Source organism: Sturnira hondurensis, unplaced genomic scaffold (assembly GCF_014824575.4).
Source record: "Sturnira hondurensis isolate 20B ecotype Veracruz unplaced genomic scaffold, ASM1482457v3 Scaffold0006413, whole genome shotgun sequence".
NCBI classification, from domain to species: domain Eukaryota; kingdom Metazoa; phylum Chordata; class Mammalia; order Chiroptera; family Phyllostomidae; genus Sturnira; species Sturnira hondurensis.
Window position 1 is genome coordinate 57,122,703 of NW_028079044.1, and position 286,188 is coordinate 57,408,890.

Consider the following 286,188-nt stretch of genomic DNA (forward strand, 5'->3'; position numbering starts at 1 on the left):
ATCCTAAAGGGCCGGGGCCGAGAGGGCGGGGATAAATGAAACCACTAAACGGCCTCTCCACTCCCTTCTTGGCCTCAGCACGTACTCGCTGGTCTTCTAACCAAGGGTTTGCTTAGGAACAAAAGGAGGAGCCAGTGAAGAAACAGAGGATTCCCCCAGCACCGCCGACACGCGAGGACGCCGAACACCTTCGCCTTTCCACGGCCGCTCCGAACGCCCAAGAGCTGAAAACCGGTCCAGACGCAAACCTCAGACGGCCAGGAGGGAGTGCGGCCGGGGCATTCACTCACTAGATGGAGCACGGAAAACCAGGGGGGTTGCTCTTTTCTGGTAACATTTTTATAATTAACCTACAAACCTAAATTCTGTGGAACAGAACCCTGTGCCAAATCCCAAAGTAGTCATAAAATTCCCACCTCTTAGGGGTCACGTTTCAGGCCTACCTCAATATTAACTTCCTTCTGCCTCTGCAATGCTAACAAGGAGGGAAATAAATAGTCTTCAACCCGTGGCCTTCGATTTAATCCCAGCTCTCCAGGGCGGCCTTATTGCTTTTCTAGGCCAGCCTACTCATCACACAGATAAGATAACAGAGGCCCCTGGAGGTGTCAATGGGCCCAAGGTCACACAAGGTCAGAGGTGCAGCTGGGACCGAAACCCGGCCAGCTGCTGCCTCACCTGCGTTACCTCCACGGGAGATGAGCGTGTGCCCAGCATGGCTGGGGACGCCTCCTCGATGCTGACATCTGGTCTACCTCTCGACCCTGGCTCTGATCCTGGGCATTCGTGGGCACCCAGGACAGGGGCCAGGCCTTGCCCCTGGCAGTCTGGGCTGCCAGGCCCTGTCTGGGAGCTGGGGCCCTGCCCCCCCACCGGCCAGGTGCCCTGCAGGAGCGCTCTGCTCCACCAGTCACAACACAAAGGAAGGAAGGAGCTCTACCCTGGGACGGCCCCCCTGCTGATTCCCGCCCCTTCTCACACCCTGCTCGGTCTGCCGGCCTGGACTTTCTCAGCCAACAGGGCCACATCCCACCGGCCTCCTCGGTCCAGTGGCTCATGCCAATGCTCCTGGGATGCTCAGGTCCCACACTGACCACATGCTGCCAACTCCCCCAGGAAACAACTCACAGCCACTAGGAATGGCCAGTGGGGCCGGGGCGGCCCCAGGACGTGAGGGCTGCCCGGATGGTGAGCACAGGGCAGATAAGTGGGGGGATGAGTTTGGGGTCGGGGGGATGAAGGACAGACAGGTGGGTCACGGAGGAGCTGGCGCTAGAGGAGAAGACAATCTGTACTTCCCCAAAACACACTCTGAACTCCAAGAAGGAACGTCCAGCCAGCCCACCCTGCAAACACAGCCCCTCACCTCCAGCCCCCAGTCCCAGACTCACCCCCGAAATGGGGTCACTCTCTTCTCTGTATCAGGGTTGTGGAAACACGGGGGCTTAATACGGGGGAGGGGCAAAAGCAGGTTTGCCACTGTCTGCACGGAAAATAACACAAACAATGAATGAATTACAATGTTGTACGAGAAGAAACCGTGTCCGCGCCTTCACAGCTGTGACCCCCCTTCCGCCCCACCCTGCATTTACGCCCAGAGGCCCTGAGAGCTACAGAGGTGGGCCCACCCCTTCCAACTGCTCTTTCGCAATGGAATCATCTGTTCCTAAGAAAACTCCGGAAGAGCTTCCGCAGACGAAACAGAAAAGTGAAGCCGGTCCAACCGAAGAGAAAAAGAGGACCTGCCGGGTGCAGCCCTCGCCCCAGCCCAGCCCTTGGCTCTGGGCCAGGAGCTCCCCCACCCCAGGCCCCACAGAGCACCGTGGGGCTACCCGAGCAGATGAGGGTGTGAGCGTGTGTGTGTTTGAGAGAGAGAGAGGGGTGCGCGAGATCTTGATTGATATATAATTCAACTCTGCAGCTAAACACACAGGCCACATCCCTGCCATTTCACCAAACGGCCATAAAGCTAGAAGGTCAATAGGAAGCCCCTAAACACCAGGTTCTTCTGGGCAGGGAGTGGCATGATAAAGTGTTATCGGAACTGACCTGGGGAGGTGGGCAAACAGAGAAACGGCCCGTTTCTCCCCAACAGCCGCCCCATAAAACTTCACCAAGGCTGAGAGGCGGGCTCCGCACCCCAGGGTCAAGGACAGGTTGCCCTGACCAGAGGAGGCAGAGCCCCTGGGAGCTGGGGCCCCCAGGGGTGGCAGTCCTCAGGGAGACCCTCCGTGAGCCTCAGGCCAGTGCCTCCTCACTAAGAGGAGCCCTCCGCTCGGTCACTAAGCCCCCAGCAGGGCGCTGACCCCAGACACCAGGGCCCCGGGGCCACCCAAGGTGCAGCCAGTCAGGGGCCCAGAGCACCGCCTCATGGCCACGCTGACCTCGCAGCCCCACAAAACAAAGGGAGAGTCTAAGCAACGTCCAAATGCCACCTCCTAGAAAGTGGTCTGAGAGGTGGGGCTGGGGCCTACTCGAGCTCCCCACCCGCTTGGTGGCTCCCCAGGACAGGGGGGTCCCTCAGCAGCCCCTCCACCCACAGAAGGGGGCTCGAGCAGCAGGTGCGGCCATGCAGACAACCCTGCACACGGCCTGGAACCCAGGCCACCACGGGAAAGGGCAGCCAGGACACCAGGCAACTGCGCAAGGAGCGGGGACTGCAGACAACAGGCCCTGCTCCCCACCCATGTCATGCCCACATGCACACCCATCCACACTCACACACACACACTCACACGCTTCCCCTCCCTCTTTAGGTTGTACGCTGGAGGTAACTACAGCTGAACAGCCACGTAAAACCACTTTTTTCTTCTTTTCAGAAAACCTCGAGTTTAAGAGCCTGTCTGCTACCACTGGATTTGCTCCTGCCCCCGTTGGTCTGGGGGGCTCTCACTGGCCCCCAAACCTCATGCCCTGCACTCACTGCTGCCCCAGGAGCCGCTCACCACCAGACAAGGACCAAGGTAGGCAAGGGGGAGACGGGGAAGTGACATGCAAGCATCTACAAACACTAGGCCCTGGGTAGAAGCCTGGCCCCCTTCCAAGAGTCCTCAGGAGTGAGGACCATTTCCATTCACAGAAGGGGAAGTGAAACTCAGAGAGGGTCGTACACCAGCCCACAGTCACACAGCCAGTATCGAGAGAGGTCAGAGGGCCAGCGGAGGGTGGGGCCTGAACACTGTGGCCCTGGTGTCCTGCTGACTTTCCTCCAGGGACGCTGAGGCCATGCAGCAGGCGAGGCCAGAGGTCCAAGAGTCTCAGGACCATCCCTCAGCCCTGGGTCACCGTGGCCCTGAGTCACTCAGAACAGGCCTCCGAGGGTGGGACCTGCCCCCAGTCCTCCTGTTTCCCTGCTATGACAACGAGCTCAGGGAGATGTTGTGCCCTGGTGCTCAAGGAGCCGGATTCTCACACACCACCCCTGACCCCACCTCACTCACCCCACGTGGAACGTGGGGATCCTGGGGCCGGTCAGCAGCAACGTGAGCCACAGGGAAGTGGAAGGCTTGGGGGACAGGCTGGGGAGCAGGGCCGGGGCCCCAGCTCGTGCTCGGCCACGAGGAATGGTGGGGGCCCCCGAGAGAAGAGCTGGAGTCTCCCCGCGATCACAGTCACCACACTCGACTCAGAGAGACCGCCCACGGTGTGGTCAGAGCAGGGCCCAAGGCAGAGGACTGGGAACCGGGTGCTCTTCTCCGTCTACAAAACGCAGGCCCCTCCAGTGCCCCACCCCACAAGTCCTGTCGACACACGGCTACCTCCGAGCCGGGACCACGCCCCAGCCAGCCCCCTGGCCAACCTCCACGTCCCAGGGAGGACAGGCACCGGCCCACTCTCTACGCCACTCACCCCCGGAACTTGGCCTGGGCCAGCTCAGCATCCTGCGTCCCCCATGTCACTGATGGTCATGGTCATCTACCCCATGGGAGTTGCAGGGACAAGAGTGAACCAGGCACGTGATACTTACTTTGTTCCAAGCAGCAGAATGAGGCCGGGCTGACCCAGGCTCCCACCAGCCTCAGGAGGCTGTGTCAGGCCCTAGGAGGGGTGGCGGGGGCAGCTGGCAGTTGTCCTGTGGACAGTGAGCAGGCCACTCAGGAGACAGGAGTTAACTGGTTATTGACCAGGGCAGCTGACAGGAAGGGCGAAGCAGTCCTACCCTTCTTTTCAAAGTCCTGGGCTCATGCTTTTCATTTGATTTGAGACAAAGACAGGATCCCCAACGTGATTCTGAGATAAAGCAAGATCAACGTCCTTGACAGTCTCAGGAAGCTCTGTGCCTTTAAGACGTGCCAGTGAAGGGACACGCACCTTAAGGAGTGAGCAAGTGTCGTCTGTCACCTCCCAGACTTTTTTAGGTGTGCAAACATCCAGAAATCAGCACGGTGCTAACTTCAACTTGACAAGTCGGTATGGCAAATTTTAAAGTGAAAAATGTGGCAGCTTCGAGCTCTTCTTTCCTCTCTCTGGGTCCCCAGCACGAGAGCCAAGCCTGAGCTAGGGGGCCTCTGGTTCATGTTCACGGGGCCGAGCCTGCGGGGACACCTCTGTGTCGGAGGGCAAGCCATTCACAGCCCCAGGCCTCCCTGCAGGTCGGAAGACACGGCCCTGGGCGGGCTTCCTCTCACAGACTCGACCCTCCTGGGCCTCAGAGTCTCTGAACTGGGGGCCACCAAACACTGCCCGCGTCTCTGTCAGCACATTCTACCTTGACCTCAACTGTATTTCAAAGGGCGCCGGGCCGCCCTGACCGTGCAATGATGGTCTTGCAGGTGGCACAGGCTCCCATTTCCAATTCAGGGAGCTAGTCGGATGGGTCCTCTCACAGTAACAAAATTGGTGACGATGCATGGGCCTTGCAGGGGAGACGGCCAGGGGTTCACAAACCACACACCCCCGCCAGTGAAAAGTCCCAGAACTTTATTTTCCAAAAGTATCTACTTTTAAAAGTCCCCGCTCTGACTGTGCCTGAATGTGGACCCCTTCGTGCAAAGCAACTTACTGTCCTTCTAGAACCTGCATAGGCTGCGGGGCCCTGAGACCCCGAAAACCAGCTCAAGGGCAGGGCAGGCGCAGAGAAGACACCTTAACCCTCTTATCTTGGCATCAAGAAGTTACAGGTTCTCGCCCAGGGCAGCCTTTGCCCCCCGGAGGCCACCGCTCCACAGAAGTTATCTCCCCAGGGCCGCCAGCTCCCCGCTCCCTCGGCACCTCCCTAGTAAACATTAACACTCGGGCCGCTCTCAGTCACACACGGCCCACCCTCTGTGGGTGTGGGGTCTCTTCAAAACCCTGCCCTCCCCCTGAGACAGGCTGACTGTGTGTGGATAAGACAGTAACCCGGGCGTCTCTGAGGCTCCGAAAGCCAAGGTCACCCCCTGCTCACACCATAGGCCTGCAGGGCTAGGCCGGCCGGGCTCCCCGAGGCTGCACATTGTGGGGCCGAGCTTGGAGCATGTGGCTTCGAGTCCACTGGGACGGGGACAGAGTGGACCACACACAGCAGCACCAGGGGCAGCCCACCTAGGGGCTGGGGGACTCCCCAAGTCTGGGCTTCCATGCCCCTTCCAGGCCCTTCCCGCAGGTCTGAGGGTACCCTCCACTCAGACCTGGTCCTGCCCTGCTTCCCCCTACCTGCCCCCCCATCTCTTCCCTTGTCCCCAAGGCACTCCTCCCATTTGTCCAGATGAGAGCAGACCGCTTCCAGGGCCCAGAGAAGAGCCGCCTCTGCGCCCGCTCCCCAGAGCCTGAAGGAGTTGCTCCGAGTCCAGAGACCCCGGTGAGCGAGACGGAGAGGCGTGGACAGCACCTGGCCACATGGGTCCACAGGCGGGAGGCTCCTGGGACCTGCCAGCTCACAGACGCCTCACTCCCCGTGGCCGCATTCCACCCCTGGACATGTGAACCAGAGATCTGTTCGCAGAGACGTGTCCCAAGAAAAGACGTCGCCCACTGTGCTCTTTCTCTGTCACCGCTCTACAAACTTGTCACGACATTGGTGACTGAAACAACACGTATTGCCTTACAGCCCTGGAGGCCGGGAGCCCCACCTGGGCCTCACGGGGGCACACACCAAGGCTTCGACCTTTCTGGAACTTCCAAGGGACAGACTGTTGCTCCCTTGTCTTTCCCAGCTTCTAGCCCCTTGGCTGGCGATCCCTCCCCCCTTCAAAGCCAGCAGGCTGCTTTTCTGACACCAGGGCACCNCTGTTCGCAGAGACGTGTCCCAAGAAAAGACGTCGCCCACTGTGCTCTTTCTCTGTCACCGCTCTACAAACTTGTCACGACATTGGTGGCTGAAACAACACGTATTGCCTTACAGCCCTGGAGGCCGGGAGCCCCACCTGGGCCTCACGGGGGCACACACCAAGGCTGCGACCTTTCTGGAACTTCCAAGGGACAGACTGTTGCTCCCTTGTCTTTCCCAGCTTCTAGCCCCTTGGCTGGCGATCCCTCCCCCCTTCAAAGCCAGCAGGCTGCTTTTCTGACACCAGGGCACCGGGGCTCTGACTGGCCCACCTCCCTCCTCCACACTCCAGGGCCGGCTCACACTGGGGCCCCTCAGGACAATCTGGATTAATTCTTCCCCCATCACCCCCTTCGAGAGCCTTATATCCATCCTCTCTCCAGGGCCCTGTGCTGGCCTGGAGTTGGGGTTGGGGAATCTTTGGGGGGCTGTCATGTTGCCCCCCAAAGTCAAAGGAAGGATCGCCCCCAGGACATTCTGTGGAGGAGGAAGAGGCACCTACATCTCCAGGGAGGAGCCAGATGGCCCCCGGGGGCCTCAGCCACAAGTCTGTCAACTTTGTCGTCAGGGACAGACACTGCTCTGCACCACCTGGGCTCTGGTACCAGGTCCTGTGCTTGGCAGGCAGAGAAACGGGTGTGACTTCTGTGGGACACCTCCCCCAGGAGGTGGCATGTCTGCCTCTCTCCAGTCCTGGATGGGAAGTTGCTGGAAGGGCTGAGCTGGGAGAGGGGCCCTCACATCCTGCTGACACCTGTGAGCCTTCTCCCCCAGCTCTGGAAGCTCAGGGGGGAAGTCATGCCACCGCAGGGACGCAGGCCAGGAGGTCGGGAGCCAACACGCCTGCACCCTCCCTCCTGGCTTGGCCACCCTGTCCCACTGCCGAGCCTTCTGCCAACCACTTACCCTCACCGAGCCCCAGCTTCCCCTCTGGAGAGGAAGGGCGAAGCACGCCCCCACAGGGGAGTCCACCCTTCCCTCGGCCCCCACGGAGGGCCAGCTCCCTCCCCCGCACCCCTCTTCACCTCCTACTGAATGCAAGTCAAGCTAAATTGATTTTCCTAATCAGCCTCGCTCATTTCCTGTCCTGGCAGCTCCCACCACCGAAACGCCTTGTTATTCAGGCCTTGTGGTCCCAGCTTCCTGCAGTCTTCCCGTGTGGGCCTCGGACCTCGGGGCAGGGCAGGCGGGTGGGGAACAGGGTCAGCCCCGAGGACCCTGGCCAGCCCGGCCCATTGTGGCGGCGCCGACGGCTTAATCATTAACTCTTTCTCCGAGGCAGCAGCCTCCCCAAGCATTTGTGAGACACCAACCCCGCACCTCGTTCCACGCAGCCTGGCCGCCCACGTCGGGAGAGCAGCAGCAGCCCAGACTCCACGTGGCGCAGCGGCACGGCGTTTTGCACCCCTGCAGTCATTCAGCATCAGGAGCCACGGGTGCTTCTGTGTCAACAAGCCCGGCTGCAGCCCGCCTTCCCTGGGCCCGGCTGCCCCTGCCCTCGGCAGCCCAGCTCGGGGGCCTCGTCTCCCCGCCTCCCCCCATGGGAGCGGTCGGCTCTTCCCGGCACCCTCACCCCTATCTGGGCACCAGTCAGCCCACACCGTCCTCCCTCCCTCCTGCCCTCTTAAATGCCCCTGGGTGCGGACGGAATTCTGGGTTTTCTTTTCTTTTTAACCTTTATTTTTTATTTTTCCTTTTGTTTTATGATTTCACTCATTGTTAGAGTCGGGAGGAAGGGACAGAGAGGGAAGACTGGTCTCCGCTCGGTGAGAGGGCCTCCTCTTTCCTTCAGGCCCCTCGGCCATCCTCCGGCCCCTCCAGGGGAACTGGCCCAGGAGCTGGGTCCCAGGCCGCGCAGCACCCCCTCGGAGCCTGAGTCAGGACAGCGGGATGAGCAAGGGGAACGCCTGGGGGGCTCACTCCCTGGGGCTGCTCTGACTGGTCACCACAACAGATTTGTTTCCCCCCAGGCTAGTGTCCGGAAGTCCAGTCAAGGTGTCGGCAGCATGTCCCTCCAAACTCTGCGTCCACCGTCTCATCCTTCTCCCAGAGTCTTCTGTCCAAATGGCACACCCGCCCAAATGGCCCCAGGCTTAAAGGACACCGGTCATTGGTTAAACCCACCCCATGACCTCACCTTAATCTTAATCTAACTATAGCTGTCAACACCGTTTGACCAAATATGGTCACATTCGCAGGTACCTGCGACCGGACAGGGGCCTGGCCCCGAGCGGGCTGCCCAGGGCCAGCCGTGATGTGTGGGTTCCTGCCTTTGGGCAGGTGATGCCAGGGGTGCGTTCACCACAGCTGGGGACAGTGACACAGGAAGGGCTTAGCATGCAAGCAGCAACAGGGCTGCCTCAGCTCCCTGGGGAGTCAGAGAAAGGGGGGCCTCGGGGACAGGTCTGGGGGGGCAGCCCAGGACCAGCTGCCCACTGCTCCCCTGGTTGCCAGTCTTGTGGGGACCGTTAGAGTTTGGGAGACGCACGCCTGTGGGGAAAGAGAAGTGGGCGGGAACCCCCTGGGCATGCTCCCCAGAGGGAGAGCAGGCCCTGGGCCTTTTGTCTTGAGGGTTTCTCTCTCTCTCTCTCTCTCTCTCACAGCGGGGATCTCAGGGGACGGTTTCAGCGGAATATGCATCAGCTTGTCAGGGGTGCTCTCTCAGGGTCAGGGTCTCTGCTGATCACTGGGCATCAGGGCCGGGGGCCTTAGTCATCACAGCTGGCCCTGGGGGTCCCCACCTGGTTCTGCTGCTTTTTCTGGGCCTGAGGTTGAGGCCTGGATGTCATCTCCAGGGCGGTGACCTTTCCCGGCTGCAAGCTGCTCGGCCGGTGTGTTCAGCTGCCTGTCCCAGTTCCCCTGCGGGCTCGCCGCTCTGACCTAGGGTTAGCACTGAACATTCCTCCCTTTGTGCAGACACAGCTGGGCCCAGGACACTAGCCACACATCGGCCAGAGCCCGCGGTTCCTTATCTTTAGGGTAACAACCCACCTGCTGCTCCCCGCCGCCCCACCCCACCCCACCCCCGCCAGGGAGGTGGCTGGATTCCAGCCACTGGCACCGATTCCTCAACCTGCCCTTGCAAGGATGCCTTCGGGACAACTTTGCCCTGCCTCTCCTGAAAACAGACCAGAGCGAGGGGGACAACGTCACAGACAAAACCTGGAATCTCAGCTACTTTGTATGTTTTTAAAACTAAGGAGTCGCTGGCAAACATAGCACTTTATAAGGAGTAATGATCATCTTGAAACGTTATCTGTCCTTAAACAGGTAAGAAGCACGAGTTTAGACAAAGCACCTCACCTTTCCTCCCACCGAGCCCACCATGCATTCCCCCGCCCCCACCCCCGCACAGAGCGGGTTCCTGAGAGCTCGGTCGGGGGGGATCCTCTGGCCCACGTCCCAACTCGCGGCCCCTTCGCTGCACGACCATGGATGAGTCCCCTCAGCGATCTGAGCCTCAGTGTCTCCTCCAAGAAACACTAACACCCTCGGATGGGGCTGTTGTGAGGACGGACAGTCGGACGGACGGAAGGCGCAGTGGACCCCGAGTGCTCGGTGACCCGTGTGTTAGCTGCTCTGGAGCCGAACACGTCTCTGGGGGAGGGGACACCCCAGCTCACAGCCAGGCAGCCGGGCCAGGGGTGCCGTGGGGCCCTCAGACCCTGAAGGACTTGCCGAGTTCAACCAGAGGCTGCTGGCTGAGCAGGGCCAGATACCTCCGAGGCCCCCGCAGAGACCCTTGGGGAGCCTTGAGGGGTGCACGGGGCTGACGCTGATGGGAGACTCAGGAGTTGGAAATTTTTAGTTTAAGAAATAGCTAATAAGCTTAGTAATCAATACCTGTAGAAACTTCTGTTCCAGGAACTGAAGGTAGGGCCCACCCTGACTCCAGGAGACTGTGAGCGGTCCCGCCTTTGTGCCCCAGGGAGACCTCGAGCAGTTCAAGATGAAACCTGAGCCCTGTGCTCCGGGGTGAGAGGACCACCAGACACCGCCCGGGGCGCAGCTGAAGACCACTGCCCGGGGCCAGAATGCTGGACTTGGTTTTTTAATCCAATTAACTCCTCCCTGATTTTCAAAACCCCTCATCACACCTGGTTTGTCCCCTGCTATAAAAACCTTGGCCTGGAAAGAAAAGACAAGATGGTCTGTTAGGGTGCAAACCCACCATCTTCTCAGATCGCCGGCCACCTGAGTAAAGCGCCCGTAGATTCAACCCCCGTCTCTGCTCATCGGGTTTGGGAGGGACGGGCAGCCTGAACTATGGTGTCTTTTCCAGTTTCAACAACCGGTTAAATAAACAGAATGGTTCCCACCCCCCACTGCCTCTCCCACCTTATCTCCGAGGGTATAGACAGTGTCCCCGCCAGGCCCCCACATTCGGGGGCTCAGCAGCAACCCCAGCCTGGTCAGAGCCCTGACAGCAAACCTACTTCCAACGAGTGACTGAGACCGACCTTGTTCTGGAAATGCCGCAGGGGCTCTGGGGCTCTGGGGGCTACGGGCTGGTTGAGAACGCTGTGCCCAGGAACCTGGACCCACCACCCATCCCGCCTTCCACACTCACTGTGACCCCCACACTCACACCTGGGCCTCTGGCGTCTCTCAGCACCCGAGTCTGATCAACCTACCCCACCCCAGCTTCTCCCAGCACCTCACTGCCCCCTCGTCTGACATTTCAGGCCTGAGACAGCCCTGTCAACGTCCTTCCCGAGGCTGCATCTCCCTCGCTCGCATTCCTGAAATGTCTTCTCCATATCTGTGGTCCCTGCGGCCAGCCTCCGGGACTGCTGTTCACCTGGCGGGAATTGGCGGCGTTTAGGAGAATCGATAAGCACGAGCGCACAAGGAACTTCACTGGCCAACACCAAGAGCACCGGTCCCATGACCCGGAAACCCCCCGCAGGGCCATCTACCGAGTGTCCGTCGGGGTCATTCGTTCCACGTCAGCCACGTCATAATCCTTTACGCTGGTTCCTAGTTCACCCCCATAGTCGTGTGGGGTGTCCCCGGGCAGGGCTGGGTGGGTGGTTTTCTGGGAGGAGACTTTGTCTGTTCTTGTCCTTCTCACTCTGTCGATGGGAACTGGCAGGACGAAACAAACAGCAGCTCCCTAACCCTCTGAAGCAATGGCAGAGAAGGGCCTCCCCTGAGGGCCCCTGGCGGAGGCCCGACAGGTGTCCAGCCCCAGTCCCCGAGAGGGGAGGAAGGACACGCCTGGAGGTGGCCTGAGGCTGGAGCACAGAAAGGCTTCCGCGTGGGTGTCCACACGCACCCTCCGTGGCTGGACCCCTGGATTCCCAGCTGCAGTGGACACTCCCAGAGGCCAGGGCAGGCTCTGAAAGCTGGCATGTGCCACCGCGCAGTCCAGGACGCGTGCTCAATCACTGCACCCCAACTTCATCCAGGGCTCTCGGCTGAGCACCGAAGAAGCAACGGGTTGGAGCCTCCAGACCCACCAGAAAAGGTGCCAATAGCCCTGCTTTGCCCCAAGTGCCCTCTCCCAGCGCCCATCCCTGCAGCCTCTCTGTCCCCCCAAACCGCGACAGCCCCCCCGCTACGCTGACCTTTCCAGACTCCACACTGGCAGTCCCCCCTGCCCCCGCCTCTGTGAGCACCTTCGCTGTGGGGACAGCCCACACACCCTGCGTGACCCCCAGGAGACATCCCCAGAAAGGACCCCCTAGAAACATCCCCCGAAAACAGACACCTCCACAGCCTGGGGAGGGGGCCAAGGCNCTCTCTGTCCCCCCAAACCGCGACAGCGCCCCGGCTACGCTGACCTTTCCAGACTCCACACTGGCAGTCCCCCCTGCCCCCGCCTCTGTGAGCACCTTCGCTGTGGGGACAGCCCACACACCCTGCGTGACCCCCAGGAGACATCCCCAGAAAGGACCCCCTAGAAACATCCCCCGAAAACAGACACCTCCACAGCCTGGGGAGGGGGCCAAGGCTGCCTTTTCAAAACCTGCAGGAACCAGAGGCGGGTAACCTAACACCCCTTCCCCATAGGCGACCCGCACCATCTTCTGCCCAAACACAATGGTCCTCATTAGCTCTCACTCGGGCTTTGAACTGGGCACAAAGCCTTCCCCTCCCCGGTTGCCCGCCGGAGCTGGCTCCCACCAGCCTTTCCTTTGTTGTCTGTTTTGAAGGTGTTTATAATGGAGCCTTTTTCTGCTCCTTACTCACCCCCCCCCAAGAGGTGAAATCTCCATCTAGGAGGATGCGCTGCTGCTTCACACACCAGCAGCTTTTTTAACGCCTGCAAGGAACCCAAGTTGCTTCTGAGCAGGACCGTTTTTTTGGCACTCAGGGGAGGGGGGCGGAGGTAGGTAACTGGGGAGGAGTGCTAACAGCCAGCGCTAACCGGGCCGCTGCGCCCGAGAGTCGGGCGGGAACCAGGCCAGAAAGGGGGCCGGCTGGCGCCTGTTTCTCCCTCTGGCCCTGACCCACCTACAAGCTGAGTTCCAAGAACTCCCTGGGAAGTTAAAGGACTCAAATGCAAAGAGCTTTTGTCCCTCAGAAGCAACACTGGAGCTGTCCCCTGGGTTCCAGCTTGTCCCCAACATTTGATTCCATCCCTGGAGTGCTGGCCTCCTACATGACAATGGACATGTTGAGTCCCAGAATGGGGCTGTTGCAGGGGAGGGGGCGGTCAGACAGGGAGTCCCCTGTCCCCTGAAGATAAGGTACTCATGGTTGGGGAGGGGTTTGCACAGGGCTGGGGTCAGTTACCACTCACCCCTGCCTCCCGGGGGATGAGATCCTGAACCTCGACCAGAAGCGTGCTCTACAGCCCTCTGTGGGGGGTGGGGGGTGGGGGGTGCAGACAGGCCCGCCCCTCCCCCTCCATCTCTGCATCCTCTCTCCTTCAGTGCCAGTCTCTGTTCCTGACATCAGCACAGACTGGCCACTCTCTGATGTGCTGGCATTTGGCATTCCCGGTTCCTTCTGTCATCTCAGCTCTCTCACCAAGCTCCCACCACAGCGAACAGACTCTGTGAAGCGACCACAACACTCCCACGCTACCTGCAGGGGGCCCGTGGCCCCGGGGACCCCATGCTCTCTCTAGGCTGCAGCTGCCCAGACAGACCCCGGCTGGAGAGTTGGAGGGTGGTCTAGGACGCAGTTGAATTCTTTACAGCAGGTTCCTCTACGTTCACTTTTTGTTGAAAGGTATATACGAGGTGTGCTGGAGATGTCTGTCACAAGTGAATGTTTATCACCCTACAGACAGGCGACTTTTCAATCACTCGTTATTCCCCAAAGCAAGAGGTCTCCACAAGGGTGATGGGGCATCAGTTGAAGAGTAGGAGCAAAGCCTCGTTTCAAATCTTTCCGGAGGTTTGACCAGGCACCCAACGGCAGCCACATCCCCGCCCCACAAGGGCTCAGGGTGTCCCGGGGAGGGCACGCACAGCCCTCAGAACAGGGCACATCCGTCAGCGTCCAACACTGACGGGCTGCTCCCAGCTTCTTCCCACTGCTTCTCCTCCTCCAGCCTGGGGACTGGAAGACAGGGAAAGAGGCAAAACCTTGGGTGTCATGGGGGTGGGGAGACTGGACATAGACACCAACCTGCTGCTTATAACAAACTGTCCGTCCTTGACTGAGCTCTGGGTCACATCACCGCAGCAGCACGCATTCACCCTGTGCCCAACACCAGGCCGGCCACTGGGCAGTTAGACACGGTTGCCATCGCCCCCAGGCAGGTGCTGTGTCTGGTTCAGGGCGATTCAAGGGACGCCCTGGGAGGTCACCACAGGAGCAGGCTACTATGGGCACCAAGTGGGTAGAGCCAGCGATGCTGCTAAATCTCCTATAAGGCGGAAGCTGGCCTCTCTGAGGTCCGGACACCATTAGGAGAACACAGGGGTGGGGGAAGGGAGAGGCACCTCACGGGGCTGCGCAGCCTCCGATCCCGCTTTCTGAGGAGTAAGAGGCGGAAAGCTACGCTCATTAACAACGGGGGGGGGGGGGGGGGGGGNTGACGGGGGGGCAGGTGGGGGAGGCGGGCAATTCATTCCCTTTCCTCCTCAAAACCTCAAATCTCCTTGTACGCTCACAGTTTTAAATTAGGGATATTGGTGGTGTGATCATGTATGTTTAAAACCAAACAGAAATTTCCTGTTCCCCAGCACAAAATAAAATTCAAGTTTATAAAAGGGCCTGTAAAATCTCATAATCAAGCCCATTAGCCAAGCAAAATGCTCCACTTGGATTTTGTGGTGCTTAGCTTTCTTTTCTTAGCCCACCTCATTAGCATGCTGTTAATGGATGTGCTCTAGCCGGCTTCTTGAAATTGCTGCAAAAGAGAACCCACGACTTTCAAGTAGAGAGACAGGAGAAGGACCCCCGCCCTCTGTACACAGAGGCTCGGGGAGCCAGGTGGGTGGGGGCAGAGAAGGTGGGGGCTCGTGGAAACCCGGCGAGGCCCTGTACCGTGTCTCGCTGCAAAGTGCCTGGCTCCCTGTGGCCTCATTGCCAGTGGCCCCGCTGATTTCCAGCTCTTTTCTGCTTCAGGAGACCAGATTTTCTTGATTAATAACAAAAGGTTTGTTGGGATCAGGGCTGTTTCCCACCATCTCTATGCAACCGGCCAACACTCACTGCGTGCATTAGCATTTCAAGGCACTTCCTGTCACGGAGGGCAAGAAAGCCCCTCTCCGTGGACGAAACCCATTTTGTCCTCTCTTGTGACATCTGTTCTAACTTTTAAAGCCAGAGAGGAAACTAGATAATGCCACGCTGCTTTGATTTACAGCTCTCGCCCCCAGAGGCTTCCCTGCTGCCAGCTGGGTGCGAGAATCTGCCTGTCCCTTCTCCACCCAGGAGAGAACCCAGAGACAAAGCTGAATGTGTTGCTCAAACTTTTGGGTTTTTTTTTATGATTTCTTAATTCCATTTGCCATTTCTTCTACACCTCAAAGAACTATCCGAAACATCGGTTTGGGGGGAAATTGTATATGCTATGGCTGCTTGCATTCTTCCATCTCTAACCCCCAAAGCTGGTTCTCGGGTGTGAGGAATGGAACAGACTTGGTGAGAGCTGAAACAGGTGTGCACGCAGACACCCCTGGCAGGTGGGGCGGGGCGGGGGGTGGAGCCCGGGGGCAGGACGAGGGCCTCCCCCGCCCAACTGTGGTGCAAGCTCCAGGGGCCCCTGCGGGAGGTCTCGCCCCGAACAAAGCTGGAGGCAGAGTCCGGCCTGTCTCCCATTCACCACTCATTCAGAGTCCACCCGCCCCCCACACACTGGCTATCACTGTGCTGGGTCAGGGCCTCCTCCCGGACCTGCCAGGAAATGAAGTCCTGGGCTGCCCCTGGACAGGTGCCAGAGGTGTGCCCCTCCCAACACATCCACTCTTGCCCTCCCCACCCCACCCCAGGCCCTAGGCCCAGGCCCCAATGGTATCTCAGAACCTTACAACCTGGGCACAGTCACCTGCCCTGGGGGGCGGGGCACACATTTATCACCTGCCACGCCCCTCCCCCCTCAAGGGCTCATTGCACCGTGGTGGGGGCCCCAGCCTCCTGGCTCCCTCCCTTTCCCCACAGCCTTGGGGCTGGCTCTCTGGGACCCCCCAGATGCAGAGGCCTGGGGGCTGGGCACCGGTCATGTTTGGTCCTGCGCAGACGTTAGAGCTAAGTGGGGTCCAGTGAACTTGCTGTTCCAGAGCCTCGTAATCAGTTGGGCAGGAAGAATACAGAGGGGGGCTTAGCTGGACTCTAGGGGCCATTGCTCAGACTCTAGCAAATGACATTTGTTCAACTAATAAGTGTATTTGAACTTTGTTTCAACTGGCCCAGGCCAATCACACGGGAGGGGTAGCAAGAAGGTTGTGGGGACTCGTAGGACTACGTCATCGGCAACTTACATGTGTTCTGCCCCATGCAAGGATTTCCTTCAATTTGATCTGACATTTAAGAGCCCTTTTTGGAAGGAAAGACGAATGTTTCCCTATTCTATTTGCAATAACCTCACCTGACTCTGCACACAGCCAAGAATAAATGTCACATTCATTGCAAACAGTCATGGGCCATCCTGCAGACAGGTGGGAAGCAGCGGCTTCAGGGACCCTCCTGTGACACAGCGCAGGCCCCTTTGGGCTCTGAGCGCTTGGGCTTGTTGCAGTTTGTGTCCCATGTCCAAGTTCAGTCGGTGGTTTGGATACAGTGTTCCAGACCGGGTGGGAGACGAACTCGGACCACCTGCCGAAGGCACAGAGGAGCAGCCGGCTCACACAGGCATTCAGGGAGCCACATGCTTGGACTGTAGGGCAACTGCGATGGGGCCAGGTGGCCCCAGTTTTTTGCAAGCTCCCCCTTCTCTTTCAACATCTTTCCAAAGCTTCCAGGTCACAAGTGCATCATTCTGGCAGCGCAGGACCTGGAAATGCATCCCTGGCAGGTTGTTGTTCCTTCAGTCATCCCTGAAAAGGCAGCTTTCCGCCTGCTTACACCAGGGGGCTGGGGGCTCGGGCGACCCAAAGCCCACCACGGAGACCTGGGTGATGAGACCGTCTCTGGGACCACTGACCAGACCTTGAGGATGAGTCCCAGAGGGCGTGCCTCAGAGAGGTCCCCTAAGTGGGTCCCCTCCTCCTCTGGTCCCCGGAGTCACACCCTGGGCTCAGGCCCTCCTCATGGCCCACCGGGGAAACTGCTGAAACCTCCTACCTGGAGGTCCTGAGCCCACCCCGTCAGCCTCCCCTCCGCTGCCCAGCCAGGCTCGCTGCACCTGGAAGGCTGATGGGTCCGGCCAGCACCGGAAGTCCCGGGTGCAGGGTACAGCCAGGGCTGGGAACAAGGGTTCTGAAGCCAGACCTGATGGCTGTGGCTCCCACTTGGTGGCTCTTCAGAGCTGCCCCGCTGCCCTTCTTACGTAGGACACATGACTCTCTGAGCTCACCTCTCATCCCTCCCCCAGTTAGAATTCGGGGCCTGTCCTGGATCCTGAACTTTCAAGGGACCCACTCCTGCCATCACCTGGCTGGGCTCTTCCCCACCGGGCTACAGGTATGCTAGGCGCTGCAGTTCCCCCCCAATTCTTATGGGAGCCCTAACCCTCGGGAACTCAGAGTGGGACCTTGTCTGGGGAGTCTCTACAGAGGCAAAAAGTTAAAGTGAGGTCCTTAGGACAAGTCCTGATCCAACAGAGTGGCATTCTCATAAAAAGGGGGAATTTGGACACAGGCAAATGAGGGGAGGATGACACCATGTGAACAGGAAGTGCCGCCTGCAAGCCGAGGAGGAAGGTGGGAGTGGATTCTCTCTCGGGCCCCTAGAAGGAACCAGACCCACCGCACCTCCACTGGGGCTCCATACGGGGACGTGCTCCTGTTCTGCTGCTCAGGGGGTGGCACCAGCACAGGGCCGCCCACACCTACGGGGGCCCAGGCCCCTCCCTCTGAGCCAGTCCCCAGGGACTGGGGACTGCCCAAAGGACCTGAAATCCCTGCCCAAAGGACCTGACCCAATTCCAGGGCCTGAGCAGGCCCCGTCCCTGGGTGTCTCACCCAGGGGAGCCATGCCACTGATAAAAACACCCCAAGTTCCAAAGGGCCAGCTTTCTGCAGAGCGTCGGGAAGGAGCTTGGGTGCAAGGGCTCGGTGTCCACAGGCAACTCATAGACCCTTTCACGATGCCAGGTGGACACGGAGGTGGGAAGAAGGGAGAAGACCGGGACAGGACCTTGGCAGCCCCCTAGCCCAGGGCCCCATGAGTATCAGAAGTGGGCCCGTCCCTCCCGCACTGTGCTCCGGCACATCAGTCAGCCTCCCTCTCACGACAAGAGGGCTGGGTGGTAAGGGAAAAGGTGGGGAAGTCCACCACTGCCCACCTGGGGTTCTTCCCAGGATGACAAGAAACTCTGGATCTAGGACCATACCCCTATTCCTTAATTTTCCCAGCACTCTTGTCACTCAGGTTACTACCAATTCAGGACTTGCTTCCTCTCCCACCTCGGCCCGCACTCAGGCAGACAGCCCTTCCGTGGCCCCAGGTGTGCAAGGAGGCCTCTGAGCACCACCCAGCCGGCAGCAGGGGGGGTCCAGCTGTCCCTCTGTGTGTGACACAGACAGGCATGAGCCCTGGCGGGGCTGCCCCAGAGTCTGAAACACAACCTCTTCCTTGGGGTTGTGTCCCCACCACAACTCAGGTCAGCCACAGGCTCTGCAGGCGGCAGCTTCTGGGAGCTGAGAGCTGTCTTCTCCCCAGGCCCCACCTTATCCCAGATTCTGCCAGACAGGGCTGGTCCAAGGCAGGACTCTCCGGGCAGGCCACCTGGGGCGGGCCACCTGGGGCAGGCCGAGTCCTCCTCTGGTCACGTGAAGCACTAGGTTTCAGCCAACTGTGACTCACCTGGGCTAGACCCCTCCACCCATAGCCACTGGCCTGCCTTTATCCCAGAGTCCCCCCCCCCCCCCCCCCCCCCCCCCCCCCCCCCCCCCCCCCCCCCGCAACCCCCTAGAAACAGAAATGCACCAGCTGCCCTTTCTGAGCCTCAGGCAGCCAGACTCCAGGGCGTGGCTCCTCTGGGCTGTCATTCCAGGGCAGACACCTCTCTTCCCAAGCCTTCACGGTGGGCCTCCTCCTGCCTCACCCAGCTCCCGCACCCTCCTCCCTTCACCCATGTCCCCAGGAGTCTCAGGGGGTGTCCCTGCAACAGAAGCCTCGCACTTCTACACAAGCGCTTCCACTAGTGGGTGACTCGCTGGCCCCCCAGGAGAATGGGCCCCCTGGGCTGCAGACAGCTCCCAGAGAAACTCGGGGTGGGCAGCCAGACGGTGTGCAAGCCTGCAAAGGGAGCCACATGGAGGAAACAGCGCCCAGCCAACAGGCCAGGCCTCGGTCCAGGCACCAGCCCCTCCGTCCCCGTGGGCCCTGCCCCAGTCCCAGATCTGGAGAGTTGTGCCCTGTAGGTGGTGGCTGTTATGGGGCTGCCCTAGGCCATTACGTTGAGCCTGACACATATCTTGGACTCTGACTTACTACTGGTGTTTCTGGTTTTTGCTTTTTCCTTTTTACGACCTTCCTAAATCATGGCTCGTCCAGAAGTCCAGCTTTTAATAGCCAAAAAGTCTGTGCACCATGGTCTCGTCACAAACCCTATTTATCTTCCTTAACATCCCAGAGCAGTAAAACTAAAAATATGATCAAGTTATTTTGGCTGGAGTTACCAATAGCCCTTCCACAACAGTTAACTTCCTCCTTTCTTGGACCTGAGTTTAAAGGGAAAATACGCGGACAGATCACTCGAAAGATGTACATCTTGGGAAAATGTCACATACTCATCACTTTCCTTCTTCCGGTGCCCCAAGAGGCCTCCTCACTCCCTCATGATCCCCCTCCCCCGCAGGCTCCCCAGCTTGCCCAACGGCCCCTCCCTTCTATTCATCACACCTGCTGGCCTCACTTATCCATCAAATCTCTACCTGCTCAGCAAGCACTTGTTGAATGAGCTCCACATGGGGGCTGCCCTTCCAAATACCTCCCCAGCCAGCCGCTTGAGTTCCTGCTACGACGACATTCTCCAGCTTCCACATGCTTGTACTCCGGGGTACAACCACCTACCCGGCCCCAGCTCCACCCCACAGCTGCCAAGCAGGGGCTGCCACTCACTGGACCACGCGGAGGCGATGGAGGGTCCCACGGGCACCGGAACAGAGCACAGGACTCCCACACTGCCAGTTACTTTTTCAAACTCACGGTGTATTAATACTCAGAAGATTCATCTTAGTATCCAAGAATTCCATTTTAACCATTCAGTGGGCGCCCAATCAGCCACATACTGAGAAAGCCATGCGAGCCACAAATAAATAAATAAATGAAGCATGGTGCGCGACCTTGAAGAGTTCCCCATCTGGAGAGAAAGTCAGATGCAGGCATGAGGAAAATTTACCCGCAGGGGGATGGGGGCTCGCGCTCAGGTGAGCGCAGGTGAGCAAGGCGCTGTTCGAGCGTGGGGGAGGGGGACGCTCCCGGGGTGGGAGGGGCCACAAAGGCTTAACAGCGAAGGGCAGATTTGAGCGGGTCAGTGAAGAATGAGGGCTCTTGTCGGATACAGAAGGGAGAAGGGGGGCGGGCAGAGGGCCTGGGGAAGCCCGAAAGTCTTATTTCTTTACCTCCGTGAATGAACCAGCGCTAAGGCGACACCGACGACGCTGGGGCGCAGTGGGCCAGCGTCGAGGCTAAGACCGCAGGGAGGGTCTGAGTGCAGCCCCCAGGGAGTCGTCAAACAGCGCAGTGGTCAAGACAAGCCGGGCTCTAATGCAGTACCCGAGTTAATGCAGAAGCCCGTGGTGGACAGCACACTGCGTTTTCCGCACTAACACAGGATCGGTATTACTGATTCCGCCTTTTGTTTCTGGCTCATTTCCACTCGTCAACGGCAACTCGGTGTGTGCCCACTGCTGTGGGTGTTTGTGCACGCTTCGTTGTTTTTTTATCCAGTAACTCCCTTCCCCTCCGGGGCAAAGGAAAGAAAGAGGACGACGGGAGAGCGCAGGCGGCACCCCTGCTGCTCCGTCCTCCGCCCGGTCCCGGTCCCGGCCCGGGGTCCCGAGGTGCCGCCCCCTTCCGGAGGGTCCGACGCGCCCCGCTCAGCAGCTCGCCGCGGCGGCCGGGCGTCCCCCGCCACCCTGCACACCGTCCAACGCCCTCCTCCTCCGCCACTCGAGACGCCGTCCCACGGCCGCGCAGCCCGGCCGTGCGCGGGCGGCCGGGCGGAAGTGGGCGCATCCTGCCGGAAGCGGCCGCCCAGAGGGCCGGAAGGCGCAATAAAGGGGGCGGGGCCTCGCGGGGGTGTGGGTGGAGCGCGCCCGCTCGAAAGGCGCTGGTTGGGGGCGAATCTGGGAATGAATTAGATCGCCGGGTGCAAAGGAAAAGGGTGGAAGCAACGCCGGCTTTGTGGGCGCCCTGCGCTTTCCCTTAAAGGCATAGAGATGAGACTAGCAGCCACGAGGCGTGTGCACCAAGGAGCCCCTAGGGTCCCTTGCAGCCGGCGCCCAGGCCCCCCTCTTTGGACATGTGGACATGGAACCCCCCATCCCCCAGCACTCCGCGCCCTCCGTCCGGTTTTGCAGACTCCCAGCGTGTGCTCCTCGCGAGTTGCGGTCAAGCCCCTCCCTCTTCTGCCATGACCTGACTCCTCCTTCACTTGTCAAGATAATTACCAGTTTTACCTGGAGTTTCTGACTCTTGAATCCCAGCCAGGAAGTGAACTTCTTTTCAAAGTTCTCTTTTAGGTTCCGATTTTCAACTCATTGTAAATAAGACTTACCATAAGAAGCTAAGCATTTCGTATATGTGCTGCCGAAGCGAGCACAAGAAGCTAAGCATTTAAAAGGTGTAGTTCGGTACAAGGGAATCAATTTGGTCCTGCAGGCCTGACCATACAACACTGGGGACACGAGTTACAGGAAACTGCTCTGTCCCGCGATCCACCCTGAGCAAGGTGGGGGTCTCCTGTCTGCTTTCACCCGGGACCCCAGCAGCAGCCACCGTTGCAGGGCACGGGTGTGCTATTCAACACTTTGCTCCTAGTGCCACCAGTTAACTGTGTGAGCTGTGAGCCAGATGCCTGGCTCACCACTCAGCCCACAAATGCCTACTGAAGCAGAACAGAAAGGCGCGCGCACCGAGAAAAGGGTTTCTCCCTCCCATGACCCTGAAAGAGACCCAACTGTAGCCTGTAGAGCTGGATGGGCAGGTTTAGACAAAAATCACAGAACAGGGAGGACAAAAGGTCACACACCGCTTCTGTGGCATGGTGGAAGCCTGCTCACCTGGAGTCAGGACAGCTGCGTTAGAGTCACACAGCACACCTGCTGCATTTTTGCGGTCCCTCCAAGCCTCAGCGTCTGCATCTGAACAAGGGCTGGAACTGACAGTGTCCTGCTTTGCCCTCCCTCCTACTCCCTGCAGTCTTCATTCGCTGACCAGTCTCTCCTCCTCCACCACCTGCAAGGAACCTCCATGCAGACTGCAGAGAGCTCCCTGAAGACTGATGCTTACCTCATCGTTACCCACCTGTTCAAAATCACCACTAACCAGCAAGGTCAAGTGGTTACCTGCCAGGGGCTCCACATGCCTGGCCTGAGCTCCCGCCCCTTGCAGCCGGTTCTTCAATGCCCCCACCGGTGCCCTCCTCCCACTTTTCTCTTCTTGAATTCCCTACCGCTCACTCACACGGCCAAAGGGAAAACGGCAGTGCTGCCTCTGGAGGAAGGAGCACGTGAGGTAACCATGGGAGGCATTTGCGGCAGCCTCTGGCATGCTGAGTGTTACCTGTTACCTGACTTCATGGTTTCAATCAGAAAACCCTCACCACACCCACCATCTTGTAAGGCCCGCCTACGAAAAATCTTGCCTCCTGTGCCCCACGCTCCCCACGGCTGGGGTAAGCCCCTTGCTCCAGGCCCCAAGTTCACCTCTCCCCTGGAACTTCCCATTTTGCATGACAACATATACCTTCGTTCATCCCTCTCACCGACAAACTTGTGTCTTTCATCTTTGCTTCCTGTGTGCCCACTCAGTAGTTGCCATAGCCCTGATGCTCATGTTGAATGAATGAATGAGAGAATGAATACATCTGCCCACGGTGGGCATGCAGATGTGAGTTTACTGGTGAGTCTCTTCTTAAAGATGCCGGGCACTGACATAACGGAGCCGCCTGCTGCCCTCGGCTCGGAGGCTCTGATTATCACTCGAGTCACCCTGGCCGACTGCATCCTCTCTGCCACGGTTTTTGCACACCCTGCCTTCAGCCCAAAGCAGAGTGGAAGGCGGACTGTGTGGCACCAGCGTTCGACTCTGCCCACGCCAGAACACCGACTTCTCAACACCCCAGTCCCGATGGTTCCCGGCAGTGTGCTCAGTTCCTCCACAGACCCTGTCTTAGGTTATGTGTCCCCCTCAGGAAGGGGACGCTCAGCTCTGAATCTCCTGGTCTCAGTTCAGCTCAGCGTCTCGGCTTGGTGACCTGGTTTGTTTCCTCACACACGGGCGTGGGCTGAAACGTCCCCTAATGCTCTGCTGCCCGCCACACTCGTTTCTTTGGATTGAAGTTGGGTGGGGTTTTGCAGAAAAGGAGATGAGCAAACCCACTAACACCTTTGTAATCCTCGAGATCCCTGAAAGACATTCATCATCACTCCTGACCTTTCCCTCCGGTGAAAGCACCACAATTCCATGATCTTGCCTTGAAAGATCGTTACCTCGAGCAAGAGGAGAGAGATGTTCATGGCACCGTGAAGGCGAGGAAGGCACCACCTCTGTCCTGCCCGGACAAACAGCCCGTAGGAATGGCGGGCAGGACTGTTTTGTAGGTGCAAAGGAGCTAAACGTTGAGATCTCACTTCTGTGCCAATTTCGGCGGCATGTCCGTGCCGGGGCCAGCTCCCAGCCCCCCGATCAATCGTGGACTAGTGAACTAGCTCCAAAAAGGCTGGTTTTCACTGGGTGTAAAATCAGAAATTTCAGGGCGTCGTAGGATACTCCCCAGGAAGAAACTTTCAAAGTGCTGCCGTTAACGCCAATGAGTAAGGGAAATGCGTTCCCCCCCTGCCCTTTGGAAACGGCAGGGGTAACATTCCACATTAAGATTTCTGGACAGGTAGTACCCCTGGGCAAGGCAACAGGAAGGGATTCTGCAGCAGCTCGGCCATCCGCGGTCCCCATGCACCTGCTTCCCTGCCTGGCCACGGAGACCGAGCGTGGGGAGAGCAGCCTGACAGGCTCACTCCCCTCCCCCACCCTTCCATTTCTACTCAGCAGTCAAATGCCCAGTGACACGGGTGCTTTTCTCTCCCTGCCTTTTGGGTCAGGCCCTCCTGTTGTCCAGCAGCACCACACAGTCAGCAGCCGAAGTCTGGACCTTGGCTCCCTTTGGCCCAGTGTAGAATCTTCTAGAGGTAGAAGACTTGTGTCAGTTAACCCGTCAAAATCTGGTGTTGGCCTTCATTCCAGAGAAGGAAACCTATGCATCCAGGTCTTTTCGTTTCTTCTTACGCCAAGCACACCTGTGCCCTGGTCAGGTGTCTTTTATTCATCATCTATCAAATGTTGGGGGGGTGTGTAGCAAGGTGGAGCATTGGGCGAGCCCTCTGGAGGAGAGCAGAGCGAGACACGCTCTGCGCGTGGTACTGCTGTGGGCACTGGGAGCGACTTTCCCTTCGCTCAGGAACTGGGCCAAAACCAAAGGTGCAGCTTCCGAGGGGCCACCGCCAGGTCAAAATCAGACAACGAAGTGAAACTCAGACCACATGAGATCACCGCTTTTAAAAAGCAATCAATCACCAGGTTTCTCCCGACCCCACAGAATTGAATCTCATTTGCTTCCAGTCCCGGTGGTCAAAACCCATCGCGAGAGGTCACCCGAGTCCGTACTCGGTGTGGGCCAGCCTTCCGCGTCCTTCTGCCTGGGGTCCCTTGCTCAGCCGAACATTTTCTGAATACCTGGGCCACCTGTCACCCTGTCCCTGCCGATTCAGGGCGCACTGGAGACTCAGGGAATAATAGACAGACTTCGATGCAGAGCGCCTTTCCAAGCAGCGGCTTTTTCAGGGCAGCCTCATTCGTTCCTCCCGTGCTCGGTGCAGGCCCCGTGTAGGGATCAGGGCACAAAGCCCAGAGGCCCTGCTCTCTGGCGCTTATTACACGAGAGCGTCCGAGGTGCACCAGCGAGCACGGAAACGGGCCGGCAGGAACGAGGACGACGAACCTGAAGGCCCCTCGCCCGTGGGCCTCGGCGGCCAGCCCGGAGCCCCAGAGGGAACCTACCGTCCCACCCACTCGAAGCAGATTATGTGTTTGCAAAACCTCTCCACTGGCTCATTTCTGGTTTTGAGTCCTTCAAACCGTCTGCACAAAGGCAAGACACAAAAACCGACCAAACAAAAAATAGAACCTCTTCCAGTCCCCTGGATCCACTTTTTGACCTAAAAAGCAAAACCTTTCCAAAGCAGGACAAGCGGCCCCAGCCACAGAAGACGCCCAGCTCTGAAAGGCCAAGAATCTTCGCACATTCTCCGTCCTGTCCACAGGAAACCGGCTTGGGTCCGGGCAGCTGCCCTAGGCTGCGGCTTCAAAGCGGCTGCTCTGTAAGCTTAACTCGGGGCCCTGGGCTCTCCCTGGGATGGAGTCAGCCAGCTCGTACCCTTTCTGGGGGGGTGCGCCAGGCCACGGGGCTCCCAGCCTGCAGAGCCCTGTCCTGGAGACACCCAGGGGCAGCACTGCACTGGGCTCTCCACGGCCTCCCTTTCCTGCCACTGAAAAGAGAAGCTAAAGGTTCACTAAGTTTAAAGATTCGGAATCAACTGTCCCTCTGCCCCCAAGTGAATAAGCTGATACAGCGGTGGGAGCCATGATAGCGAACTCCCGGAGCGTGTCTTCTTGGCCACGGTTTTATTTTCAGAGGTGAGGGGTCACCCACTGGGCCCCTCACCCTCCTGCTCCCCCCACTTTGGCCCCAGGGAGAAAGTGGCTTTTTCCCCTTGTCTCCACACCCTTGAACTGGTCTCTCCAGTTTGCCTGTGAGCAAATCTGGGCCCCTTTTTTTTGTCTGTTCCGGTTTGATTCTCAGTGATTTTGCTGACCAGTGCGAATGTTTGCCACGTACTGGTTGTGTGGCAAACCCTCCTGGCTCCCTGAAAAGTCGGGCTGCCGAGTCCTGTGAGTCCCAGGCAGAAGCCACCGGAGGGCCCGGGGGTCATCCAGGCCAGCTGGGGCAGACACGTAGGGTGACGGCTGGCCCCCCTCAGAAGGAGGGAGAGAGGGAGGGACGGGGGTGGACACCTCCCCGCGCTGCTCCATGCTGGCTCCTGCAGAGGGGAGGCCGGAGCCAGGAGTCGGACTAAAGACACGAGCATCCAGAAGAACAAAAGCGGAGCTTCGTCACCATCGAAACGCAAAGATCACTTCAATGGGGTGGTTTTCCAGATTTGGCCTTGATCTCTCCTGATCTCTTCATTGTATGGCTCATGTTCGAAAGTGGATGAACTCCTTTATTTTGACAGTAAGTCATTATGTTTTTGAATGGCCCACGTGGGGCCTAAGTGGCTCGTTCCTGTGGCTTCTCCAACATCCAACAGTCAGAACCCCCACCCACTGTCCAAGGAAGGACCGCTCCCCTCACCGTTTGGGGGGGCTTGTCAAAAATGCAGGTTCTGTGGTCATGTGTCCTCTGCGGGAAGGCTGGGGGCCAGGCAGTGTTTCTCAAAGCAGGGTCCTGGTATCGCCCCAGAATCCTGTGGAAAATGTCAATTCCTTGGTCCTATTCCTCACCACACCCCCAGATTCTTAGGGGACAGGCAAGGGTCAAGGTCTACACAGCCACCTTCCCCAGGAGCTTCCAGATCATTCTAGGCAGGCGTTCCGAGGCAGTGCTTCCAAGAACAAAAGAGCCAAGCCCCACCACTGCCTCCATGACAGTTGCCCTGAGAGGCGTGGCAGTGCTGTCTGCGCTTCAGCATCCCGCTCCTCATGAGAATTACTCTTCTCCATGGTGTCCCATCCTCGGCTGAAGGGAGCAGAGAGACCAGATACACCATCCCCGGCTTGGCCCCTACTCCTGACACTTAGCAGCTCTGTGTCCTCCAACTTGTTACTCACCCTCTCTGAGTCTCAGCTTCTCACTCCCCCACCACGGAGCCCCTGACGCTGGGGCTGCTTCCCTCGGTCCTTGTCGGGATTCGGTCACCCCCGCCTGCAGGCCTAGTGCCCGCCTGCCCCTCTCCTCCTGTGCTGCCTCACCTTCCAAGTGGTGTGACCATGCCTCCTTCCAGAGTCAGGCCAGACTCACCGTCTCAAGGCAGCGCCCAGGGCCGCCCTGCTCAAGACTGTCAGGGCCCTCGCCCCCCACACTGCCCCTCCCCCTCCAGCTTTCCTGCCATCGGCTTCCTCACCTAGTAACCTGTGTGAGCTCCACATCCATTTGTTTCTCTTCCCCCCAGAATGCAGCGTCCTGGTGGGCAGGGGATTTATCGTTCCTGCCCACACGAGACTGCTCGGGGCATGAGAGGCGTTCGGTAAATACTCCCCAGCTGGATGGACGCGCAGACAGCCAGCCACGAGCTCCAAGAACACTGGCTGCAGTTTCTGGCCTGGGAAACCTGGCCCAGCGGAGGGCAGTCCTGGGTGCTTTCGAGCCGGTGACTTTTCTCGTTGAAACCAGCTTTGCTGGTTTACTGTGGACATGTGTTCATCAGACCTGTTTGCCGGTCCCTTAGCTCACGTACACATCAGTAAACAACTATGAGGACAGCTTCCTGCGTGTTCCCTCTTGCTTGCTTCGGAGTAATTATATGAATATATCATATACTGTGTATGCCCAGGGACCAACCCCCTTTACGGGGCTTCCCCATGACAGCGCCCCCCGCCCCGCCCAAGGAAGACACCCGAACACCCAATTTTTGCGTTTCCCCGCCGAACTGCAACCTGCTCTGCTCTCTGCATCATTCAAGGCCCCTCAGGTAAGACAAAGACGCCAAAGCCACCTCCCTGTGACTCGGCGCCCTCCCCACGTGCACATGCCCAGCTGGCCTGGTGGGGAGGGCACTGCCACAGCGGGAGCACAGAGGAGCAGGACCCCACTGTGGGAGGCGGACGATTTCTCTCGCTCCCCTGGCTGGAAAGGCCCCCAAAGCTGCTAGTGGGATGAGTCCACCCTTCCCGGGAAGAATTCTAACCCACCCTCCAGCCAAAGGTGAGGACAGCCCTCATCAGCCAGGGGTCCCACGGCCATCAGACCCGGCGAGGCCTCCCTATGGCCACCAGGGCTGGCCAGGGTCAGCTGGGTGATCCCTTGTAATGCCCAGGACTCGATGACCCTAGGCAAATGTGGAAGTGCCGGGCAGACTCGAAGAGAGGAATCATTTTTCTTACACGAACGTCCCTGCTCTGTGCTTTTGCTTCAGTTTATGGGGACTTCCGGCCCGGACAAGACAGAGGACATGTGCTTCTCCCTCTCTGTCCCACCACGCAGAGCTGAAGGTCAGCTGTGAGAGAGGGCAGGAGACTCTAGGAGGCAGAGAGAAAGGCAGACAGGCTAGTGGCTACGGGGTCCTAGAAACATCATGGGGGTGTTTTCTCTGGTTTTCGTTGTGCTTCGTATATCCCGGCCCCGGAGACACAGGCACCCCAAACACTAACGGACAAGCAAGGGGGCAGGAACGAGGCAGCCTGGCGAGGCAGGAAGCTGCAGACAGTGGCCATCCCACCTGAGCACCAGGGACGAAACGCAGCCCTAACCCCGCCCCAAGCCCACCCCCAATACAGAGGCCACCTGGAGGGCCACACTCAGCTGCATCCCCTCCCTCTGCCGGGGCTGGTGGCAGGCGAAGGGGTGAGCTGAGGCCTTCCTCCCTGATCGCCACCAGTGGGCCGACAGCACCCAGGAGACCACGAGGGACCCTTGACTTCCACCCTCACCTACAGGAATCATCGCACTTTCCTCCTTGCCCCCGGGGTGGCTCAGAGAGGGTGGAGAGAGGCTGGGGCACTCGCCCCCTTCCTGAGGTAAGAGGCCACCACCCCCAGCGTGCTCTTGGAGGCCACGTGGGGAGCAGCCAGGAGACCCCTCGCCCCCCTCAGCCATAGTGGCGTCAGCAGAAGCCTGCTCTAACAGAAGATGGGGTGAGATCCAGGGCCTCATCACACAGCACTCCAGACGCCCAGGTCTCAATCAAAACCCCTTGTCCCGCCACACCAAGAACCAGGAAAAGCTCCACTCGATGAGAAAAGACCAGCAGCGGCGGCCAACGCCGAGCAGACGTGCAGCTGGAATGAACTGATAAGGGCTTTACGGCCGCTATCGAAAGAGCCTGTGAGCAATTATGAACAGGACCAGAAAGAAAAGGAAAATCCCCACAGAGAAAGGAGACAGGAAGAAAAAGCAAAGGGAGGTTTTCGAACTGGAAAAAGACAGCCAAACATACACAAACAAACAAGCTCACTCGATGGACTGAAAGGGCAAATGGAGAGCACAGAGAGAATATCGTGAACTTGAGGACACAGCAATAGCAACTGCCTGACCTGAACAACAGAAAGTAAACTTCACAAAACGTAATGAGCGCAGCCTGTGAGCCGGTAACAGAAGGTCTAACACTCTCTGTCCTCGGCATCCTAGGAGGGGAAAGAGAGTGGAGCTGAAAAAATATGTGAAGAAACAATGGCTGAAAACTTTCCCAATCTGGCAAAACACTTCAACTACAAGAGCTGAGAAACTGAGAGAACCCCGGACTGGAAAAAAACACACAAATGAATCCATGCCGTGATACATCAAGGACACATTTCTGAAAACAGAGAGTACGGGAAGGGCAGAAAGCAGCACTGTGTTCGAAGAGGAAAATGCCATTTGGGTGACAGCGGACTTCTCCTCGGAAGCCATGGCGGCCAGGGGAGATGGCGCGACACAGCGGGTGCTGAAAGGAAAGATGACGATGGAGAGGTCTCCAGCCAGCAAAAATGGCCGTTAGGAATCGAGAGAAAAACAAGACTTTCTCAGACGCAGGAAAACTAGAAGAGAACGTGTCACCAGCCCGCCTACCCCAAAAGAATGCCCTTGAAACAGCAAGGACGGGGTAAAAAGGAAAAATGGGGGTAAATAGAGTCAAGCGTCTTTCTCCTCTTGAGGTTTTTAAAAAGAAATGCCTGGGTCCTCGAGGGTCGGAGATGGTGCATCCTCACCTGGGGGCAACCACAGCAACTGTGGCGCTGAGGAGGGCACCCCAGCTCCCCGGGAGGCTGGCTCAGAAGGCTCTTCCCCGAATCCGAATTTCTAGAGGTGGGGCCCCCAGGCTCCGAGTGGAAAGGTGACTCTTACCCCCACGAAGGTTTGAGAGGTCCACAGAGGGACCTTCGGTTAACAGAGGGTCAAACCCGGTCACTCAGTGTGAACTTTAGGGAAGGCGAGAACAGTGTTTTACACATTCCTGGCTCTCAGCGACCCAGCCTGCGGGTCTAGGACAAATTTCAAAATAAAAAAGTAATCAATACCCTCGCTGGGGTGAAGGTCACATGGCTACACATGATCACAGGGTGTTGTCCCAGGGAGTGTGGGCCCCAAAGGGGCCTGCCATTCCTCTGTGCCTCAGTTTCTCCCCCGGTAAGATGAAGACAGCTCCTGCCTTTCCTAAGCCGTGGGGGGGGGGGGGGGGGGCGGGCGGGGTCAAAGGGAAGAGCAGACCAGACCAGCTGTGAGCAGGCTGGTAAACACTTCCTTTTAACCGGCGTGAATGTTTAACCTTCCCCTGAAGAGGGCCACTGTGTTGCTCCTTTGTCTTTGCAATGGAATGTGTCTGTGCCCTTGACACGGACTCCAGGGAGAGTGGGCATGGTTGAAATAAAACGTCTGACTGAATTCACAGGCCTGTTCTCCGCGGCGCTGCCGGTGGTCGGTGGTCGGCGGGGCACTGAAATGGATGGAGGGCTCCTGGCCTCAGAGGGTTAGTGGCACTGGGAAGAGGGCAGGAGCGCCCATCCCCTGCCCCACAGAGCTGACCTCCCTGGGGGCGCAGCCCTGGGTCTTCTCCCCTCCCTGCAGACAGGGTGGTGGTGGCATGTGACAGTCTTGCAGAACCCTTACGGATCTCTCTCTAACTGGGATAGGAGGAGATCTGTAAATAGTCCTGGGGCGGGGGGAGGGGAGGGTGGCGGCCAGTGTCAGAGCCCAAGCCTCAAAGACATGAGTGGGGGGCAAGAGAAGGGTGTTAAACTATTTTAAAAACACAAGTGTCTCCACCAGCCCACCTTAGAGGGCAGTGATTAGAATTCCCGCGCCGGCAGCACTCAAAGCGGGGTGCAGGAGCGCACCCCGACCCCGGCCCTGACCTGAGTCCCAGATCAGGCCGAAGGGCAGGGTGGTGGGGCACGCCGGCGCGGCGGGGAGGGGGCTGCAGCGCGGGCGGGTTCCTCCTCACTGATGTCATGGACTTGGCGCGAGGCATCCGCGTGGCGCGCAAACGTGGTTTCGGCCAAAAAGCACAATGTGTTTCTTGTTAGGGGCTCACGAGCCAGGGCCTCGGGTTTTGCTCGTGGTGCTGCGTTACATTAGGATGCATCTTGATTCGGACAAGCCGGCCCTTGTGGCTGGCTGGAGAGGGCGGCCACAGATTCCCACAGGACGGCGGTTAGCCCCAGGCACCTGGGTGCGTGGCGGCGGGGGGAGGGCAGCGGCCGGGACCCCCGGTGACCCGGGCTCCCCACGGGGGATGGACCCGAGCCGCGCCCCCGGGGGGGGGGGGGGGCAGACGCGGCGACGCCAGCCCCGAGCCCCGCCAGCTCCAGGCGGCCCTGGGTTGTTTTCCAAGACGTTATCTCTTGCTCAAGTTAATTTTTTTTTTCATTTGGTGACCGGAACAAAAGTCCCAGGAAAATCCTTCGTGAAAGCCAAACACAGCCACAAACCGGGGCACTTCACAGCATTTGTAACTAAATATTTGCTGTGCTGGTAGTTAACCCGGCCCCTCGGCCAAACTTCCCAAACTTTGCTTTCTTTGAACGCAGGGAGTTGAAAGGTGATCTCCCCAGGAGGGGAGCAGACGCCTGAAAGGAGCTGGCTCCGGCTCGCGTTTTCCCGCGGGTTCTTGAGGTTCAGGGTGGGCAGGACCCTGAGAATCCTCGAAGGAACCGGGCCGGGACCGGGCGGGAGGACTGCTAAGCCCTGGCGGAGGCGCTTTGTTAATGCCATTAGCTATACGCGACAAGGAGAGTTTAGGCAGGCCTTCAAAAATACCCAGAGGGAGAAAAATAAACATCCCCTTGTTTGCTTTTTGTGGCTTCGCTCATTTTCCTCCCCTCTCGTTGCCCCCATATTTAAGGCTGTTTTAAGCCCAAATTCGGTTATCTGGTTTGAAGGCAAGGGCTCCCTCTTGCCAAGATATTAAATAAACAATGCAAGCGAAAACTTGAATCCTCTTGTAATCCACATGCCGTTTCCTCGAAAACCACCCCGCACGGTGCTAAGCCAGATAGCAGGGCCGGGAACAGGCGTGCCCTCGTCCCTGACCCAGAGCCAGCAGCCGCGGTCAGACCCGCCGCTCCGGGACCCGCGGCGCACAGTCGCGGCCGACACTCCGCCTGCACAGGAGGCCCCTGGAGAGACGAGAACGCGAAGCGCCGTCAGCAATGCTGGCATCTGGTCCTTCCCCGGAACTTTCCCTAGAGATAAAGCCTGGACGGAGGCGGCGTCAGCGTCTGCGGGACGTTTCTGGCCTCTCGACGCCCTCAGAGGAAACCAAGCCGCAGAAAGGGGCCGAGGCGCCCGCTCGCTCTGCAGTGGGAACGAGGGCGCGGATGCTGCCCCGCCGCGGGCGGGCTGGGAGCGCCCGGGACGTCCTCCTGCCTCCCCCAGGCCCATGCAGGGATGCAGTTCTTTTGGGAGTCTGGGGCTTCTTCGTGTAACTGCGGCAGGTTCCGAGGGGGGAACACGGGGGTCGGGGAGGGATCTTTGGAAGGTACTTTTGGGAGCCCAGAGTCTCAGTGCTCGCCGCTAGGACCCACATTGATCACTAAACCTCGCCTTCCGCTATGGCGGCCACCCTCTGCCCGCCGAGCCCCATCCCGAAGACCTCGGTTGCAAAAACAAATAGAATAAAGCAAAACCTTTTGCTTTGGCAACCTCTACGCCACACTACGCCTCCTTCGGCAAAAGGAAGATTTCTTTCTTCTCCCTCTCCTGGCTTATTTTTTTCTTCTCCCCCTGCCCCCCCCCCCTTTTCTTTTCCTCTGCGTTCTTCCTCTCCCCAAGTCGCTGGAAACTTAAGACGCGCGGCGGCTGCAGGTGCGCGCGGGCGGGCGGCCGCGCCGGGGCGAGCCCGGGACCGCCGGGCCTCGCAGGCATTGATCAGCTGGGCGCGCGCGCTGAGTGACGGCGCGGTTGCCATGGCAGCCGCCTGAGCGGCGCCGCGAGGACAAGGCTGCAGGGCGGCGTGAATGGGCGGCGTCACGCGCCTGGCGCCAGAGAGTCTGCTCCGGGGCTCGGGCTCCGGCCCCGCCGCGGCCTGGCCCGCGCGTCGCCGCCGCCGCCGCCCATTCATCACCTGTCAGGGATCACTCGGGGGGTCGCGGGCGGAATGGACACAGCTGTGAGAACAAAACCGGGGGGAGGGAGGGCGAGCGCTCCCCATCAGGCCAGATGTGCGGAGAGGACCTGGGGGCGCGCCCTCCCCCCGCCGCCCCCCCCCGGTTGCATCACGCGCGCCGGGCCCAGGCTGCTTCTGATTAGCGCGTGGGGCTGGCCGCGCTGCGAGCCGCCGGCCGGGCCGGGATGGAAACGGAGCGCCCGCGCGGGCCCCGCAGCCGGTTAGGGGGACTTCCGGGGCCGCTGTGTCGCTTTAAATGGGGGGGACGGCGTTTCCACCCCCCGCCGGAAGCCTTTCACACCTTCCCACCACCCACGGATCTCGCAAATCCAGGGCCCTGTCTGCAGCTGGGACCGTTTGAACTCTAGAGGCCTCGCGCGCAGATCGGCAGAGACGGCCACTGACGGGCCCTTCACTGCCTGGTGACCCCCTCCCCCTGCAACGCCCCAGCACCCTTTTCCCCTCGAAACCCCAATTTTCAAGGTAATTCCGTGTTGGGCTCGCCGGGACAGACCTACCAGTGACTGGGCCTTTTTTAAAAAATCATTAACTTATACAGCCTCATAATCTCCTTAAAATGATCTTTAAATGCCCGCAGGACTGGATGGCGCGCCCGCGGGGTCGACCTCGACGCTGTCGGGCTGCCTGGACTCTGACGTGGCAGCTAAAGAAAGAAACGCCAGAAAACTTGCACCCCGTTTAGCCATTTCACTACCTCGGGGCACAAAAACGGTCTTGGGAGAAGGCGCTGCCCTCATCCACATCCCCGGGGGGGGGGGCAAGTCACAGCGCGCCGCTCTCCTTACCCCCCCAGCAAGGCCCGGCCGCCGGGGTGGAGGGTGAGGCTGGCGCGGGGGTGGCGCGGTGAGGGTGCCAGCGCGCGGCTTCCTCGGGTAGAGCTCGGGTCTCGTCGGCATCTCAGAGCTGCGAGGTCCAAGAATCCCGAATCATAATCCGAGAATCCCGAAGATGTGTGTTTACATTGGCTATTGTTGTAAAATAGTCGAAGTATAACATCACGAACCCAAAGTGTCAAAACAAAATCTGTTCCTGTGGCACGTCTGTGACAGAGACACATGCACACGGCGCCCATCAAAGGCTGGGACTGTGGGGGACTCGGGCATGAAGTCATTTCCAGACTCGGTGTTCACCGAGCGCCCTGCCAGGAAGCAGATGCGGCGGCATTTGCAAGGGCCTGGCCCTCCGCAGATTTCCCTGCTGGTCAGGAAGCCACCCACCTCCCTCCTCCAAGGCGAAGTGGCTGGGTTTTCGTCGAGTGACAGCCACCTCCGCGCCACCCACTGTGACTCCCTAAGGAGAGGCCCCGGGGCAGGCACCGGGCTGGCCCACCGGCTGAGGGATTCATCATTAACGGACGAGGAAAAGACTTTCTCCATTATTAAGCTCTGCTTTCTCTGCTGTCCTGCCCCCTTCCTCTTAAATGCCAAGGAGGTGGAGATCCTGACAAAAACACGAACGAGGTGCCCTCAGGTCTCCAGTTGATTGTACCCTGGGGCAAGCACGTTTTTCAAGACGCACAACCCACTGCGGGGCTTCCGAAGCTGGAATCATAATTCACACAGCTAAGTGTGAGTTAACTGCAAAGTGTTTGAATAAAGACCTGTAAACTTTTGTAAAAATTTAGACCTCAGGAATGAGTTTTTAAAGATTTATAGGCGGGGCGGGGGGAGGAAAACACCCCTAAGTTGCTTTCATTACTAGCGTTGAAGATTCCAAACATCATCGATGACGGAATTGTTAAGCGTGTGAAGATGTCAGTCCATGGCTAGGGCCGCCTACTTGTCACAAAGCTTTAAAAATACAGTAGGTGCTGGAATGTGACACCGGCAATCACTCTTTGTGCATAATTAATTACATTACTTTGCCTCCTACACTGCAGGGCACAGACCCGCAGCCTCAAGGGCAGTGTATGTAAATACAGCTTCAATATGCAAATTATCCTAATGATTTCCGATTAGTGGGATCATTATAATAGTTCTGCCCAGTTCTAGAAAAGGCCCCCCAGAGCGTCCTGCATCTCAGAGCTCCTGAGCGTTCAGCTCCGTTCCCAGTAAGCACGCACGAATTCTACCGAGTGGACAATGACATCTCCCGCATTGCTCTGGGCGGCAGATCCCGCACTAAACCTGTCCATGGATGCGCGCGTGGATTATTTTTCCACAAAGCTTTTCCTTAAAAGACCGAAGCCACTCTATAAATGTCACTTGCCAATGGCAAAGTTATTTGCGTTTTCCCTTTGTGCAGAATGGCTTTCTATCTAGGTAACATTCCCTGGGTCGCAGCGCAGACCTTGCCGGGGGCGCTGCGCATGCAGGGCTGCGAAGAGCTCCGAGGTACTGGGGCACATCCTAGGGCGAGGGTCCTGCCTCGCCCTTGGAATTAGAATTAAGACGCACACTCAGATTGCTGGGAGTTCTCCTCCCCCACCTTCCCTGACCCACCCGGTTCTCTCCCCGACTTCCCCGCCCTCCCCCTCCCCTCCCGGGCCTCCTTCACTCCTCCCCGGTGTCCCTGCCCCCTCCCACCCCGAGGGTACTGTACTCTATTTACCGCCCCAGCTGGGCTCGCGCTCGCCCCGCCCACCCCGAGAGGATTGGCTGCAAACGCGGAAGAACCGAGCTCTCGCCCGGCGCCCGCGCCCGCCAATGGGGTAGCCCATCCGGCCTGATGGACACATCTTCTTTCACCAATGGGGACGCAGGAAAGCCGGGCCGTGTGGCCCCGGCTAAGGCAGATAAAAGCCGCCCCGCCGCGCTCCCAGCTTCATTCTGAGTCGAGCTCGGTTCCGAGCGTTGGGAGCTTTGCAGGCGGCCGCCTGATCTCCAGGGCAGCCCGCTCCCTCCGGGTCTCTCCTTGCTTCCCCGCGGTCAGCATGAAAGCCTTCAGTCCTGTGAGGTCTGTTAGGAAAAACAGCCTTTCGGACCACAGCCTGGGCATCTCCCGGAGCAAAACCCCGGTGGACGACCCGATGAGCCTGCTGTACAACATGAACGATTGCTACTCCAAGCTCAAGGAGCTGGTGCCCAGCATCCCCCAGAACAAGAAGGTGAGCAAGATGGAAATCCTGCAGCACGTCATCGATTACATCTTGGACCTGCAGATCGCCCTGGACTCGCACCCCACTATTGTCAGCCTGCACCACCCGCGCCCCGGGCAGAGTCAGGCGTCCAGGACGCCGCTGACCACCCTAAACACGGACATCAGCATCCTGTCCTTGCAGGTAAGACCTGCCCCCGGCGCCCCCGCTCGCTGCCGCGCACCCCGGCTATCGTCGCCGGGGCCGCCGCGGGCACACCCCATTGTCCAAACGGCTGTAGTCGGTGACTGAACAGATGAGCTAATTAACTTTATTTTCTTACCAATGTGCTGTAGATTGAGCCGTGCGTGAAATTGCTGTTAAGTTCTGACATGGTCATGTCTCTCTCTGATCTGAATTATAGCACAAACATGTTTCACGGAGCTTACTCTATGTGGACTACTTTGAAAAAGAGAGAGGGGGGCGCCTTTCTCCTTAAGATTGTCTAACATCGTGCCGTTTATCCCCTGTCTCTCGCAGGCTTCTGAATTCCCTTCTGAGTTCATGTCAAATGACAGCAAAGCACTCTGTGGCTGAGTAAATGGTGAGTGTTTGCTTGTAGCTCCCGCTGGTGAAACTGCCCCTTGGAGTGTTTCTTCGCGTGTGCGGGTACTTGTGTATCAGTAAAAAATTTGATCTAGTAAATGAATGAGAGTGCATTGTCTGCATGTAGGAGCTTCTAGCCCTGGTTACTCGAGATCACAGGACATTTTTCTTAAAACAAACAAAAAAAGAGAACGAAACATGCCAGTAAGTTCCTAGGAAGGTGGTGGAAGAAAGTGTGTGTTGGCTTCTGTCTGGAATGAAATGCCCTGGCTGCTGTCTACTGTTGTTCTGGTGCTACGAGGTACTACCCTCCATATAATTAATCTTATCGCCGCAGATTCCACAGGGACCCTCCTTCCCCAAACTGTAGCCCTGCGGGATTCGGCTAGGCCGGCACTGCTGCCCCAGCCTCAGCCAGCCCTGTGATGTGGGATCCGGCTTCCCTATCTGTTAACTAAAGGGCTGTTTTCAATCAAATAATTGTTACAAGAAGCAGACTGGCGCCTGCGAGCACTGCTGTTGCAGATCCAAAGAGGAGATTGCGTTGGGAAGTTTTTCCCTTGAGTCCCTGCTGTTTCAATGTTTAATCTGCGCCGTCGAGGCCGAGTGTGTGCTGCATCTGGACGCCAGGGTTTGCCCAATCTCTGAGTGTTTGGTTAAATGTTCAAACTGTGGCTTCCTCCTGGCGCCAGCCTGCCCGCCGCTGCCCTGAGGTTGCGTTCTCCTAAACTTGCCTTTCTCTCGCAATCTTTTGCAGGTGTTCATGACTTTTCCCCCTTTGCACAACAAATCCACAGGAACTTATTTTTCAACCATTTCACAAGGAGGACAACAAGTTGAATGGACCTTTTTAAAAAATGGAAGCAGAACTAAGAAGGATCAGATCCTCTTCCCCAGGGAGTTTCTGACCTGGCTGGACTGTGATGATTATTTATGAAAAAGACTTTTAATGCCCTTTCTGCAGTTGGAAGGTTTTCTTTATATACTATTCCCACCATGGGGAGGGAGAACGTGAAAATCACAAGGGAATTGCCCAACTTAAGCAGACTTTGCCTTTTTCAAAGGTGGAGCGTGAATACCAGAAGGATCCAGTATTCAGTTACTTAAATGAAGTCTTTCGGTCAGAAATTACCTTTTTGACGCAAGCCTACTGAATGCTGTGTATATATTTATATATAAATATATATATATTGAGTGAAACCTTGTGAACTCTTTAATTAGAGTTTTCTTGTATAGTGGCAGAAATATCTATTTCTGCATACAAAGTGTAATGATGTACTTATTCATGCTAAACTTTTTATAAAAGTTTAGTTGTAAACTTAACCTTTTATACAGAATAAATCAAGTGTGTTTATTGAATGGTGATTGCTTGCTTTATTTCAGAGGACCAGTGCTTTGATTTTTATTATGCTGTGTTATAACTGAACCTGAATCAATACAAGTTCAAATTTATGTAGACTGTATAAGATTATAATAAAACATGTCTGGAGTCGATATCTGAATTCTGGATGATTTTTCAGATCTCCCCCGCCACCCCTGGCCATTTAACCCCTTGTCCTCCCCCCCCCCTCCGGCCACTCGGGGCCTTGTACGTAGTAGTTCCGGTGCAGGGACGCTTATCTGATAGAAGCTCAGGGCTGGAAGGTAAGACACACCCTAGTCTCTTTAGTTCCTCAGGGAAAATTAGTTCTGGGCCTTGTGGCTGAGTTTCAAACCAAGGAGTCGCTGGCTCAAAGTAAACCCTGAGTCAGGAAGGGCCACCTGCCCGAGGCGGTGTTCACTGGAGTAAAGGGAACTGCTTGTTTAGCGTAAGAGAAAAGGGTCCCTAGATTTCACAGTGTGACAGAAGATTTAGGAGAAGGGCCGAGAGCCCCCTGGGTGTCACTTGGCTCTCAGCAGCGCTGCAGGCCCGAGCCATCAGCCTCTGCAGCTTCCCGGTACTGGGAGCACCCGGGACCCGCCCAGCGCCCGGAGGCAGAGGCCCAGGGGCTGGGCCTGGCCCGCTTTCCCGCGCAGGGGGCCGCGCTCGCCCTTCACCCCTGACTGCCCTCCCTGACTCGCAGGGAAGGAGAAGAGGGAGACACCCAGGTGCCGTGGCTGCGGCACCCTGCTTTAAACTGGGTGGTTGGTCTAGATACGTCTTTAAAGTCCCAAAGTACTCGTGTATTTATATTCTCAAACTGGGAGATACTCTGCTAGGGTGTGTGGGAGGCGCACTGACCTGGAGGATAGAAGGGGCAGGGCGCTCGTCTCACCTGGGGTCCCCCTCTCGGCCCAGCTGCGCAGGTGTTCGGGGGCCGGGGGCGTCGGGTCCGCCCCCGCGGCGGCCGCGCTTCCGGCCGGACACGGAGTCCACCCGCGAGCGGGGGGAGGGGCGCGGGGGGCGGCCCGGACGGCTGGGGACCCCGGGACCCCTGCCGCGGACGCGCGCAGCCCCCGGGGCCGTGGGTGCGGTTGGTACCGGTGCCCCCGGGGGCGGGGCGGGCTCCGTGGCGGCGCCTGGCCCGGGCGGGGCGGGGGTCCCGACGCAGGCCGCCCTCCGGACCTGACAGCGGAGGTCTGGTCGCCGGAAGTCAGCGGCCCTGGGCCGCCGCGCACGGTCCCCGCGGGGCGAGGGCGGGGAGCGCGAGGGTCAGCCGCCGCCCCCAGCCCCGACCTTCCGTCCGTTCTCCGGGGACCGCCGGCGGGGCACAGACACCGGCCCTGGTGGCCTCGGTGACCCGCGCGCGGTCAGCTCGGACGGGCGAGGGAGCCCCCGGACCGAGGGCTTCCTGCAGCGGCTCCTGGGTTCTCCCGGGGAAGCTGTGCAGCCGGGGCGGGGCCGCTTCGAGCACTCGCGCGGTCTCCGGGGACTGTGGGCAGCGTTTGCGCGCGGACCCCGAGGAGCAGCCGCGTCGAGGAAGAGCGGCACCTTTCGGGGGAAACGTGCGCGGCGCGGCCGGCCCGCCCGGGGGGTCCGGCCGGTGGAGGCCGAGCGCCACCTGCTGGCGGGCCCGAGGAAGGCAGCCGGGGAGGGGGCGGGGCGGGGGCCTGGGACGCCTGGGGATAAGCACAGCCTTTTGAAATGAAGGGTGACGTCACGAGAGATTACCTCCCTAGCAGGAGCAAGTCGTTTCCGCGAGTGAGTCTGGTTCCATCTCCATCTCCTACTTATCCTTGGAAACTCGTATCCACCACCAACTCTAAAACTGGGTTGCCGCCCCAGATTTTAGTAAATGCGTGGAACACGACATTGCATGGTGGACAACAATGCATTGTGAAGGCAAATGAAACCCAGACGGTTTCCCTCCCTTTTCCTTAACTTTTTGTGTAACTTTATTTTATTGTGTCTTCCTGAGCTGCTTCACAGCGTTAACCGGGACTTCCCAGGCAACGCTGAAGGAGCCCTGGGGTGTCCTTGTCTTTTTAGCCCGCATCTTAACCAGAACAGGTCCAGCTCTCTCCGCTATGCCTCACGGGCGTGGCACTCTCTAGGATTTGGTTGGAATAGACAGTCTGTCAATTTTGGGAGCCCGCTTCAATGGTTAGGGTGGGGTTTGGTTCTGTTTTTTGAGAACTGTAAACATAACTTGGGGGTGAGTTTGGTAAAACATTTTCATTGTGTTGATATCAGCAGATTGCACTGATGTTTCCGTGGCTGCCTATGATAAAAGCTACTTGAACAAGCCAACACTGTTGAGTTCTGTTAGCCAATCTTTTACTAGAAATGGAGCTGTCGTTTCTTTTCTGTCCTCATCTGGTTTTGCAATCAAGGTCTCACTAACCGCAAACAACACATGGGAGTCAGTTCACATCTCGTTTGAGTTCCCAACACCATGGACAGATGCTCAGAGGCTGGCAGGCCTGTGATCTCCCATTTCTGCAGCAACTGGGCACAGAGGCAGGAAGCAAGTGACCAGGGGCACACAGTGTCTCGGGACAGGCTTCCTCGGCCCCCTGGAGGAGGGGCTTCCGGTGAGGCACAGGGTTGTGGAATGTGTGAGGGTGTAGGGAACGCCAACTCAAGACCACAGGGGTGGCAGAACAGCACAGAGAACTCAGTGACATGAGTGTGCACCCAGGGAGCATGGACCCGAGCTCGTCAGGGGCCCCGGCCCAACCAGAACCGGGGGCCAGGGTTTTGCAAGTGCCGGAAGCAGGACGTGGGCACTGAGACCAGCATGCAGGACTGTGGAAGCGGGCCATCTCGCGATCTCAGCTTTGTCTGCCTGAGCGCAGGAGGGAAAGAAAGTCTGGAGCCCTGGAGCCGCCTCCCCAGGAGGGGACCGGTCTGAGAAACTCTAATGCTGACACCACATTAACATAAGAATGGGCTCCTGGCTGGCGGTGCCTGGGCACCCGTGGTAGCAGACACAGCTCGTCTGGAGAGAGAAGCCCTCAGGGCAGCCCACAGCAGGTTCTCAGAGTTAGTGGCTTGCTGAAAGTCCGTTTACAACTTAAAATTTTTCCACACCTCTGGAAAGCAGATTGCCATGAGAGACTCAGTAGAGAGGAAGGGAAAGATTAGAAACCAAAGAACTATGAAGACTATGAATAATGATGACTAAAATGATTAAAGAAATCAAAGAACTAATTGAAAACATAAGAAAATCACAAGCAATTGTTACTAAAAGTGAAAACGGAATGAAATGGTTAAAACCCAGATTAAAAACTACTGGAGCATTTTATACACTAACAAGGAACAAGCTGAAAAGATATTAAGAAAACAATCCATTTACCACAGCATCACAGAGAGTAAAATACGTAGGAACTGACCAAGGAGAGGAAAGACCTGCAGTGAAAATGACCAAACGTTGCTGGAAAACATTAAAGGAGACAGAAATAAACGGCAGACACTCCACGTGGGTGAATCGGAGAATGCAACATTGTTAACATGTTGATACCACCCGAAGCAACCTGTCAAAATTCCTGTGATTTCTTCTTTCTTTCACAAATAGAAACATCCATCTAAAAATATACGTGGAATCTCGAGAGAACCCAAATAGCTAAAACAATCTTGAAAAAAAAAACCAAAGGGACTACACGCTTCTTGATTTAAAAATTTACTATAAAGCTGCATTAATCAAAGCACTGGTGCTGGCGCGGGACAGACTGACCGATGGGACAGACTACAGAACCCAGAAATAGACCCTCCCACGTGTGGTCCCGTGATTTCGGCCAGGGTGACCGGACCGGTCAACAGAGGGAGGCCAGTCTCCCCAACACGCAGTGCTGGGGAGCTGCAGGCTCACGGGCCAAAGAACGAGGCTGGGCCCTTCCCTGACACTGCACACACATGCAGTGACTCAAAATGCACGGGCCGAACTGCGAAACCCTCAGAGGAAAGCGCGTGGTACAAGTGTTCCTGGACTTGTGGATGATTTCTTAGATACGACACCAAATGTGATACGAAAATTGGGCTTTGCAACCGTTTACAACCCTGGGCCCCGTCCAGGGACTCTACCAACAGGGCGAAGAGGCACCTACGGGAAGGGAGGAAGCGGGCGCCGGGCCCGTGTCTGATGAGGGACGGACATGCACACCGGGCACACGGCAGGGCGGGGCGGGTCTGAGGGGCTGGCGAGTCCCGCTGGTCGCTGCCGTGGGGGCAGCGGCCCTGCTCACACACAGGTCTAGTGTCCGTTAGCGCGGCCCTGTCTGTAGGTGCCTTTATTACCGTCCGACGCCCTCAGCTCGCACTGACTGACGTGCTGCTGTGCTCCCTGTTCTGCGGAGGATTCACCTGCATCGGTCACCTCTCTGGGGGGACTGTGAACACCCCGCAGGCAAGAACCACGCCGGTCCTTCAGTGTCTTATACTCTCTAGTATGGGGCACCCAGCGTGTTGTAAAGGGTTCCTTCATCCTGGGGGTCTCCCCTGGAGAAACACCTTTCGCAGTACTTCTTGTTAGAAAAACCATTTATTCTAGAATATTGCCATCTTTTATCCTCAGCCTTCACAATGTATTGACTCGACCATTAGCACTTTAGCAAATAAATTCAAAGTGTATTTTAGGGAGAGAGAGAGAGAGGAAATGGTTACTTGACCCCAAAAGTCAGTCACTAAAATCACCGCACTCGGGGCCCCAGGCGCGCTCTGGGTGGAGCGCACAACATCATTCTTGAACTGAGTCCAGGGAAAAAACTTCAAATACCTGGGTTTGAAATAACGAAACACTTTCCTACCTTCTTGTCTGTGGGGGGGGCAAGGGCACAGCGGCAGCAGCACTTCTTGCCGGACAGCCTTGCCCCCACGTCAACGGCATTAAAGCCGCCCCCCCCTTTTAAAGATTTTGTCTATTTTATTTTTAGAGAGAGGGGAAGGGAAGGAGAAAGAGGATGAGAAACATCAATGTGCGGTTGCCTCTTGTGCACCCCCTACTGGGGACCTGGCCCGCAACCCAGGTGTGTGCCCTGACTGAGAATCGAATTGGCGACCCTTTGCTTCACAGGCCCGTGCTCAATCCACTGAGCTACACCAGCCAGGCTAAAGCCACCCTTGCTTCAATCAACTTAAAGCGACGTCAGAAAAATACCAAAAACCAGCCCAATACACTGAACCTCGTTTGGGTCTCTAAACGCTAAAAGGACAGTGGCTTTCAACGTTGGAGAGACTGGACTCAGCATTCGATGGTGTTAGTAAGTTTGTCGGGTATGAAACCGCTATCACGTTGTGTAAGAAAATGTCTGCTTTGAAGATGCCTACTGAGTGCTCACAGGTGATGGGCTGTGATATCTGGTATCTGTTGTGGAATACTCCAGAAAAGGGCAACTGGGTGGGGACAGCCGAGTCGGGCAGAGCAGAACGCTGCCAGCGGCCCCGTGCCAGGGCCTGACGCCCTCCCAGTTGAGCGAGCGTGGTGGCCCTTCCTCTGGCTGCTGGACGTCTGGGGTCAGGGCTTCATGTGGGTCAGGGCCTCAAGGACACCACAGTTAACTTGGCTTTTCAACCCGGGAACCAAGTAGTGTATTAAGTAACCTGGCATCATAGAACATCATAGTTCATTAGATGGTTTTACTTTCCCCAAATTTTACTCCCAGCCGATTAAGTGTCTGGCTATGAATGGAACCTTGAGCCAAGGCAAACAGCATTCCCACTTCCACAGTGTCGGGTAATTTGGGCCTCTGTGGAAGGTTAGGTAGATAGATGGATACAAGAAATGACCCTGCTAACAATGAACAGAGTAACAGAGTGTAACAGCCAAGGGTAAAGTTCAGGACCTCGCCCCACCCCCAGCCCCGCCCCGCTCGTCTGGGGAAGTATTTTCATCACCGGAAACGCACACGCAGTTGACATAATGGTGCTCACTCTGCCAACACCCTTGCCGTCCAAGTGACTGGGTGACGCAGACAAAAGGACCCTTTCCACACGCTTGTGCACCGCAAGGGGTGGGGGACGTCTGGACGGAGAAGGACAGGGAACGCGAACCCCCGATCTCGGGCTGAAGACTGTCCGCACGGCAGGTGTTCACACGCTTTGGCGCGAGGCCTTCATATTCTTAGTTGCAGGCAAGAGCCCGAGTTCTGTGAGACTCCCAAGCCAAATCGGCAGTGAAATAGAAAGGGAAAAAACTCACTGGAAGCCATATGCAAGGGAGAACTGGTGACAGCGTCTGAAAAGAAAGCCATTTCTATTTTTTACATCTTTTCAGCGTAGTAAGGGTGTAAATTTTAACTGACATTTTCCAAGTAAGTGAAGACCACTCGGGTGGGGGTGGGATGGAGGCGATCACAAACCAAAAGTGCGTTGAAGGCTCCGATGTTGAGGGAAAATATCTACTTGATTTCAAATATTTTCAACCAAGACTTGTGGTTCCCTGCCCCGCACAAACCCGACGCAGATCACAGTGCGGGTGGGGGTGGGGGTGGTGGCCACAGCTGCCCAGGGCTGGCCGCACCCTCGGGGCTGCTTCTTGGCTCTCGGTCCCCAGAAGCAAGGCAGGGGTCCTTCTGGCTCCGCCGTGTGTCGGTCCCAGGTCCCCTGCCCGGGACGAGGAGCCGTTCTCCAAAATCGGCCAGGGTGGATCAGCACAGAGCAGCGATTTCCCACCTCCTCTGCCTCGATGGGACGGTGGGAAAGCATTTTCTGTCTCACTTATTCCTGCAGTGGCAGGTTTTATGTTCCTTCCAAACGTGGCCGAAAACAGTATTTCTGGTCCTACCTTCGCTTCTGGAACCTCGCAGCAAGGGCTGGGGCCAGTCTCCCACCTGGGCTGGGCCACGTGAGCGACACAGCCACAGCCGGACGCCACGGATTCCAGGGCTGGCCCTAAAAGGCGGCCCTGTCCCTGCACCTCCGACACTCACCCTCGGCACAGAGCCGCCTGTAAGCTGCCTGAGTGTGGTCTGAAAGGTAAGACATCACGTGGCTTAAGAATTATGTCTTCCAACCTTTTGTTGGTGGTAGCTCCTCATGGGGTTTTGAGGAACCAAGTGTTGGCTGCATCCGTCATCTCTAAGTTGCCGTCGAATTTGTTGTTGTAACTTTGAACGGCTGCAGAATGCCTTTCGATACAACATTGTCACGTTACTCTGTTCAGGGCACCCACTGGAACGTCGCACAGTTTGAGAGTCAGTCACATTGGAGATTGTGAATAAAGCTGCTAGAAGCTTCCACGCGCAGGCCTCACCTAGATGCCAGTTTCTCAGCTCCTGCGGGTGAACACCAGGGGGCGCAAGCTCACCACCCCGGCTGCTGCCTCTGCAAAATACTGAATTCAGACCATTCCTCCCCCCTGAGACCGGCTCCTTCCGTTGCACCACTTTCTGCTCCCTCGTTCCATGGCAAGTCACGCCCGCGCAGGAGAGGGACGTGGGGGTCCGGAGGCCCGGCCCGCAGGGCGCAGGTCTAAGCCCAGAGCAGCACACCAGCATTCACGCTGAGAAGTGCCCGGGGACCATGTGGATTGCATGTCCTTGTGTGTGTGTGAGTTGTGGCTTGTGAGTGTTTGAGTGTATGTGAGTGTGGGTGTGTGACTGTGTGATAGTGTGAGTGCATGTGTGTGCAAGTGTGTGTATGACTGAGTGTGACTGTGTGTGAATATGGGCATCCGCACGTCAGTGGCAGCCCAGACACCAGTCACGTGTGCAGTGAGGGAGCCGGCGCCCTGGCATGGAGGGTCCCTGTCTTCACCCAACACACCTGCTTGACATGCAGGGCCCACTGCCCGTGCTCACCATTGGGGACACAGGCTGCACAGGCTGCTGCTTGTCCCCGGGCTCTGCAGCTCTGTCCCTCCCCAGGGCCACCGGGGTGGACAGAGGTGGTCAGCACGAAGCCTGGAGCTGCCAGCGTAGCAGGCGGGGAGAACAGCCCAGCATCCTGACTGTCTCCAAGGCGCAGAGCAGGTCTGTGATTATGACATGAGGTCATCTCCACTGAAACAACATCAAATAATGTCTAATGCCCGTCTTTCAGAGACTCGTCATAGGTTCAAACGGAAAAGCTTTCAGCTTCTCGGTGGTGGGCTTTGACATTCTCAGTTGGTGTCTGCTCCCCCCACACCCCTGCCCCTCCCCGGCCCTTGGCAAGAGACAGGGCAGCTGAGCCACAGCCTCCAGGGGGAGCTGAGGCCTGGCCTGTGGGGCCACCTGCCGTCACCCTGCAGTGGTGGGGGAGGTGGCCCAGAGAGGAGCCGGGGGTTTGTGCACCCAGGACCCTGGGCTTCGACCCCGGGCAGCCTCCCAGAGCCGGGCTCGCCCGAGACCGTCCCTGTCCCTCTGACCCTCAGGCCCCTCTCTGTGCAGTGGGGCTGCTCTGAGAGTGGAGGTCAGCGAGGGGGTGAGAGAAGGACCGTGGTTTCTGAGGGGCACTCCTGGATGAGGGGTCGCCGCTGCCACCGAACCATGACGTCTCCCCCGGTTTGCAGACAGAGTGACATCCATGGCCATGGAAGGCAAATGACCCCATTCTCTCCACTCACCCTGGGGGGAGGGTCACTAGTCCCTGTGGGTGTCCTGTCCTGCGTGCCGCAGGCAGCTCAGCATGGGCCCCTTCCAGGCTCCTCTGAGGACTCTGGGGGGAGGGTTTCCCGCATCCTGCTCACCCCTGTTACCTGGCCAGATTGCCACATCAGGCCTCCTCTTCCGTGGCCTCTGGCCAGCTGGCCACAGTGTCTGGCCCCACTCTCTCAGTCCTGCCCCTCTCCAGGGGTGACAGAGCCACCCTGTGTCCCCCAGACTGCCACGTTCAACTGGCCTCACCGAGGTGGAGGCAGGACCTGGGCCCCGGGTCCCACCTGCTCCTGTGTGGCCAGGGCTGCTGCCCTTCCTCCACATGAGGGTCACCCCTCGCCCCCACTGTCTGGCCCCCGAGACTGGGCAGCAGGACCCCCACACCTCACCCAGGAGGACCTGCCTTTGTGGCGTTGTGCCTTTCAGGGTCCCCACACACGCTGGGGGGTCCTGGCCCCCCACCTGCATGAGGCAAAGGCTGAGGGCAGGTCTCCACAGAGGACAAATCCCCTCGGGTTGCAAGAGCAGTCCGTCCCCAGACCGACGGGCTGACAGAGGACAAGGTCGCCGCCTCTGCGTCAGGTCCCCACACAGAGGAGGGTGCTCTCAGCTTTAGGTTTCTCTCCCATGCACGCTCGAAATTGTGGCAGAGTTCACCTGATGCAAGTGCCCACCTTAACCTTTGCTCATATGCAGTTTGGGGGGGCGAGTTTCTCTTCTGGGGGCGAGTGTTCCATCCCGGGTGACCTGTCTCCCGACCTGCAACAGTGCAGCCTTCTCTGAGGGCGGAGGCCGAGAGGATGAGTCCCCCGCTGTTCAGGGAAGGCTGTCTGTGCCCCCCAGGAGCACCGGGGCCCTGGGTGTCGCCCCCCACCTGCTCTCTGGATGACAAATTTGCTGGGTCTGCTCACCAGCAGTCATCGCCTCACCTGTGCAGGTGAGAATGGAGGATGGAGGACAGAGACGGGCACGTGCCCCTGCCCCTCCCGTGCCTGGTGGCAAAGTGACTGGCAAACAGGAGGGACAAGGACTCAGATGTCCCCCAGCAAGTGTCCCACCCCCTGCTGATAGCCAAGCAGGGGTGAAGGTCGGGGGTCTGCCCCTGGAGACCACTCGGCATCACCATGGCTGGTGAACTCGCCCAGTGGTGGGTTTGCTGGGCTGAGCTTCCTCGACCCCTTTGCAGGAAAGGCCTTTGCGGACTGTCCTGTGGGACGGCGCCCGAGGCTCGGGGGAAGCAGCTTCCACGTGGGATGTGTTCGGAAGAGATCCCAGGGTGTTTTCCCTCCGGGGGTTTCAAAACAGACGCTCAGAGTTCTGGTAAGTCGCATGACGAAGAAACCTACTAGCCCAGGTTTTCAGACTCACGGACCACAGACCCAGTGTCCGTGTGACGCCCGCTGACACCCGCGCACAACCAGGGAAAGGCCAAGGGAGAGTCAAACCGCAGCGGATTCTGGCCAGAAGCCGTCAGCCTCGCAGCCCCCACGGTGCCTGAGCGGGCGGGGCAGCCAGGGCCCTGCAGCGCTCCCCTTTGGGTCCTCCACACCCCCCGCCTGCAGGCAGCCCACCCCACTGCTCTCGGGAACACGTCAGGGTAAAAGTAGTGTGGGGTGAAGGCGTGACAACATAAAAAAAAACAACAAAAACTTAAGCCCTGGCATGTTTAGCTCAGTGGACTGAGCACTGGCCTGCAAACCAAAGGGTCACAGGTTCAATTCCCAGTCAGGGCACAGACCTGGGTTGCAGGCCACGTCCCCAGTCGGGGGCATGTGAGAGACAACCACACATTGATGTTTCTCTCCCTCTCTTTCTCCTTCCCTTCCCCTCTCTCTAAAAATAAATAAATAAATGAAAACTTAAAAAAAAAAAAAACTTCAGACACAAAACAAGTGGCGAGAACCCAGGAAAAGATGGAGGAGGAACACAGGAACTCAAAAGAAAATGACTTCAAAATAAAAAGTTTAATTTGCATGAAGCATAACAACGTGCGCTCTACAGACCCTCAGAAACGCAGCTTTGAAAAGGGCAGGTGTCAGAAACCGTCAGTCTGAAAACAGTCTAACTTCTCATTCACCGTTGCCCGAGAAGATGCTGTGTAAGACAGGAGCGGCACATTCGTGAGTTTATCGACATGCCTTTTGCTCCACCTTTGGGCTTTTACCTAAAATCTTAGAAACGGACATCTCATTAAAACACTTTCCAACTCAACACCGACTGAGAACGAAGAAGACCACAGCAGCGAGCGCGCCTTCCCAGGTCGGCCGGCGGCGGGCCGCGTGGCAGGCGGTGTCCTCTGTGCCCGTGTTAGGTGAGGGCGCCGACGGTAAATTCACCGAACTGCCAGGGCATGGGCTCTAGGGCCCTGCTGCCTTGAAAGAAAATGAGGTAAATAAGCAAAGTACGTGTTAAAATTAGAAAAATGACAGTGAGGAAGCAGGTGGTCTTAATTATTCCAAATAGCTTCTTAGTTTGAATAAAATGGAGCGTGCAGTTCTATACTACATTTTATTAAATAAACTTCATTTATTCAAGTTCTAATAAATCAGTTTGATATTTTGTTTTGTTAAAGACCAAGAAAGGGCTCCATATATAGCACTAGTGTTAAAACCTATAAAAAGCATACTTAGCCTCAGAAAATCGAAGACTTGCATATTTACAAGCCAACGACCGGCCCTGGCCGACCCAGCCAGGTGGCTCAGCTGCTCGGAGCATCACTCGTGCACCAAAAGGCTGTTGGTTCGGTTCCTGGTCAGGGCGCATACCTGGTTACGGGTGGATCCCTCGTCAGGGTGTGTACAGGAGGCAACCAGTCGATGTTGCTCTTCCCTTCCTCTCTCAAAATCATAAACATATCCTCAGGTGAGGATTTTTTTAAAAACTGACTGCTAGTTATATTCCAGACAGATTCAAAATACTTAGTGTGCTTCAAAACAGTTGCGCCCCCTTTACTTCAGTGTTAAAGAAATGCATGTTTTTGCCAATTTTGATCAGTCTCTGTTCCTCCAGTTGGGTCGAATCACTGACCTTTGTCTGGAAGTAACCTTTACGCTGATGGGTTCTTTGCTTTCTTCCTGCCTCACTGCACCTGGGAATTCAGGGTGGAGCAGGCCCCAGGGGGCAGGCCCCATTCAGGCAGCTCTGCCCTGAGGGACACCCGGCACTGCCCCCCCTCCCTGCTGGGAGCCTGTGGCTCTGACCCCGGTTTCCACGCGCAGCCCTAGCCCTGGTGGACCGTTCCCGGCTGGGCTTCACCAGTCGTTCACCCAACACACTCTGGCCATGGAGGTGACAGTGCTGGACTTCCAGCAACTATTCTAAATGTTTCTTGCTTAACTCTCATTTCCTAAAATGGGGAGAACAGAAATCCCCCCCCCCCATGAGAACGGTTTCCAACAGCTTAAAACTTGCCTTTGAAACTGACTTCTCACGTACCTCGGTTTAGACGGGGTCCTCTGACGATCTAGCTATCTCAAGGGCGGTGCTTTCTCCCTAGGCAGGAAAGGGTTCACAGTCACAAGAGAGTCCCACTCTCCCTAGTGCTCAGCCTCTGGGCAGCGAGGTGCTACTAAAAGCCGGCCCAGCGCGGGTGCACAGCTACACGGGCGTCTTTTCCGTTTTCAGCTCATCCGCACACGGACAGCCTGTGCCTCCGATGCTGAGGCAGGGCAGGGCACGCCCCAGCCTGGAGGTGAAAAATGCCATCGTTCCTATAGCCTCCCCGCCTCCTCTTCCCCTCTGCCACGGGGCAGCCTCAGTGCAGAAGCACAGGTGGGACTAAAGGCACCCCCTGTGCCCGCGGTCCCCCTGCGCCCAGGAAGTCAAGGAGCAGGGCCCAGCAGCTCTCTTCTCGGGGCAGTTACGTTGATTTACTCGGAACTTGCCAGGGATTCAGGGATTTTTCCACTCTGGGATACTTCTAGGCAGGCTGAGAATTCCTGATACTACCAAAAAGTATGCAGTCTAAAATTATTACAACTACTTAAATTTAGCATGGTAGCCAGAAAAATGAAGGATTCCATTTCGCCCGAAGAATCCTTTCTTAGGGTCAGTGAGAAAAGACCGTGAGGAACACGCAGCGCAGGAGCGGTGCCGAGTCCTCCGTGCGGAGTGGAACAGCGGCCAGGCTCTGGTCATCTGGCTACGCAACTGAAACTCCTCTGACCGCTTTGTAAAACTCGCAGCAGTAAAATGCACCACCAAACACATTCTCCATTCATCCCATTCCCGTTGAAATGTCAGCTTAGTTATGGCTGCTCATGTCTCCCAGAATGCGAGAGCTGGCTCTTACACACCCAGCATCGTGAGAGGGTCACCCAAAGGGTCAGCTGGGATAGTGACAACCCCGTCTCACTTCCAGTCTCCCCTGCGGAAGCGCTCGCTCACTGCAAGTGCCACTCCGTGGACAGCACGACTGGGCTCGGTGGGAAGTTTGTAAAAGGGCTTGTTGAGGGTGGCAAACGACGCAGAGGCTGAAGGACTAGGGGGACAGGGCAGCGGTTCTGTTCGGCCACTTCTTGCCCCGTGTGCTGCGCTTCTGCACACGGGAGAACCCGACCGAGCTGTCTGCTAGACACACGCAGACCCAAGGGGAGGATGGTCGGCGACAGTGCTGGTGTGGAAGAGGGAACCTCTCCAGAACGCCCATGAGGCGACCGCCCCCCTCCCCCAGGACGTGGACAACCCAGTCAGTTCTCGCAGAGCCCGGTGGCTGGGCGTCGGGGGAGCCCCGCCGGCTGGCTGCATGGCCGGCACCTGCACCCAAGGGGCCTAACAAACTTGAGACATTGGAAATAAGACACACGCCTGTTACTTCCTTATTTTTAATCAAATGTGAATACTTACCACTAGTGAATAAAAACTCATGAGTCAGAATAGCATGCAATTTTTTATTTCTCCTAAGTCTATTTGTACACTTCATGTCCTAGTGGTGACTTCACAAACGTACAAATGCACTCAAGTGACATGAAGCTGCACCTACCCACCTGGACGGACACAGAACAGCGTCCCTACAATCACTGACTACACAACACTGCAAGTTAGCGAACCCGTCAGTACTAAAATGTCACCATATATGAATGTCACCACCACCCTTTTTTCATTGGCTGAGACACCCGTCGAGGGCAGGCTAGAGAAACACTTCACGAGAGCGGCAGGCTGCGCTCCAACACCGAGGCACCCAACCCAAGGAGCAGCTGTCCGGTGCAACGTCTGGTCTAGGGAACGATTTATTCAGCATGTAAGTAAAAAGCCATGAAGCGGAAAACACCACAAACGTCACACTAAATGCAGATAATCAACATCTACAGCCTCACTGTCTAAAATCTGACTGACAACACGCTGCCCATGTAAACGGGCTCCATTAAATTGGCAAGGGCACCCCGGTGCGTGACAGCAGGGAGTATTCCTGCTCCCCAGAAAACCCAAATGGGATCGCCTTCGCCCTGTCACCCTTGCTTTGCTACAGGTCTTTAAAGAGATGCCTCCCCTTCCCAGGCCCTCCCCTGGAATCCACAGGCTGACCCGGGAGAGATGAGGCTGACCAGGGTGCCCCAGCGGGAGGCAGCACTCTCATCCCGCCTGACCTGCCACTGACCCTTCGCACGTCGTCACCCGCCCACTGTCTCACCCCACGGAAGTGCACTCGGCCTAGTGTTGCCCGAGTCCTCCCTGACCCTCCAGAGGAGGGCGTGGGTTTTTTCTCCTCTCCCTGCCGGGCCGCTGAGGAACAGGGGCACACAGTGCGGAGGGTCCCAGTGCGGACCAGGGCGGGTCCCCAGGCACCTGGCCGGTCTCTGGGCCTCTGGGCCTGGCCTGGGACTCGGGAGCAGCACCCAGGTCGGGGGCAATTCCAACTCACTTGCTCGTCAATTTTGAAAGCCCTCTTTATCCTATACTTTGTTCTTAAAATTTAAAAACCCTAGATGAGCAATTTGACTCTTTTTTAGGGGAACCCTGGTTCTCGATTTGCTTTTAGTCTCCAGGCCACTCCATAACCTGTCAGTTCCTCAGCAGCAAAACTGGCGTCTGCCCCACCCAACCCGGGGCCTCCCCGAACACCTGCTGAGCGAGTGGCCCACACACGGGGTCTCCAGCTGCTCTTATTCAGCCGATTAAACCCTCTGTATGTAATAAAATACTTGACCTATCTTCACACGCAGGTCTTGTCTCACAAACTTCGACAGGGTATGTCCAACGGGAAGTGTAACGACAGTGAGTTTTAAAGCTCCCGGTGACAGAGTGGAGGCGAACGGGCCCCGGCCTTCCCAACACTGTCCTCTGCGGTGCAGTGCACGTCCCTGTCACCACAGGCCTTCTCATCGGCTACTCATTTGTGAATGAAGCGCAGGACGAGGCGGGCATGGAAGGTCGGCTTTGTCACGGGCACACTAACACTGCCCTGCCCGGCCTGCTGGTCTCAGAGAATGCTTTCTCTTTCCTCCCCAAAGCCCGTGCTCTCAGAGGGGGCCACCGCGAGGAGCTCGGAGGAGTCCTTCGAGAGCCGGGTGTAACTGGAGCGTGAGCCTCGCTTGTGCGCCACGCTCTTCAGGTTTTCATTTTGAACGGCCGTCGAGCTGGAGCTGGAAGCGGGCCTCAGAATGACCTGGGGAGTCTCCCGGGTCCCATCCCTGTCATCGAAGTGCTGGTGAGCTCGGTTGGCCAGCGCGCTGTTGTTGTTCAGGGTCACGGTGCTGGGGGTGCGGTTCAGGTTGTAGGCTTTCTGGCACGCGGGCCAGTTCTCTTCGGGGCTGCTGGCGATCAAGCTGCACTCGGACGGGCTCTTCTTGTCTTCGGAGCAAATGGACATCCGAGCTATGATGGGGTCCGGCAGGCCGCTGAGGCTGTGGGGGACCCCCCGGGCCCCGCTTCGGCCCCCCTCTTCGAGCTCGATGAGGTTGGCCTTCTCCAGCTGGGGGTCATCGGCGGCTTCGGAGTGATTGGGGGAGCTCTCGCTGGACCGCACCCCGGAGTCGGAGGAGTCCTTCTTGTCCAGGAGGGCGTCTGCCAGGTACTCCTTCGCTTTGATGAAGGTTCTGATGGGCTCGGTGCTGTGCTCCGGGGACCTGGACACTCGCTCGGCCTTCCCTTCCGCTCTCTTGTCTTTGTCGTCTCTGAGCAGTGGGGTGTTATCGGACTCCTCCGTCCCAGACTCATCCTCATCACTTGGGAGTTTCTGGTAGCGCAGTCCCCCGCCCTTGAGCTTCAAGTCTGTCTGGAAGAGACTTGACCTCTCTGAGGACTTCTTGCCTGGAAGGAGCTTACTGCCTGACTGGTCGGATTTCTCATCTTCTTCTGTGATCGGGTCTAGGGGCGAGGCGTCGTTAGTGGAGACCCCTGACGAGTAATCTATGACATCTCCCCTCTTCATTAAAAACGCCTTCCTCCCGTCGTCTGGCTTCGGCTCACTGTCCCTCCCCTTTTCTGCCTCTAGTGTAGAGTGAATAGAGCCCCCTGACGAACTCTGACCCATGTAACAGGCGCTGTGCGGAGAAGACCTGCCACTGACTGTCGTGGAGCCCGGGCCCCCTTCTAACTGCGACATCTGAGCAATGTATTCTCTATACGCGTCTCTGTACTCAGCCTGCACCTTGTCTGTGAGCTTTGAGATTTCAACGCTGGAATCCTGGGAGTTGAGACTCGAAAGACTCGGGGTCCTTCGGGTTTGCGACTGTGAACAGAAGAAAGAAAGAGCCCAAGTGAGCAAGAAACCAAACCAAACACAGCAGCCTAGGAATTTTTAGTCCTTGACAGACCAGATTCTTTTAAAAGAATTCTGCATAACACAGTAGAACAAAAGCTGTGAACTACAGAAAACTGTACTGTAAATAGAAAGTGTTATGCAAATTTTAATAAAATTGGTTTAATATTTAAATATAATTAAAGGTTGTATTAAGAAATAATCCTGGCACTCGTTTTCATAATGTCAAACTTCTAACTTTTACTTAAGGAAAAAGCAACCTCCACTGGTCAATGTGAAACCCCCCCAGGACAGGCAGACATTGTCCAGTCCGGCCACATCTGAAAAACGGGGGCTCGTGTCTCCAAAGCACATTGAAAAGAACCTTTCTCAACTGTAAGACGTAACAGTTCTGTCAAATTTCAATTTGGAGTAAAAAAAAAAGGATTTGAAAGGAATAGAATACGGAGTGCCACAGAAACGGGAAACAAACACAGGAGCCAAGCAAACAACAGAATTGAAGCCACGAGGCCAACAGCCAGGTCCTAGCAAAGAGAGACATGAAATAGTTTTAAAAGATTGATTTCCAACATGAACTTTTCGCTTAGAATTGCTTTTGATCCTGGAAAAGCTAACAAATGAGGAGTAAAAAGCACAGATTCGGAAAAAGATGGGAACAGAAGAAAAGACTCGAGGGAGCTGAAGGGATGGGCGGAGGCTGAGACTCGGGAAGGAGGCGGAGCATCTGTCCGCAGGGAAGGGGGCCTGGCTGCTGCAGGCCCGGACGACTCAGCCCGGACACTGACCCTCTGCTCCCAAAGGCCGGGCGCCGCCCCCTCTGGGGGGCCCTGCAGGTCTAGACTGTTGCCATGCCGATGAAGACGCCACCCGCCTCCTCCCTCTCCAGGGTGGGTGCCCTCACCAGAGAGTTAGCACAGCCGTGGACTTGGGCTCTGAGGGGTCTTGGGCCAAGTCGGGCATTAAAAAGACTGGTAAAACCCATCATTTCCACTAAACTTTGTTTTGCTTTGGAAAATACGGACATTTTTCATAAAAGTTAATAAGTAATAGGCTTAATTTTAAATAAGTGAATGTTTAAAAAATTTCTCCATTTTAATTTCTAACATAGTAAATATTGAGAGAGAGTTTGCACAAACAAAAGCTCCTAAGGGTCTCCAATGATTTTTAAGAGTGTGAAAGGACTCTAAAGTTTTCTTTTTCAGACAGAAGTTTGAGAACTGCTGCATCCGTAGGAAGGCCGTGAGTTGCCAGGTGGCGGTAGGACACGCCCAGTGGGGACCCACAGAGGAAGATGAACGAATCCCAGTGGAACCGAGGGCCCTGCCACCCTTGAGACTCAGAGAAGAGGGCAGGTGTGGGCCCATCACAATGTGAAGTCATAGAATTTTTCATCTTTGTCAACACCCAGCAATAGAACGGTTTCCCAACTTATTCCAAGAAATAAGGCGGATAGTATTTGGGAAAAAACAAAAACAATGGGAACAAATATTTTTACTACCAAACTAAACAAACCGCCCTTAAAAATGGCAGACCCACCACGTCCACGTTTCCCAAACATGGCTCCCTCCCAGCGGTTTCTTTACAGCGACTCCTTAATCTTCCTCCCTCATGTGTCTTCGAGCTTGCTCTCCCGCCCTTGCTGTTTCCCTGGTTCCCATCCCCACAGTCCCCCTTGCCCCGCCCACTGTCTCCTGGCCCCGCCCACCCACTTCTGAGAACACCCAGGACCCAACTGGCACATCTGCACCTGGGTAAGGCAGAGAAAGCCAACACCCAAGAAGAACATCTATCTGTCCCTACAAGAAACCGAACTGACGCTCCCAGGCGAGCATGCGCGGGCTTTCCAGGGAAGGCATCTTGCAACCAGCAGTCAGAGAGCGTGCCGGGGCACGGGCAGGCCCGCCACCCCTCTCTGCAGCAGTCTTGGGTCCCCGCACAGCTCCTGGAGAGCAGGGAGCCTGGCCCACATTGAGCGCAGTTTCCAAATGACCTGACCAGAGCTCACACACAGCCCTGACCGACTGAGCACTGCCCCGTGACTCAGGGACAGGGAGGGACAGGGAAGGCAGCAGCGCACACACACCTGCCAACTGAGGTTGCTGTGACGCGGGGCGCCCTCGTCAAGGCCCAGCGTGTTCAGCTCCTCGAAGCTGAAGTTGAGCGTGTAGGGTGCCTGGCCGGCCAGCTCGCCGTGCGGCAGCTCGCTGTGCGGGGCCCGCCGGGCGGTGTCGCCCGGGGCCGCGGGGCCGTTGCTGTTCTCGCTGAGCAGCCTCGGGTCTTCGGGGGCCAGCTGGGTCTCTGCGCTTCTCATCTCTAGCACCTTCGAGAGGAGAGAAACCACACACAGCCACACTGACGGGTCACATTTGAGAAACTTTAGAGGTTATTTTAAAATAGAACATTATAAAGTTATTACAAGGCCGTGAGAAAGCATACTCCCTGTAAGCGAACTTCTACTTTGTCTGCTCACCCTTCATTTTAATACTAAAAGAAGTAATGGCAATAATCATATTTCCGCTATAGGCTACTTTGACCATTACGCTCTTATTTTAGCTTAAAATTTAACTTCAGAACAAAACAAAGGCCCCAGGGGTTGCCAGAGAAGGCCAGAACGGGGCAGAGGCTGAATCAGCAGAAGCAGGCTGCACACAGGGGCCAGGGCAACAGGGACCAGTGACCTCAGGCTAGAGCTGGGCTCGGTCCAGAAGTGATGTGGCCGGGGTAGCGGTGCGGGGAGAGGGGGCGGGGTGTCCCATGGACAGAAACTCGAGGGGAAACCACAGGGTCCGCGGTGTGAGGCTGGTTCAGCTGCTCTGGTGGATTCCTGGAGGCAGCGGGGGTGGGCGGTGGTCAAGGAGGAGCCTGACCCCCTACGAGGGTGGTCAGACATGGAACGGCGGTTCTTGCTCCACTGGCCTGTCAGGGCTCATCCCGTAACTGGGCAACGCAGGCCAGACACCGAGGCCGAGGCCTAGAGGCTCTGAGGAGCCAGATTGGAGGCAGGTCAAGGACAGAGTCTTTGTCAGTGAAGCAGGAAGAATGAGCAGGGGCCTCTTTCCCACATTTCCAAGTGAAATGCCCAAAGGCCAAGGTCACCACGTGCTGCTTGGACGCTGTTCCTAACAGAACCCACCAGGCCTGGGCAGAGGTGTGAGATGCAGTTTTCTCACGCTTTTTAAAAACACAGAAATGTTTCATTTTAGACCAATACTCACTGGCACTTGTTTCACACAACGTTGAAAATACAAAGTATCTTACTGTGCTTCTGAAGAGATGCCAGTCTCCAAAATTCATATTCATTTCTTTCTTCAGTTCGTCAATGTTACACTGAGCTAACACACGGCCATTTATGTTCGCCTGAATAAAACAAACAGAAGAAACGTGACACATTCTAATTACGAGTGACTTAAAAGTACGTTTATAAATGTAGCATTAACAGAATCACTGGAGACTAGAACACCTGACCCAAAGAGGTCATCGCCCCACTTTGCGACGGAATAGCCAGGCTGAATGGGGACAGCACGAGCCACTCCGTGACTCCCAAGGGTCTTAAGCACCGAGTGAAACAAGCCACCACCCCTCAGGGACCAACTCAAGAGCCGGCCTCCCAACTGTCTCCGAAACCACCTCCCCACCATGCACAGGACAGGACTGTTAGCTTCTCCCCTCGTCTGGTGAGCGTGTGCGCCAGCTGCTGGGCGGAGACCAAGTTGTCTGTCTGTGTGGGCCCTTGATGGGGGCCCGCAGGAAGCAGCTGCTGTCAGATCCGTCCATCAGCCTCAGCAGACGACGTCAGACATAAAGAATGCCCACCCACTCGTCTCCCAGCCTCCTGAATTCACAAACACAACCGCATCACGACCAGGTCTCTGTAACTCCAGCTCCCCCCAAATAAGAAACAATGAAATTTCCCTCACGGACAGCAGGCAGCTTACTGATTTTCAAAATGCGAACCTGCCTTGGCCCGCGGCTGCCTGTGTCCAGAACTGGAGCAAAGTGTGTACGGAGCAGGCCGGGCCCTGGCACCGGCGGCAGGACCACAGCCCACAGCAACGAGCAACCAGCTGCCCGTGAGCTGCGAAAAGCTATCGCCTGGGTTGAAGTGCCGAGTGGGGAACCCGGCCCTGATGGAAACAAAGTCACCACCCAGGACTCCCACTGGGTCTTTGCTCTGTCCTGACACTGGCCCTGCGGCCGAGAGCTGGACCTCCGGTCTGCACCGGAGAGGGGCAGAGCTCGAGGCTTTTGCCAACAGGTCAGCACTAAACCGGATCTGCAAGGACAGGGACATTATCTGAGAGCCCTCAGACTGAACAGAGGGGAGGTGAGTAGGGTGGCACCCGCGTCCGCTCCCAGCTCTTCCGAGACGGCATCCTTTAGCATGGGGAGCCGCCGGGGGCGCGTCACTCACGCTCTACCTCACTGTGCTTCCCTGACAGGCGGAGGGTAACGTGGTGGAAGGAACCACTCCACCAGCAGCCACTCAGTCCTCGCTGCAAAGGGACGCCTGCCTCTGAAGCCCCAGCATCACTCTCCCACCCACAACAGCCCTAGAGTCGCAAGGGTCCCATCTAGGAAGAAGGAAGCTTCCTTACACGTCTTAGCCTTGCAAACCCAAACCCGTGAGACTCTGCCACATGGGACGTGAGCAGCAGTCCTGTGAGACAGGAAAATGTAAACCTGGGGGAGATTCATGAAGCCAGCGTGGCTGACTGTGGTGATGTTTAAGTCAGAAACGAACTACAAGGAAAGGAAATGGACCGGGAGAGGCCTTCCAGTGCTCTGTGCCGCACAAGAGAAAGAGCAGCTACTGTCTGTCGGAAGGTGAAGCCTGAGGGCCGAGGGCAGCCCTCAGCAGGGCGCTTCCTCCTCTGCCAGGCCGCTGTCGAAGGCCGCCGGGTTCTCTTCTCCATCCGCAGGCGCAGGGTGGGTACCAGGACGGTTCAGGGGGCAGGTCCGGGAGCACGCACCTTTCTGATGGTGGCGCAGTACTGCGGCAGCAGGCTCGGCTCCAGTCCCTCTATCTGCTTCAGCTTCTCGCACACCGCGTCCACCGTCATGGAGCTCAGCAACGCCATTCCTGAGGCAGGGCCCAGCCCCTGCAACAGCCATGGGGACACACGTCAGACACATGCAGCCATACGGCCACGACACTCAAGAAGTGGTGCAGTGGCATGCTCTGATGACAGCGCAAACCTCGAGGGGGCGGGGCGGGGAGACGCCACCAGGGGCTGGGGCCAGCCGCTACCGCACCGGATGAGCAGCTCCCATCACAGCGGACGCGGCCTGCCGAGAGCACGCCTCCAGGAGGCGGGCCGTTCCACGAACCGAGCCGACCTCCGGAGAGAAGGGGGCAGCCTCGTAACAGAAGGCCTTACATGGAAGTACATTTCACCCACTAAAATTTGGTCTCATTCAAAAGAAAAGTCAAAATAACTAGGAACTCCAGCACTGACTCAGAAGAACCGCCCCCCCCCCGCCCCCCCGACCGTGGTGGCCCACCAGAGAAGTGTTTGCCTGCAGTCGGTTAGGCGAGCACGTCCTCCCATCACAGGGATGGCCCCTGCGGTATAGAGGGGTCGCCTTTGTCTTCCAAGTCACCGAGTGAGGGACTAGGTAAGGCAGTTTTAGACCAGAACTCTAACACATCTTAACTTATGTTCCTTGCTCTATTTTTGAAAGTTTATGAAAACAATAACCACAATAAAGAGAACCAACCAACCAACCAACCAGAATAGAAGATAAAGACAATTTTCTAAATGATCTATCCTGTTTATCATTCAATCTAACTTTAAAATGATTGAATGTATCCTCTCCTCAAGGCTATGTAAATCTGCATTTTCCATTGCCTCTTTCATCATCACCAGGACAAAAGCAGACTGGAACACAGCCCAAACTACCTGTCATCAACCGTTGTCAGCCAACCGTTAAAACTTATTTGTCATGTAAAAGCATAACACATATTCTACCATGAACTGATAAGCCTGCACACTTCTGTACACAGCATCTCAACTGCACATAAATGCAGTTCCAGCCAGGGCGTGAGCCAGGTGGGGCAGTGACTCTGTGAGAGGCAGGGGGTCTCAGCAAGCTGACAAGTATGAGACAGGCCCACAGAAGTTTGGAAACGAATGACCTGGAGCACATCGTACCAAACACATTTACTCAGTTTGTTTTATTAAATATAAATTTAAAATACGCTGTGTATTACATAATCCGGGGTTAAATTCCTTCAAAAATACTAACAGCAAAACACTAGTGTTTCAATAATTTAGTCTTCACATCTACACACGGCCCCATTTCCAGCCTGGACACATAGAGCCAACATTCGGTGTAATTATGCACTACGCACTCTGAAAATGTAAAATGCTCCCCATGCGTTTCTAAACCCATCGGGGCCACACCGGTTAATGACATCATGTAAGTTCCAGACGCCTGACTTCACACTACGACGTCTGCACACTCTGCTGTGCACTCGTCCTTGAGGCCCAGTCTCCGTCCACCACCACGGATGTGGCCCCTTTCCTCTTGGTCCCCTCCCCATGCCCGCTGGTGACCACCATTCTGCTGTCTGTATCGCTGAGTTTGTTTGTTGTTCTTTAAATGTAGCCCACATATGAGTGACACCACAGGGCTCTGTCCTTTTCCACCCGACTTACTTCACTAAGCACAACCCTCTCAAAACCCACCCGTGTTGTCCCGGGTGGGGACTCTTCACCACTCTGGCCAGGTGGAATTCCACCGCAGTTATGTGCCACCCCTTACCCAACCATCCACCAACGGGCACTCAGGGAGCGCCCACGTCCCAGCCATCGTGAATGAGGCTGCAATGAACACAAAGGCGCGTGTGTCTTCACAAGTCAGAGTTCTCAAAAATCTCAGGAGGACCCCCACAGGTACCAGAGGAGGAATTCCTGGGTCGATGGTAGCTCTGTTCTCAAATTTTCAAGGCGCCTCCACGCTGTGTCCCACAGTGGCCGCACCGGTTTACTCTCCCACCAGCGGTGCGCGAGGGGTCCTTCTCCTTAACCTCTCCAGCTCTCGCTGTGACCTGTCTTGTTGGCGGCAGCCCTTCTAACAGGGCGAGGTGGTGTCTCATCGTGGTCTTGACTTGCACCCCCTTGTCACTAGTGATACTGCGCATCTCCTCGTGTATCTGTTGGCCAGCTGTATGTCTTCCTTGTTGAAGTATCCACTTAGGTCCTCTGTCCATTTTTTAACTGGATTTTTTTTTTTGCTGTCGGATTGTGTGAGTTCTTCATACATGCTGGGTATTAGACCTTTATCAGAGGTATACTTTGCAAATCTCTCCTCCCATTTGGTTGGCTGCCTTCTTGTTATTTTTTTTTTTTTACTGTGCAGAAGCTCCTTATTATTTACTTGCAGAGTCCAGCTCTTCATTGACTGCGTTACAAAAGAGGGTCAATCAGAAAGACTGACATCCCCTCTCTGCTTCCCGTCCTCTTCCTCAGCTGGGGCATTACGTAAATGCCTCCGTGGCGGCGGCGGCGGCGGCGCAGGCCTCCTGATGGTGCAGTACCGGCTGCCAGGGCGGTCCCCGTCCCCTGCGCTGCAGACACCGCTCCCCGTGCTGGCCGTGGCCGGAGCCTTCACCAACAAGCCTGGCCAGAACGGGTCAACATTTACAGCAGCTGCTTAAATGAGGGCATGGACCTTGCCTCCCTCACTGCCATCTCACTGGTGTGCAGGATAAGGGCGGAGTTTAGTCAGAAGCGGTCCCATTCACTTACTCTTTTACCTCCCTTGCCTGCAGGGTCAAGTTCACAAGAAGCTCTCTCAGACCAAGGCCCGTAAGTTTGGTGCCTAGATTTTCATCCACGCAGTCAGTGGACGGAAATCCCAGGCCCCCGAGCTCAGCCTCTAGCCCGCCGTGTGCCGGCGTGGCGCACGGCGTCAGCAGTGGAGCCTCACCCGCCAGCGTGCGGCTGTCGGGTGCTCCCCACCACCCACTGGAGAGGCTTTCCTTTGCTGCACGTGTCGGCTTCTTTGCTAAAAACCAGTTGCCTATACATGTGTGGGCTTATGTCTGGGCTCCCAATTCTGCTGTTTTCCTGTTGTTTTGATCCCTGTAGCTTTGCAGAATGGCTTGAAGTCGAGGTTTGTTCTTTCCTCTCAGGGCTTCATGGGCTGTTCAGGGTCTTCTGTGGCTCCACACAGATCGGACGGTTTCTGGTTCTGCTGCTGTGGAAAAGACCATGGGGATTCAGACGAGCGATAAACAGCACCTGTACGTGGCCGTAAGTAACGTGGCCACCTGGACCACGCAGATGCTTCCAATCCGCGAACGCGGCAGCTTCCTCCTCCTGTGTGCCCCTCCAGTTTCTCCCAGCAGCACGCGGTGGTTGGTGCGCAGGTCCTCGGCCCCCTTAGCAAGCGCCTTCCCCGGTACTTGACCCTGGCTGCTGTCATTGCAAACGGGACTGTTTTCTTCCCTTCTTTTCCTAACCTTCACTGTTGGTAAACAGACCCGACAGACTGCTGTGTGTGGATTCTGACCCCTGCAACTTCCGGTACCTGTGCGCTGCTTCTGGAAGTCCGCTGGTGCGTCTGTACAGTTCCTCTCTACGGAATCACGTCACCTGCAAACAGTGGCGGTTTTACCTCCTCCTTCCCCATTCAGACGCCTTTCCTTTCTTTCCCTCGCCGGCCCCCTCTGGCTGGGACCCCAGCGCCATGCTGAGCAGTGGCGAGCGTGTGCCTCCTTGTGTTGCCCCCGATACCAGAGGAAAGGCTCTCAGGTTTCCCCGCTGAGTGTGGTGTCAGCCGAGAGCCTGTCAAAGGTGGCCTTCATTTTGTTCAGGCACTTTCCTTCTAACCCATCTGACCGACTGTTTTCACCGCGAATGGGTGGCACATCTTATCGAATGCTTTTTTCTGTCTATCATCGTGATCCTAGACTTTTAGCCGTATTTCATCACATGGGGCACGGCACTGACTGACCTGCCATCTCCTGCCCCGGAACGAGCCCCACTGGCCCACGAGCTACAGTAACGTTTTAACTGCCCTTGGCTGGCGGTCTCCCTCTGTGCTTAGGACTCTTCCATCCTGTTCTCTCCTGGCCTGTAAGGTTTCTGCGGAAAAATCTGATGATACTCTTTCCCCCCCTGGCTGCCTTGGCAATTGTTTCCTTGCTATTAACTTCTGACAGTTTTAATGCAATGCGCCATGAAGGAGGCCTCCCTGTGCTGAGGTATCAGGTGTTGTCGGCTTCTTGGATTTAGGGGTCCAGCTTCTTCTAATCGCAAGGACACGGCAGCTGAGCTCATCTAGAGCAACGGGCCACAAAGCATCTGACCAGCATCCTCCGAAAGCATTAGTGGAGGTCATGGGAGACAAGGGAAGACCGAAGAATTGCCCCTGATCAGGGAACTCTGAGGAGAGACAACAAAACACTACTGAGTTGGGGACTGGACGAGAAAAGGGGCATTCGTGGAGAAAACGGCGAACTTCGCACCAAGCGTTGTAGGGCAGTTACAGTACTGTATCCAGTGTACTACCTGCTGTTGAAAGGGTACCACGGTGAAGAAAGGTGTTGGCATTAAGGGAACACTGTTTCTGTGCCTCTTCTTTATGTCTAAAATTATTTTAGAGTAAAAAGGGTTTTTTTAATCACAAAGGAACTCCATTTCCAGTAGTGCTCGGGGGCAAGCACAACGGCCACAAAACAGAGGGGAGTGTAAAACGTTAGGCCTGTGCTGTGCATGGAGAGTCTGCCTGGGAAGTCAGTTAAAGAGACTTTCTTTCAAACAAAAACCCCCACATAATTTAGCTTTCACGGCCCCCTTTAAAACTTGAGCTTTACCAATTCCTTTAAAACACATTCTTCCCAACATTGAGGACCATGTCAGACAGGCGCCATCTCCGAATGGCCCCTAGGAGCTCTGTCGACTGAGGTGGCCGCACACGCTGGCCCTGCTACCCCCTCAGAGCTGCAGTCTGATTCGACTGGCGCTTGTGAGCTGGCTTTATGGAGTAAAGGGTAAATTACCGATAGACTGAAATGTAACAATATGCCTCTTTGAATAAAGGAGAAATGGTCATAACCTGCCAGGTCTTTTCTAAAATAACCATATATAATAAAATTATTTTGGTACCAAATGAAAGTAACCAAAACAATAAATTTTGGGAGGAAATCTCATAAGAGGAAAAGGAAAGAGCACAAAAGTGATAGGAAAAAGCATATGCAGTGAGTCAACAGGTAAACGCTTGGACATAGAACAGTGACGCTTTCAAGTTTATCATGCGTTCTTATTTGGAAATTACCTGTTACAAGTCAAGAACAAATAATTTCAGCATACACCAGAATTTATTTTCAAAAATTTTCTCACACACAAAATTGAATGCAGAAGATGTTAGTTTGTTTAAACTGTTAAATATCAATTCCAAAATGCAAACAAATCAAAATTTCTCCAGGCAAAAGTAAAGCTAACAAAACAGGCTAAAATTACCTCCATGTGACAATATAACTTCATATTGTAAGTAGATTAAAACTGTACTCTGAAGCACCATCTTTGGTAAATGTATGAAATACGCTTAGAACGAGCCAGGGATGCGTGCCATGCACAGGCTGCAGGCGGCCAACGGGTACGGCCGAGACGCGGCGACGCGCACGCGTTTTACAGACTCCCGCACAGCCAGCGCGAAGCTGCCGCGGCGTCCAGGGACCTCACCCAACGTGTCTGTACCTGTCTCTGCGTGTCAAACCCAGAGTCACTCGGCTTTAAAAAAGGAATAAAACAGAATGAAGGACACGAGCTTCAAGTAAAACATCAAACAAGAACGCACACAACAGACACGGGCAGCCTTCTGTCACGCCTCCCATCTCCCCGAAACTCGGAACCGACCACCTCCACCGCAGCACCAAGCGAGGGACCCCCACACACGGCGTTCCGTCTCATCAGCGCATGCGCGGACACCTGAATGCAGCACTCTCAGAATTCACGCTAAAGGAGTCAATCACTGCCATGCGTTTAACAGGAAAGCCCGCTACATCAAATTCGCTATGAAAAGTCAATAATCCTACCACATACAAACTTATAGCTAACAAACATTCTGATTTAAAATCGCAGTGATGTGCTGCAGACCAATTTAATGAGATCTAAATACTTGGAATTCATACAATCACTCCATAAAACGAAATACTCTCTAGCTACACTATAGTTAATGTTCAAAACACACTCTTTAAACCTGGCATTTGTTCCGTGAGGCAGGAGGCACACCCATGCCCTGAAAACAGGCCTTTACGAAGAAAGGCAGCGGGAGCCTCGGGGCCCAGCGGGCGGAGAGTTCCAGAAACTCCCACTCACAGCAGACGCAGTACCCGGAATGCCTTCCTTCCTCACCTCGCAGGCCCACCAGAAACACTCTCACAACAGCTCAAATGCCCTGGAGACGACCCACGGCACTGACTCGCCACTTCGCGGCGCCGCGTCGGCAGGCGGAAGCGGGTGCTCTGCCGGCTACGCGGGCCGCCCCCCCAACTCCGTGCTCCCATCTGCCCGGGAACCTGTCTCCTAGTTCCCCCGTCAGCCTGCGGCAGGGGGCTCTCTGGAGAGATCCTGTGCCTGCAGGTGGGGGCTAGAAAGAGTGCGGACAGAGGTACGAAGGAAGGTGCAGGTCACTACAAAGACCTGACACCCAGAAGAAGGCTGCTGTCGACCTGGTTGGAAACTGGGCCTTACTCTCCAGATACCTGAGAAATGGGACTAGGGCAAAGTCGACAGGTGAGGCATAATGTCACATTTTAAGGGCAATGTTTTAAGAAAACAGAAGTATTAAACGACAGTAAGTAACATGATTTTGTTGTTTTAATCACGCTCTCGGATTTCAACACTGTCATTATCACACTACCGTATTTCTGTGAAAACTCCTCAACCAATTTACCTGCGGTTTACTCACTGTTTAGGAACAAGGCTCCTTCGAGCTGAAGTCTGGCACACGGACTTCCACTTGGAAGTGAGCACAGTTCCCCACCATGTCCTTACGGAAGAGACGAGCTCTCTCCCAGACTGAGAGAGAATAAAAACGCACTTCTCGGCGTTCGGGGTGGGGGGGGCAAGGGCCTCCGGGAGGTGCTGCTGGGAGCTGGCGAGGAGGCCCACCCCAAGCCCCCACCTGAGCGACACCGGCCCCTGCCTTACCCGTGGCGTCTTTAACCTCCTTGTCCAAGTTCGCTCCTGGACAACGAGAGACAGCTTAGTAGCGACAAGTGGTCATGTGAAGGCAGGTGGCGAGTTCGAAACCAGTGGTGGAAGTGAGCACCGCCTGCGGCTGAGCCCTACCTCCCTCCACTGGTCACCTGGTCACTCCTCAGACTATTTAACCATCTAATGAAAACCAAGACCTTCATTTTTAGTGCCTTTATTAATCAAGTCAATAATTTCCATAAACCTCTAAAAGTGATGGCCCAATGGAAACTGGGATACGGCTTTAACCCCGCCTTTGCATTTCTGAAGCTCCTCCCAATTAAGCTCCGTGCTGCCCATTTTCGTGCCTTTTCGGTCGGGTGTAGAAGTGACCTCAACAGATAACACTGTCCGAGGCACCGAGTCGCCCCGTGACTGAGAAGGCTGGGGAAGGACGCGTGAGCACTGCTCCCTGGCAGCCTTCCGATGCAGCCCCACTCCAGGCAGGGCCTCACCAGCTCCGCTCACTGCTGCCCCCACCACGACAGCCTGCCGGACACGCAGGGCGCCGGCTGGCCTGGGAACTGCCACACGGGCAGAGGCAGCACATGCCATTCAGTGAGCAAGTTGACAGAAGGCTGCGGGAAGGTTCCACCATCCCTTCTGCTGGAAGAATGCTCCTGGTAAAACGCAGAAGCCACTGTAGGCAGCCTGCCCCAAGCAAATGTGGGCTGCCATACTTGTGAGGGCAACTCTGAAGTCGGGAACAAAGTAGCCCTGAGGAGGCCGGGCTGGAGACGGGCCCTGCATGATGGGCCTTCCTGTCTCAGTCCCCGAATGGGCCGAATGCCACGACCTCCCAGCTGCCCTGGACTGGAAGAAGCGCCCGTGAACTCTCCTGGAGAGCTCTCACAACAGGAAAGAGTTTGGGGCACACCGAGAGCCAAGAGTCCCAATGACTCCTGAGAAAACAAACCAACTGCCACCTTCTCAGCCAGAGAAGCACGAACAGATGAAAGGCTGAGTTCGCCTAAACCGACCAGAGTATTTGCACCGAGACAGAGGTTTTTAAACATGAACTAGTTTTAGTTTCTCAGCTTTAAAGCTCCACGCAAGAATCTGGCCCTGGGGGTGGTGGCACTAAACTTCGTCAGTGCTCACAGTGCGCTCCCGCTGAGCACCCCTTACACGAGGCCTAGGAGGCAAGCCTGCTTTTTCCCAGCACAGGAAGTTGCACATCAGAGGGGTCAGGGGTCTGCCCCAGCAACCAGCTGGCCAGCAGGGTCACGGAACTCAAAAGACCAGACTTAGGGCTCATCATGTCCAGTCTCAACAGGACAGCACGGCCCAGGGCACGGGTGGAGAGCGGAGGAGAGCGGCCCTTGGCTTCCCCCACACCTGGGGCACCCCACTGTGTGGCTCAGGCAGCCCCGCAGACTGGGCCTCCACCCCGGGGACCAGGGTCCTCAGAGCGTCCTGGAGAAGAAAGCCACGTCTAAGGCAGGGGCCAGGGCTCTTTTCACTGGTTTTATAAACTGGAGTTGTGGTTAAGATTTCATTTCTAAAAAAGGCTTCTCTGCTTTTAAAGTGGGAAAACACTGCTCCTCTCCAGCCCTAATGNAGGAGAGTGGCCCTCGGCTTCCCCCACACCTGGGGCACCCCACTGTGTGGCTCAGGCAGCCCCACAGACTGGGCCTCCACCCCGGGGACCAGGGTCCTCAGAGCGTCCTGGAGAAGAAAGCCACGTCTAAGGCAGGGGCCAGGGCTCTTTTCACTGGTTTTATAAACTGGAGTTGTGGTTAAGATTTCATTTCTAAAAAAGGCTTCTCTGCTTTTAAAGTGGGAAAACACTGCTCCTCTCCAGCCCTAATGTTCTAGGGAACACGCCAATGTACCTTTTCCTGGTTCTGTAGGATCTGGCGCATGTTCTCTCTACAGAGAAAACAGAGGCTTATATTTACATCCTCACCTTCGTCACCAGCAGTTGGCCATTCACGGTGGGTCTGGGCTGGCCCTCCCAAGACACAACCACCACAGTGGTCCTCAGTGTGAGAAATCCCAACCATTTCCACAAGGGCCCACTGATAAAGGTGTGTCGGCAATGCCTCGCGGTAGAAGAGTTGGGACCACCCATGCTAAAATGTCCACAGTTGGTTGACGTTTTATGGTCTGGCTTTTTTGCTGTGTTTTTATATTTTTTTTAACTCATTATTCTGTGTCTATGATGACAATTTGTCAAAAAATGTTTGTGCGGCTCCTGACTCACCCACAAGCAGCTCTTGTCAAGTGTCCCATTTATGGGACAGCGAATGAACAGAGAGGGGCTCAGTCCGCAGCCCTGTTACCCCCAAAACAGAGGCAACTCTGCGACAGGACTAGGAAACGCTAGGGGCGGGAAGGTGAAATAACGTATACAGTAACCACGTCTGTGTTGGTTCAGAGCCGCCAAGACCCCAGACAGTGTCCCACAGGCAGATGCTTCTCCACGTTTCCACCACTGCTTTGCCTTTGGCTTTGAACTAAGTGTCTACTTTTACTAGTCTTCTACAAAACAAATTTTACAGGCTGCTGCCATTGTTAATTTCTCAAAAGCAAAGAAAGCTCCGTAAGTATTATCCACTAAGCAGATCACAAAATTATCTTTTAATGCTAAAAGAAAGCAAATAGCATGGTTATTCTACTAAACAAAGGTGCTAATACATTTAGAACATCTTCACTCTTTGTTACTGGGCTTCTAACCACATCTCCAAAACCACATTCCTTCTCCTTCCCCCAGAACTTATTGCAAACTGGCCCAGTGCTCCCTGGCTGGGCCCTGAAGGGCCCACGCAGCCACCTGTGAATTCCGCGTGTTTTTCGCACTCCTAAGCACGGGAATAACCACCGTTGCAGCATGTCTGTGACACTGGACCATCGTCACACTCTTCAGTGTCTGATGTCCACCAGAAGTGTGCTGAGGGGTGTTTGCTCAGAGACCCCACTGCGCGTGTGCATCCACGTAGTGCAAACTGCCGGACTGAAGTCCTTCTCGCACACAGTGGCAATGACCCACGGACTACAGACCCCTCCAACGCCCACACAGAATTACTGTGTCTTACTGTGCCCATCACTTATGGATAACTGAATTCACTCGCCCACTTCGGCTAAAACACTAATGACTTACACGGAATCATCGACTCTTCGGTGAACATACCGAAGGGTTCTCTTTCTCTCCCTCACTAACATTAACTCAGAATTGAAGTTAAAAAAACTACTGTCCATCCGAATGCATGTTCGGATGTTTTACGTTAAAACATTATGGATAAACTCAGGATGCGTATTTCATCACGTTAATCCCAATGGCCACGCCACAGCTCCACACAGCCCTGGATTAGACGGGTCGTGTTCGCATGGGCGCAACATTCTGTGCGCAGATCAGCAGAAGTGAAAACACAAACCGCACCCTGAAACTCCACACCGAGTACATGGAGGCTTTAAGGCCCATCACATGAAACGTATTTCTTATTAAGTATAAATTCTTGAGTAATAAAAATACAAAGTGACTTCCTACACAGGTTGATTTGCTTGTTTGCTTTTTTTTAAATCTACTTTAGGGTGTTTGGGGGAAGTGGGGGTTAAAAGTTCCCTTCACACGCGGAACCAGCTCTGTGTCCACCCAGGGAATTTTACTTCGGTGATGCGCGTGGACCGCTATGAGGAGCAGCAGCGCACGGCACGGAGGCTTCAGAAACCACGGACGCCCCGATGCGGGACAAGCCACCGAGCAGCCACTTCTGGTCGGCACCACACAGTGCACAGGGCCCTTCTGGAGTCTGAAGGGCGATCTGGAGTGTTTTCAAAAATATTCTTCACGACAGGTACTAAGTGCAGGCTAAAGAAAAACAGGCCAAGGCGGAGACAAGGCTCGCCACCACGGAGCAAACACCGCCGACTGGCCGTGCCCCTGCTGGCTGTGGGAAGAACCCTTCCCGACCAGACAGTGAGAAACTGAGACCGGGGAAGCAGGAGGAGATGGAGCGCAGGCACTAGCCTCGCGGTTAACCCAGGAGCACGATGGTTAGCAGCCAGAAGCTCTGCCCAGCGGCCGCCACACCCCAGACGTAGTTAGTGACCTTGGCTGTGCAGACAGGCAGCGCGCCCCGCAGACTGCGCATTACCCTCGAGGAGGCCGTGGGCGAGGGCAGCCCCTCCGCAGCGTCCTCCTGGATAACCTCCTACCAACACAGAACAAGAGTGTGGGTGACAGACGAGGGGTGAGCCACCCTGGGGGAGGGACAAATACGATGGCAGAATAACAACATGAAACACAGTAACCTGGAAGGGACTGGATTTTTCCTTCGGTGACAACATTGAAAAATTTACATGGACCTAAAAATGCGGAACAAGCATTTTAAAAAGTAGGTCCTGTATCTTTTGCCTCCTAATTTATAAAAATATATTGCCCTGGCTGATGTAGCTCAGTGGACTGAGCACGGGCCTGCGAACCAAAGGATCACAGTTCAATTCCCAGTCAGGGCACCTGCCTGGGTTGCAGGCCAGTTCCCAGCAGGGGACGCACGAGAGGCAACCACACACTAATGTTTCTCTCCCTCTTGCCTTCCTTTCCCTTCTAAATATAAATAAATAAAATCTTTAAAAAATATATTAACAGGGCCTTCCTCTTTTTAGATTATTAAACTAATTACCAACAGGAACACCTAATATGTTAGGCACAAAGGTATTTCGTTTTAGATTGGATTCAATAGTACATTTGAAAAATTTTCTTATCCTATTTAATTTCTGACATTAGCTTAAAATACTATTTCAATATATCATCCAATTTCTACATGACAGAACTAACACATACACAGACACCACATATGTGTGTCCTTTAAAAAGACGTTGGAGGTGAGCGGACGTGGAGGCTCAGAGCCGGCAGCCGGGCGTGGAGTCGGCCTCATGAACTGGAAACGCTGGCTGCCCTCGGCTTTACCTTCGCCCGCTGAGGCTGCCAGCCGTTTCCTTCCAGATATTTAACAGACACAAAAGCAAAACACATTTTACATTAGTACTAGCTTGTGTTTCTTAAAATGAGTTGTAAAAGAGGAAAGAACCAAATGCCAACGTTTTAGCTGTTTCTTACTGGATTAACACTTCAGTTACCCTTTTGCATACTTACTAGGCCACTGCTCTGCTCTCTGGGCAGACCCGATTTTACAGATGGACGTGAGATGAGGTGGTGGGGGCCGCCAGGGCAGTACCGTGGCGTGTAAAGGTGTGGGGCAAAGAACGGCTATGGAGAAAACATGCAACAAAAGAACGGGATGAACAATCACAGAAATCAAAGTGTGATGAGAGCTAGCAAACGAGACTGACTAATAAAATACAGCTCTAGACTTTTAATGCAAGTGACAAAACAAAAGAAAAACGCCTTAGCATATCCTGTAAGCTATAAAACTCAAACTTGACATCTTATTTAAATTCTTATATTGTTGATATACTAAAAGCTTTTTTTTGCAACAACAAAAGTTTTACACCTTCTAAGCTGATGCCAGAGTCTCCTCTATGGGCTTGTTGTTCTGTGTCAAGGTCTAAGTGATTAACAAACACTAACCCACAATCTCTGTTTTTAAAAGCAGAATGGAATCTTAGTAGGAAACTGTTCTTTACAGAAACAGCCTTCCGATTCTCAAAAGCCCCGGTGACGTGAAAACTCCGCAGCACAGACGCTGCGAGTGCTTGCGGCCTGGAGCCCTGGGGCTGACTCGGGCTCCTTAATGAGCAGCCGTGTTGTAGATGAGGAACCGGTGGCTTGGGTGAGACTGCGACCACAGCGAGTGTTGTGACAAGCTTCTTGGTAACAGGCGCTATCAGATTACGTGGGTGACAAACACAGATTAATTCCCCAAGTTTCATCACACTGAGGTAACACCTCTATTACTCCTGCTATTTTAAGAAAATTCCTCTGCTTCTACTTTCACACTAAAAACCTCAGATAACTAGAGCAAAAAATAACTAGCCCTAAAAACCTGAGAAAACTTTAACTGTTTTAACGAGAGTAAATAACAGCAGCATGTGCTACTGTGCCTGTTTCTCATGTAACATTGGTGAACACGAGGTCTCCGCCTGGGCGGTTCCCAGACTCAGAAGTCTGACTGCCGACTAGAGAGGGGCGGAGGCCTTCTAAGCAAAGCGACAGCAGGTCTCAGGACTGGCAGACAAAGCCCGAATTTCACACCGCCTCCAGGCAGTCGCCGTTTCCAGGGACGGGGTGCACCCTAACACACTACTGCCTGCTTCGCCCTCCCTGTCAGAGCAAAGAGTGGAACGGCACCGAGGGCCTCTGGGAATGGTGTCGCCAGTCACTTACGTGGCCAACGCTTTTCCAACTGAAAACTCAATTTAAATTCTGGGATTCCTTCTTCACCAGTTTGTTCCAAACTTCCCATTCTTCCTGGCTCATGTGAATGTTATATAGGCACTCAGTTTATAGAATACTAGTCCCTATGTTTTCTAAAATCACATTAACAAGGGAGACAAAAAGAAAAAAGAAAAAAAAACTACAGCAGACCAGTCCCGGTCCCGGAACGTCTAACACTAGGGCTCACGCCCGCCCTCCTGTGAGGGGTGCGGGTGCCGGCGGTCAGCACAGCGAGGGCAGCCCGGGCCCGCTGCACTGACGGGGCCCAGCACCCGGGAGCGGACTGCGCTCCCAGCTCCCCAAACGGAAAGCCGCCACGCTCACTCTGAGTCAACAGTCCCACGGGGCTGAAGATGGCTTGAAGTGAGACTCTGGAAACAGGCTGCAGTGCGATTATTTGGCAATAACATCTGAGTCCTCCAAGCACATTTTCCATTATTACCTCACATTAAAAACTGTAATATGTATCACACATAGGTTTAATGAACTGCAGAAATGTATATTTATCATTATTTGAAATGCCAATATAAATTACTATACAAAATACAGCAAATCAAACTTTTGTTTATCAACAGATAGACACAAAGGTCCCTCTGAGGCATAGGTCAGTCTGCTGACCTTGCAGAGTTCACTTTCTTACCGAGATGACAAAGAAAAGGAGCGGCGTGCCGACATTCCGATTCCACGGCTATCTAGAGCCCCCTGAAGCCCTTTTGATCTTTAAAACATCATACACAAGGGGGGACCCAAAAAACCCTGGAATTTATTTATAAAAACTTGTGTATTTATTCTTACATGTTTTTAAACTTCAGTCACCTTCAAAGTCACCATTTGATGCAATATACCTAGTGAGACCTTTTCCCCACTGCTTAAAACAGTTTTTGAACTTGTCAATTTTAATACCTTTTAGTTCTTTTGCCATTTTTTGTTTCACCTGTTTCCACATCAGCAAAACGTTTCCCTTTGAGGACTTTTCTCATCCGGGAAAACAAAAAAAAGTCTCTCAAGGTGAGACTGAGTGACTAGGGAAGGGTGGGGGATGGCGGTCATGATGATTTCGGTCAAAAACCGCCGAATATTCAGCACTGTGTGGGCAGGTGCGCTAGTAAATCACCATCGTGAAAGGCGCAAGCGTGCTGAAAGAGTCCTAAAAAAACTCACTGAAGCCCAACGCAGCCTCTCACAACAACGCCAGCTCCTTCGCCGACACAGACGGGCTCCTAGAGCACTCACCTAGCAGGGTACTACAAGGGGTCCAACTCTCCAGAAGGTAATTCCGGTGTTTTTGGGTCCCCCCCAGACACTGAATTCACACTTAAATGTTCCCCTGTTTTAGAACTAAAGGATAGTTTCCAAACGACAACAAGCCCGTAGGCAGAGGCAGCACCGCGGATGCCCCGACCGCCCTTACCCTGTTGTAGAACGGGTGCTGGGGCCCCGTCAGGCCGCTGTAGTAGCTGCTGTGTGGCTGCGGCGACAGCACCCCACCCCCGAACGGCCCATTGAAGGACGTGGAGGAAGAGCAGACGGACGGGGCTTGACTGTAGCCCGACGGGGGTCTAGCGGGGGCTTCGTGCAAAGGCAGCGGAGGGTAGGCAAGCCCTCCAATATTCATCTGGTCTCTCGCAGCACGGACATCTGAAAGACAAGAGGACCCCCAAGCAGGCAGGAGAGAGGGGGACATCAGTATCTAGTCCCGTGACCACCACCTCCTTCAGTCGCCAGACAGAAGCAGGAGGTCCCTCTCGCCAGGACCCCCGCCACATTAACCAGGCAGATGGCACTCTGGCCAACCAGAGCCCAGCCAGCGAAGCGCAGCTCCGTGGCAGGTGAGCTACGCACACTGCAGGAAAGGCCACCGACATCCGGACTCTTCCGTTCAGTACCAGAACTGCAGTGTTCTCTGGCTCCTTAAGGTATTTGAGCTGCTCTAACGAGTCCTACGACCCATAACACGTCAGCACCTCCTGATGACACACACTCGGCTGGTGCTACCAAGCGCAGCGCGCGCTGGGACTGCGGGCTAGCAGGCCTACGACTCGTCACCTGCGGGCGGCGGCCGCCTTCGAGCAGAGGTCTGGACACAGAACACAGGGTCCAAGGCGGCAGCTCCCGGACCCCAGGGCCACTCCAGGTGGGACAGTGTTCAGCACAGGGTGCACACAGCACACACAGCGGAGCCTCCAGAACAACTTACACTAATCTCGAAGCTCCACATCACCACCCTCAAGGTCCAGTCCTCACGGGTAAGGCAAAATTTAAAAAGTGATAGAAAGATTTCCTTACCTCTCTGGGTAAAGATCCCCTATTAAGAACAGAAGATTTTTGACAGAAAAATTACAATAGACTGACAAAGTGGCGACCAAAGGTTAAAAGACTCTGATCCCAAAGTACGGATTCGGGTGTGTGGACTGGGAAACACAGTAAAGTGAGGCTAACAAATAACATTTTCTTGACGTCTTCAGGCCCCTAATCGTTCACCCTCCTGTGCAGGGCTTGGTTCGCTATGTCCTGGTTTTCCACAGAGCAGGAGAAACTTATGCAGCTCCATTAAAAACAGGAACATTTTGGAGAACTTTAGAGAAGGAAGTTAAACGTGCTGCTGATACCCACCTGCGATGATCTCCCGTAGCTTGGGGTCTAGGTTTACAGTGCACGGCAGAAAGGTTTTCACGTCTCGAGCCACAAGAACTGGGGTTCTTGAGGATAAAAACACTTCAAAATTTCTGACGTCTCCATCTATTTCTAGCAGGGGCTCCACATCTTTCGTTGTTGGAATATTCTTTGATATTCTTCAAACAAGAAACAAATGAAAAGGCCATTAATGTCACTATTAGGCAAATTCTACATATGACAAAGTTTGTTATTACAAAAATAAGTATTACATACTTTGCTGTCCTTAAAATGTTTTTCAAAGGACAAAAACCAAAGTAAGTGGTACAGTTACAAAATGACTAAAGTAACAAAGGCACGACTCAGGCTAGGGACACAGGAAGGAAAAGGACACACACGCCAGGCACTGCACAGGCCAGCGACCCCCGGCAGTGAAGGCTCGGTGCGCTGTCCTTTCCCATGTGAGGTGCATGCATCTCAGACGGCAGCAGTGGCCACCGTGGGCCACAAGAGCGCGTGAACAGCCCTGCGCTGTGTCTGCGACAGCATGCCAGGGTCCTGCCTTCGCAAAGATGAAATGATGAATAACTTTGAAACAAATCACACGAACCAGAAAAAAGTTATTAGCACAGGCTTTTCCTTCTTAAAAAAAGGTTTATTTTCTATTACAAAAGTAGTATGTGCTTACTACATATGCATATTTATAAGGCAGAGAAATGCAGAAAAATAGAGGGGAAAACCCCTCATTTTATCAGACGTAATAACAATGCCTACTAAAGCGTGCCACTCACAACTCAGTACTGTAACAGTAGTCAGCATGCAGAATGTTTACACAGGGAGTTTCCGTGTGTCGGCGGTCCTGGGCCAGGCAGAGGCCTCCCTGGGCAAAGCACCCCCTGGACGTGGGCCGCAGCACGCCTGGCGGTCAGGGGGCGGGGTGTGGGGTACAGGCAGGAGGAGGGATGAATTATAATGGGAAAAGTTCAAATGAAAGCCTGGAGAAACACATAACAAACATTTCTTTCTGTCGAACTATACAAAGCTGCCACTTTCACAATCCAAATGGTCAAACGTCGACAGCTCCACACAGTTGGACCTGCCCCACGCAGGGCCACGACCCACTCGCGGCAGCACGCACGGGTGCGGCACAGAGAGACAAGGGCGGGGGGAGCTGGGAGCGGACAGAGGGGACAGGGCTGACCGCGGCGCGTCTGTGCTGTGGGCGCCACAGGAAAGGGAGGAGCCGTTGGTGCCAGAGAACGTGCGTCACCGCCCTGGCACGCTGCCCCGAGAGAAAGGAAACAGCCCGGGGAGCGCAGGGCGCAGGCCTTTGTCGCCCACCAGCAGGGCCAGGAAGCGCAGACAAGGCCCCGGGGAGCCCAGGCTGCAGGGAGAAAGAGCCGGAAGGGACTCCAGAGGAGCAACAGGAGGCTCCTGCAGCACCGGGTGCGCTGCTCTGCTGGGGGGGGGGGGATGGTAAATACAAACATGTTTCAGAACTTGTGGAGCTGTACAATTTTAATCTGTCAGTACACGTCACTTGCATCTCATAAAGCTACCTAAAATTCATGGTACGTTTGGAGCTATCTTCAAAACACTCAACTCCCATTAGTCGAGAATATTACCTGCTAGACTTTACNGACAGGGCTGACTGCGGCGCGTCTGTGCCGTGGGCGCCACAGGAAAGGGAGGAGCCGTTGGTGCCAGAGAACATGCGTCACCGCCCTGGCACGCTGCCCCGAGAGAAAGGAAACGGCCCGGGGAGCGCAGGGCGCAGGCCTTCGTCGCCCACCAGCAGGGCCAGGAAGCGCAGACAAGGCCCCGGGGAGCCCGGGCTGCAGGGAGAAAGAGCCGGAAGGGACTCCAAAGGAGCAACAGGAGGCTCCTGCAGCACCGGGTGCGCTGCTCTGCTGGGGGGTGGGGATGGTAAATACAAACATGTTTCAGAACTTGTGGAGCTGTACAATTTTAATCTGTCAGTACACGTCACTTGCATCTCATAAAGCTACCTAAAATTCATGGTACGTTTGGAGCTATCTTCAAAACACTCAACTCCCATTAGTCGAGAATATTACCTGCTAGACTTTACTGAGGACTGTTTCGGAGGGGCAGTGAGCGTGCTCAAGCCCTTCAGTGAGAGAGATGGGACCTCACTCTAGCACGAGTCTCGGCTCTAGGATCTCGTTGGGACCTCACTCTGGCATTAGCTGCGGCTCTAGGATCTCGTTGGGACCTCACTCTGGCATTAGCCGCGGCTCTAGGATCTCGTTGGGACTACCACTGCTCTGCTAGGACCCCGTATTTGGCTACTAGCCAAATATCACAAGCTATAACAGAAAATCCAGAGAACAAAATTGGCAAACGAGAAAAGACTAGGGTACCAGTGAGGAACTAAGGACAGCAATGTTGCCTTAATAAATTTCCAGAGTCCCTTCCACCGACTCAGGCACACGAGCGTGAAGTGGAAAAGCCCTCTGAAACGGGATTACCCGGTACTGAAACGGCGGACTCTGATTACTACGTGTGCTGCAAACGAGATGGGAGGCCTGGGCAGCGGCTGCTCAGGATCACGTGCAGAAGCGGCCCCAGATCAGAGCACAGACGGTTACGGCATTTCTTCCGTCTCAGGAGTGCGACACAAACACTCGGAAGAGAAGCTAGAAAGATGTAGACAGACACACACAGCTGACAAGTCACGCAAAGTGGAGGACCTGCATTGCCACGCCAGCGCTGCGGGTGCACACGAGCACTGCTCCCGACGTGAGGACCGACGCCGCCGTCCGCCAACGGCCAGCCCACTGCTGCCTTCCAGGTGGAGTCCCCGTCCCGACCTTCATGCGCCCAGTGCATCACACTCTCCTCCCGAAAGAGGTACTGATGGAAATGACACGCTTTTGGAAGTGGGCCACCAAAATCCTATGTGCCTTTACTTTTTTCCAGGTATTTTTCCAAAGGTTAGTATTCAGAGAATTTAAGTAACTTCACTTTTCAGTGAAGAGTGAGTTTGCCTTCCCAGCCCTCTGAGTGGCATGAATTAAAGTTGCCACCAGTTACAGGCCCGCGGGAAGCACTGTGGGACCTCAGGCAGGAGTGGGCTCCAAGTCAGCCTAAAAGCAGCCCAGCATCGCTTGTTAATGCCAACATCAGTGTAAATTAAAAGCACTTTGATTATAAATGATAGCGTTTATAGAAAGTCTATATTACTTCCTTGGAAGAAATTACATAAGCCATTCACATTATTTCCATTCAAAACAAGGTCTTAAATTACATGGCAAAAATTCTATTTAAATTCAAAACATAAACAGGGTCTAAAAGCATATTTTACGGAGATGGCATTATTTATCACACTTTATCCAAAAGTGACTGCCTAAAATGTCATTATTTAATCATGATTTTTATCTTAAAAATCAAGATAAATATTCCTTAAAATTTTAAACAGGAAACACTGGTCACTGCCGAATTTCACCACCATGAAACAGACTTGACTTCTGGTGGACTTCCCAACCCTCCCCCTCGGCGGACGCCCGTGCATTAAGAAATACGGTCGGCGCACACAGCGCTTCCGAGGCTTGGGGAGACGGACGGAGCGGGCAGGAAGCAAAGGGTCAGACAGACACAAGGGTCAGACAGACACAGGGTCAGACACTGCTGCCAGGGTCAGACAGACACAGGGGTCAGACAGACACAGGGATCAGACAGACACAAGGGTCAGACAGACACAGGGATCAGACAGACACAAGGGTCAGACAGACACAAGAGTCAGACAGACACAAGAGTCAGACAGACACAAGAGTCAGACAGACACAGGGGTCAGACACTGCTGCCGAGGTCAGACACGAAGACAAATGGCAGCCTTGTGAGGCCCACTGCCACCTGTGGAAAGACACCACGAACTCTGGACAGGAGCTGACCTCGCCTTCCCCTCCTGTCCCGACCCAGTTAATGCCTACTCACCCTTTGCAGGTCAGCTCCACGCCCTCTTCCGGGCCGCCCCCCGCCACGGGAGTCCAGGTGGCTCCCCACTAATACGAGCCCTCATAGGACAGACGCTATCGTGCATGCCACACAGCACAAGTGGCATGTTACAGTCACTCGCGGCACTATTTCCTTCCTGCCTGTCCCCTAGACTGTAAACCCCACGAACTCCGTCAGAGTCGGGAGCAGCATGGTTTCGTTCTCCATGGACCTCCAGGGCCCAGTGCAGCCACTGCCTTGCGCCTTTTCCACAATAAATGCTTGCAGAGCAAACGGACTGCACAAGAAAACACATTGTTCCCAGTGAACTTACCCTTTTAAAGTAAGCCTGGCTTCTGATTCCCAGTGTGGGCTGGGTCCCCGGTGCAGGGTGCACAAGAGGCAACCACACATTGATGTTTCTCTCCCTCTTTCTCCCCACCTTCCCCTCTCTCTAAAAATAAATAAATCCTTAAAGGATAATAATAATGTTCACTTCCGTTACTTTCTGACATAGAAAACCTTGGGAAAGCACAGACTGGTCCATTCTGCGCTGACCTGTGGGACGCAGGCCCACCTTCACTCTGTCTGCCTGTGGCTGTCTAGTGGCCCCGGCACCGTCTGCGGAAAGACCAACCCTTCCCCCGTTGAATGGAGGCGGTGCCCCTGTCGAGGCTCAACCAGCCACAGTCACGTGGGCTTATTCTGGACCCTCAGGTCGGCACCACGCTGCTCGGACGGCCATAGCTCCGCAGTAAGCTGTGAAGCTGAGCGTTCCCCAACTTAGTCTTTTTTGAGATTGTTTCAGCTATTTGGGTCCCCCTGTAGCTTACATGAATTTGAGGGCAGGTCTCTGCATCTGCCCCAAAAGGCGGCCGGGACTCTGGGAGGGGTCGCACCGCATCGGTGGATCTCTTGGGGGAACACGGACACTTTGACACCTTAACGTTCGGTCTTCCACCCACGGACACGGGGAGTCTCTCCAGTCCCTCAGACCTTAACTGGCCAGTGTCTGCCCTCGGCAGTGCGCACACACTTGACCCGCAGAAGGCTGTGCTGAGTGCAGAGCGGCCCTTGCTGGGGCTGAGAGCAGGGCAGGGGAGAAGCGACAGGCTCCGCCTGGGTGGCCAGAGCCGCTCTCAAGGCGGCAGTGCACATGCGCCCAGTGTCCACCCCACAACTGCTTTCTGAGCTGACAGAAGCCAGGCTGCACTTTCTGGGCATCCTACCCAGGGACAACCCTTGCGCACAGCACAGAATGTGTGCGCAGCGAGAATACAACCACCCCAAACCTTCGGGTTTATCTGTTTCTGATTTCCAGTGTTAGACAGACATATCTACAAAGATCGTCTAATTAGGGCTCAGTAACACTGACTGTGAAAGTATGAGTCTAAGTTGCCGGAGAAACCCCTGGCAGACCTAACTTGCTACAAAACACTCGAGAGAACATAAGCACCACGGAGGGAGCTTAGTCAGTAGCACAGCGATAACCACGTCTGCTGCCAGGTGGGCACTGAACTCGTAAGTCACAGAGATGTCTAACCACTATGCTGCCCTGAGACGGGTACAAAATAACACTCAATGTCAGCTGTCACTGAAAAACAACAAACACACAGGGAGTGAGACAGAGTGTTACTGCACGTTAAGACACTGAAGGAGACCAACATACAGCAAGGCCGTGTCACCAGGTCACCTGGTTTTTGTTCTACTTTTTTGCAGACTCAGAAATAAAGTTTCTCCTCCACCTTCAGGTGCTAATGTGAATTCCTTTACTGTTGTTCTTTTAATCCAGGCAACACTTTTCTGTTCACAAAATCATGAAAGCAAGCACACCGCCCCACCCTTCATGCCCGCATGCAAAGTGCAGAAACTGTGAGAAGCCACGTGATAATTAGTGACCCGGCTGCCTGGACCAAGGCGAGGGGCAGACCCAACACTTGGATTAGTTATAAGAAATGGGTGCATCTCTAAGATTATATTGGCAATTCACCTATGAAGCAAAATCCCCAACGAATCTTTCAAGTGTCTGCATCATGTTAACTGCAAACATCTTACCACGCAAAGCAAGTGTGAAGACTGGGAACATTTGCACCTAGTAAGGATTTAGAGTTTTCTTGATATTACACCACCGCCCCTGCGTGGAGGAACGAAGAGGAGTCTGAACCAGGGTGGCCGGGCAAACCACGTGCCGCTCTCGCCCAGTCCTCCTCAGAGCGGCTCGGCCGTCTCCTCACTGGAGGCGTCAGGAAGTGCTCCAGCTTAAACCAGTCCACTCACATCCATCCTGCTTTAGGGGAAAGCCTGGCAGCAGTGGGAGACAGACAGCATGATGCCCACCCAGTGGCGAGCCAGCAAGGGCTCCAAGCAGAGCGATTCAGATGACAAGCAGTCTCTCTAAGCTGCAGGGACGGAGGGGACTCAGCAGAGAGGTCAGGAGGCGAAACGACTCACAGCTGCCTCGATATGAAAATGGTGTCTGCCATTAAAAAAGGCAGAGCCCACTGTCTCGCATTGAAAATGCGGTGCGGCATTAAAAATGTCCCAGTGAGTGTGAATGGAATCCAACTTCTGTAGCTGTTTGGGAAGCACTAATAACATACTGTGCTACCGAGTGACCACAAATGCTCGTGTTACTGCTGCCTTCGACAAATCTCTTTATCAGAGTCAAGTCTCACGTGGCTCGTACAAAGAAAGCAAGCGCTTCACAGTGAAGCGCTGAGCGGCGGCACAGAGAACGCCGGCCCTCGGGCACACCCTGCCCAGGCGTGTCCCCGCGGAGAGCACGGGCCCCTAAAGACGGAGTGAATGCCCATAAGTACAGAACTTCAGCTCCACAGTGTTTAGGGCTTAACACTTTTAAACGTAAATACAAATCTATAAGATCGAGTTTAAAAACTCCTCTTTTTTCATATTCACCCTTCCCCCAAAAGTTACTTTAAAAGAATTTTAGGAGGAAAAGGTACTATTCAATTTAATAAAAACTATGCTATAGGATTAGATAATTATTCATTTGCCTACAATCTTGATTCTCTGTGCTTATAAATGTCCTGTGAAGCCATTTTGTAAAAAAAAATGGAAGTGGAAATTGAACTTGAGAATTAAAATATTTGTTAAGCTCAGTGTTTTCTTTGTTCTGCTATGAAACGGGAAGGGAAACGCGGGGGAAACTGGCCCGCAGTGCAGCGCTGCTCCCGGGGAGACGCTGCCATCTTGTGGGCTTCTGGGGTATTGCTGCCGAGGCCACTGGCAGCCAAGCTGCACACCGGCGGCCCGTCTTCTGCGTGTGCCCACGAGCACGCACTTTGGTTGTGCGTTACTTTTGCTTATCTCATACTGTGAAAAATCTAAAAATATTTTGACTTGAAATTATGAGATCACAAACTCCTGTTGAAAACATAACTTCAGGAAAAAACCAATCTCTACTTGATCTTTAATGGCATATTCAAATTTTTGATAAACTTGAATCCTTCAATAATCAAATTTATTTTTTAAATGTAAATATGAATAATACTCTTACTGTAGTATAAAATAAACTAAACCTCAAGGGTAATTACTTTTTACATATTAAAAAAATATATATATTAAACTGACTTTGCTATTTGTTTTCAAATAGCCTTAGTGAATATACTTGAGTTTTTCATGCTGAAGTTAGAAACACAAAATTTTGGAACATTTAAAATTCTTCCTCTGTTCTACATTAGCATAAAATACTAAAAATGGCATCATGACAAGTTTACATGAGAATGTATTTAAAAAACCCACTTTATCCTATTAAAAGCTATTGAACGCTACCTGGGAGAGAATTACGGCCACTCGGCACCCATGAGAATGGCATAAAGGCTTGGATAGACAGACGCGCCTGCTGTCTGCGTGCTAAACAGGACCACGGAGCTGCGGCTTTCCCCTCGAAACCGCCGCGGTGACTGAGACAGCCGAACTGAACGCAGCCTTCATCTTCGGTTTTACGTGTGTTGGTAAGAGGTTTCGCATTTTATAAAAAAGATAAATTCAATGCTTTGGAAAAATTTCCATCTGCTCTTACATTCCCACTGATACATAATAAATAATTCCATAATTTCACTTGGAAATGAGTAAAAAATACCTGGAAATAACAACAGAAGTAGCCTGGGCATGCATTTCTAAAAGCTGTGCAGTTGCAGACGGCCCCCTGGGGAAGCCGCACCAGGCCCGGTGGGTGGTCTTCCCCGTGGCCCGCTCTGCGCCTCCCAGCCTTCCCAAGGAACGGTGGTGGGGAGGAACCCCACGGCCAGCGTGCACTGAGGGCGCTAGTAATACCAGCCAGGACTCTTGTTAGCATGTGCCCCGCCCACAGTGAGCTTCATAAATATCTGTTTAATGAACACAGTCAAAATGTGCGACGGAACAAAAATGGAGTCCAGCGAAGTCTCGACACTGACCACCACCCACACATACACCGAAGGGCGAGGGGCTGGCCTCCCAAAGGTGTGCTGACGGGCAGCACCTGCAAACACGGTCGTTCGCCCCGGAGGGTGACTGTCAGGAACCGCGAAGGACGGGCCTGAGCTGACAGTCAGAGCAATGCCTAGGGAAACCCAGGCAGAAACTCGCAGTGTCTGCTGCAACGAGCGGCCCCACCAACCCCTGGGCATGGGGGCCTGACCCTGGGGCGCACGGGTGCGACCACAGAGAGAGCCAACCACTTTCGGAACCACAGGACACGGGCCTGTGTGAACAGCGTTATTTTCACCGCAAAGCGAGACTCTCGCTTCCCCACCTTCCCCCAACCCAGGCTTCTCTCCGTCCGAGGGTGAGCATCACGTTGCTTCCCTCTTCCCGAAATGACCACTGCTGACCACTCTATGCCGAGAGCGTCTAGAAGAAAGGGACTCAGCAAGGTGTGAGGACGTTACAGTCGGTGAAGCTGACAGCCTGGTTCAGGAAACACACTAAAGCAGCAGCCGTGTCTGGAACAGGCTGACTGTGGTGGGCGTTCGGGGAACTCACCTAACACAACCTTGGAGAACGGGGCCTGCTGGTTCCACGGGCTTCCCAGGCAGGGGCATGGAAGACCGGACCAGAAGGACGGGGTGGGAGCGGGGGGCGGGCCAGAGGTGCGTGCTCAGGAAGCAAGGGGGACCCCGGGGGAGGGCAGGAGCAGGGCTGGGCCAGGCCCAGCCATCTGGAACCCCAGGTGGGCTGACTCCTAGACACAGAACTCAGGCCCATCACCACTCCTTACCCTCCGGCTGTGCAAAGACCGCCATCCCATCTTACACTACTCACAAGTCAAATTCAGTATTTCCTTGGCAAGCCCAAGGGGGAAAAAGGCAATTTAAAAAGTGATCCAAAAAGTAGGCTTCTAAAGGCATCATTTTAACAGAAAAGAAAGATAAAGTATCTTAAGAAACGAGAAACTATTATGAAGCAGAGACACACAAGGACACACAGGGACACGAGTCCTGAGTCCCACAGAGGCGCAGAGACCGGCTTCCTCCCAGACACCGCAGCAGGACGCCTTCCTTGGCCCCACGACGCTCTCCCCAGGCACCACTGCGCCGCTCCCTCCACTCAGGTCACCACGCAGGGGACTGCTGCAACTTCCCACACAGCTCTCACCGACCCTCATTTTCCCACCCAGACCCGCTGCCACACCCTACTTGCACGGAGCCTAACAACACACTCCCCAGGTCAGCCGACAGGGCCCCAGCCCCAGGCCCAGCTGCACAACAGGACCGCGTGCCAGGTACGGAGAGCACGCCGAGCATGGATGCAGTGTGTCCAAGACCCTGCAGTGGGGCTCCACTGAGCCCAGGCCCAAGCCGAAGTCTGGGATAGGGTGCTCCAAAAGCTGTCCATACCCCGCATCCCGACTCCCCTGACCTCACCTCCGACCCCCGCCCTCACTGAGTCCCCTCTGGCTACCCAAACTTCCAAACTTCCCTGTGGCAACACCCACTTCCGGAGGCACCTGTGTGGCCAGTCCTCCCTCCTCGGGGAGGCTGGCTGAGCCCCCCAGCCCCGAGGAGTCTACGCTCCTCGGCTCCCTAACTCCAGCCCACTCTCCATTTCTCCACAGTGCCTATCACCTCCTGACACGCTGTGCAGCCATGTACAGTAGACATTGCCACCCATCACTCCATGCAGCATGAGCTCCCGCGGGCAGGGACCTGCATCTGTCCGTCCATGGCCGCATCTGGCTCCTAAAACCGCGCCTGGACCCTGACAGGGGCCCGATGCCACTGTTCAGAATGAACAAGCGCACGCCAGCCCCCACCCACGGGTTTCCCTTGTACATCCGGGCACTGCTGTGAGCCTGGTGGCCACAGTGACACAGAGCAGTGGCCTGACACGGCCACACAGTGACCCACGTCTAGTCTAACATGTTCAACTTTCTTTCCTCCAAAAAACCAAAGCAGACACGATTTGCAGCTACATCAAAATAAACTAAAACACTCTGCCTTCCCCTTCATTTATCTTTAGGAACCTGGACTTTCCAATTACTTCCCACGAAGACAACAGATAAAGACACACCATGCACCACCAGGTGCACACATTTGAACTGTGGACACCGCATCCAATCACAGGCGTCTCTGTTCACGGTGTGAAGGCTCAACCTCAGAATAACCCTGGCAAATACCAAATGCTACCTGTGTCTATCCAAATAGAAGGCAATCTCTACTTCAGACGTTTTTCCCCACAAACCTGCTTAGTCTGCTCTCCTACATGGAGAGTCAGCTCACGGTTTGCAAAGATCAGGCCATCATCACCAAGAGAGAACTTCCAGCTGCGGAGGAATGCTGACCTGCTGCACGGAGCGTCTGTGTTCCATGCGCAGCGGGGCAAGTACACTCGGGGAAGGGGGTTGGGACCGGGGACGGCACCCGAGAGTGACGGAATGAACACTGACTGAGGACGGCATGGACACCTGCAGAGGCCACGTCACGTCAGGAAGAGAGAACTGCGCCAAGACCCTGAACTACACATACAGAACACAAAGCAGCACGTGCGAAACAGTGTGTGGAGCGACCACAGTGCCTCAAACCCAAACTGAGGGAAAAGTCACCAGTGCGAAGGACACGTGTCGTGGCACAAAGACGACCTCTCCACCTGTACACTAACGGTGCCCGGTCTTCCATGCTAGTCACGTCCATGACTCAGGTCCATGTGCAAGGAAACTAACTGGTGCGCCATCTGGGCCGCGGGGCCTGGGGGCCGGCTAACAACCCCCAGGACGTGAAGGAAACGGGAAGGCGGCTGGTGAGGGCTAGAGAGGCAGGGACGGCCTAGGAGGGGTCAGACTGGGCTCCTGAAAACTCTGGCTGAATATGAGGAAGAAATATCATGAGGTGACGCTTTATTATAAAAATGCCTTACATGCAGAAATACCACTGTTTGAACAATTTAAAGATACTGAATTTAATACAAATGTTATGAACTAGGTATCTGCACCGTCTATACAACAAACAGCTATCTCAATGCAATGAAAGATGGCTACCATTCTCGGGCTCTCTCAAAACACATTCAACTGTTTTTGAAGTCAAAATCCATCCCCTTGGCTGGTGTGGCTCTGGATTGAGCACAGGCCTGCGAACCAAAGGGTCGCTCCGGGTTAGACTCCCAGTCAGGACACATGCCTGGGTTGCAATAGGTTGCACAGGAACCCAATAGGGGGCGCACGAGAGGCAACCACACACTAACGTTTCTCTCTGTCTCCTCCTCCCTCCCCTCTCTAAAAAATAAATAAAACAAAAACCTAGAAACAAAACAAAGGATGGTATTGTCCTTATCACAAAACCACTCTGACAGTATCATCTCGAGGAAAAGACTTCTTGGGCACTGTCAAAACAAAAATGTTAAATGTCATCTTCAAGAAAACTCTTAAAATTGATTTTTTCAAAACCTCTTATCATTGCTTCAAGTGCTTACTGAAAAATACTAGAAATAAAGTTTCGCAGCTACAGCACTCCCGTGGTTGTCTAAAATGCTATGATAAAAAGACAGAAAATCTTTATCTACAATTTTTATTTTACTCCCTTTCTTCTTACTAAATGTATGTTAACAAAAAAAAACCCTCGAATGATATAGACAAAAGCTTTTAGTTCAACACATAATTGCAAGAAAATTACAGTAATTGTACCAATTAAAATAATCTTGAATGAACAGTACGTCATCTCAGTGTTCCAATGGTTTATAGAGGGATGTACTAAATTAGCTGAAATTGCTTTCCAGTGTTAGTATCAAATGTCATGTGTTAAAAGTGAACAATTTAGAAAATAATTTAACAAAGCAATTTCACCAAACACCAAGAACCAACATTTTCTTTTCCAGCTGAATAAAGCGGGCAGATGTGTCACAGGTCACCATAAAAACAAATGAGGCGCTTGATGGATTAAAAAGTTACTACCAGTGTTAAAAATACTATTTTCTCATTGCTTTTACCAAATCAGATTTCTTCAATAAAATAAATGGATATCAATTACATACTGCTGCTCTTGTCTGCTATAAATTATTAATTCAAATGACAAGCAACAGCATTAAAAAGCTGAACTACAGTTTGTAGAAGCGGTCATTGATGGTACTTTAACACTCCAATACATGATCTTTCGGTACGTTGATCCGATTGTCTTCCCATAGTTTTCATTTAAATCATCTTAAATTCAGTTATTTTGAGTCCATTTCTTCATGAATGCTCACAGGTTCCTACCACATTGTCTTTTTCTCTTCCTTAGAGCGCCCACAAAACACTCTTCGTAAGCATTTGTAGGCACATAAGACATACTCCCTTATTTTAAAAAACACAACATCTCACAATCACCCGGAATACAGTTCATTCAGAGACAGAAAGCCCACCGAGGGCTGAAGTCTACAATGGTGGATCAATTAAACAGCAAAACAGAGTCATTATCTTGTATATATACCTCCAATGTATAAAAATCTGTTTTTACTTGAACAAAATACTCCCCCTACAAAACTTTAAGTTATTTTTTTTATGCTTAAATCTTCTACTAAATTTATTGGCTTCTTCAAAAAGAGGCAAGATTTCAGAAAGGCATGTCATATTCAAACGATAATTTCTCAAATGAGATCAAATTAGTCCTCATCCTCTTTGTATCTGTGTTCCTGTCATCATCCCAGACAAAAATTTAACAGCGCCCTAACAGGTGTGACGCAGTGGGTTGGGCATTGTTCTGTAAACCGAAAGGTCACCAGTTCGATTCTTGGTCAGGGCACATTCCTGGCTTTGGTCCCCAGCCGGGGGTGTGCAAGAGGCAACCAAAAGGAGTCTCTCTCTCACACCGCTGTCCCTCCTCCATCCACCTCGCAGACTGGCTGGGCACAGGTGGTTTACATGGCACGGGCTCCCGGAGTTGGACAGAAAAGCTCGGCTACACAAGAGCTGAGTGACTTTGCAACTCCCGAACTCTCTGAACCACACTCGTCCTTGCTGACACCGCGACCCCACTCCGAGCACGTCCCTGAGCCTGTAAAAACCCGCGAGGATCACTCAGGCACGGAGCGGCGAGCCTGGTGCTGGGGAGGGCGGGCTGGGGCACATGCCGCAAGGGGCCACTGTCAGTGCAAGCAGCCTCCCCCTCCCCCCAACCCTAAGATGGACACCCAGCTCTCCTTCCCATTTGCCAAGGTCCTGAGACCAAGTGCACGCCTCTCAGAGCAACACCGAGCAGTCCGGGCAAAACGAAACATAAGCACTCTTCACGGTTCCTAAATGAAGGCTTGCCCTTGTCCTCTGATACATTGGTATTTACAGAGAAACCACCACAATGTCTCAGGGAGAGAGTAAGGTGCCAAAGGACTACCTGTCCACGCCAGCAGGGCTTTGTGTAAAAATAACCACACGAAAAGGAGATCCACTCTACTGACGTGAACTACTGTCCAGTCCAAACTTTAAAAGTTATCTTCACTGTTTTATACATAAGACCTGCGTTCATCTAGCAAACGTTCATAATCACACAGTATCTGTGTTATAATGCACATGTTTATTTAGGAAACATGCCAATTACAGGCCCCGCGCAGTTACGTGTCACTGCCCCTACTGGACACCCACCCTGGGTTCACACAACTGACTGAACCTCGGAGCACGAACAACCCGGAAACACCACAAGGAGCTCAGCTCCCTAGACTCACCCTACAGCCGCCCCGCCCCCAACTCCGAACTAGTCACCCACGGACACTGACTCAATCCTGCACGTGCAAAACGGGGATCGCAAAGCAAGGAAAACCACACGCTGACAATGTTCTAAGGAAAGAAAAATTGGAAACCTATTTTCTTTCTTAGTGTCGATGAGATTTACTGAAATGGCTGAGAAGGGGGTTCGGGGCCAGTGAGGAGGGATGGTAAGAGCACTGCGGGGGTAGTGGCGTGAAATCTTTTTTAATACACCAACTGGAAACTAAATGCTTTAGTACGTTTCATTTACAGGTACAAAATAGTAGTTTCAATTTCACTATTTTACAAAATTATATAGTTCCTTTGTACTATCATATTTTCTCTAAGAGACGATTTACTTGGAGTTGCGACTGAAAACTTCGAAGGTGTTAAGCGTTCTGGGGAACAAAGAGGGCTATCGTTTTAGTTCCGATCTTTTACACACTTGGCATTCCACTGAACTTTAGCTGCATTCTTTCAAAAAACCTAATCAATTTCTTTATCAAAAGAAGAAATTTAAAAGTATTTCAAATGTCTAAATACAAAAGAACAATACACTCCTTTATTATTTAATTCAAAGAATGTTTTCCAATCAGTATTCACAGTTCCTAAAACCCTTCAGATATACAGCTGAGAAAATACTTGTACTAATGATTTGGAAACTGTAACTGCCTTAATATTCTATGAAGACATTTAGAGTAAAAAATACAATGGGAACAAATAATACTGTTTTAAGCACTGCATTTTTTGTACATAAATTCATGAAGCCAAAAGGACTATTAGACATTTTATCACATTGCTTACAATGAAAAGGGACAAATATATCCAAATAATGCTATACATTTTATTTTTTAAAATATTTTATTAGTTTATTTTCAGAGAGAGGAGAAAGGAGGGAAAAAGGGAGGGAAACATCTGATGTGTGAGAGAAACATCGATTAGCTGCCTCTTGCGCCCCCTACTGGGGATCCAGCCCACAACCCAGGCATGTGCCCTGACTGGGAATCGAACTGGCCACCTTTTAGTCTGTAGGCCAGTGCTCAATCCACTGCACCACACCAGCCAGGACAAAGCTATAAATTTTATAAGATGTGATATATACTTGTGCTAATACAAACCCCAGAAGCATAATGGAATTAGTGAGAGACATAGTTGAATTTGGAAGTGTCCATTTTATACATAACATTTTGTATTCATTTTGCTCTAAATGCATTAACTTTCTGAAAAGTGAACTTGATCTAAGACACAGTTAAATATGAAAAGACTCAAGTACCTTTCGTAAATGGCTTTTAATGTCATCTGATCTGGAACTCCTTCGGTCTCTTCCAAATACAGGATGAGCCACGAGGTGCGGTACGGCCACTGCTCAGTCAGGTTGATCCAGCTCGCAAGCCTGTCCCAGTTGAAACTAATCTGGTTGGCTCTCAGTAATCGCCCTGGAAGGCGCATAAGGACAGTTCAAAGTCAAGACGTCTGACGCTATGCTAAGCAAAACGCTTGGCGGATTCAGTGATGACTTAACTTTGAACCTTTGCAACCTGCCATCTAAGTCACACAGCACACGCAGACCAACTATGTCACAGCTTCTACCCCCCAAAGCTCTACTGGGAAGCTTCTGGGGCTCACACCAACCCTGGCCACTTCTAACGTCGCTCTTCACGTGATTCCCACTGGGGCTGCACCAGTCGTACGGCTCTGACTGCGTACACGCAGCGCGGTGTGTCAGGCAGCCGAGTGGCAGCCCGCAGCCACACAGTGAGGCACGGGAGCACTGGGGACAGGGTGGCCTAGATGTGCTGCTCCCTTCCGTTTCACCACGCGTGAGCGTGTGACCCTACACGTCCACTTTCAGGTGGGGCGTGCCGTGTCTGTAAAATTCGTTTACACAGCTCTTCAAAGTCCCGCCCGTCCCTGGGGTTTTCTGGGCACCAGGGCAGCGCCCTGACAGGGGCGAGCTCTCGTGGGGACAGCTGCAACCCCCACACTCCCAGGGCTGCCGCCTGCTCCCTGCCTCATCACGTCATCCCTGATTTAGCCGGGGTTCTGAACGGCAGCTAGTACTGCTTTCCGATTTTACAGGCTGTCACTTGTGCCTGGTCAACCAGTCGGTTGACGTCTGTACCGAGACCCGCTGTTCTGGCTCACACACGAATGAGCCAGCCCTGTCCCGACTGCTGATGGGTACGCTCCCCCACCCAGGCCTGCGTGCACCCCCAGGCCCGCACCCCGCGACCCCTCTGCTTATTCGAGCACACTTTCTCCTGGGAGGGGTCTGGCCTGCTGATCAGTGGCAGGGTCTTCACCTTGAACCCAAGTCGGCCTGATACGGAAGGAAGAAAGGGTTTTTAAACCCCCGTTTTAAAATGACAGCGCACAACTGGTGGCTGTCTGCTGTCATCGAAGCTGACACTGGCTTTGCGAAATGCGCTCAGCACAGAGGAAACCGCAGGTCAGCCGTGGCAACACTCGAGCACAGCGCACGCCTTGTCTCTGAGACTGAACTGCTTCGTTAACGTCAGAGCCGTTCTCTACGGAAAGACAGTGAGGAGCAAGTCACCTGTCACAGAAACAATGTTGAGCAGCCTCCTCATGGTCTGCGGGCTTATGTCACTGAACCAGTCCTCTGTCACCAGCAGCTTGGTCAGATCGAAGGACAGCTGCCGGGTGACGGTGCGCTGCATCTGCCGCCTCCGGTAGGTGTCCTGAAACAGCCACCATCGGGAGACTGAGTCGTGCTGCCTGTCTGAGGACATGGGGCGTCCTGGGGAGGCAGCCCGCTCACAGCCCCACAATGCAGTCTCAGTCTGCGGTGGAGGAGGGGGAGGCTGCAGACTGAGTGGGAGCAGCCCCCGCCCCCCGCTCCCCCCCCCAGGGAGGGGCCTCAGCGGCCTCGGCGCAGCTCAGCCGCAGTGCCACTTGCGGCTGCACCGCTAGAGGGAGCTCAGCACCTTGAAGATGGCAGGTAAGCAGAATTATACAATGAGCATTCGATTCACCTCTCCTAGGAGCTCAGGGTTTGCAGGGACCCCGAAATAACGAAGCAGAGCTCCCAGCTTAGTTTTAAGGACTAAGCATCTCTGCCTTTATTTTTTAACATGTGACAACTATCTGAAAAGCACAACTGCTCTACCCATCCTCACATCTGCATTCAATGCACTAAATTAAAGTAACTGAATCAATTAAAGGCACTTAATGGGGGAGAGGGCGAGGAATGCCGCCCAATGAGGAGGAACAGGCACGACCAGCTGCCTTCCCTTCAAAGGTCAGGGACCTCGGGAACCCCAGACTGCAAACTCTCGGGACAGAAATTCAAAGGGCAAGTCACCCCCTCTGAGTTCGCGTCATCATCTGTCACTCATAATACTAATCCTGCATCCATAATTGCATGTGGGGAGGCATAAAATCAGAATGTCACAACGTCACTGAAGACACATTTTTAAATGTAAAACATCCAAATTTATGGATCACACACTTAAACAAAAAAAACCCCCAAAACCCAAACCCCAAAACAGTGCCAATGAAGGCATGGGCTGGGACAGGAGCAACTAGCATGTCCCAGGAGGAAAGCCAGGCAGCTGGGAAGGACACACAGTCACCGTGCGGGTGCAGCAGACCATCCCTTCAGCCTGCAAACCTGGGGAGGAGGAAGCCCAACGGGAAGCCAGAGCAAGGGGCCTTCCTGCCGTGACCCGCCACCTCCCCTCATGGCTGCGGGCTGGCGGCGCCAGAGTGAGCACAGGCTCTCCTGCTGGGTGAGCCCCGAGGGGCTATGAACCCCCAGAAACTCGGGTGCCAGGGGGCGGGGGCTGGAGCGGCAGGCGGCAGGGGAGGTCGGGGCTGCCGCCTAGTTCTCGGCTGCTACGGCCGTAGGCTTGGATGCTCCCCGAGAACCGCTGAGCAGAAAGGAAAGCCAGTGACGAATGTCACTTGATGAGTCTGGCTCACAAGAGACCAAGAAGCGACACCCCCTTCGCGTCCCTCGAACGACAGCAGCACAACACGCGGTGTCTCACCCGCCGATTCAGGGCCGTCTTGCTGCCGAGCTTCGTCACCTCCCCGAGGCTGTTCTGCGAGACTCTCCTGTCGGCGTCCTCCTGGGCCCCTTCAACAACGGACCAGAGCGCCACTGTGCCGGGGCCATCACACGCCACAGCAAGAAAGAGGTGAGCCGCCAACCAAACTTGCGGAGGCGCGGGGCGGGTCACCGAGAGACACTGCGGACCCCTCCCACCCCGAAGCCCCCGCAGAGCCCCCCCTCACCTGCGGCATCCGAGCACGGAAGGTCCCCGTTGGTGGCCGCAGCGACGAGGTGCCGCCTGGCGCTGCTCAGCCCGCGGCTGTTCAGGAAGACGGGCAGGTGCACGACGTTGCGCATGTAGTCGTGCCCGTTGATGTTGGAGTCGCGCAGCACGCCGCTGAGGTTCTGGTTGACGGCCTTGATGATGATGTGCGGGTCGCTGGCAAAGACGGCGATGAAGGGGCCTTTGGAAAACAGAACCCGGACCTGCGGGGGAGGGTGCGCGTTCGAGGCACGAGTTTCACACTGCCCAGCGTGACAGCTGGTCTCCTTAAATCTGCGTCGCCTTTCGAAGACTATGTTTTCAAAAACTATTTTCCCTCAGAGTCCCATTCCACACGGAAACAGATGCTACTGACGTCTCCGTCTGGTTCTTCTGCACCCGACACGTCTTCAGCCCTGGATGGCGGCAAAGTCTCCCCGGAAAACAACGAGCCCTGCCCACCCTTCGACACACGTGGTCCGCACCAGGGGCAAGATGGGCACACGCGAGAAATGCCCGTGAACACACTCAAGGCACTGGGCACACCGGTCTCTGCCCAGTCACACACTGGTGCACACAACACACCCGCAGAGAGCCCGTGGAGGGCCCAACTGAAACGAGAACCCCCAAAGTTCTGCGGCTCCCTGCCTTCCCCCTCACGTGGGCCCTAACCATCGGCAAGGAGGAGTCGGAGGAGCCTCGAGGCGGACGGCCGTCAGTAAAGAGCTCCCCCAGCAGGCTTCGTCCTCACCCCACCAGTGAGTTAAAACTCATTCAGTCTGTCTGGGATAAGTTATTCACTCTTGCTGTGTCTCAGCATGACAATGGTTATGGTTACAAAAGAAAAATGAGCTACTCATGAAGCCACTCCCCCTAGCTGCCACGGGGACAGTCACAAGTTTCAAGATGGGGAGACGTACGGTGTCCAGCATCTGGAGCACTCTGTCCTGCTCGCAGGCGTCCAGCCCGTCAATGATGACCACCAGCCGTGTCTGGTTCTGCGTGAAGCTATCGATGGTCTTCGCCATCCTGGCCATCAACTCCACCTCGCACTTCAGGACCTGCCGGGAGAGGAGAGCCAGCCTTGAAGACACGAGGGGGCTCAGCACGCTTCCTACGGAGCCCGACGGACGTCCTCTACTGAGAAGAAGGGAGTCCAAAGTCCTCACTGCCGGCCACAGCTCCCCCTAAACCGCAGTGGGCCCATCACAATTCCCAAAGCGACTTCACATAAATGGGAGTGTTTTGCACTTAAAACAAAGCAGGCCCTGTCGCTGCCTGTTTTTTTATTAAACTGGGTTGAGTGACTTCTTTCCAAGATCACATGCTCTGAATGTCTGAAGTCCGAGACCGGAATGCAAATCTGAATGAGCCAACTGCAGGTGGCTCCCTGATGGCACATGGCCTTGACCCAGGGCGGGCGCCGCAGAGGCTGTGCTAAGTCCCTCAGATCCTGAAAGAGCGACCCCATTTTCTCTCTGGGCGGCTCAGGCTGCTCACTCTGCCAGGCTCTGGGGCAGCAGTGTCCAGCCTCATCCACCCCACGGCACACACCAACTAGTTACTCAAGTTCCGCCGTACATCACAGAATAGGTATTGTTTGGCTGACCTGACCAAAAAGAGGTGTAACTTCGATTTACACAAAAATAATAGTAATTACCTACTCTTTTTGCTCCAAAGTGACTTTTTAAAAAATCAGGTGCCTATATTTGTGTATTAAGATTTCTGGTACCAAAAATTAACCAATCAGATGCAGCCTTATTATGCAATGAAACCAGTAAGATACAACTCTATTGTACGACCTGTATGTTTGTGGTTCAAGACAGGGCTTTTCCCCTGGGTGGCTATTGTGTTGGCTGTTATTTTTTATTTGACAATCTAAGGGAAAAGAGGTCAGTGTCCCTGACCAAACAGTCAGGTCTTGCACGTTTTAAAAGTTCTTGCAGCACACCAGCTGAAAATCACTGCTCTGGAGGAACCTACATTGTTAGGTAGGAATTACCACCTATGAAGTAACCAGTCTGCTAACTCTCTGACATCTTAAGAAGTCTATTCTATAAAAGCACGTGCTTGTTCTAACTTCTCCCACTTCGGATACGCATTTCCACAGGAAACACCTGGACACTTAGCACGTGCACACCCCCAAGCCCAAACGCCCGCAGGCAGCCGCGGGCGCCCTCGCAGCACAGCCGCCCCCCACAGCCACCAAGCGCTTACTTTCATGAACCCCTCACTTTTCAGCTTGTGCAGCTTGGAGGCAGCACTATGAAGGCGTTTCCTTTGAGAATTCAGGAGGGAGTCCAGCACCCGCCACCAGGTTCGGCAGTTCAGCACGAAGGCCAAGCCCACAACGGACGCGACGGATATGAGGACAGCATTCACGGTCAGATGCTTCGGGTCGACCCTGAAGATGGCCAGCAGGGTGACCCCAGCAATAATGCAGCCGAGGACGAACAGGAAGATGACGAAAGACGGGAGACAGCACGTCTTCTTCCACCTCTTCTTACCTGCGGCACAACAGACGGCCTCACCAGTCACTGACCTCCAAACACCCAAGAAACCCGAGTACTGCAGGGACAGTGCAGGACGGATCTGAGGTTTGCAGGGCACCCTGAGCCCCTACACACACACAGAGGAGGGGGAGGGGGAGAGGGAGGAAGTCCTACCCTGCGTATCTTCAGTCTTGAATACTCGAAAGAGCCTGGTTGCCAAAAAGCCGAACTCCCGCTCACAAGCATCGGAGAGGGTGGCGATCATCTCGGCCATGGACGTCTCCCCCCCCACACTGGACAGCCGGTTGTAGTCGGTGAACAGGAACCTGGGAGGGAGAGATGTTCCTCAGCCCACTGCGGACACCGCGGCCACACCCATCACTTACCCTGTGCTTCCTTCCATCTCATTCCAAGTACTGCATTTAAAATTCAGAGAAGGGAAAATAACTTGAAATTAGGTATCTTCCCCTTCTAATAGCTTACACATTTTTCTTTGGAAAGACAACAAAAAAGTCATGTGTAGCACAGTACTTCTGACCAAAGGCGGAGAGGAAAAAGGTTACGGCAGAGTCTAGGAAGGAGTCAGACATCTCAGCAGACCTCACGATACAACCGGAAGGTGGTGCCCCAAGCCCCGGCCAGGTGGCTCGGTTGGTCCCGTGCACCACAAGGCTGCAGACTCGACCCCTGGCCAGGGCGTGTACGGGAGGGGACTGATGCTTCTCTCTCCCCGTCCCTAAAATCCATAAATACACCCTCAGGTGAGGACTGGAAGAAAACGAAGCTGCTCCCGTCAAGGGGCCCGCTCACCGCACAGGCAGAGCCTTGGTGGTCTGCTCCGGCAGCTCGGGCGGGTTCACGAACATCAGTTTGAGGAGCAGCTCCAAGTAGCCGACGTGCCTGGCCAGCGTGGTGCTGAGGACCCAGGCCCAGTTCCAGCGCTCTCCTTCTCTTCGGCCACCGAAGTAGATGACAACTGGGACGCGCAGGTAGAGAAAGCGGACAGAACAAGCATCAGTCAAGCAGCCTCCCCTCTCCCAACAAGCACCAAGCATGACCAGCAGGTTTGCACTCGCATTCACGTCCTGCACTATTTCCGGACCACACCTGAGGAAGTCCCTCCGATCGTTAACCTCCACCAATACAGAGAAGGCAGGTGAAAACCGGAAAGGCAACAGACTCAAACACGACGTAAGAAAGACGGAAACATCGCCCGGTTCAGATTCCAGCGTCAATACATCGGACTTCACCACTACTTACAGCGGCTGAAACGACCAGTTCCTCCAAGCCTCAATCTATTTCCTTTCTTACAACTGAAGACAGGAATCACGTATATACGTATACATACAGAGGCACATTTTTTACTTTGCTTTTAAATAACAACTACAGAGCTCTGCTTCCACACTAACAAGGAGAACACTAGTTTTAAAGCTACCCCAGCAGGTCTGTGGGCGTGTTCCTCTAGGCCAACTTATAAAACAGCAAAATGATCAATTTTCTAACCTCATTATAAAAACACAGGTTTTGGAAGACAGATATAGATAATCTCCTAAGTAAAACAACGACTCTTGGAAAAACATAAAAGGCAAAGACTTACTAAAAAATATGTACAGGAGCGCCAAGAAGCTCAGGGACACGGCTACTCCGAGGTTCGGGTCAACGGTGAAGGCGAACAGTAGCCCGAGCCCACCACAGAGCATCAGCGTCAGGAACACGATCAGCCACGAGAACTGAAAAAGAGGCTCGATCTGCTGCCCCGCGAAAGTCTTCATCTCGTCTGGAGAGAAACAGCGGGGAAGCATCACTCCCAGTTTAGGCAACAGGGCCCCCAACTCCATCTGAAAGCTCCTCATTTGAATACGACCAGTTACCGGGCCCTGACTACATCCTGGATGAAACCAAGACCTCCTGTGACCGAGGCCAGAGGCCCATTCCCCAGCAGCACCTGCCTGGCCAACCCGCTCCCCTGATTCCTGTGCAAGAGACACAGAACCCCTCTCCGGGAGTTCCCGCCGGTGGAGGCTCTGTTGACGTTCGTTTGTCGAGGTTTGCCCCACACGAGCAGCAAGGTACCGTCTCTGCGCGGACACCGGAAATCATGACCGTGCTGTGTCCTCACCGCACCCCCCGCCTCGCCACACTGTGCCCTCCAACCACACTGGGGAACCACAGCTCTTGCGGGTGGGTGTCGAGCCCAGGTGAGCCTCAAACAAGTCATTCTCTCTGCGAAACCTGGTAGACACTCTGCGGGCAGTGCTGGAGCCCGTCCCTGAGGAACGAGTGAGGTCTTGCCGGGCAAAGACGTGGGTGTCGGGAGGCGGGAAGGGGAGCCGTCTAGGGAGCTGCTGACACAGGGACCAGCCCAGGAAGAGCGTCTGGTCCGTCTGCAAGAGCGAGCAGCATGAAGTGGGCACGGGCGGTGCAGGCAGGCGCAGCCACGCACGCTGTCAGTGCACGAGGGCGCTGGACGTGGGGACCACAGCGGCACAGGCAGAAACTGCCACCACGGGGTTAATGGGTCAGAATACAGTGGGCCTTTGTCTCAGAAGGAGAACTTAAATGAGTGGGAGGACCGACGAGCCCTAAGACTTTCAACTTGGCGCACCGTGTAACACACGGGCCCATACACGGAATTCACAGAACACGAACCCACCAGACTGCAAACGGTGCCTTACCCTCCAGCTTCTTGAGCAGGAAGGACTTCCCGCTCCCCCACTGGGCGTAGAGCCCCACACAAATGGGCGGCTGCATGGTGGGCTCACTGAGGATGTCCGCCAGGGCGCTGCTGTACAGGTCATAGCCCAGCATGTCCCCATCCGTCTCCGTAGGGGACAAGTGTCCTGGGGTCAAAGGGAGAGGTCAATTCTCATCTACTGTTTAATCAGAGAAAAAACTTATTGTAGGTGGTTAGACCTGTGTAAAAACAGGTTCCGACAGTCTTAAATACCACACGTTACAGAATTTGAGACACCTACTGACATCAATGATAAGATACAATTCAATTTCAGAGATGCTGAAATGTGGAATAAGGTACATTTTAGAAGCAATACAATATGACTAAAACAGAAAGCAGTCCACAGGAACAAATTCAATATGTATAACAGCCACATAAACAAACCTACAAAAAAGTTACTGAAGCCTGGCTGGTGTAGCTCAGTGGATTGAGCGTGGGCCTGCGAACCATACAATCGCGGTTCGATTCCCAGTCAGGGCACATGCCTGGGTTGCAGGCCAGTTCCCGGTTCCCGGCAGGGGACGCATGAGAGGCAACCATACATTGACATCTGTCTGTCTGTCTCTCTCTCTCTCCTTCCCTTCCCCTCTAATATAAATAAATAAAATCTTTAAAAAAAAAAGTTACTGAAGATCACGGTTAATCCAAGAAGAGGAGACACCCCATGGTTCCGGGCAGAAAGGCTCAAGCTCATCAGTTCTCCCCCAATTAACCTATCACTTTAAGGCAATTCCAATTTAAAAAAAACAGAGACTGTTTTGAAAAACTGAAAAGTAAAAACATGTAAGAGTAGCTAAGAAAAAGTTTAAAGACTACCAAAAAGTAGTTGTCCATAAAGCTACAATAACTAAAGCACCATAGAACTCACACAGGATATGAGCATATGTACATTTCAAATCAGCAGAAAAAGTATGAATTAGTAAGTGGTATTGAAAAGTTAATTCATTTTTAAAAAAATAAAATTACTACTCCATACATATCATACCTTATATAATGAAGTAAGTTTCTAAAACATTAAAAAACTACATGTAAAACCATAAAAATACTAGGAGAAAAACTTCTTTAAAAAAGATTTTATTTATTTTTAGAGAGAGGGGAAGGGAGAGAGGGGGAGAGAGAGGAGAGAAACATCAGCATGTGGCTGCCTCTCATGTGCCCCCTACTGGGCACCTGGCCCACGACCCAGGCATGTGCCCTGACTGGGAATCAAACCGGCGACCCTTTGGTTTGTAGGCTGGCACTCCATCCATTGAACCACACCAGCCAGGGCAGAATAAACTTTTTTAATCTTTCCTTGGAAAAAGCCTTTCTCAACAGAATACTAAAGTCAGAACTGCAGGAAAAGGGTGACAAACTAGAAAGAAACACATAGTTTTGGGACAGGGAACAAAAACAAATCACCATAAACACAGAACAAGCTGGGGCAGGGATGAGACAGGCACGCTAGATCTAGGGTCAGTATCCGCAACACACAAAGACCCTTAAATCCATTTTTAAAAAAATATTATTTATTTATTTATCTTTAGAGGGGAAGGGAAGGAGAGAAGGAGAGAAATATCAATGTATGGTTGCCTCTTGTGAGTCCCCTGCTGGGAACTGGCCTGCAACCCAGTCATGTGCCCTGACTGGGAATCGAACCGCAATCATGTGGTTCACAGGCCCGTGCTCAATCCACTGAGCTATACCAGCCAGGGCTAAATCCATTTTTAAAAATACTAAAAACTCAAGAAACACATTGGCTAAGGACACAAAGAGGAAAACGGCAAAAAACACAAACACCAGGGACACAGGAAAGGACGGCACCCTCACAACAACTGTCCTGTGCAACTGGGCCCCCCTTATGGCCTGGCGAGCAGGCGGCAGAGGACAGGGCTCCACCTGTGGCCGAGGAAGGAGGCAGTGCTCCAGCCACTTGGGAAAGTCTATCAAAGCTGCGAACACGCACTGCCCGGCCAGCTCTACTCGGGGAGTTTGTTCTAAGAGAATAAGCCTAAAATAAGAGTTACTGGACAAGTGCACAAAGATGTTCACTGCAGCGCCAGTTTTAACAGCACAAACCAAATATTCATCAATGGAGACCTGAATGCACTATTAAAAAACTACAAATGAAAAATTATACCATTAAAATACGGCTCAGTTCATTATTAAAATCTTTTATAATATGGTATGACCTGATTTTTTTAACGTTATAGATACAGCATAAAATAATTTTAGAAACGCAGAAAAAGTTGGCAGGGTCATTCAAACCATCACGAACTAGGTGACAGGGGAGATTTGTGCTATTGATACTGTCCTTGTGTCTTTGTCCCTGAAACTGAATGAGTACGTGTAACTATAATTCAAAATACTTTAGAAGGATCCTCTCTGCAGACAATGCGCAGTGAGATGCTAAGCGGGGAGGTGGCGGGATTCTACTGCTGCCCGTTGGTCCCTTTGCTGGATGTGTTGGTGACACGTCTCTTCTTTAGTTCAATAAAAACTGCTCTACCAGAGTTTCTCCGTACATCAGAAGCCCCCACGCGAGTGCTTATATTCTCACACGCATTTCTACCCATCAACAACCACCTTAGCACAGCAGTCAAGGCGTAAACTACGTATTCCAGAGGACACAGGGGTAACAGACAGGGCCCCGAGGGACTGGGGCTCAGGCAGGAGAAGTTCTGAAAGGACCAGGATGACAAGCCATATACAGTAAGTATTAGCACAGAAAGCACACACACAACCGCTCCAGCGTCCAACCAGGCAGAACCTGTCGCTGTGGAAGCAGCAGCGACAGGAGCCGTGGGGAGAGGTGTGAACAGGGAGCGCACACTCGTGGGGACGGGGACGGGGGACAGGGCGCAGCAGGCGGCCCAGCGCCAGAAAAGGCGGAGAAGGCCGGTGCTTGGCCATGCTCAGAACCCAGGGCACGCTGTGACCGAACCGAAAGCACAGAGTCCAGCTGGGAGAATGGTGGCAGAAAGAGTTTCGGAAACATGGGCTGGGTCTTTAGGTCTTAGCCGCTGCCTGGTCCCTCCCAGCGCACTGCACGGAGAAAGCCACAGCGCGACGCCGAAGAGCTCGGACAGCAGGGGCACCGCCCAGTCAAACGGCAACTTCCCCAACTTCTGTAATTGCCGGTGACGGGGCAGGTGCGGAATTGCTGCTGCCTCCACATGTTTCGCAGACACTCATTTTCTTAGAGCTCGGTCAGGAACAAAACCCAACACTTACTGGCTCCGAATATCTGGGTGAGAATGCTTTTCTGATGGCTGCAGTCGATGTTGTAGGGCGTCTCGCCCGCTTTGTTGGGCCTGTAAAGCAGCCTTCCGTCTTTGGGGTTCCGTAAAAGGAGCTCTGCCAGCTTCCGACTCCTCCCCCGGATGGCGATGTGCAAGGGCGTGTCCCCTTTCTGTAAGACAGGGGCAGGCAACTCGGACCTCCGCATTTTTAAAGGTGGAACATGCAGAGGAACGGCTGTCCCGTTTCTGTGAAAGACCTGAAAATCGGAACCCCCCACATTTGTCACCGGGAGTACACAAATACTGTGGGTGTGACCTCAGATTTTCCCTGCAGCTTCTTTCTCCCGCTCCTTACCCAGCTTTCCTCAGGAACGACCGCCCCCCACGGCCCTCCGAAATGCAGATCACCCCCCCACCCCCTGCAGCTCCTGCTGGCGGTCCCCTCCAGCCCTTGTTGCCCACAGACGCCCGCTCAGGTCCTGGCGTGCAGACCCCTCCCCTGCCTGGAAGCTCCGTGACCCGCACCACTGCCCACCGAACGCGAGGGAGCGGCAAAGCCTGGGCACGGGACGGAGCCCCTCTCCTGAGGGCGGTCTGTCTCCTCCAGTCCCGCAAAGTCCTCCTGGCTGCGCATCTGCAGGGCGCTCTGCACTCCCGCGTCCGGCACCCACAGTGCTCACCGCAGCCCACCCACCGGCTCTGGAGTCCCAGCCGCATCTGAAGCAGCCCCCTGCTAGCACGTGGAGTCCACCCCCACCCCAGGTCAGCACGCAGGAACCGCCAGGAAATGGCTGCGGCCCTGGGGGTCCCCTCACAGAGGGCGCTGGCAAGTGACCTCTCCCTGCGCCATGGCAGCCTGACCCTTGTCCCCCAGATGAACAGGTCAGCCCCCAGCCACCCTCCAGACAGTGTCCCCGCACACAGGAGCCTCACCTTGTCCACGGCAGACACCTTGGCGCCTTTGTCCAGCAGCAGCTCCACCACTTCGATGCTCCTCATCTTGGTGGCCTTTATCAGCGGGGTCTCGCCATCCTGTGGGCACGCGCACGGAAGTTCGCCAGAGTGACTGCGCCCCCCCCCCCCCCTGCTCCAAGCGTCACACAAACACACCTGCAGGATTCAGTGACCTGACTCTGGCCCCAGTCTATGTTAACGATGTTCCCAAGAAAACAGACTTGTGAGAACTAACAAGAAAACTGCTTTTCCTTTCACAACCATTCTTTTGTACCGAAATAGTCTCATGTCACTCGCCAAGTGTGGGATGTGACCCGCTGCCTTGTTGCCCCTTCTGGCCACAGGGCCTGGCCCTCGCTGCTGCTGCCCCCCACCCCTTGCCCCCGGTCCCACGCAGATGTCCGGGCAACGCCCCCAGAGACGACGCCTTTCCTCACCGCGGCCCCCCAGCCCACCGCGGCCCGGCTGTCCGGTCCAGGCCGGCGTCTACACCTGCATCGCTTGTTTTCTCTGCCCTTTTACAAAGGCCTGTGTGTAGCAGGGAGAGCAATCGGATACAGCAGTGCGCTCTTGTGGTTCCTTTAAAAACCAAGAAAATCAGAAGAGACCACAGTTCAGCACTGAGCTAGGAGGGAAACCTGGTTGGAGCTGCGGGGGGGTTACGGTGGCCGAGACACGGTCCACAGAGAAAGCAGAGAGAGGACCAGGGGCCGCCTGCACACAGGCCGGCAGCCCAGGGACCTTTCTGCCTGGGCACCCAGTTCCCATCACTGGTGTAGAAAGACGCTCGTCCCCATCTCTAGCAGATCAAATAGCCTTGTCTTACGGGTGACTCCTTAACTGTTTTCTTCATGAAGAGTTCCTGCCATTTCGCTCTAAAATTCTACGTATCTCTTCCCCACAGAAAACTTCACACACTAGGCCAGGCACAACCACAGACGTTGGATGCGGATTTCTGTTTTCACAGGCTCTGAGAAAGGAGACCACGGGGGCCAGTTTGGACACCCACAGCCACCCTCAGTGGCCTTTGTACAGCAACTGGGCTCTGCGTCCCGTACAACGGGAGCATAAAGGAACGCTGGGGAGATCATCTGTCCACAGCTGATGACAGCTGGTAACTATACTTTCTGAACACAGTCACCTAAGGTAATGAACTGCACATTGTATTTTCCTGTGAATACGCACTCCTGAAAGGATACAAAGTCGCTCTTCAATTTAACGCAGCACATAACCAGTGAGATCGGTAAAACACAAACACCAGACAAGGACGAGGAAAAAGACACGCGGGACTGCCTGCCAGCACCTGGCCTGCTCCGAGGGCTAGGGGGGCTGTACCTTGGTGCAGATCTCCGTGTCCGGGTTGCACTGCAAGATGTCTCTCACCATCGTCGCGTTCCCTTTCTCCACAGCCCAGTACAAAGCTGTTTTATTGTCCTGCGTCATAAAGGAAAAAATCAACAGCTGCTCCCCGTGAGACAGAACGTTTAGAAACCGCTACACATACATGCGAAAGACCTAGCGGCGTTAATACAGAAGCCCCACAGCCCGGCAGTGACGCGGGACGGTTTGGGCACCTACTGCACCCACTGGTGCCCACAAGTCGGTCTCTGCAGAACAGCCGGTGGAGTGACATCGAGATCGGCTGACACGGACAAGCCATCAGACCCAGAGACACCAACAACGGCGCTGCCGTCACACGTACCTGCCCCCGAATGTCTATGTCGGCGTATTTTTGGAGAAGCGCCCGCACGATTTCCACATGACCCCCTCTGACAGCTCCAATCAGCACGGTGTCCCCACTCTACCGAGACAAGAGAACGGGGTGAGTTCATGACGAGAACAAAGAAACACCAGTTGGAGGTCAAGGTTAGTCATGTGTTAATGCAATCAGTTTTTCCAGAAAATTTCTTGGGAAAAAGGTATCTCTAAACAAAGAGAAAAATTTCAGCCGATGCCCGTGGAGTGAGAGACAGAAGGCTGCAATCCCCCAAAGAAAGACTCTGAAACGCCAGGACAAAGGTTCAGAGAGGCTGGTCATCAGAACGATGAGCCGTCCTCTTTGAAGGTGACCTTCCACGACACATGTAACTTAAAGAGATGACACCACAGCTGTCGACACACCGCAAGAAGGCCCAGAAAAGACGCAACACGACCCCCCTGGGTGGCACTGCACACAGAAGGTTCCTGGAGGAGGAGCTACGAGGCTGGCACCGGCGTGGGTCTGGGGCCGCCCTGCCTGCAGAGTGGCACCCCCGTTCCAGCCCCTGGCATTGGAGGGCAACCGTGCAGAAGCCTGACTCAGCCCCAGAACAGGCCCCAGGGGGCCCGTTACCACATAAGAACATCTCTTTGCCCTGAAATTATGTTCACCAAGCCATAATCATTATTAATTATATCTTCCCACTGCCTCATGGGAACGGCTACTTCATGACGGGCATTTTCCTAACTGCTAAATCACACGTCAGCTGGAGGGACGCAGGCGGGCCGAGTCTGAGCTGTGCCCAGCTCAGTCCCAGTGGGCCCGTGGGCTACAAAACAGGGAGGGTGTGGGTCCTTGAGGGTTACGCAGTACGGTGCCATGGTGTCACATCCAAACCACCACATCAGAAGCAGAAACAAGCCCAGGCAGACAAATGCTGGTGGAGGATGTCGGCCCTGATGTGGCTCCAAACCACAGATTGGTAAGAGGTTGCAGACGCTTCACTGCGATGTGCCACGCAGTCTAGGCACAGGGACACCAGAAAGACAAGGTCCCGTCTCTGCGAGAACAGACAGTCCAGAGGAGAAAGGTGACACTGGGAAACACCAACGGAAAACCAGACAGTTACCATGGAGATAAATTAAACTACAGTGACGAGACTTGGCTGGGTGGTGGGGGCAACTGGAGACCCTTCTGTGGAGGTGCTGGCTGGCTGGGATGGGGGACGAAAGCCGGAGCAGGAGCCAGCCCCGGCAGGGTTGGGAAGGGCAGAGTCCCAGCAGGCCCCAGGGCAGCCACGAGATCTGCGTGTTCCAGAACGTGGACACACCCATGGGGCCGCACGCTGCTGAACAGGAGCCAGAAGGAGAGGAGTGGAAACACATGTGGACAAAGAGCTGGCCACGCACGTCACTCGGGACTTGCACCCTGAAGGTGCAATGGCTCTCCCACGTGGAGGAGGAAGGCTGGGTGACTTCAGTAAAGGAGCACACGTGAAACTCACTGCTTTAAGGACCACTGCAAGAGCAGCGTGGAGAATACATCAGAGCCAATGAGAGAACCCAGTCAAGATGCTTTGCTCCCACAATGGGAGATGGGGACTTGCACTTGGGAGGTGGCCCTGGACATGAAGGGACCGTGGACAAAGGAAGGTTGTTCTGGAGGCAGGCCCAGTGGAACCTGCCGAAGAATCAGATGTGGAGAGAAATGGAGGCTACTGCACAGGACATGGGGCTTCAACCACAGGTTGGAGGTGGGGCCATGTACTAATGGAAACGACTGAGGGAAAGCGGGGTTGGGAAGAAACAAACAAAACGTCCACTTTCCTGAAAGTTTAAGAAGCCCATTCAAGCCCTGGCTGGTGTGGCTCAGTGGAGTGAGCGCAGGCCTGACAACCAAAGGGTCACCAGTTCGGTTCCCAGTCTAGGCACACGCCTGGGATGTGGGCCGGGTGCCCAGTAGGGGGCACACGAGAGGCTACCACACACTGATGTTTCTCTCCCTCCCCTTCTCCCTCCCTTCCCCTCTCTCTAAAAATAAATAAATAAAATCTTTTTGTAAAAAGCCCATTCAAGCAGAAGGTTTACATGGAGTTGTATACACGAGTGTGGACTTCTGAGAAGAGACAGAATTGGAAAATTCTAAGTGTAAAGGGAGGCACTTGAAGCCCAGAGGCCATGAAAAACACCTACGGCAATACACATCAAGGACAGTTACAGACTAACAGCACATGTGACTTTCTCAGTAACAACATCATTGACAAAATCAAAAAGAACGCCCGTCACAATGACACAACAGCCTTTAACCCACTAGGGCTAAAGGTGGAGGAGATAAGAATATCTTAAAACAAAGTGCGTCGTCATCACGCAGGATTGTGCAGGGCGGCCAGACGTTAAGGTCGTCCCCTAGCAATGTCACCACTGGAAGACACACAGGTGGCCTACCCTGTCAGGCATGTTCACGTAGGTCCCAGCGTCGAGCAGGTCCTGCACAATCTCCGTGTGCCCCTCCTTCGACGCGATCATCAAGGCTGTGTTTCCGTCCTTGTCCGTCAGATTCACGTTGGGGCTCCTCTTCAAAATCTCCTTTACTGACTGTGTGTAGCCCCCTTTCACAGCCACGATAAGTGCAGTCATTGAGTTCTAGACGCAGAGAAAAGACCAAGAAGTCAGCACGTTCTAGAAAACACAGGATTGGTGCCATAATAATAAAACTGACGTTCGCAAGGAGGTGGCCTATTACCAGTTATTTCTGGCACCGCAAGCCAATGCAAGCACACCAAAAGGGCCAGGAGGCACATTTGCACTTCTGAAGCGAGACCACCCACTGGGCCCAGCACTGCCGGCCGTCAGCTCTCTGCACGCAGCCCTGAAAGGGGCTCACTGCCGCGACGCCCTCTGGGCAACGTGATGAGGTCTCACACAGTTGACAAGATGATTCAAAATCAAATTCACTCTACATTAAATAACCCCAAGTACAGTCTTTCAGGCTCAACAAAGAATGCTATACCACAAAATCTATGGGAAAGCTGAAAACGATGGCCTGATGGCTACAGGACATTTTAATAAAAGCGCAGTGCAGTCTGCTGTCTTCCCCCGTGACCTGGAGACCCCATCTCCGAAGACTCTCACTTCGGCTGCTTTTAAAAACTGCACTGAGCCGTGAGTCGTCTAACGGAAGAGTCTGCCTCCTCTCTCCAAGCACTGACGTCACTGCTGCAGGTTTTGCTCTGCTCTGAGAGGCACCCTAACCGGGGAAAGCCGGCCCAGTCCCCAACCCCGCCCCTAGGGCGCAGCCCCGCCCTCTCGCACAGCGAGCTAGCCCACCCAGCCTGCTCTGTGGCTCAGCAGTCCCTGCCCACCACAGCCCGGCCACTCATTCACTCGCTACACTGTCCGGAGAGGAAGCGAGTCACTGGCGAGACTTCTGTGCTGTCTGTGAACCACGTGGTCTCCACCCGCACTAAAACGTCACACACTCCCCGAGGTCAGCATTTGGGAGCCTCTGCCTGGACCAGGAACAGGAGACAGCGGAAGACACTATGCTGGAAGGCAAGCGTGATCTGGAGCTCACTGTCCCAACCCTGTAGTGGGAGGAGTGGTGCGTCTCCTCTGGGGCCCTTCTCGGTCCCTCTCGCACAGGACTTCCCACACAGACGGAGGTCTGCGCGGCTGTTCCTTACCCACAGGCACCACTCCCTTCACCGCAAAGAGAAGCAGCCTGTGCGGGCTCCTCCAGTGCCCCCGCTCACCCCTCACCCGGCTGGCTCCACAGCAGGGCTCAGGAAGCAGTTAATAACTGTGAATTGGCTGTATTTGAACCAATTTTAAAGCTTTCTAGGTTCTGACCACAGATTTCTGATATTTTTATTTTTTATTTATTTTTTATTTTTTAAAAAAGATTTTATTTATTTATCTTTAGAGGGGAAGGGAAGGAGAGAAGGAGCGAAAGATCAATGTATGGTTGACCCTTATGTGTCCCCTGCTGGGGACTGGCCTGCAACCCAGTCATGTGCCCTGACTGGGAATCGAACCGCGATCATCTGGCTCCCAGGCCTGTACGCAATCCACTGAGCTACACCAGCCAGGGCTAGATTTCTGATATTTTTAGGTCTGTCCATTGAAAAACGAAAATAACTCACAGTTAAGAATACACAAAAATTACAAAATTATTTTTAAATTTAAATAAATTTAAAATTTTAATTTTACTTAATAATTTAAATAAATTTTAAACAAAGCTCTTTTCCATAATTAATGTATTTCAAACTATTTGATTTGAGACTATTTTAATTTACACTAAGATCACTGACCAATGTTCTTTATTTTTAGCCTCCCAAAATTTATGTGCATTAGGAATAGATCCTTAAGAGCAAAAATTTACAGTACCTAGTATCTATAACATATTTATCAGGATAACAGCAAAAAAATGCTTATCTAAGTATCATTTTCTAAGTATCATTTACAAACTGTGGGAAATTTCTCTAGGTATATATTAAGAAAAAATATTCTGTCCCTTACAACTAAAAACACGTCTCCGTTATCGGGGTTACAAATAGAAGGTACTTACAGCGCCTTCCTGATCAACATCGGCTCCCGAGGCCAACAGATGTCGGACACACTCCAGGTGGCCCTTTCGCGCGGCCCAAACCAGAGGGGTGGTCCCATACTGTGAAAACGAACAGTACATTTACAATCATGGCCAGTAGGTGAAAGAGACTTCCGATGAGAGCGGCGATCCGGTCCTACTTCAAGTGTGCTCAGATTACCGCCTACACGTGGCATACCTCTAATCGCAGCTAAATCATTTCCCTGTTTTATTTTTCCAGAACAGATGATTAACCACCGCCCGAGACATCTTTCACCCAACTTCACCTTTTATAATCAGTGAGTGACAACTTTTCCATCATAAAGTCATACACTCTAATTTTCAACAAGCTTTTGTTCCTTCCCATATCTTGTGAAATACAATCAAAAGTTCAACAGTCTGACTACAGGCAAAAACAGCTCGAACCACTTTAATGTAATCTCACGGAATCTTTATCACAATGATAAGGAGAGGGCAGTATCACACTTTCCTGCCAAGACAAAGGAGGCCCTGAGAAGCTAGTTACAGGCTCAAGGTCACAAAGCTACTAAGAGGGGGAGCTGGACCCATGAACCACAAGCCTGGCTTCAGTCCGCACTCTCACCCACGCCCCAGATCAGCTCTGCACTTGACAAAAGAAACTGCAGCCCAGAAACTGCACTATAAAGTACCTTCTGCTGGAATACGACTCAAAAGGCATCAAAGGATATAAATCATGCGTAGAAGAGCAATGTCTCTACACCTGTGGGGAGTCTGGCAGGCAGGAGACACAGGGACACCCACTGTGACCTCCAACTGCCCGGGAGACCGCAGACAGAAACCGACCATAGTGAAGCCTGCTTCTGCCACAGCCGCGTCCGGAGAGCTTTCTGTGTTGACGCAAGGACTGTGACTCCGCGGTAGCCACTCGCCACCTAAGGCTATCGGGCACTTGGAATGTAGCAAGTTGACTGGGAAACTGAGTTATTTTACCTTATTTTAATCGATTTCAGTCTAAATAGCTACATGCGGCTGGTGGCTACTGTCCCAGCAGCCCCCTAGGGTGCCCAAACCTCGGCCCATGGCCCGTATGTGGCCCAATGGCTGTGAACAGGGCCCCACACAAAACCATGAACTGACTTAAAACCTTTCTGTTTGCCCACCAGTTTTCGTTAGTATTTGTGTATTTGATGTGTGGCCCAAGACAACTCTTCTTCCAGTGTGGCCCAGAGACACCAAAAGGTTGGACACACCTGGACATTAAACATCTCGGGAATCAAACTGTTGAAAGCTGTAGCCTGGGGCTCTTGAGGGACAGGGCCTCAGGACAGCCAGAACCTGAGGCTGCCAGTACAGCCCTGGGGGGCAGGAGCCTAAAGAATGAAGGGTGGGACATAGGAGAGGAGGGCAGCGGTCCAGGCTGAGGCGTTGGGGTAGGTTTAGACAGAATAAGGAACCCTCCAGACACTTGCCAGTTTCTCTTTTGCATCTATCTTTTCTCAGAATTAAATTCTTTTCTAGCCTCTTCCTTTGTGGATAACATCTTCTCTGGCTGAAACACCTTCCCTAAGTCTACAAACCAAAAACCTCGGACATCTTCAAAGAGGGTGTGATCGTGCGCCCATCCTTGGAACACCTGCTGCATGTTGCTTTCCCTCTGTGCAGAGGGGCGCTGGGCGGCCCCAGTGCCTCAGCCCCCAGGTTGGCCCCACCCCCTGGCCCTCCTCACCAGGCCCCCTCCCTCTCAACACCAAAGGCTTCCTGACGTCTCGCCCAGACGCCTGGCAGACATTCCTGGGGCGGCACTCAGAACCGCCTCGGCAAGTCTCTCCGTTTTCCCCCCCCGCCCCCGACTCCTGGGCTCCTACCCCCAATAAATTCAATCCCGTCCCGTGCAATGTGGATCCTATTGTCCTGGTTTCACCTAGAAACATGGCCAATGATTTCCTCCCACATCGCCAGTCTTTTCTCCTTTACTCCCTCTTCCTACAAACTGGGTTAAGTCTCTCCTATCCTAAGAAACTTTCCCAACAAGCCATCCTCCTAAGATTCTGTTCACAAGGTCGTTTGGGGTACAGAGAGCAAGGGAGGGGGCAGAAAGGGACACAAGGCCCATCTTCACACATCAAACCAGGGGTCGGTGTCTTCAGGATGTTAAGCACAAGAGAGAGGTAACCTGAACTTTAGAAGATCATTCTGGCAACAACATGACACGCAGGCAGGACTAAAGTTAGGAAGAAAAGTTGTACAGAAAAATTCCGCCAAGAAGACAGCGAACGCCCCTGTCTACCTTCCCTGAGAATGGTGACCTTGACACAAAAGCAGTGGGAGGGGACCACCTGCAAGGCAGGTGTCTACACAAAACGTACTGACACACAGAGCCGGAAGGTACGCCCTGGCAGCCTCATGAGCACGTGTGCGAGCACGTGTCCCAAGACACACCCAGGGGACACAACCCGACGGGCCCCACCTTGTCCGAGCAGTTGACCTTCGCGCCATTCCGCAGCAGGAGGTGCACTATGTCCGCGTGGCCTCTCCCCGCCGCCCAGATGATGGGGTAGACGCTGTACTGCTAGGGGATGGGTAGCAGGCAGGCAGCCGGAGGGGAGGGAAGGAGACAGACGGGGACCGCGGGAGAGGAAAAATCTTTTAGGTGGACATTTACAGCATGCACTCACTAAGAAAAGTAAATAACAAACAGAGTAATACAAAGTAATAAATACTTTAAAAGTCAAGTTACAGACCATTCTCCAGTTTAAAAACACACAATACTCATAATATGCAATTGACAGCCAAGATGTACCCAACCTTAAACAAATAAATATATGAGCACATTTATTTTTTTAGAGAGTCAACACATCTGATGTGATTATCTAGCCAATGGGTAAGACTAGCAATAGAAATATGAAAATTTTCTTACATAACCCTTCCACTAATTTGAATAAAAACACATTTTTTCAGCTTTATTAAGGTATGTCTGGTAAAACTGTGAGATGTTCCAAGTGTACAGCATGATCCAATAGACATATATTGTGAACGGATTCCATCAGTATCAGTCTCGGATCTGCAATCTGAGACTGAGAGTCACACAAAGGAGTCACGTTATGTGTCACCATCTGTAAGAATGCACAGAAAATGTCTATTTAAAAAAGTTTAGATTAAGAATCTGTGCCCACAGAAAACAGGTAAGATGTCTTCAGAATTTAAACTCCTTCTGAAACGTTATATGGTTATAATTAACATTTAAGCTCTAAGAGTTGTCTTTTGTTAATAAAAATTGAGAAATAAGCTGAGCTTGAGAAAAAAGTCTCTCTGTACTTTAAAATCACATTCTTCATCTTTATCTTTAAGAAGATCCAAGTCACCCTGGCTGGTGTGGCTCAGGGGATTGAGTGGCTGCCGGCCTGCAACCCAAAAGATCACCGGTTCGATTCCCGGTCAGGGCACGCGCCTGGGTTGCAGGCCAGGTCCCAGCAGGGGGCGTGCAAGAGGCAACCCATTAATGGATCTCTCACACATCAGTGTTTCTGTCCCTTTCTTTTTCCCTCCCTTCTCTCCTCTCTAAAAGTAAACAAATAAAATCTTAAAAACAAAGGCGACGATCTAGGTCACTTCATTCACTGTCAAGTCCAGAGTATAACCAGCCTGAAGCCCCTGCTAGGAGAGCGCACCACTCCCAACACAGGCGAGGGTCACGTCAATGCTCACCAGACCGGTGACACTGGGGTTGGCGCCATGGGACAGCAGCAGTTCCACCACCTCGGTGCGGCCTTTGTAACACGCCCACATCAGAGCTGTCCATCCTCCCTGGAAAAATGAAGTTCCTTCTGTGACTATTATTTATAAAGCCATTGCTTTGTGAGGTTTTAAGTGCATGTAGTTTTAAGTTCCCATGCTCCCCAGAGAAATAGAAATACAGGATCCAGCACAAATAACACCCCTTTTTATTATGAAGTCTTTTATTATAAAACCCTAAGCATATAATTCTGTAACATAACGATATCACACTCAAGCACACCATACAACATTTTAGGTGAAATGTTCAAGTTAAAATTATACATCATTACACCGATATTATGACCCAACCAGCCACACGCAGGCAGGCCTTCCTTCTGCTGGAACCTGTACACGAAAGCACCGAAAGGAAGTCTAATCTCTCAGGTCCACAAACAAACACCCCCAACGCAGCACTGCACAGTGAGAACTGAAATACGGAACACTTATGTCGGACTTCTTCCAAGATCTATCTTAGCCGTTTGAAACCTTCCTTTCCTTCGAAACGTGCTCTGTCCTGAGATAGCCCCCTCCTTGTTTGCGTCCAGACTCCCAGAGCAGGTCCCAGCAAGCACGCCCTGCCCTGTCCCAGCACACCCTGTGGGCGAGGGTCATGTGCAGGTCACGCAGGGCCTCTGGCTGAGAGGGAGGGCACTCAGGCAGCGACCTGCAGATCAGGGTTCCAGGGGTGGACGATGTCATCAGCATGAATTAACAGTAGGATAACTTTGTTTTCTATGCTACAGAAGCAATTTTCTTTTTTTGAGTAATCTTCTCTTTAGCTATAACACAATTCAATAAAAGAAACCAATGTAATCAAATTATAATATGAAACAAATGTTTTGTTTTCTTAAAAATCAGTACTTGGGCCAATTCACATTTGATCCTAAGAATATAAGTAACTTCTGATTTTCTTTCATCACTCACAAAAAAGAGTTAAGAAATACTTGTCCTGATCTGAAAAAGGCAGAACCATAGAAGGGGAAACCAGGCCCAGGGCGGCAAGGGGTCGGGGAGTGAGAGGAGGGGCTGAGCGGAGGGGCTGATCGCACGGCAGCGGAGTGGGCGCAGGCTCGTGGGGGTGGGCACATGACATCACGCACTCATCAGAAACCAGAGAACAAACTCGCCACAGACAGTGAATTCTTCTGTAGGAAATATTTTTAAAAGTCAACCAGGATACGTAAAGATACAGCCTGAGACAAACAAATCTAAGTATGTTACGAATGAACCACATGTTTACTCAGAAGCTGAGCCTAGGTAACTTTGGAAAACAGTATTTTGACTGAATACCATAATGCTAAAAACCAAAATAAATGTACACAAACACTGTACTTACTAGGTAAATCTGTCTCTCTCTGGCTAGGGGTCAGAAATTCTGAAACCACTGTACCTGTGCTCCAGGGGTGAACAAATAGGCAAACCCATCATGTATTCAACAGGGGCAGGTTTCTTGCCGTCAGAAGAACCACAGAGACGGGGACGGGGGCTACAAGGCTGAGTTGGTGGAGTCGCTCTGGTCTCTTTATGAAACACACACACACTTACACAGACAGACACAGAAGTAAACGTACGTGTGTGCAGGAGTTAGTACCCACACGTATGTCCTACATCTCTCCACTGAGAGGGACTACAACCAGCGAATCCCAGCAGCAATGAGCACAAACACCTAAATACTGATTTCTAACTAACGCTTTCCAGTAATAGGGGTCAAGGTTCTGTGGAAAACATCCCAGGGCTGACAATCAGGAAGGAAAGCAAGGGAAAATACAAGATAAACCTGGGCCTGAAGCACCTCATGGTGCCAGAAAGTAAGGGAGTACTTAAAAATATATAAAATAAATCAAAGGACAGGGCATCTTACAAGGGTGTGCAAAAGCTCCCATGGCCAAAGCTGGACCAGCCTGAGCAACGAACTAGGTAGAGAACAGAATAACTCACAGAATGAGAGCCATTCATGAGCCCACATGCATTTACGTAGGACACAGACGGAGGGAGCTCTCCTTCACAGAAGAGCTGTGACTAACGAGAGCAGAGGGAGCGAGGGGAGGAGAGGAGCCACCCCGACCACCCCCCAGGAGTCGCTGCTGCAGGCAGGGCAGACTGGTGGGCGAGACAACACATCAGTGAACGTGTCGTCAAAACCAGGCTATTCTGCACGGTATCAAAGTTCCCCCTACAACACTGAGCACCCACGAAGGGAAAGAGAGCAATCCGACCGTGAGGAAACCTGCAGACACCACTTTAACCAGGAGATCAGGGTCCTCATCGCCACCACGTGCCTAGATGCGGGGCTCCGAGGAGGGCTGCCCGGCTCTGAAGGACCCTACCCAGTAAAGCACAATCCCACCCCAACCGTGGGAAAGGCCAGACAGCCCAGGTGAGGGACCTCCGGAGGCCAGACGAGGCGTCTGCAGCAGAGTCAGTGTCGGGGAAGACCGGAAAGGCCAAGCCAGTGTCCGTCAGGCTGCAGAGCTGGACCTGTCAGCCAAGTCAGATCCCACACACACCAACACTTCCACCGGTGAAATTCCAGGCAGAGCTGTTTCCATACCCTGCCCCGCCCGCCCTCTGCAAGACTCGAGATAAACGTCTCCCCTGAGACAACCATGTCCAGGTTCGCAAAGCAAGAAGATGGGGACCCTGCCTTCGGCAGGAGCGGCAGCCTGCCAACCACTTGGGCCCTCTCGAGAAAGACTCCCCACTAGACACCCTGACACCAGGCCCAGGAATGACTCCCAAACCCCAGCAACACCTGAGGTAACCCTCCTCTCCTCACCGGAGTCCCAGGGGCCACGCCTTCCTTCACAGCCTGTCGGCTACAGCTGCCCACCAGCCCTCCGTGGTTAGGGCCCCGCAACACTAGCTGCTCAGTGGGACCTGGTCCTCAGTTTCCCCGACTGGTGGTGTTTCACAGCCAAACACACAGACCCTTTAAATGTTAAAATGTGTCGTTGATAATTATTTGGGGAAAACAGAAAGAACTAAAAATGTTTAAGAAATCATTTTTTTACAGAGTTTATGAAGTTTAACGCCTTTGTAACGTACACTTTACACACCCTAACTCTCTTGCACACACGAGTTCAAAACTCAGCCTGACTGCTTCACAGGTGGGAGACTGAGCACAGGGCACTGGTTCTAGGCTGCACCCCCTGAGCTACATGTGCTGGGAACCAAACTGACCACTGGCCCACAGGGCTGTTCTGAGAACAAGGAACAACACAACAGCCCGTGCGAGACGGTGGAACGCTGCAGCTTCTGAAACACGCAGTCCCTCCACACTTCAGGAAACAGCATCAGCAAGTAACCCATGTTTTATATACCAAAGCAGATCAATTCCTTTCTTTCCCCACTGTGAAAATTAACTTTTGAAATGACTAAACATTCTGCAGAATAAATAAGCCAGAAATAGCCCCCTTCTTTATTTTTCTGCTCTAAGCAGATGCCAATACACAATAATAGCTAAGATAATTAAGAATCATATCATTAAACTTATAATGGGTATACATAGCATGTCTGAACACAATTACATTTTAAAAATAAATTTACAGCCTGGTTGGTGTGGCTCAGTGGACTGAGCACCGGCACGTGAACCAAAGGGTCACCGGTTTGATTCCCAGACAGGGCACCTGCTTGGGCTGCAGGCCAGGTCCTCAGTAGGGGGTGTGTGACAGGCAACCACACAAGGATATTTCTCTCCCTCTCCTCCTCTCTCTAAAAATACATAAATAAAATATTTTTTAAATAAAAATAAATTTATAACTATTATACTAAAAATTGTTAACAAAAAATATTTAAAAAACTACACTATGTCCCTCTTAAAGTTCCTCTTAAAGGAAACAATTCTCTCATAAGTTCTAAAATACTGACATATTAAAGGGCAGTGAGTATTTTTAACAATATTTCCGAATATTAAACTCTAAAATTAATGGCTAAGAATATTCTTTTTAAAAAAATATATTTTATTGATTATGCCACTACAGTGGTCCCATTCTCCCCCCTTCATTCCCCCCCACCCCCTACCCCACCCCCCTTTAGTTCATGTCCCTGTGTCACAAGTTCTTTAGATTCTATATTTCCCATACTATTCTTGCCCCCCCCCCCGGTCTATTTTCTACCTACCGTCTATGCTACTTATTCTCTCTACCTTCTCCCCCCTTCTCCTCCTCCCACTCCCCTGTTGCTAACCCTCCATGTGATCTCCATTTCTGTGGTTCCGCTCCCGATCTAGCTGTCCTCTTAGTTTGCTTTTGTTTTAGGTATAGTTGTTCATAACTGTGAGTTTGCTGTCCTTTCACTGTTCATATTTTTATCTTCTTTTTCTTAGATAAGTCCCTTTAACATTTCATGTAATAAGGGCTTGGTGATGATGAACTCCTTGAATTTGACCTTATCTGAGAAGCACTTTATCTGCCCTTCCATTCTAAATGAAAGCTTTGCTGGATAGAGCAATCTTGGATGTAGGTCTTTGGATTTCATGGCTTGGAATACTTCTTTCCAGCCCCTTCTTGCCTGTAAGATCTCTTTTGAGAAATCCGCTGACAGTCTGATGGGAACTCCTTTGTAGGTGACTGTCCCCTTATCTCTTGCTGCTTCTAGGATTCTCTCCTTCATTTTAATCTTAGCTAATGTAATTATGATGTGCCTTGGTGTGTTCCTTCTTGGTTCCAACTTTTTGGGACTCTCTGAGCTTCCTGGATTTCCTAGAAGTCTATTTCCTTTGCCAGATTGGGGAAGTTCTCCTTTATTATTTCTTCAAATAAGTTTTCCACTCATGGCTGTTCCTCTTCCCCTTCTGGTACCCCTATAATCCGGATGTTGGAACATTTAAAGATGTCCTGGAGGTTCCTAAGCCTCTCCTCATTTTTTTAAATTCTTGTTTCTTCATACTTTTCTGTTCGGTCATTTTTTTCTTCCTTCTGGTCCACTCCCTTGATTTGAGTCCCAGTTTCCTTCCCATCACTATTGGTTTCCTGTGCATTTTCCTTCATTTCACTTAGCATAGCCTTCGTTTGTTCCTCTAATTTGTGACTAAAATCAACCAGTCCTGTGAGCATCCTGGTCACCAGTATTTTGAACTGTGCATCCAATGGGTTGGCTGTCTCTTGGTCACTTAGAAGTATTGGCTCTGGGGCTTTGAGCTGTTCTTCCTGAGCCATAATGTTTTGGTCTGTTTGCGCCTGTTACATATAATGGGCGGAGCCTTAGGTGTTCACCAGGGTGGGGCCACCCAGTCACTGGGTTGTGATGCTGTATGTGGGGGCAGGCGACATTGCCCCTCTGAGAGGGGCAATGGTGTTTGTTCTGCTCTCTCTCGAATTTCGGTCCCCTCTGCTGCTTCCCGCAAGCAAACCGGGCCCTCCTGGTGCTGGTTCCTGGGTGTGTGGGCTGATGCCCCCTCCAGGACTCTCTGGATCTCTCCAACAAACTCTCTGTGAGCCCGAAAGCTTCTCCCGGCACCTCAACCCCGAAAGTTTTTCCAATTGGTGTTTTTAGGCTTTAATTCCCATCACTGAGGCCCTAGCCTGCCTGGTCTGTCTCACTGCTTGCTCCTTCACCTGGTTTATTTGAGTGTGAGTGTGTGACTGCGGTCAGCCAGCCACCTTGGGCCCTCACTGGGTCCGCCTATTGCCACCCCACACCTGGGATTTGCCAACCACCGCCTGTGCGCCTGGGTCGGTCCGGCCACCTTTTCCTGCTCGACCCTGCTCTGCCAGCCTCTGACTCAGCCCCTCTTACCTGTCTGGCTGAATGGTTCGCTGTTGTCGGACTTCCATACAGTTCAATTTTCTGTGTTTTGGTTGCATTTTTGTTATTAAACTTTGTTGTCTTTAAACTTGGTCGTGCGAGGAGGCACAGTGTTTCCACCTATGCCTCCACCTGGGCCGGAAGCCGACTAAGAATATTCCAAAAGGGGCATATTATACCATCTGGGTTTTGAAACCTTCTTGAGGGTCATTTCCACGCCCACCCCAGCCCCTAGAAGCACCGTGATATCACCGCACACGTAACAACACAAGAGTCCCCACTCATGCATCACTGTGGCCGGCACCGGCTGGCCCCGACACACCGCGCAGGATGCACGTACCATGTCGCGGTGCTCCAAGTCGGCCCCGCACCTGAGCAGCTCCTCCACAATGTGCACGTGCCCTTCCTTGGAGGCCGATATAAGTGCCGTCCAGTTGTCCTTGAACACACAAACACTGATGTTACTGGTTCAAAACCGAAATGCTATTTCAAACTGAGAACAAAGGAAGCCGAATGTACATACCAGACGATTGTACCAAACTGACATGCCTGACCCACCCGACTCCCAAATAACAGGGGGCCAAGCCCTGGCAAGGGTGCCTCCGTCTGCGTGCATCACTGCATGCGCAGAAGTGGTTTCACAACTGCCTGTTAGTCTTCTCGCCAGACTTCTAATCACATAGTGTGTTTTGTCACAAGGAGGAAAGACGACTGTCCAAACCTCAAAGCCAGTCCTTGTGGCCAGCAACCGCCCCTCTGCACTGAAACGCGAGGCAGTCGAGACTCACCAGCAGGCCGCCGGACAGGAGTGATCTGTGACGAGCTGGAGAGCACTGTGCTCAAAGTATGTATTCCTAACTTTGATTCCTGAGTGCCATTGAATTTGAACAACCATTCAATAAAAAACATCAATTTTAAATAATAAATTTTTAAAAACAGATGTGGAAAAAACTTTTAAAAGGAAACAGAAACCAGATGCAGCTGTGGACCCTAAAAAACCACTCCTGGGTAACAGGGGCAGTGGAGGAGCGGTGGCCCGAGTGGGGGGGTGCTGTCGGGGGGCACTGCTCCCCAGCTGTCACCACGTGAGGGACGTGATGACACCCACGACAGTGAGGAGACACCACAGGGAGTGGTGTGACGGCTGGCTCCCAGGCGGGTGTCTTTCGGGCAGGCATTTAGTTCGTGTGGGCCTGCTTCTTACTTGGCCCACGCCGTCAGCGTCTAAAAACAGGGAGCGCTGAGAACCTTCGTTAACAGTAAAAATTCCTCTCCCTTTTTAAAACATTAACCTGGCCCATTGTAGCCAAAGACGATACACCACTGGTAGTATCATTTGTTACCTATTATTTTTTAATCACTTTGTAAAACAAACAGCAAAGGAAAAGGAAAAGAAGATAAGTTATTTCAATACATACCAAATCTTCCAGGTTGCAGTTGGCCCCGTTCTTAATCAGCTCCTTCACCATCTCCAGGCTGCCCTGCTCCGCCGCTATCATCAGCGGGGTCTGGCCGCACTGCGGGAGGCGAAGGGCACCAAGAGCTTGTCAAGGGGCCGTGCTTCGACCGAAACGCCTGTTAAAGGCACACGCTTACATTTTCCTAACACGATGTTCAGTGCTGGTTACAGAATTTCTTTAATTTAGAAACACCCATGAAATCTTAAGTTTCCAGTTTCCTAATAATGCAACCAAAAAAAAAAGTAAAAAAAATTTTTTTTCACTGCAGCACGAGTTATCGTCTCGTGGCACTGAAATCTCACTTGGAATCAGTAAATGAGTATTACCAGGCTCTGAAAGGAATGACCACATGTATATAAAAATCTTAGGGTATTTATGGTAACTAAATTCCAACAATCCAGTTAGGTTACAATGTAGAACATGGTTTTAATAATACATATTTGACAAATCATCAGGACTAAAGGCACAAAGTTCACACATCTATATTAATGTATATGTATGTAAAAACTAAAATCATGTATTATCTTATCCACTGGCAAAAAAAACTACACTACCCTGAAAACAGTTTCAAGAAACAAAATTTTTTATTAAGTTTGATAAAACAAATACATACTTTGCCATTAAAAATTCATACAAAAGATCTATTAGTCCATAAAATGTTGCAGCATGGCTGTTCAGGATGAAATAAGATGAACATTTTATTGACTTGTATTGTCGCAGCAAAGGACCTAAAGGTAATGAAAACGCAGGTACACATCACGCTTCCCTGTCTACCGAAGAGAGCACAAGCCTATTTAACTCACTCTCAAAGACAGAGGGTCTTCAAACCCCAGGGTGAACCGAAGGAGCGACTCAGAAAGTGAGCTGGGGCTCCGCTAAAGAGAGCACTCCAAAAGCCCCGATTTTGTCTGTTTCGTCTACTCACAGGGAAACTGGGGCTGGAAGCTCTCTAAAGCTTCCTAGAGACACTTAGGCTTTAGTCATCCAACTTCCCGAATATCGATTATTCCACCTGCAAAAGTCAACCACAAATCTCAACTCCATGTGCAATCACTGACATCGGTTCCAACGCACTCTGAAACCACGGAGTCTGAAGCACTCTCGCCGTAAGAAACGGTGCCATGACTCCACGCTAACATCACCAAGCACGGGAACTGCGCATTGGTGCTCGCCTTTGTCCTCAGCGCACTGCCTTGCGCACGGGAGCAGGGAGTCCACAGACAGCTACGAAAGGACCAAAGTTTAGAAACTCGGTCTTACCTCATTTCTCTCATCTACATCTTTGCATTTTTCTAGAAGAGCTTTCAGGGCAGGAATGTTCTCTTCTTCGACATAATTTATTACACTCTGAGAGATCAGAACTGACATCTTCGCGGAAAGCTGTAGCTCCAATACCTGTGAAAAGCAGATTAGATAAAATACACGTGACTTGTGAATATGAAACAAAAGTCTAACCTTAACTTGTTCAGATACACGTCCCCTGGCAGGACTGAAAACCAAGCGCCCTAGCTCAGCCTTACAGGAGGCAGAGCGAGCCCCCTAAGGCCCCCAAACAGAGCATGTTCCCGACAGCCATGCAGGGGGGAAGCACAGACACTCCCGACACTTGGCATTACAGAGGGCAAGTTAATAGCTGTCCCACCGGCCAGGGAGAAGCGTGGGCGAGACTCTAAGGCAGCCCTGGCGTAGCAGGGAGCTTCTACAGCACCTGCTCACGCGGCAGGAGGCGGCGGCTCCTGTGTGAAGGGAGAACGCTTGCCCTGACTAAAGATGGCAGCCTAAAGAAGGTAAAAAACAAAGGGGAACTGGCAAAAGTAGCCCATTATAGGAGGGGCTGGGCATGAGGCCACGCAGGAAGCTCCAGGTCAGCATTGAAAATAAGGGAGGGAAGCAAAAAGAAGATGGTCCTCCATGGGGTAGTGAGGAAGCAACAGGCGGCTGTGTGGGTCAGTAGCAAAGAGGGCAGCCACGTGAGAGAGCTTCAACCACAGCGCCTGCAGTGAGCAGGCAGCCGTGGGGAAGCGGCCCTGAGGGGCTCGGCCACACGGCTTGAGAGAGAGCAGCAAGCAGCTGTGCAGTGTGCAGTCAGGCTTGCACCACGCAGCCTGCTGAGGCAGGAAGAGGCATGCAGCTGGAGCGAGTGCAGGCTGGACTAAGAAAGAGGAGCCCCTCTGGGAAGCCGACCTGGAGAACCCAGGGGCAGAGCTGATGGAGCCGGGAATCACAGGGACCTGCCTGACCACGCATGGATTCACGGGAGATGCCTGTAATGCTGAACTGTGACTGGGGGATGCTGACTTCTGCATCTCCAAAGGACACATAGAGAGGCCACTCTCTGGGAGGCGTGCCTCCTGGACCCCACCACAGTGCAGTGAGACATAGCACATGTTCTCCCGGACCGCCGCATGGAGGCTGAGGACAACACAGCCCAGATGCTGGGGGAGAGAGCTGCTGCGAGAGGATGGGGACATCGACACCCACAGTGCACCTTTGTCACCAGAGGGGACGGAGACCTGTTTGGGAGGCCGGCTTCAGAACAGATAAGGACATGGGGAACTTCTGGTCGTGGTGAGATGTGTAGCCTGGTGGGGAGCAGGGGAAGTGCTGGGGCCCGTGGGAGAGTGGGGCTCTGAGCAGGAGGGCTCCCAGCACCCCCTTGGCTGCGGTCCTGTAAATAACAGCCTGCTTCCCTCAACACTAATCGTTGGGTCATGCGCTGAGGCACCACGTGGACGGGCCCAGGTCCGCTCAGTCACGAGCTGTCCAGATACCCACCCTGTGCTTTCCAAGACGCACACTCGAGTCAATCTAACTCCTCCCAACTCCCAACTCCAGACCCGGCCCACACACCCTTCCCAAAGAGAAGGGGCTCCCCTGCTCCCCCTGCTGTCTGCTCCGCCCTACGAGATGGCAGCTCCAGTTCCCATCTTCCAACACTGAAACCTATGACCTGCCTCGTCTTCTCACATGAGGTCACTCTCTTAGCAAATCCTCTTGGTTCTACCTAAAGAATCCACAGCACAACTCACCACCTCCATCACAGCTGCACTGGTCCAAGCTACCATGACCTTCACCTAGATCCCAACAGCTCCTCCTACCTCCACTTTGCCTTCCCCACAGTCTATGCCCACAAGGCAAGCACAGCGACCTTGTGAGGCTGTGAGTTGGCCCAGAGCTTCTTAAACAGGAACACGGGGAGCCTCAAAGAGTCCTGAGGGCTGGTGCTCCCCTGGGGATTCCGATGGGGGGCGGGTGGAGGGGTGTCTGGAGGGGCCCTGACCCTGCATCTTTAACAAGCCCACCCGGCGACGCTGCGGCTGCGGCTGCAGCTGCAGAACGCCCGGTGAGCGGCCCCGAGGCGATTTCGTCCCTCCTCGCTCACAGCCCTCGGTCGGCCTCTCCAAGCACCAGGGCACAGTCCCTTAGTGCACGGGGCAGGGTGTCACACCCCCGACCTCACCCGCTACCACTCCGCACCCACGCCACTGCTCGAACACGCTCAGCACTGTGCCACCCCGGGGCCTCGCACCGGCCTTTCCGTCTGCCCGACTTCCCTCCCCACAGGCCACGAGCCCGTGGCCGCTCCAGCACGTCCTCCAGTCGCCTCGCCGAGGGTCTGCCTGTGCCAGGTAAAACAGTCACAGCCTCACGCTCCACGGCGGTCCCCACACTGCCCGTCCCCATGTCCCACAGGGTCTCAGAGGGTTTGGGGGGTCCAGACTCTTGCACGTCCTGCCTGCGGTGGAAGTTACACATTCATTTGGCTCTGTCAGAATTCCAAGCTGAACACTAAAAAGAGTGAACTGTATGGAAAGTGTACCTCAATAATGCCTTACTTTTAAATAATCACCCAAAAAGCTACGTCATTTGATGCAGTAACTTCATTCTAAGAATCAATTCTAAAAGCAAAAGAAACATGGAGAAAGATTTTAATGTTACATTTGGTCCTTATGACTGAAATTGCATTGTCACACAATTCTAGCCACAGTACAAAAACCTCAGAGATGGAGGGAGGGTCACGTAAATTATGATACATTCACACTGGAAAAACATATAGTCATTAAATGTTTCCAAAATATGCACTGATAGGAAAATGCCTGTGCTACATTAACAGGGAGAGAAAAATCAGCTAAACAAGACTATATATAATATCTCAACTATTTAAAATATACACACTTTTAACTACTGAAATGACAGTAATGTAATTTTTAATTTTCTGTAGAACCTTTCTCTCTGGGTTTTCTAGAACGGGGTCCTTCATCACTGGAGACCAGTACGAGATGTGGTCTAACAGACACCACCAACATTCGACATCTCCATCTACTTCCACGTCTTACAGGGTCAAGTCTAACAACACCTCAGAGAGGCAGCCTGGACACGGCCCTGCCCACCGCTCCCTGTAACCAGCATCCACCCACCAGCGGCAGCGCCTGGAGCGGCCCCACGTGCCTACCTTCGCCCCATCCTCCCCCTGCACTGCGAGCGCCTCTTGTGCCCACCTGCCAAAGCGTCCCTCTCTCTCCAGAGCGCAGCAGTTTCCGTTTTCAGCCCAATTGCCTCTCACAACCAACATCTGCCAGCCCCACTGTCAGGGCCTTAGTGTTGGGCCTTCTCCACCCGCACACAGAGTAAGACCGCTGACAGCCCAAGAGACAAACTTAAACTAGATTGGGCAAAACAGAACATTTATTTTAAGGAGACTGGTTTATTTCCCGCAACCACACTGCGGGGAAGATGGGTGACCCTGGACTTCAAATGCTGGCAGAATTCTCATTCCCTATGGCTTAATCCTCTTTCCTTCTAGACCAACTTCTACACAAGCGGGAATGTGGCTGCCAACAGCTGGGCAGCCCAAGTCAACAGTTTCTGAAACTAGAGAAAGTCTGAATTTGATCCCAGATTCGAAAGTTCCCCAAAAGGCTCTGACTACCCAGACTGTGTCAGGTGCCCACGAGGAACCAACTACAGTCACAGTCACAGGGATGGGAAGGCATCACGAGGCCATACCGTGTCTGCACCGTTTCCAGATAAGAGGAACTGCTCTGGCCTAGGTGCCTGCCCCCAAACAGCTCCCCTGCCCCCAAAACGGCTCCCCTGCCATGCGATGCCTCTCGCCGCACCCCCAGGACCATCTCCCAACCATGCTGCCTCCCGCCCATCTCTGCCTCCTCCAGTCCCTTGCCACATGGAAGCAAGAGTGATCAAAAACACACTTCCCTTTAAGTCCTTCCACTGGTGAACCGTAGACTCATGCTGGGAGAACAGAACATGATGGCTTCATTACTCACAAGTTAGCCACGGCCCCGAAGCCCTTGCAAGCCTTTCAAAGCCACTGTAAAGATCAGACTTCACAAGTCCCCCTACAGAAGGCTGTGCTCCATGCAGAGCGGAGAGGACTCACGAACTCAATTCTTCAAAGTGACAGTGAGGACAGGCAGCTGTCACGGCCTGGCTCTGCCCCACCACTCCAGCCTCACCCGCCTCCCTCTCACCCTCTGCCCAGCCCTGCCTCCCCACTCACAGCCACACCGCCAGCCAGCCAGCCGCAGCCAGACTAATCTCCTCCCACGCCTGTGGCTGCCCCCATTACTTCCTGCTCTCCAGGTCCTTGCCCTCACTGCCCCTGCTCAGAGAATGCCCATCCCCCACATGTGGGCCTGGACAGCGGCTCCTCCTTCCACATCATCTCCTGGAAGCCTGCCCAGACAGTGCTCACGCTTAAGCAGCCGATGTCCCTGCTCTGGGACACCTCCACCCCCCATGGACACCTAAACTCAGACTCCTAATACCACACTCGGCTTCCCACTCCACTCACCCTTGTCCACATCTGCCCTCAGCTCCCACCTCCTGGGGCGGGACCCACCTTCCCTCTAGCCCGACGCCTGCATCCCAGGGGCAGAGAAAGAGAAAAGCAGCCCCTTGGCCAGGCCTCGGTGTCCTCCAGGGAACATAACCCACCTTCCAGAGCACCAGCATCAGAGGAGGTCACTCTGCCTGTGACATCAGGACAAAAACAAGGCCAGTGGAAGTCACATCTGAACACAGGACAAAAATGTGAGCCTTGTCCGACCTTCATTTCAACAATATCTCTTCTATGTCATTGACAAAAAGGCCTTCTTCGTAAAGTGCTCTTCGGCACAGTGCTAGAAAGCAAGGGCCCTGACCCGGGTGGCCCTGGGTGGACTCCTGACTCGACTACTTAACATTTTATCACCATGGACCCACTCCTGACCTCAGTGCCTAAGTTTCACCATCTTTAAATAACTGCACAGTTTAGGTGAAAAGGGGTTAAAACAGCGCCCCGCACATGCAGACTGGAGCACTACTAGCCACTGTACATCACCACAGAATGTTACTATTTCTTCACTCCCCTTTCTGAGTGGCTTCCCCTCACCTGGACTGCACCTGTCACGGGGTCCTTTTGGTTTAGGCTTTAATTCCCATTACGGCCCTCTTCTAAACCTGTCACTCAGCTATCTGCCTTTTTGGCAGTTCTCTGTCTCACGAGGATCTAGGTCGAGGAAGAGAAGGACCCCTGCCTTCTGCCCCAGCTCAGCTGAGCATCCGCTGCCCACGCTGGAGAACAAAGAACCCAACCTGTTCGAGGTCATTACTGACCTGGGCTCTGCACCGGGCGCCCTGCGCTGCTTTCAGAAACCCTTGCCGGATCTGATCCCTAGTGTTGCCGAAGCGTGGGCACCCACAAAATGCATCCGAACCCCTCTAGGGGTCCGGAGGGGCGTCGCCCGGCCACACCCCAGGCCAGCTGAATGGGACTCTCCAAGGACAAGGCTGCCTTGTGAACCAGCGCCCCTGATGGACAGTCGAGAGGGCTGCACACACAGTCACTACCAGGAAAATGATCTTCATTGTTCTACATGTTTCTGTCTGTCAAAACGACTTGAAGGAAAAATTATCCAACGTGGGTGGTGACCAAGAAATCGTTTCCGTGGCGTTAAATCGCACAGGCGAGAAGCCTATGGCTTGCCGCTCCACTGCCAGGCGTTTGAAGGCCAGCACAAGACAATGGAGCCATGGGGCCCAGGAGGACAGCAAAGCGGGAAACCAAGGCCCTGGCCTGGCAGCCCCAGCACAGGCCCCGCGCACACCCGCCTCTGCGGAGAGCAGGGGCGGGGTACTCTGGGCAGCGGGTGGCGGCTCCGCACCGGGAAAATAACTGTTTCGCCCCGGCCCCTGCCCCCGCACCCGCCCCGAGGAGACGGCCGGACCCGGAGAGACTGACCTGAGGCCGTAAGTCCGAGACCTCCCGGCCCTCAAGCCGGCGCGCACTCGCGGGGTCCCCGGGCCCCCGGGCTCCCCGGCCTCGCCCCCTCCCCAGCCGGCCATCCCGCGAAGCCGACAACGACACTCACCGTCTAACAGCCTGCCGAGGACAGTTCCTCGGGAATGGAACTGGCGGGAATGGCCCGCTTTGCCGCAGGCGCTGTTAGAAACTGGGAAATGCGGAGGAGGCGGTTTCCAGCACGTCCCCCTTCACACACCCGTCGGCCATTTTCCTCCGTCTCCCCGAGCTGACAGGTCACGTGGTTGAGGGTGGGGCAACGTGTGGCCACGCCCCCAGACGCCCGGCTGCACCTGTGGCCCAGGCGGAGCGGCTGCCGGCGTCGGCGGGCGCGCGCGCGCGCTGGTGCGTGCATGGCACGCGAGTCTCCAGGCCTTGCCGCCCTGCGCATCGTTTTTCTAACTTTGAAACAGGTGTTTTTGACAAGCGCCGGGCAATATTCGCGTCACTGTCAACGTCACTTTTCTTGTCGTGGTTAATTTATATTCTCTATTCACCATCAGAACCTAAGCGTACGCACAGACCTACAATGCAAGTGTAACTTCGGAAGGCGTTGCAAATGAAGGCCAACTCACATCCCTTCCCTGGGGCCCCAAGGCGAGTCTCCGCCTTCTCTGAACCTGCACGGGGTCACCACTCCTGGTCCTGAGGGCCTGCCGGCTCCCCCACACCCCCTCCGCAGTCCCTGGGATCTGGCTTCCACCCCCATTTCTGCCGAGGTGACTTCTGACTTGCCCCACCCGCCAGTTGGCCATATTTGCAGTTTCTGGAACGCTGAGCCATGCTCTTCCTCCTCCTCTCTTTTCCAAAGTGTTGTTCCCACACCTGGACATTCTTCCCTGCCTGCGTCCGGCTGATCCCAACAGATGAAGCCTCTTTGTCTTTTTATGATACAGTTCACGCAGTCCCCTCTTCCGTGAGCTCCACAGATGACCTCACGCAGATTTGTCATTCCACCTTCCGGACTCACCTTTTACTCCAAGGTACCGAGGACGCAGTAGGTGCTCAAAAGTATGTCTTAAAGCCAATTTTAACTTGTTTACTTGTCTTCTCCCCTCCCCCCCACCCCTGCTCACTCCAGGCTCATTCCACACCAATTCCACTCAGTTTGAACCAGCGTCTGTCTTTGGCAAGCCTATAAGGCAGAAAGCAATTTACCACCCCACCATGCACTTCGGGATGCTGTCCTTGTCCCAGGCATGTCACACCCACCCCTGAGAGAACCATACTCTTTGCTGACTTTATCCACTAGGAGATGTTTCTCAATAGTTCCGAACCTTGGCACATCAAAACCATCTGTGGACCTTTGAAAATATCAACACAACACTTGTTGGGAATTTTAAAATGTCTCCCCAGCAGATTCCAATGAAACACCATCCTCAGACTGGGGTTTTGGCCCCACTGTGTCCAAAGCAGTGATTTCAAATATGAACGTCCCTTTTTAATGTCAAACCGTTCTCGAGGACCTACACAGGGCCAGCAGGCAGCCTTCTAGGAACCACTGGTCCTGAGAGCTACAGGGAATTCATGGTTCCGTAGGGACCGGGTGCCCGAGTGGGAACCTGTGCTCTAGATGTAGTCCCCCCTTACCCCCTTTTTCACTTTCCTGGGTTTCTTGCTTCAGCAAATCACTGAAATCATTTCAAGAGTCTGGCTTTTCTTCTTGCCCTGTGGATTTATGTAGAAGGAAACTCTGAGCTACCTCTCCATTCCTCACCGTGCTCCCCCAGGAACTGGCCCTGGAACTGTTTTTCTCGGCCACACCAGCATGCCGGGATGGTGGTGCCAGCGGTCCAGTCCTTTCACAGGGCTTCAATTTCATCGCGGGTAGAATTTTCCCTGGAAACCTTAGGATGGTTTGCATAGGGTTCTGCTTTTAACATTGTCGGTCTCTGCCCTGGCTGGTGTAGCTCAGTGGATTGAGCTCGAGCCTGTGAACCAAAGGATCGCAGTTTGATTCCCAGTCAGGGCACATGCCTGGGTTTCAGGCCAGTTCCCATCAGGGGACACACGAGAGGCAACCATACATTGATATTCTCTCCCTCTCTCCTTCCCTTACCCGCTAAAGATAAATAAATAAAATCTTTTAAAAAACATTCCTTAAAAAAAGATTCAAAAAAATAAAACTGTCTTTCTCCGATTATAAAAGGCAAATGCATTATGAAATATTTGGAAAATACAGAAACATTTGAGGAAGAATCTCTGTTAATCTCACCATTCAGAGTTTCCTGAGCTCTTAAACAGAGACTTGAAGCAAAATTTTTATTAACCAAAGTCATTATTTGAAACATCCATTATTGAAAAGGGGACGCGTCCCAGAGAAGCCGCCAAGATCTCATTTTGTTGCCTTAGGTGATGATGGTCCTCTCCGTCACGCCACGTGATGTCTGTGCCAGTCTCGTCCCTTCTACATAAAAGACACGCAGATGGCTGTTTCCTCTCCTCTGGGGCGGCACCGGGGAAAAGAGGGATGCACCACTGCACCAAGTCAAGGACAGATAGGAGCAGCCACAGGAAAGGGGAAACCATAGAACCCTGTGTTCAAGAGGGGATGGGGTGGAGAGAGAGAGAAGCAGAGAGAGAGTTGGAGAGAAGAGAAACAGTTATAAAGAGAACTGATACAACTGACTTTGTATCAATTCATGTGAAAAGGACTTTAGGGTTTTTTTAAAGATTTTATTTATTTATTTTTAGAGAAAGGGAAAGAGAGGGAGAAAAAAACATCAATGTGTGGTTGCTTCTCAAACACCCCCAGCTGGGTACCTGGCCCGCAACCCAGGCACGTGCCCTGACTGGGCATCGAACAGGGGACCCTTTGGTTTGCAGGCTGGTGCTCAATCCACTGAGCCACGCCAGCCAGGGCTCAACTACTTTTATTATTAATGATTCTGTTTTATTTCTGTTGTTTTTTCCCTCTCTCTAAAACCAACGTTTTACCTAAAGATAACTACTTTTCTCTTTGCTTCCTATGAAGTCTTAAACCTGTTCCTTTCGACTTCCAAATCGCCCACAAAGTGGTTCTTTCTTGAATTAAACTGACTTCAACATGATTTGTTTATGCGTTTGGATATTCTGGAACCAATACAACACTTCAAATTACTATCACGATGCAATCAGTTGCAGTATTTTCTAAAATAAGTTCTCCAAGAACTCCTTCTCTGAGTCCCCAGCGACTGAGGCCTTTCACCAACATCATCATTTTCCTGACATTTTCTCTTCTCCCCTTTTCTGGACTCTGGTCACTCACATGCTCGACCTTTTTTTTTTTTTAAGATTTTATTTATTTATCCTTAGAGAGGAGGGGAAGGAGAGAAGGAGAGAAATATCAGTGTATGGTTGCCTCTCATGCGTCCCCTGCTGGGAACTGGCCTGCAACCCAGGCATGTGCCCTGACTGGGAATCGAACCGAGATCGTGTGGCCCATGCTCAATCCACTGAGCTATCAGCCAGGGCTCGACCTTTTAACCATAGCCGCTAGTTCTCTTACCCTCTCATTTGTGTTTCCTGTCTCTTACAGTCTCCTAGTGCTTTGCTCTGGCTATTTTGATACACACTTGGAAGAGGAAGAGGTTAATTGCATTTGGAGGAAACTGGAAGGACTTCTTAGTCAAGATTTGAGCTGCTTTTTCCTTGCAGGTTGTCTAGAACTTTCTCTGGGAAGAAGTATTTTACTTAAGCAGGGATGGCGTACAGAGTGGCGTACAGTCAAAAAATGGCAAATGCAACCGTATAACCAAATATGGGAGGGGTGTCAGAAAAAAGCAGATAACACTAGTCTAGTATCAGTATATCAGATACTGGAAACTACACCTGAAGCAATAGCAACCAGTGTACGACTTTGGTGCCCCCAGCACACAGTGTCCGCCGGAGCCCTACGGGAGGCTGCTCAGGAGAAAACGACGGGAGAGCTGTGGGATGCCCCAGCAGAGGGTTTTAACTGTGGGATCAGCTTCCATTCACTCATTAAGTCATCTCACCAGTTCCCATCAATGAGTCATCACAGGCCAAGCTCCTCTCAAGAGGGAATGAGCCTAAGAGTCGCTCATCTCAGCACCAGTGACTGAGTGCTGACTAGGTGTTCAACCCTCTTCCAGGCGGCAGTGTGAGGACAGACACAGGAGCGAGGGCAAGTCCCTGCCACCCGCCTTCACGGAACTCACACCCCAAAGCGGGAGGCAGACAACCACCCGACCAGTGACAGACTGGGTAGGCCACAGGTGGTCCTACTGCCTTGGGGAAGGTGAACAGCCCAGGGGCAAACGCCGAGGGGCGGAGGAGGAGGCCGTGCACTCGGAGGAAAGGTTCAAGCAGATGAGGCAGTAGGGTCAAAGTCCCAGGGTGGTGACAAGCTGGGCGTGTTCAGAGAACAGGAGAAGGTCCAGGAGGTGGGGCGGTATGGTCAGGGGCGAGGGAAGGTGCAGATGAGACCAGAGGCTAGGCCGGCAGGCATTTCGGACCCCAAGGAAGACAATGTTACTGCAGGGAAGAGGGGGTCCCCCGGAGACTTTGAGAGAGCAGGGACCCAGCTGACCTGTTTCAGAAATGCCACGTGCTGCCTGTCCCAGTGGCCAGGGTGGAAGCGGGGAGGTTTTGCAATGCTACAAGCAAAAGGCAAGAGTGGCTTGTGCCGGGGCGGCAGCCGTGCAGGCGGAATGTCAGGTTCTGGGTGTGTGTGGGAGCAGATGCCCAGCGCCAGGGGCAGCTGAGAAGACCAAGCAGGTCTGTCCCAGCCGAGACCAGCAGCTCGCCCCTACCATGTTCTTTCCACCGCAGTCGTGCAACGTTGGAAGACCTACACCTAGTCAAAAAGGAAGCTCTCCTGTGAAAACACATCCGAGAGAGAGAACACCCGGCCAGTCCTGTGGGGAGACATTCTCCACGACCCCTACCCAGCCTTCCTCCAAGCTGTCAGGTCCTGAGAAGAAACAGGGAAAGTGGAGGCATCGTCCCCGCCAAGGAGACATAATGACTGAATGGGAAGCACCCTACCCAGGACCCTGGGGCAGAAAAGGGCACCGGGAAAACCAAGGCAAGGAGATCTAAATAAAGCGAGGGCTTTCGGTAATAATGTGCCCACCCTGTGCATTAGTCGTGACAGAGGTGCCATCCACAGGGTAGTGACGATTGGGGAGCACGGTGGTCGCTTCCCGTTTCCTGTCAATCTAGGACCACTCCAAAATAAAGTGATACATATATTTAATGTTTCAGCCGTTTCCAATGCACTGCCCTTCCTTCTCTCCAATCAGAGTCCCTCTGCTTTTAGGACAGACACCTGGGCCCCAGCACAGCAGGGGGCCGCAGCTGGTAACGGAGGGGTACGGCCATGAGTCAAGGTCACTGGGACTCGAGGACGATGGGGTCAGAGACATGATGGAGTCTGCAGCCTAGAGGGAGTGAGGTGCAGAGCTGGCCGCTGACTGAGAACAGACTGCTCGAAGTGAGACATCGGTGGTGACGAGGTCTAAAGCATGTCCACCCGGGTGGCCTGAGTGGAATGGGGGATGTGACCGTTGGAAGCCCGCAGGCTAGGGAAGTGGGAGGCCAGGGAACTGTCAGGTTCTTCTGTAGGGGTCTCAGAACCATCAGGAACCACGTGCTGGACAGGAGCAGGAACCAGGGTCTGGCCCTTTCCAGCAGGGAGCGACCCAGGAAGCTTGCAGACAGCAGAGCAAGGAGGGAGGGCACGAGCGTCTCAGCTCTGGTGCCTCAGGGAAGAAGCAGAGACTGTCTGCCCTTGGCGTGAAGGAAGGAGGGCACCGACCCCACCTCCAGGCCCGGGGCGCAGACAGGGCTGCAAGGGGACTAGTCTCTCAGGAGCCGCCTGGGTTTTCATTGGAGCCAAAGGGCAGGGAGCCTGTGTGGCATGGGGGGCGGGGGGTGTCTCTTTTCCTCACAATGTGCCCAGCATGCCCAGGACAGGGCTGGGGCTTGGGGTCAGGGCTGGCGGGGGGGAAGTGGGCTGTACAGGGCCACCTGGGATAGCCAGGCTCCCGCTTTCAACTCCAACAATAGGGCCCTGCTAGGGCACAGGGAAATGTGTCCAGGTGCCACGTCCCTAGGCAGAAAAGTAACTTCCACGTAATCCCTGGGGCAGCGGGCACTACACAGAAATCTGATCTTGTTCAGCCATTCTCGAGGGACTTCCCACCCAAGGGCAACCCCGTCTGGTAAAAAAAAACCTGACATCACGGGGTTCTGGGTCCGCACCCCTAATGGAATAAAATGGCAGGAGCATGTGATTATTGGCACAAAAGTCCCTAGTCCGTCCTCACAGCTTCTCCCTGAGTGAACTGACTCAGAAGTCAAATGCTGTTACCCGGGCTGTTTCCTTGGAGCAGCCGTGTCTGGAACCATCTCACTGACTTCCGTTATTCTTCTTGATGAACGCTAAGAAGAGCTTTCGTTAGCTTGACCTGTTTATGGCCTAACCGCGCCCGAGAGAAAATTATTGAGGAAAACGCAGTGCGCCAGCACCTAGGAGGAGGCCGGGGAGGCGGTTTCCCCCAAGCCGAGGGAAGACTCTCAGGGAGAGAGTGGCTAGTACAGCACAAAGAGAGAGAAAACAGGGAAACTGGCCATGACGTTCAGCCACAGAGGCCAGAGCGGCCCCTTGTAGAGGGACTCGGTCCAGTCGGGGACGAGGAAGGAAGCAGAGGGACTGTGCTGACTCTTTTAAGAAGCTTCATTGTAAATGCTGAGAGTGGGTTGCAGTATAGGTTTCCACTACGTGTCTTTGATTTCTGGATGGGAGCATCTTGGTCCTCACGGCTAATGGCTCACACACTGAGAAAATGTACAAACAGGAAGTCAACTTTTGGGGGGACTGGTGGCCCCTTGGCCGGTGGGAGGGCTCACCTTCTCATGGGCCCTCGGGCCCTGGGTGTCGGGCAGCTGTCTCCCGGGGGGTGGCTGTAACCAGTTGGCACCTAAGCTCGGGACTGGGGCTCATTTTTAAGGCTGTCTTCATGTGCACCTGCAAAAGGGGGAGGCAGCCAGCAACCGGCACCACACTGGGCACAGCGTGTCTGGCTCTGCCCTCCTGCTGGCCCTGCTCAGGGAAGCCACCAGACAGAGCAGAGGACTCAAACACCAAACAAAGCACACGTGGTAAGGAAAAGCCACAGCAGGACAAAGTGGAGAAGATTTACCAGTAGAGAAATGCAACGTTTCTGCGACGTTAAGAGTCTGTACTGACACCTGGCCACAGCCTCAAGCGCACGGCGTCGACGTGACCCTTCTTACTGCAAACACCTAGGAAGCCCTCGGACACGGACACGAGAGCATTTTTTAAATCAGGCTAAGCTCCCCAGACGGACCAACCAAGTGAAGAGCTTACCAAAGAGGCTCGGGGGCGACAGTTACTCCGTCCAAGAAGGGAGGGGAAGTGAAAGGCTGAGGCAGGTGCGCCAGCCTTATGGACAACCTTCTTTTTCTAGAAAAAAACCCACAAATTCTGAACCTCATGAGGCAAAGCAAAAACATGTCCCACCCGAGCGCGGGCATGAGCGTCTGTCATGCTGCTCTGTACTGATCTACATGCTTGAGTTATTTCTTTTTTTAAAAGATTTTATTTATTTATCTTAGAGGGGAAGGGAAGGAGAGAGAGAGAGAGAAACATCAATGTATGGATGCCTCTCATGCGTCCCCTGCAGGGAACCGGGAACTGGCCTGCAACCCAGGCATGTGCCCTGACTGGGAATCGAACCGCGATCGTGTGGTTCGCAGGCCCGCGCTCAATCCACTGAGCTACACCAGCCAGGGCTTGAATTATTTCTTATTTTTTACAAACTGGCTCCATTTCTTCCTATTCCTTTTGCTAACTGGGGGAGGTAAGTCGGTATCAGACAGGGGCACACAGACCCACACCGGCTCTGCTCCGGTTTCCGTGCTATTTGGTGCAGCGCCCCGCAAGCCTTCGCATGCCCCTTCCTCTAATTAATCCCCCTCGCACACCCTTCTCAGCCCAGTAAACACCTGCCCCCAGACTCGGCGCCAACTCCTGTGTCCCGACCCGGCCCTGGCCCGGTTCCCCCACCCACCTCCCACCCTGAGGTCCTCTGGACCGTCTTTCACAAAGCACTCACTGTACTCTCTGGGCATCACCTATCAGCTCCTTGAAGGCAAGGGCAGTAATTCACCCTTTAGTTACCCAGCACACGGGTAGGGACTCATTTAGCTTGTGGAATGAATCATTGAAAGAAAAACCCTCAAATGCACTGCTCACCTACATAAAATAGGAGGCCTGTCAGGACCTGGCCTTCCTGGGCCTGACTGCACAGTCACGCTAGCCTCGGCTGCCCCGCTTGTCAGCACACACCGCCTGGAGGATGGCGCAGGATGGCGCTGGCTGGCAGCTTGGGCGCAGCCCGGAGTCTCCAAATGGGGTCATTTAACTCAGCCAGCCTGGTCCGAGGCCCTCCAGAGAGAAGGCACCATGACCGGACATATCTGTGTTGTGCACCTCGCATCCCCATGCAACGGCACAACTTCATGCACGGTGTTCTCCTACAGCAGGGCCTACACGTGCACGCGCACCCCTGGGGTGTGACCATCATACAGAAACCTGGTGGGACTCCAGCACCCGGCTCCTCGGAAGCACAGCCCGAACACACACGTCCACGTAGGAGAGGCCCACGGGACGGGGAGGCCAGCTCCTTCTAACTGAGGAACATCAACATCTTCACTTTGTCTTTCAAGGGAGAATGAAAGATACCACATACCAATTTAAGGTTGTTTAAACTACCTTCCGAAGTGTGTATCATGTGATAAACTTCTTTTAAATAATTTTTAAGCAGTTAGTGAGTCGATGAATCCTTAGACTTTCATTATCATATTGAAGAATCCGGCAATAAAAAAAAATGACTTCTCATGACAGGCCTGGTGTTTGGCTCTACACATGGAACTCAAGAGCCTCTGAAATTAGCACACACACACCCACTTTCAAACTGCTGTTTAATCAGCTCTAAAGACACACGGATTAGAAAAGAACATTCACCTGTAAGTTAAAGACATTAAGTGACAAGCGGAAGCCCAGTGACAAGCCGACGGCGCAGCTCTGAAGACGGACCGGAACCGAGTGGCCGTGGAACCGCCACACGACAGCGGACCCGCACGTGGCGGTCTCATTGACTGCACGAGAACTATGTATGGGTCTGCTGAAAACGCTTCTTAAAAAACACTTTTTGAATCAAAAAAACAAAAAGCACAGAACATCACATTCTGTGCTCCCCCTGGGAGGGCAAAGGAGTCCTGCAAACCTGGCCACGGGCACTGGGACCCTCCTCCGGTTCGGTGACGACACCCAACTACTCCCACGTGGAAACGGAGGCGGCAGGAATGAAATCACACACCTGCACCTGAACTGCGTCCACCTCCGCCCCCTGCTTTGCCTCAGAGCCCGCTCTGGTTCGGAGAGGCGGTAGCACACAGGCGAGGGAGGAGAAGACTGGTTCGGGACGCGTTTGTGATGGAAGTTGGACTCCTTTCTCCAAGCGATCAAGTCAGAAGCAAGTGCACTCCAGGGACAGATCTGTGTGACACAGAACCAGAAACACTTAAAATGGGGACAGAGGCATGCTTTAAAAGTCTGCGAGACTCTTTACATGATTGTCCTCTGATGGGAAAGGGCAAAAAGGAACATCCACACATCAATTTCTCAAAGAAGTTACCCCAAAATAGAGACTGGGCGGGACACTGTCATTTACGATTCCAGGAACAGACAGCCCGTCACTTTTTCCAACAGGTAATTCAGAAAGTGTTCAGTCATTCCACTGTCGCTGCTCTGTGACTTCTGGGTTTTCCTTATAATTCCACCTTTTCACGGTAAAACTGGACAAAAGTTTCACTGAGTTTTGACTGAGAGACGGCTGCTCACCGCTGAGGAAGCCCGAGTGCGCAGCCCTGCCTGGGCCGTCACACTGGTGCTCAGAGCAGGGTCGTGGAGTGGGTTCCGTCTGCTTCATACAAGGTGTGCGGAAAGAAAGCCACAGTTGGTTTTAAAGGCAAGTCAGCCTAGAAACGTGTCCTGAGGCTCCGTTGTGGACAGTCTTCCCACTGATGGACCTAGAGAGCTTGTCGGCTCTCTACTGGGGCTTGCGCCATGTGCCACACCATTTAGAATAAGCACCATTTAAAACACACAGAAACATTATTAAGCAGCTCATCCATCAAAATGGAATTGGCTGCATCCTCTGTGCAAGAGCTCAGTCGGCGGCTTCGTCGACGAGTCCAAGAGCGCTCCTACCAGCACCACAGGGAGATCCCATCTCCCGTGTCCCTCAGCCAGGAGAGCCGCTATAGACACGTCTGAGTGCCAGGCACTGCAGAAAATGCTGGAGACATCCCCACACGCTGACCTTCTGACTCCAAATCCGAGTGGCATTTCTTCTTTTAAAAAATGCAAACCTTGTCCCTTGGCCCCAGCCTCTCAGCCCAGAGCACGATGACCAGCCACCGGGCCGAGGGAACGGTGGCATCAGGAACTGGAGGGCAGGAGGGCGGCACTTCACACTGTTATTTAGAACCCTGTGCCCACGTTACACGGGACGCATTCAACCTCAGATGGACTGCTTGTGGCTAAATGAGCCCCACAAAACACCAGTCTGTGTCTACGGCTTGGACAAATCACTCGCTGACGGTGGTGACAGGTACCGTTCCGAATCAATTATTCTCTCCAGTAATTTTTCCTTCCAATGATAATGTATAACTCTTAAAACTGATAATTTTGAACAGTGTGGAATAAGGAAACAGAAGAGAATAAATGTCCAGAGTTATTCATGAATATTCAAAATCCTAAGTAGGAAAGATCCTTGTCCTAAGTGTAAGCAAGTCCTTGAATTAAAATACAAATTTTGTAATTAAATTTTAATGGCAAAAAATTTTAACTTTCCTGTAGTTTAAAATAAGGTATAATTCAAGTGTGCTTTAAATGTCTTGAATGAAATAATATTTGAGAAGTTTTATGGTGGTAAACGGTGTCCAGTGAGGTTAGCAATTCGTATAAAATTTTTACACATATTTTTTCAAGTTTACATGGCACAAACAGAAACAAATGGAAAAGGAAACAGAGAAAGCTAAAAGCAAGCACATCCCCTCAGCACAGACCATTTCTTGCTGAAAGACTCAGTTTAAGGCTGCATGCACTACAAGTGGTGTGCCTTTGCTTCAACGGACTGACAGGTTTTCCTCTGTCGCCACTGAAAATCTCCAGAGTCAAGGCTTTGACACCGGTCATAACAGTGAATGACCGTGACAGGAATTCTGACTGTGGACCTGCCCTCGCCCGGGCCTCTGCACGGATCTCGCTCGTGGCCTTCATTCACGATGAGCCCGGCTGGCCGCAGGCCTGGTGAACTGACCCTTTGGGCTCAGTAAGCACCTTGTCCTGAGTGCAGGCGGCTCATCCGAACCACAGGCCCCAGGAAGGCAGGGCTGCGGGAGGGTCCGGGCCCCCCTCAATCATCAGTGCCCCAGGGTGGCGACCCCCACTTCCCGGAACCATCCTGCTGACTGCACACCTTCCTCCAAACTGGCGCCTGGAGGGCCTGCGTGTGCGCAGCCCCGTGTGGGGAGCAGCAACAAAGCGCTTTTCCGCCCGCAGCACTGCGGCGGCAAAGTGATGGTGGCCACTCTCGGAACCAAATAAGCCTCTATCACACAGGGTGCTTCACAAGATCCATAAATTCCTCCCATGACCTCAAGTTCCAATAAAAATGCTTATTTTAAAACTGAGAAGCCACTTGTAAAATGGTGATAGCGGAGATACATCAAATTAAAATAGCTGTTACTGTCCCAACAAAATGAATTGTTTTTGTTCATTTTCCCCACAGGGCAGGTCATCAACCAGCAGCAGAAATACGGTAGTGACAGACCATCTCTGGGGCGGCCTCGCAAGGGAAGAGTGGAGGGCCCCCCCGCACACGGGCACTGGACGGGACTCTGTGACTCAGAAGCAGCGTGCAGCGCAGCGAGCCAGCTCCCACTCGCTCCCAGGGAGGCAGTAGCAGAGATGCACCTGTTTTAAAACTCCCCGCCCCTCACCCCCGTCAGGGGAGGTATCTGTCTGCACAGCACTGCGAGCAGATGCGTTCACTTCACAGAGCCTGAGAAGTTGCTTTTTGAGGAGAAAAGTCCATTTGAGAATGAGAATCATTTCTTTAGCTTTTCTTCTAGACTGCATAGTTGTGATGATAATGTCCCCAAAATTAGAGAAAACCTACCCAACAACTTCATACATTAAAAAAAACCCAAAACAAACAAACAAAAATGAGCTGATCCAGGGAAGTGAACATCAGTCTGTTTATCTTCCAAGTCACTGGAAACGCCACCGGTTACCTTGCTTCCTCGGTGGTCGAGCTGCGGCTGCGTTCAGGGAGCAGGAGTTACCAGTGACCCGAGGGGCACGGGCTGAGAAACGAAAGTCCAGTCCAGGAGTAGAAATAAACATGATTATTTGCAAATGGCTGAATAGGCTGAACAGAAAAGGTTTTATTAAGTTTTCTGGTTTTCACTTATGACATGCCTAGACTTGTCTTTTAAACTCTAAACTTGTTTACTTTTTCTTAAAAGTGACCAGCTTCTCTGCAGCTCTAATTAAACTGAGGAGAGATTTGGGGGGCAGATATTTTCCACGATTATTCTCATCTGCCCTCTGACATCCCACGGCTTCATTTCAAGCGTGGGAAAATTTACTCAGCTACCTGCTCTTTCCGCCAGGTAATGGGGCATTACCTCTTGGGGTAATGAGGCTGCTGACCTCATCAGGTGGGTAAAAGCGACCTTTAGAGAACTAAACACAGTTCATACAAATACTCAGATATTTCTGAAGGTCTAAGAAGATACAGAGATATTTTTGCTGATCAGGACCTCAAAAGCTCCAAGTACGCTTGTTTTTCCTTTCTTCTTTTTTTTAAAAAAAGATTTTATGTACTTATTTTTAGAGAGAGGAGAAGGGAGGGAAAAAGAGAAACATCAATGTGTGGTTGTCTCTCATGTGCCCCCTACTGGCCACAACCCAGGCACGTGCCCTGGGTGGGAATCAAACTCATGACCCTTTGGTTCACAGGCCGGTGCTCAATCCACTGAGCCACACCGGCCAGGGCTGCTTTTCTTCTTAAAGGAAATACTACATCACTTAAGCCAGATGGTTGTTCTGTCCTTAAGTTCATTTGAAAATTTACTAATAACAAAAATAGAAAAGAGAGACCAGAGACAATCTGCATTTCATTAAATAACATAAGGCAAAAGGAAAGTAAATTCCACAAAGGTTGGTCAAATAAAGGCGCAGTCAAGAGGCCCTGCCCACCCATCCTGCTCACAGCCCTGGGGAGGGGTCCTCGGCCGAGGCTCCGACGCCAGGCTGGCATGTCACCCCACGGTCCCCGCTCAGCTACTGCAGCGAGGCTGTGGGGTTCAGGGAGACACCTTGGAGTCAAGGCGAGTTCATTACGTTGAAAACAGCCCAAAAGATAAAAGCACATTTTTCTAATTACAGAGTCGAAAACTCATTAACAAGAGTCAACAGCAAAATTTTAATGTGAGAAGTTAAGAGTTTGGAAACTAATTTATATTATTCTCTAAAAATGTGGTTCAAACCCAATGACATTAAGTTTTCATTTCCCTAAAACGTTCCCAAACACGAATCAAACTGTCAAGGAGGAGAATGTGAATAGCCAGACAGTAGCCTTCCCCAGCAATCTCTCTTTCAAAACCTTGGAGCAATTTCCCACCACTAATTTCATAACCCTATTACAGCCCCATATAATTTATGCATGATAAATCTCATTTAAGATCCACGGCATTAAAACTTCACTAGACTTTCGCATCTTATGTATCACAAAAGCTCAGATAAACAAGGGAGAAAAGCACTTTGCCAAGCACTGGGCACTTGCCGGGCACCCACGGTGCCTCCTGCGGCCGCGAGCTCCTGCCCCGCCACTCAACGCCCTGCTCGCTCACCCCTCCCGCCAGCCGGCCTGCCTCCGTCATCTTCTCTCTCTTCTGTAAGAAAATGAGCTTGAAATATCATATTACCAATCTTTACTTGTGCTAAAGAAACTCTTCCTTGAAGTTCTCTGACACAAAGTAACTAAACTCCCCCGGGAAAGTAAGCTCCCTGTCGTTTGGCATCCGCACCATCTTCGGACTCACTGCCCACTGCAGTGATGTGAGATACTTTAAGGAAACCCTTCGAATACTGAGATGTTTATTGCATTTTCAAACTATCCACAATCTTAAATGTCCTGTTTCAATCTTCCCCAGAATTCCTTCGTAGCCTCGAACATCAAATATTGAAATAGCGCTCGCACAGTGGGTACACCTGAAGACACCATTTAGGGACAACAGTTTAGGAAGCGGAGGGCTTAAGGCAAGACCTTCGTTTGGAAAAGTGAACTCCTCTCCATCGCCCAGATGGACACAATCCTTTCCCACCTCTTCAGCGCCTCGGGGCACGCGACGGACTTTCGGCAGCAGGGCCCCCACATGCCCTGCTGCCTGTGCTGAGGTCCCCGAGCCCACTGAGACAGTGGGAGTGTTCTGTGTAAGGCTCGGCCCAGGGGGGCGTGGCATGGGAGGGCTCATTCTGCTCCACTTCCAAGCGGGCGCGCAGGAAATTCCCTGTCGACGACTGTCCAATCCCCCCCCCAACTTACTCTCTTTTCAAACACACCCGACCCTTGCGAAGGTGCTAAGACTGGTTTCTGTTACTGCAGCCGCTGAGCAAGGTCTTCCCCGTCACTGGTTTGACGGCGGGCGCGCGGGGGCTGCTTCTCGGCTGCGAACACTGTTGGTTGTGGGAAAACTGTTCTGTCCCAAAGAATCCTCTGTTTCATCGAACTTTTGGGATCGTGAGAGCTGCACATTTTCACGTGTGCTCTTTCCTCTTTGAGTTTTTTTCACTGGTAGCAACAGCAACACTAAGATGCCGGCAATGTGAAGGCAGTAATTCCAGGAGCTGGAAGCAAAAGGAAAAACTTCATTAAAGTTTAACAATCCTTAATACCCACACACCTGGCAAAATGTCACATGTCCCCCTCAGGATGTATTTATTTACTGTTGTTCTCCTGTCCGCCCCGCCCCTGCCCGAGATGAATCTCTACAGTGTATTCCAGTGAGTGTTTATACAGCTCTGGATAAACCCAAGCGGATTATAAGCATGAGACTAGGCATCATATTACATTCCTTTCTAAGGGTTACAAGGCCACGGCTAAATAGACCAACGACAAAAAGGCACTTCCCAGCGGCTGCAGCGACCTGAGAGTGACCTCTCCATCCACAGAACCAAATGCTGAGCAGACCAGAGAACTCGGGACTAGCAGGGATTTCGTGCTCTGGCGTCTCCTGCTGTGTACAGTCCTAACTAAGTTACACAGAGTCCAATAAAGTAACAGATAAACGGTATTGCTTCTTGATGGTCACTGTCATGAAATTAAAGTCACGTTGCCCAGATTAGATATAAGCTAAATGTGATCTACACTGCTTCTATAGCTATAAGTTCAAGTAACTGTGAAGAAAATACTGGGTGAAATTCAAACAACAGCTCGCTCCATCACACTAAAAAAATATGTAACAATTTCATTAAAATGGATGATTATCGTCACAGTCAATTCAACAAGTTTGGCCCCGCATTCTGTGCCGTCATTCCGAATGCTGGGCAGTGAAGAACCTATGGGAGAATGAGGTCTTGGATCTCAAAGATCGCTAATGTGGGGAGGCGAGGAGTTAGAGGAAGCGAGAAACTCCAGACGATGACACATGTCACAGAGATGACACAGTGCTGCTGAAGCACAAGACAGAGTGAAGCAAGAACCGGTAAATGGACTGTCACTAATTTATGTCCTTTCAATTAGAGAAATTAAGACAACAAATAGGTCCTTGCAAAGAAGAGCTACACTTCCTGGTTAGCCCTTTTGGGGGGGTCGGAGGCACCCAGCTGCCAGCTCTCCCGCCTGGACTCTCATCTGGGGACCAAGGGGAAATCACTCTGTAAAGAGTCCAGAAACCATGGGTCTCCGGACTGAAAAGTGCCGGCCCGGGCACATTGAGGCAGGACACGAGGCACTGGTGCTGTCATCACACATGCCAGCAAGGAGCGCCCCTTAAAGGGGGAGGCACCCCAGGGACACCCCCGGGCGAGGAGCCCTCACCTGTAGAAGGCAAAGGACGGCTTCACGGAGAGCAGCACGAACGGCACGACGGTGTAGCTCACGGCTACCTGGGTGACTGCCCACGTGACCACGTCATACAGCAATTTACGCTGGGGAGACCCGATGAAATAATGTCTGAAGTTATTTCTCATCTGAAACAGAGAAACACAAAGATTCGCTTCATCTTTAACACTGCTTATGAAGTACACCACCTCCACCACGTGTTTCTGGACCCGGAAGAACAGCGCTGGGGGGCGTCTAACAGGAAAGCCCCACGTGTTCAAAACAACACGTGCACATAGGAACGCAGGGGGAGAGGGCGCAGAAACACGTGGGCGAAACCTGCAAGTCTGGGGGAAGGGCAGAGAGCTCTCTGCAACTCCGCTGCAGACTTTGAAGTGGTATTAAACATTCCAAAAAGTTAAAACAACGTTGACAAGAGCTCCTCGGATCGATCTTCTGTTTTTCTGCAGCAGTGATGATGTTCCTCACAGCAATCACAAAGGGGACAGCCCCTGCTTTGTCCTCTGCGTTTGCGGAGGACGTTTGAGGAGGATGGATGCCTCACTCCGAGCTCTCCAGGGACAAATGGCAGCAGTGTGTGCCCTGTTGGTTAGTGCAGGCTGGGGGGGCTGCTCGAAAAGCAGCTTCCTAGTAACTGCTGTTCTGCTGCTTTTGGCTTCCAGAGAACAATCAGTTGTGAAGAGGGTAAATTTAAACATTGTTTCCTTTGTTCTGTCTCGCTAGCCACTTCTCTTGACCAGGATGGGACACTGACAGGTGATCCGTGGCCCTGCTGCAAGGACCTGGTGTGAGTCCATCCCAGGGGAAGTTCTGTGTGGGGCACAGCGACCCCCAGACTGTCCCTCCCTGCCCAGCACCCTCCCCTGCAGTTCCCACCCACTCTGTCCCCTCCGTCACCCTCGGCAACCCCGCCCTCCTGAGCCAGGGTTCTAGTGCCCGGGTCCCCAACATGCAGATGGAAGGGGACAAGGCCCTTGCCCAGTCTCTCTCCTATTCTTGCCCTGCTGCCCCCACCCTGCCCTTCGTCTTTCCGGACTATTCCTTCTTTACGCAGACCCCGTGTGCCTGTCGTGCCCATGCACGTTCAGACCCATTTCTGCTAATGTCCTCTCCAAGCCTAGAATGCCCTTTCTCCCCCACCACAGCCACCATTGACGGAACTTCCTCTCTGAGAGCCCGGACCCAGCCACGCTTTCCTCGGGAAGTCGCCTCTAGTGACCTGAGCCACGGGGACTTGCTGAGCCTCTGAACACCTGTGGTACATCTAGTAGGCACACAGAACCCATCACACGTGCCTGTGGTACATGTGCAACATGCGTCTCACACCCCTAACGAGACCACAAACCACCATGAGGCAGAGCCCTCAGCCAGTCCTTCTCGGTGTTTCTCTCACACACTCCCCACAGCGCATCACCAGCGGGCACAGCAAACACCTGCTAGCTTGGCACATGAAGCCACCTCACCTGGAAGTGACAGGTAAGACTGCCCCACCATCATTTCTGTCACATCACTTTCCTCCAATTACCTTTCAAGGACTCACACTGACTGTCCCTCTTCTTTTTCCATCCATGTCACCGATGTGTCGCTCAACTGTTTCCCAGAACATCACGCCGGGTCCCAGGCAAGCAAACACTCTCCAGAAGCACATCCTGCTTCTCACAGTGCCTGCCATTGGGGACGGCCATGCACTCTGCCTGGGCTGTCACCTGCGTCCACACCAGGGCTCAAAGGTGCCGGCACTCAGGCAACGTCGCTAAAACCCCACCTGCCTGGTCATCTTATGTAACAGCTTTCAGCTCTCCTTAACAACCTCTCCAATGGCAGTGGTCGCTCTGTGGGTGCCACTGTGTGCCGGGTCTTCCCCACAGAGCTTCGTGTGGGGCCCGCGGGTGGGCCCGCAGCAAGGGGAATGTGGGCCCAGGCCCAGGTAGTCCACGCTCTGCTCGGCCTCCGCATCGGCTCCAGGGGCGGCGGCCGGTACTCACCACTCGTGCCGCCAGTGTCATCAGCACCCCGGTCAGGAAGGTCAGGTAGTACCCCGGGTACACGCCGTGCCAGATGGCAGACAGGACAAACGTCTGGATGGTGGGGCTCACGGTGGCACGTTCGTAGCACACCCTGGAATGAGGGAAGGCCAAGAGAGCGCAAAGTCACACTTTGCAACGCCCGCGGCAGCCGCTCCACTGCCACTGAGAGGGTGCGGGGGGCCCAGGACTCGGGCACCAGCTGCGTCGGCCGCGACCCATCAGCGGGCTCCGGCCCCTCGCAGCTGTCAAGTGCCGGGTGTAGAAAAGCAGGTGTGACCCCGCCTTCCTACTGGGGCAGTGTAATAGCTGGAACGATCACGCCCAGTGTTTAGGAGTCTAAATAGTTAAAAAACCCTTAACTGTGACTGAAGTTGTCTTTATTTGACACTGTTTTTCTCGTTAGTAACATTAAGGCCTTACAATTGACCTAGCGACACCAGTTGTTCGGCGAGTGGGCAGGGCTCGCTCTGCAGTTTCTGGTGACAGGCTAGAGAACTCAGATGAAAATAAGGTCTTCCTAAGGTTTCAAACTTAAAATTTAACAACAGGAGGAACACAGCAAATCAGCTCCCGAATTCTGCAGCCACAGGGGAGGCTGCAGGGCAACACGAAGCGACGACGACGACCACGCCACCTTTTGGCTAACTCACGGGATGAAGACACCCCCCTGTCCTAAGAGCACGGGCAAAAGGAGCCCGGGCTGAGAGCCCCCACCCCAGGGCAACCAATGAAAGAAACGCAACACGGGGTGTTAAGTCTGGTTGGGACAGTGAGACGGAACTGCTTCGTCTTCTGTGACCGCCCCTGCCCGCGCCGCCTCTCCCTCCCGGTGTCCACCTGGCAATTCCTGCTCACCATCCACGTCGGGGCCAGGCACCCCGCCCCACCGGGCCCTGGCTGCCCCTGCTCCACCTCCTCCTTGCACCACGGGGAAGAGCTCACGTGGATTGTTTGGCTCTGTCTTTAACGAGAATGCAGGCTCTGCAGAGGCTGGGGCTTCTGCCTCGGTGACCTTCCTACCCTGTGCTAACAGTAAAGACCTGATGACTGGAATGTGTGGGAGCTGGAATTGTTCTGGAAAACCCAGGGCACAAGCGCAGTGGTTGGACAGTCGCTGGTTTTGTGTGACCGCATCTCCAACCAGTGGGAGCAGGGGGCGCTGCAGCCTGACCTTGGTGGAGGCCTTCCCAGGCCGTGGAGGGCCAGGGACAACTGCCTTCAGGACCTGGCTTTGGAGGGCGAGAACAGTGTTTCTGGGGAACACCAAGGCCACAGTGTCACTCAACACGCTGTTAATTTAATCCAGAATCTGAACTCAGTGAAGCTTGGCCTAATCAGTAACTGCCAAAGCACAGCTGAAGATTGTTTGCGAAGGAACGTACCTTTTAAGCCAAAGAGCTGTCTGAATATTCCAATTATCAAGAAACATCTTGAAACTTGTTGACATCTGAAAAACAAAGGAACTTTGTTCTTTGCCCAACAAAATAATGGAGTTTTAATATAAGTAATAACATTTTATTGTGCTAAACGTCAATGAACTTGACAGTGACGGCAGGGGAGTGAGTTCTTCCCCAAATGTGCTGTTTTAATAACGCAGGAACATCACATGCCCCAGAAGGGGCCTGTTTACTGCAGGGCACACCCCCAGGGTGAATGGGTCAGCACCCTTTTCTCCTGAGTGGCGACATTCACAGGGGAGCTCGTGGGATTACGCCAGAGAAATTCCTGAGAGAGTAGCAAGTGACTGTCAGGAGGATGGGACGTCCCCACGAGCCACACCCACTCAGGTCCCCAGCTGCAGAGTCTGTGGCCCACCGTCCACCACCCTCGTCAAGGTCCGGGATGTCTTTCCTTTCCCCTTCGCATTCAACCCCCATCCAAGTCCTGGCCCCAACCAACCATAGCACCATGTTCCCTACTCATAACATCTGAATGCTGGGTGCAGAATGTCACACAATGTTCAAGACGGTTGTCACTGTTCCTGGCTCGTAACTCCAACAAGCCCCCTCACCCTGCTGGCCATCCCCGTCTCCCCAGATAAGACAGTTCGTTCTCCTCTTCTTGGAAACGGCTATCAGAGCGCACCACTGGACACGCCTGTGTCTGGTAAGTCCGAACCAGGTAAACGCCGGCACTTTGCAAGGTCCAGTGACACACTGCTGAAGCTCCCCACTTGGCTCCGTCACCTCCCCAGTCCCTCACCATGAGGGACTTGGCTCCTTTCGAGAGGTGACAGAAACCATCAGAGGCCGCCTCCTCACATCAAAACTGCATACTCAGTGGCACCCACACGCAGCTTTCCTGCGGTCCTGACTCTGCAGCAGAAGCAGTCCCTCTTCTGCTGGGTCACTCTGGCTGCCTGTCCTCTGCACCAGGTCCCCCGCACTCCGCTCAGGGACCTCACAGAGCGGTCTCTCTCCCCCTCTTCACACACGCTCCCGATCAGTAAACAGGCTTCGGTCCCTTCATTTTAAAACAACGCAGGACTCCTTCTACCACCTGTCCCTCAGCCGTCGCCACATCGACACCCTCCTTCCCTGACGGGGAAGGTTGTGCGGCTGGCTGCCACGCTCGTCCCTGCCCTGACGCCGCTAACAACCCCACAAACTCCCACGCCGCTAAAGCCAGCGGCGCTGCAGGTCCCGTCTCAGCGGGCACCTGGCCGCGGGCAGCACTGCTGCCCTCGCCCTCCAGGAAGGGGGACCCCTTCTCTTTCCTTCGCTTTTTCTTACACTGTGCCTTTCCAACGGGGGCAATTTTACCCCGGGGAAGCAGAAATCTCTCTCTCTTTTTGTGTGTAAAGCACACACACACACAAAGGGCACAAATGGCTATGAAGTGCACCTGTGACTAAATTGAAGTCTCATGGGGGGATATTGAAAAAAGCTCAAGAGGCCCCTTCGGGCACAACAATGACCAAAAGGGTAGAAATGCAGCTGTATATTCATCGCCCGATGTCTGCAATTACCAACTCTTCTCTCCTCTTCTCCCTGTTTATTACTGACATAGTTAACAGGATTTCAAAGCAAAATTCCAGAAACCTTATTTCACCGGCAACAGATCCGAGTTTATGCCCTTTATACACATAAAGACTTTTAAAACACTACGATCAGAGCCAACAAAATTAGCAATAATTTCTCAGCATGACAATAGCCATTTTGTATTAAAATATCCCCAATCGTTTAAATGCGGATCTCAGTGTCCTCGTCTGCCGGGCGGAGGACAACAGTACCAGTCTCGGGGGCCAACAACCAGGAGCCGCGGTTCCCACGTGCGTGGGAACAAACCCGTCACAGCGCTCCAGCACTGGTCACACCCACTCTCTCCACATGCCCTCCAAGGCAGTGCCTGCCTGACCCGCCTCCTCCCACCCTGGGAACCGGGTGACGCGCACACCCTCGGGCTGGGCAGGGGCGTCGATCACGTCCCTCCTGCTGACCCACCAAAGACATCACGTCCTCCAGGGCCCCGCTACCATCCGAGGCAGACTCCAGACCTACAGCAACGGGCACCTGCCTGATGGTTCCCTGTCTCTCTGCCTCCCCGTAACTGCCACTAGATCACAGCTCCACCAGAGCCCAGAGTGTCCCCTTCTTTGTCCCCAAGTCCTGGCACACGGTTCACAGCCAGTCAGTGCTGGCGCAATGACACAATGGGCAAGATTACTGAAAACCCATCGACACTGCGTTTAGGTATCACGTGCTAATCTGTGAAAGCAAATGACGGCCCTTTCAGTGGCATCTGGCGACTCACTTCGTGGTTCACTAACCTCTATCTGCCGGATCCTCAAATTGGAAATCAAGTCCCAACGGGCTTCTCCGCTCTCGTCATGCCCTCTGAAACCGAAGCCTGCAGCGTTGTTAATAGCATCGGCTGGCGCAAAGGGAAACGAAAGAGCATTAACACCCTATGCGACAATGGATCATGTCCTCCCAGGATGTGTACTTTATCCCACACTCATGCATGACCTTTTGTTCTTAAACAGTACAAGGAGATTTATTCTCATTTTAACCTAATAATGATCCAGTTTTCAGGATAAATCCTCACATTTTGGATATGACCTATGAGGTTGGGTTCTTCTACATCAGTGACCCTAGTTTTTCTAACTGGTCTCTAACCAGACATCCTCCAGAGGGCGCTCTCACGGCTGCTTACAGGGTACGACACACTTCAGCACATGAACAGAAAAGTCTTATCACGGCAAAGCAGCCTGGACCTGGGCAGCCTGGACGTCACTCGGGCCACAGAAGCTGGCGGTGTCCACAGCAAACAGTGCGGAGCCAGACTTTGGGGGGATGGCCCCACAGGGCGGGCAGCCGTGACACCAAGGCCGTTCATCAGAAGTGAGTGCAAGTTCAGAACCTCTGGTCAAGATGGAGGCGTGGATGAACGGGCTTCACCGCCTCACGCAGCCACAGAAAGAACTACAACCAGACCTCAAAACCAGTGACACCAGAACCATCAGAAAATTGAGCTGCCCGTGAGTCTGGCTACCAAGGATTTGAAGAAGCCACATTCGTGCAGACGGGCCGCGCGGCTAGGCCAGGGAGTCAGAGCAGCAGCCCCAGACCCGGAAACGAACACGGGGAGGAGGCCAACTGAGGGGCCAAAGAGACATCGCAGAACAGAACAAACCCCCGGAAAAAGAACCAAGCAAAACGGAGATAACCAACCCATCAGAGGCAGAGTTCAAAACACCGGGTCGTAGGATGCGCAAAGAACTCACTGGGTACCACAACAGCATAAAAAATGCCCAGGCAGAAACGAAGGTTATACTAGGAGAAATAGAGAAAAACCTACAGGGAACCACAGTAAAGGGGATGAAGCCAAGAATCAAATCAACAGTTTGGAACATAGGGATGAAACAAGCATTCGACCAGAACAGCAGGCAGAAAAAAGAATTTTAAAAAATGATTATAGTGTAAGGAGCCTCTGGGACACCTCCAACCATACCAACATCTGAATCATAGGGGTGCCCGAAGAAGAGGAAGAGCAAGAAATTGAAAACTTATTTGAAAAAAAAAAGAAAAAAAACACTTCCCTGATTTGGCGAAGGAAATAGACATACAAATCCAGGAAGCAGACAGTCCCAAACAAGCTGGATCCAAACAGGACCAGACCAAGACACATCATAATTAAAATGCCAAAGGTTAAAAATAGAGAATTGTAAAAGCAGCAAGAGAAAGACATAGAGTTACCTACAAAGGAGTTCCCATAAGACTGTCAGCTGATTTCTCAAAAGAAAACTTTGTAGGCAAGAAGGGACTGGCAAGAAATATTCAAAGTGATGAAAAGCAAAGACCTAGAACCTAGATTTAGAATGGAAGGGCAGACGAAGTGCTTTCCAGATAAGGTAAATAAAGCTAAAGGAGTTATCACCAAGCCATTATTACACAAAGTATTAAAGGGACTTATTAGGAACACAAAGACGATCAAAACTATGAACATGAAAATGGCAACAAATTCAAAAGTATCAGCAACTGAATTTAACGATACCCACTAATCAAACCACTGGAACAGGAGCAGAACCACAGACACCGGAGACCATCTGGAGGGTTAGCAGCAGGGAAGGGGAGGTGGGAGTGGGGGGAAGGGGCACAGATTAAGAGAGATAATTGGTAGGTACAAAAAAGACAGGGGAGGTTAAGGATAGCACAGGAAATGGAGAACCAAAGAACTTACAAGCACAACCCATGGACATGAACTAAGGGTGGGGGAGGGGATTGCTGGAGGGAGTGGCAGACCTGGGTGGAGGGAGGTATAGGGGGAAGACTTGGGACAACTGTAACAGCACAGTCAATAAACTAGACATATTTTTAAAAGAAAAGCCTCGTCACAGGTCACTTACCTAATGTCCAGGCAAAATAGTACTTGGGTCTGGCCGCCAGAAGAGAGACGTACAGATAGATAACCTTTGTCGGCCACGAGGCTGTGGCTCGAAAGTGCTCGTCGATGTTGTGCTCCACTGGGAAAAAGCTCGAGACGGTCAGGTGAACGAGCAAGGAGAGTCCGCAGACCAGGAGCTTCTGAGTCACGGCCGCCTGGAAGGGCGAGACAGGGCTTCATGACCTGGGCCGCACTCAGTCCGGGCCCCTCTGCACTTTCACTTACAGCTGGGAGGCCCCTAACGGGTGAAGTGGAGACACAACAGGCAGTGGACACAGTGTCACGTCTGAAACGCAACCCAGCATGACACAACTTTTCAGTGAGCACTCAGCAGGTGACAAAAGTGCAGGGCAAACACACCTTTTGGGGCTAAGCGTGCTGAGCCACACAGCAGAACAGAGGGGAGCGCTTTTACCACCGGACACCGAGTCTTCACCACTCTGTCCACAGCGACTGGGACAGGAGGCTGACCCTCCGCCCCACGCCCATGGTCTGAAAAAACACTCGTACTGTCGCCCAGACTTTTTGATCGACCTTCTCACAGGACTTTTAGATTCTCTCATACCATCGCACAGAAAGTTCACCTGCACAGAGCCTCCAACCCTTCCTGACCAGGCAGCACCTGGGCGGGCCCAGGTGCCCTGCGGTTCAAAGGGAGTGGAGACCCTTTGGGGGTGCGGCACAGCCTGCCGGGTCTGGCCTCCAGCCCGCCCACCACCAACCTTGGCCTCTGAGTCTGTCTGTCTCCTCGTCTGTTGAACGACGAGGATAAGAGCACCAACTCTGAAGACTGCCGTGCAGGCTGGAGTAACTGTGAGAAGTCTTACGACAGTGCCCGGCACGTGGGATGTTCTAGCAAAGGGTTAGCTGCTACCTTCCCACTGCTGGAATGAGACAAGGGGTTTTGGAAAAGGTGCTATGTGAAGTAGGCCTTCAAAGACGAGTAAGAGTTCACTGGGAAAGGGAGAGCGGAGAGAAGAGGAGAACAGGAGAAAAGAACACTTGGCATTTGCTGGAACATAAAATCTAGGTGGGAAAGGCCTGGAAAATTAGGTTGGTTCAATCCCACAGAAGGGCTTTCGTGTAAAACACCCCACAGCCAGTAGAAAGCGTTGTTCTCACGAAGCTTCCTACGTCCCCCACTTCTGTCCTTCTCTCACTGTACTTCTCCTAAGCTTCACTGCTAGGTCCTCAATACAAGAGTCGTTTCTCTCGCAAAACATCTTAAAGAAATAGGGGCTTAAGTACAAAACCTGAACACACGAGCATCTGTGTGTGAACAGGACCAGTCAGCCCGCGGGATAGAGGCTCCGGGCGGTTGCCACACTTACACTGGGAGACGGCTCCGCTCTTGCACAGTGTGGCTCTTCTTTGCCATTTTTGTCTGAGTGCGCCACGTGGTACGACCTGCCCTCGATGAATATGATGTAGTCCTTGTACGAGCAGAGGGGGCCGGCCAGGATGCCCATGAAGTTACAGTTGTAGCTCAGATACTCCAGCAGGCTCGGCATACGCCTGCGAGGACAAGACAGCAACGTGTGAGGCCTCCCAGAGCCTTTCGAGAAACTTACTGGCGATGACCACAGTGGGGTGTGTGGACAGGGCATGGTGGGGAAGAGGAAGACCTGGCAGGAGGGGCCGCGGCTCAGAGGGGTGGGGGAGGCAGCACCTGCACACATGGCAGCACAGCTGTGGGGTTTCGGGTGGATGGGACGCGGGGTGTGAGAGGGGAAACCAAGGATGTCTCCCAACACGGCTGAGTCCACTGCTTTGACACCAGTCCAAACGGCACACGGTGTCTAGAGTCTACCACGCATTTTTGTTCTCCGTGCAGGTAACCAGGTACAGACCGGTTAGTAACACAGGAGACGACGTGGACCAGGCACATTGTCATGTAAATGGATTAGGAGTGGGTGTTTTCAATGTGTAAATTCAGCTCCATTCACCGCTGCTGCTGTGATCCGAGACAAACTGTCACAAAGGGAAGAACAACTCCTGGGCATGGCGAGCAGGCCTCTGGGATGTGCGCCCAGCCCTCCTGTCTCCCTGACACGAGAAGGCGTCCCCTGAAGAAGCACAAACGCCCTGTGCGGCTGAGAGAGGGAGACAAGGCCCCTCAGATGTGTCCTTTTGTAAAAACAATCAGAGAGAAGACAGCGCCTCCTGTCTACCTGACACCACCTAAGGCACCACTGAACCAGAACTTTTTAGGTTTCTTCATAATTACTCTCCTACATTTCAAAGTTTCAAACCTTCAGTGTCCCCTCCTGAGGGCTCACACCTGGTGAGGTCAATGTCCACAGCAGACGTGACCCCAGAGCCCCTGTTTAATGCAGCTGCAGCGTGTCACCTCTGGCTCAGCTGTCCTATCAAACAAGTCATTTTAGAGACTAGTAGGACACTATAAAATTCGCCATTAAAACGAGAACCAAAGTATAATGACACACACTTCATTTATGGCACTAAATGAAAGATTCAGTCTCTCCTTTTCTTATTTGACATCAGCTACATATTTCATGTCAACTATGTGTGGTCCCAGGTTAGGGCTCCTCCATCTCAGCGTTACTGGTGGTTTTAACAGGAACCCTTTGCCATGGGGACCATCCTGTGCACGGACGACGTTCAGCAGTGCCCCAGGCTTCCACTCATTAAATGCCAGCAGCACCGCCCCCTCCTCTTGTGACAACAGAAGACATCTGTCACATCCGTCACATCCGTCACAACGCTAAATAGGGACAAAGACAAAATGATAAACAAGATACAGTTCTGCCCCCACAGAGCTTGCATTTGGGTAAGGACAGGAGCGGTCAAAATAAACGTATCCTGTAAGACGTGGCACACACCACCAGGAGAAACAGAGCAGGCCGGGCCGAGGGGACAGCAGGAAGGAAGGAGCGGTTCTGATCTGTCGAAGCAAGGGGTCTGGGGAGTGGCCGGCGGACCGAGTGGTGGCTACGGGCTCTTCCCAGGCCTTGTGGGCCATGGGCAGAAGTTTCTCAGTTTATTCTCAATTCCCAGAGGAGCCCCTGGAGGGTTTGTGTTAGGGGACAGGGTGAGCTAATTCGGGGCACCCTAAAAGGACCTCTGCCCATGGAGTAGGGCAGGAGAGGAGACGGAACCCAGTGGGGGGCTATCACAGCAGACAACAAAGAAAAGGATGCAGGGCTGGCTGGGGGATCTCCATGGCAACGGTGAGAGCTCAGGTTCAGAGGGTCCAATGTCACGGTAGAATTAGAGGTCAATTTTACAGGCATAGTTAACCAGATTTGCTGAAGTGGATTTGCAGTGAGAAAAAGGGAGTGTGCCTACGTTTTTGCCCTAAGTCACTAGTAACAAATGGTTCCGTAATTTTAAATTTGGGATAACAAATTCAAAATGAGCCCAGCCAGCAAGCCTGTGTGTTTTCCCACTCAGCTTTCTTCTGCTGTTCAGATGGAAAGCTGACTTTAACTAGGTTTCAGTATTGCCAGGCGGCCACATGAGAGCCAAGGATGAAACGGGACCCGAGTACCTGCCGATGCCTGGTGACTGGGAGGGACCAAGGCCTCCTGAAGGTCACTGAACCCAGGTCAGATTTCCTTCTCATCAACTAAGTGTGTTCTCGTGGGTACTTACTGACAGGTAGAGACTGGCTATAGAGAGTGTCAAACGAGGAAACTTCAGAGGTGGGGAAAATATGAGGGATTCCCAGGACATGCCCCCCCGGGGTCAAAAGGGAACACTAGGGACAGGTCTGTCCACCGTCACCAACGTCAGCACATTGGTCTGGCGGCCATGCCCCTGCTAGCTCTAGGTTTCCAGGAAACAAGGTACTTCAGCAGTTTTTCTTTATGTCAACACGCATCTGATCTCTAATTAGACTTACTAAGCAAGATGTTTAAGGCAGGTAAGCTATTCCTTAAATTAATCAACCGAGTGCCTATAATAAATGCAGCAGAAGCCCATCCCTGAATAAAGTCCTCAAATAAAAATGAGAGTATCCAGCGGGCTCCTCCTTGTTTGAAAACATGTCTGTCCACATGCTGCGTCAGCACACGGTCTCTCGCCCAGCACTGGCCTCAGATCGCTGGCCTCTGAACAGTGTTGCCGTTACCACATCAATGCAGGGCAGGTGGAAGGGCTACAGGGTCTTCCTGTCTTCGGGAGTCTCAAATGGAGACTGACAGTTTGGCGGAGAGCCTCATGGTACACAGAAGGTGCATACTGTGTGCCCATATATTCAAGGTGCTCTGGGAGCTTAGCTGGGATGCTCAGCTTGGGCTAGCAAGCCTTGGTGGTGGGGAGTGCGCAGAGGGCGGAGCTTTGGTTTCACCAAGCCCCTGCAGGAAGTTGGTGATAATCAGCCTTGCCCCGTGAGCACTGCGTGTCCCAGGCAGAGGTGGCACGAACCCAGCAGGACACAGTGAAAAACACGCACCTCACAGCTAAGTATCTCTGCGACGGAGTCAGGTCTTCATCCTTTCGAAACATGCCTGAGAAATAAAGACAGGTACTGTTACCAACCGTGGTTTCTCCGAAGAAAAAACTGCTTCTCCCACACACACTTTTCTCATTTGAAATCCACACTGTCCTCCCAATTTGGGCGTAACTGTTCAGAACACTCGGCTCCTTTCCTGCTCGCCACGGCACACGCTTATCAGTCACGTCAACGGCTACCGTGGAACCCCGCAGGGCCAGGTCTGTGTGCGATGGGTAACACATCAGGGGGCTGATCTGACTCTTCCTTGCAGAAATCGGTATTAAGTTGAGAAATTCCCCACGGCAAGCACATTTAACAGTAAACGCACCCTTGCTGGTGTGGCTCAGTGGGCTGAGTGCCGCCTAGTTTGGTTCCCAGTTGGGGGCACATTGCAGGCCAGGTCCCCAGTAGGGGGTGTGAGAGGCAACCATACACTGATGTTTCTCTCCCTCTCTTCTTTCTCCCTTCCCCTTTCTCTAAAAATAAATAAAATCTTTTTTAAAAAGCAGTAAATGCTGTAACTTTTTACAAGGGTATTAAAAGGTTTCTGTATTGGATGATCTAAATGACCAGCGTCAGCATTACAGGAGGAATGACTTCCCACACGACAGGACTCCCGCCAGTGCGAGCTGTACTCTCTACTCTCTTCACCCGAACGCCTTTCCCCCAAACAGAAGGGCAGTATTACGATTACACATCAGCTTCCTAGATCCTAAACCCAATGTAGAGACTAAACGAAAATGCAAACCACCACACTTGAAAAACAGCTGTGTGTCTGCCCCGGCAGAGGGCTCAGGACGGGTCATGCACACCCCGGGGCAAAACCTGCCCGCTCGCTGGAGATGTAAACCACGGATCTCTACATTCTTGTGTGAAAACACATGTGTGTGTTTCTAACAAGGGACGGAAGGCAGGGGGAAACAATCTGATTTTAATAAAAACATAACGCAGAGGTGAAGCAGAAATCAATAAGCCTTTAGACTAAATATCTATCTCCTTTACATCCTAAATTGCCACTGATGTGGGTCATGAGTGGATCACACTATCTTACTTTGTCCCCTAATGGGATGCAAAACTAAGATAAAATATGGAAGAAAATGAACACTCTAATAGCCCTAAGCAGAGTTCAGTGTTTATTCTCCCCTGCCTTACCTCGATAGAGAGCAGAAAGTTATGGTGGCATCTTAAGCAAAAGATGAATTGAGTACGCGTTCTTTCAGTGATGCAAAGTTCATTTCTAGATTCTTACCGTCATGGATTTCGTAAGCCAAACTAGTGATCTTCTGGGTGATTATCATCATCGGGCTGTGGCGAAATGACAAATGTTTCGAAAGAGCACAGTTAACACAAGAGTTACGGTGCAGGGAAACAGTTCAGTCTGCTTACACAGTGACAGAGCCCTGGGCCGAGGTAACCTGGAGGAGACCTGGGTGGGCGGTGGCACAGGAGAGGGGGGCCGGGCCTCGATGTCAGAGCAGAAGGGAAAGCTCATGCAGGGCCCGAGATCCCGGGGAGCAGGGCTGTGGCCCAGCCTCACTGTGCTGGGAACAGGGGGGCAAAGGGGCCAGAGGGGACAGACTGTGCCACCAGCTCTGCCTCCGCACTGTCTAAAAGCCTCCGCTGCCCTCTGCCCTGGTGCTGTGCGTCAAGGCGGAAAGCAAGCTGCTGGGAAAGGGGGAACAGGCACAGCACTAGAGGAGTCTGGGTAAGAAATGTGGAGCAGACAGGACGACGGAAACAGGGGAGAAAGGAACAGGACCTGCGCCCATCTCCCTGCTCCAGGAGCCCGGCACCCCGGGGGCAGCGGGGTGCCAAGGACACCCCTCCTCCCACAGACAGCCCCTAAAGCCCACAAACCGGGGCACACCTTTGGGAAAAGACAACCTCCAAACCACGTCACAAGTAATTAGCATTATTTTTGCATATCTTATTATCTCTGACTGAATGGATCACTTAGAAAGGAAGACATTTTAAAGCTGCATGAGAAAACGACCAGGACACATTTCTACCCTTTAACTGTCAGCGTACATACAAGCACCGAGGCACAACGAGCCCCGAGTTCTGCGTTTCCGTCTCTGGAATTTCAAGGAAGCGTGCAGGGAGAGTGTGAGCCCTCTGCCTGTGCATGGCCACCCCCGCACGCACCTCGGGAGAGGGCAGCCGGGCGGGGGGAGGCGCAGACCCCAGCCGGCCCGCCGGCCCCGCTCGCCCCCACAGCTCAGAGCGCCGGGCTGGCCAGGGTCCACTGACCCCTGCAGCGAAACACCAGCATCTTCAAGCCCTTGCAGGACACTGATCCGTCCAAATTACCCCCTGAGACATTTGGTCCACGCCACAAAATCCCTGAACCTGGTACTTGACCTCTGGTTCTTGGGCCTCGCTGACCCCCCGACCTAATGCTGAGACCGGCCGGGCTACAGAGGCAGGGAGGGTTAATGGACACAGTTGTGGACCAATAGAGCACAATGGTATTTTTAACGTGTTAACCCTGTACAGCACGAGTAGCCACGGACGTACGGCCTGTCTGAACCCAGGGGTGTTTTCTAAGTTCGGACGCTTCCAGCAGGACCCAAGGTCCACTAACCCCTAACCACGCAAAGAAAGCCCATGACTTTTCACAGTGTTCACCACCCCATTAAGGGTTCATTTGAAACATACCTCCCACTGGCAATTAGATGCCCAGACCTGCCCAGGATTTATGTCTCATCCTCTCGAGGCCAGGCCTCAGGACAGCCTGGGCACTGACAGTGTTGTGTGGCAGGGAGACGGTCATCCCCCAGGAAGTCCCTGCCCCGGCCCCCACGGGGCAGCTGTCTGTTCACACAGCTCCTGCTTAGGAAACTGCGCTTCCGCCGGCCCGTCTGCCAGGACGCTCCGGACACCCAGGCACAGGGCAGCTTTGCAAGGAACTCCACGTGCCTTTGAGGATTACAAAACAACCCTATGCTTCCCATTTCCCTGGGAGGAATGAGGCGACTTCTCACTCTGCCTGATTCTCTTCATTGTTCAGTTCACCGATGAATGATAAAATACCCTTCAGTTCTAAATTCTAATGTCCCTGTCATCTTAAAACATAGTAACAACTGGCAAAATAATTATGAAATCTGTTACCAACTTAGTGACATACTACCTACTAGGGAGGCAAAAACAGCTTTACCCCACTACACATGTCCATACGTTCATATGGAAAATGATACAATGAAGAGTCAACAACACAGGAACAAACCCCATGTTTCATGTGCCGACAGTGAGCCTGCCTCGCCCCACACCCCCGACCCCCAGTGTGAGAAGTCCGGAAAGTGGCCGGGGCATTCTGCGTGCATGCCCTCTGTCCACAAGCACGCGCCCTGCCCTCTGTCCACATCAGCCTGCTTCCTTCCCAGATTTCCACGTCTGGGGCAATGCCATCGATGGGACCACAGAGGCTGTTCCAAAGCCGTGAAGTGAGGCGCTATCGCGCTTTCTCACCGCTGAATCCCCAGCACCCAGCACAGGGCCTGGCATGGGATCGGTGCTAAATGTTTTTTAAATATTTTATTTATTTATCTTTAGAGGGGAAGGAAAGGAGGGAGGAAGAGAAGCATCAATGTATGGTTGCTTCTCATGCATCTCCTGCTGGGAACTGGCCCCTGCCGGGAACTGGCCTGCATGTGCCCTGACTGGGAATCGAACCACGATCGTCTGGTTCGCAGGCCCTCGCTCAGTCCACTGAGCTACACCAGCCAGGGCTTTAAATGTTTTTCAAATACCAAATAAACTGAGTCTTCTAAGTGCCAACATCTACGACTCCTTCTGCACGTCAATTACACCCCCTCCCTCCTGTCCATTCCCATCTCTACTAGAAAGCATTTACCCTACTGTTTTATGACCGGGTGTCTACTTTCCGGTCCCAGCAGGAGCAGCGCCTGCAGCACCTGGCACGCACACGGCTCCACGTGCTGACGGCCCGCAGTCCCCACCCCCGCCCTCTGTGTTTCCTCTGCTGGCGACCGTCAGCCCTGAGCACCAGTGAGTGGAGGCTGCACAGCCTCTGGCCCGGCCCGTCGGGGGGTGGGGGGGCCGGGGCAGCGAGCGTGAAGCACAACCCCAGGAGACGCCATCACTTAAGGAGTGACGAGGAGGAGCACGCTGTGAACAGCAGTAAAGAGCACGGCAGGAAACGTTCGGCAAGGGACAGAAAGGTCAATGAGCCCTCAGAAACGTGAGCCAGAGGGGAAACTGGGCAGGCGAGCCCGTCACAGACGTGAGTGTGACCAGGGGACAGAAGAGGGATGGGGAGGGCAGGACACACCTCAGTCCGTCATAGCAAAACGCACTGTGCAAAGAAAACCCTTCCAGGTGGAAACATTCCCACTGTAACAGAGATTACCTGCAGCGATTTTCTCTGCGCTACACTGTGCTCATGAACACCCATTCCAGAGCCGATCAGAGTGACCAACAATTACTCCCTTACACCGCACTGACGTCCTGCCACCTGCGGACTGTGTATCTAGGGAGGCCTCAGGTGCGAGTGAGTCACTTCCCAGGAACAAGTCTGAGACAGGTTTCTGTGGATCAGAAAGACCTCGTCTTTCCCTAGAGGGGAGACCGGAGTTGGAGGAGGGAGAGGAAGCAGGTGGCTTCAGAGTCTCCTCCGAGTGAGGTCAGGGCCTCGGATAGAGCCACTGTCCCTTCTACATGACGACACGAAGATCAAGCGGAAGGACAGCTATCTCTGCCACTGGCACTCTGCTGGGCATGCGGAAAAAACGGGTCTAACTGTTCACAGTGATGAGACAGTTTCAGGTAATATTAAAAAACACCTTTCTGATATAAAAAACTAAGACTCTAGACTTCTTGAAATTTAAAAAAAAAAGAGATGCAAAAGTTCTACATTTACATGCCGCGCCTTCATTTTTTCTATGCAGAATGAGAACAATAGGATTTAAGTTCTCTCACACAGCAAACCTCAGCTGCAGTTAAACATTAATAGAGAATGAATGCTAAACACAATTCCTGTGCCTCACTGCTCCATTACCTCACGCTAACTCCGACACCTGCACACTCACCTGCAAAGCAAGTAGAGCCTTCGAGGTCAAAGGCCACCAGGAGACAAATTACGTGCAACTGAGGGAGCTGTGGCCTGTCCACTGCCATCTCTAAACAACAGAACCCAGTGACCCCAGATAAACGCCTCTTACCTGACGCCAAATGAACACCCAGTGAGAGATCACGGAAAAGGCCACGAACACGCATGCAGTGAGTAATCATGGACAAAGCCACGAATATACACCCAGTGAGAGATCACGGAAAAGGCCACGAACACGCATGCAGTGAGAGACCATGGACAAAGCCACGAACACACACAGTGAGAGACCACGGACAAGGCCACCAATACACACCCAGTGAGAGAACACGGACAAGGCTGCTGGCTCCCATGCCGCACCCACTCATTCATTCACTTTCCTCCCTCACTCAGAACACGAGTAATCGGTAAGCGCCTACAGTGCATCAGACACAGCCGTGAGCAAGACAGAGCTCTCACTATTGTGGAATTTATCCTGCATTAGAGAGACAGAAAATAGACCAATTAACAGGTAAATATATCAGGTGTCAGATGCTGCTGAGTGCTGGGCAGAATGAGACCGAGGGGGAGGTTCATGGGAGTGCCAGCACAAGGCTGAGAATTGCCCTGGCCCAGAAGGTGACATGCGAACAGAGAACTTTTTATAGTCAGGGAGCAAGCCACATGGAGGTCAGGGGTCAGAATGTCCCAGGAGAGAACAATAAATGCAAGAGCCCTCAGGCAGGAGCGAGACAGGCAGGTTGGAGGGACTCTGAAGTGACTGGGCAGGTGAGTAGAACAGGAAGAAAAGGTGAGGACAGGTAGCAGGTGGTCAGACGGAGTAGGCTTCTATGGGGACGCTGTGACAACACGCAAGGGTTTCCGGCAGAGGAGTGTGGTGCTGGGTGGGGACAGGCAGGCAGAAGGGCACAGGGACAGCTCCGGTGGTCTCAAGGGCAGTCTAGCCACCCCTGGAAGGTCGAGCCAACGGGCTCTGGGATAAGGAGAGTGGACTCGATGCAAGGTGTGCGGCGCAATGTCCTGAGGCTCTGGACAGAGCAGCCGCCCAGAGGGACGGCAGCAGGAGCAGGGGCAGCAAAGCAGGGGTGCAGTTTTAGGGGGTTGGTGTGAGATGCCCGTCAGACGGCTAGGGGAGACGTGGTGCACAGGAGCCAAACTCATGTCCAAGGACTGGCCGAGAGCCCTGACCCTACTGCGCACCAGCGGGGGAAGGCTGGGAAGCTACTTCGCTTTCCCTCCCCAGAGTAGCTATAGAATGGGGATGAGAATGCCACCGCACAGACTAAATAAAGGAGCAACGTGGAGGACACCTGAACAGCATCCGAGACACAGATGTTCAACAAAACTTGCACTGAACCAGTGCTGGGCCCGCCGCTCAGCCGGGGCAGGACCAGCCATGCCGCCGGCCCTCTCTGAAGCAGCTCTCTCCCCAAACAGCTGACGGGCGGGAATGTGAACGACTGCACGTGTGAAGAGCTGAACGAGCAATTTGAAGAGAAGTGTAGAGAACCGAGAGGGAACTTCGAACAGAGCAACAGAGGGGAGGATGCCTCTAGCAGGAGTCAGGGCCTCGGGCAGAAGCACAAAGACATGGACACAGAAGTGTCCACCGACCATCAGGCGCCTGAAGAGGCAGAGGGCGCGGGGGCGAGGAGGCGGGCAGGGCGCTCCCCGGGCAGGGCTTTGAAGGCTAGCTGTCCGCTTTTTAGAGCCTTGAGGAAGAAAACACTGCGTATTTCTGATAAAAATCACCACACCACACTGCTCTGTGAGTGGACCTGACACCCGGGAAAAGGCTCGGGGTGGGGAGCAGGCAGATCAGACTGCAGGAGAGACCCACGCCTGTGTCCTCTGGGCAACTTGAGCCTGCGCGAACAAGAGGCTCCCCATGGGTCTTTCATGTCCCACGGTCAAGTTTAGTAGGTTCCTACCCTGAGGTCCCACATGTTTCTCTCTATGTGTATTTCTAGGGATTTCACAGTTTTATTGCTTTTGAGACTAGGACCCTGTCTCTACTGTATTTTCTAACGGATCACGGCGGCTGAAGGATGTCCCCGCTGCTTTCCACCTCTTCCGTATCTACCTTCCGAAAGCCGACCACCTCCGCATTTCGACCTTTCTGCAGAACAAACTTCTATTTATTGACAGGGTCCCCCTCAACCACCCAACATCTAAAATGTATCCTGAACCCACCCCCCAACACACACAACACCCCTCCCACACCTGGTGCAGGGGAGACTGCCCCGAACGGAAGCACTGCCTGGGTTTTCTCAGACAGAGCCTGGCTTCACTTCTCGAGCATCGTTTCTGGGGGACAGGACCCCTCAGCACGAAGGGGGGGTCACTTTACTCAATTCTACCTTCTCCAGCAGCCAACACTTTGGATGGGTATTGTATCGAGTTAGGATCTTCTCTGCAACAACACACTCAGTTCCTAAATGCCTACAGATGTCATTAACGGGGTTGCCGGGCTCCCCAGGGCTTCTGCTCTGTCCTGTGTCCATTTAAAAAAGGAAAAGGGGAGCAAGAGGGTCCTTCGACTTAGTTCTGCTGGGCAGTCCCCTCAGCTAATGTGTTTCTAATATTTATCAGTTCACTGGTAATGGCCAAATGTTTTTTTCCTAACTGATAAAAATTACACATTAACTTAGAATTTTATATCAGATTGCCCATCTTTAAAATGCTACGTTATTTCTCTCCCACATACCAAATCTTTAAATGTAATTTTAAATATTTTAAGTACAATTTTAAATTTCAGCAAATACTTACATCCATGTCATTAAAGCTGTTTAAGAAAAAAAAGAACAGGCCTTTTGCTCTCAATGTAAACTGCCCTCTAGTGGAGAACTGTGACCAGTCTCCCCGCCCAGAGTGAGCGGACGAGGTGAGGGGAACGCTCCGGCCCGGCTCCCCCAGCAGCCCAGTCGGGGGACCCCCAGACCGTGGAGGAGGCGCCGCCACAGGGAAGGGGCCCGGCTGCCTAAGTGACTGTGGAGCACGGCCCCTCCCCCGTGGACTGTAACATAAGTGAGAAACAGACACTTGTTACGTATAGATGGTGAAGTCATGTCATTTTTTTCACAGCAGGGAGCCTCTCCCCCACTGGCAAGGGAGGAACAAGAGTTTGGAGTAGCAGGTAAGGGAAATGAAAGAGCTCCGGGTCCGTGTGGAGACTCACGATTTGACAACACTGTCCAACCAGCCGCTATTGCTGACATTTCTACCACCAACACGCATGAACTGCATTAGTCAACGACATCCTCTTTGTTTCTAGTTCACACGAAACGCTTCATTTCGTTCCTAGCAATCATCACACAAGCGCTTGCCGCTGTGACTGGACCCCTCAACAGGCCAGCTCTGCCCGCACTGCTCAGGTTTTCCTATGTTGTGTCTGTTATTCTTCCACGCTTTTCTCACTGAATTTCCTACTTTCTTCTTTACTGAAGCACGAGTGTGGGCTCACCGACTGTTTATCTCATGCCCCACTGAAGCACGAGTGTGGGCTCACCGACTGTTTATCTCATGCCCCTCTGCGCGAGGCGTCAGGAACACGGAGGTGATTGGACCAGGACAGTCACTGACCTCGGAGCGTGAGCTGTCCCGAGTGACGGGGTCCCTTCAAATACACCCAGCCAGTCCCTGCTTTCACCAGTATGATGACGACCTGGGGCCGGGGTCACTTCTTCCAGCTCGTTAAGGTTTTCGTGGTGGCCCGATGCGTCTACTGACCCTGCCCCTCGGCCCATCTTCTCCAGGAACGCCATTACTTTTAAGCCGGACCACCAGCACCCGCTGTCCTTTCCTCAATTCCAGGGGGTTTCTCGGTTCTAGCCGACATCCTGCCAACGGGACGATCTAGTTTTTTTAGTGTATTTACTCTGTTTCGCTTTGGCTTGCTTTTGTTCTTTTGAATGCAATCTCCTTTCACCTAAGCTTATTTTTAAAACCTGTTTAATGAAAGTAAAATCCACTTTACTTTCATTAAGGACAAAAGGGCACTTCATCTTATAAAATTTTCTCATTTCACAGCAGTGATTTCCCTCTAAGCTCATACACCTCTGGTCCACTTCTACTGTTGGACATTTTTTTCATAGATGCCATGATTTGGTTTTTTTCCTCTTTAGCTATCCTTAAATTGGGTTTTCTGGTCATTATTAATCCTGTCCAGATAACTCAGACTGACTTAAAAAGTAGGTCTGTTATATCTTGTTGAACGGAGAAGTGGGCGCCCTTGCCACAGTGAATGCAGAGGTTCATGGTCACTTTCCCTCCGGGTCGCTGGCCGCACCCCTTTCCACAGAGGTGAGCAAGCTCACCCCCCAGCAGGCAAGCAGGCAGGCAGTCCTGTGACGCGCAGAGAGCGCCAGAGAGGGACCGAATCCCCTTCAGAGAAACCAGAGCCAGAGTTACTTCCACCACCCGCTGAACACGGGACAGTAAGAACGAAGAGCATCCCATGAGAGTGAGAGGCAAAGGAGCGAACACGTGCTCACGGGTCTCCTCCAGGAACTCCAGACGGACTCGCCGGCCCGAGGGCCTCTGGTCCAGAGCAAGCCCCATGGGCGCGAAGAGGCAAGGACAGGTGGCCAGGTCTCACACAGAAGCTGCCGAGTGGCCGTACAAGGAGGACATGGGGCGCAAAGAGAGCGAGAACGGGCAGCGAGCGGGCGGGCTCCAGGGGGGCGACTGGCCACCACCACCAATGACGGCAGACATTTCTATCAGAATTAGGGAATGCTTTCAATACGGAATGCCATGTGACAAATTCAACTGCTATGTATTTAGAATATTTTAAGGCAATTTAAAAGGACAGGTAAATTTTGTGACTTATGTAACACTACAAAAGGCCACTTTACAAGAAGGAAATTTCTAAATCCATAAAGGACTTTTCAACTACAATGTTTAGTGCTAGCTTTTCATTCGAACTACTAAATTTAACTATAGTTTGTCCTTTAATGAACATGTTAGAATAGAAAAAAACAGGCTACTGAATCGAAGGTTTCATCTTACCCTGAAAAATCAGCGGAATATTGTCCGTAATCAAAGACATAAACTCTAGTAATCTGGCACACTATGAGGTATCCCAAAGCAAACACAAAACAACATCTGGAAAACAAAAATAGGCTAGATTAGTGGAAATGAAGAGTCATTTTGTCACAGAACACATTTAAGTAATTTATTAACTGTTCGATATGGTTCAAAATGTCATTATTACTAGATCTACTCCACCAGGGCTTTCTTCAACAAATTGTGAGAACCCCCGACCACTTCCCGCTTCGGTTTACTTGGGTTCTGCGCCACCTCCGGTGGTAAACGCACCCGCTTGTCTACCACGTCCCCTCCCCTTCGGAGAGGCTGCCACGCCGACTCCTGCACCTGAGAGCCACACGCACGCACGAAGCTGCGAGTGCTGCGGTTCGTTCTGCTTGTTGTTCCTTCTTTCTAGAAAACGGAATTCAACACAAAACATACACTAAACCAGTTCTTACTAGGATTTTCTAAACTTGTCCTCAACAGTCTGCGAGCATACGTACGTCCTTTGTGTGCGTCCGTGCGTGTTTACTCACAGGTTTAGGCATGAAAATTCAGTGGTGTTCAGTCTTAAAATGCTCGGAAGAGAGTCGCCATAATTAAAAACACAGCATGGGGAAGAGAATTTACCCATCAACAGAAGAGACCACAGACCCAGAAACAGATCCCAGAATATGTAACTTGCCCAAAGTGAAAGCCGCGGTGCAAATGAACAAGAACGATGGATGACCACCTGATCAGTTAACGGTCGGAGCGGAAGAGGGGGCTATTCCTTCACCGCGGCTCAAAGAACTACACACGCAACCTAAAGCCCAAATGCGCTGAAGCAGTGGTGTGGTTCAAACGTGCTCAAGGGGGGAAGTAACTTTATAAACATGTATGAATGAAGACATGAATGGGGAAAAACAATACATTGGGCTAAAACCTGACACTTTCCATGTAGGCAATTCAGGTGTTTTTTAAAATATTTTATTTATTTATTTTCAAAGAGGGGGGAGGAAGGAGAAAGAGAGGGAGAGAAACATCAATGTGTGGCTGTCTCTCATGTGTCCCCTACTGGGGACCTGGCCTGCAACCCAGGCATGTGCCCGGACCGGGAACTGAACCAGCGACCCTCTGGTTTGTAGGCTGCTGCTCAGTTCACTGAGCCACACCAACCCAGGTGGTTTTATGAAAGAGTTCTTTCAAACTTTAGACAAATAGGCAATTCTGATCTACTTGAACGTTCCTGAGCAGAGGAAAGTGAGACAACCTTCCTAGGTCAGGTGTCTGACAAGTTACTATATTCCTGAAGGCTGTATCTGATGAAATAGCATGCGTGCACACTCACATAGTGCTGACAAGTCAAACTGAAAATAATTTCTGGAAGTCACAAGGCAGACTGCACTTTCCCAGGACGCGGCAGCAACGGTGCCCAGTTCGTGTGCTCTCCTACAACCTGAGCCCCCCCACACCGACAGGAACCCTGCTTCCTTACCCTCACGGGGCCCCTAACTGCACTGACCAGCAGACTGCGGCAGAAGTAACGCGTCGCCCGTCCAGGCATGGCCCATGATTTGTCGGGCAGTGTCTACTTCCTGCCTCTGGGAGGTGGCTGTCGGGGAGGTGTGACTACCCTGAGCCCCCCCTCCAGAGGTTCCAGAGGGCGGATGAGCCAGAGGAGGAGGGACAGAGGGAGGTGGGGGGAGAGAGCCGCCCAGCAGTGCCAAGTCCTAAGATCCGTGAGTGAAGAAGCTGATGTCACAGGAGAGAGAGGTGTCTCTCCAGCTGAACCTCTCCCCAATTCCTGACCCACAAAACTGTAAGGAAAATCATGCCCCCATTTATTTCAGGTTTGGTGTAGAGATGCGGTCAGAACAGAAGCTGGTGACACCAGGGCACCATCCAAACAAAAACTGGAGCCGCAGCCCTAGCTTCAGGGCAGGTGGCAGGACAGGCCTGGGGGCACTGTCGGTGACAACGCCACGGTGGTGGGTGAGGAAACTAACTGCAGGCCAGAGAGAAGGTGCCCATGTTCTGCGGCAGCAGAAACTGGGCAGCCCCGCTGCTCCCCTAATGGGGAAAACAAGACCCTCCTGTTAAAGTGCAACTGGTTTCTTTCACGTGCATGTGACAAAGTACGGAGAGAGAGGAACTGAAAAAGAAAAGTGTTCAGGTTTTGAGCCATATTTCGAAAAAATAGAAAGGGCTCAGGATGTCTTCCCAGCCAGCAAAATATTCTTAACATACACAAGGTGAACGTGAAGTCCAGGGCACGCCTGGATGACACCCCAGAAAGGCTGAAGGGCACCCCTTGACAGGACCTCTCAGATTGACAAAGAGCTTCGAAGAACCTTACGGGCAGGCCTCGACCGTCTCTGCTAACGAGGGGCTGGTAAGACCCCAGGGTCTCGTCCCGCAGAGCTGCAGATCCGTAGGCGCACTTTCTGTCTGAAGCACCGCACTTACAACTAGATGCACAGGAAGCCCACATCGTTTCTAAGGCAGCGGCATGAAGTTGGATGGCAAGGGAGAGACGGTTCAAACTAAAGAGACCTTCAGGTCCCCAACAACGCACAGCTAAGACAGCTGTTCCACTGCAACATGGAGCCGTTTCCCGTGACAAAGGAAAGCGAGCTCAGGGTGTGCCACAGAGGGCCGTGTGCAGGGTGAGGTCTGGGTCTAATCCAGGGAACGGAAACAGGTGTCCGTCTGCACCAGTTTGCGGCTCGCTCTCCCTCCAGTTTTAACAGGAGTGTCGGCCACGGTTATCCCACCTCTGCTCACCACTGCGTCCCAAGCAGGCGAGGGGCCAAAACCTGCCCCTCCAGCCTGCTGGTCCACCGATGGAGAACTGCGCTGGAGTCGCCACACACAGGCCTCACTCCGAGTAGACCGACTTCGCTCCCACGGGAGAGGTCTCGGGCTGGATGCCACGGGGAGGAAAAACTGTGGGGATCCTGGGAGAAACCCAGGAGCACTTTCAAGTCGGATGAGCGTAAAATGTGGGGCCAGAGGGCGGACTGTCCCCAAGGGCCGCTAACCCCAGCAGCAACCCCCCCTGTGGCAACGCAGCCCCGTTCAGCAGGTGCAGGGCTGTGGCTCTCCTCCCCTTGAATCTGGACCGGCTCATCCACAGAATAAAACGGAAAAAAGTTCCCGAAACCTCCAGGCTTGGTCGTAAGAAATCCTGCAGCTGCCCACTGGGTTTCCTGGAACGCTCGTCCTCAGCACGCCCCCCCCACACGGAGACATGACACGGGAGTGCTCCGTGACAGGTCCTGACTGCTCTCCTAACCAACGGAGCTGACACGGACGGACAGCCCTCTGGACAAGACTTACCCTGGGTGTCAAACTCAAATGACAAGCGTCCCAGACAACAATTAAGAGCTACCACACCAGACCCTAAGCAAAAAGTGTCCAACTGAGTCTAGTCAATCTACAGAACCATGAAAAGTAGTAACTGCTGTTAAGCCGCTAAGTTTGGGGTGCTTTGTCATGCTGTACGTAATAGACAACTGAAATGATCCCTTTAAAGTTTAGCACACTTTAAAACTAACAGTAATTTAAGATTATTGACCTTAAGTCAAGTAGGCCTCATCTGATAAATGCAAGTATGGTTCAATACAGGAAGACAAGTAATAGATGAGGGGGAGCCCCCAAAACCCAGAGTTTATTTATTAAAAAATGTGTACTTACTCTTACATGTTTAAACTTTAGTCACCTTCCAAGTCCTGTCCATTTGATGCAATACACTTATCAAGGTTATTTTTTTCCCTCTGCTCAAAACAGTTTTTGAATTTACTGATTTTGATGCCTTTTAGTGCTTCTGCCATTTTTTGTTTCACAGCTTTGAGACTTTTTCTATCCAGGGGGAAGAAATAGTTGCTCGGGGTGAGATCAGGTAAACGGGGGGGGGGGGGTGGAGCATGGGGAGCATGCCATTTTGGGTCAAAAAGCAAACACTCAGTGCAGGGCAGGCAGGTGTGCTCGCAAATCATGGACAGGCGAGCGCAGGGAAAGAGTCTGCAAAGCGAACTCACTGCAGCTAACCTCACACAGCAACACCAGGGGATTGCCGGTACAGAGGGGTTTCTGGAAGAGTCACCTAGCAGGGGTCCACCCTCCAGGAGGTAACTCCAGTTTTGGGGGTCTCCCTTGTATATCATCACAGTTATGAGTCATAGGGAAAAAGAGTTACGCTAGATACTAAGCCTATGGCCTCTTCTCTTTTTACTTACGTTTTGTCCTAATTTCATTCTGTGGACTATGACGACTTTGGCACTGAGTGCCAGACGTGCCTGTCAACTTGACCTTGCCATATGAGTATCTAACAATGTCAAACTTCGCTTGCCCAAAAAAGCACTCGAGACCAATAGGCTGTTTCTCCCCAGCCTTCCCCACCTCAGAAGTAACAAAGCCCGACCAGCTGTTCAAGCCGGAAACAGCTGACTCCTCCCTCTCCTCCGCGCCCACAGCCATCTTCGGTCCACTCTCACCGGCCCCACCTCTAAGGCACACCCTGTACCCACCCCACGGTCTCCACTGGCCCCCTCCCAGTTTAAGCTAACAACATCTCTGGTCCGATTCCCCAGTGTTCTCCTGCTGGTTCCCCTGCACCCACGCTCACCCGCTAGCAATCCCATCTGCACAGAGAAGTCAATTGTTATTTTAACAAAATGCACCCCCTGCTTAAAATTCCCTGGGAGATTCCACTGCACTTCAAACCACAGTGGGGCCCAGCCTTCCCCTTTGATGTCATCTTACACCACTGGTGACCTTGCTCACCACACTCTGGCCAGCCTGGACATCCCTCAGGTCGCTGAACACACCCCCAAACACCCCACTCCTGGGAGCCTGGCACGGGCGGCCCCATCTGCCACAAGCCGCTCCCTCTGGCTCCAGGAATGCCTGGCTCTTGGGCATCAGTTAGTTCTTAATTCACATGAAATAGCACCGTTATTTCATTCGTGTCACTCTGCCAATAGCTCTGTGTGTGTATGTGTCTGTTCACCTGCCCACTGTCTGTCTCCCCCGACCTGAAGATTAACTCCAGGAAGGCGGGCCCTTCATGGGTCTTTTCCACCCATGAAACTCGTAGTTTTCAAGGACACTGTAAATCTTTTACTCAATTAATTCCTAGGTATTTTCTTTTTGATACTATAAATGGAATTGTCTCTGCACTGTCATTTTTAGACTATTTGTAACGTGCAGAAATGCGATCATTTTCTGTATACTGACCTGGCGCCCTGCGCCTCTGCCGAACTCGCGTACTTACTACGTCGGCCGCCTTCTCCACGACCACGGCGGCACTCGTTACCATGGCACAAAATCCACTTCCCACTTTTTTACATTTAAGCTCCTTGTGTCTTTGTAGCTAAAGAGTCTCTTACAGGCAGCTTCGGGTTAGAGCCTCTCTGTCTTGTCTGACAATCTTCCGATTCCCATGTAACGGTAATTATGGACACAGTTAGATTCGTGCACATCTGCCGTTTCACTGCTTATTGTGGACACCGTACTTTGCCGGGCGATATGCACACCCATGTTTGTGTGCGCATTATACACAGAATTATCACACCCATTATTGTAGCATGGTGTGTAATCACTATACCCATGTATAATTCGCCTTATTTTTCCCTAAAAAATTTGGGCCGGAAGTGCACATTACACACGGCAAAATACAGTATGTCTCAGGTCTTTTATGTTCCTCCTTAGCTGCCTTCTTTTACATTAAAACAAATATCTGGTAATGTCCTTCTTAAGTTCCCCTGTTAATTTTTCCCACCATATAATTTTTAGTTACTTTCTTAGTGCTTGTCCTGGGGATTACAACATGCATTTTACCTTGTCACCATCTATTTCAGACTAAGACTGACTTAATTCTGACAAAATGTAGCAAGTTTGATCCAATACAGCTTCATTTCCCCCTCATCCTTTGTGTTATTACCACAGGCATGGTGTCTGCACATGTTACAACCCTAACACTCGTGTTATAATTACTGCCTTATATAGCTGTATGTCCTTTAAAGAAACTTATGTGTATACCCTCCTTTGTATTTAACCCCATTATTTACCATTTTCAGAGCTCTTCGCATCTTCCTGTGGATTCAAGTTAACATCTGCTACCCTACCTTCTAACCCAAAGGACTTCCTTTAGAATTTCTTGTAAGGCAAGTCTTTGTTCATCTGAGACTGTATTTCACCTTCATTTTTGAAAGATAACTTTGCTAGCTCTACAACTTATGATTGAATTTTTTTCTTTCAGCATTTAGAACACAGCATTCCACTTCCTTCTGACCTCCATTGTTTCTGGTAAGCACTGTATCATTCCTCTGTATGTAATGAGTTGTTTTCCTCTTGCTGCTCTCAAAATGCTCTCATTGTCTTTGTCTCTCAACAGTGTGGCTACAATGTATCTTCACGAGAATCCGTTCATCCTACTTGGGGTTTGTTGAACTTCTTGGATCTGGAGAGCAGTATTTCTTCAAATACTTTTCTGTCCCTTTCTCTCTCTACTCTCCTTTTGGAACTCCCACTACTCGTATGTTGGTATACTTGATGTTTCACAGGTCTCCGGGGCTGCCTGTTTTTCTCTGATATTTTTACATCTGTGCTACAGATGGGCTAATATCTACTGATCCACCTTCAAGTTTACTGATTCTTTAGCCATCACAAACCACTGTGTAGAACTTCAGTAAATTTTAAATTTTGGTTATTTAACTCTTCAAAACTCTAGGGATTTCATTTGGTCCTTTTTAATAGTTCCTATTTCTTTATCGATATACTCCCTATTTGTTGAATCGTGGTCATATCTTCTTTAAATTCTCTGAATAGATTTACAATGGCTGCTTTGACGTTTGGGGGTCTATTTAGAGACAGTTTCAACTGGCCAATTCCCCTCCCCAGCCCTCGTTTCTCCATTTAAAAAATGCTCCAGGAGTCACGCTGTGTCTGCATATCTCAGAGGTCAGCTGATGACTGGCCAGAGCTTGTGCTCAAACACTTCAACCAGTAAGTCTTCCGCCCTCTGCTGATGCATCTATGTGTCGGTCCAGCAATTCTCAAGTCTTCCCAGCTTTTAGTCTCTGCCCCCCCAGACCTCCCTAGGGCAAGAACACAGCCTCCGGTCAGCCAGGACTATACAGAGGTCTTCTCAAGTCCCTTCACAGCTCTCTCATTCCAGGATCCTTCGGTTCAGCGGAGGGCACGCGCCCTCGGGAGAGGAGAGCTGCAGGCATCCTGTCAGCCTCCGCACAGGCCTCTGCCCTCTGCTCCTAAGCAAGCCGGTCGCCTCCGGGATCAAAGCCATGTGTTCGTGGCCAGGCCTGCACTAGCAGAATTATTCCACCAAAGAACGAAGAAGGCGAGTAACCCCAGGCAAGAACACCACAGATTCCCACTGTTCTTACTCAAAAGTCAGCAGCTTTTTAGTAATAAATGCTTCTCAAATTGATGTTTTGCTTTTGGTCAATTTCCAGAGCCCTGAAATGGTTTTGAGAAGTTCATCTGGTTTTACAACTGTTTTGGGGGAGAAAATGTGTTTACCTTTGCACCCCTTAAAAGAAGCTCCATCAATTAACATGGCTTTTGTAGGCCAGTATGGAAACATTATTTCTGCATTAGGGAAATCAGAGTTCCAACAAAGACCTAGAAAATCAGAAACTTATCCACACCTTGTGAAGTCTTGGTGGCAAAGAGAGATCGCCAGACCTCACTAGGGAGGGAGCTGAGTTCTGTCCATGGAAAAACATCTCTATATTTGCTATTCTAATGGAGGAATTTTAAAACACTTTTAAAAACCACCTTCTTTACCAGCAAAAGCCATCCATGTCTCTGTAGGAGAAGCAGCCGCCCCTCCAGGCCCCGCGTTAGGCTTCTCCCTGAGCAAACACGCCACCCCACCCCCCCGGTGTCTGCTGACCAGAACACACTGAACTCTCTCCTGGAGACCTGTGGGCATTCCCATGTTCTCCAGTGGGATTCTGCTGCTCCTGGGGAGCTGGGGTTTGCTGGGGCATCTGTCCCACCTTTCTGACCAGGTGTTCTCTCAGCTGGAACAGAGACACCTTGGTGAGTCATAAATACAACAAAAGTCATGAGGGACTCTGTTCATTTACAAAGCCTCGCTCACGAACACGAGGAGCGTAGCTTAGCTGTACAGACTAGGCCAGGCACAAACAGTGACCCCGACACCTGAAGTTACTTGACTCTTTTCTCGTCTCACTTTCTCTACAGGTGGCAGAAATGAACCGAACCGCCCAGCCATTGTCTAGCCTATTTACAAAATCCAACTTTTGCTCTCACACCTGGATTAGTAACATGATGAAGTCACTTACCAGTTCTTTACAAAAAATTTTCCCAAGTTGATTCAACTATACGTATCAAATTGGGTGTTGGCTGTTGGCAATAAGCACGATTAGTTTATCTTTCAAAACACAGACTCTCACAGCTTGCCTCCAGACTGAGAGTGCACGCACACACTGGAACCTGGGCAGGGGCTCGGGGGCCTGGACGACAGAGGTGGTGGTCTGACGACCCTTTACCCTCTCAGAAACTAAGGAAACCAGAGACGCATAACCCACACTAACACCAGGCATCGACATTTACCATATTACAATACAAGAGAATTTTTAAATAACTGTTAATTCACGAATCGCAGTAATAAACATGCCAACACAAACAACATTTTTGTGAAACGTACATATATTTTCTAAAACGAACAAATTAGTGAATTGAGTGGCACTGTTTCACACTTGTGCCAATCCCTGCAACGCCTGATGTACTGAAAGACAGCTGGATTCTCAAACAATTCTACGGCAGCGCCATGCGCCACGCCACCCCTCCACCCGGGAGGGGGCCCGTCCACCCGGGAGAGCAGGAAGGCGAGAAAGGTGGGTCGTGCCCGAAGGTTATTATAAAAACAGCTTCGACCTCCCACTTAGGAGCTGTGCACACTAGTCTAAATAATAGTTCTCTGATCACTTTTGATTGTTGGAAGGAAATGGAGTCCCAACAGTATGTTGGTTCTCTACATGATTTTTTAAAGTATAAAAGGCACACAGCGCCCAGCCCACTCTGGCCTTTTACCGCCTCTGGAACACAGGTCACGCGAAGGCACAGACCCCAAACACCCCAAGGTTAATGTCTAAGCCAGAGAAACCCAGAAACCGCATCTCTCTTCTGGGCTTTATTAAGTTTAAGACAAAACCCAAGATGCATTAAGAGACACAGATGTCCAGGCTCGCTTGTCGTGACCGCCCTGCACCAGGAAGCCCGGCCGTTCTTCCGGCCGTCGGACAGTCCTTCCAGCACCCTCTGTCTCTCCACGGCCGCTCCAAATCAGGGCTGTGCAACAAGCGGGCAGCAAGGAGGTCCGTGTGTTTTCCCTATACAAACCAATTTAACTAAAAGTATTTTAAAATCCTATTTTTAGTTCAAGTGACATTAAACAGTATTTTAAAGTCTGTATTATATATTTTGATAAACAGCACTTATCAAAGTCTAAACAATTTTAAATGAAGAAAGAGATATTAGATATTAAAATCACTATTACTCATATATGTACGTAAAGGTTAAAACCTGTCCCGACACTGTATTCTAATGAAGACAAAGAGAAAGCCAGCCCCAATATCATGTCTGAATGGCACTTGTCACTCTTTCAAAAAATAAACTAAAATGTTCACACTATCTAGTAGGCGGACAGAAACCTCTTTGTGTTTCTCCAACTGAAAACAAAGGAAACCCCTGAAAGAGTCATGGTAAGTGAGCAGTCGGACAGCACAGGACCCGCCGTGACCCGGGAGAGTGGAGGAGCAGGGCCTGCATCCACAGACCCCGGGGCCAGCAGGCACTGGCCTTGGCCTTGTTCACAGGACTCCGCCTTTTGGAACCTAAGCTTCCTGGGCTGTTCTGTGGGTGAGAACACCGCTTACACAGGACCGTTGGGACAGGTGAACGGAACGCTGGTGAAAAGCACTCAGCGACATGACTGACACCTAGAAGTCACCCTGTCCCCATTCAGATCCCCAAGTCCAAATCTAGAGACCCCATTAAACTGGAGTTTCTAACCCAGTGAGAACAGTCCGCACGGCGCACCAACGCACTCACAGCGGCAATAAGCCGCAGGCAGGGCCGCCATTCAGCTCTGCTTCTCCAGATCGGCCCTCCTTTCTCGCCTGGAGTCAAAGCGCACAGCCCGGCCAGGCAAGCTCTCCCGCACACACCTCGGTGTGCACCCGTATTTCACATACAAGGGTGGCGTTACGGCACGTAACTGATTTTGTTCATCATTCTGACAGACGGTTGTGTGTGATTTTTCTCTCGTTTAGGCCAAGATCAGGATCGTGTTGTAAGAGTGAGATTAATCTCCAAAAGTACTCAAAACCGGGAGATGAGTCCTTGTACTCTGCCAACGGGAAGCGTTCTTATTTTTAATCACTACAACTGTTTACTTTAACAGATGATCATCACTTTTGGAACAAGAAAGATGCATCATCTAATCGAGTAGCATCTTCAAACTCTCTCTCATTTTTTAGCTGAGGACGTGGAGAACCAGCCGCCAGCCTGCATCTCGGACGGCCCTGGCCTGGCAGACCCCGTCACCTGAGTAACCGGCACAGGTCTCTCTCCGCTCCAGCCCGGTCAGACGTCATGGCAACACCCAGCATGGCACCTTTATTTACCAGGGGATGGGAGGTAGTCTCTTTAGCGTCCCTACATTAATGTAACCACGCCCTCTTCCTGTGAAAACCTCAATCGAAATGGGAAAAAGTCCTGTGCTTGCTCATGGACGACTGAATCCTCCTTAAAGGAGATCCAGTTTACAACTGGAAATCAAATTTAGAATTCAAAGTCCACTCTACCGACTTGCCAACGAAAAGGGGCCTGACTGTGCTTTTTCCCAAGTTTGGGTTTTATGGAGGGGTGCTGGGCCCAACAAATTTTTTAGGGATCCAACAGGAGCCGGACACCCCCTCACCTGCCAGCACGTAATAGATGCACCTTCCTATGGGGACTGAGGATACTTAAAAACCTTTAATCCTGAGCAGAGTGTGCCAAAGGCCGCTGCATCCCTGTGCACCTCGGCGGGAAGGCAGTGAACACACCCGCACAAGGCCCTGCAGGTGCCGGCTCCCCCATGGTGCAGCAGGAAAAGGCGTGGCCCCAGGTACAGCCCACACCACCGGCTCCAACGCCACAGCGACCAATGACTCACTGCTCACTCGGTGACACAGGTCTGCCACGCCCACCTGTGAGGACTGAGCCAGGATTAAGTGGCCCGGGGCATGCTGCTTGCATCACTGACACACAGCGATGACGGAAACGTTAACTAATACAAGGAGGGCACAAAACAGCGATTTTACAATTGCCTGTGGTTTTCCGAGTGAAAGTCAACTTTTAGCACAGCACCACCAAATGGGCAGCCGCAACCCAAACCACTTTTGAACCAGGTCCACAGAGAGCAGGAAAGAGACAACCCAGGAGTCTGGCTCCCTTCCCGCCAGAGTCTACTCCCTCTCGGGGGACCTCGGCCTGTCCTCAGTGAAGGAAGCACTTTCCCCAAGGAGCTCCCACCGAGCCACCAACCACTGCTAAGTAACTTCGTGAGCACAAGTTTTCAAGCAACACAAGGCCTCCGCCTGCCAGATGGCACTGCCAAGATTACCGCCCTGTCCTTGCAGAGGGAGCTCCAGCAACTCCCAACGTGCTTTTATCCAGGATCGTGCTGCGAGAGTCCCCTTCGTAGTGGCAGCTCTCAGGAGGCCGGGGCAGGAATGGACTGGACCACCCGCTCCGCAGGGCCCGGTGGATCGAGGTAAAGGCCACCTCGGCTCAAACTGCCCAGTCCCCAGGCCTGCAGTTCTAAGGTGAGCTAAGGGCAAGAAAACTGAACAGGAAGCGTGAACAGGGCTGCGAGGCAGGCCACCAACTGTGCTCCTTAAGGCCTGGAGCACAAACCAATACACCTGTGTGAGAATACTTAACCAAGCCAAAATCAGAGGTGTTAAAAAAAAAAAAGACTCAAAAGTGAGAGCAAACAACCACTCAACCAAGCAGAACTGCACGGACAGCCCCGCCCTCCGGGCAGCCAGCATCTAGGCACTGGAGGCCCAAAGAAAGGTGCAGCGCCCCGTCCAGCGTCCGCACTCTGCAGCGAGGAACGCAGCATCACCGGGCACAGCGGTGACCGTGGTGGCGTGCACACTGACGGGGAGCTCTGCTGGACATCATGGAAACACTGCGTCACTAAGAACGACCTCTGGAAGCACCCCCCAGAATCTGAGAGCCTCTTCTTGGTGGCCAGGCCCTCTGTCCAAGCAAAGCTCACCTGGACGCCCGCAGTCGGCTGAGTCACTGGTTCAATCTACTCTGGACTCAGGCGGGGAAAGGGGCCTGGCCATGGTCCCCAAGCTACCAAACATCTGGCAGGGCCCAAATTCAAACCCAGGCAGGGCTGACTCCAAACCAGCGCTCACCCAGTCAGCCACAGGCTCACCCAGCCACAGCGGCCACCCAGTGCAAGTCCGAGTCTCAGTCCCACCTATTCCTGGGGCCTGGCCAGCTGCTCGAATTCGCTGTCAGTAAAGGAGGGGTCGCAGGAAAGAACTATGTAGTATTCCCCAATTTTAACAAACATACTTCAGCGCAATTCTACTTAACACCAAATACTACACTCTGCTTCTGCTAAGCCTGCAGAGAACCCTGCCCTCGGCACGTGGGCACAACTCCCGTCTGTCTGTCTGTCCGCAGTCGCAGGGGTGTGGTAAGGCCATCTGGAAGCATCTGGTGCAGACAGCCTGTCTTTTCATCTGCCACTGGACGCCAGTATTGGCATGACAGACATCTGTTGCGTGACTGACAGCCTTAGTGTCCCCAAGCGAACAGTGTGTCACAGTGGCTAAGCACCAACATGCCCTTCTGTGATGAGTCTCTGAAGACACCATGGCAAAAACATCAGCTCAAAGTGGCGGAGAGCTGGGCCAGGGGTGGTAGGTGTGACACTGCCTTCTACAGCTCTGCCTGTCCAAGCCCGTCCCAGCCTGGCTGACCACGTGATCCATGACATTTTACTGTCTCTCTCTACATCTTTTATGTTTCTTCTGGTCAGCTGTTTTGTTGAACATTACTTGCTGAGTCACAAAGAAAATACTCCGGCTGCATTTCTCAAGATCAGCAGGCCTGTCGCCCTTCCCATTTTAACCACCCACAGCTCTGCAGCTCTATTTAAATAATGGGGCTTCTCTGTGCTGTGTCCCGAGAGTCTTCAACGTCCTGGAACTCAAAACAAGTTTTCCCATAGAAAAGTTAAAACAAAAAACTACACGAAGGGCGTTTCACTCCTCGTATGAACACAGAACAGGAACGTGTGAACGTGGGTGTCCTCAAGCCGGTGCAAGTGGCATCCATGGAGACTGAGGGGACAGTGGGGCACAACAGAGGGGTGCCCATTGCATCCACACTGGAGGTCCGATCCGGTAGCTCTAGGTCCAGACTTCCTGTCAAATGCGTGCAGTCGTGTGCATCTCGGAATTTGGGAACACACTGCACACGTCATCGCAGGCTTAGGATCTTCTGGTCCACTCTGCCCCGGGGGGCAACCACATCAGCTACACAAACCTCTCCCCAAAATCCCCACATCACACCCAGACCTCCACACCCAGCCGCCAGTGAGTGACATGCGTTTATCCAGCAAAGACTCACCGAGTGTTCACTGCTTTAGATGCTAAGTACACACTCACTTGAAATGCTTATCCCTGAACTACGCCCCACCTCCAGGGTTCCCTTATCAGGAAATGGGGCTCCCAGCTGCCCTGCTGGTCCAGCCAGCAGCAGTCCCGGACTCCTGTGCCCCACCAGCACGTCCCGTCAGTCACCAGGCCTTCCAATCCTACCTTCTAAGTCTCTCTCCAGTCCGCCTCCCTCCTCCCCACAGCCGTCACCTCTTCGATTAGGCTAGCGGCCTTAACTGGAGGCAGTTTTGCCCCACAGGGGACAGCTGGAAATATCTGGGGACATGCGTGCTGTCACAGCATGTGGGGGGGTGCCACCGGCCTGCAGCGGGTGGAGGCCTGGGCGGCTGCTGCACCTCCTGCAGAGCACAGGACCACGCACGCCAGCGTGTTCCGACCCGTGTGTCGGCGCTTCTGCAGGCGAGAGACCTGGCTCCAGGGAGACAGACGAGTGGTGAGCACCAGGGGTTCTGTCTTTGCATTTAGGACAGTTCTCGGAAAACGGTCACAGCTCAGGATCACTGTTAATGTGGTAACATTCTACTTGGCTCCGATTGTGCTAGAGTGGAACACACACTTACGTACACGTGCGCAAAGCGACCACTTACTTGTGCATGGCCTCCACTCCCATCCCGATCATGATACAGTAGGAAATCCCACTTTGGACCAGGAAGTGTAAGGCGTACCTGTGAAGAGTGAGAGCAATGTTAGACAGGTGGACACCCCCTCACAAATGCCAGGTCGCTACGATTTAGGCTTCAAAGGGCTTACGTGTGACACACACATTCCCAGGGGAAAAGTGAAGACCCAGACCTCCAAAGCCCCGCACCCCATGAACACCTGGAGAGGGAGGCCCACACCACAAGCCCAGGGAAAACTGGGCAAAATGAGCCCAAACCCCAGGTGGCAGCCCCGGCACCCCACGGATGACTCACAAAACAACAATGAAATGAGACTGCTCAAGAGCGCGTGGACTCTGTCCATTCTGAAAACAGGACGGCTTGAGCCAGACCCGCTGCCTCACTCGGACCACGTGGTCCTCAGTGGGCAGGCACCGCCCTGCAGGTTCTCCTGGCTGGGACGGCCTGTCTCCCTGTTCTAACGCAGTAGTCCACCCCCAAACGAGAGAACCCATTTACCCGTCCCTTTCCACAAAACTCAGGCCAAACACAGTCAGGACCCCTGGTTCTAAAATCGACCCTGACTGTCCCGGATCACGCGTACATGTGCCCACGCCCGCCCCAGTTCCCTTACCCTCAGACGGCGTGCATAATTTATGAAAAAATGTTCACATCACTGCACAAATTTTACAGTATTCATTAGGATTCTTAGCCTAGGATGAAAATGACTTTTCAACCTAATCGTTACGGACTCACGGGCAACTTCAACGTGGCAACGTTAGCTACATTTTCAAGCACGCTTCCGGTGGAGACATTACAAACAAGAAACAGGTTCCATGGCAGAGCGCACACACAGGCCCGCAGTGTCACTGTGGCCACGGGAAGAACACGTATGTGATCACGAGTCAAACAGAAGCTGAACGGAATGATGACCACACGCACTTCCCCAGTTCACTGCCCACCAGAGTGTTTGCCGGCACTAGCCGTTCTCCACCAGACTTGAGGCGGGACAGTTGGCAATGCCAGACACCCGCCAGCTTTGCTAATTGAAAACACCACTCAATGAAGACGCTCGTCCAACAGGTTTGCAGACTCTTGGGGATGAGCTTCCTTTTCTGTGAGTAGATTTCCGGGGAACGTGAAGAGCACGTGGCAGCACAGAGGCTGCGTTTCGTTTCTCCCCACACCACGGAGGGTGCCCGAGGCCCCAGCACCAAGGTTGGAGGGCGCACCTGGCGCCATGTGGGGTGCCGGCCTCCAGCTGCGATGTGGCCCTGCGTGGAGGGGTCCACACTCACTTGCCTCACGGACCGCCATGACTAGCAGCCGCGGGAGCCCTGGGGACTGTCTTTGTGACTTGCCCTGTGCAGCGCCCCACTTGTCTTCGTGAGTGAAGCGAGCACCAGGCCCACCCACCAGCGCCCACTAGCGGCCAGGACTGGCGGAGACGCGCGGGAAGTGGAACCTAGACTGGGCAGCATCAAGAGAGGAAAGCGCAGGTCCGACGGCACTTTGAGTGGTCTGTGCTCACCCCGTCCCCCTGGGTCAGGGCTGCGCTGGAAGGCCATGTGCCGCGTTCCACCCCAGCTGACACCGAAACCAAAGTTGCTTCTTTCTAGACATTCGTCCCCTGGCTGGTCCTTCAAGGGGGAGGGAGGGTGGACCCCCAAGATTGTGTGTCATAATCTTTCAAGACACCTAAATGTCCCGTAAACAGGACAATCCTTTACCCTGCAGTGTCACCGTGCTTTCGACACCACATTTTACGTATCTGGAACCCCAACTCGCACTAAAGGCAACCAAAAATTTATTTTTAGCAAAAAAGCACACGTTTCTAAAGGCTGAGAAGCACCTCTTTGCCCACTGAGCTTCCCTGAGCGGCCCCTCCCCAACAGGCACGGTCTGGGCAGTGACCACAAAGAGCCGACTGGCGGCCTCTGCCCCCGGAGAGCGTTCAATCCAGAGACAGAGCACTGACCAGGGGCCACTTCAACACCAATGACGCACCCTGAACGGAGAGACTGGGCAGACACACACATTCCAGTGCAGCCACCAACTGGACGGTGGTGGCGATGGGCAGGAGCCCCCCACGCTCACCAGGAGCAGCTGCCGTGAGAAACGAGCCCCTCCACGGCACTGCCTCACTCCGCCTGCGTGGTCATCACTGGCCCGATCCACAGAGGAGGAAAGTGGGGCCGTGAGAGGCCGGGTGACACTCCCACAGTCACCCAGCTGCCTGGCCAAGGCGCCCAGAGTGGAGTCAGGTCTGTCTGACCCACAGTGGAAGGTCCCTGGTACTCCCTACACTGTCACCAAAGACGGTTAAGAAACAAGGAAAGTGTGAGTTAATTCTTAGCTGAAGGGAAGCTGTAAACGATACTCCAAGGAGAAAAGGAAAGGCTGAGCCCAACAGAGGCCACAGGACGGCCGGCTGTGTGCTCAGAGCGCTGCCAGACTGCCCTCCCAGGGGCGCAGGCGTGCCGTCAAGCTCTGTCACCTTCGAGGCTAAAATCACCAAGTGCCCAAGCGGCAGAGGTCACGCCGACAAGCACAGGGATTGCACACCTGGCACAGGGCAGAAACAATCTCCCTTCCCAGAGAAAGGAGGGAAAAAAAGGCTCTCCTTCAAGAAAAGGGCACAGCACTCTATTTACAAAGCCCTGGGTATCACGTTTAATTCGAAACGAGCGGGAGTACTTGACCTTAGGGCAGGTTCCTCGTGTCACAAGGCCCCTGGGAAGGGCGGGGCCCTTGATCACAGCAACAGTGCCCCCCCAGCCACACTCTTCCATCTCTCCCCCATTTACAAGCCCCTCATGTGTCCCTAAACTACAAGCCTTCCCAAATGACTCCCCAAAATACGCTACACCCAAATACACACTGAATACCAGCCTATCTCTGAGTGGAAAGTGCACCCTGAGGCTCCAGGAACACACGTCAGGGAAGGGATAAAATACGATGTGTGGCGTTGCAGTAGCTGTTCGAGCCGGGTGGCGGGAGTGTGGGTGTCCGCCTCACTATTCTGTTACTTCTGTATTTAAAAAGCGCCATAATAAAAAGGTAAAGCACACACACACAGACACACTACCTTACGGCACAATATATTACAAGAATTTTACACAGAATCACCTGCGAACCCTAAGAAAATTCTGATCACATAAATTGATGCTACCGAGGAGGCGGAAAAGACCGTATTTGCTCTAAATGAAGATGTAGAGACCAGGACCCATAAAGTGGCACTGATCCAGTCACGACAGCATAACGTAAATGAAATAAAGTGGAGTCACTCATGTCACCTGAGATGGCTGCCAGGCAGCCGTGACACTTTGGTTCAGGAGAGAAACCATGTAAGTCACTCTAGACACCTCTGGGGAGGAGACACACCCAAGATATCTGCCCACATGGTCAGAACAGCCGGGTCTGCAGAGCGGGACCACCCGCAGACGGGCTCCTGGGGAAAGTCCCCGATTGCCATCAGGGGTGCCAAGGCTAATCAAGAGACCCAGAAGGGTGGGGTGCACCACTCTCTAGGGCATAGCTGAGGCAGGTCCCAGACCTGCTGAGACAGCTGAGCTCCACACCCCGGAGGGCCGTTCCACGCCATGCTGATCCGGAGACCCCTCCTTGTAAGGTGCTGACGACTCCCTTCCCACCGTGCTGTCTCCCAGAGCCGCAGACTAAGACTCTGGGACCCGGGTTCGTTACCCCCACTGACTGCTGTGTGTGTGTGTGTTATATTCCTCTATAGACTGTCAGGGTGTGAGTAGGATATCAGTGTGTGCTGATGTTCTACTCTGAGTGAACCCGCATTCGACAGAAGCTGAGTGAAGAGCAGGGGTACCGTGTGCGACTCTGGTCCATTCCTTGGTGCCGGGCTGCTCAGCCGACTCACAGGAAAGACCGTGTCACATACACACACTCGTGACAAGAGATCACACTCAAATCTGAAGACGACACACACAGTGTCTATCAGAAGACTGGTCACCAGGCAATATGGGAGGGACCGATTGATTTTCACAGGTTTCTAGGAAACATCGCAATTGCCAGAGGCAAAAAATAGATGAAGAGGTCACGTCTATTCCAGGGCTCACAAGAGTCAGAAACAGCACCCTAGAAAGGATGCAGAGGCATCACCCAAGTCCCAGATGCTCCCCCACAAGGGAGGTCACTGAACCCCCAGGCAGGGGTGCGTTTCTGTGCTCTCAGGGAACCTCGATCCCAAAGCGGAGCCCGCGGAAGGAGCAGGCCCAGCTGGCTGGTCTATGTGCGTGGGGGCCAGCGGCCGGCAGCGCAGCGCTCCCTGCAAAGGGAGACGCAGAAGAAACGGCCGAGCAGCCCTCCCACTGAGGGTCTCTGCTCCTACTTCTCCTCTCACAGCCAGCCGCGGGCACCAACGGTGAGGTGGCACTTCTGAATGCAAACCCTCGGGGCAGCCCGAGGGAACACCCACAGAACGTCCCAAGGGTCATAAATAAGAGCTTTCCATCACAAATAATTCTTCCCACCAGAACAAACAGAACACGTCATCTCGCTAATGGCAGGCTCTAAAACACGGCAATACAGTTCACCGATGGGTTTTACCAGACTGGTCACTCGCAGAGAAATAAAAATTTTTTTAACTATTTTAAATTGTTTCTTTGTCTTGGCATAAAACACCTGCAAAATGGGTGAAAAGAACTACTCCTGATGGAATAAAATGTCCCCACCTTTCACCTGTCCTTGTTCGTAAATTATAAATAGTTGCTGGCCTGTGCCCCAACTGAAGACACAGAGCCCATTCTCCACTCTGTTTTTTCTATTAAAATAAAAGTTATCAAACACTGTAAGTAAATATAAGCACAAAACCCTACAGCATGTATCTTTCTACACACTCCGTTCACAAAGATGTCCAAAGTCTTCATTCAAATAAATAAAAATACTTACCATCCAAAGCAAAAAAGTGCCAGATAAAGGCCCAAAAGGGTAGCGACGACATGTCTTATAAAAGAGCTCGTTTTGCTTGGATGCAGGTAGGTTCGGAACCAGACGGCTGCCAGCAAGGCAGAGAGCTGGCCCACCACGAAGTTCACCTGTGAAGGACATGAAAATGCCGCATTAGCAACAAGGATGGGAATTTTTCATGTGATATCACCTAAAAATTCTCAGAACCAAAACGCCGTGTAAAATCAAGACCTTCCGTTTTACAAGAGAAAGAAGCACAAACAGAAATCAGGGGCCTTCCCGGGACAACGGCCTCCAGGCCAGGGTGGCGGCCAGTGCACCTGTCATTTGGCAGGGACAGGTGGCGCCCAGCTCAGGAGAAGGCCTAAGGGATGCCTGGAAGGACGGGGTGGACACAGGATCAGACCCGGAGTGGAAGGCGCGGCAGCCCGTGGTGTGAGGGGGAGAGACTTGTCGAATGACGCGGGCAAGCCTGCAACTGGGAGGAAACAATAGCTGAGTTTCTCCAAAGGTCCCCAGGGTCAAGGTCTGGCCGGGATCCCTGAGGGCCTGGTGGGATGCGTCCTCTCCCAGCATGCTTGTGTCCACCCCAGCAGGGGATCAAGGGGGTGCTGCCGGCGGGCGGCCACCCAGTGGGAAACCGTGGGAACCAACGTCTCAGCTCTGGCGGCTCTCAAGGACGGCCCAGAGGGACGAAGGCCCTCATGGCTGACAACAGAGGAAGGAGCCTTCAGGAAGCGGCGAGGGGGGCGCGTTCACTCCCAAGCCCACCAACGTCAGCTTTCCAGTCCTCCTAACTTGCTAGGAACGACACCGCCCTTCACTTGCAGAAACAAAACACGCGTTGGTGACGGAGCCCTTTCTTCCCCGTCAACACTTCTTTCTCCCTAGAAAAATAATACAGTAAAAGGCTACAAATAAAACTCTTTTATGGCAGGTAAAAACTCAGGAATGATCTCCATGTCACTCTTATAAAGTATTCTCATAAAATCTTAAGTAAAATATGTCTAAAAATGTACAAACACATGAAAAATCCACTTGACACTGAACTTGCAGAGTCCCTGCTCCGGGAGCCTCGGGCACGCGCAGACCAGGGCACGGGCCCACGCAGCACAGACCCGCAAAGCCATCTGCCCAAAGGCAGACGGCCCCACGCGCTTCCTCACATGACAAGGAGAAAATCAGTTGAATGTTACTGTTCAACTGTTCTCAGAAACAGACTCGATACAAGCGAAATGTCTTCCACCAGGTCCTTGGCACTGTTTCTACCCTACAAGAATAGAAAGCATTTTAATTGAGCAGAAAGTACATCTGAAACAAATACTTTGAAAATGTCCTCTCTTTCCTTCTGGCCGCAGCCCTCAGGTAAGAGAGGTGTCACGGCCCTCGGGTGAGCCTAGGCGGACGCTCACAAGCACATCCAGGAGCCACGGAGGCGGCAGCCGTCCGACGCGATGCGCTGCCTCCCTGGGCTTGCTGCTGGCAGAGCTGCCCGCTCTCCGCACCCTGGGGCCCCCCGCCCTGCCCTCCCCCGGCCAGGCCCGATGAGGGGCGCAGGCTGGGACACGAGGCCAAGCAAGGTGATATCACCACTCCTGTATTCATGTGGCCGTGACAACGCGAGCGCCCTGCTCCTGAGGACGGGTCCAACGGCAAGCCTGGCCCTCATGGTGTGGACCAGCTGCCCTTTGCCCAAAGCCCCCGGTCTGCCGCTGAGGAGCGAGCTGGGCACCGCTGGGGGGCTCTGAGAGTCCTGGGTTCTTACGGGGTTGGTGCAGGGTCCACGCACAGATTCTTTGAGGCCATCCTTGTGACCCATTCCAGGAGGCTGTCGGAAGGAATACTGCCACCCAGTGGGTCACCAGGCCGGTCCACAAGCACAGGGAGACTCGAGGGCTGACGTGGGCAGGCTGAGAGCAGTGGCCTTGGAAAGGGCCCCAAGTCCCACCACACTAGGTGGTCCTCACCATGCAGCCCGGAGAGGGCACTCTCCAGCTCCACCGTGACTGCTCATGTGTCATGTTTATAAAACTCTTACCCAACAATTTAGGCCAGAAATAAATACTTTAGTTTTAGAGAGAGAAGAAGAGAGGGAGAAAGTGGGAAACACTGATATGAGACACGTGGATTGGTTAGTTGTCTCTCATACATGCCTCAACAGAGGATTGAACCCACGACCTAGCCATGTGCTCTGACTGGGAATCGAACCAGCAACCTTTTGCTTTGCAGCCCAATATCCAACCAACTGAACCACATTGGTCAGGGCTGAAAAATAAATATTTTTGATATTAATAACTACTCACATCTACAAAGCTTCTTACAGTGTAAAAACTTCCAAGTATCTCTAGTTCAACAAAAATACGTAGAGCATCTTACAGGCAAAGGAATGAAGACAGGCGTCAGTCGCAGGGTGGCCTGGGGGGAATCTAAGGAGAAAGGGAAACACGTGCACGAGGAACCGCAACTGAGTCACCAGTGTTCAAAACTAATCAAACCGGGCACTTTAGTCTCTGCGCTTCATTGTATACTTCAATAAACATTTTTAAAAACATGACTGCCAAAATGAGAAATTTGATGGTGTATAAATTACCCTTGAACTTGGTGGCTTAAAACAACATTCCTTTTGCTCTTGGACCTGCAATGGGATCACAATCGGGCAGGGAGAGCGCACCCTGCTCTGCTCGGCGTTGGCCGCACCCTGAGTTTATGCAAAGGCCCATCACGTGCCGACGGCTGATGCTGGCCCCACTCTGAGACCTGAGCCTGGGCTGTGGGTGGAAACTCCCGCACAGCTCCTCTGCGTGCCCTGGGCTCCCCCAGGACACGGCGGCTGGTGTGAGCATGAACACAGGAAAACCTCACGGGGGGTGGCGTGGGGAAGCCCTGAAGGAGGAGCTCTGGTGCACGCCATACCCGCTGAAACTTGCTTCACGAGTCTGGGCAGAAGGAAGCTCACTTCACTCCCCAGCAGGAGTTTCCCCTACCCAGCCCCAGTCCGGCCAATGGGGAGGCACCGCGACCCCAACTCTCACGGCCCCCCCTCGGGGGCCTTTGCTGGCAGTGGCCCCTCCCCAGGCCCTCCTTTTTCTCTGTGAAATAGTGCCCCCCTCCTTTGTTCCCCGCACTTGCCTACAGTTCGCCACAGTTTGCGTGTGCCAAATTGCCGATTCCGCTGCCAAACCCTAACAAACTCATTTTTGCTGTTAAAATCACTGGCTATTTTATTGTTAAGGTCAAGACTGGATTTCAAGGACAAGCGCGAGGCGGGAGGGGAGAGAGAAACAGAGCCACACACAGCCGTGGACCGCTGCAGCCTGCTGACGAGTTAATCCAGAGGCCACGGAGCCTCACTCCCGCTCGCTCCCACTCCGTCGTTAGCTGCGGCAACCATGCAGTCACAAACCTGTCCGGGTTCAAGGGAAAGGGGAAAAAATTCCTCTCTTGGGAGGGAGTGACGAATACTGAAAATACTGCCGTGACCGTTTTTGGAAAATAAAACCCACCACAGTTGAAATATAATGTCAAAAAAGTCTCTAAAGACATGGGTGCAACAGAGAACAGAGAGAGAATTGGCCTGAGACGCCACTGCCCAAGACCAGAGTTCCAGGATGGAAACAGCAGCAACAAGGAAAAGGGAGGCAAGAAGGTAGCTAAGAAATAATTCCAGAGGACTCCCCAGAGCTAAAGAACATGAGTCTTCGAACTGAAAGATCTCACCAAATACCCACGCAGAGTGAAATTTAAGGACATCCAGGAAAGTGGGAGACCCTGTGAATTTCCAGGGAAGAAAACGAGGCTGACACAGTGGAGAGGACAGACTCACATCCAACTTCTCCCACCAGCCACAGCACATGCTGAAAAATACCAGCTCCACGCCTTAGGAGTCAGAGCACACCTCGGGTGAGTGTCTGCCAGGTGACATTTGAGTTTGCAAGGGAAATCATGGCCGGAAAAGACCAGGGAAGCCCCGGGGAGAAGAAAAAGAACAGTCATCTCTGAGTTAAAAGAGGTCCCAGTCTCCCCAGGGAACAGGGGGGAGCAGTGCACCGCCTGTCACCTGTCGCCCGCTGGGCCAGAGACCAGGTGACGTGGCATGGAGCAGGTGGGTGGGGCGCAGCATTACGACTGTTAGGGATGGCACCTGCCGCTGACAAGGGCTTACCGTGTTCTTAAATTTTAGGGGCACACACACTCTTCCACAACATACTAACTTTTCATATTCGTGTGCTTGACCCCAAAAAGGGCTTCACTATACTTTTTCCATGTTAATTTCTCCCCCTCTGCCTTTACTATTTAATGAGAAAACACTCCCTAATGTTAACATCCGTAAATCCCCGCCTCTGTGCAGGGGTGGAGAAAGGAGACACAGCCTGGCCCGGGGGGACGAGGCGCCCGGGTCAAGTGTTGTCCGGCTCAGCTGGGCGCATCGCGGGGGCAGAAACCATGCCGACTACCGCTGTTGAGATATCTGTAAAGATTTGTCTCCACTTCCCTTCCTTGGTGTCCACTTTTCATGGCCCCCCACCCCGGGTCTAAAAAGACGGGAAGGTACAGCCCTGTCTCCCGACTGCTCAGCCCACACCCTCCCCATGGGATGTCCTCTGAGAACGTCTCCTGTGACCGTGGGACACCGCCGGAGACAGCGCCAACGCCGCCCAGGGAAGCGAGGCAGATGGTGCATCATCAGTCGGAGAGACAGTGCACAGTCCCTCCCTAGGAACTCCTGGTCTGGGCTAGGGAGCACACGGGGAAACCGGCGCAGCGGGTCACCTGCGGTGAGTGGCGGTGGCAGCAGTGGCAGTGGTGAAGGCTGACAGCTACTGAGCACTCCTCCTGCCTCCCACCCTCTGGCCTCCACACGACAGGCACTATTTGTTAGGGACTCTCCCAGGCCTTGTGTTTCTTCTCCTGTGACACTCCTGCCCACCCCACCCCCCATGGGAAGAGGCACCACTGTCATCTTCACTGAACCTCTGGGCCTTAGGGCTGCAGATGCCTGGCTCTGCCCGCGCTGGGGGAGTGACAGTAACTCGGGGACAGTCCTCAGAACTCCAGGCAGCAGCACATCCAAGGCACACGGTCCGACGCAGCCTGGACCCGGAAGGCTGATGATCGGGCCCGCGTCTGCCAGGCTCCGTGTCCCCTCTCAGCCAGGTCTGAGCCTGGTGGGGGCAGGTTGCTAACCCCTGAACCCTGAAACGCCAACAATGCCACAGCCTCTGCTTTACCCACGAGGGACCTGTGGCTTCCGCAGTGTCAAGCTCCAGGTTCCCTACCATCACGGTTGGAAAGCCCTGCCTCCTGACAGGGGAAAAACAGGTTCCCGCAGTGATACTGATCAGTCTCAAGCTGAACTACAAAAACGGAAACAGAAGTTAGAGCTGAAACATGTCGCCCATTTTACCTTTTGCTGCTGATAAGTTACATTCAGTTAGCTTAAAGAATGAAACCTAAAAAACAGAAACCATCCCCAGGTTCATAGTTTATCCACGCGAGAGACAAATGTTTACTGAGCACCTGCCACATGCCGGGCACTGTTCCAGGGACCAGGCCTAGTCAGTGCAGAAAGCAAAGTCCCCGCTCTCGGGGAGACTGTATTTTAGTGAGAGAAACAAACGAGAAACAGGAACGTGTAGCGGCGAGGTGTGTAACATAACGGAAGGTCAACATTTAAAAAACTAGACAAAACAGCCTGCTGACAGGGAGTTCCAATGTTGGAAGGGGACATCAGACTGGGCCTCTGTGACCGCCTGAGCAGGGAGCTGCAGGAAGTGAATGAGGAAGCCACCAGCCAGCCAGGAAGCAGGCAGGTCAAGTGCCAAGGCCCAGGGGTAGGAACATGCTGAAAACATCAAGGAACCATGAGAAGGCCAGTGTAGGTGACAGCGAGGAGGAGAAGAAACGGCAGGACACGGGGTCAGAGAGATTGGCAGGGCCACTGTGACAGCTGAGAGGGACATGTGTGTCCCTCCACAACACACCTCCAGAGCAGCATGGCACCATTGGTTTCTTCTCAAGGGAGCGTGCGGTGCAGTCAGCCCCCCACCTCCCATGCAGCAGGGCCAGCTGACAGGACAAAGGACAGATGGGAGGCTCTGCTCAGTGACACCTCAGTTCAAGTGGCTCGGTGTGACCCTGCGCATGAGTCAGCAGACACCCAGCCCTGAGCGTGCTGTGCAGTGTCACGTGTCCCCAAGGCGACGGCATGGCCCTTTTCACGGTGAGTCTGCCTCTCCTGACACCAAGCAAACCACAGTGAGAACACGGAAAGGTTAAACACAACAGCGAAATTCTACAAGTGCTTTTAGGCAACTGATTTGTTTAAAAAGAGGGGAAAACCCTGCTAGTAGACTTCTAACTGGTTCGGAGGCTTAAAAACTAGTTTTTCTAAGATTCGGAAGCATTATCGCCACCAGCTGGAATGCTCCGCCACCACTGAGAAGTGCCGGCAACCCGGCGTCTCTGGGCCACGGTGAAAGAAGAGCTGTCTCGGGCCGCACGTTAAGCGCACACACACCAATGAGAACTGACGAGCAAACAAAGGGTTAAGTTCATTTACAGTTTGGGGCGAGGCCACATTCATCGCCATCCTGGGCGGCATGCGGCCTGCGGGCTGGACACACCTGAAATCTAAAGGGTGTAAGTAGGAAGAGATAAAAGAAGGGAAAGCATAATTAAAGGAGAAAATAAACAAATAATCATTTAAGAAAAAAGGGAAAGTTCTCATAGTTGTTCAAAAAACAGTGATTTTACATATTGTTTCAAAATAATCGGGTGTATGTGTCCAACATATAAACGAGGAACTTCACTGTGAAATCGAACAGCGAAAATCACACACGACCGAGGAGTAATTAAGCAGCAACACACCCAAATGATGGGTAGGTTTTGGAAAGCAATCTAACAGAACTGGAGATGACTCTCAGAAAGTAAAAACGAAAGATCACAAAAATTTTACACTCAGCATACGCCCGATTTTGTCTAAACAAACATTACAGTCACTGAACCAACGCTACAAAAATTGTTAAGGTCTAATGAGATTAGATTATTCTATAATCCCATTACTTGCAAAACTGTTTAGTGCGCTACCTTAACACAAAGAAACCTTTAAAAACCGCATTCGATTTTTATGCAGTTCCATTAAGTCATGACAATGACCTTTATTGGTGAAAAAACCCTGCTTGGGAATGCCGCGCATCTTGTGCCAGTGAGGTGTAGGCGTCCAGGTGAGCGGAACCAGGAGCCCTGCTCCCTTGGCCTGGCCGGGAGCAGCACCCAAACGCACATGGCAGCATCTGCAATGAACCACACACAGCACACACAGACACTCCAGAAACACGAGGAGCAGTAGGCAAAGCCTCAAAGAACAGAGTTCCCCGAGACACATTTTGTTCCTGCTGACTGAACAAACGGCTCAAGAAGAGGACCCCCACTGGTGCGAGGACCCCCGCTGGTGCGAGGACCCCCACTGGTGCGAGGACCCCCGCTGGCGCGAACCAGCGGCGGAGGGAAACCCACACATGTAGATTGGCGGCGGGGCTGGCGACCGCCTGCCGGAGCCGGAGACCCTGGATGCTGAGACCGGCCTGGCCGGCACTTGGCCCTGGCTCAGTGTTGACTTCAGCGTCCAGTTGTTAGATGCCCGACCCAAGACAGGACCCGGCAGGCCCATCTCCACACCACCTGCAGCGACACGCCACGTGGCCTTGGACATGCTCTTTGTCTCACGTCGGACTCACAATCAGCCGGTGGAGCACAGCGTGTCCACCATGCCTGCGGAAACGGTGCTTGGGACATGCCTGGCAGTTTCTACCATTGTCTCAACTGTACTTTTGACAGAGGATGCTGGTGACTGAATCGGCACTTCTTTACGTCTGTGCACACCAGTGCACAGTGGAGGCAAAAGTGGCAGATCTCCAGACAGCACACCAACACCGCGATGCTCTGCAGAGGGCCTGGGGGGACGCGGCACCAACCTTCTGACACGGCTTCCCACCACAGGAGCACTGGGAACGCTCCCGTGCAAGCCCGTGAGTTCCACACAGAACACTCTGGGGGGCTCCCACCTAAGTCACTAAAGTGCCACTGCTCACACTCCAGCCATGTGAGGAAAGGAGGGCATGTCTCCGGTGGCCGAGGAGGCGGCCGTGGGGGAGTGGGCTAATGACCGCCGCTGTCCAGAAACGGAACTGGCTGCCTCAGAAGGAGCAAGCTCTCCGTCGAGCAGTGTGCAGGGGGGAGCCCGGGAGCGCCCGCCGGGAGCGCCCGCCGGCGTGCCCAGAGGTGGCTTCACTTCCCGAGAGCAGCTCACAGCCCCGGTGCCAGGCCAGTGACCACGGACAAGTGCAGACTGCTCCCGGACGCAGAGGGGCCAGGCTCCGGCAGCCCACGCAGCTCGACGTGATGCCAACTGGCAGAACCACAACCCGAACCCGAGCTGAGCCCTGAACCCCTGGCCTTAACTGCCAGACTCTTCACGTAGGAAACACCTTTGCCTTTTCATCAGCTGCACCATCCGGCCCCGCCCGTCTACCTTCTGATCTCTGCCACGCACGCACGGCCACGCCCCGCCCGCCCCCCGCCCGCCCCCCGCCCCCCACCAGTGTTTACTGAGGGAGTGAGCCTGCCCTACTCTCCCTTGCAAACTGGTTCCCCACTAGCAGCTGCACTCTTGCTGAGCCGCCAGCACGTGTAACCTCCCAGATTTGGGCTCCAACATGACTGTGCCCTGACCAACCCAACCCCAAGTTACGGGCGCTCTCCCCAGATGATGCCAGACTGTGGTGGGGCCCGACACGCCCTCCCCCCCACAGAGCTCTGGCCAGGCCCCGCCCCGGAAAGGAGGCATTTGCCAACCACCCACCCACCTCCTCGCAGCCATGTGACAAAGCCCCAGCAGAAGGAATGTGCGCTGCAGGGCTGGGTATGTGCCACTTCTGGCCAACAGCTGCGACCACGGGGGTCCTGTCTCCATCCTGCCTGCTGGATGACTAGAAGGCTCCACATTCTCAAAGCAGGAGCCCCGGAGCAGCGGCAGCAGGAATGTCACCTGTGACCCAGTCACACGCGCACGCGACCCAGCCTCAGCCGGGACCTACGGAGTCAGAAAGCCTGGTTGTCTTTCTGCAGGGGACCCGCAGGCCACCCTGAGGGCCACCGTGGCGGACCAGCACTAAGCAGGCTGGTGGTAAGGCCCCACCTACTGTCCCGCCACCGAGCAGTAGGAGGTGTTGGAAGGAACATGGTCTCTGTGTGACCAGCGGAGCAGAACTGCCCAGGGACCTGGACAGTTCACGCCCAGACTGTCATGTGAGGAAAATAAACTCCTGTTAGCTTTCAGCCACCGACATTGTTGGGACTCTGTTACAGGAGTCTTATCCTAACAAATTCCGACACTTCGGACGCTCATATACGTGCCGTTCGCAACTGTCGGGCTTGCTCTTCCCACTGGCCGGGAAGCTCCAGAGCCAGAACCAGCTCATATGCATCTGAGCACCTCCCCAGGACCCAACGACACCCCTGCCTACACCACGGGTTCAACACACAACATCGACAGACCCCTCCTCCTCCACTCCCAGCATCTGAAGTGGAAGTGGTATCAGCTTTCCTTTTTAAAAACGTTCCCAAGGTCCCAACATTCACTACAGACTAAAACTTCTCAAATCCACACGGATTCCCAGAACAACGCCCATTCGTCGAAGGTCTGTTTGTCCTCTGCACCCCTACCGCCTAGTCTCCTGGTCCCCAGCTTCAGAAAGGGGTGTCAACTTTGATCCTGGCCCCTGCCCACTGCCGTGAAGCCACCGAGACGCACAGAACACTGGGCGTTCCTTGCTGCCCTCGCCCTGCCACTGCCTGACTGTCCCACTGCCCCCGCCCTGCCCCTCGAGAGCAGGCCCTCGCCTCCACTGCCCCCCCCTTCATGTGACAGGGCCCAGACACCAACACCAGGCATTTACCCAATCTGAAGTCAGGGGCAAATAACAGGGAAAAGTAGTGTAACACCCCCAATATTTCCAGAGGTTCCTACGTCCAATAAAATCAGCAGAAATAGGTAAACAGCTAGAGACCAGCCCTCTGTGCTGCTCCAATCTATTTTATTGGACAGCTTTGCTAAAATAGTCCCAACATCCTCTCGCCTTTAACATTCCAAGCAGGATTTTTAAAAATCTACCAGTGTTTTCTACCAAAGGCCATATACCTAACAAAGTTGTTTTATAAATTACTTTTCAGTCCCATGCGGTAAAACTCTTGAGCTGATGCCAAAAACCTTCTTGGAACAGCGTATTTCTCCATTAGTTTGTCTTTCCTGTACCTAAGAAAAATCTGGCCCTTTAGAATGAATCCTTCCAATCCACACCAAAACTTCTACTGAGCATACAGATCGACAATGCCCAACACTCCACTCTTCAGTTTTGACTAGTTTATAACAGTTTCCACTCAAATCTAGGGGGAGGCTGAAGCTCAGTGTGGTAGAGCCAAATTTACCAACATTTCCCTTGGTAAACTGTGGCTTTAGAAATATTTTCCAGGAACAAAAGGAGACGTAACTAGTCTCCGGCTGTGGCACACGTGCAGTGACCAGGGCCGCGGTCTCCGAGTCAGGGCCCCTAACCTTAGTTGCCGCCGGAGACACTGAGCGCCGGCTGAGGGTGCCCCCACCCTGCACTCTACCTCCATCCTCTCGGCCCCACTCAGACACCGAAAATCCCCGTCACTTGTGCTCTCGGTGTGCAGCTGACACAAATAGCCGTGCCACCCTTGTACGAGGAAGCACGCTGAGGATCAAACGCAAACTCCACAGCCTGAACAGCTAATGCAAGGTAAAGCACTCTGGCCAAAATACCATAATACACACTCTTAAACTGGAAAGCTGGTCCTGGCTGGTGTGGCTCAGTGGTAGAGTGCCAACTTGAGAATCAGAGTTGTGGGTTCGATTCCCAGTTGGGGCACGTGCCTGGGTTGCAGGTCAGGTCCCCAATGGGGGGTGTGCGAGAGGCGACCACACATTGATGTTTCACTCCCTCTTTCTCCCTTCTTTCCTCTTTCTAAAAAATAAATAAAATCTCAAAAAAATGGTTAAACAATGAAAAGGTAATCAAGACCTTTCCAAACACCCCTTTCTTCCCTACTAGCTAGACTCGTGTTTTAAAATGACACACCCCAAAGAGAGCCTTCACAACCCAGACCAACGACTGTGCGAACCATGGACATGCAGAAGGAGTAAGGGTGGCCGTGTGCGACCCCAGCCTCCCCTGCAGTGGGGCGTTACCTCTCGAGGCTATTCCAAGATGTTACCGTCTCTAAATGGAAAGAGCTGATAGGATAAAATTTAATTTGAAATTCTCGGCTCGTGGGGCTCAGTGGGTTGCGCATCATCCCGCAAACCGAAAGGTCACTGGTTCGATGCCCAGTCAGGACACATGCCTGGGTTGCAGGCCGGGCCCCCCAGATTGCGCACCTGTGCTTCTATACAATTAATTTCTAGAGCGTGGATACGGGTCTTTACAATTTTCTTTGAAGTTCACTATTGTCCAGTAGATGCATTTGAGTCGATCTTTATGTACGCAGCGCCCACGAAGAGCGCTCTGGAAACTGGCGGCTTTGCCGAGGGCAGAACGCCCTGCCATCCCGTCTCAACAGGTATCGCTTGATGGTCTCTCGTGTGCTGTAGCTCTACTTATAACTTAGTTTACAAAAGAAAATAAAAGGATTCACTCTTTCGCTCCTTTGTATGAGCAGAAAGCTATTTTACCTGGCTATACATGCACTGAGGAACTTAAACGTATCTAAAATTATACAATACCTACAACTCTGACCTCCCATAAACACCCAGTCTGCAACAGGAAACCTCTAAGAACAAATCAGGTTTCTATGGGATTATGAATGATAACAGAAAGGGTGTCTCGTCCTTGCCCAATGCCTAGACAGGAGCAAGCAGGTTGGCCAGAGCCCTGGGCCTTTGCAGGGTGCGGTCCATCTGGTTGGCAGGTGGGGGTGGGGGGTCCTGGCTTCTTCACAGCACCAGACACTGGCCACCTGTGGAGGATCTGCTGGTTGGAGGATGGGTTGAAGGGCGTAGGGCCCCCTGAGAGCAAAGAGGGAGGATGCAGCGCCCTCTTTCCAGACCCACAGCCTCTCGCACCGAAGCCTCTATTTCTCTGTTGTGATAAGACACATTCAGACAGAGCTTCTCTTTCCAACTGCCCCTTATCTCCCAGGCCATAATCGTCATCTGGCTGAGAACACTGTCCCTTGCACAGTCATCCCCATTCCCTTTGATCAATCACATGCCCCCAAGTCCTCAATGCTTTGCATGTCTGTCTCCATTTAAGCAATCTGCTCAAAGAAAAGATGTCGGCCAGAAGGGATCCTCGGCTTCCTTACCTAAGAGAGACCCGCTGTGCACCCTCAGTGAGCCTCGACGCCCAGGACCTCACCCCTCGGGGCCACGCAGCGGGCCAGAGGCACTCTCAGCTGGAGAGCCCGGGGCAGGCCGTGGGCTGGGCCCGATCTGAGGAGCTCTGCCAAGTCAAGGGAGGGCCTAAGCCGGGAAAGGGCACTATCGTCTGTCTAGCCCAGGGGTGTGAGTGCCAAAGAGAGTGACAAAGTGACATGTCCCAGGAAAAAGATCTCCGAGGGCCCACCAAGTGCTAAGCCCCACTCCAGAGCCCAGCTCCAGCCACCGCCCCACCCCCTGGCCCACTCCTCCCAGCAGCCATGGTTTGGGAAAAGTTGGAGACCCTTCGCACTAAACGGCAGCTCCTTCCTCCTCTGTGCCTGTGAGTCCAGCACACGGTGCAGCACACGCCAGCCACTCAGACCCTTGCAAAATGGGTCACTGAGAATGCACTGATGGACGAAGAACCTGAGCAATGGGCTTAGGTCTAATACACTCCTGTGCCCTCCACGACCACTGGCAAAGTGCCCACCTAGGTAGGGACATCTAGTACTTACTGGGCTCTCCCTGGGCTCCGCCCTCTACCTGCACCTCCCCCGCCCCCGCCGGCCCCCTGCAAAGCCAACCACCACCCCCAGAGGCAGGGCCACCCGCGCCCACCTCACAGCCCAGGAAGCCTGGCTGACACAGGCTCAGCCTGGGGCTGGCAGCATCAAGGTACCCAGGCTCTGCGCCACACCAGCCCCATGAACCACAGACACACTCTGTGCTGATGAGGGTCCGAGCAGGAGGGTCGAAGCGTGAGGAAAAGGAGGCCCTGTGCTTGGAGAGAGTCACAGCCGCTTGGCGGCGAGACCTGTGTGGTGAGTGACAGCCGAGGTGCGGCAGGTGCTGTCAGAGTGGGCGGAGTGGGGCCGGTGGTAGGGCAGGGCGTCAGCAGGGCAGCTGGCTCACAGAAAACCTGGGGCAGCGGGGGGCGCCTCCCACTGCTTCCTAGAGTGGGAAGGACCTACAGCTGTCAAGGTGCCAGTGGAGAGACCCCCCCAAAAGAGCCCACTAACTCCTTCCCAAGAAAGACGGATGTGGGTGGCCCTGGGCCCTGGCTCTGCAGCTACGGAGCAGCGGTGGCCGCCGTCCAGAGCCGAGCGGAGGCTGCTGGAGGGGAGGCCACCGGGCAGCCGAGGAACGCAGCGCCACGGGGCGCCAGTAGGAGGCGCAGAGGAGTGGAGGCTCCATGCAACGCCCCGCCTAAGGCGGGGGCGTGCACTGACCCCGCGTGCGCGTGCGTCTCACGCACGCAGCAGAGGCTCGGAAGGGGACAGCCGAGTGACTGGAAAGCAGGGGACGGAGCATCCAAAGCTTTGCCGAGGAGGCACAGGCTCTGGATGAATACCGAAAGTACGGGTGTGCTGGGCCACAAATCGGGTGGAGGGCATTTCAGGCCAAGGAAACAGCCTGAAAAGGCATGGAGCTAAAATACAGGAAGGTGTGCTGATGGCAACTGGAATTAACTGGGGTGCAGCAGGCCCGGATTAAACCCAGGGGCAGAGCTTCCACACGCGTGGCTCTCCCGCCCCGTCTGAGAGAGGGGACAAAGGTGGGGGTGCGCGGGGTGAATAACAAGAAAGGAGCTGGTGGCCACCCCCTGGAGGCTGCCGGGGTGGGGGGAGGGGGGGGCCTCGAAGGTAAGCAAGCAGCAGAACCGGGAGGGGCACGGCCTCGCACAGGGCAGGCCCACGTTCCGGCAGGGCCCCGAGTGGGACTGCTGACACGGTCTACCCACGAGGCCACATACAGGGGCACTGGAGGCGCAGAGACAGGACTGCAAGGAGACGCAAACGGCATCTGCGGAACTGAGTCCTGGGCCCGGGTCGTGCTGCCCAGAGTGCGCTCTGCGCATCGTTTTCCTCAAACCTCAGGACTGTATCGCCAACGGCACGACGACACTGCACGATATTCTGGAGGGTCCATGTTAACTGCTTCAATGTACACACGTAGAAAGTACACCAGGTTTTTACAACCCTGTAATGAGAGGGAGAGTCTTTTGCAAATGTGCCCAGGTAGCTCCCTACGTCTGATGGCGGTGGTCCAAAACGCAGGCTCCTAGCATTCACCCAGGAGGTCCAGGAAGAGAACAGGCCTCTGGGTCTCTTTAACGATGACCCCAGGTGACTGCTCGCACCAACGGTCTCAGAGCTTACACAGCCCTTGTGGCAGGCAGGACTGATGATGAGTCCTGGCTTCTCAAAGTTTGCGCTGGATTTGGCCATTAGTGTCGAAGGCCGAGCCCTGATTACAATGGTTGTAAGCGACTAGGAATTAGGAAAATGGAAAAGCAAGAACTAGGGATTCTTTCCCAGTGCAGGGCTGGGAGGGAAGGGAAGGGGGGCGTGCACGGAGGCCTGGGAAGAAGCCCTACCTCACCCGGTTCACTGGGTGGAGAGACTATATAAAGCATGACATATCAGTGGCTGGAGTGTTCAGGGTGGGAATACACACCCTCCAATCCACTGTCCACCTCACTGTGCCCTGCGGCACCCAGCTGCCCTCTGAGAGGCAGGCACACCAGGGGGGGGGGGGGGGGGGGATGCTCACCTGCCTGCAGTTCCCTCCCTCAGTCCACCGCCTCCAGCTGGCTGATCCCTCCCTAGAGGCCACAGCTGCTCCCAGTAGGCAGCCCCCACAGCCCCCCCTTTGGGTGCTGATCCCCACTCCCTGTGTCTATCCCACCTTTCCCCTGCCTTGCAGGCCCAGTGCAGCTGGCACTGGGGGGCTCTTCCCCTAACCTGCCCAGATCTTAGGACCTAATGATTCTTTAAATCTCCTTGGTTACCTAGTTCAGTCCATTTCCTACCAGAACCCCGAGTGATACAAGTAACATTAAACAGAATACGAATGCCAAATCCAAAATGCTTCTGTTGTTCAAATGAGCAAGCAGGTCCATCAGGTGGCATTCAGAAAAGACTTATTATGCACGGCGCACTGGATGCGGCGGGGAGAATGGTTGGGGCCCAGACAAAGAAGGGAAGGACACACCCTTCGCACCTGGTCGGATCTCCCAGTCAGCTCTCCGCCTCCCACACCTGACATTTACCAAAGCATGGCTTCAGGCTTCACCCAGGCACTCATAAAGTCATCGGGAGACCACTCTCCTGAGGGCCGTGTTTGTGGCTTAAAGAAGCCGTGCCCAGCTCTGTCGCTGCCCGGCGAACCGGCCTCGGGCAGAAGCAGCCGCATGTGGGCTGTTTTGGTATTGCCCCTGGAAAGCCGGCGCTCACAGACCGCAATACACAGAGGCGGAGGTCATTTGGACCCGGTGAGGCAGTACTAACGTAGGGGGACAAAGAACCCTTGAAGCAGCAAGGAAGCAGAAAAACCACTTTTGACTCCAAATTCAAAACTGGACTTTAATCCTGTTTGACCTCCGCACAGGCATATGGCTGAACCGGGGGCTCCTGCTTCCCCTCCCACAAAGGAAGCCCTGACGATGAAAAGTGGGATACCTATGAACTTCCCGAAAGAGAAAGAGAAAACAAATTCCAAACACCTCATAATTTATAAAGAGGCAAGAACTGTATCAAACAGGTACGGGGGGAGCCAGGCACTTCACAGAGGCTGTGCCAATCTCCACAACAACCCACGGGTAGGTACTACTGACTGTCTTTACTGCACAGATGAGGACTGAGCTTAGAGAAAAGTGCAAGAACCTGCCAAAGCGCACCGGGAGGCACTGTCCAGCTCCAAACCCAGGCAACCCGGTGTTTCCCCAACACCACCCCCCCCCAGCTACTTCCTATGGACAAAGGGCAATGGCCTGCCATTCAGGGCACGTGGTGTTCTGCTCAATTGCTTCCGATTACACTGAGAGGCAGCTGGAACTGTTACCGCTGAGAAGTCTTCAAAATGTATCGGACCGTTTCCTCCCCGTAGTTTTCATTGATATTCCCTCCAACTCAGTCCAGAAAGAATTTGGGGCAGCTTCCTTAATCCATGAAACAAAGAACCGAGTTTAAAACCAAGTGCGACACACATCTTACACGGGAGAAAGCTCACTGGTGTGTGTTGGGTAAGCAACAGGGCCCGAAATGCGGGTTGGGTGCATTTCAGGCCTCCCTGTGAATGGACTCCGTCCCAGGAGGCCTCCCAGGTACTCCAGGGACCCCCGAGAAGACCGGTGCTCTCTGTGGGGCACAGTAGACACGAGTAGACACTGACGTGGGGCACAGTAGACACAGTAGACACTGATGTGGGGCATCAGTTAAACATTTATGTTCTAAACCTAGAGCATCCCAGTGGCCATTTCAAAACAAAGTTAATCCTTGACTGGCTTCTTTGACTGCCATTCACCTTCTTCTAAAGATCGTGTCCTTCAAAAGGCCTGATACTGAGAGCCTCGCTTATCCCTTTATCTGGGAAAGGGGGTTCATCAGAGTACAGCCTGGAGGGGGAGGAGAGAGGTTAATGTTTTAAACTGCTCTTTTCCCTAATATATTGCCTCATTTCACTGATGCTCTATCAGGGTGTCCCATCCCCAGCCTGCAGGCGGCATTCGGCCCAGAATGGCTATGAACATGGCCCAACCCAAAACTATAAATGTACTTAAAACCTTTTTTCCCTCATCAGTTTTTGTTAGTGTTTGTGTATTGCACACGTGGCCCAAGACAACTCTTCTTCCTCCAGTGTGGCCCACAGACACCCAAAGGATGGACACCCCTGGACCGTGCGGGTGCGAATGTTCTGAAAAGGCCCATCAGCAAACTGACCAGAAAGGAGGCAATTTTCTACAAGCCTCTGCACGTCTCTCCCCCACAGACAGGTACTCTTCCCAGTCCCACACCCACCAGCTCCTCAGGGTTGGTGAAGCCCTCTCCCTCCGCCCTCTCCTTCAGAAATGTATGCGGGCAACCCAGAGCTCAAACAATGACCGACCCGAACTGTTTGCCGCGTGCTGAGACTATAAATTAAAACTGACCTTTGACTCAAGGTCAAATATATATATATTTTTTCCTGAAGTTAAATACTTCAAGCCTTAAATTTTATCTGACTTCATAAGGTGTTGTGAGGATTCAATTATATAATAATATAATGCAACTGAAGATACCCGGAAACTGTAAGGTGTCGCCCACTAAAGTCACCGCCTGAGTTTGCAGGATTAATAACATCCAACAGGTTGTCTCCCTTCTTCTCCTTCCTCCAAAACCTTTCAAAATACCTGTGTCTCCCTCTTGCCCTTCTTTGTCCCCTAAAAGTGAAGCACATCATCCCTAAGACAGTGACACTATCCCCAAACAGGACTGTTTGACGAGCCAGTCTCATTCCTAAAGGGCCATCTGCCAGGCATGTCATCCCAGATGTCATATCACTAGGGAAACATACTCTAGTTTCACAGTAATTACAGCATCACAGAAAAGAAGGAAACAAAATGGTTAAAAAGGAGAGAAACAGATGTTTCTTTACAGATATTAGTAAATGGATGTTAACTAGACTTATTGTGGAAATCATTTCACAGTCTATACAAATAACAAATCACTATGTTGTACACCGGAAACTACTATAATGTTATATTGTCAATGACACCTCAATTTTAAAAAAGGCCGCCCCCTGTGCACAGCTGGATGCCAGCTTCCAGACGCTTCCACAGCACTGTCTGGAATGAAGAAAACTCTGCATCATGGCCCTCATCTGCGGTTTCTGCACTGCTGGTCTTGCAATAGGAAAAGAGCTAATAAACCACATCTTTCAAAACCCCTCCCCCTTGCCCCCCAAAAAAGGAAAGAGAGAGAGAGGGAGACAGGCAGGGAGGGGGAAGAGGGCTACAGAACCACCTCAGTCTGGAAACTCAGAGACTTAGGTAGATCAAATGCACAGAACAGATGTGTCAAGGTTAAAAAACACAAAAGCAAAGACAGGCTGCTCCGTGGCCTGCAGTGATTCCCTTCGGGGTGGTGCTCCTCACTTCCGGTCTCTGAAAAGCCACGGCATCAGCAGCCGTCGAGGGACACCACTGTCCCGCGGCTCCTGTGCCCTCTCCGCGGCGCCTTTGGCCCTTGTCTTTGGCACAGCTCTCCCTGGGCCCCAGTTCTTGGCAAACCTACCCTCCACGTGCCCCTTTATGGTCACTGCCCTCAAAATAAAGTCCCCCGAAGGCGAGGCATAGAGAGGGGGGACATCAGACACTAGATATTTCCTGCCCTACGGCATCACGGAACCTCACCTGATACCAGATTTTGTGTTTTCATTTCAGTGCAAGGCCCACTGAACAAATGCTATGGTCACCCCAAGGTTACGCTGGAATTCCAGGAAAGACGAAACACCCAGGGGTCGGAGGTGAGATGTGATGCTCCTTTTCCTTGCCCGGTCTTACTGCGAAACATTCACTTGCTCCTTTCGCTTCCACTCCGTCTGCAACGGACGTTCCCATACAGGGGGGCGCAGAAGTTGGCTGACAGTTCAGAGTCCACAACACACAGAATTTATTCTTGTATTATTATTTATTAGTTATTGTATTTTCTATATGAGCAAGTGTAAACCTACTTCTGCCCCACCCTGTGTTCCATACATACCAATATAATTTCTACCATTTCATAAATTCTACACTCTAAAAAGTTAGACGGCTTAAAAGTTAGTCTAAAAGTTAGACTATTTTTCTGGCCCTAAGGCCCTTTTCCTCCTCTGAGATTGAATAACTACTTTTATGATCTCCTAAACTTTCAAAGCACTGTGAATTAGTATATGCCAAATTCACACACTAACAAGTTATACACTTTGCATTTCCTGATTTGTCTTTTTCCTGTTAAATCACACTATCTGATTATAACTCATTCTTAAGCTTTCTCTAACTTGGACTCACTTATTTACATATTACCAACATTACTTTCTGTTTTGCACAATTTTAAAACGAGGAGCTAAGTGGTTATTCACCCAATTTCACAATAAGAGCCTTCAGTAATTCCAAGAGATTTATCAACAAAAAAGCCAACTGTTCAGTGCTTCAAAGAAATCATTTATCATCACTATATAAAAAATTAAGGTTTTTGTTGATATTAATTCAATATCATTAAGACTTGCTTAGAAAAACAAACAATCCAATTTAAAAAATGGGCAGAGGATGTAAAGAGACACTTCTCCAAAGAGAACATACAGACGGCCAACAGACCTATGAAAAGATGCCTAACAGCACTGATCATCAGAGAGATGCAAATTCAAACCACACCTGTCAGAATGGCCATCTCATACCCTCTCACGCCTGTCAGAATGGCCACCGTCAACAAATCAACAACGTGTGGTCCGGGTGTGGAGAAAGGATGCATATTGGTGCAGCCACTGTGGAAAACAGCATGGCGTTTCCTCAGAAAATGAAAAGTGGAACTGCCTTATGACCCAGTGATTCCACTTCCGGGTATATATGCAAAGCAACCCAAAACACCAATTCAAAAGGATACATACACCCGTGTGTTCACTGCAGCATTATTTATAAAAGCCAAGCTATGGCAGCAACCCAAGTGCCCATCAGTTGATGAGTGGATAAAAAAATTGTGGTACATATGTACAATGGAATATTACTCAGCCATAAAAATGAAACCTTACCATTTGCGAAAGCACAGATGAACCTAGAGAGTATTATGCTAAGCGAAGTAAGTCAGAGCAAGATAAGTACTGTAAGATTTCATTCATACCTGGAATTTTAAAAACAAAATAAATGAACAAAGCAGAAACAGACTCACAGACACAGAGAACAGACGGCTGCTGGAGGGGAGGGGGTTGGGTGGCTGGGTGGAACAGGTGGAGGGGCTGAGGAGTACAGATTTGCAGGTACAGAATAGCTATGGGGATGTCATGTACAGCTTAGGGAATATAGTTAATAAGATTGTAATAACTATGCCTGATGCCTGATGCCTATGCTTGATAACTATGCTGGGCGGATACCTGAAATATCAGGGGGAACACTCTGTAAACTGCATGATTGTCTAACCACTAGGCTGCACACCTGAAACTGACACGAAAACTGTGTTGAAAGAGAGACTTGCTTAGAGAAAACAACTCAAAACACTCTGCACACAGCCCTACAAACTCAGAGCACTCCCAAGAGCAGGAAGCCTGTCCAAAGCACCAAATCGAGACTGAGGTTAACAGGGAAGGGAAGTCGGAGTGGAAGCCCTGCCCCCTTCCCTGGACCCCCTGCCGTCTCGGGGCTGAAAAGAACTTGCTCTGGACTGCTGAGATGTTTCAAGGAGTTCATTAATATTAAATCACTCTTAAAAGATAAGCTTCATATAAATTTAAACGTATTAGCACAGTTAGGAAAAATCTCATCATGGCAGGGGCAGAGAAGGACAGAGAGAATATGAATACACCTTTCTTCCCTAAAATAAACCTTGCTCCTCATCAGCAAAAAAATTCTATCAGCACTGCCCTGCCTGTGCCGATAAACTAACAGCAACCTACTTAAGCCAGGGTGTATGTCACACACAGTTCCCCAAAGGGAGACCCCGCACAGGAATCCCCTCAGGTCTGACCAGCATGCTCATGACAGAGAGGACTCTTTCCTCAGAGGACAAGAGCCATTTCACCAGGGACACTTGAATCTATCAGCATGGGTCCCATGATCACGGTTCAAGGTGTGTGTATGGCGGGGGGCGGGGGGGGTAGGCATTTTACTATGAACCCAAACTTACAACTAAAATATAATTAAACAATTCAGGTTTGAACAGAAGGAGGATTTTTTTTTAAGCAGCAGAGCACAAAGCAGTCAGTGTCCTAACACAGACCCAGGGGTCGTCCCATCGGCTGCTATGATACGGGGTCTGGGTGCAGAGGAATCCTGTATTGCAAGAGAAGTCCCCAGAGGCATTCCCGGTGACATCAATGACAACCACGCATTCCGGAGGACAGTGCCCCAGGGTCTCTTGTAAAGGGCAGATGCTTCTATATCAAGCACACTTGAAATCACTTGCAGCAAAATTTCCAATTAACTCCCTGAAGCTAGGGGCTAGAGCAACTCATGATCCCCATCAGCAACTTCCCTGAATGTCACTGTAACGGAACTCTTGCGAACTTTCTTTTCTTAGTAACCATAGCACGGCTGCACCCGTCGCAGGGCCGTGTATTTCACAGCAATCCCTGAGCCTTTCACACAAACTCAGTCGGCCTCCCTGAAACGCCACCCTTCCCTAGACAATGAATGCCAAAGGTTTTACTGACTGGTGGGAGGGAAGGGACGGGGCGGGGAGGGGGGTGTCTTCAACTACAAGGTTGCAACTTTCTCACCTAGAAATCCGTGGATTATTAACTCTCTCTGATTTTCCTTCATAACCTCTGTCTTTCCATCCACTGTTGCCTCTTAAATTAGCAACACCTCAACGCTAACTGTCAGACAGCACTGGCCGCTGACCCCTAGGCTGGTCCCCTCCACACCACACAGCCTCGTCCAGTGCGCCCTCCACCTAGGCACACCCGTCCTGCTTCCCCGTGGGGTAGTGGGCGCCGGGCACAGAGGGCACGGGCACCTGAGTTTCTCCGAAGCACAGCCCTTCTACGCTGTTTATACCGGTGTCCGCACGCCCAGTAAGTGGCTTCGGAACTCCGGGGAGCCGGCCCGCCATACACACGCCCGAGTCCCGGCACTGCTGTGGCACAGCACAGGGCCAGGCATGCACGCGCGCACGTCGGTGCCCCGAGCCCCCCCTGGCGGCACGGGCACCGCCGGGTGGGGGCTGGGTGGGCACGCCGGGAGGGGCGACTGTGCCAGGCGGCGGGTGGACAATAACAGGCAGGTCGCCCCCTCTCTTCAAGGGGCAGCCCCCACCCCACCCCGAGCCCGGCTCCGGCGCGGAGGGCACACGGCCCGGAGGGGGCTGCGAGGGCACGATGCCAGCAGGGCCGCCTCGCGTACCTGGTCAATGGGCAGCTGCACAGCGTTGCTGAGGGGCTGCAGCAGGGTGGAGCCCGTGGTACTGGTGGTGGCCATGGCCGGCCTGGCGCTCCGCCCGCCGCGCTCTGGCCGCCCGCGCGCTCTACCAGGCGACACCGAGGATGGGGATGCAGCCGGCGCGCCCGCCCCCTAGCCGCCCGTGGTCTGGGCTGCGCGGGGCGGGGCAGGGGAGGGGCCGGGGGCGGTGACCAGCTGGGCCCTCCCCGTGCACCCTCCCCTCTAGTCCCCTACCGCCCCGCAACCCGCGCCCCGAGCCCCGGCCCCACACCACCCGTGTGCCCGCCCCCTGACTTCCAGCAGCTTCCAGCCGCCCCCTCCCCACCTCGCGCGCCCTCGCGCCAGACAGCCCCGCGGCCCAATCCAGGCTCGGCGCCCCAACAACGGCAGCCAATCAGAGGGCGTCGGCCCCGCCACGCTCCGCCCCATGCCAGGCTGTGGCCGAGGGACGCGGCCGAGGCAGCACGGGCTGGTCTGCGCCGCCTCGTCCTCCTGTTGCTCCTCCCCGAGGGTCGGTGGCTCCTGCACCTGTCTAGAAGGGGCGGCGGACAACAAAGGGGACCTCCCTCAGGTGTCGCCAGACAAAAGGATGGCGCAAGGGGCGCCGTCTGGCCAACCCTGGGCAAGTTGGGGACAAAGCCTGGGGCTAGTACAACAAGGAGGGCAACACACCGAAAAAGTGAGCCTGATGAGAAGCCCCTTTGTCTTCGGTGTTCCCTGGGGGGAAGCGCAGGCTCGCAACCAGTTCCAGCTGTGAGTGCCTGTCGGTCCCCCGCGAGCCCCCAGGGCCTTCTACGGGCGAGAGGAGCAGGTGGACAATAACAGTAGTTATTGTTGCAACCTTGTAGTTGAAGACACAGCCGCCTCCGCCCCCACGGTGACCTGCCACCGGTGGAGGGGGCCCGGCATCCTCGCCGAGGCGTGCCGTTCACCCAGGAGCGCTGGCGTCCCCAGACTCCCCGGGTGCGGGTGCCATCTACCTGCCCGAACTTAATCGGTGTCCACTGCCATCTAGAAAACTTCAAAAGGGGAGGAGTGCTGGGGAGAGCTCCGAATTCAAAGACGGAACGGGCTAAATTTGGAGCAAGGAATCTGTAGTGGTTAAAGAGAATTTAACCACAAGCTCTTAGGCTTTGAACGCTGCCTTGGAGGTGTGAGTTAATGCGTAATCGCCACAACTACCACGTGACATAGGCCTGGGACCCCCCCCGTCCCCTCCCCCCATGGAGCAAAGACATGGAGTCACAGAAAAGCTCAGTGCCTGGCCCAGGAGTGCGCAGCTGATACTAATCAGGGAAAGGATTTTGATCCCAATAACCTACCTTCACTTTCCCTCTTGGACACCAGGCCCTCTTCGTCCTGCCGCGCTGTTCCCAGCCCGGAAGTCCCATCCGTGGTCAGGCGTCCAGCCTCCTCGATGGCTCCCGCAGAGTTGGATGGTGAGGCTGCGCAACCGCTCTCTGGACCGCAGTCGTCTCTCTGGAAAGGAGGCTGCGGGATTTCCCAGTCCGGTCTCTTCCTGCCTAACGCGTTGGGTCGTGGGGGTTACTGAACCCAGTGGATCCCAGTCTTGCCTTCCCTGGATGAATGGTGGAAGGCAGGATCTCCCACCAGAGCCTGCCTTCTCCCTGGGGTCTGGTTCCAACAGGACTGGCCCTCCGTAAGAGGCCCAGCCTGTTCCTCGGGCGGCTCTTTGAACGTCCCATAATCTGGATGTCTCTGTTCATATAATCTTAGAAAATGTTATGTTTTTTCCCCAGGACAGGTGGCTCAGCACACAAACTGAAGGGAATTTGAAATATTGTTTAAAAACTTGAAAGGTGAGTGTTGGGAACGTATTACAACCAAAAGTAAGCAGCCTGAAGACACACTCCTGGGTCCAGAACGAAGAATGTCTGCAAAAAAGTGTCCTTGGGCTGACATTTTAGTAGGACGTGGTAGAACATATTGTAGTCTTTCCTTGGGGTGGCCGCATAAGCGGAATATCTATAATGGGGAGGGTTTACCACTCCAGAGAATTTTGCTGTCAGTCATAAAGCTATAGGCAAAATAGGAGTTTTAATAACAGCTTAAATTTGGGAGTGAAACAGGTAGGTTTTTAGCTACCTCTTTAATTTGCTGCAGGATATTGGGCAAGTTACTTATCCTTTCGAAGCCTCAGTTCCCTCGTGTAAAAATGAGCATAATAGCAAAAATTGTATTTCACAAATTATAATTCATAAATTATAGGACTTACATAAAGACCTCGGAACTGTGTGTGGTGCATGATGAGGCTTAAACTATATTAATTGCCATCCAAGAAACATAATGTAATTCTGAAAATGGAAACTTTTTGTTAAAAATACTACATTTTCATGTTTTTAGTGAAGAAACTGAGACCCATATTTTAAGCTAATAACTCAGTAATGAGCATAAATTTGATGTAGGCTTTCTAACCGATGTCTGCTAATTAGACCAAAAGCCCTTTTTTAATACTTTTTTTCATTTTTTAATCTCTTTTTTAATTTTATTTATTTATCTTTAGAGAGGAAGGGAAGGAGAAAAGGAGAGAAATAACAATGAATGGTTGCCCCTCCTGAGTTCCCCACTGGGAACTGGCCCGCAACCCAGGCACGTGCCCCGACTGGGAATCAAACCACGATCGTGTGGTTCGCAGGCCCGCGCTCAATCCACTGAGCTACACCAGCCAGGGCTTTTTTTTAATACTTTTTTTTTTAAACAAAAGCCCTTAAACAGTGATGAGAAAAGAAAGAATTGAGCTAATCATATGTAATGCCTCACTGTACATCAGATAACATCCATCCTACAAAAGTGACTCTCACATTCTTAATGCTTTTTTTAAGATTTATTTATTTATTTATCTTTAGAGGGGAAAGGAAGGAGAGAAGGAGAGAAATATCAGTGTATGGTTGCCTCTTGTGAGTCCCCTGCTGGGAACTGGCCTGCAACCCAGGCATGTGCCCTGACTGGGAATCGAACCGCGATCGTGTGGTTCGCAGGCCTGCACTCAATCCACTGAGCTACACCAGCCAGGGCCCTCACATTCTTAATTCTTAAAAACAAAACAAAACAACCATCTTTTGAGTACTTGCCAGGTTCAAGGACCTGTGTGGGGTTCCACACAGTGGAAAAGAGTGAATGATGCTTGTAACCAAAAGAAGAAACTGTCAGACAAAATGGAGAGTGGGGGGGTTATCAGAAAAGTACCTATCATAAGGTGTGTGTCTAATCACTGTGTCATACACTTGAAACCAATATGATATTGTATGACAACTGTAATTGGAAAATAAATTGAAAAGAAGGAAAGTACCAAATGAGGTCTTTCATTAAATATTAAAATCGAAAGAGCACATCCAGGAGAAAGAACCTTGGCCGGAAGTCCAAAGACCTGCTTCGTAGCCCTGTCTTTTCCCCTAAATAGCTATGAACCTGAAAAATCTGCTTACCTTTTCTGTGCCTGGAGTTTCTCATTGTTAAAACGGGATAATGATAACACTTTGCCCTATGTCACAGGGGTATTGTGATTCTGAGCATGAAGTTAATAATAGACTAAGTTATTTTAAATACATTAGAAATGTTAGTATTAGAAATAATAAGCAGAAGAGGGATTTCAATATAGCAACCGCATTTTACCAAGTTACTACCCTGGGCCAAATTGGGAGAACAGTGAGCAGAGTTCACAGAATGATGAGTGTCTCCAGGCCCCTCATCCTTCGACTCTCCCCTCCTAAAACGGTAATAGTAATTAAAGATTGCTAAAACGAAAATTTTCCTTCCCAACTTATTTTTAACTTTGAATAGAGCACTCAGAAGAAATGAATATTCTGCCAAGCTGCTTTTGTTTCATTAAAGTGGTACGTGCCATGACATGCGTGTTCTTGGGCAATAGTTCTGCCTATTCGGTGCCCTGACCTCCTGGCATAACTTTGTGGATGAAAGGCACTGGGCCGTACCCATCTAAAAGCCCCAGTCAACTGGCCACCCTCCTGGAGCACTTATGAGCCAGCGCTAACCTGAGTCTAAACAGCGAAATTCAGGAAGCCACCCTGTAAGACTGAAGGCCGTGCAAGCAGGAGATCACAAAGTAGGTGGGACAAGAGATAAACAGGAAACGGTGGGTGACCTACTCGGGAGTCCAGGCCTTGCCCCGCCACTGACAAGGCCACGGCAACTGCAAGGCATTTTATCTTCAGTTTTGTCATCCAGACAGGAAGAGATTAAAAAACTGAATAATTTCAGCAGTCCCTTCCTCCTAAAATTACATGATTCCCAACAATGTCTAGAATTGTTCTTTCTTCCTGCACCTACATCCACTAGGTTTGTCTAAGGCGAGCAAACAGAACTAACCGCCACTCCAGTCTTAGGGCTGCACTGTGTTCCATTTGCTCCGCTGGACCCTGGGCCCCCTCTGCTTTGTGGCCTCTCTGATCAAACTTGCTTCTTGAAAATGCCCGTCATTCTCAGTGGCTTACAATGATGTCTGTGTTACACCTGTACATCTTGGGGCTGTGAGCCATTTTCCTCGTGCTTGGCTTTTTCGCCTTTCTCCAGCCGAGTCTAGTCCCTCCACACTTCTTTGTTCTGTAAGTACGCCGCATGCAACCCTTCAGTCTCCAGGCTCAGAAAAACACAAGTACCAGCCCCCTGTGTCCACACATTTGCATGATGGCATATGTGTTCAGATTACGAAGTAGCATCTAAGTGTGAGTCACCACACCCTCCCAGGTTTCGTCCCCATCGCCGTCTCCACCTGCAGCACTTAGTTCCTCTACCTCAGTCCCGCACAGGCCTCATCTCTGCTCTGCCTAATAGCTCAGGTCATTTCCGTTTATCTGTAGTTATAAGAAGAGCTCCCTCCCGTGTGCTGACATATTGCTTGTACGTAGTGCAGTCTGGTGACTCGGAAGAAGTTACACCCCCGCTTCCAATGCCAGCTCAGTAACAAAGAGAAAGTGGCGACCCTCCAGCCCTCCCACCCCCCTGAGGAGTTCCTTGTCACCCTCCAGATGCCGTTGCTTGCAGCAAATTTTCTTCTCTGTGGGTACATGTGTCCAAAAACACGTTTTTGTGGTAGGTACTTTCTGCTTAAACACACCGTCCATGACTGCTTTTTCGGAGGCTGGGTTTTGCTCCACAAATCCCAGTGGCGATGCTGGAGCCCGAAGCAGTGCAGAATTAGGAAGGAGGGTCCTGTCTGCCTCCTGCGGAAAGTATGTGGCCAGCGCATCTAACCCAGTTTCCTCACCAAAGACCTGCTGTCCCGGACAGGTGGCTCTTCTGGTTAAACACGAGCTGCCTGCCAAGAAATGGCCTCACAATCAGATAATGGCTTGGTTTCGATTTCATCAAATTATATTTTAATTTAGTTCCATCTGAAAGCAGATAGTTATTGGCTCTTATTTGGGTTTCTGTGTGTAACTTCTGGTCTCCGCTTAGAAAACTAGCACAGGGCAGTTTTGTTACCACAACACGTTGGTAATAGAAATCGAGAATGAGAGGCATACCAAATACTCTCAAGGAAGCTGAAACCATCCGTATTATTAGATGTATAAATAATAGGTTGCCACTTTGAAAATGAAGATGTCGTTCAGGTGGGAATGACTGCCAATATGGGCCCCTTTCTGAGACTCTTCATTTGGAGTATCACCAGTAACTTTATTGAGGCGCCGGGGGTGGGGGTGATGTCACAAAGTGCTGGGTAAAGAGTTGGCTCTGGAACCAGATTGCCTGAGTTTGATTGGATTGGACTCATTTGACTTGGGACACGTTATTTATCCTCTTTGGGCCACAACCTTCTCACCTGTAAAATGGGAATAATGATGGTTTGGACCGATCAGGTAACTTAATGCACATAAAGCGTGTTATGCCTGTCAAACTAAGCTCTCGGTAAAATTAGCATTCATCACCTCCACCCGGATCATCCTCCCACCGCTATTTTTAGACAAGCGGCAGGTCTTGGAGCACATGGTCACCTCTCCCTTGGGTCCCCTGCGTCAGGCAGGAGTGTACATTAGCAGCAAATGAATGGTTTGGCTGGCGTATTTCTCCAAATTCAGAGGGGCAAGGAAATACCAAGAGCTGGGATTTGCCGTATACAGAGAATGTTAAGTGGTCTGTTCTAGTCCTGGTCTGTCTCATCCGAACACATTAACAGAGCTTTATACTTACAGAAATAGATGACAACGAGTTTTAAACTTTTTCCTCTTAAATGCTGGAATTAGTATGGTAAGTTAGGTGACTTTGCTTTCTGACTGTGAGTATCTATTCTGAGCCTGTACAGCCTACACAACAGAAAAAAGATGCAAAAAAGACAAATGGGAATTTACGTAAGGATTTTATGGGTAAGAACTAAGCAAATGAATGTGTAGTTTATAATTTGGGGTATTACTTTGTAACACATTTAAAAATTATTACTCTGATGAACTTGAAAATCCCAGGTGCCATTAGACTTCGTCCCTCCATACAGCATTTCTTTACATCCCATCTCCAAACCCACGAGTGTCTGTCTTTTTTTGGCGTCCAGCTGGTGGCAGGAACCGAGAACTCGATCTCACTGCATGAAACTACTCCGTTCCTCTCTGTGTAAAATACATCCAGCTACTGGTCCTTAGATACTTATCTGACAGAGTGCTCAAAATTTTTCCCTGTGGGGTGGCTTGAGGGTCATTGAGAAATAAATTAAAGGAAAAAGAAAATGAACTCAAGTACATCTAATATAATCTGACAAGTGGGTGTCTCTTGGTGGCTCCCTCAAGATCACCTTTATGGGAACCACCCAGGACACCGTTTAAGGTCCATATTCCTGGGCAATACCAAACACAGGAAGAACCAGAATTTGAATAAGATGAAGGAGAAGGAGAATTACTATTTTTAGGTCAGGGCTTTGGAATCTGCATTTTTACCGGTATCCACAGGTAATTCCTAAGCACACACTGAAGTTCAGGAACCAATACTCCAGGTTCTTACTCTGTTAAGGACATCATTTTAAGCAAATACAGAAATAATTCACAGGTGCTGACTCTCAGAACAAGTAATTTAGCTAGGTTTTAAGTGTCTCTCCAATTTACGATGAATAAACCTGTGACCCTTTTCCTATGTGAAAATGTTCATTCAATTCACTAATACTAAGTTAGTACCAACAACTATGACGACTAATATTACCAGCCCGTGTTGTTATTTAAGTGAAACCAACATGAAATGCTCAGGGTAAATTCTTGATGGCAATGCGCAGTAAAGATAAAAATATCAGTTCTCCTCTATAGTTCTGAAAACTGGCTTCTTACGAGCATCAGAAGCCGACCTTGAGACCCCGCGTTTGAGATCTGGCATCGGCCAGATCACCGTTCATGTGTGCTGGAGCATTTGGTTCAGGAAGCGAATTTGGGAAGCAAAGAAAATTCATTTGCCACAGTGCTCAATTGTAAAACTCGTCTAATCAAGACCTGCCAATGATATGGCTGTCCAAAGTCTTTGCACAGGAGTGGTCTGTCTGGGGTCTTTGGAAGAAGAGATAATTATAGACAAATATTAGCAAGATCAGGCAGGGGCAAAACGAAGAGGAAGAAGCAATCGAGGGGCCCTAGAACAGTGCAGGCACTTTTCTCTCTTGCTTTTATTTTTTTTGACTTCCATTTTATTTTTATTTTTCATAAAGGAATGCATGTACAAGTTAAGACATCAAACAGCACAGACTTCAACAGAAAAAGGAAAGTTGCCGGTCGGCCTCTCCTCGCTCCTGTTCACTCCTGATTTTTGCTCCCCATCGTCAACATTGTCAGCTCTTGTATCTGCCTCTATCGGTGTTGGCCTCCACGTTTTCTTTAGAAAAGATGTGTATCCTGCTTTCAAGACTTTCTCATTTTAAACGTTATGCACTGACCACTTGACTGTGGTTGGTGAACACTCTGCTCTTTCTCCATCCTCCCTTCAGCCCTGTTCTCCCAGTGGAATTACCTTACCACTCTGAGTTACATACACAGTCAGCACTTCCCTTATTATGACCTCACCGATATTGTTCAAAGGGGGGTCACCACACAGCATACCATACTTACGTTTCCTCCACCGCTCTGCGTTTTTCCTGGAGTTGGCATTGGCCTCTGCTTTTCCTTCCTTCAGTTTTCTACGTCACTGACCCATGTCCCAGTCCTATCACACGGCTGTAAAACGCATCAACACGGTCAGTGCTGCGTTTCCCCAGGTGTCTCGGATCCCCGCCTTCTTCTGTTCCAGACTGGCTGCCCCCCAAGCCCTACAGCAGCCTTCGGAGGAGAACGCTCCTGTGCCATCCTGGAGGGCTCTTGCTGCCTCCCTCCTGTGTAAAAGCATGCCACCCGGCCAGGGACAGCCCTCAGCCACCCCATGGGACCATTCTCACAGTAACCCTGCTGTCGTTGCCACCTGGTGTGTGGGACGTGCATTCTCAGCGGGGCAGTATTTCCCCAAAATACTCTTATAAAACGTACAGTGTATCTGTGACATTAAAATTCCATGGGTGGTGGTAATTAAAGGGGAAAGGGTCTAAAAAGGCTCCCCGGGGGAGCAATAACAAAAACAAAGAGGCTGGGAAACACGGAGCTGGTGCAGCCTTTGCCCCAGACGCCCCAGGACGTGGGACGCCCTGTGTAGCGCCGCTTCCCCCATGTCCCCTGCCAGGTCCTCGTGGGCAAGTCTGCTTGACGGGAGCCTCGGTGACCTGCAGATCCATCGCTGAGAGGGAGCCTGGGAAACGGGGTCTCGGCTTTCCAGTGTTTGAAGCAGAGAAAGTGGTGGTCTGCAGCTCCCGCCAAAGCGGGGTCTGGGGTGTCAGGCTGAGACCCTTGGCGCTCAGAACCGGGAAGGCAGTGCTCTGTGTGGCCGTGAGTCCCAGTGGTGCTGCTGAGAAATGCCCTTGAACTCCTGATTCTTTGTATGGAGTCTTTGGGGGGAGGGGAGTTCTTCTTTCTCTGAAAGCCTTTTGGATATTCTCTGTCCATATTGTTGACATTCTCAAGTTTTAACGGTCTGTCTTGGGGTGGGTCTTCTGTATTCATATTGCTGGTATTTCATGGGTCCTACTAGAAACACATGACCTTCAATTCAGGGCAATTTCCTTCTTCCCTTGATAATTCTGTCCCCTTCATTACTTCTGCTCTCTCTTTATGGAATTCTTATTTATAAGATATTCGACTTCCTGGACTGAGCCTCTAAGTTAATTTTTTTCTCTATTTCTCATCTCTGTCTTTTCTCATATAAGACTTTCTCAACTTTGTCTTCCAACTTTCTCTGATTGGCTGTTTTTTTCCTTCAAATATTTTTTATTAAATCATTCACAAAAATGATGTATATTTTCCTCAATGAAAATTTTTCTAATGAACAGAAGTGACAAAATAAGATAACAATAAATGTAAGCTGTTAGATCACAGGTAAAAATGTCATGTTATGAGAAAGGGAATTTGTACAAGAGAACACAAGTGCCCAGCACACACCCAAATGGGCGTGTGAAAGGCAATGAACCCACTACCTGGCTCACTGTGATTCATTGTTCGCAGAATTACTAAATCAGCCACTCAGGAAATGTAAGAGAGAACATTGAGAGATACCAGCTCCACCTTACGTTTCCGATTTTCACAATACCAGCATCAGACTCATAATAGCATCTTCACCCACCCTAATTGTTCGATGTTTCCAAGGTAAAAAAAAACCCCAAACAATTTTCACAACCTGCTGGCTGAGCAGGTTCCACTGTCATCTCGGATTCCCCTGTTCTTACGAGGAGACTCTGACACAACGTATTATAAAATAGCATGAGTAATAATTACAGTGAGACAGCGTGAGTAATAAAGAACAGCAAACACACATCACTAAGAGTAAAACCCACACACACGAAAGTATTGGTTTGAACTTTTTTCTAATTGAATTAAATGCCCATTAAATCAGCCAACTTTACATAACATGAGACACAACACCATGTCAAAGAATGTGAATTCACGTACCAGCAGTTTTCAAAAGTCTAACCTCAAATTAGTCTTTGTACACTTGTTAAGAATTACCAGTTAATTAGAAAACAACAAAGATACCCATACATATTCGTAATTTAAAATGTTATGTAATACACAGATAATGTTTGGAGTTAAGTGTTGAACCAAGTTACTTCTTCCTGAGTTATATTTGTCAACAAGTCCCTATTACAAAGATTTCTCAGGAACAGCTGTTAGATCACAGTAATATCTCCAGTGCGCGATTTCTTCTGCTGAGATATGAATGTATAAACCTATTCTGAATATAAAGATAGTTTTTAAGATAGAGATACAGACATCTTGTCGGGCAAATAATTTAGTGAAAAAAGTTGACCTTTACCTTAAAACGTATAGGATCTCGTAATAAGTCCCCCGGCTTTTCAGGTTGAGATACATCTTGAATTTCTCGAAAAGACACATGCTTCATTTGAGAGGAAGACTGTGAGGTATAAACTCAACAAAGTATTGAAAACCCATCAGTTTTTTAAAAACCGAGACGGCTTCTGAAGATGTGAGCAATGCATTATAACATGGACATGAATTTCACGTGATATTAGTTCTCCCCTTCAATGGTATTCCTGTAGAAGTTGAAATATGTCATTGACCTTGGGCCATGGCCTCATTTGATGGTCTGTGTAATACATTTGATATCACCTCAGATGTCATATTCACAAAGTCAAAATCAGGGGTCTGTTTACAGAAGTCACGGGGTTGCAGCCAAAAGAACCGTCCCTCTTTGCTGCTAATGAGGCAGAAATCCTGAACTGCGTTTCCACCCGTGGCCGTTTTGAAGCCTGCCAGGGCTGCAGCACAAGACACAGTTGTCGTCAGCCTTTAAAAAGCAGCAATGAAAGCCTCAAGGCCAACTGTGGAACGCCTGTCACTGCGTCGACACCCCCTTATCTGCAGGGACAGACCTTGCAAGGCCTCCAGCGGGTGCCTGGAGCCTCAGATAGTCCCAAACGCTGTGTATACTTTTTTTCCCTAGAGCCGCAACGAAGTGTAGTTCACAAATTAGGCACAGTAAGAGACTAACAACAATAACATCATAAAACAGAAGATCATCATAATAGGTTGTAATAAAAGTTATACGAGGGTGGTCCTTCCCTCTCTCTCTGATGACCAGGCTGATGACCAAGACAGCGACTGAGTGACTGACGGGAGACGCCAAGCGAAGTCACATCCTGGGCGAGACCGAGCGAGACGATGTGGGATTTCACCCCACTGCTCAGAGTGGCATGCCCCTTAAAACGTATACATTGTTTGTTTCTGGAATTTGCCATTGAGTTTTCAGGCCACGGTTGACCACAGTTATGTTAACTGAAACCGCGAAGAGGGAAACCACAGAGAAGGGGGTGGCTACTGTACCCGCAATGGGAGGTCAGGGAAGCGACCTGAAGGACAGAGTCAGTAGTGTGGCGGGGACTGGAGCTCAAAGGCGACACAGAGCAAGCAGAAGATGACTCCTCTGAGGCCGTGACTGCTATAACTTTTTATACACGTCCCATCTGGGGAATCAAGTAGATCTGACTCAGCGCAACAAATAAGCACAGTTGGTATTAATGGTCCCAGTTTTAGAAATTTTAGGAATTCCACTTTTGCCTTTAACACGTGCGCAGGTGGCAAAACCAAGCTGAAACCTACACATTGCTCTAATCAAGGGGCTCACGGATCTTTTGAAATATTCACACATCTGTCTGCAGTGCGTGATTTTAACGTGTTCTTAAGTGTTAGTTACTGTTCATTTATTCATGACGTATTTGTATTGTATACAAATTTTGTACAGTATTCTCGTACACAACAATGTATTTATTGAAGAGGTAATAGAAACGTATCTGACTGTGTTTCCACGAACTGCAAACCTTCTTTACTAACTGTCTAATTTTTACTTAATTCCCATACGCGTTACAGGAGCTTTGACAACTGGATGTGTGGCACTCAATTACTAACTTTTCAGTAGCGGAAATTTTGTATAAATAAAACTTAAAGTATACTTTACTCCTGTAACAGTGGATCAAATCCTTCCAAAACCAGCTGATACCTTTTAAGTCTCTAACGTAGTGGTGGATTTAGGTTTAGGTAGGCATGACACAGGCAAAGATCAAATCAAAGAGAAACACTGATTTATTTCCATCAGTAAAACAGGGGGACCCCTTTTATGTGCATCATTTAAATCTTTCAGTCACAAAATATGTATTTCAACGAGATTTCTTAGAACTTCAGTCTGAAAACTGAGCTATTTTATTTTATTTTTTATTTATCTTTAGAGGGGAAGGGAAGGAGAGAGGAAGAGAAACATCAATGTATGGTTGCCTCTCGTGCATCCCCTGCTGGGATCTGGCCTACAACCCAAGCATGTGCCCTGACTGGGAATCGAACCGCGATCGCGGGGTTCGCAGGCCCACGTTCAATCCACTGAGCTACACCAGCCAGGGCTCTGAAAACTGAGCTATTTTAGAGAGGAGAGGAAAGAAGACCAGACTGTTAAGGGTCTTTCCTCAAAACCATTAGCGTCAATAATAAAGTAAGGAATGGAGAGTATTAAGTGAACATCAGATCACTGAGGACGTGGGCAGGCTCGTGGCCTCGACCGAAAACCATGTGAGTGCGCTCCCTCGGTGCAGGGAGGCCGCGAGACTGGGGGCAGAGTAAAGCCAACTTCCCTGCTACAGCGGAAACTCCGGGGCGAGGGGCCAGGGGCCAGGGGCGAGGGGGGTGGGCCCCCTCGTGCCTGTGTCCACAGTCATGGCCGTGGTCTTCAGGGTAAAGAAAAGTGTCACCCAAATGAAATGAATACAGGGATCTATGTGTGGTTCAACAAATTGGCTCAAAATGTCACTTGTCGGATTCTTGGACCTGAATGAGCAAAATGTCTCCAGTGGCTGCAGGCTGGTAGGCCATCGAGCATGTTCTAATACCATAGGAACTTATATCATAACTCCCGATTGTTTTTTACATGTTGCTTCTAGAATATAAAACTGCTTCAACATAACCCAAGGTTTTACCACTGGTTTCAGAACAGGGAAAGCCGCCTGCCTCCCTGAGATTTAACAAATAGGAAAACTGAGGCACAGAGACCTGTACTCACTCGCCCAAGTTCAGCAAGTTACCGAGGGGCAGCGGGCGGGAAGGCGCCGGGACACGTCTTCACACCCAGGGGTCTTTCCAGACGAAGCAGAGTTCCTACCTAGTAACGTGGTGTTTTTTTAAGTAATTAGTCCTAACAAGAGCTTAAAGAATCAAAAGGTTTGGGGAAAGAAGGTGAGCAGCTACGGAAGGGAACATATCAAAAAGAATCATTTTTTCAGTACAGGCAGAATAACACCACCACCACCAAAGCACAGGTTTGCATTTCAACATAAATAAATAAAATCTTGGTTAAAGTGGCCAATGAGAAAAAGCTTTTTCCCCAAAAAACCCGTGTGTTTCCCGGGCACCCACGCAACACTGCGCTTGTGCACCGGCGACAGCAGGAGGGGCCAGGTCAGCCTCTGCTGCTCAGGAGCCTCGGTGGGAGAGACAGACAGCAAGGGCTCGCTCTCACCCGAAGGGCTCGTCCCTCACCCGGGGACACCACCCGTGCTGTCCAGCAGTGTTCAGATGCGGTTCGGCAAAGTCGTAGGAGCAGACCTTTACACAGAAACATTAGGGACTCACTAATCTTTTTAATCTTATGAAAAAGTTTGGCAACAGAATATATCTGTAGAGTCTACTATATGTATTCTGTTTATCTTGGTTTTATTTTTGTGTTTTGTATTTTAAAGATTTTCCAACACACACAAAGAGCGATGCAATAAATAGCTGTCATTCTGCCTCAATAATTATCGACGTGGATCAGAGCTGCTTTCATCGATACACTCCCACCTCTGCCCCCAGGCAGACAACTCGAAAGCAAACTCCAGCCATTGTATCACTTGATCTGTAAATTCTTCTGCCTGTCTGTCTAAAAGATGTCCACCTAAAATATCACTAGAGACTTAATACCGTGTGATACGAGTCTTCCAATCTCCTTGATTGTCCTATAAGTCTGTGCTATTTTTTGTTTGTTTAGATGGAGCGATATCAAAGTCCCTGTGTTTCGCTTCCTTACTATCTCCCATGTGACAGGGCCATCCACTTTGTACAGACCTCAGATCTGAACTGTTGATCTGGATCTGTCCCGCTGTGTCCCCACGGCGGGGGTGAGGTCTGTTCCTTCCTCCAAGTCTCCTTTCACCTAGCAGGTAGAACTAGGGCCTCAGATTCAGGTTTGGTTTGTTTTTGGCAAGAATCTTTCACAGGTGGTCGTGTGCACTTCCTGACATCAGGAAACGTACCCTACAGGGTGTTTCCTTTTTGGTCACGTTAAGAATTGTTCAGCGGACTCGGCTGTTAATGGCCTGATCCTTCCTGGGCAGAGCTTCCATCAGCCTTGAATTAATGGCTTTCACAGCTGTGATTTATTTTTAATGCAATGCTTGGATAATTTGGTGACATCAGATCTTTCACATTCCACGACTAAAGCCAAATTCTGCCCAGAAACACACAGATGTCACCTATTGCGATAGAAAGACTCGGGGATCTTTGTGTCCGTCGTCTGGGATCCTGCTGACCAACCTCCAGTACGCTGCTCTGGGGGCCCACCTTCCTCACCCGAAAAGCGGGGGAGTTCTTTCCAGCTCTGAAGTGTTGTGGCTGCAGTTCCCCCATCACCCCGGGAATGGTCGGGGCTCCAGAATCAACCTTTGGCCTCTGCCTGGGTAGGGACACAGTTCCCACCCACTTCCCTGTCTAGATAGCTTCAAGGGTAAGAAACCCGGAGTGACGCAGATGTTTTAATTTTTCCCATTGACCCGTGACGAGAAGGTGGCCCTGCGGATGCTGACTTGACAAGTTCCGGGCAGGGAAACCCGCCTCGCCCCTCAGCAGGCGGCGGGGGAGAAGCGCCCTATCAGCTAATCGGGCTTCACGGTTTCCTGGACGCTCTCTGACATTTAAGTCAGTTGGGTGTTTTAGAGATTTTAAGGAAAATGATCCTGAGTGTGCTTGGTCATAGAGAACTCTGTGCACCAATTCTGATTTTTGCATGGCAATAACTACCGCATTATTACCCTATGCAGATACTGGACTCTTCACTAATTATCTTACTTCAAAAGCTATTGCTTATGACTTATATTTCCCGCAATATAAGCAGAGTAACACATTGACTTCAGGCACATGTAATTTGCAATATAAATGCACACAATGAACCAAAAAATTAGCAGTACCTTTAAATCAGTAATTTAACATGCACATTGACAAGAGAAAATATTACTCATGGCTTTCAGTTCAAGGGGAAAAACACAGATGCTGAAAGAGCCCCAGGAAGGCAGCCAGGCTTCTCCTCTCTAAGGAAGGAGGCCCGGGTTAAAAACCAAGGGAACAGTCTACTGACCTTTGACGAACCAGAGTGTCCTTCGGTGTCAGAGGAGTGTCCCCGTGAGAGGCAGCCGCATGGCCCTTTGTTTCATCCTGCAGACCTAGACTGCCTGAAAAAAGCTGGATTTAAAACTCTTTAGTTAAGAACTTCCTCCCTGGCCATCATTGAGAGAGCAGATGATATTTCATGTTGATTTCAGATCATCGTTAGCAGAACGAGAATGTCAGAGGAATAAGAATGTCAGGGGTCCGGGGCTTGGGGGTCGGGGGTGGAAACCTGGGTTCATCTGTGGCCTGCCTCAGACCGAAACGTGTTTTGGAAAATGCTTAATACATGCTTTCCTTCTGAAACATTTGTAGTTGACACATATTGAAGAATGTAAAGCAGCATGAGGTTCAAAGTGTTCTTCCGCTCAGTCTAGCAAAATAGGCCTGCGGCCAACCTCGGAGATTTTTCCTCGGACATTTGGAAACAACACTCTGGGTTAGGGCTCTTGGGGTGAAGAGGATGTTAGCTGACACTGTGGAGGGGACAGAAGAAATAGGAGGCCTCGAGCACCAGGCTACAGCGCCCTCCTCGTTCTGAATGAAGAGGGCGCCAGTACCACTTCCAGAAACAGGAAGTCACGGGGCCTGACAGTGGACGCCCCGGTCCTACAGTGAGTTGTGACTCACAGCGACGCGGATCCGTGGGCTCAGGCTGCCGGCGTTCACAGGAGCACCTTGGAAGAGAAGGTTCGAGGGACGCGTCTCAAACACTCACTGGACTCTTGGTATTAAACCCGTTTCAGAATAATGTCCCGATTGTTTTAGGGGACAAAGGAAGGAAAATGAATCTGTGTCTAGGAATCTATACTTACATTCTGCCCACTGCTAAAGAACAACCGGAGCTGGACAGGACTTAGAGCGGCAGAAATAGATTTTATTCAGAACAGTTACAATGGGAGGGAACAGGGCTCAATTCTGAATACAGCTCCTTTGTGCTCAAGGAGCAGAGTGGGGGGCAGTGGGCGGAAGGGTACCAGGAGGGAACCCCGAGGAGGTGGGGGGGCTCTGGCTGAACTGACCCAGCCGAATCCTCGCTGGAGGCAGGCCGGGGATCCAACATCTGTCACCTGGGGCCGGGGTGGGAGGTGAGGATGTGCAGGGGGCCAGATGTCACCAAGGGTGGGACTTCTTTCCAGACCAGGCCAGCGGTCCTCTTGCTAAGACTGCTCACGGAGAGGCAGACACAGACGTGAGGGAGCAGGGCCTGTTCTGGGAAGCCTCGCCGAGGCTGGTGGAGAAGAGCATCTTTGTCACTTCTTTCCAAACGGATTTGACCCAGAGTGTGATAACGATGCGGACTGTAACAAAGCCATTAGTATGACCACAAAAATAAAACGACAGGGTACTACAGTTAGTGAGGGGGAGAGAAGGAAATAATTAGAATAGAAATCTCCGAATGAGAACATCTCTGCCAATAAGCAGAGAACCAGCTCTGAGTTTCGGAGGGTGGGGACAGCGACACGCTTCTCACTTTCACGGCCTTAGCAAAGGGCTCAGGCCAGCTCATCCCGAAACAGTGGTTCCTGGCTCTGGTATCTGAGAGAAACGACGCCCGTGTGCACGTGACGGGGATGGCATGCTGGGCAGGCCTGCCAGGAGGGTCACAGAACAGACACAGAAGTTCCACATGTGGCTGTGTCTCGGGTGGCCTTTTGATAAACGCTGAGGCATACTGTGAAGCTGTCTGTCTTTTTTAAAAATATTTTTTTAATTTATTTTTTAGAGAGAGCGGAAGGGAGACAGAAGGAGAGGGAGAGAAACATCAGTGTGTGGTTGCCTCTCACACGCCCCCGACTGGGGACCTGGCCCACAACCCAGGCCTGTGCCCTGACTGGGAATCGAACCAGCAACCCTTTGGTTCACAGACCAGCACTCAGTCCACTGAGCCACACCAGCCGGGGTGAACTTTTCCTTCTATGATGAAGGTGCCAGGGGAGGCCAGTTCACTCCACGCTTTCCAGAGATTTTATTTGACACAGAGATTAAACCCGCAGGGCCTCGAGGAGCAAGGCCCTTCAAACACCAGCTGTCCCAACTTGACGTGAACTTGGTCTGGACCATTCGAAACCTGGGTCTGTGATATGCAGCTGCAGGACAGACAACCTGCACCGCACATTGAAGGGGCCGCCATGCTCCCATCACAAGGCACCGGGCCCCTTCTGTGAACACCCAGGAGCCTGGGCTGTATTCTCACCACCTGGAAGGCCACACTCTGGTGTTGCATCGAAGACTATAGTCACACAGAATATTTGTTTCTTGGATTTGGCTTTTTCCACTGGAACATCTGAAAGTCAACTTTATGAAAGGGTTGATCCAAACTGCATGTCCCTGGAGGTTATTTCCAAATTTTTCCATCATCGTTGGAAGTGTATCTTTTCAATCCTCCCTGTTGGTCTCTGAAATTGGCCTTCCCACGGGGTAGTTTCATCTACCACACTTCGCTGGTATCTCCCTCTGTTGCATTCCAAAATATCCACATTTTTCTTTATTAAAAATGTTCCAGGCAGCACACCAGAAAGCTAGATGTATGGGGAGACACCGGGAGGTCGGTGCTGCTGTGGGGTGGGGGGTGGGGGGGGGCTCTGCAGCTTTACCTTGTCGGCCCGGGGTTTATCCTCTTAATTCTCTCCTGGAAGCAGAGAGGCAGGACTCGCTAAGCCTGGGCAGTCGGATGCAGTAGCCCTTATCCGCAGGTGGTGCTTAAATTTAAAGTAATGAAATAAAATTCTGAAATACAGCTCTACTAAAAATTCAGTTGCATTAGCCACATTTAAAGTGCTCAACAGCCACATGTGGTTGGTGGCCAGAGAAGAGGACAGAGCAGAGAGAGAGAGCAAGAGCGTGTTTCCATCATCACAGAAAATTCTGCGGCACAGCACGGCTCTGAGGAGTAAAATCGGCCACTGTCAGTGCGAGAAATGCTACCCGTACAGTCACGGCTCAGCGGCTTAGCGGGCCACGTGTCAGGGACTTTCCGTGTTCCAACCTGGTCCCTGCCCCCAGGAACGCCGTCATGAACCTCAAGAGCTCCCCTTGCAGTAGTCAGCGGGTGGCTTCAGCGTGGCCACTTGCTGCTTTCCCAGTTCCACAGCCCACGGGGACCACAGATGGGCCGTCTGGATGGGCGATCACAACGCCTTCACATGCAGTGTCGTGGCTCTGATGGCACAAGTGCCTGCTCAAAGGAAGGAGAAGATGGAGGAAGCCGAGGTCCCCGTGGCGGGGCTGGGCCCTGTGGCATGACGCTGGTGGGCAGACAGACGCTGCTCTCTCCCTCTGCTCTCGTCCCCTCGGAACCAAGTGCACCTGCTCCGGTTGCCGCCGCCGCCGCTGTGGCTGCAGCTCCAGCTCGTGGGTGGCCATGTCCCCTGCCTCACAGGCAGGGGCTGCTCTTCACAGACGAGCTACGTGATCCGTCAAAAGGCTTCCTGACTCAACGCTGCCCAGAGCCCGAAGCTGAGAGTGTCAGGCTTTAAATTGTCCCAGGCAGCAGGCGAGCTTCGACTGTTCCACTTCCTCTATGTCCAGTAGCCCCCCCTGCTCTTCCGACCCCAGCTGTCGTCCTGTCTCGGGGCTGTTTCTCGGAAGACCCCTGGGCCAGAGAGCCAGGGCCTTCAGTGCTCTGTCCAGCACGTCGCTTCTTTACAAGGCGATCCGCTTTCGGGGAGGAGGCCGCCCCCTCCATCACTTGAAGGGCCCTGCCCAGGTAGCTGGTCACTACGGCAGGGATGTGGGGCAGCACACAGCCAACAGCCTCCGCTGCAGCCTCCTGCCTTGCCAAGGAGTACGCGGCCGTGTGGCGGGGAGCTCAGCCCCTCTGAGCTCTTCTGCTTTCTGCCCAGGGTGATAGGGAGGTGCCCAGGTTCCTCTCCCCTTCCCAGCTGAAGTCTGTCCTTGCCAGGCGCGGGGACAGAGCAGAGGGACAGAGGTTGGGTGGAAGGTGGTTCACAGCCTTCATGCCTCAGGACCTCAAAACCTGACACAGCATCTTCGTAATTTTCTTTCTTTATAAAATAGTCCATCGGTAAATTAAATGTAGTTATCTGGAAAAATTCCATATTGAACCTCATTTACGAGGGTAGAGAAGGTTTGCCTCGTGCACTATGTTTTAGACGCTGCCTAATCCAGGTACGGACAGTCCAGTCTCCCAGGTACTGGCAGTTGGGGCTGTGGTGGAGTTTGTGAAGGTGATACGCTGCGTGGCTGTCTCTTCTCGGGATGAAGTGTTGTCCGCAAAACCGTGATATTGTTAAAGAACTAACAATGAGCCAAAACTTCTTCTCTTGATTCTTATTTGAGGCTGTCCCCACATGCTGCAGAAGGCAGACAACTGCCACCTGCCACGGGCCCAGGAGAGTGAGGGAAAGGCCCTCCACCCAGAGGACCCTGAGCCACACTCCCTTTCTGTCTTAGAACTGCTCACGTGTGTGAGGTTCCCGTATGTACGTGTGCCATGAGGTTTGGTTATTTTCTCTTGTTGCTCTCTGGTGTCGATTTCATTATTAGACCACCTGAGAGAACCATAAGGGGTAGAGGGGAGTTTTTTCCTCCCCCACAGTGTAAAAAATGTCTTTTTATTCTTCTAATATGTGCTATCATGGGAGATAATAAAGCCCAAGTAAAAGTTCTGTAAAGGCTCTGCCAGTTCGCAGTTTCAACCTCTAAAATTGAGAGAGACTCTTCCAAATAGACCTTGTTTTTATTCTGAAACTCTTTGGATTCATTGATATCTAAATTATGCAGTTAATCACCAGACTTTAGAAGTACATTTTCATTACTGAATAACAACGAGTCCCTAATGTGGGTCAGGTAGTTTGATGCCTTTTCTGTGAATAAGTCTGCAAAGTAGCGATTAACCCACTTCAGAGGTGAAGAACCTGAGGGTCAGAGACATCAATTTGCTTAACATCTCCCATCAGTAAACTCAATTTGGGATTCAGAACTATGTCCATCTGATTCGAAAGCCTGTTTGTTTGTTTGTTTGTTTTCTGGTTGGATGCTTTTGGTTCATGAACATGTTCAAAATAAAATCTAATTTTCAGAAACCCCCAATACATGGATTAATTAAGGCTGGGCAGTTAAGGCCTAGGATTCTCTTCTAAGGTAGGAGGTGATTTTATTTATTTGGGTTTTTTTAAGGTTTATTTATTTATTTTTTAGAAAAAAGGTAAGGGAGGGAGAAAGAGAGAGAGAGAAACATCGATATGCAAGAGCAACTTCAATCGGTCACCCCTTGTATGCGCCCCAACTGGGGGCTGAACCCGCCCCCAAGGATGTTGAATGAGTGACCTTTTGCTTTGCAGGGTGATGCCCAACCAACTGAGTCACACCAGTCAGGGCGGGAGGAGGTAATTTAAACCAGTGGAGTCAGGCTTAGATTTGAGCCGCCCGGGGAGCACCGTGGGCTACACAGCACACCTGGCTGTGTCTGCAGGCAGGACCACTGGTGTTCCTCATTTCGCCACAGCTCCTAGGCTGTTGAATATCCCACCTGGTGGACATCTAGCTGCACAGAGCACACACAGGTCCCCCCAGTCCAGCGCTTAAGTGGCTGGAGCTTACCACACAATTGCACTCAGAGCCCCTCCCTCACAGGATGTGGCACGGAGACTCAGAATCGCTCCAGCGAACCCTGAAAACCCCCAAAATACATTATATTCTGAACATAACGTGATAGAGTCGTCCAACCATGCAGGACTTTCCAGGTTATCTGGTTCAACCCTTCACATCACAGACAAAGAAGTCGGGGCTCGGGGACTTCCTGCAAGTCACAGAGGTATTAGCGGCCCCAGTCAGGCGCTCTTCCCACAGTGCTCACTGGGGAGGACACCAGTGTGGGCACAGTTCCCCAGGGAGGGCCCTTCACAGAGTTTTGTACCTGGGGGGAGCCGAGAGAACAGTACAGAAAGCTCCCTGGGGTCCCAAGTGTTGGTGACATAACCAGTAAAGGTCGCAACAGTGCTACTCATGCAACCTTTTATCCTATTGAAAGTTCCTCCCCAGGCGTCGTGTTTACCGCAGACACTGCCTCGCACGCAGGTGGCCAGCGTTTTACAGCGTGAGGAATACCTTCCTGCATGCTGTCTCATGTCTCATACACCTGGGAGACTGCTGGGGAGTCAAGCAGCCGGCAGGAGATTGGGATCCTCATTCTATAGACGAGAGAGCTCAAGTCCAAAGACGCTCAGACATCTTGCCATGCAGTATGGGGCGACGATGGGGCAAGGTTTCTGTCTGCCTCTGACCTCAGTGCCCGTGTCTCGTGATGTCTAAGAAGAGGCGCCAACACAGTGGACTTTGATGCACGCGTGTTAGAGAAAACCCAGGCCCAGAGCACACGCTTGGGGACCTCACCAACACGACACACCCAACGTGCAGCAGAGCTGGTCCAGCCAAGGATTTCACAGGGTAGTCTTCCGGCCCCAGCACAGACGCCCCTCGCCTTTGGTAATCCTGTGCACACACAGCCCCCTGACGATGTGCGCCAGACACGCGCAGGCCCCTCCAAGCGAGGCGAATCTCAGGCTGTTGGATAATGCAGCCGGGAAGCCTAGTGTCTCGGACGAGTGGGCGCTCCTGCCAAGTCCAAATCCTGTACATCTGTGTCTTCTTCCGTCCCTTGTGTAATGGGTTGGAATCTTTTCTGGAAGGTGCATCCTCACAAGGAGACGTCATAGAGGTTCTTTCTCTCATTCACCTTATGATGAAGAAATTACTTGGCAGTTCACCAGCAAGGTCCGCCTGCCAATTTGGAACTGTACCGAGAAGAGAGTTGAGGGACTTTCCAGGAGATAGTTCAGAACTCAACCCTCAAAATAGGAGTAAGAGGTTATGGCTGGAAGGGAAACACTCTGTTTTCATGAGGGTGGGGTAGAATTTCAGGGTACCCGCTAGTGACCAAATTGCTTTCTTCTAAGTATCCAGACAGATAAAGCTTTTAATATTATCTTCAGGAGACCGTGGTGTAATTGAGAGTGGGAAGGTCTAGGTTAAGTGTCAAACGATCTTTTTGCTCTTATTTAACTAGATTATAATGGTTTGTTTTACCATCTGTGAATGTAGCAGAAATATCTACTGTTGTAAATTTCCACCAGTTCATTGGTAGCTTTTAGACTGTAAAATTTGCAAAGCCGAATTCATGAATCCTGATGCAACCATTAAAGAAATGTGTAGACACAACGGTTGGATAAACCAGCTGTCTTTTTGCTCCATCTTTGGGGGGTGCCGTTTCCCCAGGGTCTGCCGCATAACGGAGGTGATTCTGCCTGCTTCCACCTGCGAACCCTGTTGCCCCTGCCGGCCAGCATCTCGACGCAACTCAGAGCCCTGGCCGCCTCGCATGTTGCGTGTTTATCACGTGGGTTATTTTAATGGCCTATATAAAATTTAGTTGTTTGACTACGTAATCTTGTTTTTTAGAAGTGCACTATTATCTGTGGACACTCTGTGCGTGGAGGACACAGGATCTCCAAAGACACCTTGAATTGCTGAGAAGAGAGAGCATGGATCTGCTCTGCTGGTTGGGGACTCAGCCGAAAAGGTCACTTTTCCTTGCATGACTCTGAAGCTCCCAGACGTTTCTCAGTCAGTAAGAAAGCTCCGTACGTAGGCAGGGGAACCACAGATTTCCTAAATGCATGCCCAGTATCTCCATGGAGCGTGATGGTAAGAGAAACAAAATGAATATGCAAGGCTAACCCATAGTTTAAGTGAATAACTGGATGCATTTAACCTGTGGTGTTAAATGGATGATATTTGGAGATAGGCTACGGTACTTCTTGGAACACCCTGAGAAAAACGATTACCCCAAGCAAAACAATTTCCAAGCCCGTGTAGAAAGCTGGCACGTGAATTGGCCATGCGTGCCAGAACACAGTAAAACCAATCGATGCATCCAAGCGCCCTTCAGGGCGTCGCACAGCCTCCTCCTCTTTGCCAATTTGTTTGTTTGCCAAGTTTTTATTGGTTCCTTGGGAGAGTCACTTTGAACTTTAGCTTTTGAGGTTTTGCTGTCAATACCACCCACCTGACTTTCTAAGACCACCTTCACCCTGCGTCTGGCACCGTCAGTGTTAGGAGTTTCTGTGAGATTGAAGAGACCCAGGAAGATTTGCATGTTTCTGTCCCATGGAACCTGTTCCAAGAGAACTGAGCACACAGTGGCATTTCCACCCGCAGTAAAGAGCAATTTCAGAATCGAGAGAGATTCGTGAGATGTGCCAGGCAGCTCTCCCAGGAGGGTGAAACCCTGTGCTTACTCGTTACATGGTGTGTGACTGTCACAATAACACAGTCTTGAACACAGACACACACACAACCCCCGCAGCATCCACAGGGCCTCCATTCGCTTTTGCCAGTCTCCTTCCTTTGGGAAACACCAGAAAATAAGGCCACGGGGGGACTTCCCGTGTTGTTCCCACCTTTCTCTCCACTTGAAAATCACCCAAAAACTCCAACAAGGAAAATTAAAGTAAGAAACACAAACTGCATCTTTGATAAAGTCAGGGGACTCCCGAAACCCCCAAACCAAACTCACTCTCCCCCCAAAAGCATTGGCTTTCCATCGGATTGCACCGATGTGACAGTCCACAACCACCCCTAGTCCTGCCCCAGCCCAGCACGCACATCACACAGAGATGCACGCCACACAACCACACAACCACACAACCACACAACCACACATGGAGATATGCACACACACCTTCCGGCCTGGTTCTGTGCACCCCACTGTTAAATTAGAGATTTGAGGGTTGCTGGGCACGTAGGGAAAAATTTCAACAAGAGGCGCAACTGACCGAGAGAGAAGAATTCAGAGGAAATGAGTCTGTGTTAGTATGAGTTAATGTTAACATCCTGAGATTAGATAAATATTATATCCACACAACAGGAACAAAAAAATTATTTCTTTTTAAAGGTATTGTCAGAGAACAAGAGAGACATCATTCTTTGAAAATTAAAAATAGATGGCCTACGGGTCTGTGAACCAAAGAATGGCGGTTCGATTCCTAGTCAGGGCACATGCCTGGGTTGCAGGCCAGTTGCCAGCAGGGGACTCACGAGAGGCAACCATACATTGATATTTCTCTCCCTCTCTCCTTCCCTTCCACTCTAAAAATAAATTTAAAAAATATTTTTTAAAAATAAATAAAAATAGACAGCCTAAATAGTTTTAAGTCGGTGAAGAACTGAGAGATAAAGTCGAAGTGCAGTGAAGAGGTAGAGACGGCAAAGAAGAGAGACAGGCATGTATTTACAAGACGGTCCAGGAAGCCCGCCATCCACACGACAGGTGTTCTGCAGAGAACAGAGCGAGGGAGAAATGACCAGAGGAGCGAGCAGAGGAAGCGGCCTCCAGCTGAAACGCGAGTCCTGGGAGGAAAGGACTCCCTCAGCGTCCACAAAACACGTGACAAGAGGATCCAGAACAACACGTATTTCCGTGAGAGTTCATGTGCCACGTACAAACACGATCGTCGTGGGAACGTCTGGAAAGATCCAGCGGGGCAGGGGCTGAGGATCCTGATCTTGTATCAGAATGATGCAGGCTTCTCAAAGTGTTCCGAGACCCAGGAACCTGGCACCTTCAAAACCGCTGGGCAAGAACAACGCGCAAACGTGAGTTCCAACCCTAGCCAGGCTCATTATATGAGGTCAGAGATGACGTTTTCAGTCACATAAAGATTAAAAATAATTGATCGCCCATGCATTTTCTCAGGAAGTTATTAGAGTCTGCCTTCCACCCCAAAGTAAGAATACATTAGGGTAGAGGAGACTGGGACCCAGGCATTGGGCGAGCTGACAGGAGAGAGAGGTCATGGTGCATCCGATGCAGCCGAGGCCACAGCCAGAGGCCTGAGGGGCCCAGAGCATCTCCAAGAATTGCAGGGAGAGGATCGCATACATAATTCATGTGCAGAGAGCTGCAGAGTTTGGGCAGGAAGTTTTTCGGGAGATACAACTATAGATTGGTGTAGGGAGACAGATTCCCCAAAAAGATGTCATCCAGGAAAAAAAAAAAGAGTTGCTAAATTAACCGATAGGGTTGGCCTTCCCCAAATAGAGGCTATTGGAGGTATGAAAACACATACGCATGGTTCAGAGGAAGTAAAGTAACAGCAACAATGAAAAGGAAGCTACTGCTAAGTCTTGGAAAAGCAGGTTTACAAGGAAACAAACAACCACAGTATGTCTCTTGGCTCAGCAGGGAATATATTTGTATATACATAATAAAGTAAATACTGAATAGTGGTTTAACCAAAACTTAAATCTATATGAAGTTTTCAACAAACACTGCTGGGACAATTGGATTTATACACACATAAAAGAATAGAGTTATACCCCAGCTCCCATCATATACAAAAAATTAAGCCAAAATGGCTCATACACCTAAAGTTAAGGGCCACAACTATAAACCTCTTTTGAGAGAACATTAAGAGGCTTCCTGCCAAGACCAAGGTGTAGGTAGACACACTGTACCTCCTCGCACAACCAAAAGAAGGACAACAACTAATTTAAAAACAAAAACAACAAGAACTGCCAGAAAATCAAATTGTATTGAAGTCCAACAACCAAGAATTCAAAGAAGAAACACTCACCCAGACCGGTAGGAGGGGCAGAGACCGCAGCCATAAGGCAGAGGCCGGTGGAGTGGGCAGTCTCACATTCCAGTGCGGATAAACCGGGAGGAATAACTGGGGAGTGAGGCAGACCCACGACCCAGGCCCAGTGGGGAAATAAAGCCTCAGATCTCTGAATGAAAACACCTGTGGGGGTTGGGGCAGCAGGAGAAATTCCCAGCCTCACAGGAGAATTCACTGGAGAGACCCACGGGGTCCTAGAACGTACACAAACCCATCTACCCTGGAATCAGCACCAGAAGGGCCCAATTTGCTTGTGGGAAGTGGGGGAAGTGACTTAAAGCTGGCAGAGAGTGGAGCAAGCAGCACTGTTCCCTTTTGGACCCTCCCCCACACACAGCATCCCAACACAGTGATGTGAGTGGCCCCGCCCTGGTGAATGTAAGGCTCTGCCCCTCACTATGTGACAGGTGCTCAAGACAAAATACAATGGCCGGAATGAAAGAACAGCTCAAAGCTCCATAAAAAATACAACTACATGACGAAGAGATAGACAACCTATCAGATGCACAGTTCAAAACCTCCTTACAGGCCATGGAGGGAGAGGAGGCGAGGGACTGCCGTCCCCGATTAGGAGCCTTGTAAGGAGGCTGGGACGTCGTTAAACTGTGCACCTGCATTGCTCGGATGAAATTAAAATTTAAAACTTCATGCTCAAAGTGGCTGACGTCACACAAAGAATACTATTAACAATCCAGCCTCTGCGCAAAGCTGCCCCTTGAAGCAGTGGGCGAGGGTTCCTCGTGGAGAGCCGTGCCAGCCGGGGGCACGTTTGGACGGCGTGCAAAAGCCCCCTGGAAAATTTCAGACGAGCGGCAGGGGAGTGTCGCTCTCCCTTGGTTTCTCCCCACGAAGATCTTTGCAGTCTCTAAGAATTTCAGTGTATTCACGTTCAGGGTCAACCTAAGTTCTCCTAGGATAGCTAGTGAATGATTGTTCGGAAGCACAGTAAGGAGCAGCCAGACAGAGCTGGGTGGGAAATTGCGCCATGTCCCCCTCGCCGTGTCCCTCCGGGGCTGTGACGGATGTCTGAGCCTTTCTTTCTCCATCTGTAAAATGGGGGTGATACACCCTGCACACTGCTGCCATGAGGACCGGAGGAGGTGGTGGAGGAGGCCGTGGAGGAGGAAGCACCCAGCACAGCATGTGGAAGGCGCTCGGCACACATTCTTTCCCTTCACTGATTGTTGGAAGTGGAGCATCATGCTGCAAAATGGAAAAAGGGACAAGATTTCCCCAAGGGCAGGCACGGCCAGGGCGATGACTCTGCTCTGCAAAAATAAAACAGAGTTGCACTTCAGGCATTGCAACTAGTACGCAGTCGGAGTCATTTGAGAATTATTTGGGGACAGCTCTAGGGTTCTTTGAATCTCTCAGCTGCCAAGTGTCAGGGAAGAGAAACACGGCTGTCCCCGGCCTCTTCAGTTCACGTGCCCTGCGGAGCACGCGAGGACCTGGGCAGAGGTCCTCAGACCGTCTTGTCTGAGACCAGGAAGACGTGGGCTGGGGGTCTGGTTCCTCCCTGGGCTTACCCTGGGCAGCCACCCCACACTCTGGTTTGCTCCCCTGGGAATTCAAGAGAAGGTGTTATTATGCCCGAGGTTATGCACATATACCTTGCTGGGTTGTTCTGAGGGTTGAATAAGATAGTGTGAGAGAATGTAAAGCACGTCAGAACTGTTCTGTAAATATCCATTTCTTTCTGATTTTTTTACAGTGTGCCTCCTGGGCCTTTCTTCCCTACCCCTCGAAGAAGCCCAAGAGTCCTCCAAGGGATGTTTCTGCATTGTTTCAAGATCTTCCTTCCCACTCTGAGTGATGTTCGATTGTCTGTCCGGGTAACTGCCTCTTCTGCTACAATTACCTGCGTGGCCTTGACCCCATCCCTCCTTTCCGTACTGCAGACCCACAGAAAAGAAGAGTAATAATGTAACCTGGATCACGGCACCTCACGACAATCTCAACATTTTCTCATATTTGCCTCACATGTATCTTCTTCTTTAAAAAAAAGTCATGTATTAGAGCCGAATCCCTCTACTTTAAAGCAGGAGTCCATTGTGCCTGGGCCTGTTTGCAAGATTCCACTGTGCATACCTGCGTGTGTCCACACCAGGTGACAGTGTCCTGCAAATCGTTGAGGTTAACGAGACTGCCGTGCTCTGCGCAGCACTCCGTGGCTGGCTTTCTTCGCCGACACTGTTGCTGTTTATCTCAGCTCGTCTGTAAAGTTCCACTGTGCGAACGGACGAACGAACACACAGACGGCGTTTGTCTGCTCTCCTCGCCAGCCAGGGAGGCTGGGCCCCGTTGCCTCTGTTACCCGTGGCCTCGCTGGGAGCGTGTTCGATGGCCCCCTCGTGGGCGTGTCCTAGACTTTCTCTCAGGCCGTGGTTCTCAGCCCTTTCGGCCTCAGGACCCCTTTACACCCATGAGGGTCACTGAAGACCCCAAAGAGGTTTTGTTTGTGTGATGGAGCTATTGATGTTTATCATGTTAGAAATTAAAACAGAAAATTTTTAAATGTTTATTCATTCATTCGTTTGAAAAGTGGCAGACAAGGAAATGGAAATTCAGATGTTAGTAATGAAGGCCACACGTCCGGGAGACAGGGTGCACATCCAGCCAGAGCCGTGGCTCCTGCTTCAGGCCCCAAGACCCCCTGTCCGGGCCTGGCAGGGACCCTGCGGTGGTTTCTGCTTCAGTGTGACCCGGCCTCTGGTGTCCCGAGTGAGCTCTAGGGGGTACCGACAGAGGGGTGAGGGTCCAACCCTGAGGAGGACTCGTGTGACGTATGATGTGGTCAGGGTGACAGCTGTGTGTCAGACAAACCCAGGAGAGCCTTGGCTGTAATTTAACATAGATGCGCCCTCCACCCCCATCCCAGCTCCCCCCAAACGCGGGTATTTTGTCAGCTGCTGAGATACACTTCCATTCTTCCCCCTGAGCTTGAACACGCGAGCTTCGTGTTAACTAACCTGTACCACACCCTCTTTGCAGTAAGTCATTGCCTTTGTATCCTTGTTATGAGAGAAGCAGTTGCCTATTGAATCAGAAAGTGAGTGAGACCCCCATGAGCAAGTCAGGACCCCACACACATGAGAGGTTCAGAGGCAGAAAACCAAAAGGAGGCCCGTGTGGCACTGTGGGCTGAGGATGGGGTTGGACACCCCCCGCCCGGTGGGCAGGAAGGTGCCGCGGGGCCGTAGGAAGAGCCAACGTTCAGTAATTAGTAGTTCTTCCTGCCACATAAATAAGTCTCAAGGGTTCTCTCTGATAATCCCTTACTTCTGGGCAAGGCCCCTCCTTCAAATTTTTCTAGGCAGTCGGGGAAGGGGGGTAGATGTTCCTCCGGAGACCCCTGGGTCTCGGTGGCCTTCGGCTCAAAAAATCCATGTACCTCTGAGATGCATCTCAGGGCAATTCATTCTGAACCCCTGTGCCCCCAAAAGGCACTGTTAACATGCACCTTTTGGGTGCATTTTTGAGGCTACATAATACACCCGGTGTGATTCTTATGAGAACCTTGTGGGGCAAGAGTCCCACTTTATGGGAATGGCGCTCTGGAGCCGGTGACAGACATTTTCAGGGACTGGAGGGCAGAATTGTATTTTAACTCATCACCCTGTGTTTCAGGAGATGCCCCCCAGACGCCTTCCCAGATGCCGCAGCCGCAGCGCTGCCGAGATCGCTTCCTGGACTCCCCTGAGGCCCCTCGCGACGTTCAGTTCAGGGGACCGGCAGCCTCCACTTGTCACAAATCTAGGCCACGTCCTGCTCTCCAGCAACGTGGATCCTGGTTCTCAGCCAAGTGCAAAGCCGGTGAGTGATACTCAGTGGCCGCCTCCTCCTCCGCTCTTTGGAAAATTGCCTGCCACCGAAGGCCTTGACTCCAGAATGGTCTCTCCCTCTGTTCACATTCTCACGCTCGACTCTCTCATGACATTTCAATGACATTTCACATCTCAGGCAATCTGGTTTGGCTCCCTGTGACCTATCCGAGAGGACGTCAGCCAAGAGGGTCCAGGTCCACTGAGGATTGCACCGCCAGCGCTCGGCACGGTGCATGCAATGTGCTGGGTGAACACTCTTTCAAGAATGAATGTCAGGGTCACAGTTCACCCCCCGCCCCAGGCAAAGGAGCAAGTGTCCGCTTGGGTCTGAGTCCTGGAGTGTCCCATCAGCAGCAACAGCGAATCAGAACGTGCTTCTGCTGCTCCTTCAGCGCGCAAACAAGCGGGAGATGTGGTTTCTGACCGCACGGAGCTTACGGCTTTAGCATAGATATAAAACATATTGAAGGCTCCGTTATGATTCTGAGAGTACATGACCAATGAATGCCAAAGAGACTGCACACGTGGAAGTGATACAGAAAACCAGAAAGGTCCTTTCCGTTGTTCAGGGAGCTTGGCAGGAAGTAGGCTCGGAAAGATGGCAGGGATTTAAGGAGACAGAGTGAAGAGGATATTTAAATGAGCAGAGATGGGGCAGGAAATGAAGGGGAGCTGCGTAGGAATCCAGAGTGAGCTGGGCTGGTTGGAGAAAAAGTTTCCTTATGAAAACAATAAGAAACAATGTTGCAAAGGTAGAGAAGGCTACATTAGAGCTGTGAATGCAGGTCTAAGGAGTTTGGACTTTATTTTATAAGAAATAAGCATGTACGTTAGTTAGGATTACTTCTTCTGCATCTAACAATAAACTCGGGCAAGTTTAAAAAGAGAAGGGAATTGTGTTAGAGAATATGAGATGTCTTGCACACGGTGATGACTTGTATGTAGTTGTTGCACTGAATTGAAATTTCAGAATAATACTCCTTTAAGATGGACGGGGGAAAACGAGGAGACGAACCATCAGTATGCTGAGGAGAAAAGAGGGCACTTGTAAGAGCATCTGTAAGACGTCGAGGTCCCCGTAGTTTAATAGCTGTTGTCCTACTCCACGATCCTTGGGGCGCCTCGGTCTTCTCCCAGAGCCATGTTGAGGACAGAGTGGAGAGCTGGCCCCTCTGGCTGTTTCTCTCAGGCACCTCTGCTGCCAGGGCCTGAGCGAGTCGAAGGAACATGTTTTCCCAGGACAAGCTTCTCCCTTTCTCTGTCCACCGTGTCCCATCAGCAGGCACACAAATGACCTCCACTGCGTCGCCCTCAGCACAAAGCAGGACGAAGTTCGGTAATTTTGTTTCTTTTTCAAAACGGGAGAGAACAATTAATTCCCTGTGTGATGGATGGTCATAATCTCTGCGGTCCGTTTTCCTTAATTGCACATCTCAATCTTATTTTATTTTGAGAATTAATACAGAGGGCGAACTCACTCAGCCTGTTAATATTAGAATAAGCAGCTGTGAAAGCATGAGTTGTTTGAAGAGCTCTGAGTCGAGGTCAGACAAAACCACCGTCTCTTTATTTGTTCAAAGAAGATTGAAAAAACAAATTAGAAGGAACATTGAGATCAGAGAGGAAGGCAGTCTGGGGAATGTGAATGAGCACATTTTCCCATGTCCTTTTATTTTCTTTTAAAAAACAGTTACTAAGTTGTGCAACTATAGGAAGAAAAACTAACTGCACCACTAAACTGCAATTACTATTATTTCCGTTCCATTCCCGTTATCCCTATTGAGAATCTTTTCACATGCAGTTACGAACTTCACAATGTCGTCGATAAGGTGCAACCAATGTGCTGTGCTCCTTTTTTATTGTCACTTCACATAAACATGCCTGTGCATTGACTGTGGTTAGCACACGTGTCATCGTCATGCCCCATCATGCCTACGCAGCCCCTCCATCCTTGGGAGCTGAGAGTGACTGGGGGTTTAACGGTGGCACAAGGCTTTGCTCCGAGGACGCACTGACTGGGTGTGTGCAGGAGAGCAGGAGCCTCGGGGCCTGACAAAGGAAGAGCATGGAAAGTCCTTGTGTGAGGGATTTCGTCATGACTGTTATTTTCAGGAGCAAGGTCTTCTTGTAACTTTGTTTCTTTGTTTGTTTTTACCATAAAAAAACTCACTGGGGCATAGTTCATTGCAGAGTGCTGGGAGAATTGAACTGAGGAGCTGTGTGTGCCAGTTACTGAGTTACTGTCTGTTCGTTCTAACACCCCTTTGTACCCCACTCTGTCATCCTGGAGCGGGGACTCTGCAGACTACACTTCCCCTTTGCAAGTGGCTCCGTGTTTGGCTCTGTTAGTAGGAGCATTGGAGAGATGTATCTACAAGGCTGGAAGGGAAGAGGGATTCGTTTCTTCCTGGTACTTCCCGTGCAACTTCCTGTCCCCTATGTGTGATTTCCTGCCTGCTTCCTGTGTGGCTCCTGTCCCCTGTATGTGACTTCTTACCTGTTTGCTGTGTGGCTCCAGTCACTGTGACTTTCTGTCTGCTTCCTGTGTGGCTTCTGCCTGCTGTGTGTGACTTCCTATTTACTTCCTATCTACTTCCTGTGTGGTTCCTGTCACTGTGTGTGACTTCCTGTCTGCTTACTGTGTAGCTCCGCTCACTGTGACTTCCTATCCACTTCCTGTGTGGCTCCTGTCTGCTCTGTGTGACTTCCAGCCTGCTCGCTGTCCCTCCGAGTGCGCCAAACTGCACTTCCTCGCCCTGGCGGCAGCAGCTCCTTCCTGCAGCGGTGGAACCCAGCCTGCAGCTCTCCGCACCTCCCTCACCCCCACGCCAGCCCAGAGGCTCCAGCACCAGCTGAGCAGCACGCTTCCCCCAGAGGTCTGGGTTCCTAGTTGTTCATTTGGGCTTCATTTTTTGCCTTCCTTCTGCTGAAATGAGAACATCTTTAAATATCGCTCAGCAGTGAGCAGAAGCTGGCGGGAGGGGATCAGAGAGGTGCTGGTGGAAGGGGCTGTGGCTTCGCTCTGCAGAATGGGCTCAGACGGTTTCACAAATCTCACTGTGTGCAGTGGGCCGGGTGCGTCCTCTGGAATTCGAATGTTGAAGTCTTAGCTCCTGGGATCTCGGAATGTGACTCTGCTCAGAGACAAGTTCCTTAAGGAGGTGATTAGTTTAAAGGAGGTCATTCGGATGGGACATAACCCAATATGACTGATGTCTCTACAAGAAGATGAAATTGGGACACAAGGACAGAGGGTGACCAAGTGAAGGCACGGAGAAGATGGCCACCTGCAAACCAAGGAGAGAGGCCTCCCAGAAGAAACCAGTCCTGCCTTGATCGTGGACTTCCAGCCCCCAGAACTGTGAGAAGATAACTTCTGTCGTTTAAGCCACCTGGCCCAAGGCCCTGTACTTCATTGTGGGAGCCCTAGCAAACTAACCTAGTGGGTCGTAATTGGTGTATATTTTTATTGATCATCCAATTTGATTAACACCCATCAAACTGGGTGAATTTGAGCACCTTGCAGTTATGTTTTGAAAACCGACTAGGTACCACTCATGAGTTTTCTCGGGGTCTGCCGTAGAAGAATATACGCAGGCGCACACAGTAAATAGCACTGTACAGAGGAGAACAAAGGACCGGCCCTCTGCGGCCCTCCACATGGGCCCTGGGCTGGGGTTGGATGTCCCCTCAGCCACAGCGTGCTGAGCGTGTCTTCTCTGGAAGCGGAGTGGGTGTCTGGACTGGGTTTTGGCCAGTAAGAAAATTTGCTTTTTCCAGTTTGCTGGAGTACTGCATCTGAGAGGAGCAGTATAAAGAATTACCTTTTAGTTGGGAACATGTGAGTGAGTATGTGTGTGTGTGTGTGTGTGTGTGTGTGTGTGAGTGTGCACTCATGCTATAGTCCTAGCAGGTCCTTCCACTTATCGTCCGCATTCTTTGTAGCTGAGTCTCACCAGGGCTCACCGGCGGAGATGCTTAATGAAAAGAGACTCAAGGACAATGGGTCTCCTATCACCTGATTGGAGCGCTTTCTTCTGGCGTGACCTGGAGTAGAAGGTCGGTTTCATCTGCAAAAGACTCTGCTACAACCAACGCCAGTGACTTCACTCTCCAGCCTGTGAGGTGCGAGGGGCCCCCTGGTGCGAGGGGTAGGAGTGGGGGTTTGGGAGTCAGGGTGACCAGCTTTGGAGCCCTGGCTCTCCCGAGTGCCTGCTCTTGTACACGTTTCCACCCCCCAAATCCGTCTCTGGGACCATGAATAGTAATAATAATAAGAGTGCTCACTTAAGGTCCTCTGGGAACAGAGCACAGGAGACACGGGGCGGGCGATGCAGAGCACCGAGCAGATGTTGGTCAGGATGGCTGTTTATTGGGCTCCTTAGAAACGGAGGCAACAGCAGCAAGTCACATTTTCATGGCTCCTCCCAACGCCGGTCTCGACCTGGGTGGGTTAGCAGCTCCCTCCTTCCCTAACAGTGTTGGCCCAAGATCACAGATGGGGGACAGCAGGTGACACTAGCTTAGGACACTGCCTTCCCGCAGAGTCTCAGGCTGCATCCCAATGTCAACTGGAAAAGTCTTTGGAGGGTGTGAGGGATCGGGGCTCCATACTTCCCCACGTTCACAGCAGTAGGTCCCGACCCCCCGGCAGAACGCCCACCCTGCTCCATTCAGAGCCTGCACGCCTATCCCGGCACTGAGCCGGCACAGCCCTGGAAAGGTGGACGGCTAACCTCTCCACCCGGCCCTCCGCCCTCTGGGGACAATGGTCCTGCTTTCCTCTGTCCACTCACAAAGACACCTCTCCGTATCCATAAATAAACTGTCTTTCATCTCAGGACTATCTTCTTTCATAATTGTCTTAATTGCAGCATCCGATTTCTTTATATAATAATAACGCCAACATGATTACTAGCTTGGACTCTATTCAGTTACCGGGGGCGGTTCACTTTCCTGGCATCCCCATCCTCTGTTGGTATAATTTAGCTCTAATTGGTGTCTAATTTCTCTGCTGGCGTCTGGTCAGCCCCTCCGTGTCTTTGAAGCCATAGTTCTCTCCTGACAACTCCCCCGCGATGTCTCCGGGTGTCAGGGGACATTTACCACGCAGTGAGGTCTCGCCAGGGTACGGAGCATCCCTCTTCATCGGTCTTTCCTTTCCCTTTGATGGAAGTAGCTGGTGCCAGCCTCCTTTAAATAATTCTGCTGCTTCTGCGGGTGTAGGCGTGTGGTCAGGGGCAGTTTTCATTGTTTTGTACATCCTCATCGATGTTTTCTTTGATGTGTTCGGCTTGCGTGATGCTACTTTTTGCTCTCTGGCACATGTTCTACTAAGCAGTGCAGTTCCAGGAGCTTCTTTGGACGACGTACCGATCTCGCAAGGCTGTGCCAGGCTGAAGGTGGCTTTCTCTCAGGGGGCCTATTGAAACAAGACATCCCTGGTGTCCTTATCAAGGCAGCGAAGCACTAATTTTATTATAAATGCACTTTGTCTAATTTGATCTTTCACTTGGCAGCGTATCCTGAACATTTCACCTGCTCGATTTTCCGGGGAGCTTGGACAAAGTCTTCAAATGAGAATGTTGCAACATTCACAGCCATTCGATGGAGACAATAATCGTTGCCCCTCATTTGGAATTCCTTGAACTCCAAGGAATCTGGAAGCAAACAGTGGGTGCCAGGAGAGGCGGGGTGTGAGAAAGGGTGTCCACGTTTCCGGCGGGCGTCATGGCTCGGGGCTCTCGGGGTGCCCACAGCGCTGAGGTTCTGTGTTCTCTGCGGCCGATGGAACCGCTCAACAACTAGGCAGGCGTGGTGTGTACCCTTCTGCCTCATCGCTACTCCATCACCCCACAGTGTTACTTTGCGGGCAAATACCTGAGCGGCAGCAATGACAAATAAGGAAAGACTGGGTGATAAATCACAGCATCTTTGGATCAGAGCACACCTATTCTACGATTTTTACTACTTTAAAAGCAAACCAACAAAAAAGCCTACCTGTGCCTCTCTTCCTTCAAGTCACGTGGCTCCTGCCACTGCTGCCTGACCAGTTTGCTCCAGTCTGGCCAGCTTCACGCAGGCGCCACCTGGACCTTGCCCAAGGTCACACACCTCACCTCTCCCTCTTGCTCAGCACTTCCTGGGGGTGCCAACGGGGAGACCTCACGCAGCCACACACGCCCACAGAAGGGGCCACCCACATCCCCAGGCCAGGCAGGTGTGGGAGCCAGGGATACATGCTTCTCCCTTTTCTGAGTCTTATTTCCTCGAGGCTCCTGTGGCCCACACATGCCATGGCCCCACGGGGCAGACGGAGAGCTGGTCGCCTCCAGTGGTAGCTGATGGGAAAATATAGTTAGAAACAAAATCTTCTCCAACCCAGAAATCATCCGCACAGAGGCAGTAGAGAAAGACAGTACTTCTGTTCCTGAATAAGTGTTAAACCTGAATGGGATGGGTGTCACCGGCAATCGGCTGAGAGATGGCAGGAAAAAGGACTGTTCCCTCTAGAGCCAGCCCGCCCCACGCGTGACCATGCACAGCAGCTAGTCCTTGGGGGCTGGGACTGGACAATACCAGCAGTCACACGGCAGCCATCTGCTTCACCTGGTCTATCTTTGCGACTGACGGGGCTTTTGCAGGTTGGAGCCAGGCCCCCACCAGAGTTAGGGTTCGACCCCTCCCAGGAATTGGAAGGCAGGAAAGCTCTCCCTTTCTTGCCCTTCAAACAGATGTTCACCTCTCAAAGAGGTGGTTCCCACGTTCTCAAGAAAGGTGTTCCTGAGTCATGAGGCTAAAAACAAAGAGGCCAGCGGACAAGAGGCCTGTCTCTCCTCCGAAGGAGGTGGGATAGCACTTGCGAATTTTCTGAGGTTAATGCTCCGAGGACAGGCACCCCTCCCCCCGTTTCCAGCCCCTCGGTGTTTGTCTGTATGTGGGTCCCATGGTGTCTGCGGGGCCACGGCGACAATGCATCTGATACCAACTTTCGCCCCTGCCCGGCCCGCTGTCCTTCCCTGTCTCCAGTCCCCGCGATCACTGACCACAAGTCCACACCCTCCAGAGCCTGTTTTGCAGGTAAGGCGCTCAGAAAGAAGTCCCTTTGTACCAAAACCTGGTCTGTAAGGAAAACACTGCAATCAAAACACAAAGGTAGAGAAATTGGGAAAAACATTTTGTCCAAATGAGGGACAAAGAATGAATATCCCCAATATATTAAAAAGCAGAGAATTAAACGAAGACCCTAACCCCTCCAAAACTGCAAATTTAAAATAGAAACCTTTCCCCCAACCATTTATTAAACAATTTTTAACATAATATTTCACTGAGTCCAAGATGCATGAATTATACAAAGTACATTATGTGATGAACTACAAGGAAAGGGTAAGTGCTGCCTGTTCAGTCGAGACTTGGTTTTTTCGCTTGTCTAGTTTTACCTAATGTGAACGGAGATGAAAGGCCCGAGCCCTGAACATGGGCTCCCGGGGTGTGAGTCTCTAGTGTCTGCGAGTCGGAGTTGGAACTCGAACCCAGTCTCTCCCCCAGAATCTCCATCACCGCGCGGCTTGCCACAGCCAGAAAGACAAGGGACATTCCGGTTCAACCCCCAAATGCTCGCCAAGTCGGGAAAACAGAAAACCCACTACAAATGTAAAGCCAGCCACTGCAACCCTTTACGGGCTGGGTACCAGCAACACACAAGTTTTGTTTTTCTTCGTGTCTCTGAATAAACTTGTTGACGAAGAGTTTTGTATTTACGAAAAAGAAACTGCGAAAAGAGCACAGAGTTCCAATGTAACCCCCACCTCGTTTCCCGTATCCTTAACATTGCCCCTTAGCGACGTTCACGTCTCCCAACTAACTGATGTATCGAATGTCATTCCCGGGCAAGGACCCTGCTGCCCGCACGGTTTCTGAGCTTTTCCCTCGGGTCCTCGTGTCTGTCCTGAGACATCCCCTCGTACTTTGTCGTCACGTCCTCACACTCCTCTGCTGTGACCGTTTCTCACACTTCCTGGTCCTTGACCGTTTTTGAGGGGCCCTGGTCAGGCGCCAGGTGGGATTTGTCTGGTATTCTCCTAACGATCGGCCGGGGTTGCAGACTTTGGGGGGAAGGCCTGGGCAGGAAAGGGCCGTTTCCCTCACACCTTACCAAGGCGGGCATTACAAACAGGACTTGCCGTGGCTGGTGCTGGCCCTGGTCACGGTGCTCACCAGGCTTCTCTCCGGGGACGCGGCTCCTCCCCCGCCCGAGCTGTCCCACTGGAGGGCAGCCACCGTGCGGCCCCACTGTGGGGCGGAATCTCTGTGTGAACAACTTCAGGTTCCCCTGCACGTGAGAGCTGTTCCCTCTCCCTCTCTGGCAGCCCCTGGTCTGTGTGTCTCCCCCACAGCTCCGCCTTTTCCAGAACATAATTCAAGGGGCCCATACAGCCTGTCACCTCACAGGTGGCTCCTCTCAGCCTGGGTCCCCTGCCGTGTGTCCACGGGGAGAGTCAGAATCACTCCCAGGTACCCCGAGCTGCGAGGAGGCTGGGAGCTGTCGAAGCTCCGGGTGTGGCTCTCTGACCTGCTCACACTCCTAGGGGTCTGATCCCTAAAAGGAAGAAGGGGAGGCTGGGCGCTGGGGAGCAACTAGCTGTCTCAGCCACGCTGCCACCGTGCAGAGATATAGCGTCAGTCTGCACGGTGGACTCCACCGCTGCAGCCCCAGCGTCCCGTTCTCCCAGGCATCCGTCCCCACCCAAGAGCCCCCTCAACGTGTCCCTCTTCTTCCCTGCCCTTTCCAGACTCAAAGAATGGACTTCACTCACCGAGACCACGCCTTCGTAAACCCCAGGCCCCGACTGCCAACTGCCGACTGCCGTTTTCACGACAATACAGCTTGTCCTCCTAGGGTCCAGACCTTCCAGGCAAGAACCCAAGTCTGTCCAGGGGATGTGGTCTGCAGGGCATCCCACTCTGGCCCGCAGTCTCCCAGCCTTTTGGCACCAAGAACAACACGTGAGGGGCTCTGCTCTGTGGGCAGGGAGAGCGCAGGTGTTCAGGGAGCCAGGAGAAGCGTGGTCCTGGGGTGTCGGCAGCAGCGAGAGCAAACCGTGGGGCAGACACCAACAGGTCTCGAGCCCACAGTCACTCACAAAGGAGTCTCCGTGCTACACCTCTTTCATGGGCTGACTCAAGTCCCCTAAAATCACGTGTGGCTGCCCGAATGCCCAGCGCCGCACAGCATGGCCGCGCTCAGATGCAGGGTCTTCGAAGAACGTGAGGTTAGAATGGGGCCCTGAGGGTGGCCTCGGTGCAGGGGCACTGGTGTCTTCACAAGAAGAGGAGACAGACACCCAAAGGGACGACCGTGCAAGGACACAGGGAGAAGACCTATGTCTGCCAGCTGAGGAGAGACGTCCCCAGAGGGGCCGACCCCGCCGGCTCACAGGCTGCAGGGTTGAGTCCGAATCCGTTCTGCTTGTTAAGCCACGTGGTCCGCAGTACGTCGTCACGGCGCCAGACTAATGCCACGTCACTTCCGGGAAGAGTGCAGGTATGGAGCAGGGGAATTAACAATGTTTGCTGGTGTGTGTTGTAGACTGATCACAGTCGGACTCGGCGTGGGGGGCGGGTACTGTGAGTCTGGACTCCTGAGCTTTGATTCCATATCAGCCTCCACCATCCCCCAGTACCCGGCCCCACCCTCTCCCTGGTCTGGTACCCACCAGGTTACATCTCTAGACCTTGCACTCCTTGTCTCTCCAATGGAAGGGATTGACTAGGTCATCTTTCAGCGTTCGGTTTCTGAGCTGGCGCTTGATTAAATTGTGAGAACCGCCCCCTGTACCTCTATTCCAGCTTCTACCAAAGGCGCTTGGTGCAGCGTGGCAACGGAAAGATAACGGGGCCCCCAGAAGAGGTTGGGGAAGGGGGGAAACTCCGTCTTCCACCTTCCACTTTTGGAAAGACCGGAGGGCCATCCACACTTTTAGGGATCTTTTTTTTTAAAGATCTACAGGAAAAGAAAGAAAACTGGAGCTTTCACCAAGAATTTCCTATGCAGCTGGGCGCCCGGGACACTGTATAAACATCCTGAGATGCTAACACTCCCCAGGTCGGGTGCGGACATGGCTGTCACTCTCCAGTGTGAAAGAAAAATGTCCCTGACACTTGTTAAAACAGTAGGGGAGACTTCCCCCCCGGGCCAGCGGCAGCGGGGTTGGCTCTTACAGCCAGGGCTAGAGGTCAGGCTCAGGTCCAAGGACAGCAGGGGTGAATTTCCTTACAGCCACGGAGCAGCGTGGGGCATCTGTGCGTGTGAGATGACCAAGAGGAGACCTCGGGTGGTGGGGTACTTGCCCAACTGACCTAAGAGGGTTCTTACTGAAGGCAGGCTGGGGGCCAGGTGTGGGAAGCTGAGGCATTCCGCCAGCTCTCGGGGCGCTCAGGTACCAAGGGTCGGGGGACTCTTGCTGAAATTACTTGACAGGATTCTTGCTGAAGCGGGGCTTGGCAAATTGAGGCCTGGGCCTAAGGGAGAGGCCTGGGCCATAAAAGGCCCCAGAGGGGGAGGTCCCATGCTGGGCTGTCACCCATTCGCCTGTGAGAATCAATCAGAGCAAGAAGCTGCCCTGAAATCACCACCAGTCAACCTTCTCTTATTTTCTCAGTAAATCATTTCAAGACGGTCTCGTTTTCCAAGAGGGAGAAAAAGACGGGAACCCCACAACAGGGTTCCAGTTGTGTCGGTCTCCGTCACACGGCCACACACAGTCTACTGTAAAAACTGGGAAACGTGCCCGAGGGCAGCCAGGGCCCGGCCTTGGCCCTGGTCTGGGTCAGAGATGCCGGCAGCTTCTGATACCACGGAGGGGCCCCAGGGCCGACAGTGGCCCAGACCAGCCCGAAGACTGTTTCAGGCCAGTGTGTCACCACCCCCGCTCCCTTCTCTGTCTGTCACCTTACCTCCTTCACAGCTGCCCGAGGACGTTTCTGTGTGAGGTGGCAGCATGCTGTGTCACTGGGACGTTCACAGAAAATGTGGCAGAGGAGCGGCACTGTGTGTTCCCCCCAAACCTCACTGTGGACCAGGAAGCTGTCTCTGACAAAGAGCTCCCACCCAGTAGGAATGAGACACCCCCTTGGCCTTCAAACATACACCTAGGACTAACATTAAACTGTAAGAGAGGCAGATCATGGTAGGAGTGGAATGGACGTTAAGAACCACCTGGTTCAGTGACTCCCCGTGGTGGCTGGATCGGTTGGGGGCTTGACCACATCCACGTGCCAGGGCCCAGCTCCCCGAGATTCTGAGTCCACGCGTGAAGTGGGAGGGGGCTCTGAGCTTTTAAAAGAAAACATGTATTTAAAATCTCCCCAGGTGACTCGAATATCCAAGCAGGGCTGCACCATTGATCAATTTTAGCCCCTCACTTTACGGGTGAGAAAGCTGAGGCCCAGAGGGGGAGAGTGACTTGTGGAAGGTCACACAGCTAATCAGTGGCAAAGCCATAAAGAAAACCAGTGCCTTAGGGGTAAGAGGTTCACGTAACTTCATCTGGTCACCTCAGTTGGCACACATATTCATTTATCGTCTTAGAAAACACGCAACAAAATCTAGAACTTCTGACTCCTGGTCACCTGAATTCACTCATGATGTGAACGTGATTACAAACCGTGAAGTTGACGGAGCAATCGGGGGAAGGTTGTATTTCGATGGCATCCTTACCCGAAGATCACCAATACTGGGAAGATCACTCGAGAATAAAAGAGAAACTGAACAGTTTATGGAAAATAGTGAAAAGGGTCGACAGCTGCTTTATCTCAAAAATGAAAATGCACCTTCTATTTACAGTTGCTGTGACAAGCCGCCGCTTCGAACGCACAGGGAGAAACTAAATGTCGGTTGCTTTCATTGGCCTCGTGTGCCCAGAACAAGTCCCATCCTTCTGTCCTATTTCGCTTTCAAACCATGGCCTGGAACAGGCCTCCAGAGCGTCCCTGAGGGTCGTGAACTCTCCCCCCAGCGCCCCTCAGCCCTCCGACATCCTCCTTTCAGGCGGCACCCCTGAGCCCTGCCCCACTGTGCACTGTCCTCGTACCCCTTCATGGACCGCGTGAAAATGTGGCCGTCTCGCCTCACCAGCAGTGGCAGACTGATGGGGCGGCAGCGGGGGTCATCAGACTGACCTCACGAGTGGTTGGTCCTTCACAACTGTTTTCTGGCATGACAGGCCTTCTCCACACAGTCATTTCAGACAGCGGTGACGTGGGCCGTGGGGTCTCGGGCAGTTAGTGCACCCTGTACCAGGCAGCCCCCCTGCTAGAGGGATGGCCCCGAGCATCCACCGCGATGGCTGTTCTGTGCCGGGACAGCCTCTGTCCCTCCTGCAGTAACGATCGTGGGCACATGCCCACGCCGGGCGGCCACTGTACCCTGGCTCTGAGGCTGGTCACAGGACCGCCTCCCTCCATCAGTGAAATTCCGTCTCCAGAGACAGTCTCGCTTCTCCTTTCTGGCCTCACGTCCCGCGGTGGGCTGTGCAGACCAGGCACAGCCATGGCTGCTGGGACCTGAGTGGCGCTCACGGCTCTGAAGACAGACGCTGTCAGGGCTCCTCCGCCCTAGGGACTTGGTGTTGGCGCTGAGCTATTTCCCAGTTGGCTCACCGCAGTGGCAGCGGCCTGTCATCTCAATGGCTGACCTTGTCCTGTGCTCTTAGCCCCAGTGGCTGAGCAGCAGGTCTCCGAGGAAAAGGAGACAGAGGGTGTCTCCTTGAGGACAGAAATGAGAGGCTCAGACCGAGCTTGCTGGTTGGAGTGTCGAATCACACATCAAATGGTTGTGGGTTCGATCCCTGTCAGGGCACACACAGGAGGCAACTGATGGGCATTACTCACATCAAATGTGTTTCTCTTCTTTTCTCCCTTCCTCTCTCTCTAGAAAAAAAATCAGTAGACATACACTTGGGTGAGGATTAAAGAAAAAAAAAGGACAAAGCCAAGACACTCGGCCTCATCCCAGCTCAGAAGGACCTGGGGCTCCAGCTGCTCCGTCGCTCCCCAGGGGTTTGCCCAGAATTATTATTACTGGAGTGTGGAGCAGCCCGGGGCAGGCCCAGCCCCCGGGTCACCTTGGCGGCAGGATGGGGCACACACTGACTTTCGATTGATCCCAAACCACAGGAAGCACTCCGTGTGCTGGGGGCGGGCACTGAGTACAGAGCGATGTGGGCCCCCGGCGTCCAGAATGGGTAGGAAAGCAGGAGAGGACGCAGGCTTCCCCCAGGACCATGCAGCGCAGAGACGGCCGCAGCGAGACAGAGGGCCCTGCAATGCACGGTGGGCTCCGTCTCCTCCCGACCAGCACGAGATCCGGGCTGAAGTGGTGGCCTCTGCCATTGCCGTATGTCACTGAGGCCCTGGGCTCTGTTCCCTAAGGGAGCAAATGCACCCCTCGAGTGCCAGAGCTCGCCACATAACATGAGTTACAGATTTCACTGAACATGTGGAAGATTGAAAAGCCCAGACCTGCATCAGACTAGGGAAGACAATCGGAATTAGTCTCAACATTGTGTGAGTGTGTTCCAGGGTCCTGTCCCTTTGCCCGCCTGCTGTGTGCGGGCGGGGGTGGGGGGGTGGGCTTCAAATGCTCCTTCCTTCCTTCCTGCTTTTGGAAGGAGGTCTAACACATGCCTTTTGTTTTTCTTAACAACCCGGTGGTCTAGCCAGGGAATCGGACATCAGCTCTATTTTTAGCTATGTTACAGTATATCCATGTTAAAGGCCGCAGGTCCTTGAGGTAAAAAATAACAATCCAAGGTCAAATAAAACTGACCACACAGCCGCAGGAAGGCTTTGAGACTTGGGAGCGTGCAGCTACTGGGAGCCCGGAGAGAGGCCGAACTTGCCCAGGTAGTGAGGCCCCCGGCCTTGTGCTGCCCCCCGGGGTGGAGGGGCGAGGGCTCTCTTTCCGCCCACAGACCTTCGACGTGGGCCCCGGTGTCTCGGTCACTAGCTTATCTCATTAGCGAACCACCCTGGGGGGCCAGTCTCTCCAGGGGCTTCTCCCGTTACTGTGGTGCGGTAAGACAGCAAGATGTTCCCCAAGGGAAGGGGAACTGGAAATCACAGGTGGCAAAGATGGTTTCTTTTCAAAGCAACGCGGAAACAGGAAAGGCACTTCTGGAGGGCACGGCCCGAACCGCACCACCCCCACGCAAACGTGGTTTCCATCTCCACGTACGTCCTCCATCCCTGGGCCATCCGTGCACGGTCCGTGTCGTGGAGTATCAGATACTCTTGCCACCGGCTCTTTAGTTCGTATGTCAGAGTGTGCTTTCATGTGTGCCCCTGGTCTTAAAAATGGCCACTATTAAAAGGCTGCCTGTGGACGATGCACTGCAGGCATTTTCGGATACTCTCTGGTGCTTGGCTATTTGTCCAGTACAGCTTCTGCTGTGCCCGAGAGCAGGACAGTGAGCAGGCGTCAGAACTTCCCTTCACTGGAGGCACCTCGCTTCCTGCCAGGCTGCGCAACAGGCCTAGCTCCAAGTTCCAGTCCCCTCCCGTGTCCGCCGGCACAGAGCACTGTACCGCATTTCATACCCTGCCATGACTTGGTGTGAAGCGTCCCCTAAGAAATGAGATGAAAAATTGAGCAATTCTAGTACACCCGGAGGAGCTCTGATTCTGTGCCCACGTGCTGCCTCCCTTCCTTACTGGATTATTAGAGGTCTCCGTGCATCGTGGGTTTTCTCCTGTCTTAACCCTCATTCCACGGAAGGGGAAGGTCGTATCTTCAGGGTACTGTGCTCAGCATAGCTTGGGGCCGAGTACAGGACAGCCTCCCTAAATACAGTCCCACCTCTTACATCTGTTATGGTATTCCTGCCTGTATCTCCCAGGAAAATCACCTGAAGCTAAGAAGGCAAGCGACTTACTCAAGGTCTTACAAGTGGTGACTCAGCTGAGCCAGGTTTGAATCCGTGTGTGTTTCTCCAATGTGCCCCTTGCCCAGGCTGGTCACAGGACTAACCTACCCAGGAAAGTTCTAATGAATCAGTCAACCCTCCTGGACACGGAGAGTTGCACACAGCTTCTCAGAAGCACTAACGTGTTTTCCGGTGGTGCGTTCAGTGCGACGAGAGGCCTCCATCCCAGGCTGGGGCTCTGAGACGGGATCCGCACGCCTCACTGTTGCTCAGGCACCGTGGGTCATGGGCTCTTGCTGGATGATTTAATTAAGATTCAAGGACCTCTGGTTGCCGTCCAGGAAGGCATTCACCGCGATAAAGTCTCCTGGGCAGACGTCCGCTGTTGCGCTAATTAATGAGACAGACAGCATGTCTTTCAGCCGCTTCACCCTTGAGTGCTTTTCCAAACACTCCTTTTAGAGGCTACTTTGCCTTTTACCTCTTTTCTTCCTTTATGCCACATGGTGAGACCTTGCCCACCACGCAGTTCCTGGCGGTCAGGGTGACCCGTACTGCCGGAAGAGCTATTGTCTGGTCGTGAGCTGGGTGTTCGGGGTGTACGGTCTGCATCGCAGGCACCAATTCAGCGGCGTGGCCTTCTCTCTTCTGGTGGCTGGATGAAGCCAACAGCTCCAAACAGTTTTCTGACGGGGTGATCAGAATACCTGGGGTTTCCTACTGTTTTTACAAGGGGGGCCAGTACGCTAATTACTTGAGGCTCCAAAGCATACATACAGGAATTGTGAACTGAAAGGTGTTGCATCCACGAACCTCGAGAACAAATGTCGGAGACTTTCAGGGTTTCAAAGATGTTACTTTATTGGCCAAGTTTAACCTGCGCAGGGGCGAACTCTCAAAGTGTCTGGAGACACGGTGCCCGCAGGGGCTGCAAACGAGAGTCACGCCCAGCGCTTACAGCTAAGTCTTTATATAGAGGCAAGCAAGCAAGCGTTGTGCAGAAGCAGATGTGGCGGTTAGCTATTGGCTTACAGAGCCTGCGCTCGGGAACAGGGTGGGGTCTGACTCAACTGAAAGGGAAATTTTGAAACTAAACAGATGGCAATCAACTTGCAGGATGTTTGCTAGGGACACAGGCTCCTTGGGGCTGAGACTATTTTTCTTATTCCCAACATTCCCCCGTTTTCTTTTGGGGGTATGTCAAACCCTTGACTCTTCTTCATTTGGGATGATCAGGGGTCCTAGGACGGGGGCTAGGAAGGAGAGAAGAGTGTCCTGCCACTAGGAGGACGCTCCTGTCCTTGCCCTGGGCCATAGTCTGTCTTTAAGTCTATTTATGCATTGTAAGGTTTCTTCAACTAAGCCACTTTCATTATTTTTCTCCTCCTGTGATTAACTATTAGGAGGGGTTCTGAGATTTCTTTCTCTTTCTGGAATCATATAAAGGACAATGGACGAAGGTCTCATCTTCTTATAACTACTTCAGGCTGGACATGGACATCATCCTACCTACCCTTGGGTCAGGAGTACCCTGAAAGAGGAGGAGGTGGGTGCAGCACAGAGGGAGTCCTTCCTGCAAGGGGAAGGACCTTACAGGGTCCTGGTCAGTTGACTGTCACCAGGAAGTCGCAGGCTTGGTGTCCAAAGGCTGGCATTACTGGAACGTTGGCCTTCTGGTCGGGTCATATTCTGGAGGTGACAGATTAGGCAGGTCATAGGCATACGGCCTATGTAAACAGAAGAACACACAGATTAGTTCACACAATAATCCCCAAACCAGTTGCTGTGCCTGTGAGACTGTCTTTTGGGATGACATTCCATTGCAAGGTCCTTCTTAAAATGACATTTAACAGTGGCAATTTGACAGGTCCTTTGTACCTGTAAATTGTACATCTTTGGTGACATCACAAACCTGGTTTCAACTCTTAAATGAAAATAAGACAGTTAGCTGCGCCATTCTGACATCCAATACTGAGCATAGTGATTTTCCTAGAACTATAATTTTTCTTCTTAAGATCACCCTCACTGTTATTACAGGGACTACTTTAGGTCCCACTTCTGATTTTGACTGTTTATTTGCATAAACACAAGAGCAGCCTGGACCACTTATGATCTTCAAGTCCGCTTTGCTGGAACTCACACAGGGAACCTTCAGATTGACTTCTCAGTCTGCCCCTCAGGGCGCAGAAGCAGAGCCACACATCCGCCATCTGGCTTCGCCTGTACCAGTCATTTCACTCAAATCCTTGAGCCTCCATTGTGCCTATAGGTTCCTTTTAGCCATCTTTCAGGAAAGCAACCTTCGTTCCTTCCCCGGAAAGACTGGCACAAACCGCACAACCAACCAACCAAAGTACCAGGTTTTTCTCGTGGGCTTTTGCTAGCTTCACAGGTCAATCCCAGTTCCTCTGAGCTCTCTGGTGACGACCAGAACCCATACATGCCTCCTTCAGGTGTGACATTCCAGTCAAAGTCTTGGTTAACAAAACCACTATTAATGACTGGTCTTACTGGTTTTATGCAAATAAACCTTACGTTATCATTCATTCCTTCAGAATGCCAAATTCTGGAGGGATCAAAAGCTTGAAGGAAAATCTTTCTCCTTCTAATACCCATCAAGATGCATCTCCATGCCTTATACCTTCTATTACTAATACCACATAATTTCTTTCCAAAACTTTTATATTTCCATTTATTTTTATAACTTCCTCACAGACTTTCTACAATATTCATAAACCTTCTATAGCCTTTTTACCTATCCAGATTTATCCATAATTCTCTTTTAATCCTTGTTTCTTTCCCACACTGGGAAGGACTGTCCTTAAACTCAGTATCTGGCAGCTAAAAGTCCTTAGATTTGCGGGGATTTTTTTTTCACCTTTCTGAAGTATAGACCTTGCAAACACCCTATAAATCAGATGGTCAGCCTTGGACCTCAGTTCATGACCTTCAAAACCAGAGCCATTCCTATCAGAACCAGTTACACAGAGAATCTGACTGCTGCAGGGTCCACACAGCAGCAGCACACAGCTAAGCAGGTTTACAGAAGCAAGAAAGCAGGGCTACTGATAGGGTAATGTTCTTTTGTTCTTACTTCTTAGTTACTTAGTTGTTTACCCCTCCTTATCTTAGTGGCTCAGCAAACGGACTCAGTCCCTCTGACTTGTCTGGGCTTGTCTAAACAGGTCTCTTGCTACATCTCTCCCCTTTATCTATTCTGAGGATGGGAGGAGGTCTCCTGAAGACTTAGGGGCATTCCTAATTCTAAGCAGTGCCAGCGGCAGTAAATCTGTCCAAGGTCATCCAGTCTGCTTCTCAGTGAATGATTTTTGATCTCTGGCCAGGGCCTCTCCGAGGGGAGTGGGAGTGTCTGAAGCTCTGTGGCAGTCTGGTCTGGGTCTAAGCCAGCTATGCTGAGGCCTGTAGGTGCCTGCCAGTGGGCTTTTTCTCTTCCCTTTCAGATACGGATACAGAACAAAATCCAAAACACAGAGTTCCGATATAACACATAGGCATTCTCTTGCACCAGTGTGTCCACTGGTGCCTCACAGAGACATGCTGCTTTGCCTCAGGCTGAAGCACTCGTCAGCCCCAATTGACCCTTCCTGGGTCCCAGGTGGCAAAGGCATTATCCCCAACTGGCTGCAGGTGACATTTCCTAGGTCTTACAATACAGGTTCCTGATCAGAAATAGAACCACATGTGAGAAATTTGCTCTTTTCCCATGAAACCAGAAAACAAGTAGTTGAGGTTTCCTTTACTCCAGGTTTAAAACTTTCACATCTTTTATACATATTTTTACTTATCTGGATTTATCTATCATTCTTTTTTACTCTTGGTTCCTCTGCCTCGGGGTCGAGGGGTGTATGTACCCTATATGCTTCCACAAGCCCCTCCAGGAACGCTGCCGGGGATTCCGCTCTGCCCTGGATGACTTCCCTGACCTTACTGAAGTTGGGAGGCTTTCCTGCAGCTGCCCCGAGCCCCCCAACAGAGCCCGGCCACACTGGAGGAGCACGTCCCTTCCCCCAGTAGCACCAGAGTCCCGGGCGGGGGGCCGAGAAGGGAGATCAGTCCCTGGGGTTTCTCAGAGAACGGGGGACTCTGATGTTTCCAATTACATAAGTCACCAGTGGAAAAGGGCACATAAACCAGATGGGGAGGCGCCCGCGGAGCATCCGGCGTCGGTGGTGCTTCCCGGAGAGGCAAAATGGCGGCGCCTCCCGTCCCTCCAGCAAGGGGGGGGTGTCACTCTTGCTCCATAGGTTTTTCACCTGCGGAGCCACAAGCACAGTCACTCTTACAAACACACAGACAAACATTCAAACAAATAACACAGTTCCACGAAAACACAGACCGTCAGATGCGCCCGGCACACAAACTGAGACTAAACGCAGCGCAGCGGCGCGGGGGAAGGGAAACCTACCGTGACCGGTCACAATCCAAATTACCAAAACCAAATTTCAAAGGGTGGCATCCCGCCTCTGAAAGTCCCTGGGTAGGTCACAGGCAGCGTCCCACCTACTACCACAGGGTTTCTTACTCCGGAGTACAAACACTAAAGAGAATTCTCACCAAAATACTTAATTAGCTCAAGCTATCCGTCTGGTCTCTGAACCAAAACTCTGCCAAGGGAGATCTCACTGGGGCCTCCAAATGCTGCATCCACCAACCGCGAGAACAAATGTCAGAGACTTTCAGGGTTTCAAAGATGTTACTTTATTGGCCAAGTTTAACCTGCGCAGGGGCAAACTCTCAAAGTGTCTGGAGACACGGTGCCCGCAGGGGCTGCAAACGAGAGTCGCACGCAGCGCTTACAGCCAAGTCCTTATATAGAGGCAAGCAAGCAAGCGTTGCACAGAAGCAGATGTGGCGGTTAGCTATTGGCTTACAGAGCCCGCGCGCGGGAACAGGGTGGGGTCTGACTCAACTGAGAGGAAAATTTTGAAACTAAACAGATGGCAATCAACTTACAGGATGTTTGCTAGGGATGCAGGCTCCTTGGGGCTGAGACTATTTTTCTTGTTCCCAACAGAAGGGATTAAGATGCTTGATCTTGGGCAAAAAATAAAGTGTAGGGGTGGAGACTCCCCGAGATAACTCACGATGCACACAGGTGAGTCTGCTTCCTCGAGGCCCGAGAACAGCGGGCCTGCGATACAACGCGCCCAGTTAGAAAGGGATCTTGTCTGCACTGATGTGGATCCCAGCTCCACCCCAACTGTCTGACAGGCCTGCGCCCCTCCTAACAGCGAATACTCACTAATAGCGTGTGGTCTGGGCCCGTTACTGAACCCAGGGCTTATTTACAAGACAGATCTTGCTTGGTTCTCACATCCTGTGGGGTAAACACCATTGTGATCCCCCTTCCTACGTATAAACACACACAGAACAGAGGACGGGAGAGCTTCTAGCTTTTGTCCACACTGCTGTGCTTGGCTTGCTAGTGTTTTATTTAGGATTTTTGCATGTATCTTCCTGAATAAAATGGGCCTGTAATTGTCCTTGTTGTAATATCCTTACCACAAGGTGGAATCAAGGCTTTCTGGCCTCATATAATTTTAAAGAAATCTTTCCCTTTTTCATTTCTGTCTTCTGGCAGAGTTGTGTAAGATTGACGATATTTCTTCCTTACATACGTGACAGTGTTCCCCTGGAGAATCCATCCAGGTCTAGAGCATTCTTTGCGGAGGGTTTTTAAATGGTGCATTCAAATATTCAGATTTTCTACTTATTCTTGCGTTGGTTTTGGTAAGACGCGGTTTTCAATTTACACGTGTCATGGAAACTTCCAAATTTATTGGTGTAAAGTTGTTAACAGTGTTTTCTTGTTTTTTCCGGTCTGTTTGTCTGCGATTAGAATAACTCAATTAGCCTCCTTCAGTTTTATGTTGTTGCGGTGGCTGCCTTGTCTGCCCACAGTGATTGTTCCCGAGCTCACTTTCTATCTTCAATAACCTCACACTCGAACTTCAGTAGGTTCCTTGGGGAATTTCCACAGGCTTCTCATCAGCGAAGGAACGGCTCTGCTCCTTGTTTATTTCCCAGCAGGCCCCCCTGCCCTGCCTGGAACTGCAGGACAATGCTGAGTAGAAGGCAGACACACCCTGCCTGCCTTTCTCGGGGACAAGCACTGTGCCCTTTACCCTTCAGTGTGACATTAGCTGTGAGTTTCTTCTGCATAAGCACCTTCCATCAGGTTGACTTTGCACTAATTCTGAAACTGAGACGGGACACTTCATAGAGATGTGACCACTTTGGGGACTTGGACACACTCCTGGAACAAACGTTTGTTCTTCTCTGAGCTTAAGCCGAATGGTGACGGTGGCACTGCTCACGACGGTGACAGGTTCCGTGGTGGGACAAGCTGAGGGAGCATCCACTGCAGGAGGCGGGAGGACACGTAGGTGCCCCATCTCCCTCGAATGAAGACCTCTGTCGTTGTTCCCGTCGTTCCTGCCCTCTTGAGCTCTGCAGGACACAACCCAAACCCACCCGTGTGGCCCTAATGCCACCCTGAACTGGTTGAAGCGGGGCCAGTGTACCCAGTCTCCACACACCCCCCTCGGGCAGAGGTGGCCGCTGGGGGACAGGAAGCACAGGCTGTGGCCGCCCAAGCCTAATTGATATTCTGGGGACAGAGGCAGCAGTGGTCAGAATCCTCAGCTGAACCTGCCTGGCTGCTCCGGGGGCGGGAGGGTGTTTGGCAGGAAGGCCAGGAAGTGAAGTAACAAACACAGTCTACAAAAGGCTGGCCCTGCGAGGGCTCCCGGGGACTGCAGTGGCCCTTTGCCGCCCCCACCCTGTGGAGAAAGCGGGCCCTGGGCCCGGGGCCCCAGTAAGTAGGCCAGGACCGCATTCGCTGCTGGACTCAGCAAGCCCCCGTCCTCCCCTCCAGGCCTCCAGCACTGCCAGCGGCTCCGTCTTTGGGCTTGGCATTTGTTGTTGCCCACTCTAGGGGTACAAATGGCTCGACCTGGTGAAGGCAGATGAGGGAGCTCAGTGCCACCGTCAGAGCCCCCAAGAGTCATGGGGGAGGGAGGGGCGCAAGGGGGCAGGCCCAGAAAGGAGGGGCGTGCCCTCACAGACTTCCCGGGTGTCTGGAGTCCCAGGGACAACCTGTGTTTTACTGAAATCAGAAAGCGAAGTCCATCAATCACAGACATCGATCATCGAAGTCTGACACAGATCAATAAACCGGGGTCCAGTGTCTGTGAAACCTCCTANATTCGTTGTTGCCCACTCTAGGGGTACAAATGGCTCGACCTGGTGAGGGCAGATGACGGAGCTCAGTGCCACCGTCAGAACCCCCAAGAGTCATGGGGGAGGGAGGGGCGCAAGGGGGCAGGCCCAGAAAGGAGGGGCGTGCCCTCACAGACTTCCCGGGTGTCTGGAGTCCCAGGGACAACCTGTGTTTTACTGAAATCAGAAAGCGAAGTCCATCAATCACAGACATCGATCATCGAAGTCTGACACAGATCAATAAACCGGGGTCCAGTGTCTGTGAAACCTCCTAGGCTTGCGTCTCACACAGACTTCCGCTCACTGTGCCCGCCCCTCCTCCCCCTCAGGGCCCCAAGGCTGTGAAGGAGGGAGCCGCCCCAGCAGGACCCCCTCTTGGGCAGCTGGCTTCCTAGGTCCTGCTCAGTCAACGAGGAATGCCATCCGGTGGCATCTCAGGCACCAGGACACACCACAGGCCCTTCAGCTGAAGCTAGAGATTCGCAAAAGACCGGAGACCCAGTCCCAGGTTCAGGACAGGGGGACCAGCTAGGCTGAGTGGCTGTGGCCTGCACAGTGGGGACAGGCACAGGGCAGGGCCTCCCCTCTGGTGGGGCCCCTCCAGGTCCAGGGCAGGAGCACGCGCGGGCAGGACCCCAGGGGCTGCCGGGCTCGGAAGGTTGGGAAGCCGGAGGAAAGACCACCCCAGCAGGGCCAGAGGTCCTGCAGCCTCAGGGACAGAGACGAAGGGCAGGCTGGGTAGAGCGGGGCTCGGGGAGGAGGCACAAAGACGGGGACTCGGGACAGGTCTACTCCGTTATCCCGAAGAAGGGGGTGGCATCTGGAAGCTCTGCTTCCGCAGCTGTCAGAGATCCAGACTCCGAAACGGCCACTTGGCAGTGCAGTGCGCCCGTGAGCAGGCGGGAAAGGCCACTCGGGTAGGGGGTGCTGGGGTCCTAGGGCCTGCAGCGAGCCCAGAAGCCCCAGAGCAACTTGGGGGGGGCGCTGCAGAGACCCCTCTCCAAACCCCAGGCGTGTCCTGCAACACGACCTCGGCTGCCTGGCTGCCCCAGAATGTGTTCCGGGACTGCGGTCACCATGGCTGGTGGACACTGAAATGTCGGGAATGTCAAACTGAAGGCGTCCTAAGCTGGGCGCCCACCCAGGGCTCTGCGGGGGGGGCTGGAAGGGCAGTGCTGCGGACAATTTCTAGGACACCATCCGGCGCTCAGGCAGGGTCCCTTTTTATTCCCTCCCTGCCGTTAAAAGAGTGTGTGTATATGCATGTATGCACACACGTGTGTGTGTGTGTGTGTGTGTTAGGATGGCCTGTGCCAGTGCCTGGCTCCACCCCGCTCTGCCCAGCCTCACTGAGTGGCCTCCGACAAGTGGACACACTCACTCAGGCCCTGTCTTCCCTCAGCTTCAAAAGGGGACTCCAGCCCTTCAGAGGTTGTTCGAGAATCCAGGGAAATCATAGATGTGATGAGAAGCTGCCTAAAACTCCTTTTGAGAATGAAATGGCAAGTATACCTTCATTTATCCACTGTAATTCATTCATTCATTGAAGAAACACCCTTGAGCCCGGAGCCGAAACATACATGGTAAGAAAAACCATGGTAAGAGGTTGACGCGGCCCTCTTCCTCGGGAAGATGGCAATTTTGTGCCAGCGTCAGACAAGAAAAACACCCACACGAACGTGCCCAGGTCCTACATGGCGAGGACAGCACGGACCAGGAGGAGGGCCATGATCTCAGGACAGCCCCCAAGGTGGGTCCAGGAGACTCTGAAGCCTGGGAATCTGCCGTGAGGGCGGGGCACAAGTCTTGTTCGTCAGAACAAGACCAGGAACCTGCGAGTTTGTCCAAACAGGGACCGGGCAGAGCGCAGCAGACAGGTTCTTGAAGGTGCAGACCAAGAAAGGCCCGGGAACGGGGGCTCACAGGCAGTCTGGGCAGTGCTTTGGGGGAGCGGCAGGACCAGGAGAACTTGATTCCTGGAGAAGTGGGGTGCCACGGGAGGACCCCCACACCGTGGAAACTGGGGACACAGGGCCCCCGCCCAGATGACAGGTGCCCAGGGGGCTGCGGTCCCAGGACTCCAGGCCCAGCTTTAGAGCCTCAGGGTTTGGCTCTTCTCTCTGGCCCTGAGCACGAACCGAGGGCTTGACAACTGTCCCTGGCTTCTGCATGTCGCACTTGCACGCTGTTCAAGGTCAGAACTCTCTTTAAGCTCCTTCTCACTGCTCTGGGCGGGGCTGGCCTCCAGCACAGGTGCACCAGCCAGATCTCCTCTGGGCCTCCGGGAGGGTGTGAGCAAAGCCACGGCCGGCTTCCTTACGAAGCTCTGAATCTCCCGCTGGGAACTGAGTGGGTTTCAGAGTCTGGGGCAGGAACCATTCTGATCGAGGCTCGGTGGCCCCAGGCCAGTCAGCAGCGCCGTGTGGGATGAATGAACAGACAGAAATCCAAAACCAACAGAGGGCTGGGGCTGCTGGGGACCAGGATGGCCCTTCCCGTGTCCGTGGCGTGGGCGGGTGATGAGGTCCAGCGTTTCCAGTGCCAATGGCAATGGGTGCCCGCCCCCCAAAACAGATTTAACATTTGAGCCCTGCAATAAAAGAAAACAAACCTGGTCTAGCCTTGATGTTCATATTATATCTTTAAATAGATCTGAACACAAAGCCTCACTAAGCCTTACAATATTTAACACTGTGAGGCCAGGTTGTTTGTATCTGTGGAGAAGGAGAGGACAGGAGGGTTGGAGAAGGTGGGTGACCGTGGGCACACAGCCAGCAGCTGGCAGAATGCAGACGACTGGGCTTGACAATGCTTGAAACAGCAGGTCACACCCTGACCTTGGAGTTTGGCTTGTGGAGTTTGGTGTGGGTTACTTTTGCTAAACTACGCAGCTATTTGGCTCCTTTTCTGCCTGTGATTCCATCTTTGCAGGAGCCACTGAAGGCTGACCTAGGGCTCCAGCTGCCCCCAGGCAGTTCTCCTGCCCCGGGCCCGCTCCCCCTGACATTCACGTCAGCAAAACCACACGTCAAAGAAGCGGGGTCTGCAGCTGGAAACCTCCCGGGGCTTCATGGTGGGCCACCCTCAGGCCTCCTTGGTCATCAGACCTCCCCCAGGAGACAAGCTCGGAGCCCATTCCTGGGAAGGGCCTGGGACAGGAAGAAAGGATGTTTCTGAAGAGGAAACAAATGTTCCAAGATGCCTCCATTCGTTACAAAGAGCCGGGGGGGGGCAAATACACCGTCCCCACTGTCCTGAGTCACAAAACTGAGGCCTCAGGCTTCAGCAAGTAGCACGAAGAAACACACACTGTCATTACCAAGACGATCCAACGACAGGCGCTCTCAATGGGACACCTCACTCCAAACGCTCAAGGTCCCCTGCGTAGCAGTTTGGGCTCCTCCATTACGTGACGGAGGCTGCGAGGGCACTCGGGGACCCTGCAGAGACGCGCTCTGCATGCCACAGGACTTGACACTGCAGCCAAGACAGTCCAGGGGACGGTGCGATGCCCGGAGATCAACCTCAACGTCATTTTCTCCACCACCAGCCCTCCCGCTTCCAGGGCAGACAGCTGCTCTCCGCCCCACGGGGGCTCCCTTCCCTCTTTTCTCGGGGCTCCAGTAAACCCCAGCCGATGGCAGTGGGCGTTCCAGGTCCCCAAGCTTTGGGAAAGGGGACGTCTTGTCTTCACCGTCCCCTTCTCAAGCGGACATCGACTTGGGGCCTCATCTGAACCTGTTCCATCTGAGCTTTGACCGAAGGCCCACTTACTCTGCCCACGGGCCCTCTGCTGGCCTATCGCCTCTCGGGAACCTGTGAGATGACACTTAAAAACAGTGTGCCCCCCATTAGTCACCCGATCACAGGAACTGTCCTCATTCGCTGACACAGTGCATGCTCGTTTCCTGCTGCCCATCTCCTTCACCCACGTACTGCCCTATTTTATACGTGTACAGTCCATCGCACCCACTTTGCAGATGAAAACACGGAGGCCCTGGGTGGAGAGCTGATTGTCTACTGCCCGCAGCTGGTCACGTTAGAGACGAGAAAGGAGCCGGGTTCATGCCGCACATCTCCGCGCACAGGGAGGCTCGCCCTCACCAGCCCCCAGGACAGAGGTGGGTGTGGCAGTCGCTGATTCAAGAGACTGAGAAGGGCCCCCTCGAGCTCCCCTGTTAGCTCCTCCCGAGAGTTGAGGCTGGAGACCCAGGGAACTTGCCGCTGTGGCGGGAGTCATGGCCACGCCTGACTGACTGAGTCCTGGGAGGAGCCAAGAGCTCCAACGCTGTGTGGGACAGTGGCCCAGAGCGGAGGGCCTGGGGCTGGTCTAGTCCTCGTGTACGTGCTGTGGGATTCCAGGCCTCTCGCAACTCTCTGTGCCCACGAATTAAAAGGACATAATGAGAGGGTGTCCCCCAAAAGGTTCATTGTGCGAGCTGAGTCAGATGAAAAGGGTGAAATATGTCAGCCCCGCCTGGTGCAGACGAGGCGCCGGTCGTGGCCAGAGCTGCCGGACCAGGGCTGTGGAAGCAGACAGACACCGCCAGTGCTCCAAGTCGCCACTGCGGCAGGATGCACAGCAGTGGGTCATCAGCCCCTGACGTGGCCTCCCTCGGGGAAGCCTGGGGGCCGCCCTCACCTGCCTTGTTGGGAATGCATGCGGAGCGCAGTGGGTGCGGGTAGGAGCCAGCACCCTGTGTACGTCCCCGTGAGGGCCAGCAAGGATGAGCTCGAGAAGGAAGATGACGTCACCCAGGAGAAATAGGCCAGAGTCCCACGGGCCACTGGAGAGGACGGCAGGCCCGAGCGTGTTCCTTCCAGGATTGCCTGCCAGGCAGGGAGACACAGGTGACTCAGGCTGAAGGAGCCGCTCGGCCGGACAGGGTGGTCACCTGGAGTGGCCTTGGGTCAGAGGAGGCAGGGAATGTGACCCTGGCCAGAAGGTCAGAGCCAGCCCAGGGCTCAGTGAGGGGCCGGGAGCTGCCTTGTGGAACAGAGGGCCTGAGGGGCAGGTCAGTGGGAGTTGAGGGAAAATGGAGGGGACCCGCGTTTGTTGGGTGTCAGGAGGGGCTCGGGGCCTGAAGGAGCCAGCTGAGGGCATGGGCCCCGTCTGCATCGGAATTGGATGTGTGAGAGGACAGGGGGTCACCCCGCAGGCCCTCGGGGCAGAGAGGAAGGTCGACCTAGGTGCTGCTTGTTCTGGGCCCCCGTCCTGAGGAACTGGGCTCTGAAAGGACCTCTGGGCTCGTGGCTGAATCCGTCTTGCCCAGAAAGATCAGCGATGGAGACGGGCTCCGGCAAATCTAAACCCTCAGAGTAAGGCGCAGGGAGTTATAAATCGGGCAGACCGGCTAACCTAGAAAAGAAGGCGCGCGAAGATGAACCTCACGGGCAAGACACAGAGCTGGGCTTTCCCTGTGGTCGCCCTGATCTGCTCCTGACCCCCGACCTCTTCATCCCCTGAAAGGCGGGACGCAAGGCCGACGGCGACGGACACGTGTTAGAGGAATGAACTGGCCACTGGTCACCGAAGCCTGGACATGTGAGTGTCATGAGAACTCCCCAGGCCTCTGGTGCTGCAGCGCTCCACAGGCCACAGTGTTCTAAAATGTCCCTTCTAACAGCACAACGTCGACTTCTTTCCTTCACTTTAGCTTACGGTTTCGTGGTGTCGTAAAGCATCGTGCCCACCCATGGACAAGCAGCGCCGAGAACTGAGAAGTCCTTCTCCAACACACGGAGGAGGAGGACACCGGGGACGGAGCCCCAGGTGACATTTACGGTCAGCAGAGCGTGTGGCTGCAAGCCCAGGGTTTCCAGCTGTGGAGGGGACGGTGCGGAGGGACAGAAGGTCATCCTCCTGAGATGCAAAAAGGACCGTGAGCCCATGACACAGACACGAGACCTCGGAGCTGCGTGCGAGCCTGTGGCCTCGCCCCGCCCTCCCCCTGACGTGTCCTATCCAGGAAAGTGGGTGACATTAGTTCTCCACCGGTGGCTGCACAAGGGGAAAAAATAGAAGAAAAGGAGGAGGGGGAGAAGCGGCTCAACCCCACGGGGTTGTCTCCAGCGGCTCTTCACGAAGAGCTGAGCAGGACTCGGAGCTCCCGAGAGAACAGACGGCGCCGCTCAAAGAATCGCTGATCTGGTCCCCTCTCCGCGGTGACTCTGGGGGGAAGCGAGGCTGTCTCTGGCCACCTGGGCCTTCACTCACTCGATCGATGCCTCTGGAAAACAGCCTCTCTCTCTCTCTTTCTCTCTTTCTCTCTTTGTCTGTCTGTCTCTCTCTCTTCACACCCAACAGGACGGGGAGAATTAATCTGTTTGCAGAGACCTTCTGGCTCCTCGTCGGGAGGTGCCTGGCCAGCTCTGACGATCCAGTGTGTCTGTCCACTGTCACTCACTTCTCTCTCCGGTCAGGGACACAAATGAGATCCTGTCCCCGCACTGCCAGGGCCAGCCCTCCCGTGGAGCATCAGCAGCTGTGGCTCCCATGGAGCATCTCCAGTTCACTGCCCAGACTCCCAGCCTCTGCAGGGAGCTGGCACCTTGTGTGTGGGGACATCCTGACATGGGGCCGGTACCCCGTCCCTGCCCCTTCCACCCCACGAGGATGCATAATGGGGAATAATTTGACAAACTCCCAAAGGCCTCCCCATGGCCAAACACAATCCCTGTGACTTCTTACGGGCACTGGAAACCCCTCCGCCAAAAACCCGCTTGCTCCCTGGGGTCTCGGCCATTCTCCCACACACGTGGGCAGCCTGTCATCGCAGAGAGCAACCCGGACCAGGAACCAGGCCCCTGACCCTGCCCCCGGCCCCTGGGTGCTGCCGGCTGTGCTGCTGGCCGAGCTCTTCCGAGCTGCTGACCCGGAGTGAACCTGCTGTCTTTCCCTTTTTTTCATCTAAAAAGATACAGCTAATGCCCGCCCGAGAGCCACTGCAAGGCTCCGGCGAGATAATGGATGTGAAAGCCGAGCACAGCAGAAACGTAAGAAGCATTATCATGTCCCGACAGGCCCGGCAAACCCCCGGAAGGCACCAGTCACTGCCCCCCAGGCACGCGGACGGGCTGAACAGACAGGCGAGGAGAAGGACTCCTAGAGAGGACAAAGGTGGGACCCCCCCTCCGCTGGCACGATGAGTGGAGTTTTGGGGTGAGAAAGGGCTCAGGGTCTTTCCAGCACTTTGGGGCCACCGGCCTTGGCACTCCGCACCTCTGTTGCCCCAGGGCGTGAGGACCCACCCACCCTCGCTCCGTGGAAAAACCTGGTCTCTGCAGACCAGTGACTCAGGTGACCCCGACACAAAGGCCCCCGAGTGGCCCACGGGCGTCGGTCAGAGCAGAGGAACTGCCGCTGTCAGGGCGTCCTGCTCCTCTCCGCGCCCCCCACCCCCCGTGGGGCTGCCTGCCAGCCAGCCAGACGCACTGGGTCCTTGGAGAGGGAAGGCACTGACTGAGCCATTTCCCGAAAACAGGTGGCACCCACGTTCGTTGTCCGGTGGGAGAGCGTGGCACGTGGCAGGGCGGCTGCCGATGGAGCTGCTTCTGTTCGCAGCCTGCCCGGGCGCAACACCCCACCCCCCACCCCCCGGTCTGGGCGGTGGCATTAACGGGCTCATTCAACCCTCACCTGGGCGCCTCGAGGCAGCTCCCAGGAGCAGGAGGAGCTGGAGGAGCTGGGGGGTGGAAGCTGAACCCCGGGGCGTGAGTCCCACTGGCCATCTGCTGTGACCAGATTCCGAGCTTGTCGGGCTTCAGGTTCCCCACCTGGGTGGCGAGCCATGTCTGTCCCCTGGGGTCTGGGAGCAGGTCCAGGGCGGGTTCACCCACCGCTTCCGTGGTTCCCACTCGGCACCTCACTCGCCATAGGTGCGCAGGAACGTCTGTTCAACGAGGAGGAGAGTCACCAACAGTCCAGGCAACTGCACCACTGCTGTCTGCTGTGTGCTGGGTCACCCGGAGTCAGGACACGGGGGTCCCTCCCACGGCAGGGCAGTCGTTTGAACCTTCCGGACGTGGCCTTCGTGATGGGAAGGGGCACCCGCAGCAGAACCTGTCAGCGGGAAGGGAGGTCCCCACACACACGCAGGGGACAGACTGAGGGACGGGGGACAGGGAGTGAGGAGAACAGACTGGCAGTCACAAGGTGATCTCGGCACATGCGGCGTGGGGGACGCAGCCGGTGGCATCGCCAGAGCCCTGCCCGGTGCCGGGTGGGCATCGGACTGGAGCGTCTAACCGCCACACCACACACACATGAAGCTCGAGTAAAATGGTATTATTTCAAAAAGGAGGAAATTGCCTCAAACAGAAATGTTCGAGTGCGTGGACTTCATGACGCAACAGTACACGTGTGCTCACCGACTTACTCGTGAGCGAAGTGAACACATCCTCACAGGTCGTATGCGGCATGACACTCTCTCAAAGAAGGTGACGACAGGTAAAGCCGAAGAGGTGCATTTCAGGAACACGCAAGAGAGACAAATACAGATATGGGGACATGAGGTGACAGGAAAGGGGACCCAGGNTGTTCGAGTGCGTGGACTTCATGACGCAACAGTACACGTGGTGCTCACCGACTTACTCGTGAGCGAAGTGAACACATCCTCACAGGTCGTATGCGGCATGACACTCTCTCAAAGAAGGTGACGACAGGTAAAGCCGAAGAGGTGCATTTCAGGAACACGCAAGAGAGACAAATACAGATATTGGGACATGAGGTGACAGGAAAGGGGACCCAGGGGACGGAGGGACTGGGGTCGAGAGACACACCATGCAGCCGCTGTGAGCTGCAGTGCAGGCCCTGGGTCTCGGGTTGGGTGGTGGCTTCGCAGGTGTTTATTTCATTGCTTTAAAATGGGATATGTAACATGGTCCGGGCGTGGACCGATGATAAAAGTATGATACATTTCAAGCCAAGGGCTGGGATTCACCCAAGGTCAAGTGCCTGAGGTCCCTTAGGGAGGTCCCCTAGGATTTGTTCCCATGGATTGGGGGGGGGGGCATGAGCACAGGGAATGGGCCCCGTGTGTGCTGGGGACAATGAAGGGACCACACTTGCTGATGCAGAGGGTGACCTAAGAGGACAGTGCTCTGAATCAAAGGGTCTCCAGGCGTCCTCCAGGCTGCCCCTCAGGTCATCAAGTCAGGGATAGGCCCTTCAACCACTGGGGTCGTGCCTCGGGCTTCAGGGGCCGGAACCTTCCCTAGCCTTCCGGAATCAGACCAGCCTGCAGTTCCATCCCCCAGGAGGTGATGACTGGGCGGGAGCTAGAGAGGTGGGGGCTGTGGCCCAGGGGGCGTCAGACAGCAGGAGGGAGCAGGTGCCTCCAGCAGCAGCCTGTGCCCCTCCCTGGCAGGTACCTTGCAGCGAGACACAGGGGCAGGTAGGCCTTCTAGGACCAGAGCCATGCTCCCAGGTCTCCAGCCCCACCCAGGTTCTGGAACTGTGATGGGGAAGAAGGCGGGGCCTTCACACTCGGCTTGCGTCATTCCCTCAGAGCCCTCATCCTCCCGGGCACCAGGCGCCACCCTGCTCCCCGCCCCCTGCCCACGCTTGTCCAAACGTAACCCCCACCAGGGCCCAGCCCCCCACCCCCAGCCTCTGGTATGTTCTGCAGCTCCACCCCTCTCCTGGCCCTGCAAACTTGCAGACACCCCCACCCGGGCTGGCCCCCTCCCTGAAGTCTTTGGGGAGGGTGGGGCGGAGACAGGCCTCCCGTCTGTCCATGACCACACCCCCCACACCCCCAGGGTCTGCTCCACCAGCCTCCCCCTCCGCCTTCAAGCCTGAGAGTCCACGATCTCTCCCCCGGCCCCTTCCCCGCGCTTGGCCTTCGCCCAGGCTCGGGTCCTGAGGAACCTAAGAAAGGAAACCTTCCTTAGAGCTCAGTTTCCACGTCTGGTTCCTTCAAGCTTCTTGCAGAAAAGCCTGCACTCCCTCCTCTGTCCGCCTCAGGTGCCCCGTCTTCACTGCTCCACGCCTCGCAATCTGAACTTTACTCCCCCCACAGCCCCTGCAACTCCCCGAAACAGTCTGAGTTCTCCAGGGCCCTTTCCAACGCCAAATACAACAGAACATTTCCTTTAGTCCTTACCTTTCCAGCCGTCTCTACTGGGTGTTCTCTCGTGACTCCTCCTTGAACCGGCTTCCCCCCTGGTTTCCATGGTCTCTCTCAGACTCCCTCTCACCCCCCGGGCCTCTTCTTTCATCTGCCCCTCGAGGCTGAGGGTCCACTGTGGCCCACTCCCCTCCCCCTTGGCTCCGTCCCCTGAGCTCACTGTGACCACCTGCCACTCCCTGAGGACTCTCAGATCTTGTCTGCCGGAGGCACGCTCTGTTCCCCTCAGTTGCCCCGTCGGCCGTCCCCACCTGGACCACCAGCAGCCAACTTAAGCTCGAACGTCACAACAGAATTTGTCTTCTTCCCCCGCCCCACCCCAAACTTGTGTCTCCCCTTCTATTTCTTCACTCGTGGGCACCCCCATCATCCCATCCAATCTGGGATTCACGCTTGATTCCTGCCCCTCCCCTCATTACTGAATTAATCACCGAGTCCTCCTTCTTTATTTCTTAAATATTTCTTCTCTCCATTCCCACCGTGACCCTAATTTGGGCCTTAGCATCTCTGTGTCTCCTCCTCAAATTCCTCCTCCCTCTGCAGCCAGACGGCTGTCCCCCCCACCCAGCCCCCTTGGAGAAACTGAGCTTCTGCACCAGACACAAGGGTCCCCTGGGGTCTTCCCACCCTGCCCTCCTCCAGGGCAGTGCTGCTCCTGGTAACCCACCTCCATCCCGTCCACCCATCTCCTGAGGTCCTGTGCTGTCCCCCTCCTAAAATGCTCCCCTCTGCTTGCTCCCCCTCCCTCCCAACACAGACAGCTGCCATTCCCCCCTCGGGCCTCTGGTCAGGCCCGCACCCTCCAAGGCACTTAGCTGGCCTCCCCAGGTGGCACGGGTCCCCAGCCCTGGCCCCTGGGTGACTGCCTAGCACCATCCTTCCCACAGGATGCCACACTCACCTGTGTCTCCCCGCCCCGCAGGGAGACCTGGTCCCATCCCTGCTGCTGGATAGAAAACCGAATGATCTGGGGAGGCCCCTTCCACTTCTGAGGTCCTTTTGTTTCTGTGTTTGTTGGCTTTAGAAATCGCTAAACTTTGAACTTCCAAGAGAAGAAGGTGGAGACACACAGCCTCCGCCGGAACCCCCACCTGCAGTCTCAGCGCTGCCCTGGACGAGCCCCCTGGTCTCAGGGGCGTGTGGTGTGTGGGGTCCTGTCTCCCTTCCAGAAACACGGTGACGTGGAAACCAGAGGCGGCCACGGACCCTCCCGTCCAACCTCAGGAAACGGGTTTCATCCCTCGGGCGTCTTCTGCCCGTGCAGTAAGCGAACGCAGCGTTTCCGTTGGGGGTTCCTTCGGGGGCAGGCTCCTCTGCTTTCGCGGGCCCCCTCCTCACATCACGTCCGCAACGTCCGCCAACAAGACACGAGAAGCGTGGAAAAGAAAACAAAACTGTGTGTTTATTCCCGCTGTGGAGCCGAGACAGATTTCTGGCTCTTGAAGAGATTGATACTGTCATCAGATACCATGTGTTTGAGTAAATAAATAGACAACAAAACCCTACAAAATATACATTAATAGGAAAGCAACAGAATGGGGGACATACGTCACTGGGAAAACTGCAAAGAGCTATTAACAAAATGATTAAAATTGGCAGAACTGCATGAGGCACAAGTCTAGACGCCCCTCCAAGAAGCGGGCCAGGTGGACTGCTCGGGGGTCGTCCATTGTCACCGCCCCGGGGAGCCACAGCGCGGCCTGGGGACAGCCTCAGAGCACCGATGAGTCAAGAGTTCTCCCCGCCAAGTTCCCTGAAGGGCCCGCGTCTGTCCCTTCACACGTAAAATGGATATAATTATACCTACTTTGCAGGGGTCTTATGAGGATAAATGAGAGGGTCTGTCTCCACAGTGAGCACTCGAGGATTATTATCATCAGCAGAGGGTAAGAATACACAGCGTCACTGGCAATGAAAGATATAGAAATTTCAGCGGTTTAAAGGTAGCACAGCACATCTATCGAAGTAGCAGAAATATACACAAATTCACCAAAAAGTCCTGAACAAGATTATTCATAGCAACGGTACCCACAATTTGCAATCCCTGAACAGAGCCCAGGCGCCCGCGGTGGGGAAACAAACTGGTATCTCGGGTGACGGAGCGCTTCTCAGCACTAAGAAGAGGGACTAAGAAGCACTAAGGGACTCAGCACTAAGAAGAGGGAGGCGCAGTGGCGTGGGTGAGTCGCAGATCCCTGTGCTGAGTGAGAGATGCCAAACGCAGAAGATTTCATACTGTCTGAATCCATTCACATGAAATCCTGCGACTCTAGAAAGAATGAATCCTTGGGGAAAAAAGTCCGAAGAATAATGGCTTTTAGAGGGGCCGGGGAGTGACTGGGCAGGGCCAGGAGGAAGTTTCTGGAGGGACAGGAAAGTTCTCTCCCACGACAGACGTGTGCTCAGCTCAGTCACACTTGAGAGTCGTGGCTTTACTCTGAAGGGGAAGCCGTAAACAAACACTGCCGCTGATGGTGGGCGCTGGCGTGTTTGAGGGGACGCGGGCCTGTGTCTGTGACTTACTTTGAAATATATAAAAAGGGCCCTGGCTGGTGTGGCTCAGTGGGTTGAGTGCCAGCCTGTGAACCCAAGGGTCCCTGGTTCGAGTCCCAGTCAGGGCACATGCCTGGGTTATAGACCAGGTACCCAGTAGGGGGTGCGCAAGAGGCAACTGCACACTGATGTTTCCCTCTTTCTCCCTCCCTTCCTCTATCTAAAAAATAAATAAAATCTTTTAAAAAAGAAATATATAAAAAGGAAGATGGGTTACTAACTAGAGGGCTGGCTGGCTGGATATGTGGTAAGGAAAATAGAGTGAAATGTTAAAGACAGAATCTAGGCAGTTCACTGTGAAATTATTTCAACTTTTCTGCATGTTTGAAATTTTTCATAATAAAATATCAAGACAAAAAAAAAAACGAACACTTGTAGGATGCTGGGGACTGCCGAATCCATTTGACAGTGACCCTGAAAATACTGCATCGGTTTTTCCGTGGGACATTCCGGCCATACGTACCTATTTGGACCCAGTAATCCGACTCTGGGGAACAATATATCCCAAAGAAATAACTGTGTGGTGGGAGGCAGGGGGGCATGTATGGCAAAACCAAAAGTTCAGTTTAGAGCTACATACCGTGGTGGGAAACGGGAACCACCACAAATGCCCAGTAGTGAGGAAATGGCTACGTTTATGACGGCGCATTTACCTGGAACGTGATAAATTATTACAGTGACAGCCGGCAACCAGATGCACCGTGTGCACCCCTGAACCCTCTATGTGAAACATCAGCAACCAACACGGGCAGAATCCCGGCGAACGCATTCTCACCGGTGAGCCCCCCCATCTCAACAAACGAATGAACCAATGGTGTTCATTCGTTTCCCACAGACCTGTCCTCTGCCATTCCCGCCCCAGACCGGGGGGCTGGTGGTGGAGAAGGTTCGGTGCCAGCCCCAGGCAGCTCAGTGCTGCGAGGGGGACGTCGCCTTGGAAGTGGACGATGACACGGTGCACACGGGCAACAGCAGCATGAAGAGGACGTTCCCCTGACTCGCTGGTGCGGTGTTTGGAAGGCACCTACACGGTGTGAATCGAGGCCAGTGTCCTGTCAAGGCGCGTGGCACGTGACGTGGCATTTCATCCTCACAAGCGTCCCATGAGAAAAGCATTATTTTCTCACTTCACAAACATGGCCTCGGAGATGCCGTCACTAAAGCATCTTGCCCAGGGCGACCTATGTGATAGGTGCAAGAATAAATAGCCTTTCTTGGGCTTTATCTTTCTAGACCAAAACTACTCTTGAATCAATCCTGTTTTCAAATGAAAACTTTTTCTTGCAGTAACAATGGCCAACTTTGATCTCTAGGCAGAAGAATCAGTCGTCTGTTTCTTCTAGGTTCAGAGGAAGCCGGATGCTTCCAGGCTGGACAAAGGGTGAATTTTAATTAATTGATCTTTTTTCCTGTTTCAAGCCCACAGTTTGTGAATAATGTCAGCATTGGCTTGGACTGGGTTCACCTTGGTGGCTTCCAGGAGAACCTGGACACAGCGTGGCCTGCTGAGGGCCAAAGTCCTTACTCAGAGCCATGAAGTGGCAGGACCAGGCTCAGAGGACGGGGGCATCCTGGCTGCTCTGCCTGGCACCTCTGAGCTGGCCCACGCTGCCCTGGGCAGCTGCTGTCCTGGCCCTGGGAAGCGGTACCCAGGGGAGCGGGCAGTGCCCTCCATTGTGGCTGGGTGTTGAGGGTTAAGTACAGCTGCAATCTGCTGACTCGGGGACCTGAGTTCTGCCTTCCCATCCCCAATGTGTGACCTTCCTGTGACCTTGGAGGGAAGAAGGACGGGCACAGTCATTTGGGGGCTTGCGGCCAGGCCAGGAGTGGCACAAGTCTCTTCCAATGGTCTCCTGGTGGTCAGAATGCAGTCGAGTGCCCCGATCTAACGGCAAAAGGCGGAGACACACAGTCATCCAGTGAGCGAAGGAAGGAAACAGGGCGCAGGAGCTGCCGGCTGGCTCCTCCCTCCCCGACCCTTCGAGCCACCGGTCCCCACCCTGCACTGACCCCCTTGACCTCATGTTTGTTCTGCTTCTCTTTTCCATGGCCCTTGTTTGTAAAGGTTAGAGATATTTATTTATTGTGTTACTGTTAGTGCCCCCTACAAGTCACAGAAGCCCCTCCGCCAGGTTAGGGGTTTCCATCTGTTTGGTCCACAAGCCGGAAGAGCCCTGTGTCTGCAGGACAGAGACCTCAGGTGTGTAAGTGCCGCCGTCTCCTTCCTGCTCCGTCCTTCAGCATCGCCAGCCGGCCAGCAGCTCGTCCATCCTTCGTAGCTCAGCCACCGTCCTCCCCCTCACAGGGACACGGGTCAGTTGGAAACACACCATGAGGGGCCCCCAGGCAGACCGACAAGACGCCCGAGATTTGCCTGGAAGTAAAGTGGAAGGGAAGCGTGTTAGGGAGGGAGGTTGGATGAAACAGGAAGACGTTTTGGAAGTCGGGTGATTGGCACACAGACCGCCATCATGTCGTCCTCTCTGCCCCTGTGGGTGTTGGAAAGCGCTTCTGTGATGGACGTGACGAGGCCACCTGTGCCCCGCAGGGCTCCCCGGGTGCTGCCCTGCCCTCAGCCGGGGTCCCCGGGGCAGCACGATTCTGATTGAAGGCCACCAGGGCCAGGACGAAACCAGGAAGGCCAGCTTGCCCAGCCCCACCCACTTCCCGGGCCCCGTGTCACCACCCTCTCAGGAATGGGGACAGGTGTGTCCCTACCCGGGAGGACGAGTTGCTCAGGGTCACTGCCAAACATTCTTCCAGAACGCCAGGCTGGCGAGAGGCCGTTACCACCACTCACTGCAGCCTCTTTGGGACTCACAGGTCAAAGGGCAGCAAGACCAAAACTCAAATCAGGCCCAGGGTCCCTGGAGCCGGGACCCCCCTCCGCTCCCCTATCCCTGATCTCTTGCGAAGAGTGTCCATGTCTTCCGCATCTTTTTAAAAAGTCTTTATCCAAGGGTATGTTTTTTATTGATTTCAGAGGGAGGGGAAGGAGACAGACCAGAGGACCATCAGTGTGAGGGGAAAGTAGCAGTCAGCCATCTCCCGTACCCGCCCCCACCCGGCACCAAACCTGGTGTTCCGGACAGCTCCCAACAGCGGAGCCCCCGGCCAGCGCTGTCCTCGTGTCTTTTAAATGCTTTCGCCATCTACACCCGTCAGAGGATTCATGTGCACGGGTTGCGTGGATCAATACTTGTGAAACAATGGAGTATGGCTCAGACAGGCAATAAAACTTATTAACGGCCCCGGCTGGTGTGGCTCAGTGGATTGAGCACGGGCCTGCAAACCAGAGGGTTGCCAGTTCTGTTCCCACTCAGGGCACGTTCCTGGGCTGCAGGCCAGGTCCCCAGTAGGGGATGTGAGAGGCAACCACACATTGATGTTCACTCCCTCTCTTTCTCCCTCCCTTCCCCTCTCCCTAAATATAAATAAGTAAAATCTTTTTAAAACTTGCTAAATTACTAAGGTGAAATTCAGAGTCCCCTGCAAACCTGTGGGTGCAGGGCTCTGGTCGAAGCATCGCTGGTGGGAAGGAGGCACCAGCGGACAAGCAGATTTAGCCTCCGGCCGACAGGCCTGATGGGACCGACCCGCGTCAGCTGTGTTTTCAGGGATCGATCTGTTCACTGTTCGCTGACTGTCCCCTCTCTCCGGCACCTGGTATGTACCCTCGGATGCTCTCAACAACCCTACAAAGTGAGGACCGTCGACTTTATCTCCAGAAAAAGAGGAGGCGGCTCAGAATCCCACTGAAGCTCACGCACCTGTGAGTGACCCACCCAGGGTTTGAATCAAGTCTACCCTATCCACAGCTTATCCTCCTTCCACTCTGCCAAGCTGGGTTTGAAGGACCCAAATGCTTTTGACCAAATTAGAAATTCACTCGCCAAGAAGCCAGAGACGTCTGTGATCCTGCAGGGAAACAGCGGGCTGTGGAAGGTGGAAAGGGCGCCTTCCCAGCTCTCGGGGCGAGGGGCCGGCAGACGCTCGGACACCCACCCTTAGTAGATTCAGGGCCCACTCCAGGACCGGTTGGAACAGGGCCCCGGGGGCCACAGGATGGCCATCCCTTCCAGCTGACTCACCGAAGGCATGGATCCAAGTCGGATCCCTGTCCAAGTCGGACGGTGCCGCTCTGACCGATGAGCTCACACTGTCTTACACTCTCCCTACCTGCGTCTTTCACCAGCTCAGCAAAGGGGACCCGGGAGAGAAGGAGGTCGAAACTCTATCACTCCTCCCCTCCAAGACGTCTCTTGCTGTGAGAGCCCCCCAGCTCTCCTCCAGGCCTGTTTCTGGGTTAGCGCCCCCCTACCCTCACTCCAGCCCCACATGCAGAACAGTACACACCACACGTGTGCACGCACACACACACTCTTCCTGGATCTGTTTTACAGACAAAACCCAGAGCCGACTTAGAGTTGACTTGGGGTTGTCCACAGGGAACTCCAGAAACCATGCGTGGCTCCCAGAAAAGAATCACATAAAAATAAGGGGTAAATGAGCCCTGGCTGGTGTGGCTCAGTGGACTGAGCGCCGGCCTGTGAACCAAAGGGTCACTGGTTCGAATCCCAGTCAGGGCACATGCCTGGATCATGGTCCAGGTCCCCAGTGGGGCGTGCATGAGGGTCAACCACACATTGATGTTTCTGCCCTTCCCTTTCTCCCTCCCTCCTTCTCTCTCTAAAAATAAATAATAAAATCTTTAAAAAATAACAAAGGATAAATGAAAACACGTGTCCACGCAGAAGTAGACGCATTTGCAGTACGCAAATGTTCGGACAACATGACCCGTAACGGCCCCAAAGTGCAAACACCCTGAGTGTCCATCTGCTGACACTGGACGAACAACCTGTGGTCTGTCACAGGTGCTCGCCACAGTGAGGCCACCTCGTGCTTGCTCCCACTGGCGCTGGGCTCTCTGAGACACCAGAGTGGGGACTTCAGGGACAGTCTGAGGTACCCCTTACCTCACAAGTGACTGCACACCGAGGACCCTCATCAGGACGTGATTCGCAGGACCCCTCATTCCAAAACCTGGAAGAATTTCAGGATGGTGACAGCAGAGCCTCCACCAACCTCTGTCTCCTCTGTGACAGCACAGGTCACACCCCGAAGCCAGCCCACCCTTCAGCCCAGTCACACAGATGCCCAGACACGCAGAGCAGATGCATCTCCAAGCAGCTCCAGACCCCAGCTGTACCGCCTGCCCGTGGGCGTGGGTCCCATGGCCCCGCTGACCCAGTGCCCCTCCACACTTCTGACTTTGCAAACCCACGATCTCTGGGCGACCCACAGGACGGCCACCTTCTTTACGTGAGAAAGCCCACCTCCCTCGCCAAGGTGCCCGACAGTGACATGCAGATCCGAACCCACCCCCCCCCACCAGACAGTGAGGGAAGAACATCCACTCAGAGTGGAGTGCTCCTTGGCAGGGTGTCAGGGTGTCAGGGTGCCGTGTGGCTACACTTTTCTCCCCAGTTTGCGGCAACGTGAGCCGTGTTGCAGAAAACAAGACAGCTCAAGACAAGCAGGAGTCTTTCTTTTCATCCAGCATGAAGTCTGATTTTTTTCTGAATCGTTGGCACGTAGGAACTACAGACAAGCCAGCAGATGCTAGAATGTCAAGAATCAGAAATATAATTTGGTATTAATTAGGCATCAGAGGCAGACAGGAGCAAATTGATCAGTGGGTGGGCTGGGAGCCTTCGCCAGGTCGTATCTTCTCTGTTACGACTTGAGCTGTGTCCCCTAGAAAAGCGTGTTGAAGGTCTAAGCCCCGGACCCTCGGAATGCAGAGTTATCTGGAAACAAGGCTGTCACAGAAGCAAGGTCACGCTGACACTACACGCGTGGGTGTCGGAGTGCATGGCCTGACCTCAACCACACGCCCACCTGGTCCCCAGAAATAAAATCGCTCACTCAAGTCGAATCCAATTCTTTCTGTCGCTCTTTCATTCAGGGAGATTTCAAGGTCACCTTCCTCTTTCCAGATTAGTTATCCCTGTCAAAGGCGTCCCGGCGTCGTCCTCCACGGAATCCTCCAAGGCACCCTCACCCCCAACGCATGCTTTCTCAGATGTCGTCTGAGGGCCAGGGGAACACACATGCAAACATGTGAAATTCATTCAGGTGGACTGCGCATCCTCTGGTTCCCAGTCCCCACCCCTCCCCGTTGCCCCACACTGAGCCCCCTCTCTGAACTTCGTCTGCGAGAGGGAGGCAGAGCTCTGACTCAGCAGCGCCACCTCCTGGTCACCATGGTGTTCCTGGCAGACGGTGATTGGCCACCCACACAAGGGGCAGAGGGCTCTGAGGGGAGATGCTAGGCAGAGGGGCTCTGAAGGAAGCCCCCAGGATCTCAGGGTTCTCACCTGACCCCAGGAGCCCGTTTGCAACCCTAGAGGTGGATTCATAGAACTGGCATCCTTTGTGCACCAGGGCGTCTGGGCAAGTGAGGGAGGCTGAACCCCAAGGGAACATGAAATCTGAGAGGGCAGGGACGGGAACTGCCTGCACTGGCCTTGCACTTCACATGCCAGGAGTGGCCAGGGTCTCACACTCAGCCTGTATTCAACCCCATGGCCAGACCTCCGTACCAGAGGACAGCAGGGGTGAGGGGGTTTCCCTTGCAGCGTTGGGGTTGGGGGGGCGGTGATGAGGGGTAGTCCAGGGGAGGGGAGGTCCCAGGGGTTGTCCAGGACAGGGTGCTCAGGGTTCAGGGGAGTGAGCTGGCCCCAAGGACCCCGGCATGGAGGAGTGTTCTGGCAGAATCACACCAGGGAACCAGACCCCCAGGAGGGGGAAAACACTGCCACAGTGGCTGACGGAAGGCGGTGGGTGGACCGCTGGGGGCCAGGGCCAGAGAGGAGCTGGAGCACCCCGGTGCCACCAAGTCCCTCGCAGAAGCCCCTGCAGCTCCCACAGGGAGTCTGTCACCGGGCTCCCCATAGCACCAGCCACTCGTCCCTGTTCCCATCCCCACCTCGGCCACCTCTGACTGCTACAGAGTCCTTCCTCTCGGAAACCGGCATCTGCTTTCTCCTGCCCTCGGAACTGCCCGGGTAAGCCCCACGCCAGTCGTCTCTGTGAGCACAGCCTGTCTCCCCCCAGGGGGGCCCAGCCTGGCATTCTCCCCACCTCTTCTCAGCCAGGGAGCCACAAGCCCCTGTGAAACAAGGACATTAATGTCCACCTTGCCAGGTTGCAGTGCAGGGTAGAGACGGTGCCTGGCACAGAGCTGGCTTCTGGGCACTGGACCTCAGTAGTCGGCCTCAGAGCGCCGTGGGAATCTCTTTCTCCGACCCAGCTTCCCGGAAGCCCTCCTAGAGGCTCTGGGGAGCTCACCTGTCCGGGACCAGTCAGTCTGCCGGCTGCACCTCGCCCACCCTCTGCTCAAGCCAGACCACGCCCTCTGCAGTTCCCCAAGGGCACCGAGTCCTTCCTCCTGCCTGGCCCTGTGCACACAGCCCCCCATCCACCCTGCCTTTCCCTCCTGGTGGGGAAACCCCCACTCACGGTCCAACCCAGTGGAGGTGCCTCCTTCAGGAAGCCTTTCCTGACCCCTCCTTTGTCCAACCAGTTGTGACATCAGTGACATCAGTCATGCTTTTGAAGATTTCATTTATTTATTTTCAGAGAGGGGAAGGGAGGGGGAAAGAGAAGGAAATGTTAGTGTGTCCTTGCCTCTCACGCGTCCCCTCCAGGGACCTGGCCCGAAACCCAGGCATTTCCCCTGACCAGGAATCGAACCAGCAATCCTTTGGTTCTCAGGCCAGCGCTCAATCCACTGATCCACACCAGCCAGGGCATAACTTCTTTTCTTTCAGTGAATCTGTAGTGAACTTTGTCTTTCACAGAAAGTGCGTCTTTTTAAAACAACAGCTTCAGGGACTGTTAGCCCCCTGTTTACCGGGGAAAGAGCTGAGCCTCCGGCAGCCTCAGTACCTACAGAACCAGAGCTCACAGCCCAGGTGTCCCAGCTCCTGTCCTTACCATCTTGGCCCTGCCTCCTTCCCCAACCAGCAGGGATCTGCACGCGTTGGAGCTGGCCCACCCCTCTGTCTGCCACACCAGGCTTTCTCTGGGCTGGGGAGAGGCAGAGCCAGGGCTCTGTGACTGGTAAACCCTGGGCCTCGGGAGGTACCTGGAGGGAGCCGGCACTTGGTTACTGAGGAACACACTCCCCTCCCTCCAGGTGCAGCCCTCACATCCTCCAGCAGATGGCGATGCTGCTGCACCATTCAGGCACCGCGGCTGCCCAGGAAGGCACCTTCGGGTGTTTGTGTTGGGCGGGTCTGAGGCTGTGATGCTCGGAATCTGCAAAATTCAGGGCTCATGGGTGACAGAGTTGATGTGCAGGTGACGGAATTAAAATATACAGAGTGTGGCATTGATAGTGAGGCAGCGCCCTCCTCCTTGGGGAAAAAAAATCCTTCCTACTTGGGCAGGAGCTGACCTGCTAAGTTTCTGAGGGACCCAGTGTGGCCGCGCTCTCTGTAGAGTTTCACCAGGGACAGCCCCGCGTCCCTTGTGCAGCGGGCTGTGTGTGGGCCCAATGGGACCGCATCGCCTGCCTCGTGGCAGTGACGTCAGGGTCCCCTCGGGACAAGCTTAATTACAGCGTGGTGCTGTCGACCTGCGCTACACACTTACATTTTCCGAGCCCTGATGTGCCACAGGTGGCCCAGAAAAGCGTCCCAGATGCTCCCAAAAGCGCCCCAAGCCTCCTCCTTTGTGCCCTCGGCCCCCTCCTTCTGGAAACCTCATCCAAGTCCACGGCCTGATGTATCTGCTGAAGATGCTTCCGAGACTCCATTACTGGACATACAGACAAGTAAACAGATGGTGTGGCCACAGCTTGTGTGGCTCAGTGGATTGAGTGCTGGCCTGTGAACCAAAGGGTCGCTGGTTCGATTCCCAGTCAGGGCACACGCCTGGGTAGCAGACCAAGTCTCCAGTAGGGGGCGTGGGAGAGGCAACCAAACATTAATGTTTCTCTCCCTCTCTTTCTCCCTCCCTCCCCCTTTGTCTAAAAATAAATAAATAAAATCTTAATAAATACAAAAAAACAGATGGCGTGTGCTGACTCCCCAAGCCTGCACGTGTCATGAAATCATGCAGAATGAGACACACACGCCACACGTTAACTGGAGGCTCTGAACAGCCCTGCGTGTTGTGCCGATGTCAGCTTCCTGGCTTTGCTGTCGCACCAGATGGCAACGTGGCGTGAGACTGGATGAGGGGCACAGGGGAACTTAAAAAGTGCATTTTTTTTACAACTTCCTGTAAATCTGGAATAATTTTAAAGTTTTTTAAAGTGCCCAGCCCACACTTCTGTCCTGTGCTCAGGCTTGTGGGACCAACCACGTTCCCGCAGGGCAGGTTCCCGAGGTCTCCTCAGACTAGAGCGGCCCGGGACCCCATCCGTCACCCTCCACCTCACAATCCCCCGCCCAACAGCCTCCCCTGGCCCCCAGGTCCCCCTGTCCCGGGCCTGCCCCCTCCCCCTACAGTGTAATAAGCCCTTTGGCACAAAGGCCAGCGTATCAATCTCCTTCCGGGTTCAGTGCATGCTCAGGTGGCTCTGAGCCACCTGCAGGCCAGACGCAGACGACTCATCTCCGTGGTGACCGACTCTGTCCTTGACCTGCCTCCAGTCTGGCTCCTCGGAGCCTCTAGGCCTCGGCCTCGGTGCCTGACCACCCTTGTAGGGGGGTCAGGCTCCTCCTTGCTCACCACCCACCCCCTGCTGCCGTCTGCGCCCCGCTGTCTGCAGCAGTAATCCACCAGGGCAGCTGAACCAGCCTCATACCACGACCCTCAAGTTTCTGTCCATGGGACACCCCACCCCCCTTCCCCCCACCGCTACCCCTGGCTGCAGGGCCCCTGTCCGCATCACTTCTGGACTGAGCCCAGTTCTAGCCCCAGGTTCCTTTTCACCCGTTGTAGTTCCTGAGTACAATCTACTTTTCCTATTGTCTAGCTCTGGTTGTTGTGGTTGTTTAAAGATTTTATGTATTTATTTTTTTAGAGAGGGGAAGGGACGGAGAAAGAGAGGGAGCGAAACATCAGTGTGTGGTTGCTTCTCATGTGGCCCCCACTGGGGTCCTGGCCTGCAACCCAGGCATGAGCCCTGACTGGGAATCGAACTGGCGACCCTTTGGTTTGCAGCCCACGCTCAATCCACTGAGCCACACCAGCCAGGGCTGGGTTTGTTTGCTATTTTTTGTTTGTTTAACAGTAGTCAAAGTGACATCTACTTCTTTTGTTGAAAGTTTTTATAACTACAATTCTAGCAGGAAAGGGCGGATACAAAGGGCTAGGGAGAGTCAAGACATTCGATTTGGGATGGTCAGACCTCCATGGTACCACCAGTCTGACCCCTCGATGGGGCGGCAAAAACTCTGGTTTCTGGAGCTTCAGAAACTCCGGCTCCCTGGGAGGCTTCAGCCAGTTCTGGGTTCGCTCTGTCTTCTGAAAAGCAGGGTCACCAGGGCCTGGAAGCCATGCTTCATGGGTGGAACAGGACACACAGACAGGGTCCTCCCGAGCTGGGCAGCTGGGCCCTGCACCCCACCAGGTCCGCCTTCAGGCCTCGCTCCTGCTCATGTGGAGGGCGCTTGCTGCTTCCTCCATTGCTCGCTGGTCCCAGCAGCAGTTTCCCGATGTGGCTGTGTGTTCTGCTGTCTGCGGGTTTTCTCGTCCCTCAGTTTCTCGGGGTCAGCTGATGCAGCAGAGGTGTGTGGGCCCCGCAGACAGATGGGCTGGGTCCCAGCTGCGCCATAGCGCAGGTCCACCGGCACCCACCGGTCATTTAACCTCCGGCCTCCCTGTTGTCCCAGGTAGAATGGGCATCTCTACGTCTGCCTGCAGAGGGTTGGTAGGAAGGCCCCGTGGACAAAGCACAAGTGTTTTAGCCTAGAGCGTGTATGCCAAGATTCCTGGGTGGGGATCCGGCTCTGCCAGTGTGTGTGGGACCTGCTGCCCATTCTGGAGCCCATGGGCCTCAGTGTTCTCATCCATAAAATGGGTGCAGTTACAGTAACCCCCCCCTTACATAACCGGTGTGAACTAAGTTCACCTGTGCCAAGTGCTCAGCGCAGCGCCCTGCATGTGGTGAGCACCATGGAAGCATTTTGATAGTAACACAAGCAGTTGTCATGGTCATTTCTGGAAGATCTGGGACACTTTAGCCTCACCCCACAGCACGGCCACGCCGCTCACACATGTGCAATGACCACTCGCACGAGCACGAACAGAAGGAAAGTTTGCCTCACGGCCAGGGCCAGGCCGGGCCTGAGAGTGGACCCCGGGGGCTTGGGCATCCTTCCCTGGATTTTGCCCTCTTTCGTGGCCAGTCTTCATGAGGGGGCTGGCAGCAAGATGTTCATAAGACGGCAGCTTCCGGCTTCACAGTGACAGATGGCTACAGTCAGCAAGGGAAGGGAGAGCCTCAGACCCAGGGTTTCAAGTGAGAGCTGAGACCCACCGGAGCGGACCTCGGGGTGTGCGGACCTCCGGGGTGTACTCCCAGCCCCGGGTGCCAGAGCCGACACTCTTCACACCTGTGGGCCCTGGCGCTCGGAGCCGCCAGTGGTACCTCCGAGCACACCAGGCTCGACCTGGGTGTCCTGGGAGTCTGACGGAGCTGCCCTGCCCTGCAGCCGGGCTCCGGCCCTGGGCCAGGTCTCCAGGAAAGCTCTCGCTGGCTCTGCAGGAAACAAGGACCTGCTGCCTCCAGGGACAGCAGCCTGCCCCGCCTGCCCGGCATTTCGTGACTTTACGACTCACTCCATCAGCGCCGAGAGTGCATTGTAATGAATGAGCTTTCAACAGCAATTCATCAATTAGTCAAAAATGGCCTGTGATCGATCTCCCCCGGAGGTTTGGCTGCAGCGGAATCTCGGGAAGAGTGGAAACAGCTCAGGCTCCGTCTGCACGGCGGCACTGGCTTCGGTGGCATCCACACCAGAGGGAAGTAAATCTACCTGCAGCCGGGGAGCAAAGATAACTTTTACTTCATTAAATCATGCTCCTTTCGGGGGCCATCTTCATGTCAGCAAATCAAATGCGCTAAAATTCAAAATGCACAGTTTCACTCAAACAGCCTCCCATGCGCAGGGCCTTGTGGTTACGAGATGGGGTGGGTGCAGACATGGGCAGGAAGGGCAGGGTAGAAATCACGCAGCCGGCCGCACGGCGGCAGTGGCCCCTGCAGACACGGCAACCAAGCCCTGGGCGCCGAGCCCTCTCCTCCTGGGCTCCGGCTGCCTGCTCTTCCCTATCAGCTGAGCCCAGACCCAGTTCAAGGGAGCCCTGTGCGTTTCAAACGCTCAATTTCCCTCACTGCCCTGGTGCTAAAAGTTCCCCGGGTGCCTTGGCCACGCCCCCGGGAGGCCGTGGCGAGCAGAGAAACATCATGTAGGTCATTTGGCTAAGCATGAGTCAACTGGGAAACTTGCAGAGTGGCAGGGTTTCATTTTCTGCTGCTGGGAAGAACAGGGACCAGGGGAGAAGCGACGCCGAACACTACGAAGCCCGGGAAGATGCGCTTGCCTGCCTTTCCCCCGGGAAAGCACAAGCCCACGGGAGGTTTCTGTGGCTGCTGCGGGCTCAGCCCTGTCACGGACTGTGCCTCGATGCGTGGGCACGGGGAGGTACACGCCCCGTCCCCTAGATGCTCCCACTAGCCAGCCTGGAGTGCTTTTCGGCACCTTGATCTTGTCATGCCCCTGCCTCTGGCCTCCGTGGTTTCTAACCAGATGTCAGCTGCTAATCTCACTGGGGATCTCTAGACTTGAATTGGAAAAATTACATTTTTTGCTGCAAAGGGGCGTAGGGCCAGCAGACAGAGACTCAGTCCAGCTCCACACGCAGCCCCGCAGCGGGTCTCCTAGCGGACACACCGAGGGTCAGCCCTTGCTAGGGGAGTGAAGGAAGCCAGACCAGGCGGAGGATGGAGACCAACGGTGACATAGGCTGTGGTCACAAGAGATGTCGGCCAGTCCCATGACCCCCTGGGGAGCCCTAGAAGTGGGGTGACCCTTCGGAGTTGCCCAGACTTGAGAAAAGGGGACAAGAGTGTGTGTC

General features: G+C 53.1%; 3 protein-coding genes across 8 annotated transcripts; 1 reads left to right on the forward strand and 2 right to left on the reverse strand.

Annotated features, from left to right (window-relative positions):
- Positions 1-36,031: 36,031 nt before the first annotated feature.
- On the forward strand, positions 36,032-38,473 carry ID2 (inhibitor of DNA binding 2). The gene is made up of 3 exons (XM_037048676.1): positions 36,032-36,577; positions 36,914-36,977; positions 37,737-38,473. The coding sequence occupies exons 1-2, from the start codon at positions 36,047-36,049 to the stop codon at positions 36,968-36,970; spliced, it is 588 nt and encodes a 195-aa protein (XP_036904571.1). The 5' UTR covers positions 36,032-36,046; the 3' UTR covers positions 36,971-36,977; positions 37,737-38,473.
- Positions 38,474-52,021: 13,548 nt separating this feature from the next.
- Positions 52,022-128,332, reverse strand: KIDINS220 (kinase D interacting substrate 220). 4 transcript variants are annotated; one of them, XM_037048678.1, is made up of 29 exons: positions 128,173-128,332; positions 122,060-122,194; positions 120,758-120,856; positions 119,680-119,778; positions 113,526-113,624; positions 112,288-112,386; positions 109,821-109,919; positions 107,699-107,896; positions 105,258-105,356; positions 104,891-104,989; positions 103,535-103,633; positions 102,594-102,771; positions 99,322-99,486; positions 98,244-98,423; positions 97,457-97,622; positions 96,821-96,972; positions 96,372-96,661; positions 95,075-95,215; positions 94,135-94,378; positions 93,888-93,976; positions 92,432-92,576; positions 91,148-91,310; positions 75,771-75,949; positions 74,569-74,795; positions 71,916-72,029; positions 59,582-59,710; positions 57,870-57,968; positions 56,695-56,931; positions 52,022-54,581 (listed from the first exon to the last, which is right to left on the reverse strand). In XM_037048678.1, exons 2-29 carry the CDS (start codon positions 122,165-122,167, stop codon positions 53,331-53,333), a joined length of 5,247 nt encoding a protein of 1,748 aa, XP_036904573.1. In that variant the 5' UTR covers positions 122,168-122,194; positions 128,173-128,332; the 3' UTR covers positions 52,022-53,330. The 4 variants fall into 4 exon arrangements, with proteins under 4 accessions (XP_036904573.1, XP_036904572.1, XP_036904575.1 ...); XM_037048677.1 differs by having other exon boundaries at positions 112,288-112,389; XM_037048680.1 differs by lacking the exon at positions 71,916-72,029.
- Positions 128,333-141,612: 13,280 nt separating this feature from the next.
- Positions 141,613-208,474, reverse strand: MBOAT2 (membrane bound glycerophospholipid O-acyltransferase 2). Of its 3 annotated transcripts, XM_037048681.1 has the most exons (13): positions 208,299-208,474; positions 185,992-186,137; positions 181,057-181,134; positions 166,719-166,814; positions 157,893-157,948; positions 156,602-156,656; positions 153,516-153,699; positions 152,147-152,339; positions 150,068-150,171; positions 147,681-147,745; positions 146,257-146,389; positions 144,248-144,399; positions 141,613-143,055 (listed from the first exon to the last, which is right to left on the reverse strand). In XM_037048681.1, the coding sequence occupies exons 1-13, from the start codon at positions 208,371-208,373 to the stop codon at positions 142,836-142,838; spliced, it is 1,557 nt and encodes a 518-aa protein (XP_036904576.1). In that variant the 5' UTR covers positions 208,374-208,474; the 3' UTR covers positions 141,613-142,835. The 3 variants fall into 3 exon arrangements, with proteins under 3 accessions (XP_036904576.1, XP_036904577.1, XP_036904578.1); XM_037048682.1 differs by lacking the exon at positions 166,719-166,814; XM_037048683.1 differs by lacking the exons at positions 166,719-166,814; positions 181,057-181,134; positions 185,992-186,137; positions 208,299-208,474 and adding an exon at positions 159,302-159,503.
- Positions 208,475-286,188: the final 77,714 nt, after the last annotated feature.

Coding starts and splice junctions, on each gene's coding strand:
- KIDINS220 (XM_037048677.1), bottom strand. CDS start 122,167: ATGTCAGTTCTGATCTCTCAGAGTGTAATAAATTATGTCGAAGAAGAG. Junction 98,424..99,321: donor CCTGCTCAAGAAGCTGGAGG/GTAAGGCACCGT, acceptor GTTTCTCTCCAG/ACGAGATGAAGACTTTCGCG. Junction 96,662..96,820: donor CAAGACTGAAGATACGCAGG/GTAGGACTTCCT, acceptor GTTGTGCCGCAG/GTAAGAAGAGGTGGAAGAAG.
- MBOAT2 (XM_037048681.1), bottom strand. CDS start 208,373: ATGGCCACCACCAGTACCACGGGCTCCACCCTGCTGCAGCCCCTCAGC. Junction 157,949..166,718: donor TATTCCGCTGATTTTTCAGG/GTAAGATGAAAC, acceptor ATTTCGCCACAG/CCCGATGATGATAATCACCC. Junction 147,746..150,067: donor TGAGGATCCGGCAGATAGAG/GTTAGTGAACCA, acceptor TTTGTTTTTCAG/ATGTCAACAAGTTTCAAGAT.
- ID2 (XM_037048676.1), top strand. CDS start 36,047: ATGGGGACGCAGGAAAGCCGGGCCGTGTGGCCCCGGCTAAGGCAGATA. Junction 36,578..36,913: donor TCAGCATCCTGTCCTTGCAG/GTAAGACCTGCC, acceptor TGTCTCTCGCAG/GCTTCTGAATTCCCTTCTGA.